General features: G+C 47.0%; 6 protein-coding genes across 23 annotated transcripts; all 6 read left to right on the top strand.

The window, feature by feature from the left end:
• Window positions 1-37,761: 37,761 nt before the first annotated feature.
• On the top strand, window positions 37,762-42,981 carry SRSF6 (serine and arginine rich splicing factor 6). The gene is made up of 6 exons (XM_048819756.2): window positions 37,762-37,982; window positions 38,294-38,442; window positions 40,228-40,361; window positions 40,592-40,800; window positions 41,235-41,318; window positions 41,453-42,981. The coding sequence occupies exons 1-6, from the start codon at window positions 37,876-37,878 to the stop codon at window positions 41,808-41,810; spliced, it is 1,041 nt and encodes a 346-aa protein (XP_048675713.1). The 5' UTR covers window positions 37,762-37,875; the 3' UTR covers window positions 41,811-42,981.
• A 17,484-nt stretch (window positions 42,982-60,465) lies between these two features.
• L3MBTL1 (L3MBTL histone methyl-lysine binding protein 1) lies at window positions 60,466-124,226 on the top strand. Of its 2 annotated transcripts, none has more exons than XM_048820152.2 (23): window positions 60,466-60,553; window positions 61,751-61,860; window positions 74,819-74,981; window positions 80,034-80,257; window positions 81,351-81,495; window positions 82,365-82,503; window positions 83,379-83,505; window positions 84,183-84,270; window positions 85,438-85,529; window positions 86,139-86,243; window positions 87,606-87,741; window positions 88,763-88,854; window positions 90,455-90,606; window positions 94,892-94,968; window positions 95,693-95,778; window positions 98,250-98,360; window positions 98,920-99,034; window positions 99,990-100,089; window positions 101,449-101,646; window positions 113,873-113,919; window positions 116,094-116,251; window positions 117,287-117,349; window positions 118,344-124,226. In XM_048820152.2, the coding sequence occupies exons 3-23, from the start codon at window positions 74,846-74,848 to the stop codon at window positions 118,476-118,478; spliced, it is 2,526 nt and encodes an 841-aa protein (XP_048676109.1). In that variant the 5' UTR covers window positions 60,466-60,553; window positions 61,751-61,860; window positions 74,819-74,845; the 3' UTR covers window positions 118,479-124,226. The 2 variants fall into 2 exon arrangements, with proteins under 2 accessions (XP_048676109.1, XP_048676108.1); XM_048820151.2 differs by having other exon boundaries at window positions 88,754-88,854.
• Window positions 124,227-126,964: 2,738 nt separating this feature from the next.
• SGK2 (serum/glucocorticoid regulated kinase 2) lies at window positions 126,965-168,169 on the top strand. Of its 11 annotated transcripts, XM_048820423.2 has the most exons (16): window positions 126,965-127,070; window positions 132,233-132,440; window positions 150,625-150,694; window positions 151,274-151,417; window positions 152,637-152,694; window positions 154,623-154,672; window positions 155,449-155,506; window positions 156,249-156,332; window positions 157,148-157,279; window positions 158,497-158,609; window positions 159,360-159,396; window positions 160,407-160,493; window positions 164,319-164,414; window positions 164,856-165,011; window positions 165,769-165,858; window positions 166,393-168,169. In XM_048820423.2, the coding sequence occupies exons 5-16, from the start codon at window positions 152,659-152,661 to the stop codon at window positions 166,558-166,560; spliced, it is 1,107 nt and encodes a 368-aa protein (XP_048676380.1). In that variant the 5' UTR covers window positions 126,965-127,070; window positions 132,233-132,440; window positions 150,625-150,694; window positions 151,274-151,417; window positions 152,637-152,658; the 3' UTR covers window positions 166,561-168,169. The 11 variants fall into 11 exon arrangements, with proteins under 11 accessions (XP_048676380.1, XP_048676377.1, XP_048676378.1 ...); XM_048820420.2 differs by lacking the exon at window positions 151,274-151,417; XM_048820421.2 differs by lacking the exon at window positions 151,274-151,417 and having other exon boundaries at window positions 132,233-132,456.
• A 622-nt stretch (window positions 168,170-168,791) lies between these two features.
• IFT52 (intraflagellar transport 52) lies at window positions 168,792-189,835 on the top strand. Of its 6 annotated transcripts, XM_048820170.2 has the most exons (15): window positions 168,792-168,900; window positions 170,542-170,666; window positions 171,439-171,526; window positions 171,822-171,951; window positions 172,692-172,767; window positions 172,855-172,926; window positions 173,980-174,106; window positions 175,740-175,856; window positions 180,865-180,951; window positions 182,167-182,235; window positions 184,459-184,613; window positions 185,065-185,152; window positions 187,889-187,997; window positions 188,652-188,797; window positions 189,359-189,835. In XM_048820170.2, exons 1-15 carry the CDS (start codon window positions 168,883-168,885, stop codon window positions 189,404-189,406), a joined length of 1,455 nt encoding a protein of 484 aa, XP_048676127.1. In that variant the 5' UTR covers window positions 168,792-168,882; the 3' UTR covers window positions 189,407-189,835. The 6 variants fall into 6 exon arrangements, with proteins under 6 accessions (XP_048676127.1, XP_048676121.1, XP_074974918.1 ...); XM_048820164.2 differs by lacking the exon at window positions 175,740-175,856 and having other exon boundaries at window positions 168,793-168,900; XM_048820166.2 differs by lacking the exon at window positions 175,740-175,856 and having other exon boundaries at window positions 168,850-168,942.
• Window positions 189,836-194,139: 4,304 nt separating this feature from the next.
• On the top strand, window positions 194,140-234,012 carry MYBL2 (MYB proto-oncogene like 2). Of its 2 annotated transcripts, none has more exons than XM_048820331.2 (14): window positions 194,140-194,410; window positions 207,948-208,041; window positions 208,780-208,851; window positions 211,025-211,117; window positions 212,941-213,161; window positions 213,309-213,465; window positions 214,367-214,639; window positions 216,744-217,118; window positions 221,403-221,542; window positions 223,095-223,194; window positions 224,438-224,551; window positions 225,884-226,000; window positions 227,908-228,063; window positions 233,711-234,012. In XM_048820331.2, the coding sequence occupies exons 1-14, from the start codon at window positions 194,355-194,357 to the stop codon at window positions 233,837-233,839; spliced, it is 2,097 nt and encodes a 698-aa protein (XP_048676288.1). In that variant the 5' UTR covers window positions 194,140-194,354; the 3' UTR covers window positions 233,840-234,012. The 2 variants fall into 2 exon arrangements, with proteins under 2 accessions (XP_048676288.1, XP_048676289.1); XM_048820332.2 differs by lacking the exon at window positions 194,140-194,410 and adding an exon at window positions 205,502-205,670.
• Window positions 234,013-259,312: 25,300 nt separating this feature from the next.
• LOC125622250 (uncharacterized) lies at window positions 259,313-263,248 on the top strand. The gene is made up of 2 exons (XM_048820113.2): window positions 259,313-259,756; window positions 261,698-263,248. Exons 1-2 carry the CDS (start codon window positions 259,547-259,549, stop codon window positions 262,508-262,510), a joined length of 1,023 nt encoding a protein of 340 aa, XP_048676070.2. The 5' UTR covers window positions 259,313-259,546; the 3' UTR covers window positions 262,511-263,248.
• Window positions 263,249-285,134: the final 21,886 nt, after the last annotated feature.

Raw genomic sequence — 285,134 nt, 5'->3', positions numbered from 1 at the left:
AATGTACAAAGTCCTGTTTTCCTCAACACACAGGGATGGAACAACAGGACATAGTTTCTTTGGTCATAGTTCCAAGCCTCTTTCAGCCAGCACTCAGCCCCAAAAGCTCTATCTCAAGGCTCATTCTCAGGCTCACGCTCCCAGTTCTTGCTCTGACCGTGTCCTTGGCTTTTTGTTCCTTCTCTTTCAGTCTGTTTCTGTGGTCTTTTCTCCCTGCTTCACTCTCTCTCACACACACTCCTGTAAAACTCTTTTGCCCACATGTGTCTTGCATGTGCCTTTTGGGTGGAATCTGATATTGTTTCAGTTTTCTGATTCCAAAAAGGAACTAATGGCTTCTTACAACTACCTTAAATGAAGGGCAAAGATTACATTCACCAGTTTAAATGAGGTTTAACCCAACCTATAACAATAGCAATCTTTAGTATTTTCCAGTGTCCTGGTCCATACAAGACAGCACAGGACCTTGGGTGTTACATACGTGTAATCACCTGTATGCACCTGCTGTACATACTCTGCAGGCATAAGTGAGGGGCATATGTTGACAAATTTTGCCAATTTATATTTGCAATCATTTTTTGCTTCAAGAATAATTACACTGGGCCAAATTCTCCCACCCTGACTCACACTGAGTAGCACCTTGCTCCACAAGTGGTCCCATTAAAGTCAGAACTGTGGTGAAGTGAGGTACTACAGATTGTGAATAAGGGGATTAAACTGTGACCTATTGGGCTGACCTGGGCTGATGGAGAGGGAAGGATCGTTCATACTGGCAATGAGCTGATGGGAGATTTGCGTGTGTTTTACAAATGATTTTTACGTAGGCCTCAGCCTTTGGAGAAGAGCTTTATAAAAATCTAAATAAGTCTGAGCTAATGACGGATCGCTCCAGAGTCAAAACACCTACAAATTACACTGTGCTGAGAAGCAGGCAGCATTGCAGATTCTGTCAATGGTAATTATGTGGCTCCCATCACCACCGAATCTTTGCACCCTACAATTATGAGCGTATTTAGCCTCCCCACATCCCTTGTGAGGTAGGGAAATGCTGTCACCCCCATTTTACGGATGGAGAATGTAGGCCTGGATCCACAACGGTATTTAGGCTCCTCACTTGGGCGTAAGGGACTTGCCGGTACGGCGTACCGGTAAAAAGTGGCTGCCGGTACCCGCCTGTACAGCTGACTTTAAAGCGCTGCCGCGGCATGGCTTTAAAGGATCCCGCTTAAAGCGTTGCCATGGCAGCACTTTAACGTCGCTGCCTTTTCTCACCCCCCCCCATCGGCAGCCCTGCCAGGTCCCAAGCAGCAGGGCCACTGACCGGGGGGGGGGGGGGGACTAAAGGGGCAGCGACATGAAAGTGCTGCCGCGGCAAAGGACCCTGCTTAAAGCGCTGCCGTGGTAGCACTTTTATTTTGTTGCCTCTTTTCCACCCCCCTGGGCCGCCAACGGGGGGGGAGAGGGGGAGGGGCAAAAGGAGCAGCTACCCCGGGGCCGGCGATTTAAAAGGGAACCGCACCCCCTGTACCAGTAAGAGATCAATTTTACTTTCACCCCGACCCAAGGCCTCCTGGGGCCCATGTGGGTGTCGTAAGAACCGCTGGATCATCCTTCCTCTCTCAAGAGTTTCAAATGCCAGCTCGGACACCGGGGGTGCTGTGTGGCCCACTGCCACACCTCAGCCACGTGCAGGCAAGCGGCCTATGTGCACACCAACTAGATGGCGGTAGAACTGCCTATCTGATCCACGTGTGCTCGTGCAGCTTGGGAGACACGCGCCCCTGTGCAGCGGGCCAGCACAGGTCCTGTGCACCACTGAAACCTGACTAAGAGCTCTCTTTTGAGGGCCTAAGCCGAACTTTGCAGTTTCTATCTATGGTACCTATATGGCCCCCCATCACCGTAGTATGTGGGCACCTCACAGCAGTCATTGATGTATTTAACCTCACCCCAGCCCTGTGAGGCAGCGTAATGCTCCGTTGTCCAGTAACTCCTCACTGAAAGTTGTCCCGGTTAAAGTTGTTTAGTTATTAAGTCGCTGATCTATTAGAGAACACGATCATTGAAAATTGTGCAATGTTCTCTTATAGCACCCTCCACACCCTCCCAGCACCTCCTGCCCGCTGGCGGGCTCTGCGGATCAGCGCCTCCCCCCGCACCTCCCGCCCGCTGCAATCAGTTGTTTCGCGGCATGCTGGGAGGGAGTGGAGAGGAGCGAGGACGCGGTGCGCTTGGGGGAGGGGACAGAACTGGGCAGGAAGAGGTGGGGCATGGGTGGGGCCTTGGGGGAAGGGGTGAAGTGGGGGCAGGCCGTGGGGCAGACACAGAGATCGAGCATCCCCTGGCAGTTTGAAAAGTCGACGCCCATGGCCCCAGAAGCCTATCGCTATCTCCAGCTCTACAGGGATCTAGATCCAGTGCCTCTGCATTGTGTGTCCTAAGCATATCATGCAACCTGGCAGACTGGTTCCCTTAGGAGACGACTGCTCTCCCCAGCACCCCGGGAGGTGGGGGGGCATTCAGTGACTAACTGGAGCAGGCATTTGTGTGATCTGCTACTCAGGGACCAGCAGAGACATCCCCATCGGGTGCTGGGGAAGGATGCAGCAGTGTCCCTTCCTATGTGCTGCCGCTTGCCTGCTCTGCCTGGCTCCCGTGTAGAGCCCAAACTTGCAGAGCTTGCACGGGGAAAACTCAGCAGGCCTAGGAGTGAGGGTGTTGTTGGCCCTGCTGTATCCTTTAACCCGCTATGAAAGATCTGCAGGGCACCTTTATTCAGCAATTTTAAAGGGCCCCAACATTTAATTTAAGACTATTGTTGGCTGGAGCATTTGGCCTTACTGGAGGCCTCAGGGTCCTAAAAGAACAGTGGAAATAAGTCCTCCAAGCAGCCTAGAGAGGCTGTGTGGGACGCAGCCAATCAGAGCAGGACTGCAGGGAGCAGCCAATCTGGGCCCAGCAGGCCCACATAAAAGGAGCTGTTGTGCAAAGTGGAGAGTAGTTGCAGCCTAAAGTGGGAGAGGGGAAAAGGGTGCTCCTGGCTGGCTGAATGACCTGATAGAGCAGTTGCTGGAAGAGATTGGGGGCAAGAAGGAGCTGTTGGGACTCAACCAGGACAAGCCCTGAGACTGTGTGTGACTCACCTGGAGGACTAAGTTGCTGAGGGCTCATTGCACAGCAGAGAGAAAGTGTAGGCCCATGCAATCAGTCCGTAGATGTGCTATTCAGGAAATTTGGTATGTTGTGTTATGATGGAGCAGTAGATGTGCTCTAGTTAATATACTATTTTTCTAAGCACTTCTAAAAACTACATGCTGACTTGAATGATTTGGAAATTGCTGTGTTTCATCAGGGGCTGGAGTAGGGTTAGTGGTGCAAATTTGGGGTTGTTTGAGTATGAAGTCCGGAAGATACTGATTGGGGGTGGGGAGGGGCTGTGACAATGTTTTATACTTACTATGTACACAAATAGTGCCTGACTTCTTTTTAGCCTTGCTTCCCATACTGACTCCTTCCCAACACTCCCCCTAGTGTTCTTAGATATCAACTACACTCACTCATACCCAGTGCTAATTGAGCAGAAAACATTTCCCCAGACAGGTTTTATTGTCCCTTCCACTTTTCTGACCGGCTGTGCTATCGCGTAATTTGTTTTTATGTGCTTCTTTGTTTTATGGGTTTGGACTTTTTTCTTTGTCTCTCTAATTCTTACCTTATGAAGTGCATTAGTTACTATGGAAACAAATATTTGGTTGATACGAGTGAACATAGTGACAGCCACAAAAGCTGCAAAAAAGTCAGTTTATTTACCATTACATTCCATGTAGTTCGGTCTTTGGCTAACTGGATTTTCCATGGAATGTGATCAAAAACTCTGCAACTCTCGATGCAAAATAACACAACTTCCTTCCATCCATTATTTTGATCACTTTGTACAGGTCTTATTGGCTAATTCAGTCCCTAGCTAGAGGCAAGCTGAGTGCTTCATAAACATTGAGTTTATTTTCCCAGCGCCATTGTGAGATGAGGGGGTATAATCATCCCCAGTTTTCAGACGGGGAGCTGAGGCTGTGCATATGTGTGATGAGTGCATCTTTAATTACATGATCGCATACTGTTTTTCCACAGGCCTCCTGTCTCATTCGGTGCACAGGGTGGACCAGCTCTGGGGATGAATCAGGGTAATGTAGTGAAGAAAGATGTTGGCTGTAGGACCCCTGCTTCATTTGTTCCAGACATTGGAAGGTGTGTGGCAAATGAGGCTAGGGACGTCAGAAAGAGCAAGCAAGGAATCTATCCTGGTCCACGAGTTCCTGTGTAATGCTGGGTGAGTCACTTGAACTATAATTTTCATAGCTGGGCACCCAGAAAATGGGAACATACAATTACTGGCCAACTTGAGATCCTGGTATCCAGTTTGTGGAAATGCAGCGCACTTACATCCGCAACTGAAGTCAGTGCGAGCTGTTTGAATGTATAATGGCTAAGTATTCTGAAAGTCAGGTCTCAGGTGTCTCCAGTTGGGCATCCAAAACTAGCATGGACACTTCTGACTGTCTCTCTGTGCCTCGCTTCCCCAGCTGTAAAATGGGAATAATACCTCTCTCAGGTGTTGTGAACATACATTCATTCTTGTGATGTGTGTGAAGCACTCAGATACTATAGTGATGAGCACCATAGTAAAGCCCACGAGGGGAAATTAATCATTCAGAGTAGGTTGGAATACTGAGCGGTAAATGAAGGCTGGGGCCACACCTTCACCAATGGATAAAAAGCAAAATATTGAAGAGCTCATTAAATGAGCACCATCCAGCCTGTACACTGAATGAGGCCAAGGTCCTATGGAAAAAATAGTATGTGATCATGTAATTAAGCTTGTATCCTAATGTAACTGCAAGAAAGGGCTGAATTAAGATTTGACTTTATAGCCTTAATTTAATAATGTTGTTTTATTATATGGGGGGGGGGGTTTAGTGAGAGTGTAATGAATATTTTTGTAGATTTAGGGATCAGATAATAGAATTTTGAAAAATGGCTTGTCAATATCCTATTTCTACACCGATGTGGTCTATCTGTTCCTAGCACAGCAGTGGTCTCAAGTGTCTGTTAAATCTGAAATGTCAGATATTTCAGGTGACTGGGTACTTCAGATCCCTGTTAATAATCCACAGTACACAGTCTGCCCTGGCTATGGTCACCAGGAAAACCTCCTCAGCGTGAAAAGAGAACAAAACAGTTTCGAGGGAAATGAACTGATCTTGATTCAGTTCAGAATCAGGCCTAATCCTCCAGTGATCCATCAGGCTGGAATTAGCAGAATTAAAATGCAGAGCCGCTCTGTTGCAAGCATAGACCTGGAATTCACTAGACTGTAATGTGCCCATGAAACAAAGCCTGAGGATCTGGCCGTTGGGGGTGAATATAACAATGGGTTAGGTTGGGCCAGGCCTTTGTTTTTGTTTCCCATGTTTGGTGCCATATAGTGAAATTTCTTGCAGCACAGGAGATGATGACCCAGTCATCTCAATTACTTTCTGTCTGCTTTCTCATTCTGGAGACATGACGGTATCCATATCAGCCCTTTGCAAGGTTATGAATGATAACTTCCCCTCCCCCCATTGTCATCTCACCAAAAGAGCATAAGCACATGGAGAACCTATTCTTTATCTGTCTGTCCATCCATCTATGAAAAAAGAAAAGGAGTACTTGTGGCACCTTAGAGACTAACCAATTTATTTGAGCATTTATTTGAGTAGCTCACGAAAGCTCATGCTCAAATAAATTGGTTAGTCTCTAAGGTGCCACAAGTACTCCTTTTCTTTTTGCGAATACAGACTAACACGGCTGTTCCTCTGAAACCATCCATCTATGGTATGTGTACTGCTCCCATTGGTATCCTGGTGCTGCCAGGTAGGGATGTTAATGGAACACTCCACTGATCTTATTTTCTTCTGCTCTGAATGTTCGCCCTGGCGAATGGTGTCAGCCTGACAGCCCTGGAGCCTAAAGGCCATTATCCATAGAGCAGGTTCCGTACGAGCAACAGCCCAGGATTCACCCCACACTGCATCATCAGTGCCCTGACCTGATGGAACTCCATTTTTAAGAGTGGGTAAAGTAGTTCAGCCTCCCTAGCCCACTTAGTCCATGATCTCTGTGCAGAGGCCCCTGGAAAGGGGGCTGGCTTGTTGATGTGAGCACTCATCCACCAGGAACAGGATGGAGACATTCCCTCCTATGGAACTGGCCACCAAATAACAATCACCTGGTGGGAATGTTCCTTCACTAGCACTCTGGGCGCATTCTGAACCAATACCATAGAGGTGAGAGGCAACCCCTAACCGATTCACTGTCTTCTGTCAGTGCCAGCTGTAATTATTTCCAGTGGGTAAAATTCACCCCTCTGCAGAGAACCGGTATCTGGCTTATGCAGCCGTGAGAGCGTAGGTGAGAGATAAGTGGTGCATAGTCATAGAGTTGAAGGCTTGAGGGCCCATCAGATCATATGGTCTGACCTGCTGTATATCACAGGCCATCCAGCCACATGCATGCCATGCTAAACCTAACAACCAGAATTAGACCAATGTACTATAGCCCTCGGGAGACTAAACTACTGTATGGCACAGGGAAAGAACAGAAGGGACAAAGGTGCACTGAGATGGTGAAAATTACTTGGGTCCTTTGCACAGGAGTGAATTTCATCCCGTGCCTTTGATTGTGCTGCTGTATTCTGGGAAATGCCTCTTGTTCAGCTTGGTGGCCTCTTGGTAACAGGCTGGATGTGGGGGGCGGGGGGGAGGGGCAGGGTCTTGTTATGTTTATAAAGGGAACTAATGGGAGTGGAACTTGGGGGATATGGTTTGCATGAAGTAGCACATGAATTCTCCCACTAAAAGGCGAATGGCAAAGGAAAGCCACAAGACTTTGGCCATTATGAAATGGCATAGCTTCACTGCCCCAATGCATGAACCCATTGTCCCTCATCTGTGACAAGAGTAGGGTGAACTAGCAACTTCTGCTGCAGGAATGTATAGGGTTGAGTTAGCCCAAGGCCTGTGTTGAGACCCAAATGAGAATAAGGGGTCTCATCAGGCTGTGAGAGCTGATCCTGCAGACCACGCTCCCCGTGAATCAGTCTAAGACTTCAGCTTTCAGTGTGGTTAAGATAGGATCCCCTGGATGACTAGGGAAGGACCAGTTTGCAGCAGAGTTGCTAGGCATTGCCAGGCCTTCTGTGGACTGTGCAGCCCCCTGTGAATCGGGTCAAAGCCCCATGGGAGTTATCTGTCCGGATGTTCAGAGCAGGGGCAATGTGTGGACTGGTAAGTGGCAGGGGAGAGGCCAGGGAGTCGGCCAACTGCCTGGATCATGTATGCTGCCTAGAGGGGAAGCACAAGCAAGGAGTGGATGTTGCAGCAGTCTCTGGATTGTAGCTGCAGCCTCTGCCTAACTTCATAGGTGCCCCTCACCTGGCTAACATCTAATCCATCTCTTGCACTTATACAGCACGTGAGAGCCTAAGAAAATTATCACAGTCCAAATGCAAAGGGTCTGAGTCCCTTTCTACTGCACACCATGCAGGATTCTTCTGTCAGCTCCACATGCCTCTGTGTATGGGCAAGAGGGATGATTTCACCCCACAGTACCTAGTGGGAAGCTCACTTTTCCCCCTCATGACAAATCCTCACCTGCTTTGCTCTCCCAGCCAGTAATGTCCCTTCTTGTCAGCGGCAGGACTCTACAGCAATAACATACTGCACTTATATAGAATCTTCTGTCAGGGAGCTCAAAGCACTTCATATGCATTCATGAATTAAGTCTTATAATCTCCCTGGGAGGAAGGGAAGTGTTTATTATCCCTGTTTCACAGCTGGTGAAAGGCACAGAGAGATTACCTGACTTATTCCCCATGTGAATCAGTGTCAGTGCAGGGAATCGAAACGCAGAGTCCTGATTCACACTTCTTTGATCCAACTACTTGATGTTCTTCCTCTCTTGTAAGGAACACACCACAAAGGATATCCACCAAGGGGCTGTGGTGTCAATCCGGTAATCACAAAAACACTTAATTCTGCTTCCAGCTCTCAGTGGCAAGGGTGAGCCTAGTGTACACCTATGAAACTGGATCCTCATTGCTGAGAGGTTGACCATACAAATGAATGGAATGCAATGAGGCACCTGGTATTTCTGGCTCCCCTGAAAGATATTGGCAGGCCCCTTGGTGGGTGTATAACACACACATTGACCATTGAGTTATGTGTCCCTCTTTGTGCCCAATCCACTGAGTAGGCAAACCCATTAAAGCTCTTAGCTACAGCGCCTGAAGCTTTAGCTCAGGCTGTAGAGACCTGGGATTCTTTTTACTCTAGAGGCCCCAGTTCAGTCCTTGGTGTCTTGGCCAAGATGGCGGCCATCAAATGTTCACAAGGAGGAAGTGCACAAAGAGAAGCTACAGTCAGTCCTCATATTCCCTGAGCACAAAAGCTGCTCTAAGCTAGTGCCCAGGTAAGGCAGGCCCATAGCTGGCTGAGCCAAACCAGCGTGGTACAGAGTGTGTTGTACCTTTCTAGTGGATAGCAGGATTCTCTTTCCAGTGGGCTCTCCTTGGCCACAGGAGTAGTGGCACTTGCAGCCATACACAATTACAGCCAGTGTGTAACATTGTCTGGGGCAGGGCTGCCAGGGACCGGGGGGGGGAAGCAAAAAGGGGCAGTTTTCACCAGACCCCATTTAAGAGGGCCTCCAAACTGAGTGGGCATTGCAACCTGGCATATGGGAAATGCCACTCACTTAAATTTGGCCCTGTGGCCCCTCTGTCATGACGGAGGGCCACTGGGCCAAACCTGAGTGAGGCTGCAACATCTACAGTGGGCATGGTTCAGTTGTGCGTCCCATGTGAAAAATTTCAGGAGGTGCCCCTGTCCAGGAGGGATTCTTGTAGAGTCAGCTGGAATTTCTCTGGGGCTCCAGTTGCAGCACATGGCCTGTGCTTTCCCTCCAACACAAGCTGGGGTTAAAGCCAGGATTTAGCTTTTAACAAAATATTGAATTCAAGGTCTCAAACCAGCCCTGCTGCCCAACCATGACTATGCATTATCGTTTCCTGAGTGCACTGTACAACTTGATGATTTGCTTGGGCAGCTACAGTGGTTAGCAGAGAGCTGCACAGCTTGCAGAAATGGCTCTGACTAAGCGCTGCCGTGCTGGCTGTTGGTTTGGCTGGAGTTTCAAATATCCTAGCCTAATCTTCCCATTGCTGCTGCTAGGTCTCTGTAGCGCTTGTATCAGCTGCCAGCTGATGTGTCCCATTGGCATTCCGATACATGTGCTCCAGCCCGGCTCTGGTTAGCATGAGGAGCCCTGGTTTTCCTGGAAGTGGTGCAATTTTTATTTTTATTTATTTTTTTTAAATGAAAGTGGAAACTAACATTCAGCAGACTCCTCAGGCTCTGACTCATGTTCTGGAGTGATTAATTGCACTGCCTGGGCTGGGAGTATCTTTGACACATTCAGGTTGTGCAAAAATGAAACACACTAACTAAAATTTTGTGGGATGCAGTGTTTCTAGCAGGAGATTTTTATCAGTCTCATGATCCTCAGTTTGTTTCCTAAAGTCCCTGTTCCTGGAGTCATGTGAATAAGGGAGAATTTCCGCTTTCACTAGAAAGAAAAAGTAAACTTCTAGCCCTTATGGTTGCAGAGAAAATCTTGAAAATATGCCCCTTGTGCACCCTAAAGGCTGAGAAATCCAAGGCAAATAAAACACTCAATGTATTAATTTTTTAATCTCCTGACTTTTATGCCAATACCACGATTTTTGCAGCCTAACTCATGACTTGGGTTTGGCAATACTAGGGCAGGGTGAGATGGCTCTGTTTCATCTGTTGCTTTGGGAGAGCGATTTTGGGGATGTGGAGATATTGCAGATTTTGGGCTAGTCTACACTTAAAAGTTTTACTCATATAAATATGTTGGTTGGGGTGTGTTTTTTTTTTTTAACCAATATAGTTATACCAGTACAATCCCTAGTGTGGACATAGTTATATCTGTATAAAAGTGCCTTATATTGGGATAGTTTTTCCCCTTCCCTTATGGGAATAGTGGTATCAATTTAAAGCACCTAATTAATTATATAACTGTATCTGCTGTAGGGGCTTGTACTGCTTTAATTATCCTCTTTGAAATGATAAATACTTATAATGTAGGTGCCATTCGGCCCTTGAGGGTGCAGTTTTTGCCGTCTGTGTCAGAGTTGCCTGTGTATGTCTGAGCTTTGCCTTGTTACTCTATTTGCCTTCTCTTTAATGACTGAAATTGGTTCATCCTATCTGGTTCTTTGGGACTTGACACGCTGTATTAGCGCCACTGTAGTTACAGAGTGGAGGTTGTTCAGTGTTTCCTATTCAAGGCTGACTCTTCTAAGGGGACTAAAATCCCTGTGCTTATTCAGAATGTCTTGAAATTTGCTCTGCCTCCTGGGGATACTGAGTCATGGTAGTGGTCCAAATATGGGGTCAACTGAGCCAGGGGTTCCTGAGATATAGGCTCCCCCCCCTCAAAACAGCATTTTACACTCAACGGGTTCTTACGTTGGTGCTCAAACTCTGGTTCTAATTGTCTCCAACTGATCTCAGTTGGCCAACGTTTATCTCAGCTAGTGCATGGCGCCCGCTCCCCCTTTGGGGAAGCAATACTGAAACAGCTGATGTTGTCCTTTACTCACTGTTCCACACCCACCTTTTCAGGCAGTACCCTGTGCCCAGGTAGCTTTCTCTCAGGGCTGCATTAGCAGCACATCTGTCATTGTCTGCTTGTCTTTTTTGCTGCTTCTCCCACAAAAGCAGTTCTACTTATCCAAGCCCTAGCCCCCACATTCGAAACCCCTTGGGCCACAAGGTTCAGCTTCTTCTCCAACTTTTCCATGTGCCTGTGGTTTTGGTACTAGTACTATTGTTTCAGTCACTTGATGTTTATCTGGCATGAAAGATCATTGTTACACCCAACCCTTAGCAATGAATTTTAACCAGCCCACAGCATTACTAAAGGAAGAGATTAGCGCTCTGCGATGGTTCATGCTAAACCTCATGAGCCAAAGAGATTGAAATGCACACGTGCAGCAAGCCTAGGCAAGGATTTTTCCTGGCAGCCTATTGTCACAGTAGCTGGGTGGCTGAAGGCGGTACAACAAAGTCATTGAACTTAAGCTAGGCCCATGCACTGAGTCTGAACCCTGGCCCTGGCAGAAATTTACAAATGATCTGTAAACATGTTGCTACAGATCAAGGGTGAGGTTTGTTTTGTACTTTTGGCAAATGTGACCTAATTTGAACGGCTCATTTAGAAAGCAAAAAGAAAAGGAGTACTTGTGGCACCTTTAGAGACTATGCATCCGATGAAGTGAGCTGTAGCTCACGAAAGCTCATGCTCAAATAAATTGGTTAGTCTCTAAAGGTGCCACAAGTACTCCTTTTCTTTTTGCGAATACAGACTAACACAGCTGTTACTCTGAAACCTGTCATTTAGAAAGGGCTCTAACTCTTTTCTGAAAGCTAATAAATTACACATGGTCTGTGCCTATTTGTGAGTGGGACTTCTGGGCATGTTGCTACTTTTCCACCTGGGGGATTATCATAGCAGAGTGCTTGCACTGGTTAATCAATAAGCATTGGTTAACTAGGAGGAAGATGAACAACAATTTGGATAAAATAGTCAGCCTCCTGAACAATGGAGCTCAGTGTGATCTAAAGAGCAATTGGCTCCTGCTGCACAGCACGTGAAGTGCTCGTAACATTTTTAGATTCTTATAACCTTTTGTGGTGTAGAGACGGGGAACATGGGTGGGGAGCTTGGAACAGTCAGGAGGAATGGGGGGGCAGGGGAGTGAGCTGTGCTGTGTTAGTGGGGGTTGAGAGAGTGCAGGGAGCAGTGGGGGAATAAGGGGAGAGGAGTTTGGGGCTGTGGCAAGAGGAGGAGGACATCTGGGGGTGGGTAGCAGGGAAGGGAAGGAGAGGGCAGAAAACGGAGAGAGGGGTTGGGGGGGGGGGAGGTGGGGTGGCAGGCAGAGGTACTCGGAGGAGCCTGTCAAGGGGCCTGTTATACCCACATTCTCTCCTCCATGCATGTGCTGGGATGCAGGGGGTCTGAGCCCCTTTCTGTATTCCCCATGTGTGTGCCAGGATCTGGGGGCCCACCCCCTCTGGAGGGATCTGAGCCCCCTGTCTGTCCCCCTGTGTTTGTGCTGGGATCTGGTGGACTTGTGCTTCTGGGGTGTCTGAAACCCCCTCTTTCCATGTGAACCAATATTTGGGGAAGCCCTGCTCTGGCAGGCTGGAGAGCTGAAAACTGGCCTGCTCTGAGGGAGCATGTACCAAGCACAAAGTGCTGAGACCAGGGCAAGGAACTGAGGGTGGGCATGCCTGGTGCACAGCACAAGCCCCCAAGCACTGACACGTGGGGGATGGGGGAGCTTGAGTAAACCCACTGAAATGAGGGGAGCAGTTCCTACGTTTCAGGCTGTGTTCATCTACAGGCAGCATTTGCACTCAGCTGAGAACGGCCCATTGAAGAAGAATGGGCTGTGGGTAGATCCCATTCCCCATATGCTAGGCCCAAGGACTCTGCAACTCCACTCTCCTGTCTCTCCCTGCCTCCAGCTGGTACGTGCACTCTTCACAGTGCCACTGGAGACAATTGTTTGTGGTTTTTTTTTTTCTTTAAAGACCAACTCCATTAAATGTCCCCAATCTCTGCTGATGCAGAGTTCAGGTTGTCCTGTGTTGCCTTCCCAGTGTGGAGAGTGGCTACGCTTAAACCTCTGAAAACCAAGACATGAAGTTAAGGTCTATGCCACCCTGGCGATGCAGCTGTCATGCCCTCTTTGAGCCGTGCCCCAGTACACTAGTCACACACACACACACTCGCACTCTCCAGTATAGGTGCTATAGAAAACTTGGGGAACAGAGCACACGAGTGCCACAGGACAAGGTCTGACGCCTTCTCTTGGCTATGGCTGAATTCAGGTTTAGGTGTGGCATAGCAAACAGGAGCTGCTCCACACAAACCGCCCCAGACTTGCTAACTGGGACCACTCCTTCAGCCTTGTCCTGAGATTCCTCCTGAAATGTTGTCTTCACTCACCCTCCCTAAGCCCGAGAATCCACAGCCATGTCTTCCACCAGGCTGCTGGCAATTCCCAGGGCAAGCAGACACCCGCGTCCACTTCAGGAGACCCAGCCTACAAAACTTGAGGCTGATCGTTTGAAGTACACATGCCCCTCTCATCCTATCACAGTTGCAGCCTTGCCAAGATGCGCCAACTCATCCCTCCACCATTCAATTCACCGTTCCGCTCCACCTCAGACAGGAAAGGCAGCAGGAGTGTATGCAGATAAATGCGGCGATACAGATCTGCAGAGCACAACACAAACACGTTCTCAAAGAACATTTCATCCTTCTTATTAGGGCATGCCCCTTCCTGAACCATTCCTAGTGGCTATGGCCACCAGCTCAAGGCTCAGAGGTAAGGTTGCATTGTGAGGCTGGTGTGTACCTTAACTTTGTATTTCCCGATTTTTAGGGTTTTTCTTTTGTATTCCTTTAACACTTTGCTTTCTAGTTTCAGTTTAGCCACTATCCACATTCTGGAAGGCTTCTGGGCAGCCTTAACTCTGTACTGATGATGTTCTAGGCATTTAATTTTTAGGCTGCTTTCTGAAGTTCTTACTGGGGAAAGAAAAACTGATCATATTACGCAGGATGTGAAATCCCTTTGCAGGGTTTGTGCTGATTCAGAGAACCTTGGCTTCCCCCGAGCTCCTTAGTACCAGTGCTCCCACATATCCCCCACCACCCTCATTTTGCCTACTTTTTAATTTTCCCAGTTACTCTCTGAGATCTGAAGCTGCTAATCCAACCCTTTGTCTTATGTGGAAGCTGCATTTAGGACGAGAGCCTTCCATGCTGCTGTTGAAAGCCAAATCTCTTTTGGAGCTTTCAAATCAAAATGTAAAGAGCTCATATTTAACGGGGCTTTTAATCATGTTTGACTTTCAAAGTGCCCTGGGCATTTCTGTGGTGCTCATTGCCTTATTATTTCACAGCATTATTACTACGGCTTTTTTTATTTCAGGCAATTTGGGCTAGTGGTTAGAGCACAGGTATGGGAGTCACATATTCTGGGCTCCACTCTTGGCACTGAGTCACATAGGGTCACATGCAGCCTCCACCACTGCAGAGGCCCCCATGCTGTGGTTCTGCTGCACGAGGGAGTAGACTGGATTACAGCCCTTACACGGCACAGAGCTCCGCGCCATGGGCCTTGCTGTGTGGGCAGGTGCCATGGGCAGAACTAGGCTGGGGCTAGAGAATCCACATGTGCCTTCCTTCTGTCATTCCACTCATGGAGAGGCTGCTTTCGGGCTGTGCTGGGTTTCCTCCATCATGGGGCAAAAACAGCCTCTCAATGAGCTTGAGAAGAGGAAGCCTTCCCCCCCAGCATTCATCCCAGCTACACAGCTTGGGTGTCAGAGTAAGAATTTGCACCAACCACTCAGTGCCTCAATTTTCCAATCTGTAAAATGGGCACAATAACACCTACTTTGTTGTGGTGCTGTGAGGTTCATTTAATGAAAGTTTGGAAGGTACTCTGAGATCCACAGGTGGATGGCCCTAGAGATGTGCCGTGTATTGTGAGTAGTAATATCAGTCCTGTTCTGAGGTGTATTCCCCCCCAGCTTGGCTGGCTCTTTGTTTTGCTAGTGTATGTCAGCTATCCCCATGTCATCAAGGGGATTATCACTGTGGACATTTTTAGATACTTTCTCACCCCAGAGGTTAGCCCAGTTTGGCTTGGACTGTAACTCTGAAGCCTTGAATGTCTGGATCAGCGTGAAGTGATAGAAAGAGCAGCAAGCATGGTTGAGAGCTCTTTTTTTTCAGAATGTAACCAGGTTCAATCAGCACTGGGATTTGCAGTCTGTTACCAGCCAGTATTTAAGTTCTCAGCCATTTAGACTTTACAAATCACACCCCTGCAGTATATAGCTACAGCAAGGCATGTATTTCCACCATGCCAGGTGTCCTAGACCACTCTGATAGCCATGGTAACTAAAACAATCACCATGCTCACTCTATAGCTAATTTGCATAAAACAATGTAATTGGCTGTAAAAGGTGTATTACCTGGGCCAGCTGCCACACAGAATGAACTTTGAGCGGCTCATTGCCAAATAGCCAGGCTCCAAAGTTATTTACCAGTGTACATCCTGTAACAGAATTAAAGGGCATTGGCCATATTAGCCTCATGCTCTGACAATGTTCCTCCCTCCCTCACTTACCCTGTGACGATTCCCATTGAAAGACTCTGTTAATGCGACTGTTGCTTATTGTCATGTGACTCTGTTTCTCTTTCTGGCTCTCAGGCATTGGCTTCCACTCTCTGTGGGTGTGTGGATGGCTTTGCAACACTGCAGGGCAGTTTAAAGATACCATGAAATTGTTCTAAGTAATGTCATAATGCCTTTAAGACGTGACACCTTGTTGGCGGCTGCAGCTCAGGTCTTCTGAATACCAGGCCTAGTACCCTAACTGCTGAGCCAGCCTTCTCTGGAATGACTCTACTTCAGGGACAAAGGAGGAGAGACACACATGGGGGCGGGGAATATAAAACTGAGGGATGAAAAAAGGGAACAACCAATATGTAAAGCCAGGCCAAGAGATGAGAGAAGTGACAGAGAGACAGGAAGGCCCAAGAATGAGCAGGGGCTAGTGTTATATAGATTTGTGTATCAAAGATAAATCTGTGTGTGTGTGGGGCGACAGACAGGGCTAAATATGTTTTATTTGCAGAATGGAATAAAGACCCCTATAAACAGTTTTGTTGCATAACAGCCTTAAGTTTTATTCAGAGATGTAAAAAGACAGGTAAGGATTCTTCATAGGAAGCAAATATTGGACTGGTCATATTTTTCCCTAAAAAGGAAAAAAAAAATCTTTCCCCTCTCGAAGTCCCTGATCAACATTCCAGCTGTGTGACCCAATCCTTTCTGCAATTTAGAAATCTAAACCAGTGCAGAATCTGCAGTTTGGAATACCAAGTTGGAGGGGTGAAGGCTGGTAGAGCTGTCACCATTATGGGGTGAATGATCATCCAGACTTCACAAACTGCCCAGTAATGACTGAGATTTCTGAAATAGCCGAAGGCGCCTTTCTGAGCACACTAGACACCTTCTGGAAGAGACTTAAGAAAATAAAGAAGAAACTGCAATCCCATGAAATAACCAGACAGCACAATTTTCTACCAAATGCCCCCACTTTCCTTAAATGCCCCCCCATTCTGTCCCTGATTCACCAAAGCAGTTAACCAGATGCCCCAAACCCACTGAAGTAAACTTAAACCCAAGCTTAATAATAACGGTTATAGAGCCCTCTCTATCAGTAGATCTCCAGGTGCTTTGCAAAAGAGGTAGATGGAAAAATTGAGGCACACTAATGTAAAGTGACTTGTGCAGTGTCCCACAGATACCAGTGGGAATAGTACCCAGTTCTTTTAAGTGCTCTAGCCGCTGGGTTGCTTAAGCATTTGGCTAAACTGTAGCCAATATTTTCTTCAGAATTCGCTTCTAACAGTTTTGGTAAGTAGAAATGGTCAATTTTTTTTCATTCAGAAAGACCTTTTAATGAAAAATGGGCCGGGGGGGGGGAACAAAAATGTTCAAGGAAAGCTTCAAATGAAACAAATTTTCCAGTTTTTTTAATTAAAAAAGCAAAACTCAATTTCTTTTTATTTGTTGCTCCCTTTCTTGCCCCTTTTTCCTCTTGCCCTTTTTCATGCCACAACTGGAAAAGAACAGGAAGTGGGAGAAAAAGAGGAGGACAAGAAAATGTTTTTAAAAATTCAGGTTTTGGTCATTTTTCACAGAAAATTGGGGGACTTCTGGAAAAAATGTCCCATTCTTTATTGGCAAAACTGATAAAACTCCTATAAAATTACCTTGGGTCAGATGACTAGAGATTCTGGGCATCTGTTACTCCATTTGCAGTCAATGGGAGCTGTGTATACACAACCCCTCTGAAAAATCAGGGCGCTAATGCTTGCAAACTTTGCCCCCTGTTTAGACACCTCATAAGAAAATTTTAAAAATACTTTGTGGAAATACCCATCACTGCTTCTCTAACCCTGTAACTAGGGGATAATATGTAGCATTAATACAGATGGTCAAATAAGAGACAAATTCACTGGCAAATAATTATTTAGCTGGGGCGGGGGGGGGGGGGCGGAATACATGCCAAGACTCTGAAGTATAGAGGGCTGGGGCCGGATCCATGGGATTCTTTTCATTAACTCCAGTGGGGATTGCATCAGGACCACTATTAGGAATGAATTATTCATATAGCTCTTTCGCCTTCAATTACTTGATTGCCACCCATAATGCTACAACAGACAGCATATGGATTCCGGTTGTAAACTCTTCAAGACAATGGGGTTACAGCAGGTGCTGATTTGGCCCTACTTATATTGCACAGTTACAGGGTGATTGGGCCTTAAAGGGGAAGTGGGTCCAGCTCACCTGTTGCATAATCAGTTGCCTCCCAGCCAAGGCTGAGAGGTTAGGGGATCAGGCAGGGTTGTATTCAGTGCTCTACATGGTGACTCTTCTTAGCTCCCACATGGAGGGCTGGGGAGTGCAAGGCTACAGACAGCAGCCTGTGGGCAGAACTGTAAGGGGCTTCTGTGGGAGCTCTCTGCTCTAGGTTAGGGAAATCATAGAATCCTAGAAATGTCAGGCTGGAAGGGGCCTCCAGAGGTCATCAAGTCCAGCCCCCTGTGCTGAGGCAGGACCAAACAAATCTGGAGCATTCCTGTCAGGTTTGTCCAATGTGTTCTTAAAAACCTCCAGTGATGGGGAGTCCATGACCTCCCTTGGAAGCCTGTTCCAGAGCTTAACTATCCTTATAGCTAGACAGGTTTTTTTTCTAATATCTAACCAAAATCTCCCTTGCTGCAGATTAAACCCACTGCTTCTTGTCCTGTCTTCAGTGGACATGGAGAACAATTAATCAATGTCCTGGTTATAACAGCCCTTGACATATTTGAAGGAGATTCTGCAATGGAGCTGGTTGGAACTTGGAGTTTGTTTTTATAGGAAATTTTTATATTTGTTTTCATTCCAAATTGGAAAAAAACAAATATTTTTCAAATTTTCTACAAAATGGGATTTTTGAAAAATTTCAGTTTCAGAAAAATTTTGTTTAGAAACATGGTTTTTCTCTGAGAATTTGTCAGAATGAACATCGTTTCTAAATGTTTTGATTTTGTTAAAAATGGTCTGTCTCTTTTTTTAATTAAAAAAAAAAAGTTTAAAAAAAACCATCCCATGAGCTTTACTCTGCCACGCCCAGCAGGGATGGGAGAGTGTTTGAAGGATGGATGGTCTTTGAGGGAGCAGGGATGGTTTTGTGTTTGGTTTGGACCTCATAATACAGCAGGAGCCTTGCTGACTGCATTTTCAGCTTGCAAAAACAACATCCCTTTGGCTGAACTTCAGCTCCAGGCCTATATTAAGGGTGTCTTATCTCATGGCTGGGTAGGAGATGGCACGCTCTTTAGGCCAGATTCTACCTTGCCTTTATACCAGCATGTTGTGGTGCTGGAGTTTAGGGGTAAGATGCAACCCCCCTCTGCCTCTGCTACAGCCCATGCAAGGACAGGCAGAACAGCAGTCTCTGCCCTGCCCCACTCTCTTGGGGATGCGGGCTTCAGAAAGGGCAGGGGAGGAACAAAGAGGAGGAGCCATGACTGTGATCATGTTGCACAGAGCCAGCTACTGCGTGGGATGCCAGGGGTGGGAGTAGCTAGTGGCTCTCTCTGCTCCTCCTGGGGCATCATGGCTCTGCACTACCCATTGCTAGAGCTCTGCCTAAATGGCACTTATTTCTGTGGCAGAGGGAGCAGCAGAGTCCAGGACTCCAGTCACAGTCCACATTTAACCTCCACACCATCCATGTGTGATAGTCAGCCTCAGAGAGAATAAATGGCATGATGGAGCTCTTGAACTGTGAGCTCTTTGGGGCAGGGAGCATGTACCGTTTTTACGGTCTCTAACGCCATATCATTATAGAAACATTTACTGATGATGGAAGGGAGCAGCTGGAACATTCCACAGTAAAATGGCTGATCCTTCCAGGCTTATGGTTGCCAATTTTGGTTGGACATATTCTTGGAGATTTCATCACACAATGTAATCTTTAATTAAAGATTAATCTTTAACTCCTGGAGTCTCCCAGACAATCCTGGAGGGTTGGCAACCCTGTTGACCAGGTTGTATGTTGGAAGGTTTCCTGTTCTTGCGATGAGAGGCATGCGCCCAGGTTCTCCAAAGTTACATGTGATTACAAGGGCCTAAATTTTAAATTGAGACACTGTCATGGGGCCTGATCTTCAGAACATGCACCCTTGTAATCAGGCCCCATGGAAGTGCTTCATTTTGGGCTCCCAAAACCTACAGCACCTGAAATCACTAGATACTTCAGAAAATCATGGTCTAAGGCTCAATCCAACTGGCACCGAACCCATAGCATTGACATTAAATTGGAGCAGATTGGGCAGTGGAAGCTGGGGGGTGGAACCTCACCAGATCCCCATGTCTATCAAGGTTGTAGTCAGGTAGGTCCCCTCTCTGATAATGACTGAGGATGCCTGTCATACAGCCATACTGGTGATTGAAGAATTTAACTCAGGATCTGCAGTAGGTAACCTCCAGCTAAAACCCAGCAAGGCCTGGACAGAGACAGGCAACTTCCTAGCAGCTCTGGGGTTGCCAATTCTGACTGAAGCTGTTCTGGGAGATTTTTTCCCCCAGCATGATGTAACGTCATTAATTGTACTGTACCTATTAAAATCTCTGATTGCTTTCAGTAGTCACTGAGAGATCAATGCCGCCGATTCCAGATTCCCGGCCAATCCGGGATGGTATCCCAGTGTATGAATCACTACGCCTAAATGAATGGAAAAGAACTGTTGTGCACGTTCCCTTTGCTGGGGCCCAGTCCACCTCTAGGGCACTAAATTAGGACTCAAGAAACCTGATCTCTGCTTCTAGCTCTGCCACTGAGGTGGGCAAGGTGTTGTGCCTCTTTCCCCTCCCATCATTTGCTTGTCTTGCCTATTGTAATTGTAAGCAATTTGGGGCTGGGACTCTTTCACTCTGTTCTTCTAGCACCTGGCCACAATGGGATGCTGGTCTCATATGGGGCCTCTAGATGCTACCATAAGCAGCATCATCCTCCCTGCTCAAGTCAAAGGAAAGACTCCCATTCAGTTCAGAGGGAGGTGGCTCAAGCCTTAAATTACATCAGAGCAAAATGTGACATGTGGAGCAATCTCAGTGGATGTCCCTATTAGCTGCAAGGATAAGGAGGAAGCTGAACCTGCCGACTGGAGGAGGGGTTGTGGTTCGGCTCAAGGAGGCTGGGGAAGAGCTGCACAGGGCTAAACGCTCTTTCCCTCTTGGAACTACTGTAATTAAATGGCAAGCACAGTTCCTTCCCTGTGGTTTGATGGAGCCCCTGGCAGCTTGGCTCTCTCAGGGAGATGTCCTCCCTTGTGTTTCTAGCCCAAAAGGGGTTTTTTCTGCTTAAAACTCTAGGATTTCTTAAAAATTGCTAAATGAATTGTGACCCATACCAGTGAGCACAGCGCGTAGCCTGCCAGGACCCGAGGCTCTGGGACTTCATGGAAAATGAAGATTCAAAAGGAGGTTTGCAAGGTAAATAAAATCCAAGGAGGCTTAAAAAGAACTGAGATTAATTGCCTTTCTATAAACAGCATTTTCTGAGATGTCCGTTGGAGTCAGCATTTCTTCTGCCGTGCTGCTGACCCTGGCAATTCTATTGAAAACTCCAGCTCCAGGAGTCATAAGAATTTCAGCTTTCATTAAACCCAAAAAAAAAAAAAAAAAAAGGAAGTTTACAGCCACCTGATTATGGAAAGAAACTGGAAAATGGAACTCAAGCATAACCTGAAAGCTCAAAAGCAGCAAAGTAAAAGGACCTCAAATGTATTATGTATAAAGATCTGGTGATTGATTGTCTTTAAAAAAAAAAAAACAAAAAACCAACAAAATCTCACTGTTTTGTTCTGACTCATGATTTCTAAATGCCAGCCATTGGCAGTAATGCTTCTGTTCAGTGCTGACAGCCCCAGACAATGGATAACTCTTAGCTAGCACTTTTTAGTGGTAGATTTCATGGCACTTGACAATGGAGGCTGGTATCATTATTCTGATTTTATAGATGGGGAAACTGAGAGGCAACTTGCACAAGATCATCCATTAGGCAAGTGGAAGCGCTAGAAATAGTACCCTGGCCTCTTGGCTCCTACTGTGGGGCTCTGGCCACTTGGCTATACTGGTCTGAAGGAAAACTAGACACTGGCGGTCTCTGTTCACAGAAAGGCTCGGCACCGGCAATGAGTACAAGCTTTCCCAAGATCATCTTGCCAGCATCACCCAATCCTGATCTGTACCTCTAGCAGCTCAGTCTCCATGCCCTCAATCCTTGGCCTTTCTGCTGAGATGGTCAATGGGACTGTCGTTAGGTGCCAGGTGTAATGGGGAGTGGTTGTCTCTAGGTGCACTTGTCCTTCAGGAACTTGCCTGAGAACCAACAAGCTCATTTCACATAGTCCTCCAAATATCCATCACTTGGTAACACATTTCAGCCATGACTGCCCTGGACTGGATTTGAACCAATGACTTAAGAAATTACAATGATCAAAGAAACAACAAGGAGTCCAGTGGCACCTTAAAGACTAACATTTATTTGGGCATAAGCTTTTGTGGGTAAAAACCCACTTCTTCAGATGCCTAATCAGAGAGGCCTGAAAGCAGGGCTCAAATCACCAGAAGTAAATTTGGGTCTAAAATGAAGGCCCCAGAGTTCCGCAAAAAGAGGCATATTTGAGAGGTAGCCCACATGAAAGGCAGAATGATCAAACTGGTAACACAAGCAAGACAACAACCAGGGGAAGCAACATGGCCATTCAACTGGTTTGCAGACCCCTAAACCTACAACAGTGTTCCAGTCCTATGGGCTTGTGATCCAGGCTGATTTATTGATGTGTGAATATTGCAGTGAAGTTTAGAACAAGGTGCAAGGTATTGTAAAGAACCAGACCACCAAGGATTGGCACCCAAATTACCTTGGGCTCCCCAGCTCTGAACTGGCACTTTCTGCCAGTCACTGAAGGAACAGGGCAATTCCATTTCAAATGCATTAAAAAAATCAGGGCTGGAATTTCCCTGTGTTTCTGCCAGGTAAGAAGCATTAACGACTGGTTTGTGTTACAATCAGCAAGGTAGAGTTGTCCCTCAGTTCCATTAGTCACTGGGAAAAGGAATAACTTTGGCCTAGATTTTTTTTGTAGCTGCCTAGAATAGTGTGGGCTGATCCTATGCAATGGCTGGGCTTTTCTTGAATGTCTGAAGATGTTTACATGTCAAATCTATTACCTAGTGTTCTGCTGATGAAACCCTAGTGTCTACAAGGAGGAAGGCTGGCTGGTTTCTTTTATATATATACTGCCACCTAGTGGCATTAGCATGAAACAGCTCCCTATCACAATACAGAATACTGACACGTTTCAGCATAGCAGCCGTGTTCGTCTGTATCCGCAAAAAGAAAAGGAGGACTTGTGGCACCTTAGAGAATAACAAATTTATTGCAGTGCTGTGTGCGATGCATTAACTCAGGGATTCTCCAGGGTTGGGACCCCTCAGGGAGTCATGAGGTTATTACATGGGTCACGTACATGGTTTATTACATGGGTCACGAGCTGTCAACCTCCACCCCAAACCCCGCTTTGCCTCCAGCATTTATAATGGTGTTAAATATATTAAAACGTGTTCTTAATTTATAAGGGGGGTTCGTACTCAGAGGCTTGCTATGTGAAAGGGGTCACCAGTAAAAAAAGGTTTGAGAGCCCCTGCATTAAGTGTTCAGAACCTAACCCTGCAACTTCTGTGCAGATCACAGAAATTTGGTAGACTCGCTCCTGGGGCTAAGATGACTCCTAAAATGAGGAACAATGCTGCAGATGGAAACTGTCAGTTTTCTGCTGAATAGCCGTAAGGTGGCCTGACTTGAGATCATAGGTCACAGGACAAATGAAACTGAATTTGAAGCACTGTGTTTTGGCTTCAGCACCCTCTGCTGGGCACTCTGGGGATTAGCAGCAGCAAAATGCTGTACAAGGTGGCAAAGATTCTCAAAAGTGACAAGCAGCGGTGGCAGGTTTGTATAAATTTTGGAGGTGTCCAGAACAGATCCAAGTCCCGCCTCTCCTCCCTCCCCCCACCTGCCTAAGGCTCTGGGAGGGAGTTTGGGGTGCAGGTTCTGGGCTGGAGCAGGGGGTTGGGGTGCAGGAGGGTGGCGGGGGATGGGCTCTGGGAAGAAGTTTGGGTGAGGGGTGCGGGCGTTGGCCCGGGGCAGGGGGTTGGAGTGCAGGAGGGGGTTTGAGGTTCGGGCTCTTGGAGGGAGTTTGGGTGCAGGCTCGGGGTGCTGGAGGGGATTTGGGATGCAGGCTCTAGGCTGGGGCAGGGGGTTGGGGTGTAGGAGGAGGTGTGGGGGGGGGTTCTGGGAGGGAGTTTGGGTATGGGATGTGGGCTCTGGGTGGGGGTTGGGGTGCGGGTGAGGGGCGCAGTGCTTACCTTAGGCAGCTCCCAAAAGTGACCTGCACACGCCTCTGACAGCGGCTCCTAGGCAGAGCACCAGCAGTCTCCTTGTGCTGCTGCCCATAGGCACCACCCCCTCAGCTCCCATTGGCTGCAGTTCCAATGGCAGAGTTGGTGCTTGGGGTGGGGGCAGCTCGTGGAGACATACATCCCCAGGGGCTGCAGGGAAGTGCCAGCCACTTCCGGGAGTGGCACACGTGCCACACGGAGTAAGGGCGAGCAGGAAACCGCTTTAACCCTGCTGCACTGCCGGTGGTGGTGGCGGGGGCCCCTGGGCCCTTTTAAATCGCCCGGGGGCAGCAGGTGGGGCCAGGAGACACGCTGCGGGAGGCACGCGGGGGTGGCAGACGGGCCCGGGAGAGAGACCTGACCCCGAACATTGGTGGAGCCGGGCCCCCGTGCTCTGAATATTCCTGGAGCACGGGCACCACAGGCCCATACAACTCGACACTCCTGGTGACAAGTGTTTAGAGCTGGTTGAAAAATAGGAATATTTTTAATAGAAACTTTTATTAAAATTTGTCCCTTTTTTGTCAAAGTTTGGAAAATTTCTACCAGCTTTCTAGATGGTCAAAAATAGAATGAAATATTTGCTCTCTTTTTGCAAACAATTCATCTTGTTGGAGGGTAAGAAGGGGAGAGGAGTTGGATCAAAATTTTAAAAATTGACAAAAACGAAATTGGGGGGGGAAATGGGAAATTTTGACCAGCTCCAGTAGTGCTATAGAGTGCTGAACTTAAGATGCTTTACAGGGGCCTGGTTTTCAGAAAATGCTAAGCACCCCTCCCTAACGTCCTGAGTTGGGCATTCAAAATGGAAACACCTCTAATCAATTCTTTTTTTAAAATCTTAGGGAATAGGTATTAGCTACATGCCTCCGTTGCATGCTGTGAAACTTACTATTCAACTGACATTCGGAAAGGTGTATATGTGGGATGAACTGAAACAGACCCAGATCAATATGTATCATCCATGAGTTATATAATCCAAGAAAGTTGGGATCTCAGAATTTATACTCCTGTCTTAGTTAGCCATAAGGGAATCCTCTGACCATATTTGGAATTCCCAGCCTTACAGGCAGCCATTCAAATCTCTACTAGAAGCCTTTATGCTTAGTTGGAGTGTTCCCAGGGAAAAACTGAATCCCTGTTTGGGAAAGCACTCAAACGTCTGTTTAACTTTAAGCATGTCGTTAAATCCCAGTGAAATGTAGGCATGTGTTTAAATATGTTCTTGAATTGGGGACCTCTGAGATTACATCCATCGAGTATCCACAGGGCATTTGAGGACACACACCCAAAAGACCAAGAGAAAAGGACATACCCTATCTATCTTACTCACATGAGTAGTCCCATTCACTTCAATAGCTTCTCCCACAAGTAAAGAGGGCAGGATCTGGTCCAAATCCCTGGCTTTAGACACTTGTTAGTAGATCGCTGATGTTAGTAGAGTGTGATAGCTCCAAAGGAACAGTTATAGTACATCAGACGAATGAGTTCCATTGGCAACAACACTTGGGAGTTGTTAACATCTGTTGTGCCATGGCTTGTTTTGAGGCAGTTTATAGTTTGTACATCACTGATTCAGTGAAGATAACTTTTGGAGCTTTGTGCTTTACCGAGTCATGTGGCCATTGGAGTAAAAATCCTGGGAAAATAATCAATTTAAAACATATGCATGTGCAATAACCCATTTCTAAAACACTCCTATTGCCTGGCTGGGTCATTTGCTCCACCACCTCCTCCTCCCCCCCACTGACGAAGCGAGCCTTACCCCAGATGACTCTCCGCGGTATGAGAAGAAGGTTGGGCTAACAGTGTGGTTAAGGCCCTATCCTGGGGCTTGACAGAGCTAGGGTCCACCAGATCCTCACCGTATGACCTTGTGTCTCTCAGATCACTGGCTCTCAATTTCCCCATGTGTAAAATGAGGGTGTTGATACTTTCCCATCACAGCACACTGCTGTGAGGATAATAAATACTTTAGAGATGATGAGGCACTTAGGTGTTACAGGGGCCAGAGAAGCACCTAGGTAGATACTATCAAGTCCAGTGACCTGGACAAAATCTCCAGCCTAGGTCATTGATTCCATTTTGCCTATTGGTCTAAAGTCCCTCTGCAATGATAATGCCATTCATTTGAACAACGGTTGCAGAACCATTACAAACCAGCAGATCCTGACAGCTAGTATACCATGTTTCAGCCTGTAATGTATTTGAGTCAATTGCTGGATCAGAATCTGGCTTTCTGTAATGACCTTAGTAGAAACACAACTGGAAAGCGTATGTATGGGAGAAGCATGTAGAAATACTGTCCAACTATTAACTGTAGCTGCACAAATGACTCCTTGACACTCCAGTCTCTCTACAAACAGCTAGTGCATAATAAATGCATGATATGCATATTTTATATTGTTTGCATGAGACATTCACATATGGTTATTTCCACTGCTGGCAAGGTCTGGGAAAAGACCATCAATTTCACACAGAAGGCTCCTTCGACAACAGATTATAAGGAATAATCAGTATCCAAATATTAGTTCTCAGCAGAACAGGCAAATTAGATGATGTGATTTTTTTTTGGACTAACAATAAAGGATCTAATAAAAGGTTACCAGGCCACTGATTTTGTATCTAGCAGATTATGATTTATTACAGACTTCTGAGCCCTTAGAGCAGGATATTAGAGCTTTTCACCCTTAAGGAGGAAAGGAAAGATTGATTGTAATTTTCTTTTATGATCCTCTTCATACCTTCCAATGTGCAAACTGCATTCAGTCACAGTAATTCTTATCTTTCTCTCTCTGTGAGTTTTAAGGACCCATGCGACATGCACCAAAGGTTTGCACTACAGGTCTGCAATTTATAGTTGGGCAGAGCAGCTGCTAATATTCAGTGAATCAGAATGGCAGCTAGGGTTATATAACTAACTAATGTGCTGGTGTAATTCTCTGTGGCATTCCCCATGGGGAGACGCACATGTCCCCCTGGAGAAGGGCTATTGATTCATGGGGGCTGATTCCAATTTCACTTGCACCTGGGTAAACCCACAGTAACTCCATCAAAGTCAAGGGAATGAGACAGGTGTAAAAGCAGTGAGACAGACCAAGGATATGTCTGAGATGTGACCAGAGTCTACTGCTCTACAGCTATTGTCTGCTTCCTAGGGTCTATAGGGGACTATAGGAAGCAGAGTATGTGTTAGAGAAGCCCTGAGGCTGTTCTAACTCTGGGGGCCAAGCAGGCTCCTGCATGACCCCAGAATAAGGAGAGTTCAAAGGTATCTTAAAGCCACCTTAACCATCCCTGGGTGAAGTGCACTTACGTTAACTGAGAATGAGGCCTCTCGGTTCTATTCCTAGCTCTGTGATCTTGAGCAAATCAGTCAGACTCTCTGAGCTTCATTATTAATGGTGGCAAAGTGTTTGAAGCTGGAAGGTGCTGAAGGAGAGCAAAGCATGGTTATTACTAACGGGGAGGGTGGGGCCACACAAACACCCCAGTGGGCTGAAGACCATGCTCAGGGCAGGTTTGATCAGTGCTGATCTCCCTCTTTTTCTTCCCTAGCTGGTAGCCTGACTCACAAAAAGCATTTTCCATATTGTTCTGCCCTCCCTCTTCCTCTTCTCTTCTCCCTCTCTCCTTGATCCTCCTTTTGGTTGCCATGAATGGTTCTCCTTTGGGAGGTGAGATTTGTTTATTTTGTCAGTCGTATGAGGTGACTTTGAATCATAGAATCATAGAATATCAGGGTTGGAAGGGACCTCAGGAGGTCATCTAGTCCAACCCCCTGCTCAAAAGCAGGACCAATTCCCAATTAAATCATCCCAGCCAGGGCTTTGTCAAGCCTGACCTTGAAAACTTCTAAGGAAGGAGATTCCACCACCTCCCTAGGCAACGCATTCCAGTGTTTCACCACCCTCCTAGTGAAAAAGTTTTTCCTAATATCCAACCTAAACCTCCCCCACTGAAACTTGAGACCATTACTCCTTGTCCTGTCCTCTTCTACCACTGAGAATAGTCTAGAACCATCCTCTCTGGAACCACCTCTCAGGTAGTTGAAAGCAGCTATCAAATCCCCCCTCATTCTTCTCTTCTGCAGACTAAACAATCCCAGTTCCCTCAGCCTCTCCTCATAACTCATGTGTTCCAGACCCCTAATCATTTTTGTTGCCCTTCGCTGGACTCTCTCCAATTTATCCACATCCTTCTTGTAGTGTGGGGCCCAAACCTGGACACAGTACTCCAGATGAGGCCTCACCAATGTCGAATAGAGGGGGACGATCACGTCCCTCGATCTGCTCGCTATGCCCCTACTTATACATCCCAAAATGCCATTGGCCTTCTTGGCAACAAGGGCACACTGCTGACTCATATCCAGCTTCTCGTCCACTGTCACCCTTAGATCCTTTTCCGCAGAATTGCTGCCTAGCCATTCGGTCCCTAGTCTGTAGCTGTGCATTGGGTTCTTCCGTCCTAAGTGCAGGACCCTGCACTTATCCTTATTGAACCTCATCAGATTTCTTTTGGCCCAATCCTCCAATTTGTCTAGGTCCCTCTGTATCCTATCCCTGCCCTCCAGCGTATCTACCACTCCTCCCAGTTTAGTATCATCCGCAAATTTGCTGAGAGTGCAATCCACACCATCCTCCAGATCATTTATGAAGATATTGAACAAAACCGGCCCCAGGACCGACCCCTGGGGCACTCCACTTGACACCGGCTGCCAACTAGACATGGAGCCATTGATCACTACCCGTTGAGCCCGACAATCTAGCCAACTTTCTACCCACCTTATAGTGCATTCATCCAGCCCATACTTCTTTAACTTGCTGACAAGAATACTGTGGAAGACCGTGTCAAAAGCTTTGCTAAAGTCAAGGAACAATACATCCACTGCTTTCCCTTCATCCACAGAACCAGTAATCTCATCGTAGAAGGCGATTAGATTAGTCAGGCATGACCTTCCCTTGGTGAATCCATGCTGACTGTTCCTGATCACTTTCCTCTCATGTAAGTGCTTCAGGATTGATTCTTTGAGGACCTGCTCCATGATTTTTCCGGGGACTGAGGTGAGGCTGACTGGCCTGTAGTTCCCAGGATCCTCCTTCTTCCCTTTTTTAAAGATTGGCACTACATTAGCCTTTTTCCAGTCATCTGGGACTTCCCCCATTCGCCACGAGTTTTCAAAGATAATGGCCAATGGCTCTGCAATCACAGCCGCCAATTCCTTTAGCACTCTCGGATGCAACTTGTCTGGCCCCATGGACTTGTGCACGTCCAGCTTTTCTAAATAGTCCCTAACCACCTCTTTCTCCACAGAGGGCTGGCCATCTATTCCCCATGTTATGATGCCCAGCGCAGACTTTGGTTTATCTGCTTTAGTTTGCCACGGATTGAAATTATCATGCTTAAAACAAGCATAACAAGACTACTGATCTGCTGCTCGCTCTATCTTTTCCCTCCTCGGCCTCTCTCCTCTTTTGTTTGTTTACTTCCAGATGTGTTATAACTGTCACTGTCCTGACAGAGACAAGCATATGGTCCTGAATATCCCAATATTATTTCACAGGACCCAGTGCACCTTTTTGCATCCACAAAAATAGACAGGCTGGAAAGTATCGTAATTGCCTGTGTTCACATGCTGCCAGTATGGTTTTGGATCATTACCTTAATGGACCATTGCTTTTTCTTTCTTTCAAAAGAATCTTCTGGGACATCCTCCCAAAAACCAAGCCAGAAAGAGAAGACATGAACAGCAGCTGAAAGCTCAGAGAGCTCATGGCCAGAGAGTCTCTTCCATTCAGAATTCATCTTCTTGTGGGAGTCTGGAAGGAAATTCTATATGCCAGGGGCTAACAGTTCTTCAGAGACTGAAATGAGCATCCTTACTCACCAGAGATCCTGTACATAGCTTGCAGAGATCTTTCTGAGAAAAGCAAGGAAGCTCGTGAAGGAATCACAGTCAGGTCTGGGAGTGTGGGAAGTGATAATTATTGGCCTGATCATCAGTTAATTCAATTTAAACTAAATGGAAGGATAAACAAAAATAGGTAGAGTCTTTAATTTTCAAAGGGGAAACTTTAAAAAAATTAAGGGAATTAATTAGGGAAATGGACTGGATTGAAGAACTCAAAGATCTGAATGTGGAGGAGGCTTTGGAATGACTTTAAGTTGAAGTTGCAGAAACTATCTGAAGCCTGCATCCCGAGCAAGGGGAAAAAATTCACAAGGGAAGGGCTGCAGACCAAACTGGATGAACAAGCATCTTAAACAGGTTAATAAGAGAAAGCAGAAAGCCTACATGGAATGGAAGATGGGACAGATCAGCAAGGAAAGCTACCTCTTGGAGGTGAGAAAGTGCAGGGATAAAGTAAGAACTGGCAAAAGCCAAGCAGAGTTGGACGTTGCAAATAAAATTAAAACCACTAGTAACAAGTTCTTTAGCTATATAAATAAAAAGAAAACAGGTAAAGAAAATGTGGGACCATTAAATACGGAGGATGGGGTGGAGATTAAAGATAATTTAAGTGTGGCCCAACACCTGAACAAATACTTTCCCTCAGTTTTTAATAAGAGTAATGAGGAACTTGTGAACAGTGGCAGGATGGCTAATAGGAAGAAGGATATGAAGGTAGAAATCATCACATCTGAGGTGGAAGTCAAACTCAAACAGCTTAGTGGGAACAAGTGAGAGGACCCTGGATAATCTTCATCCAAGAATATTAAAAGAACTGGCACATGAACTTGCAAGACCAATATTAGGATTTTTAATGACTCTGTAAACTCAGGGGTTGTACCCTTGAGACAAGACTTGCAAATATAGCACCTCTATTTAAAAAGGAAAACAAATGATCTGGGAAACTACAGACCCATTAGGCTCTCAATTTTATGCAATGTTTAGGACAAATTTTGAAAGAGAAAGCAGTTAAAGATGTAAAATTGAATGGTAATTAGGATAAATGCAGCATAGTTTTACAAAAGGTAAATCGTATCAGACCAGCCTGATCTCTTTTTTGAGAAGATAACTGATTTTCTAAAGGAAATGCACCTTGTATTTCCTTGCATTGATTACTGTATACTTTGATTACTTGCATACTTGCATTACTGGATATCGGTAAGATACCTGATACTGTTCCACATGGGAAATTATTAGTTAAATTGGAGACGATGGGGATTAATATGAGAATTCAAAGGTGGGTAGGGAACTAATTAAAGGAGAGACTACAGTGGGTCATACTGAAAGGTGTGCTGCCAGGATGGAGGGAGATTACTAGTAGAGTTCCTCATTGACTGGTCTGGGGACCAGATAACACAAAGTTTGGAGGTAGTGCCAATACGGAGGAGGACCAGAATATCATACAAGAAGATTTGGATGACCTTAAAAACTGTAGTAATAGAAAGAGGATGACATTTAATCGTGCAAAGTGCAAGGTCATGCATTTAGGGTCTAACAACAAGAATTTTTGCTATAAGCTGGGGACGAAACAGAAGGACGTGACAGAGGAGGAGAAAGACCTGGATGTATTGGTCAATCGCAGGTTGACTATGAGCCACCGATGTGATGCGGCTGTGAAAAAGGCTAATAGAGTCATAGAATGCATCAGGCAAGGTGTTTCCAGTAGAGACAGGAGGTGTTATTACCATTATACAAGAGACTGGTGAGACCTCATCTGGAGTATTGTGTGCAGTTCTGGTCTCCCATGTTTAAGACAGATGAATTCAAACTGGAACAGGTGCAGAGAAGGGCAACTAGGATGATCCAAGGAATGGAAAACCTGCCTTACGAGAGGATACTCAAAGAAGTTGGCTTGTTTAACCTAACAAAATGAAGGCTGAGGAGAGAATGATTGCTCTCTATAAATACATCAGAGGAATAAATACCAGGAAGGAAAAGGAATTATTTAAGTTAAGGGCCACTGTTGGCACAAGAACAATTAGATATAAACTGGTCATCAATAAGTTTAGGCCTGAAATTAGACGAAGGTTTCTAGCCTAAAATGGAATATAGCTCATCTGCGACTGGTATTAGCAGATATCTCCAACGGCCAGAGATGGGACACTAGATGGATGGGGAGGGCTTTGAGTTACTACAGAGAATTCTCCTCATGTGTCTGGCTGGTGGGTCTTGCCCACATTCTCAGGGTCTAACTGATCACCATGTTTGGGGTCAGGAAGGAATTTTCTCCCAGGTCAGATTGGCAGAGACCCTGGTGATTTCTTTTTTTTTTTTTACCTTCCTTGGTAGAAGGGGGCATAGGTCACTCACTGGTTTGAACTAGAGTAAATGGTGGATTTTCTGTAATTTAATCTTTAAATCAAGAATTAAGGATTTCAGTAACTCCGCCAGAGATGAAGCGTCTGTTACAGGAATGGCTGGGTGAAGTTCTGTGGCCGGCAATGTGCAGTAGGTCTGACTAGATTATCATGATGGGTCCTTTCTGGTTTTAAAATCTGAATCTGTGATCCTGAGAACATCCACATTCAGGAAAGCCTTTGAGCGAATGCTTAACTTTCCATTCTAAGGCTTAACTGTAAGTACGTTTAAGTGCTTTCTTGAACTGGGGCCTATGGAAGCTACAGCAGGAGGTATTTAATTGAACTGTCTCCTTTTATCTTTAGAATGTGCCTTTTCTATGCTCCAGGCACTGGCACAATTTCAGATAAACATTCATAAACATTTATAAATTTTAATTCTGATGTTGAAACCAGTGAGCCAGCTCCTCTTATTGGGTATAGCTGGTGAAATGGATCTTATGAGTTAGGTAAAACCATGTTATGGGTTGAGTTACAACCTCATTAAAACTGATGTGTGAATGCACTCTTCACTTAAGATAGTTGTTATACATAATGACCGGCTTGCTGAAGGTAGAGATCTAAAAGAGAACATGAATGACTTAAATAGAATTTCTGTAGACTGTAAACTCTATGGGGCAGTGACCATCTTTTTGTTCTGTTTTTATAAATTGCCAAGCACAATGGGTCCCTGGTCCATGACTGGGGCTCCTACAAGCTGTTACCACAGTACAAATAATAAATAGTAATAATAATACTTTGCCCAGTTCCCTTTTCCGACCAATAGCAATTATTTCATAGCTTGCTGCCCAGACATGATGCCTATGTGACTGTGCACAGACATAAGACAAAAGGCCATGATACTTGGGGATAAGAGTGGGAGAACTCAGTTACCTTAGTTGTGCATGCTTGGAGGAAATCATCTACTACTTGGAAAGAATTTTATTGCAGTAACAAAATTAGAGTAACAGGGCCTCACACCAGCACAATTCCATTGACTTCAGTAGAGTTACTCCTTGTTTACGTTGGCATAAGAGAGATCACAAACACATCCATGGATGCTTTTTAAAAATGCAAGTTTAAACAGGACTCTGCCTTTTTGGTTATTTTAGCCTCTGACAACATGCTCTACCTAGACTGTCTACTGTGCCAGCTTGTGTTTTGGGTTATTTTGATGAGCTTCTGTTTATTTTGTTTCCTGAGCTGCTAATGACTTCATTACTGCAAATGAGGAAGGTCCACATTGGTGCTGCCACAATAACCATTAGAACGAGGACTTTCCTGAACAATTATCTGCACTATTCTGTGCCTCATTTCTCACACTTCTAATGAGTGAGGAGATCCTGCTACTTCAGCTGCCACTAGATCTCATGTTTTCGTTCTCCTCCATCTCCATATATAGGAACAGATACATCCCTGTGATGGTGCAGGAGGGGAGGGAAGGGGAGGCAGCTTGCACCTCCCATATTCTGAGGTTGCTGCGGAACAAGTAGTTTTCAAAAATGTGCCAAGAAAGCCCTTAGGGCTGCTGATGAGCCACTGCAGGGAGCAGGATTGCCAGGACACATGATTGCCCTGGTCACACCACTTCTTGCCTTGGTGTTCTCCCCTCCTCCAGCCTGCTTCTAAAATTGCCCCCCTCCAATTGCCCTGGAAGATCACTTGCTCCAGGTGTGTGCGTGGGGTAGGGTTGCCAACTTTCTAATTACACAAAACCGAACACCATTGCCCCGCCCCTTCCCTGAGGCCCCACGCCTGCCCTGCCTTTTCTCTGAGGCTCCGCCCCCACTCGCTCCATCCCCCCTCCCTCTGTCGCTTGCTCTCCCCTACCCTCACTCATTTGCTCATTTTCACCGGGCTGGGGGTTGGGGTGCGGGAGGGGGTGATGGCGTCGGCTGGGGGTGTGGGTTCTGGGGTGGGGCTGGGTATGAGGGGTTCAGAGTGAAGGAGGGGGTTCCAAGCTGGAGCAAGGTGTTGGGGCACAGGAAGGAGTTTGGGTGCAGGAGGGGGCTCAGGGCTGGGGTTGGGATGCGGGAGAGGTCTCGGAGCAGGGGGTTGGGATACAAGAGGGGGTGTGGGCTCCAGGAGGGAGTTTGGGTGCAGGAAGGGGGTCAGGGCTGGGGTAGGGAGTTGGGGTGCAGGAGGAGTGTCAGGGTTCAGGCTCCAGGCGCCACTCACCTTGGGCAGCTCCCTGCAAGCGGTGACATGTGCCTCTGCTCCTAGGCAGAGGCGCAGCCAGGCCAGGCAGCTCTGTGCGCTGTCTCAGTCTGCAGGCGCCACCCCCTCAGCTCCCATTGGCTGCGTTTCCCGATCAATGGGAGCTGCAGAGCTGGCATTTGGGGCAGAGCGGGGGCAGCACAGAGAGCTCCCATGGTCATCCCTCTGTCTAGGAGCCGAGGGACTTGTCGCCGCTTCCAGGGAGCCACACGGAGCCAAGTAGGGAGCCTGCCAGCCCCACGCCAACCAGACTTTTAATGGCCCGGTCAGTAGTGCTGACCGGAGCCACCAGGGTCCCTTTTTGACCACGTGTTCCAGTCAAAAACCAGACACCTAGCAACTCTAGTGGGGGGCGGAGCGGAGAAGGGGTTCTGCAGATGCAGAGCAGACCTGACACAAGGCCAGACTACCTGGTCCCTTGGTTGCTACTTTGTGAAAATTAAGCTGATACAAAGTGTTTGCTGCTCAGGGGTGAATTCTCCTAAGAGCCACGCTATTATGTAGAATACTACATGTAAGGACTTTGAGGAGGGCTGTGAAGTACTGTAGCACATGATCCAGCTAGACATCTAAATACATGTCCATTCTAAGGCTGATCTGGTAATCTAATGAAACTCGTTAAACTTCAAAGGGCTGCAGGATGGCACAGGGCATCATGCGCAGTCTCACTGAACACCTTGGGAATAGATTGTGCCTCTCAGAGTTCTCTATAGGCAGTTTCACAGCTTCCCCTACTAAGATTGATTGCTAAATTATCCCATAAACAAATATTCCAAGTGACAATGTATGAAAAAAGACAACAAGCCTTTATGCTAACAGACAGATCTGCATAGTCACAAGTCTTTTTACAACAGAGTGAAAAATATTCATAGCATTGATAAAATCTCCTGATGCTAAATATTCCATGAAGTGGGAGAAGGATGGTTCACATGTTGCATATTAGAGTATACGAATCAGGCACTTTCTTGCATCAGAAGAATGTAGTCTTGGAGATTTCTGCCTCTCCAACACAAACTCAGCAATTAGTTTGGTACAGATTAACTGAGCACTGTGAAGGTTTGAAGGCAATTGTTGGAGCCTCTAGTTGGTTATATTAGTGATGTTAATGCTCTCAGGAGAGTCATAATGAAGAATTAGAAGCATATGAGGCTTACATTTCATGTGGATAAAACTGGTAAATCTCAGCATAGGAGAAAATAGGTTGTTTTTTTAATATTTTAAAATTTTCTGGAAAAAGGACACGTGTTTCTCTTTCTTTATTGAATTTTTGGAACATGGAAGGAGGGGGACCTGAGGCAGTAACAGTGATACTTGGTATTATGAGACAACACTGCTGGGAAGAAGGCGGCAGGCTGATGTACTGGGTTTATTAGATCATGAGAAGGATGTTGTTATTATTTCAAATAGATGATAAGGGGAAATTGGGAGAGGGAGTGTAATAAGTGTACATTCTTTGGGGCTGGCACAATGACTACTTTTGTATTTGTACAGCACCTAACACAACAGGAGCCCAATAGCACCCAGAGCTGCTAGGTGCTTTACAGACAAATTAAAAAATAAGGTCCCTGCTCTGATGGATTTGCAGTTTTAATAAATGGCTGTCCCTGTAAAGAAAGCCTGGAAGATTCCTTCAAACCTCACAAGAATTTTTGGTTGACCCCAGTACCACATGCCGTGAAAAATCACCCTCTTCTCCTGCATCTGGCAATGGGGGTCACAGGAAAAAATGTACTTCTACCTAGGTCATTTTATGGCTCTCATCACCATAGTAGCTAAGGGTATAACAACTACTAATGTATTTAATCTCACAATATTCTTGTGAGGTAGGTATTTATTATCATCACCATTTTAGATGTGGAAACTAAGCCACAGAAAACTGGTGGTCCATGGTCCATGCAGCAGATCAGGAGAAAGAGTGGGAAAAGCTCCCATGAATTGCACTCTTGTGCCTTCACACAAGATCTTCTCATCCTTTCTATAAGCTATTTGGAGCAGTGAACTTTGGGCTGTATGTAATGAACAGGAGAAGGTGCAGAATATGAGATTCCAGCCATTTCTGCGGCAGCTAGATATGACAATTGGGATCAAGCAGTTGGGAATGACAGTTGGGACTCAGGAGCTTAAGGGTGGGCATTTGAGGCTGGGTAAGCAGCTGCTGTGTAGCAGGGGTGACAGTTGGGAGTGGGCAGTTGGTTATAGTGCAGTTGAGGGTGACGGTTGGTTATTGATCAGTTGGGGCAGTGGATTATGGGTCAGTTGGAGAGCACAGGAAATTATTTAAGAAAGTGTAGTGAGAGTAGCAGTGCCCCACTGTGGAAGAAAGTGTCAGGGAGTCTGGATCAATCAGTGTCTTGGGAGCTGGGTAAAATGTGTGAAAAGAACACTCTCTTGTGGAGGCAAAAGAGCTGATGACAGAAAAAGGCCTGGAGCAATGAAACCAGGAGAGCTGAGACTGAGAAATTCCTCAGGAATGACGAGCCAGTTCCTGGTCTCTAAGGCCCTTTGCTTGGAAATGCTGACTTTTCTACGGATGGTCTGAAGCTGTGTCTACCCAGCCTTGTCTCCGCACAGGCCCAGGCGATGCAATTATCGCCTGTGTGCTCCAGGCCAGAGCACATCAGGAGCATGTAGCCAGCATGGGCAGCTGCTCACGCCAGAGAGCTGCTGCTAAGGTGTGCTTGCCCTCATTGAGGTAGACAAACAGGAAAAAGCATTTCAAAAAGGTGCAGGATTTTAAGGGGGACTTCCGGTCTCCGTGACCCTGGGGCAGTGGAGTTCACAACTGTGACCAGCGCGGTCAGTGTGGAGCATTGTGGGACAGCTGCTGGACGACTGTGAGGGTCGACATAGGTAACTGGTGTCTACACTTTCACTGAGTCAACCTCAGGCCATCCTTGACCAGGGCTCAAGGCCACTCCGGGCCCGAGGTTACTATGTCGGCATAACAGGGCACTTACGCTGACAGGCAACCAACTGAAGTGTGGGCACGTGCATCGCTAAGTCAATGCAAGGCGGCTTCCACCCACCTAATTTTGTAGCGCTGCCCGGGCAGCAGGCAGGTGGATTACCTACAGCCAGGGGAGAACCCCACCCTCGGCTGTAGCCAGGGTCCACATGGAAGCACCGCAGCTACAGCGCTGTCGCGTTTGACGTGCGGCCGCGGCCTGTGACAGGGACGGCGCGCGCGCCCCGCGAGCGCGAGCGCGGCCGCGGCCTGTGACAGGGAAGAACAGCGAACGCTTTTTACAGGCACTAGTGAAAACACGGCCGCTGCAGCCCCACCCCAACCTGGGCTGAGGGAATAGCTTTGCGCATGCGTATAAGAGCAGCGCTCGGTCTGCGCGGGGAAATTATGCGCAGAAGAATCGCTCCCCCGAGCTATGGAAAATGTGCAAGCGGTAGGCGCATGTGCAGAGAGAGAGAGAGCTTCCCTTCTCCGCCGCCTCCGGATGCGCCTCGGCGCACAGCACGTTTTCCGTGGTGACGTACGGAGCTACGCCCCGCCCCCGGTATAAAAGCGTGCGCGGGCGGCGGGCGCCATTGTGCTGTGGAGCAGGCCGCGCTTCTGGGACGGTGCGGTGCGGGCTGCGCAGCACCGAGCTCTCCTTGTCCTGCCTCCCCTCTGCCCTGCGGAGATGCCGCGCGTCTACATCGGGCGTCTCAGCTACCACGTCCGGGAGAAGGACATCCAGCGCTTCTTTAGCGGATACGGCCGCCTGCTCGAGGTCGATCTCAAGAACGGGTGAGGCGGGGGGGGGCGCCCTGGGCAGTCGGGTCGGCGGGGGGGAAGTTTGGGGGGAGAGCGCGGCCTCGTCCTGAGCAGGCTTCTGGCGGGGAGGGGGCAATGGCCGGGCCCTTAAGAGGCCAGTGGCGGGGCTCGCGGCTGCCGCGTGGCGCCGCGTTCAAAATGGCGGCGGTGGGGAGCGGGGGCGCTGCGGCGGGGCTGGCTCCATTGTCCCGTCGCGCTGAGCCCCGGGGCTGCTTCGTTTGCCGGGAGCGGGGCGCCGTGGGGACTGGGCCTCGCTCCCTGACGGCCGATCTCTGACCCCGCAGCTACGGGTTCGTGGAGTTCGAGGACTCCCGCGACGCCGACGATGCCGTTTACGAGCTGAACGGCAAAGATCTGTGCGGGGAGCGGGTGATAGTGGAGCATGCCCGGGGCCCCCGCCGGGACAGGGACGGGTACAGCTACAGCAGCCGCAGTGAGTACAGCTCCCTGCCCCGGATCGTAGCTGGGGGGCGGGGATGTTCGGCCAGTCACTATTGCATTGGCCGCGTGTCCCGTCTGCAGAGGGCTGCTGGGTGCGTGGGGCCGGCCCCCTGGGGTGTGGGAGGGATGGCACTGATCATCTCACCAGGCATGGTGTGCTTGGCTATTGGGGGTACTCCTTGTGCAACGCTGGCTGCAGGATGACCTGTCAAGCTTTGCTTTACTAGCCTTTTTGCTAGCACAGGCCTTGCGCTTTAGGTACCCTGGAATAGAACTGCACTCGTTGGTACCTGTAATTGCATATGAAGCAGACTAGGGGGACAATTTTACTTGCAAAGCTTAAGTGTAGTCTTAATCTAGTAAGGATTCCCTGCTCTTTATTAGAAGAGATTGGTTATATTCACTTAAATATTTGGAAGCTTTTAAATGAAAAGTTACATATTTGGGTATGGTAGAAGCACTCAGCTGTGAACTGTAATGTTTCAATTGAATATACAGAATTTAGTGGTTGGGGAGGGAAGGGTTTACTTGAGACAGATTGTAGGAAATATGGGAAGTTTTGTAAAAAGGGGAAAACTCATTTTGTGTAGTTTTTGCTATACAGTATGAGTAATTCAGCTGACTATAGCTTAATTGGCATGGTATAGAAATTTAAGAGTAGTAAGTGTGATATATCTTTCAGTAAACTCTAGATCAATGATACTCAGACTTCCGTGATTCAGGAGCCAAATTAGTGATCAGCATTACCCAAAAGAGCCACAGTCGTGTGAATTCATTGTTTCATTTTCTATAGTACTATTCATATTTAAACAGTATGATGGGAAATATTTAGTTTTTATGTATATATATTATTCTCACCACAAAGTGAGTGACCAAGTATTATTTTTAACAACTATAATTGGTTAGTAACATAGTAAAAGTATCCAGATTGGCTAATAATGAAATCAGTGTTTTAATATCATGTACTGCAAACAGCTGCAAGAGAGACATTAAAGAGCCTCTTGTGGCTCGTGAGCCTCAGTCTGAGTATCACTGTTCTAGATGCTTGTGTTATTGGGTGGGTGGGAGTCTGTTTTTTACAAGTTTTTAAAAATTCAAATGTATGTTGTTTAAAATTGTTGCATGTCCAATTCAAACTTTTTAACAAGTCCTTGATGTTTCAATTTAAAAGTGACCAGTGGGGCTGAGGCTGTGTCCACTGAGGCTAAGATGACTGCCTTTCCTGATTGGCCATGGCTTTTCCATACATTGTGTGACCCTTGCCCTATGACCCTTTGGCTGACCTTACCGGAAGCCATGACGACAGCAGCCTTTTGCCATTAGACGCAGGGTGATGGTGAGGATTCCAAGGGTTAGACAAAACTGGTTAAACTGAACTAGGTGACTGTTACCTTGCGTGTTTTGTGGCCAACCACCAAAAACCTCATACTGTGATGTAAGTACTTAGTGTAACTAGTAAACGTTTTTGTAAAATGTAGAAATGCATGTAATCAGTTAAGTTTTATATTTTACAATGTTCTGTAAAATAAAACTTAGCAAGGTAAATCTAATAAAGGAGCAGTCACTCTCTAACAGATCTTAGGAGCACAGACGTGTAGGATTTTAGTCTGTTTGATTTGCCATTAATATAGATCATGGCAAAATTGCAGCTTTGTTGGAGGTTTAGAAAGATAAAGTCCTACTGCAGTAAATATAATCTGTGTTTAACTAACTTTTTCAGAACATTTAGCTGCCTTCAAATTGTGAGAATCTAACTTTCTTTCTTTGCACAATAAAGGTGGGGGTGGTGGAGGCGGTGGATATAGCAGTCGGAGACAATCAGGAAGAGATAAATATGGACCACCTGTTCGTACAGAATACAGACTGATTGTTGAAAACCTTTCCAGTCGTTGTAGTTGGCAGGATTTGAAAGTATGTATTAATGTGAAATCCCTTAATAGAGCCGCTTGTGACTAGCAGAAAGCAATAAAATATTTCATTTTAGTTTGAATGTTCTTCTTTATTTAGCAGAAATGTTTTTAAATGTATTCAGGCATGGCAGTTTAGACTGTTAGAGCTCTTTGCATCTCTTCAGATTTGACTTAGTGACCTAGTTGCACGCATAAAGTGAAATGGTTATGTAACTCCATCTACTTTCTAAGGATTTCATGAGGCAAGCTGGTGAGGTAACCTATGCGGATGCTCACAAAGAACGCACAAATGAAGGGGTAATTGAATTCCGGTCTTACTCTGACATGAAGCGTGCTCTGGACAAATTGGATGGCACAGAGATAAATGGCAGGAAAATCAGGCTGGTTGAAGACAAGCCCCGGACAAGCCATAGACGATCTTACTCTGGCAGCAGGTCAAGGTAACTTTGAAACTCTGGAGCTTTATAGCAAAGACTATTAGCTCTAATAAGAGAGGGCCTATTATATGTACTCTTAACATTAAGAGTAATCATTACCTTTATAATTTGTTGATACTTCAGGGATAAGATGACTCCCAGGGGTCTGGAAGGAATGTTTTTCCATGATGTAACATTGCATAGTTGACCAGGTGCATTATGGGGAAGACCTTTCACCTTCCTCTGAAACATCAAGTATAGGCTACTGTGACAGATGGTATTCTGGACCTAGATGGACCAATGATCTGCTCTGGTATGGCCACTCCTGTTGCTAAAAATTCTACGTTGTAAGACACTTTGGCTTTGCTAAAGTAAGGGGGGAGCAGGACATACCAGGCTAAAAAAAAATCCCTGAAATTGTTATAGAATGTCATAGGTACCTTTTGAAATGTCACCAGGTCACGATCTAGAAGAAGGTCACGAAGCAGAAGTCGTAGGAGTAGCCGCAGCAGATCCCGTAGTGCCTCAAAAAGTCGCTCGCGGTGAGTAATTTGTCTGTTTAATGGTGCTTTCTGTTAATCCATCAATTATTACCTTTAGTTGGTAACTGTATGTATGTAGAACTGACATGGATACATATCAGTTCATGTCGAATAAAGATTGTGTTCTTTTAAAGATCTAAATCCAGGTCACGAAGCAAAGATCGTTCACGTTCCAGATCTAAAAGCAGGAAGTCTAGATCAAAGAGCAAATCTAAACCCAAGTCTGACCGGGGCTCCCGCAGCAGATCCAAGGAGAAATCTGAGAAGTCTCGCAGCAGGTCTAGGTCTATGTCTCGCTCTCCCAAAGAGAATGGTAAAGGAGAGGCTAAGTCTAAATCCAGGTCAAGGAGTAGGTCTCGTTCCAAAACGCCACAGCAGCAACCACCTGCCAAGGCTCACTCTGAGTCGCCACCCAAAAGAGCTGCGTCAAGGTCCCGCTCCAGATCTCGCTCAAAATCTCGCTCACGGTCAAGATCTAGTTCAAGAGATTAAGACTAGAACTCTCCTCTTACGTTGCACACTATTATGGAACATTTTCCTACTTGCCAGGCCATTAATCTTTTATGTTAATACTTAAGAAGTTGGTTTCTTCTCTTGCAGAAGGGAATGGCCTGAGAACCAAGTAATGAGGCATAAAGATTTGATTCGTATCTAAATTTGATGAAAATATGAGGTTGTACAGAAATGTACAAAGCAGGAAAAGCCCCCCTTTTTGTAGAGATTAAGCTAAACTTTTAATTTTATAGCATTTCAGCAGGAATAATCTATCTGCTGTTGGGTGGAAAGTGGTTTTTTATATTAAAAATACTTTTGAGTATGAGGCTTAAGTTCAGGCATTTTGAGAACATTATTATTCCTAATTTTTTCCACTGTTTTAAAATTATGGACTTCAGTAGTTTAATGGGTTATGGCTTGCTACCAGAGGCATTACAGACGGCCTTGTTGAACAGGTCAGTATAGATGATGTGGCTATATTAATTTGTGGAAGCAGAATGTGAACTAGACAAATTTCAGACCAGCAATAAACACAATTTGGAGCACTTCAGTTGTGCTGTATCTTAATTCAGCTTGCCAAAAGTTTCTTCTTTCCCCCTTCCCTATAATGATTGTATTAAAAAGCTAATAAAGGTACTACTCTGTAGCTTGACATGATGCAGGATTTGCCTACACTCATAAGTAACTAAGTTCACATAATGGAAGTAATGTGACTTTTTTTTAGTTTGCTTGAATTCCAGGAGACACTCCAATTCTCAGACATAATGGTGTCTTTCTGGATATGGTCCATGTCGTTAGTGTCTTGTCTTGTTTGCAGGCCTCTAAATATTTACTTATTGGGTATGTAAAACTGAGTAAAGCTGCCTTCCTTCCCCTATAATTCATTTAACACCCACTTTGCTTCAAAATATGAGAACCACAATCCTATTATGTATGAATCTAAACCTATGGGATCTTAATGTATTGGAGCTAGAGTTCTAGTCTTAACAGAAGGCTTTGCTAAACCAGAGTTGCCAATTCACTTAAATTGTGGAGTAGAATCCATCCCAAAAGCCCCCTTTCTAGCTAAATTGATTTTTGTAACATGCATTAGCAAACATTAGAACTGCCTTGTAATCTTTATACAATGTGTAGTTTTACTTGTATAAAATTAAATCAGTGACTCAAACTCTTGTGCTTTTATTACAGTATAGCTTAATTCTTTTCTGGCTATATTGTGTTGGATCCACCTCCATGACAAATTGTGGCTTCTTCTGGGGTAGATACTTGCTGTGTAGAGAATTCATCAGGTCTCTTGATAAAACAAATGAGATGTGGCAGGAAATACTGTAGTTTTTTTACATGTGGTATTGATCTTACACCAACGTAACATTTGGTCTCTAAATTCCTTGACTGAGAATATTTTAATTGTGGGCAGGGATAAGCATTCAGAAAGCTTCCCTTATGTGGGTGCATCTTGCACCTGTATATCTGTCCCTGGTGTTTATTTTGAAGGCATAAGCGACACCTGCAGACAAGGTAGATTTCAGCTTGGTTGAAAGTATATCCCTTAAAGAAAACCATTTGCTTGATCGGCCTTGAAATAGTATTTCCATTCTTTAGTAAGACACCAGTGTATGTCAGTGAGGCAAATTATTTCTTCTAGTGCATTGAGTCTCAGCTGAGGCGTGAGACTTTCATGGGCGGGGGAGAGGGATAGTGTAGAGCCTCCTTGCTCACAGGGTCGCAATGGTGGGGTTGCTGGGCCAAGTTTCAGTCAATGGCATTGCAACCAAGAGCATCGGTTTGCAGTGCTTCCTAGCATTATTTGCTGCTGAAAATGAGAGAGAGAGCTCTGAAAACTTTGGATCTTTGTGGTTAAGATATGTGCTTTTAAAAGGTTTCCTAGCTCCTGGGTGTTCTGAACAAATTTTTGGGTGGCCTCATTGTGTGGCCACCAACTCTTGCTGGTGGCTGCTCTATTTTTCCTAAAATACTTAATTGACTTTAAGAAAAACAAATATGTACATATATGTGTACAAAACATTGTAATTTATTTATGTAGGGTTTTTTTGCAGACTCCGTAATAAAAATGTGCGTTGTCTCTGTTCTTTATTGGACTTAAACAGAATAGAAACACAAGTAAGGTGCTATGCATGGTTTGGTGGTTTGATTGCTTTTTTAAGATTTGCTAGCTAGTAAGTCTACTGTGAAAAGTGATTATTTGTATATTTAATATCACATTTCACAGCCGACTTGTTAGGGACAATGAGGTGCTAAAGGAAGCAGCAAGAGACAGGCGTGACGGGGGTGGGTGAGACCAGGGCTGGAGCCTGGGGTTCCGCTGCACGGGTTGGGGACTGGGCGAGTCAGTGGGGGCCAGGGATGATGTGTGGGGGGTGAACCCAGGGCTGCATCCCTGGGGTCAGATCTCAAAGCCCTGTGGCTGGGGGAAGGATCCTGCCGCCCATCCCCCCAGGGATGAAGCCCGAGTCCCCACCATCCCCAGGAAGGTGGGGAACTCACTGCCTGCCTGCCTGCTCCTACAGTGTTCTTGGCTCCAGAAGGGGGCAGGGACCAGCCCCTAGTGGCAGCCCTGCGGGAGGAGTGCTACTTCCCACCCCAGTCACTGCTTAGGATGCTGTGGTCTCAAGAAAAGCCCCTACGGGCCGCATTTGGGAAACAGTGTCGGCCTATATGCACCATTAGACAGCAGGATCAAAGGGCTGATTTATTTAAAGTAGAATCTCCTTTATTGGAATCAGTGGCCCAAGTTCCATTTAGATAACATTGGAAACATTTTGTAAAAGGAGCTGAGCATAGCTCAATTTAAAAAAAAAAAAAAAAGTTGAGAACTCCTGTTCTAGTATAATGTTGCCTCATGCCTTTGCCAGTCAGTCTGAAGCAGAGGCACATCTACTGACTCATTATTTAGTACTAAATTCTTTTGGAATTTCAGATGGGCAGGAAAAGTGTCAAGTTCAATTTGGCTATAGGCAGTACCCCAAGTTATTTTGGGATACAGCAGAATTTGCTGCCACATTCACATACTGCTCACAGAATTGTTCCATGATTTGAACTTGTAATGAACATGTGTGTTTCCTCCTTTTGGTTGTAAGGAGAATATTGGAAAGATGGGGCATCTTTACTAGAAAGCCTTAAAAATGTTGAAGGGTGCTGTATGCTAGCAGTCCTACCATTGTATGAGCCACTGCACCTATCCACAGGCTGTCAGCACATTGCTTAGATTGTCCGTGTGTACAAGTTCTTAGTCTGCCAACAGCCTGACATTTGGGTGTTCGTGGTAGACCCTGAAGATGACATACACGCACTTGAACTATTTCACAGCTCGATATTTTGGCAGAAATGTCCACCTAGTATGCTTGTCCCACAAACACTCCCACATATCCCCCAGCCATCTAGCTGCCAACCCTAGTTTCCCCATGGACTACAACTCCATTTATGCATCCTCAGTATGAACGCACAACGTGAGAATCATGAGGTTAAATGTGATATCAAAGAATAATCCAAAGGCTAGTGAAGCTGCTGTGGAACTTCCATTCTGAACTGCAGAATCCGGAGTCCTTGCCATAGAATTTAGTTCTAGCATGCCGTGAAGTACCTGGAAGGCCTTGATAAATGACCAGATGTTACTGCATAAATTTATGCTGGTGTCCTTTCTCTGTGTTTTAACTTAGTGGAAATTTCTAATTCCTACCGAAACTGTCACCTCATAGCTAAATGGGAATTGTGCTACAGTATTGTAATTAGTGTTCTAGAGCAAGTTTTTGATCACTGATTATGATAGATGTTGCTCTGTAATACATGCCAGAAAAGATGTGATTTTTCATGTGTGTATCTGGACTTTAAAAGTTGAGTGAAGATGCTCAAATGACAGAAATCTGTGCCCCTTTTTTTGAAGGGTCATCTTAGCTTTGATATATTTGGAATTCATACGACTAAGGAAACGTTAGTTGTAAGCACAGTTCGTTAACAAACACTTGAAATAGTTTGGTATGCTGATTCTAGATTGAAATCTCTTATGGAATCATCTCACTGTTTCTCTGTCAGGAGAGAACAACCCTCATGAATGAAACAAAACTGAATTAAAAATATTCTGAATCTTGCAGATTAACCAATTGAGGTTACCTGCAATAGCAGGGAAACTAGACTTGATGACCAAGGAGGTCTCTTTCAGTCCTATCTTCCTATGAACTTTTTAGTATTTAAAAAAAACTCTTGGTGCTTGCTGTTTAAGGTGGTGGTGTTGCAGCTCACATGAGGGAGACTATAAATTCAGTGATATTTGGATCTGGGTATTTCTATAGCCCCAGCCTCCCTCCATCTCCCTATAACCAAGGTATCCAGATGCTAAGTGGGAGGGTAACACTACTACTGCAGGTTTCAGAGTAGCAGGCGTGTTTGTCTGTATCCGCAAAAAGAAAAGGAGTACTTGTGGCACCTTAGAGACTAACCAATTTATTTGAGCATAAGCTTTCTGATGAAGTGAGCTGCAGCTCACGAAAGCTTATGCTCAGATTTGTTAGTCTCTAAGGTGCCACAAGTCGTCCTTCTTACTACTACTGCACTCGCTCAATTGTACTGTGGAGCGCCCTTTTGATTTTTGTTACGTAAACACAGCTCATCTATATAATTGGGTTGTCTCAGAGTACATTGAAAGCCTTAACACTGCTTCTTCATGTTGAAATAGCTACATAAGCATTAAATTGTTAATGCTAATGGGTAAGTCTGGAGGAATGTAGTAGTTACATGCTTCTCATGTGCTGGAGGTAGCAATTGTTGCATTTGTAAAAGGCCTTTTCTTAAAGGTGATATACTGTGGAGAGAGGCATCAGTCTGATGTCCTTTGTATACAGCAGCACTGAAATGTTTGTCAAGTTTCATTACATTTATTTTGCAATGCTATGGCAACTGGAGAACTATTCAAACTTTTAGCTATAGAACTTCAGTACTTAGCATTTGGGAGAAGAGAGATCTTTTGTTAAAGAATGAATACTTCCCTCTCTGACCCTTCACATAGGGTGTTAGGGTCATGATATTCTTTCTATATTGCCAAGATATCCTTCAGCAAAACAGCCTTACAATTCCTGATTTTTTGCAAACAAAAAGCCAGGATTTCTTTGGGTATTGTAAAAGTGTCTGAAATGTCACAAGCCTGCCTCTTACATTCTTTGCCCATTGCATTTAGGTATTAAGGCAATATTCTTTTTAATCTCTTGTTTTAGTATAGGCGCCAGCCAGATGCTGTTAGCAGTTTGCTCTTGCAATTATTCTTTGGAATGTCTGCCTGATACCATTACAACTTGGTCTTAGTAATTGATCAAACAGCCAACCTCTCACTTCTTACCCTGGTTGCTAACCGTTCTTAACAGCGTATGCCTCTTTGGTGGCCTGTGCAAAATGGAGGTTGCTGTTCTAGTCTTAAAGAATCACTACCTTCACCACCTTATCTCTACAAAGAGAGCCTAGCTCAAGAGACTGAATTTTACTACATACTATGTTGGTAGATAAAAGGAAATGTAGTGGGGAAGCTACTTCTGTTTGTATCTTACATGTTCTGTAAATAAACAGAAGAATTCTTCAGGCTCTAAGGTTTACAGCTGCCTAAAAAAAGTTAAGAAAATAAAGTACTTCAGGCTGCTTGCGTTTAGTATTACTGTTAACCCAATTAAATGAGTTTTCCTAGAAATGATTCTTATAACTATAAATCCTCTTTGAGGGCCATCGTCAGTAGGTTGTCACATGTTTTGCTTTTCCAGGAAGTCTTGAAATCTTCATGGGAAGAGAACTAGAGCTGTACCATATCGGTAGCACAGATTTTGAGCAAGTGCAACTTGATCATGTGAAAAGTTGAAGTAGCTTTTACTTGAGTTGTTCTGGTCTAGCTAAAGCTACGCTTGCTGGTCTGATCTAAACATTTCACCTTGCCTCCAAACAAGATAAACGTGAGTTCATGAGTTTTAAAGAATGATGCTTTAGGTAAACCCTATTTGTCAGGTGCTGTAATACTGATGGAAAGGTGCAGTCAGATGCATGGAGGGGGAAACACATTAAATCAACCTTACATTTCTACATGTGAGGCTATCTCCTCTCCTTCCCCTGCCCGCCCTCCCTCCCGAACTAGTGAAACTTGTCCTAGAGTGGTCTCTAATCAAGGATAGTTAATTGTATATAGTAAGGCACAAACCTGATTGGGAATGTGGCACAGTGGACTAGGTCCGGAGTCCCTGTGCTGGGGGCCTCATGGCTCTGCCTCACCCTGCCCCAGAATAAGAGCAGCAAGAAGTCCTCCAGACAGCCTAGAGTGGCTGTAGAGGAACAGCCAATCAGGCTGCTGGAGCGATCAATCAGGGTCCAGAAAGGCCCTCTATAAGGTAAGCAGCAGAGAGCTGGGAGCTCAGTTGCTGTGTGGAGCTTGAGAAGTGAAGACCAGATGACTGGCTGGTGGGAAGAGAAGCAGTACTTTGGATAGCTGACTGGAGAGCTCACTGCAAGTAGGACTGAAGCCCAGGGAAGGCTGCTGAAGACCGGGTGCCTGCCTGCTTGGAAGAGCAGCAGGACCAGTGGAAGGCCAGTGCGGGTAGGCTATGAGGCCCAAGGGGACTGGGCACAGAACATGGCCAGGCCCACGAGGGTACCAAGATGGGTCCTGCTGGTCTGGTTGCAGACTGAGCCCAGGGAGGCCTGCTGAAATACCACCAGCTGCAGGTACCAAGATGAGCCCCAGCTGAGTGTTTGAAGAAGGCAGTGCCTCTGGGAGAACCCTTAGAGCTATGTCCCCATACCAGGGCCGTGATAACTTGCATACCCCAGAAAGGGGGACTGTGTGTGTGCCTTGGCCAGAAACCAGAGCTGCTGAAGACCTACCAGAGAACATCAGCTGAGGGGAGGGGTGTGCTTATGGTTGTGGAATCTCCATCATTGGGGATTTAAGAGCAGGGATGGTCTAGATAATACTTAGTCCTGCCCTGAGCGCAGGGGACTGGACTAGATTACCTCTCGAATCCCTTCCCGTTCTATGATGCATGACTGAAAAACAAAAGCAAGCTCGCATTCAACCAAGAAAAGGGGGCTGTCCACAAGAGGTGGGTGCTGCCTTGTGAAAAACAACTGTTTGCAAGCACTATGGACCAGAGAAAGGGTGCACTCACAAGAGGCAGGAACTGACCCTGTTACAGGGACCTACCAATCCTGATTCTCAGCTGCGTATTAAAGACTTTACTTATAGTCATTTTGGGTGTAAGAGTAACATAAATGCTTTGTAAGCTCTTTGTGGCAAGGTTTCTTTTTTACGTGTGTGCAGTGTCTACTGCAAGAGGGCCCCTCTTATCCAAGTGCTACCCTAAGGTAAATAATTCCAAAACACTACAGTACAAGTCCTAAAAGTTCCGCAATGGATGGATGGGTAGTATGTCAAATTAAGGGCTCTGGAACAGATCAACAATTTTGTGCCAGCCTCAATAACAATATCCTGCTTTAGGCGCACCCTGGTGAATTGCCTTATGAAGCATGTGGTGGACTGAGCATGCTGCTGGCTTACCGGCAAACTGAACAATGACTAGTTGGATGTTCTGCAATTTTTGCATAGAAAAGCACAGAAAAATGTACTGGGCCAGAGCAAATTCTGCTACTCTAAAGCAAAAGTTTACTGTTTTAAAGTGCTGTTTACATTATACAACTCTACTGTATTGGTGCATTTATTACAAAACAGTTTTTTAAAAAACATCTAGGTATGCTTCTGTAGCTTCTTATTGTGCACACATCAAAGCCTTTCACTCAGGGAACATGAAGCCGTGGTATTACAACTGGAATGGAACAGGGAGTAGCTTGAAAATCTAATAGAAATATATAAACGGTTTATGAAAAAAGATCCATCTACAAACTTTGCACATGAAGACTTCATTTCTGAATGGAAGTCAGCTGTTACCCAGTCCTTGCAAGTGTCCTTGAATCCCGAATGGAGACTGGGGATGTGTGTGAGGTACCTACTTGAATTAATATTTCATACACAGAGTAGCTTTTTGTTGAACTGTTTCCAGTTTCTGCTTCTCCGAAGTCCAATTGTTATTGCCAACATTCATGAAATCTCTGCATGCTTGTAAATCAAAGAGCTAAAGATGAAAAAGTGGGAATTTGGCTCAGTGGTCTAGAAGCACTCAAAAGTCAGAAGTCCTTACATTCAGGATGTCCTTGAGGGGAGAGTTATGGTGGTAATAAATGCAGAAAGCTATGGTAATAAAATGGCATGGGTGCAGTTGAAATTACAATACGTTGAGCAACAAGAAAGGTCAGGTTCCCACCGGAAAGCCAATTTAACCATGTTGCATTTCCTGTCTGGTTTATGGTGTATATTTAATAGAGGAATATATTAAGCTGCACATTTAGGGGGAAAACCAGACTATAAATATTACTGGGTGTAGTGCTATGTGTTAATCATGCTGTGGGAACTTTTCCATGGCCTGACTTCTTGTGATTTTTTTTTAATTATACCTGTTAACATGGCCACGACAAACTTTTCTTTCATTTTTATTTGAAGAGGGAGATGAGTAAAAAGATCAGAGCAGAATTAGCACTTCTTAACTCTTAAAGAAGGCCATGTCTACACACACATTTGCATTGTTGTAACTAACAGTGTTTGCTTAAATCGATTAGGTTGAAGGTGTGCACCTTTGTGTGTGGACACTTTCATTTCAATTGCCTGGCTCATTTGGATTTAGCTTAATCCAGTAAAATAAGAGGTTAACCTAACAACAATAAATCCCTTTTAAACTGAAATCAGTTTGCACTGGTTTTGTTTGTAAACAATCTTGTGTAAACAAGCTAGGTGCACTGACCTATCTAAGAGGCAGTAGACCATAGCAATCAGAACAGTATGCCTCAAGGTTGTGTGTGGTTGATGCATTGTGGAGGGATTGTATGTATACAATGGAAGTATGAAGATTTTTATGGATGTACTCTATAACTTGGTCCACTTACAGGTTCTGAAATGCAGCCGGAGGTGAAAGTAAGCCGGTATGCCCTGGTACGGGGTACTGGCAAGCATATATTGATGGCCCCAGGGGCTCGGCTCCACCAGTGTTGGGGGCTGGGTCTCCCCCATGGTCCTACCTGCTGCCCCCTCCCCTGAGTGTCCCCTGGCCCGCGCTGCTGATCTCACGCCTCCCTGGGTCCTGGAGCAGAGTGTCCCTGTCTCTCCCCTGCAGCTCCATGCTGCCTCTTTGCATCAACTGCCTCCGCAGGGTCCTAGTACCCCCCTATCACCACTGCCAGGGCAGGCTGCCCTTACCCTGCCCTTCCCCCTCAGACCCTTTCATTTTCTGGCGGGACCCTCCACCAGTACAGCTGGTCTCCACATGCACACAGGTGCTGCTCCTGCTCCACGCTAGGCAAGGGGCAGCCACATCCCTCACCCCCAGTGAGGCTACAGTGAGGGGCAGCAGCAGGGGACGAGGTGCACATGTGATGGCAGCCCACGGCACCCACCACAGGGGAGGGGAGGGAGATTCCTGGACTTGAAAGGGGCCTTAGGAGCACATGCAGTGACAATGGTGGGAGTGAGAGTGCTGCTGGGGAGGAGAGGGGGCCCCAACCCCAGAGCTCGCTGCTGCCAGGGGGGAGAGGGCTGGGGGGAGTTCTCCTCTCTGGCTCCAGTCCCGGGGCAGCCTGTCTGCACCCCAAACTCGTCCCCAGCCCTGCCCCACCTAACAGCCCATACCCCCAGTCAGAGCCCTCATCCCTCCAACCCTCTGCCTTAGCGCTGAGCCTCTCCAACACCCTCATCTCCAACCCCAGCCAGAGCCCTCATCCCCCCCCTGCACCCTAACCCTCTGCCTCAACCCTGAGCCCCTTCCCACACCCCAAACCCCTCATCCCCAGCCACTCCCCATAGCTCTCACCCCTGCATCCCCTCCCATCCCCAAACTCCCTCCCAGAGCCTTGTGCAGGTGGGGGTGGAGTTTGGGAGTGGGCAGAGTTTGGGCAGGGGCAGGTTCTGGGCACCACCAAAATTTCTACAAACCTGCCGGCAAGAGCTGGTGTGCCGTACCAGAGCGGACTGGCTTCCCCAGGTGGCAATTTAAAGGACCCGGGGCTTGCTCCCAGCAGCAGCTGGAGCCCCAGGCCCTTTAAATTGCTGCCAGAGCCCTGGGGTAGCAGCGGCGGGCTCGAGTGGCTATTTAAAGGGCCCAGGGCTGCCGCTACTGCCCAGGGACCTTTAAATTGCCGCTGTGCTCTGGCAGGCTCCGGGGATGATTTAAAGGGCCCAGGGTGGTAGAAGCAGCGGGAGCCCTGGGTCCTTTAAATGGCCCCCGGGGCTCCGCTGGCAATTTAAAGGGTCCAGGGCTCTGCTGCTGTAGCGACAGCTAGAGCCCTGGGTCCTTAAAATCGCCCAAGGGCTCTCGGCCACCTCTGAAACTGGGAGCTCAGGGGGTGATTTAAAGGGCCTGGGGCTCCTAGCTGCTGCTACCACAGCCCTAGCCCCAAGCCTTTAAAGGTCCCGCCTCTTCTGGTAGAGGCCACGCCCCCACCTCAGGACTTGGGAGTACCGGCAAGTCCTTTAAGTTACTTTCACCCCTGAATGCAGCCATTATTCAGTTATGTGTGTGTGACTCTTCAGGCCAAGGACTGCATCATCATCTATTCATGGAAAGTGTTTTTTTTACATATTGGTGCGACTATAATGTAAATAATTATTTGCAATAGGAAATTTTTGTAATGACTTCATGAAATAGGCTTAAATATTTGTCAAACATTTGCCTTTGGGCAGGACTCAAGCGCAGAGGATTTCAGCCCAAAATTAGTTATTGGAAAATTCTGAACAAGTGAAGAGTGTGCTGGGTGAGTGAAGACTTCTGGAGAGGGGTGGGGCAAATTTAGTAAGGCACATTAGTATCCCAATTCTGGCCTCAGATGCATGCATTTCTGATTTCTCCTATGAAAGGTAGGGGTAGAATTTTGTATGTGCGCACGCGCTATTGACCAAGTAGGAATGTGTGGAAGCAGAAGAAGAGAAAAAGGAGGATCTGGGGGTAGATGTCTTAGTCAATTTAAGGATAGAGTGAAAGGTAACCCTAACCCTTACCCTAATAACGCAAGAGTTGTAAGAGATGCTGTTTTCGCCTTGCTTTTAGTTTTTAAAGGTGGAATGCTGACTTAAGCAGAAGCCTTGAGATAAGGTAGCGTCTGGAGAGAATTTGCATAAACAAAGGCTAAAACAAAGGAATTTGAAAGAACCTAATAAAACATATAGTCTGGATCTGTTAGTTGGTAATGGAAGACTGCTTCCTCTTGGGGTGATAGTGTAATTGCAATGTGTAGATATTTTGGACATCACGTTCCACCATTTTTGATGCCCAAGAGGGAAGAAATTTTGTAATAATGTCTGTCTTATATATAACTTTTTATCCATATATCTCAGTGCTTTGTAAAGGAAGTATTGTTTTCCCTGTGTTACAGATGGGGAAACTGAGGCACTGAGTGAGACGACTCAGTAATATACCTGACTCTAAGCTAGAGCTTTTTCCTCCGTAGTTTTCCAAGTGCTTTCCAATAGAGGTCAGTAGCATCATCCACATTTTACAGCTGGGGAAACAGGCAGCTGGTGGGAAAAGTCATCTAGTGAATCAGTGGCAGAGCCAGGAATAGAACCTAGGGCTCTTGAGTCCCACTCCAGACCAGAATCCTATGGCTTCACTTCTAGTATACCTCCATGTCATCCCCCGTTCTCTAACAAGAGAGGAAGTGACTGGCGGGGGTGGTGGGGTGAGCATGGCAAAGGCAGACACTTAGGGGGTGGAATGTTCAGTTTTACACTTTTCCTGTGCCACCAACATTTCGCCATAGGTCACATCTCCCTCTGTCTCCCAGCAGCTTGTGGGCAGAAAGGAAACAGCATGTGAGCTAATTGGAATGGAGCCCCAGACTTGGTGTCTAACAGGAGGAGTGATCAAACAAGTGTCTTCCCAGGAGGGGAGGAATGAATGAGCAGGGCATTCTGCTGTCCCCAGAGAAAAGAGAGGAAGGAAAGATATCCCACGCAGAGCTCTCTGTGGCTCTGGGGTAGTAGCTGACCAGCACCTTTGAGTGTCTGATAGCTCAATGGTTGTGTGCATAGCAGTTGGACAGTCTACACAGAGAGGGTGTGTTCTTACGATGTGTTAGCAGGTGGAAATAAGGAGTGTGGGGGAGTCTAGGGCTTACCTTGTGTTTAAACTACAACAGCTTGGTCTTTGCTAGGATCTTACCACCTCATGTTAGCTAGTATGAGGTAAGAACATTCCTGTTTTCCTGGTGAAGACAAGGCCAGAGAGAACTAGGCTTAGCATGTTTCTTTGAGTGTCCCTCGTCAACAATTTTTTAGCAGGATCACATCACTATGTACGGCTGCTCAGACACTGCAGTCAATATCATATGAATGTCTAGAGGCAAATGCAATGTTCTTAAAAGCCCATTAAAAGGCTAACTTTCACTGTATTTACCAACATTTTAAGACATTTTCCAAGGATCAGGTAAGCTGAGAAATGAAATATGATTGAAATGAAGCCTTGGAATAAAGATGAAAACAATTTTTCTCTTCAGAGGGTGGTGGGAGGGCAACCAAATTGTAAATATGAATATTATATTCAGTTTTGCATCTCGTGTGAAAATATCCCCTACTGTACAGTCAGTCCTTAGCCATTCAGAAGGCTCTGAGGGCCCCATGCCACTCCCACTTCAGTCAATGAGATTTGTACCCTTGTCTTCAGTGGCAACAGGCTCAGGTCCTATTTAGGGTCATCATGTTAAATTAAAACACACACTCTAGAATTCTGTGTTACATCCATGTCAGTAAGAGAAGAATGCGTTGAGGTTAATGTCATGGCCCATCCCAGAGGAATTCTTACTAAACATTGCCCCATCTGTTTGCAGACTGGTCTGCCCAATTAAGTCCAGTAGCACTGAGTTGGGTGTGAGTGTGTGTATGTATATAAAAACAAGCAAAAGTCCCTAGAAATCTTATATACTGTTTTTGATCCATAAATCTCAAGGCATTTTACCAAGGAGGTCAGTATGATTATCTCTATTTTAAAGAAGGGGAAACAAGCACATACCAAGGTGAAGTAACTGGCCCAAGGTAATCCAGCAGGCCAGTGGCAGAGCATGGAATAGACCTCAGGTCTCCTGAGTCCTGTGCTGTATTCACTAGGCCTCACTGCTTCCTGTTCTTAAGTGTCTGAAATTTTGATTGTTCACAGTAAACTGCATTCAAGGAACATGATGCTTTTTGCACGTCTTGCTAGCAGTGAGGGTGGAACGTTTTGTCTGTCCATGAGTCAGCTTCTCTCAAAGTGACTGAGTTGACTCTTTCTCCCTGAGTTGAAGCTACATGTGAATTCCCCAGTACAGTAAAGCTGGCAGAACAAGCAGCCATTGCTACAAATAATTTCCCCCGTGACACTGAAAGAAGGAAAAAAAGGAAGAGAAAGAGCTCATTTAAAGCCCTGAGTGCATTAAGCCAACTCCAATGATCAGCTCTGATTAGTTCATCAAAATCCCTGAACTGGGTATCTTGTTCTTTTTATGAACAGATGAAAATGTTGGAGTGTGTAAGAGGAGCTGTGTGATTCTGTGCTCCTGGAGATGCAAGGCTGACAGGATTACCAGAGCCACGGGCTTGGTTCTGCTCTCCTTGAAGTGAGTGGGAATGTTGCCGTCGACTTCAATGAAGCAGGATTTGGCCCAGCATGGGGGAAGACAGTGCAAGCTTTCCTCTCTTGTTCTGCGAAGGCACCTCCGTGCTGGTCTCTGTGCCAGGCCTGGTCTCCCAGATAGGTCTGCCAAAGCACCTTGGGCCCTGCTACTCCAGACTGGACTTTCGCAGGCGGACGTCCAGTTCTGCCTAAGCAATTGGAGTCAGTGTTTTATAATGGTACCAGCCAAGGACTTGCTCCTGCACAGTGCTGGGAGCAGTCCCATAATGCTCAAGCGCTGGAAGTTAAAGCATGTGCTGAAGCAGGACCAGCATGCTCAGCACTTCGCAGGTCACACCCCAAGTTCCTCCCAAGATTGAGTTAAGCCGAACAGACTGAGCCCACCCAATTTCCCCCGGGATTTTTTGGTATGTTTATTTTAAAATTTTGAAGTGATTGGAGAGCTGCTTCAAGGTGTCAGCTTGACAGCCGCAGGGAGTGGAGTTCTCTCTCTCTATTTCCATCCCTAGCACAGGAAACAGAAGCAATACGGTCTCTTTGCTTCAGCCTGGACCTGGAGTGACCACATCTGAAGTTCAATATACATGGTCCTTTCCCATTCAGCTGCCAACCTGAGTGTCCAATGCTTTCCGTAATGCAGACACACCTGCCCAAGAGGAACTGCACTGAAACCACAGGTCACCATCAGATTGGAATGACTTTCAGTTACTATTGACGTGGGCTGGATTTGAATTGGTGACCTAGAGAGAAAACATTCTGTTCTTCAAGCCCTTTCGCCACCCACTTCTTCACCTAAGTCACATTTGAGCCTGAGTCTTAGGAGATTTAAAGAGTAAATATTTTATTTGTCACAGGGACACTTGCAGCGTATGAAGCATACAGAACTCCCTGATACCTACTTAAGCAAAGCTATATGAAGTGGAGACCTATACCAACCAAATGTCCAGCACTGGAGAGAATGCAGAAGCTTCACAGTTTGGCAGCTAGGAAGATGTTTGTTCCTTGTCCTTTACAATGACTTTCAAGCACATCGGTTTCAGCTACATCTTTCAGCAGCAGCAAGGAAGGTAGAGCAGACTGGCTCTGGAGTCTGTGCAAGTACATGAAAGAGGGAATCTCTGCATGCTACTGCACACAGGGCAAAAGGAATAAAAAAGCAAAGCACGAAAGCCTGGGTTCTGATATTTTTGTAACACATTGTCAAAGAACACTGGGCGACTGGTTAATTGCATTCCATTTTGGTACAAAAATGGGTCACAGTCCTTACCACTCAGTGCTGTTCCCCAATGGCTTTTAGGTAAGCATGAAGGTAGAGACAATTTTTTAGCAGAGGGATCCAGTCACTAGGATGTCCCTTGGTGGATGAATATATCTAGGTCACTGGGTCTGAGCTTTGCTGTTATGTTCTGCAAAAAGGTGTAATTTCCAGCTCACATAGATGTACATGTGCTAGCTTTGAGCTAATCCTTTTGTGATTCCCACAGAGGCCTTGGCTTTGATGCCTTTTGGCAGTGAGTTCCACAGGTTAATTATGTGTTGTGTAGTATTTCTTTTCCTCAATTTTAAATTTCATTTTCAATGTGCTTTGTCTTCTTCCTGAATTATAGGACAAGGTCAACCGGAGTGTCTTATTCCCATTCTCTCTACCATATAATTGGTCTATATATCTCCATAATGTCCCTTCTTAATTGTTTCCTGACTATGTTAAACTGTCCCTATTTTTTTCAGTCTTTCTTCATATAAGTCTTTTTATGTCGCTAATAATTTTTATCTTCCATTTCTGGACTCCTAATATCTCATAGCAAGATAGGACTGGAAGAGACCTTAAGAGGTCCTCTAGGTCACCCCTGCCCATGCTGAGGTGGGATTAAGTGTGCACAACCATCCCTGGCAGATGTTTATCTAATGTGTTCTTAAAAACCTACAATGATGGGGATTCCACAGCCTCCCTTGGAAGCCTGTTTCAGTGCTTATAGTTAGAATGTTTTCCCTGATATCTGACCTAAATCTCCCTTGCTGCAAATTAAGCAAATTGCTTTTTGCCCTACCATGGGTGGATGGAGCGCTGTCCTCTTTTTTAGCAACCTTTTATGTATTTGAAGACTGTTACTGTGTCTCTGCTCATTCTTCTCTTCTCTCACGGATAGGTGTGAATAAAATCTGAGTAAAAATTTAACATTTCAAAATTGTGATTGCAATAGCTGACACACTCAGAAAATTTGTGATGAAAAGCCCCCACCTCCCTTTTTCCCTTTTTTTAAAACCAACTATAAAATTAGTTGAAATTTTCATTAATTTAAATATTTTGAAAAATTTGATTCTTTGTTACTAATTTAAAAACAAAAGGTGTGAGAGGGGTGTAAAAATGTGAGTATCCATCTATCTATCTAATATTAGATTGGGTGCCCAAGACTGAACACATTATTCTAGGTAAGGATGCACCATTGATTTATATATACCATTATAATATTTTCAGTAATATATTTTCCATCTCACTCCTTATGCACCCTAACATTTGTTTTGCTGTTTTTGTTAAATTGGTTAGTCTCTACGGTGCCACAAGTCCTCCTTTTCTTTTTGCGAATACAGACTAACAGGGCTGCTACTCTGAAACTTGACCACTACTGTGCAATATAATCCTATTATTTAAAGACACCTACTTACTCCAAACACAAGATCTAAAAAACAAAACAAAACCCTTAGTTGCTGCCTTTGTCTAAATTCCCAAGCTACCCCAAACAAGACCCATTCAAACTGAGAAACCAGGTTAATATTTTCTCTTACACAAGCAGGGTCAATAATTTTTGACAGGTTGATTTTATTTTAAAACACTTTCCCAGTGGCTTCCAGTCCACCCACTTCAGTTTAAAACAAAATCACGTCACTAAATGAATAAAACGGTTTGGGATTTTTTACAATAACCGTGCTTATTTGGGAGTCGTGTCTTTTTAATTCTTATTGAAAGGATCTTATTAATACAGGACAACCACTTAAGCATTAATGTTGGAATGTTCAAACGGATCTTAAAAGTCTGTGATCGCTAGCGTGTGTGTGAGAGAGTCAGAGAGATGTCTCTGTGGAGGGGTGATCTCGCCATTTCACTCTAATTTTCCGAATATTCCCCTGCCCTCGGTTCAAAGGGGGGGGGGGGGAAATCCTCGAGCCAAAAGCAAATGTAAACTGGCTACCATATGTATTTTTATCTGCACAGTTGTTATAGCAACCAAAGTTCTAAACCGAGGCAATCACATTCCAAAATAATGCGATGTGATTAAAAATTGACACGGCCGCGTCGAAGAATAAACGTATTGCGTTGTTATGGCAACCGGAAGAGTTAAATTCTGCCTGCATAAATTTAAATCTGCCAAATTATCTGAAAAATCTAGAGAATTTGCTGACGCGGCCATGGAGATTCACCTCCCCGCCGGAGTCTATTTAGTGAAAAGCCAGCCGCGCGGTTAAGGGTAGAATCGCTTTCTCGTTTGCAGTGTAAACCTAGTCAGCCTCGTTATTCCGATTACACTCTGCTTTCCAGTGCAGACGGGATTCGGGCAGGGGCAGTTGCGAATTTGCATTGCCTTCATCGCTGCCTTTCAGCCTCGCCCCGATGCTCCTGCCCTACATAAGCTATAGGGGCTCGTACATTTCACTCTACCGCTGCTTCCGAAGGTGAGGGGAAGCAGGCGAGACTGCAGAAGAACACAGGGAAGGGCCGTTTGGTGCGATGGACGCCAAGTCTGTAAAGCCAGAGACTGCCTCTGTTTCTGACTTCTCCACCGCCCCTGTACCAAGCCCGTCCCTAGCAAAAACTCCAGGACCCCATCCATGATGATTCTGCAGCATGTACGACTAGGCATGGTCGCCGCTATACTGAGGGCACAGTCAGGGCAGAGTGCGTGTGATACTTGTCCACGGCAATCCTTGCAGTTGAAAGGTCGGAGCTCTTTACTCGCGGTGACAATTGGAGACCTCTTTCTTCCCCTTCCACCCAAGGCGGCTGTTGATCAGTCACGCACAGTCCAGGGAGTCAGCATGGGCATTGTTTTGAAAACAACAGAACTTCAGTGGTGACCTCACCGCCCTGGATGCAAATGTGACATCGGCTGCATTTCACACTTCGCTCAGAGGGGGAAATTCCCCCGTGTCCTATGCGCCTATCAACCAGTTAGGCAAGCTTTTTAAAAATAGTATGTTCCTTCTGGGGCCAGGGTTGCTGCCTGCTAGCACGGACTCCAGCAAGAAGCCAGCCAGGACAGCGTTTGCTTTCCCACTCTGGACATTTATTCTTTTCAAAAGGTGGGGAGGGATTCTGGAAAGTTATCGCCACTTGCCATCCAATCCAAGGGGCCAAACTTTGCTCTCAGATATGTCAGTCTAACCCCACTAGCTTCAGTGGGCTTTGCCTGGTGTATCTCAGAGCAGACCATGACCCCAGATACCTGATGTACAAAACACATACAGTCAATGTATGACTGTCAGTCACACTTAAAATGCAGATAAATAGTTATAAACCCAATCCCCTTTTTTAGTGGCTAACCTCTGCGGCTGGCGCTCACCACCCAGGCGTCTCTCACAAGCTCCTTGCAGCTTCCAAAGGGTTCTAGAAGAGTTAGAAATCCTGCTATCCACTGCCAACAGATAATATAATGGAGTTCACCAAGTGGTGGCTTGCTGGATACAGCTAGATCAGGGTGGGCAAACTACAGTCTGGGGGCTGCTTCCGGCCCTTCAGACATTTTAATCCGGCCCTCAAGCTCCTGCCAGGGAGCAGGATGTGGGCTTGCCCTGCTCCATGCATGCCGTGGCTCTGTGCAGCTCCCGAAAGCAGCGGCATGTCCCCCTCTGGCTCCTATGTGTAGGGGCAGTCAGGGGGCTTCGCATGTTGCCCCCGCCCCAAGTGCCACCCCCGCAGCTCCCATTGGCTGGGAACCATGGCCAATGGGAGCTGCAGGGGCAGCGCCTGCAGATGGGGCAGAGCGCAGAGCCACCTGGCTGCACCTCTGCATAGGAGTCTGAGGGGGGACATGCCGCTGTTTCTGGGAGCTGCTTGAGGTAAGTGCCACCTGGAACCTGCACCCCTGACCCCCTCCTGTGCCCCAACCCCCTTCCCTAGCCCTGATCCCCCTCCCACCCTCCGAACCCTTCGGTCCCAGCCCGGAGCACTCTCCTGGACCCCCAGCCCCTCATCCCCACCCCAGAGCCCGCACCCCCCGCTGGAGCCATCACCCCCTCCTGTACCCCAACCCCCAATTTCATGAGCATTCAGGGCCCACCATACAATTTTCATACCTAGATGTGGCCTTCGGCCAAAAAGTTTGCCCACCCCGATCTAGATGGTACTCTCCACTTTGCCATGGAAGAGCAATCCATTTGAGATAGCCCTCCCATGTCAATCAGAAACCAAATAGATTGGAGGTCAAAAATATAACTGGGTTCAAAAAAGAACTAGATACATTCAGGTGGGATAGGTCCATCAGCGTCTATTAGCCTAGGTAGTCAGGGATGCAACTTTATGCTCTGGGTGTCCCTAAACCTCTGACAGCCAGAAGCTGGGACTGGACAACAGGGGCTGGCTCAGTGGATAATTGCCCTGTTCTGTTCATTCCCTCTGAAACATCTATCTAGCACTGGCCACTGTCAGAAAACAGGACATCAGCCAGATGGGTGATTGGTCTGACCCAGTATCGCTGTTCTGATGGATCCAGAATGGGTTTGGGTGGGGTTATTTTAAATGCAGGCTACATAGGCTCCCTGGCTTTAAAAACCTGCACCTTTCAGGCAGCGTATTTTGACTCTCCTGTCTTCTTGCTGCAAACTATCACCCTCAACAGCAGCACAAAATACACTGCTGACGATCTCGGAGCAAACAGAGCCTAGGGTGCCTTTGATAAGAAACATGCACTTAAAAAAGGAAGAAGCGGGGCTGGGGGGGGGGGGAGATGGAGCTGATACATTTATAATTCTAATTAATTAATGAGTTCTAAATTTAACCCTGATCTTTAAAAAAAAAACCCCAACCAAACAACAACCACCACCCATCAAAATATGGATGTGCGGAGGAGCAGCAGCCCCCCTGGCAGCGGAAACCCTGCAGCACGGCAGCCTCGGAGGGGTTAATCGCTGGTTTAATTATATATTTATATGAAGCGGGGATTGCAGCGTGGATAACACACGTCTCCCTTCCCCCAGCCCACCCCGCGCTCGCTCGCTCGCTGTATATTAAATATGCTTTGCTTGTCAATTTCTTAGCCAGTGCATTTCTGCAGGGCAGGCGGCCCCGCCCCCCCGTGTGCGCAGGCGCGTAGCAGCCCCGGTTCCCGCAGGCTCAGCATTCAGTGACCACAGGCTGATTATTGTAGGTAAGGAATCAGATAAGAAAGTAATTTATAAACCTCTTTAAATCATCAAAATGCACCCCGGAAAGGGTCTGCGCCGTGCTCTGCCCACCTGTGCGCCCGGTTTGCATGCAACGCATTGCTTCGAAAATTGCACTTGCCTGCCTTTGCAACTAGCTCCGCTCACCAGCCTTTTGGTTTATTTTTTTTGTACTGTATCTTTTGGGAACCAAATTCTCTAGATTTTTATTTTACTTTTCCTTCTGCAATGGGCAGAGCAATAGAACAAGTGAAGAGCGGAGGAAATCAGGAGGCAAAGGGGGGTTGGCAGGGACAATGCAAGTGATTGCAACCTCAGGATGCTTTTTCTATTCCATGTTTAAACTGAGGGAGGGTTTCTTTTTTTAAACCCCCTTCCCTCCCCCCAAAATAGGCGAATGAGTTGAAGAGTTTGGAAGAAAGCGAGGTAGGAGGGAGAGGGAGAGAGGACAGGGGAAGCTTTGCGATGAGCTCCGAGGGGAGAAAATGGGTCATTTTTGCAAACTTTCTCCTTCGTGCAATTTCCACTCCCCAAATTAGAGGAATTTCTGTTTGTGCAAGAGAATGTTTTTTTTTAAAAGAGAGAGGGAATTCCGCCATTTTGATGTTTAAAAATATTAAAGGCTTTTCGGAATGAAGGGCTGATGGGCAACCCTGCTACGAGCCCAAGAGCCGAGACGTGGGGGCAAATGCAAGCAAGGCTGAGAGTGGCAGGCTGAGCAACGGGGGAGGGGGCAAAGAATGACACCCCTCCTTTATTTATTTTTGATGAAGATTCTTGAAGTGGAGATTCTCTAGGAACAACTCTGCAAATCAGGTGGCATGTGGCTGCATCCAGGTATTAGATAAGCAGCAGCATGTGTAGGTCCTTCAATAAGGGTCCCAAGGTTGTTTTTTGGGAGGGAGGTGTGTTACTATAATCTCTTTAAAGAGGTGGGAAAGGTCAGTTCTGGACAGGTAGACTTGGAATTTTTCTCCCCTGTTGTTACAGAGGATTCATAACATTTTTGGTGTGTCCCGTCCCCCCCCAACTTGGTATTTTATCTAAGTGCCGTTAATATGGAGGGACAGGTTCAGTGTGTAAAAAGATTGTTGCACTTGCTCACATTTTGATTCTCAGCGGCTGGAAGGAGAGGGGCGGGGTGAAAGGCTGGTGTGCTAGCATCCTTGGAAATGCTGTGCCTGGCAGGCTATATATCTGTGAAAGGCAAGGGGGGAAATATGTCTGTGTTCTGTACTGAGGATACCGGTGGGTTAGGACTTGCTGTGAATAAATGGAGGGCCCTTCCTTCTGAAGGAGTGAGCCTAGCTTAGAACAAGAGTCAGAGATGTGCTTCACACTGGATCACACAACTATTATTATAAAATATCAGACATGGAGCCCCTAGCAAATCAGAAGGTGGAGTATAGAGCTTGCTTTGGACCATTTTATGATTGACATTTATGTGTAATAAAGGCATTTTTTCCTGCACAAACCATTACACCAAGCATGGGGGGATATGATACAAGTGCATTAAAAAAAAAAAAAGCATATGTCAGGGTGTATTGTTTGTCATGGGAGTGCTCCTGCACCGTTTCCTCCTGTGGTTATATGGGGAATGTAAGTCTGCCAGGTATCCAAACTGTTCCTCACAGTGACTCCTGCTGGGAGAGGCTGGGGGGGGGGGTCGGTGAAATTGTGGGCTCCTTGCTTCTCCCCCATTCCCTGTGGTGACTTCTGTTGTGGGGGTTTTGGACCACAGGAGCAGACAGTCAGTAGATGCTCCTGCCTTATTCAAAATAGTGACTCCTGCGGGAAGATGCTGGAACTGGAGAACCAATACACTCTGCCTTCCTGCATTGTTCCCTTCCGTCATTGCTGCTGGGAGAGGCCAGGACGGGAGCGTCCCTGTATCCTGTGCCCTTGTAGAGATTCCTCGGGGGTGTGCTGAGGCTGGAGTGGCCAAAGAGTCTGTCCAGTGCTGCTGTACAGCTTTGCAATTTTCCTCTTTACGGGGGGTTTTCAAGTCTTGTGTGAAACCCCACTGTACGGTGCTTGAACGCTGTGTCACTGCCCAGCCCGAGTGACACAAAAAGTGCCACGCGGAATCCAGGAAACCCATTCAGCCTTCAGCTTCCACGTAGTGACTACGAAGGCGTAGCCCAGGCTGCAGGAAGAGGGGCTGTGATTTTAGGGCAGAATTTGGATTTATTTCTCAGCTGTTTAATAGAAAAATTATGGGTGACCCCAGGAAAATGTGAACATTTTTTGGAATATTTGTGGACGGTGTTTCCCATCCTCTTTGATGCATCTACCCAGGGAGTAGGTGTATGTTTTAATTCCATGTTAAAGTCAATGGAATGTACAAAATACCCTGCAGAATGACTGTCACCTGTGCTGTGTGCTACAGCACCTCCTGCTGGCAGAGGCTGGAGCTGGAGCAGCTGTGAGCTTACCCACAATGCTCCTGCCCTGCTCCATGCAGCAACCCCTGCTAGGAGATGCCGGAACTGCAGTAGCGGTGAGCTTCCCTACAACCAGCTCTCTTAGACCAGTCCCTAAAGTGACTTATTGCAAGTGGATGAGCTTGTTGTCAGAAAAACACCTGAGCCAAACCCCATCTGTGTCCTGCAGCCTGCACTGGGATTTTAGAATTCCCCCAAACAGTGAGCACCTTGGCAGAGGTGAGATCAATTAAAAAATAAAAAGCAGAGTTGTTGATGTTAATAAGAAGCTGGGGTGCACCCCCATAGGACATCCCAGATCAGTCGGCTGATAGGTGACCCACTGGAATATTACATCAGTTACACTAAAAACTTAACCCACAGTTTGCACAGCTCATGAGTATGTAGAAGTAACCCGTGCTAGTAACTGACTGACCCACATTGAGTCTGCTACAGCTAGCATAGCCGGGTCTTTTAGCTCAGACGGTACAGAAGTTTGTATCTATAGAGCTACAAGTCTGAGTTCAAGCCATGATGCCAAAGTCCCATCCAGAGGTGTCGTGCTAGATTAGTCCACAGGGTAAGAAATGTTTCTGACTCAGAATTTACTGGTTTTGTTTGTTTTGTTACTTTCATGCATTTGTTTTGTTAGGTGGCACTTCTGAAGCTAGTGCTGAAGGTAGCCGTCTTTCTGCCTGTCTGTCTCCCACAGGGTCCTGTCCTCTGGCACCCATTAGATAAATTAAAATATACAATGCACATCACAATCCAGTACAATAAAGGACTTTGTGTCCCACTTTGAGATGTAAATATAATGAGGATGACAGAAATAAACCCAACGGACTCCAGCCCTCTCCTTCCCTAAAAGTCTGGGGAAAACAGAGGGGGTTTGGTGGGAGCCCCAAGATTAGCAAATCCATGTCTGATCCAAAGAGGGAGTAAATTCCACACTTGTGAAACACAGGGCCAGATTTGATAAGGCAGAGAGAAGCCAGAGATCCACCTGCACTTGCATGATTACACGTGACCATGCAATTATTGCCATTGGGCATCTGTGTGTGGAAAGGGGTGTCTCAAGGTCTAAGCTGCCAGCTCGGATACGAAGCTTCACGATCTGCAACTGCTTGTGCATTTTTGTGAGTGGACCCTGTTCTTCAGCAATCTGACCATGGCAGTGCAGAAAACAGTGGAAGTTACAGTGGACCATCAACAAACCTGCTCTATCTCATCAATCATGTGTTGTCAATCCTGGCAATTTTATCATGAATCTCATGCTGTTTGGTTCTTTTCATAAAGCCCCAGCTCCTGGAGGCAACTGATTATGTGAGAATCTCAGCTTCCATTTAAAACAATGGAGGGTTCCAGCCCTCACGGTTGTGGAGTAAAATGTCACCAAAGAGCATCCTAAAGCCTCAGGAAGCAAGAGGCAAATGAAAAGAAACCTCATCATTTTTAAGCCAATCTCATCATTTTTGGGGGGCCAGATTCTTGATTTATTTTTTTTTTGAAAGCATGGGGTTGGCAATAGCCGTGTGGGACCAGGCAGCCTGTGCCTTCAAGGGCGAGGAGACCTGGGGCTAGCCAGCCCTGTTCAATCATCCATAATTAGCTGCCTCCTAGCCTAAGGGGGCAGGATGAACTGGGGTTAGGTGGCAGCCGGATAAACACCTGGGTCTCACCAGAGGGCAGAGAGGTTAGCTGGAGGAACCCCAGGGAGCAAGGTGGGTGCCTGGGGCATGCCCAGAAGCAGGGCCTGGAAGACGCAGAGGAAGTGGATGACGGAAGTAGCCTGGAGGGGTGCAGCACTCTGTCCCAGGGCAGCGAGGCATAAAGGGAGCCCAGAGGGCTGAACAGGACTCTCGTTATGCTGGAAGGGATTACGTTTTAGCTGGGGCTAAGCCATGTCACCAGCTCCCACCTGTATGGAGGAGGTTGAGGGGGCCCACCTATGAGGAGAAAATTAGGGTAAGGTGTACCTGCAATGCCCTTCTTGGCCAGCAGGGGGCACAATGGGTGCAGGCATGCCTGTGACACTGGGGTAGCTATACAAAGAGTTCATGCTTTCTGCAGAGCTTTATTCCTGATGATTGACTATTAAAGCCTATTGGAAATTAATTTTTGGTCTCAGGCTGGGTCATAAGTAGCATCTCTCCTCAGCAAAGTGCCTGCTTCTAGCACCTCCCCAAAACACTTCTGTACCTGCTATTATCCTATGTGGGCTATTTCTATGCGTCCTCCCCAAGGCTCTAAGCAACAAGACATTTCAAGGATATTTGTACATTGCAAGTTTCCCCCGGACTTCACTGTGGCTGGGGGTGTGTGAATTATGACAGAATTTGGGCCAGTCCGTGTATCAACAATACAGATGTTTACTGGGAGAACCCTGCAACTAACTATGGCCCAAGGCGCTGGAGTAGCTAATGCTCAGTGGAAAATTAATTTCAGCTTTTTTTTTAAATGAAAAGTGGAAACCTTTGGGGGTGAAAACTTTCATGGACATTTCCCCCCCATCTTTCACTCACTCTCATGGTGACATCAGGCCCAATGCTGGTTCCTTAGCAAGTTTCCTCATTTCACCAACCATATTTTCTTGGTCTCTTGAGTGGTCAAGATAGGAGTATCTGCAGCTTACATTAGGCCATGGTTTAAGAGGTGTAGTGTTAATTGTTATTCTGGTGGTCCTTGCTGGTTTGTCTTTCTGTTTGTCTGTCAGATTGTCTGTGCTTTTCCACAACGTTTGGAGGACAAACAGTACAAATTGGGGGAGCTCTACTCTGCCTGGGGGTTATGTGGGTCAGCAATTCCACGGCTGACCCGAGGGGAGAGCAAATGCCACCTATGTGATCTGAGGAGCCGGATTTCATGTACTCACTGCATGTGCTGTATATAGGATCATCAGAAACAAAGAATCCGTGTTCTGTGGAAAGCTTTAGCAATGATGTGGACAGTTTAAAAACAAAAACAAAAGACCTTCCATTTTCTGTGCATCTTCTAGTGCAAAGCTCAGAGAAATACAGTGCTAAATAATAGCCTACACCAGTGGTTCTCAAATTAGGGCTGCCGCTTGTTCAGGGAAAGCCCCTGGCGGGCCGGGCTGGTTTGTTTACCTGCAGCGTCCGCAGGTTCGGCCGATCGCGGCTCCCACTGGCTGTGGTTCGCCGCTTCAGGCCAATGGGGGCTGTGGGAAGCAGCGCAGGCCAAAGGACATGCTGGCCGCCCTTCCCGCAGCCCCCATTGGCCTAGAGTGGTGAACCGCAGCCAGTGGGAGCCGCGATTGGCCGAACCTGCGGATGTGGCAGGTAAACCGGCCCCGCCAGGGGCTTTCCCTGAACAAGCGGTGGCTCTAGTTTGAGAAGCACTGGCCTATACTATGCCACATCCCCTCAGCTCAATGAGCTTAGTCACAACAACGCGTCAAGGTTAATGGTTCTGAATCAAAGTGGAACTTCTATAATAATCAAGGGTTTAGAGCCCAATCTTGCACCCATTTAAGTTATGTTTTGCCACTGGCTTCAGTGAAAGCAGGATTCCCCCCGCAATCCCTCCAACCCAGCCACCCACAAGTAGTTCCTCTGGAGTCACTAGCCCTGACTAATACACATGATGGGTTCCCTAAAGGCCTGATTGCACAGCTGCTCGCAGGAACAGACCGTCCTGTTGGCTTCATACCATGCAGAGTATTGGAGTAACAGCAGTGAGCATTATACTCAAGTAAGTGTTTTGGGGGGAATGGGTCACTTGCTTTCCTCTGTAAGCCTCTTGCTGTTCCCACTTGCCCTGCCACCTTCCTCAGAATGCCACTTTCCACCTGAAACAAACAAACAGACATCTGCCATGAGAAATTTGTTCGTTTTTGAGATTCAAAGTCACGGTCCCTATGAAAATCGTAAAAAGAAAAGGAGGACTTGTGGCACCTTAGAGACTAACCAATTTATTTGAGCATGAGCTTTCGTGAGCTACAGCTCACTTCATCAGATACATCACTGATACATCTGATGAAGTGAGCTGTAGCTCACGAAAGCTCATGCTCAAATAAATTGGTTAGTCTCTAAGGTGCCACAAGTACTCCTTTTCTTTTTGCGAATACAGACTAACACGGCTGTTCCTCTGAAACCTATGAAAATCGTGTGTTTGTAAACAATACCTTGACCAATGGCGCTAATAATTCCAGTCCTTATGTTATTATATGGGGAAGAATTTTGAAATCCTAATTTATTTCTAATTGTTTGTTTACTTCCTGCATTTATTTCAGTTTAGAGAGTAAAACTCAAGAAAATCACTTTTGCATTTGTTTAGAGCAGGGATTCTCAAACTGGGGGTCAGGACCCCTCAGGGAGTCGTGAAGTTATTACATGGTGGGTTGCGAGCTGACAGCCTCCATCCCAAACCCTGCTTTGCATCCAGCATTTATAATGGTGTTGAATATATAAACAAGTGTTTTTAATTTATAAGGGGGGGTCGCACTCAAAGGCTTGCTATATGAAAGGGGTCACCAGTACAATAGTTTGAGAACCCCTGGTTTAGAGTCATTTCCACTTTTGCAGGTACTTCCTGCTGCCGGGTTAGCACTGCAGGGGGCTGAGTGTGTGTAATTGAAAACAACTGGCTTCAGTGGGCTATTTTAAAGGTGATTTGGAGAAATGCCCGTTGGTCTGAGGCTCTAGAAAAGTTTATTTAAATTGTTACCCAAAAGTAAGTCAGCTGGGGACCGTGAATTTGAGATGAAGATGGGAGAGCTCTTTTGGTTTTGGAAACATCTTCTGGCTGATTTGGAGGCATGTTTTATCTAATATGGCTTGGTTTGGACACATGCAGTGTGAAATCCTGGCTCTGCTGAAGCCAGTGAGGCCTGTCAAACACCTGTTAGGGATGGTCTAGATCAGTGCTACTCAAAGTGGTGGTCCGCGGACCAGTGCCGGTCTGCAAGCCATCAGCTGCTGGTCTGTGCGCACATTGGGGAAAAAAATTGCTGGTCCCCCCACATCAGATAGCTTGAGAAGCACCGCTCTAGAAAATACTTAGTCCTGCCATGACTGCAGGGGACTGAACTAGATGACCTCTCGAGGTCCCTTCCAGTCCTATGATTCTGTGATTTCAGCCCCAATGTGGGTGCTTCAGTTATTCTTGGGTAGAGGGGGAAGATTGTGTGGATTATTATAGAGCTATTTGCTATGAAACGCTGAACAAAACCAACTCTGCCAAGTGCACGCTTAGTCCTTGAACCAGCAAGTGACTTCTAGGTGTCTAACTTTAAGCATGAGTCACCCCATTGAAATCATTTTTAAAGTGGTCTTATCGACCCCAAGTGTTCAAAAATCATGATTCAGGCCCCCCCCCATCATGAGATTATTAAAAAAAAGAAAAAAGGAAAGCTGGGTTCTTTATATTTGCCTTTTAGGTTCTGAGTGTTTAGGAGTCACATTTTCTCTACAACCATGAGGCCAGAAACTCCCTTTAAAAAAAAAGAGCTGAGATCCTCACGGAGTCACCTGGCTCCAGGAGCCGGGTCTCTAAGAAAATCCCCAAGTAGCGTGAGACTTGCAATAAAATCACAAGAGTTGGCAACACTGTGTGAGGCAGATATTTAAATACCTTGCTGAAGCGGGGCCTCAGCTGATGAATTTGGATGGTCACCCACTGCACATCAGTGCTAATATTAGCTTTCATGTCCTATAAGTAAGTTTCTAGCTCCACTTGACGCAGGTATGAAAATGCAAATTGACAGCTAAGGTGGAGAGTTGTCCCGGCGATCACTTGCAGCCCTGGCATAACCTCCTGTCCATTTCCAGTAGAGACCACAAATCCTCCCTTCTCATATGATACAGTTGGATCCAAGTACCGTTTCTCACTGGTCTCATAACAGCTCTACCGTCCACCTTTCCAGGCCATTTGTGACAGAACGCACCATTTATACAGCACCAAAACACACTCAGCCTGAGCAACCTGTCTGCTTCCCATGCATTGGAAACAGGCCTGAGATGTACCTTTACCCTCATGGCCCACATGGTGATGTGGGTGTGAAGAACTCATTTGCAGTCAAATGAGAGAAATGAAGAGATGCGGCTAATGATAAGGCTACATTGCTAGGACTTTAGCAAGCATTCAGAAATCAGGAGACATTTAAAAATAAGTAAATATAGGGGATTTTGAGCCTTTAGGGTCCATGATTTTCCGGCTTTTCTCCACCACAGTTGGAAACTTTTCTTTTGCAATGAAAGCTGAGATTGTCATACAGTACAACCTCAGCGTTATGAACACCTCGGGAGCAGAGGTTGTTTGTATCTCTTAACAAAATGTTATGTTTGTTCAGTTTGCAACTGAACATTGACTTAATACAGCTTTGAAGCTTTACTATGCAGAAGAAAAACTCTGCTTTCCCTTGATTTTTTTAGTAGTTTATGTTTAACACAGCACTGTACGGTGTTTGTTTTTTTTTTTGGTCTTTGCTGCTGCCTGACTGCCTGCTTTCGGTTCCAAATGAGGTGTGTGGTTAATAACTGGTCAGTTCATAACTCTGAGGTTCTGCTGTATATTCACGTGACTCCATTAGCTGGGGAGTTACAAAAACCAGCAATTATTGTTAGTCTTGTGGTAAAATTGTGAGAGTTGGCAACACTGAACCCCAGTTTTACAAATTTGGCTGTAATGACCCTCTCTTAGGTGTGAAGTGACTTTGTCTCCCAGCCTATCCTGTCCTGTCCTGCTGGATTTTACACCCCACCCCCCCAAATCTAGGAAGGTGTTGAGTGTCACCTGAACTTTTTGTAATCTCAAGATTTAGCTGCACGTTTTCTGTAGATCTGTGTCCCTGTTAGGTGAGTGGTGCGCGGGGGAAGGGGGGCGGGGCAGGGGAAGGTGAAGGTGAAGGTGACCGTTGGGATGGTTGTTTGCAGAACTTTCACCCCACATGTCCTGACTTTCATATCTTTTATTAATAACTTCGCTGTCGTAACAGGAAGCACAATGGACTGTTTCGACTTGAACTCTATTTTAATGATTTTTTGGGGGGAAATAAAATCTAAATCTAAATTTATTATAAGGAGTTTAAAAGGGAAAAATATTAACTAGGAGAGTTCCTAATCAAAATGAATACTGTTGGTTGAGGGCGAAATACAACCCCTGCAGTGGGCCAGCCAATGTCCATGCATTGCTTCAGTCCCAGTGCAGCCCGTCAGGGTTTTGTAAGATATTTCTTATGATAATATTACTTTTTTTTTAAAAATTGATTTTGTATGTACATGCTGGCCCTCTGTACCAGGGTGAGGTGAATTGCACTCCTCCAGCCTGCGTATCTCAGCTTGGATACTGAAACTAGACTGGTCTATTTTGCTTTCTGTTTGTAGTCCTTTTCTCTTGGACTTCTCCTGCCCTAGCATAAGATGTTGTTGTGGTTTGGTGACGTGACTCTCCTTCTGGGCAATTGTTTCAATAATAGTAATAAAGAAACCTCATACCTTTCACAGCCATTAAAAATAGTGGACCTGAATTAGGTTTTGTAAAACCTATTTCATTCACAAAACCTAAGTAGCTGATCTGGGGACAGATTCACAAAGTTGCCTGATGACGCAGATAGGTGCCTAGTGGGGTTTACAAAAGCTCCTAAGCAGGTAGGTGCCTAATTCCCATTGACATTCAATGGGAGTTGGGTGCCTACCTCACTTAGGAGTTTTTGTAAAATCTGGCCCCTGGTGCTTGATAGTGTCCATTAAATATTTCCCCCAGGAGCATCTTTAGAGTCTTTATCTTCCATTGAGTGGGGACTGTGTGTTTTGATCCAGGAACTGAGCTGCATCCTTGTAGCTGGATATTCTCCTTCCTCACTCCTAGAGCAAATCTTCAGTTTAAAGGGATAAAAGAGTGCACCGTCCAGTCTTATCTTTTACATTCTTCTTGCAGCTATCACAAATACATCTTCAAACCTTGGGAAACGAGATAAAATAAAATCCCAAGCCCTGCAGTGGCACTAATTTGCCAACACCTGGCTGAATTGCCTTGCTGCAAGCGCCACTTGTTCTGCAAAGAACCAGGTGCGTTGCTGTTGCATATAAAAGATACACAGCTAGTTAACATACAAAAACCACCTGCTGGCACACAAGACTATGCACTATTGTTTAGAAGCTTTTATGTTAGTGAAGTTGTTGTTACACTCTGCAAATAGGTTCCAGAATCCAGCTGTTCATCGATTTTTTTTTCTTTTTTTTAAAGGCCGGAAGATACTGTTGTGATCATCTGGCCTGACTTCCTGCATGGCATAGTCCAGAGAGCCTCACTGAATTATTTTTACATTAAGCCCCCACCTTCTGTTTGAGCTCTATAGCATATTTTTTAGATGTAACATGGTGTAAGTGCCGGGATCTGAACCCAGAGCTCCTATAGTAAAGTTGGCTCAGAGTGGCAAGACTATATTGTTAACTGAGATTGTTCAAATCCACTATAGGAAGAAAGTCGGTGTGAGAGTTCCGTGTAATAAGATAAATATATCTATTTATGTCTGTGTATACAGTTTGTTACTATAAAGAGCATCCTCTACTGAAAGATGGAAAGGAGTCCTTTCCAAAGAGGAAGATGTTCACGATGTGGTAGGTTCAATGAAGTTGTAATTGTTATGTAGTGCAAACGTCCTCCTGAGTCCAGCTCTGAACAGCTGTGACCTGACGAGCATTCTAAGGGAATATGAAGCAACCCCCATAACCAAGTGTGAAAACAGGTAGCCTTGTCCTGTCTTCGCTTTCTCAGGTGCCCCGTCCCTGAATTGATGTTCCCTAACATCAGCACAATTTCCAGGTCATCGTTATCTGTTGGATGCCCTGACAGTGGCTATCTTTTCCGTTCTTAGGCCTGGTTTATACTAGCAAATTTCTCTGGCATGGCGGTGTTGGAAAAAATCACCCCCCTAATTTATATAGCCATGCCAGGATACTCCCTTGGTAGATAGACATGGTTATACTGGCAGAAAAATCCTTTTGCTGGACTAGCTTTTTCAGGTCTGCTCTGTGCTAGAAAGCTTTACCAGTAAACATGCCTTATTCTGGCATATCTCTGCATGTGTCCACACTCAGTTTTGAGTCCTGTCAATAAAACCCTTCCTCTCGGTGGCTGAAAACCACCTCCCCGAATGACGTATCCCATATGTTTTACCGGTACAGTGCCAGTGTTGATGCTGTGTTACCTCACCCATTCAGGGAACTGGTTTAAGCTATACAAGCAAAATAATTCTTTTGCTGGTACAAGCGTTATCGACACTAGGTTTTTTTGTTTGCTGGTATTACTACACCAGTATAGCTATACTGGCAAACCGTTTGTAAGGTAGACAAGGCCTTAGTTAACAGAGCGTCATGTTGATAAAATGTTGCCCCGACCCTTATCTGTTTCACACACACTTCTGCTCTGCGGAATCCGTGCTTTCTAGATTATGACCTGTTGCAGATCTCTGTTCCCTTCCACTGTTCCTGCTCTTTATTATTTTATCTTCGCATTTCCATTGCAACTTTCATTTGAATAGGAACATTCTTTAATTACACTAATTAGTTTACCCTCCCCGTACTCCTGGCCTATTATTATCTCCATTTTATAGATGAGATCTGACTGGCATGCAGCCTTTGGCTAATATCACCCTCCCTATCTGTCATCCTCTCTGAAATTCTTAAACTAAGTAAGTCTGATCTTGCTGGACCAGTCAGAAAACTTGATAGTGTCACTGACATACAGGCCTCTCTCCCAGGACCAATGTTCCCTCTAATTTTTTACATCCATTTGCGGAATGAATTTTGTTATGTGCACCAATATGGAGGTGATGTGTGGCAGGGGTGGGATCGAGGGGTTCGGAGTGTGGGGGCGGGGCTCAGGGTTGGGGCAGAGGGTTAGGCTCCGGCTGGGGGTGTGGGCTCTGGGGTGGGGCCGGGGATAAGGGGTTTGGGGTGCCGGCTGTCCCAGGGCTACAGTGGGGAGAGAGGACTCCCCCCAGCCCTCTCTCACTGCAGCAGCCCAGGGCCATGGCCAGGCCCAGGGGAGAGATGCCTCTCCCCGGCCGCGGCAGCTCCGGGGCTGGGGCCGGGGGAGAGGCACCTCTCCCCGTCTGCGCGGCCCTTGATAGCCTGCTATGCATCCATGCAGCTTAGAGGAAATGTAGCCCAGGACGAGGGACCCTTTGTAGAGCCCGGTTTAAGTCCGGCACCGTAGCAAAGCTCAGTCTTTCTAACCATTCAATTAAAAGAATCAAGCTGTTTAAAAAGAATTGTCCCTAATGCCAGGAAAAGCCGTGTCCTCTCCTGGTCTGACAGCAGGGCCTTGGGTACCATGTACTGAGCAATGGTTGAGGGAAAGCCATGACTTTCATGCTGTTGTCTATCATGTGAGCGCCTGCTGGGGGAGAGTGGGACTGGTGGTGCTATGAGCCACCCATAGTTAGTGTTCTCACGCTGTTTGTCCGACTGACTCCTGCTGGGACTTGTGTTCCAACTCCTTGAGGTCGTACCACCCAGGCTCTAACTGGCCTCCACGCCTGCTGGTTGGATTCCAGGTTTATGACACCTGCCCAGAGGGGGTGATGGATGGCAGAGCGGAAATGGAGGTCATGAGAAGCACCAAAGGGAATGCCGCCGGGGAGGTCAGCGTCCATCTTGTCGCCAACGAGAACACAGTGCAGAACGCACACCTGCCTGCGACTGCCTTCATCATCCCAGGTATGTGTTCCAGGCGCCGGCAGTTGAGTATTTATCAGTGGTACTTTAGACAGCCTCCATCACCACAGTATTGGAGTGCCTCACGATCGTGAATGTGTTCATCCTCACAGCGCTCCTGTGAGGCAGGGCAGTGCCATTATCCCCCATTTCACAGAAAGGCAGCTGTTGCACAGAGAGACTAAGTGACGTGCCCAAAGCCACTCAGGAAGTCTGTGGCGGAGTTGGGACTTGAACTCAGGTCTCCCAAGACCTAGACTAGTGCCGTAACTATGGAACTATCCTTCCTTTCTCCAAATAGCTTGGGATGCTTCCTCCATTCATGGAGTCACCACCTCCTGCTCCTCTGGGATGGATCTCTTACCACTTGAGCCTCGAGAGCACCTCCATTAGACAGCAGCAGTAGGCTGTTAAATTCTATGTAGACCAGCCATGGAAGGGGAAGGCAACTTACAATAATAGGCTTGTAAACTGTAGGAAATATTTGCATAGCAGATTCTCCTCCATGGGACACGCAGCAGGGCTTGGGGCGGGGATGGCGTTCTGGGCATGCTTGTGCTGTAAGTGTTAGTCTTGTTTAAGATCTTGTGTTGATCCATCCAATGGATACACCGCAAGCCAGGGAAGCTGAGGGCATGCCTGTCTCCTCGTCTTAGGGTGCTGGCAGGGTAACAGCAGCTGGGGTTCACTGTCAGGGCTATCCCGGGGAGATCAGAGCCCTTGGATATGGGTGCACATAACTCTACAGCCCAGTTATCTAGGCCATATCCTTCCCCACAGCCCGTTCGCACGCTCTCTCCCTCCCCTTTAACTCTCACTCCCATCCCATCTTTCTTTCACTTCCTCCCCCACATCTCCCTCCTTCCTGTACCCAGTTGTGCAGCATAAGCCCTGAGCGAGATCCCTGCTAGGAAGGGTTTTGAGGTGCTTTCTTAGGTTTTCTCTGTCTCCTGGCCAACGGGGTGACTTGTGCCTCCTTGGAGATGTTCCTGGCCGTTGGAGAGCTGGTGGTTCTCCCAGGACTCCTGCATCAAAGTGGTTCCCAGCACAGTTCCCAGGGGAAAAGTGGATGTTAACTAGCACCTTGAGGGGGATGATCCAGCATGGTTCGCACGTGCTGCTAACACCCACCAGCCAGTCAGTACGATCGGCTGCTCGCCTCATCCTTGTCAATGTACATCCTGGGCGTAGGTAGTAGCCCGATGCCTGATTTGCAGTAGTTTGGAGTGGAGCAGAAAGACCGGGCAAGGGTTTCCAGTAGGAAGCTGGCATGGAGCCTGTTGAGGGGTTTGAAGGTGAGGACCAGGAGCCAGGACGGGGTGCAGAGCAGTGGGGCTTCGACTTAGCAGCTGGGCCATTGCATTCGGGGCCAACTTCAGTTGCTGGGCTGAATTTGAAGCCCAAGCTTTGCCTGCACAAAATGGAGGGGCAGGGAAGAGCTGCCTGGAAGCCCTGGTGGACATTAGAGCAGCTGAAGGCTTGCTCTAACTCACCCCAGTGAAGGAGAGACGCAGGAGAGCTCTGCTCTACCATACAAATATATTTTACAAACATCTGAGAAATAAGAGGAAGACCAAGGATGCAGTAGGCCCATTACTCAATGAGGGAGGGAAACGCGATGACAGAAAATACCGCAATGGCCAAAGCGTTCGATGCCTTTTTTGTTTGTTTTTCACCAAAACGGTTAGCTGTGATCGCACGATGAACATCGGGGTAGGATCTGGCGTTAAAATAGGGAAAGAGCAAGTTAAGAATTACTTGGACAAGTTAGATGTCTTCAAGTCAGCAGGGCCTGACAAAATACATCCTGGAATGCTTAAGGAACTGGCTGAAGAGATCTCTGAGCCATTCGCAGTTATCTTTGAGAACTCGTGGAGGATGGGAGAGATCCCAGAGGACTGGAAAAGGGCAAATATATTCCTATCTGTAAAGAGGGAAATAAGGACAACCCAAGGAATTGTAGACCAGTCAGCTTAACTTCAATACCCAGTAAGATAATGGAGCAAAGAATCAAACAATCAATTTGTAAGTACCTGGAAGATAATAAGGTGATAATAACTAACAGTCAACGTAGATTTGTCAAGAACAAATCATGACAAATCAACATAACATCCTTCTTTGACAGGGTAACAAGCCTTGTGGATAGAGGAGAAGCTGTAGATGTGATATATCTTGTCTTTAGTAAGGCTTTTGATACTGTCTCTCACATGATCTTCTCATAAACAGACTAGGGAAACATAGCCTAAACCAGAGGTGGGCAAACTACGGCCCGCGGGCCACATCCGGCCCGAGGGACCCTCTTGCCTGGCCCTTGAGCTCCTGGCTGGGGAGGCTAGCCCCTCCCTTGCTGTCCCCCCTCCCCCGCGGCCGTGCGGGCAGCAGGGCTGCAAGCTCCGGCCGCTCTGAGCGGCATGGTGTGGTGGTGGCGTGCACGTGTGCGTGGCAGTGAGGGGGTTGGGTAGGAGGTCCCGGGGGGCAGTCAGGGACAGGGAGCAGTTGGATGAGGCGGAGGTTCTGGGACGGGGCAGTCGGGGAACAGAGGGATTGGATAGGGTGTGAGAGTCCAGGGGGGCCTGTCGGGGGGCAGCGGGGTGGATAGGGGCTGGGGGGCACTCAGGGGACAGGGAGCAGGGGGGATTGGATAGGCATGGGAGTCCCGGGGGGGCTGTCAGGGGGCGGGGGTGTGGATAGGGGTCGGGGCAGTCAAGGGACAGGGAGCATGGTGGGTTGGATACGGGGTGGGATCCCGGGGGGGTGGTGGTTTGGGGCGGGGGGTCCCGGGAGGGGGCAGTCAGGGGATAAGGAGCAGGGAGAGTTGGATGGGTCAGGGGTTCTGAGGGGGGCAGTCGGGGGGTGGAAAGTGGGAGCGGGTGGATAGGGGGTGGGGGCCAGGCTGTTTCGGGGGCACAGCCTTCTCTACCCGGCCCTCCATACAATTTCACACCCAGATGTGGCCCTCGGGCCAAAAAGTTTGCCCACCCCTGGCCTAGACAAACCTGCTATAAGGTGGGTCCACAACTGGTTGGAAAACCATACTCAGAGAGTAGATATCAATGGTTCACAGTCCATATTGAGTGAGGTCCCTCCAGGATCTGTTCTGGGTCCAGTTCTGTTCAATATTTTCATAAATTATTTGGATAATGGCATAGGGAGTACACTTATAAAGTTTGTGGATCATACCAAGCTGCAGGCACTTTGAAAGACAGAATTAGAATTCAAAATGATCTTGACAAACTGGAGAAATGGTCTGAAATAAATACGATGAAATTCAATAAGGACAAATGCAAGGTACTCCACATAGGAAAGAACAATCAGTTGCACTTATACAAAATGATGTAAGAAAAAAAAAAGCTAAATATGAGTCAACAGTGTAACACTGTTGCAAAGAAAGCAAACATTATTCTGGGATGTATTATCAAGAGTGTTGGAAGTAAGATACTAGAAGTAATTTTTCCACTCTACTCAGCACTGGTGTCCAGTTCTGGATGACACACTTAAGGAAAAAGGTAGACAAATTGAAAAAAAAGCCTATAGGAGAGCAACAAAAATGATTAAAGGTCTAGAAAACATGACCTCCCATGAAAAAATGGGGTTTCTTTATTCTGGAGGAAGGAAGACTGAGGGGAGACATGATAACAGTCTTCAAGTATGTAAAAAGTTGTTATAAAGAAAAGGGTGATAAATTATGCTCTTTATCCACTGAGGACAGCACAAGAAATAATGGGCTTAAATTGCAGGAAAGGAGATTTAGGTTAGACATTAGGAAAACTTCCTGACTTTCAGGGTAGTTAAGCAGTAGAACAAATTGCCAAGGGAGATTGTGGAATCGCTGTCATTGGAGGTTTTTAAGAGCAGGTTAGACAAGCACCTGTCACGGATGGTCTAGATAATACTTAGTTCTGCCTCAGTGCAGGGGCCTGGACTAGATGACCTTTCCAGGTCCCTTCGGTCCTACATTTCTATGATTCTGTGGCCCGCAGCACGCTACCTCCATCCCCTTTTGCTGGAGGTGGCTGCATCACTTCTGCCAGCTTTACACCTGCACGTGTTACCCTGCGCAGGAGGGATTCTCCACTGGCCGCCTCCAGCCTGAATACGGTCGCTTTCCACCATCTGAGCAATGCAGAGCAGCTGGGGCAGATCAGGGAATCTGGGTGGCTTCCATTGCAGCAGTCCTGCCATGAAGGAACCAAAACCTGGGTTGCTGTGACCACACCTTTGTCTGTGTGGAGCAGCTGCTGTTTTGTCATTAGCTTGGGATGTAATTTGCTGTTCCCAACCATTGCGGCTCTGCAGCAGTTCAGGCGCAGGCCTGTGCCCAGTGTGCTCCCTAGCCCAGGGAGTCAGACACCCTTCCGGGAGCGCAGCTGCAGCTTGGCCCTTAGGGGGGTGCTGAGCAGACTCAGAGGGCTGGAAGGGACAGAGACCCAGTGCTCATCCAGCTGGTTCTAACTGGTGTAGATGAAGTTTAAAATGTCCTGGGCCTGATTCTCATTTGCACTGGGGCCCTTTACACTGTGCTGGCCTTACAGGTGTAGCTGTAACTGGCACCCGCATTAAGGTCCAGAGTGGGCATGAGTGTAAAGGAGAATCAGGCCCTGTTATTCCTGTAGTTATTCCTAACTGGAACCCAATGAACACTTCAGTGCTCAGCCCCTCGCTTCCCTTCTTCCACCTGGCCCTCAGTCCTCTTCTCTGCTCTTCTCCCATTGCAGCTCCTGCCCTGTATCCCTCCAGAATCCAATGGGGGGCTGCAGAGGTGGCATGCAGCTCCCTTCCCCCTGTTGAGATGTGTTGAGCTCAGAATTGGGGCTTGATTCTGCAGGACACAGAATGAGTAGCTGTTGCTGTAAGGCAGGTCAGACCCAGCGGATTGACACCTTTCAAGGAAACCCCTGGTACAAACCTAAGAGTCGGGTGTGCGAACAGAGTGAGCGCAGACTGTGTGCCTGGCATCCCTCACCCCCTTGTGCTGTATTTGGCTGCTGTCTTGCCCCGCGCCTGCTGCATGTATATCAAGTGTTTGTCCCTCTTTACCTTTTCACCCTTCTCCAGCAAATGCCACCACCATCAACCTCCCCGCCAGCACCTTAGAGATCCAGCGATTTCCCCGGGAGCCGCAGAGAAGCGCAGGCGTCGAGAGACTGGAGAGGGGGGCAGGGAACGAGCCGATCACAGCGACCGTCATCCCCCAGATCAGCGGGGTGCAGACCTGCAATACTGTCCGGGTGCTGGAGTGGAAAGATGGGGTGGCCACTCTGCCTGGCAGCAACTTAAGGGTAAGTGGGGGGAAGCCAGACCTCTGTACACTAGCACCCTTAACCCCGGCTGGGCGCACCAATGGAGAATTATGAACTGGCAGGTTATGCAGCTGCTTTTCTAGGAGGGCAATAAGAGCATCTCCTTGGGCTCCTGCCCTCCAGGTTCATCCTTAGGGTTTTATCTTCTGAGCCTGTTCCTCATTAGCTGAGAATGAGAGGGGACCCTTTAAATCGCTGGCCAGCCTTTGGATGGAGGATGCTGCAGGTGTGCCCACAAACAGGTAACTGCACACGCTGAAGGAGCAGACGTCACTGGCTCTGTATGGTCCAGTGGCCTTTCAGAGCACAGCTGTGGCCCCTGTGCGTGTACGCTTTTGCAGGCCAAACCATGGCACCCACCACTGAAATGTTGGCCTAAGTATGTCCTGTCAGGACGATCTTTAGAGGTGGTTTGGCTGGTGTTTATGCTAAGCACCTACTGGGGCTGGCTTGGTAGCTCAGTGCTAGTGATCCACGCACAACACACAGCTGCGGTGACTAGACTGTTACAGTAACCGGTGTACCCCGTCCCCTCCACTACCTCAGCCAGCCTCCTCCGGGCCGTCCCAGCCTCCGGACAGCACTCTGCCCCTCCCTGCTGTGTCAGCCACCAGGCCAAACCCTGCCGTCTCCATGGCAGTGAAAAGCTTTCCCTGAGGTTGAATAGCAGGTCAGTGAAAGGGCTGGGTGGAGACCCCACAGCTCCCATACCCCCATCCAGTTCTTTGCCCCTCTCTCACCTGGTAGGGCTGACCTGGCATGTCCAGCACCAGGGGAAGGGTTGACCTTCATGGGAGAGATGGGTCACCAATGTTATGTCTGAGTCCATTAGTCCTTCATGCCTTATGTTTTTGTGGTGGCCGCCATCTTGGCTGACACACTGGGGTTTGAACTAGGAACCTTCACATCTAAAAATCACAAGCTGCTACAACTTGAGCTAAGGCTTCCTAGCTGGGGCTGTCCCAGACTCCCGTCCCTTGTGGGTGGGCCCAAAGGGGGACCTGTGGCACACTCCCCAGTGGATTATGCGTTTATCTTTCTTCTCTCTTGTGTGTGCGCATTAATAACCCAGTTTCGGATAAATGAATATGGGACGCTGAAAGTGGTGAGTGCGGATAAGATCCCCCCTGTGGAGCCTCTAAAGGAGGGTCATGCGGAGAGAGATGGGGAGTTGGAGGTGGCGCCCACCAGCAGGGACAATCCAGCTGCTGCTCAGGGTAAGGATGCTAGCTTGGCACGATTTTGGCTCTAGGCACCCTGCTAGGCACCATGACTTGGAGAGTGCTGGGAAGAGACAGCACTTCCTCTTACTGTGGCTTGGTAGGTGGGCCCAGGGCTGAGGAGCTTTTGAGGGAGTCCCACTTGCTTACACTGGCTCTGTTTGGCTCTGATGTCTTTAAACATGGGGAAGCGGTATTTGTGTCAGTGGTGATGTTAATATCTCTGTCACACTGGGCCATGGGGAGGGTGGGTTTCTGCTGGTGGCTCTCCTCTGAAGTCATCTCAGACCCTAAAGGGAGGGTGGGGGTGAGCTAAGTCACAGTGGGCTCCAGAGCTCTGCCTTCCCAACCCCTCCAGAAAGATCCCCACTTCTGCCCCTATAGACGGGTGTTTGGCTTTCCCTCATGGGAAATCCAGAAGGCTCCTTTATCCGCTTGTCGTTGGTGTCTTCTGGAGGGCCAGTAGCCCAACAGACCTGTTGCCCTGTCCCAAAACCCCAGTGGCTGGCTGGAACCATTGCATCATTTTCAGGCAGAGATTCCATGGGGCTTTCTCCCTCTCTGTACCGCGTTATCTTCTTGCTAAGGAGTGAGACGGTCCATCCTGTCCAAGCCCAGCCTAGCAATCAGCTGCACACTGGCTCTGGGAACCTGCTGACTACAGGGCCTGCTTCCAAAGTGCTTCCCTCAGTCCTGCCCCGGGGTAGGTCTGCAAGAGAGCTTCAGCCTCCCCAGGGCATGTGTGTGGTGCCACGCCCACCCTCGAACTGCGTGGGAGGCAGGTGTCTTCTGATCTGTACTGTTCTCCTTCCCCGGCGGCTCTCTCCCGTTGGAGTTCACTTCCCTTTCACTCTCTCCTGACGCAGACGTGCCCGAGCAGCCCAAGCTGCCGACAGCAGAGGGTATGTGTCACTGCGATACCTGCGGCCGGAGACATGTGTCGGAGGGGGCCCGGGAGGGCAGGGGATTCTGCAGCGAACACTGTCATCGGCAGTTCAAGGAAAGGTAAAGGAGATGCCACTTCGGGTTGGGGAAGAAGAACCTTAGGGAGAAATGCTCTGAGCCAAACCCTGTCTTTCTCAGACCAGCCTTTGTTCTCTAGAAGAGAAGGGGATATGGGGTGTCTCTCCGTGGGCTGGGAGACCCCTCTCTTGTTCCTGTGGGCAGGTTATTCTATAAGCAAACGCGCAGGATGCCCCTGAGTTTGTTGAAGTCAGGGTGGGTTTTGCTATTGATTTCAGTGGAGCCAAGCTTTCACTCAGATTGTTTATGGTCTCAGTGCAGGAGTGGGCTGCGCCTGGCACTATGAGAAGCTTCCCCAGGGAAAGGCGTCCTCACCTTGGTCCCCGCAGGACACGTTTTCCCTCATCTGATTTCCCAGCTCACAGATGAGGGCAGGCCACCACATGTAGATCTGGATCTCCAGTGCCCCGTCATTCTGGGTTACTTGGATCAAGGCATTTGGTCCACACCGTTACAAAGATCAGTTTATTTGGATCTGGATTCAGATTTGGATTTCAGACACCCCAAAGTTCGAGGATACTTGGATGCAGGATTTTGGTTCAGGCTTATCTCTTAATTTTGACCTCATGAAGACACATGTTCTTGGCAGATTGCTCATTTTAATCATGAGGAACCGTGTGTGTGTGTGTGTGTGTGTGCGCGCGTGTGTGTATGTATGTGTGTGCATGCATATATGTTTGTGCCTGTGTGTACGTGTGTGTTTTGGCACTGGAGGAGGAATTGGTTGCTTCTCAGACTGGTGTTGGCCGCACAACCTCCCTCCCTGCCAGGCCCCTTCAAACCAAGTTTGCTGACATCCCAATGTGCAGCGTGGCTCTTCTCTGCTGATGGGCCTTACAATCCCTTCTCCCCTGCAGGTCTGTCATAGTGGAGAACTCTGCCGGCAGCACTAATGCCACCGAAATCCTCAAGCCGGTGAAAAAACGGAAAAGAAAGGATTACCAGAGCCCTTCGGAGGAGGAGGAGTATGAATCAGAGCAAATGGTAGGGGAGAGGGACGGCACAGAAGGGACAAGATCACACACAAATACTTGTCAGTGGAGAGGCTAGGGTGCCCTGCCATTGTGTGTGTGTGTGTGTGTTTGTGTCCCCTTTTTTTATTTATAATTGTCAGTGTTATATCAATTATACGTCCAAGTATTAATCAGAAACTGACAACTTAACTCCAAAGAGCGGAAAGAGAGAGGAAGAAATAGACATTCAAAGGGACCGACCCTTGAATACTGTGGATGTCTTGGGCCAGATTTTTAGAGGACTCTGCGCCTGGGTGGACGTTGGGTGCTGAGCACTCTTGAAAACCAAGCCACGATTGTGGATGCTGAACACTTCAACCCCCAGCCCTGAGCTCCGTGAGAACCCTGGCCTCGTGAGCATGAAACACCAAGAAACTACCCTTAAAAGACAGAGCACATCTGCCTCTGTGACCCAGATGCTGTGTTCTGGGGCCTAAAGCACCAACTGGCCGAAAAAATAAGATGGCACTGCCCACAATAAATCCATCTTTAGTGAGGTCCTTTCAAATCCACTCCCAAATCCCGCTCCAACTGCTTCGGTCTACTCACAAGCCAGATCTTTTTGGCTGTCCATTTGTTGGATTTGGGTACCCAAAAATTCAAGGCTGGTGAGTGACTGACATCAGTTCTCTGTACTCTCATGGTTAGGAGGAGAAGCAGGAAGAGAGAAAGAACTCGGGGGGAGACCCCACCATCAGCAACACGGAGAGCGAAGAGTGGAGCATGAACCAGCATGGTAAGGGGTTTGGCAGAGCAGTCTCTAGTCACTGCTTCCCAGGCAGCAGCAGCTACAGGTGGGTAAAAGACAGCTGCAGTGACCTGCTCACCATCCAGGTGACAACATCCTGGCGGGGGGGCACTCCTGTAGCTCATGATGCCACCGGAGGCCCCCTGATGAAATGATGTTACCTTGTATTGCATGGATGATTAGCCATAGGAACTGTCAGATTGGTTCAGATCCGCCTAGTCCCGTGTCTAGTCTCTGAATACATCTACTGATAGCATTAAGATTTGGTTTCCTATAGTCCCTTTCCCACCAGAGAGCTCCCCAAGTGAAGAGAGGATGGATGGCCCAGGGCTTAGGGTGCTGGGTCAGTGGTTAGGTAGACCTGGGTTCAATCTCTGCTTTACCATAGACTTCCTATGACCTTGGGCAAGTCACTTAGTTTCTCTGTGCCTTGGTTCCCCCTCTGTGCAATGGGTCTAGTAGCACTTGCCTTCCTCCCAGGGGTCTTTAATGGGTTAAAAATTGTGACCGGAGCCAGATAAACATCTCAGATAGGCACATGCCAGTACAAATGCAGCAGCTCACACTCAGCTTTGCGAATTGGTTAGCCCCTGAGCCAATGGAGCTGGCCTGTCTCTGGCTGCTTTGGGGACTCCCTCTTGTTGTTTTTATAGCTGTTTCTGAACCTTTGGTTGGATTAAAAGGAATGGGTCTTATTGCCTGACCCTGGGCCCCTCACTATAGGCAGTGGCACCATGTAAAGGGATAGAAAGAAGACTGGCCTGGGTCTGGTCTGCATGGGAGATGGCTTTCCATCTCCCCCCTCCAGCTGAACAGACGGACAGACAGGGCTTTGGCCCAGTGTTACGCCTGGAGGGCGGTGCCTGCCGTCACTGGGGATGGGAGAAGGTCACTGAGAGCAGGATACAGCCCTTTTCGTCAAGGTGCGTCATTCACTGGGCAGGCCCACCTCTGCCTTCCCCCGTCTCCGAACGCAGGTGAAAGCGGTTGGAGGCTGGTGAAGGACCCTGCGCGATGCACTCTGGGGTGAGGTGGGGGGAGCTGGCCTGCCTTTCCTCTTGCCTGGACCATCTCAAGGGTCGGTTCCTATGCAAACTAACCAGATCTTCAGCCGCATCTCTGACTGGCATGTGTGTGCGTTTTTGCCGAGCTCAGGTTCCAGTGAGGAGAAGAAAGAAGGCTGGTCCTGGGCGTCCTACCTGGAGGAGCAGAAAGCCATTGCTGCCCCTTTAAATCTGTTCCAGGGCGTGAGTTGGGATTTTCTTTCCTGATGCCTCCTCTTCTCCTGGCTTTTCTTTTGTCTCTTCTTGTCCCCTCTCCATCTCGTTCCTGTTTTCCTAGCTTTGAGCAATGCCCAATCCTCTGCCGCTCTCCAGCTTTGCTCTAGCCCTCCTCTTTGTGACCTTTGCCCCCCACTCGAAGTCTGTTTGCTCAGCAAGTGCCCTAAAGAGTGATGGCCCTGGCAATGCCCTTCTCCTCCTTCCCCTTGATTCTGCCCCACCCCGACCTTCACCATCTGCCCGCTGGCTGGGAAAACGTGAGTCTAATTCACTCTACAAACCGCTCTTTCCTGCCCTTGTCTGGGCAAGAGATGAGCCCATAGCTCCAGTTGCAAACACCCCTATACTTAGGGGAGGCTCATCTCCAGGCTGGGCAATAGGGAGTGCTCAGGGGAGCATGCATGGCAAGCTGTACTGTTGTGTTTCCTGTCCTGTCGGCAGTGAGAGAAATAAAACCACAGAAAACAGAGAATAGCTTTAAAAAACAAAAAAACCCCATTGGTTAACCCCAGGACTCCGTCCCCCAATGGGCTGTGATGGGTGATTAGAGCATGTCTATTTCTCTCTTGTTTTCAGTACCAGTCAGTCGCGCAGCACAAGAACGGCTTCAAGGTGGGGATGAAGCTGGAGGGGATTGATCCCCAGCACCCTTCGATGTACTTCATCCTGACTGTGGCTGAGGTAAGACATGGGACTGATAGGGACCTCCTGGCTCGTCAAGTCCAGTCTCCTGCTATTGCAGGGAACCTGGTCATATGATCTTGACGATAAACATATCGAGCTCCAACTTGACACTAGTTGCGTGGTTTGCCCCCATTCCTCCTACTGGGAGGCTGTTCCAGAACCTCCCTCCTCTGATGGTCTTCAGCATGACATTGCCATTCCATGTCCTCCTGTGCAGCCACAGCTACAGGCCGACAGCTCCTGCCCGCCTTTCGCAGCTCCTCCGCTGCCCTTTCCCCACGCGTGCTCACAGCCGTGTTGTGGGTGGGGTTTCCAGGAGAGAAGGAAATGCTGTGCTCTCTGGCTCAGCAGACCACTCGTGGGTCACACAGTTAGGCCATCTGTTCAAACCCAGAGCTGGCTGGCAGTCACCCAGACCATCGCCTGGCCAAGCTGCTGGTTGTGAAATGCACTGGTGGTTTGGTGGTGTAGCTCAAGTGAGTTGGGGGTGTCAGTCGGGTTGGTAGAGGATGGGTGGCCACGTCGCAGAATCACCATCTCAGTTGGCGGCCATATTAGCACGGTCGTCAGAGGAACCCAGGAGTGAGTAGACCATGGAGACGGAAGTACCCTATGGTCCCTTGATTTAATCACTCTTGGACAGTCTGAGCCACGTTGGTGGGGCAGTGAGGAGCTTGTTCTTCCACTGTCCGATCTGCACCCATTCTGTGGATAAACAGAGGCCTTCAGTCTCTAGGCTGTCAGGCCAGACCCTTCCATCTGTACTGCATTTGTGTCAGGTGCACAGTCCGTGACCTACAGCACTCATGGGCCAGCAGCTGAAGTCTACTCAGTCCTTCTTCAAGGTGAGAAATTCCACAAAGCAGCTGTTTTGTTTATTTCTTGCTGCTGGCATATTTTTGCCAGGGCAACAACCTCTTGTAAAACGCTTGGGAGAAGGAGAGGGGGGAATTTGCCACTGTGAGATCTTTATAACCCTGGATCCACACCAGTGCTGACTGCGTCACCGTTTCACCCTGTGCCCCGACAAGAAAGGCTGGTGGTAAAGTCGGAATCTTTCTGTCGCTGTTGCTGAGAGTAGAAGTACTGGGGCCAGTGGCTTAGTGCCTGCCCTGTTCCTATGTTAAACGCACAGATCTCCCAGACTTCAAATGCATTTCCTGATTCCTGACACCAGCATGTCAATATGGCTCTCCAGCCTTCTCAGCAAGCTAGCAAAGAGGTAAGTGATGGGGCTTGTGCGTGGGCTGCCAGACAGACGTCTTAGGCACATGTTGCTTGAAGGGAGGTAGAGCACACCCGGGGCAGTGCAACTGGGGGCGCTCTCATCCTTCAGTTCCCTTCCCCTCCTCCCTGCAGGTGTGTGGTTATCGGATGCGTCTGCACTTTGACGGCTACTCTGAATGCCATGATTTCTGGCTGAACGCCGACTCCCCCAACATTCATCCTGCTGGCTGGTCTGAGGAGACGGGGCACAAACTGCAGCCCCCCAAAGGTAAGAGGTCGGTGACCTCAGGACTGTGGACGCTGCTCCAGATGGGGCTTCCCCTTGTGTGCTGGCTGTCAGGATGCGTGGGAGCCTGTGGGACCTCTGAGAGCAGGAGAGGGCTGGTTATGTCTTCCTCAGTGCTCAAACCGAGGATGGAGACCTGTAGGGAGAAGAGGAGACAGTGGTGCTACAGGGGGAGGAGTCAGATTCTCCCATGTGGGAGGGCATGGCACTGCATGGCACAGTATGTTAATGTAGGTGTCTGTCGCCTCTGGAGGTCTGGGTTCAAATCCTGCTCAGATGTTGAGACTTTTAGTCCCGGGTGTCATGGTCCCAGCCAGGAGCATGGTGGGCAGCACTGAAAAGCAGATGTGTAGGGCCTGACCCAGTGAGGGGCCAAGCACACAGACCAACGGGAGCGAAGAGTACTGCAGCATTCCCCATTCTGCCTGTGCCACAACCACTACGCCGCCAGGCAGGGCCGTCCTTACCCATATGCCAACCACGCAGCTGCGTAGGGCACCAGGAAATTTCCTGGTGCCCTGCGCAGCTGCGTGCTGCTCCAGCCCCTGCCTGGCTCTTCTCCAGGCCCCTGCTCCGCCCCAGCCCCACCCCCACTCCCCACAGTTCTGCAGCAAGGTTGGGTCTGCACTCACTGGTGGCGGGAAGTGCAGTGACCCGGCCCCAGTCCGCGCCGCCGGTGAGTGCTGGGGGGTGGTTCCCCCTTACCCCCCAAGCCAGCCGCCTCCCCACAGGGGGGCTGCGTAGGGCCCCAGAACAGCTAGGGACGGCCCTGCTGCCATGTGCACCCATTCGGGAGTGATGAGGGCTGCAGGGTGGTAGAAGGGTAGATGCTGGGCAGGAGGCAGTGGGTGGATGTTGGCTCCCCCGTCTGACGCCTAGGCAGTGCTTTGAAGTACAGCATAGAGGTACCACGCCTGTCCTTGCAGGTCCCGCTGGCCTGTGGAGGAGCTGCTGCTCTCTCTGTACATTTGCTTCTGTCTTTTCTTTTCCTGAGGGTGTTTAGGTTACAAGGAGGAGGAGTTCAGCTGGATGAACTATCTGAGGATAACGAAGGCTCAGGCTGCTCCCAGGCACCTCTTTGTGACCCCAAACAATGTGAGTGGCAGATCCTTCCAAGCAAACTCCTCTACGTTCACATGCATTTTCCCCCAAAGGGGATCTCCCCACCAGTTTTGCTTTGGCTGCTTGCCCCCAATCCCTTCCCAATCCCAATAGTAATGCTGCTTCTGAAATGGGGGTGACCCACAGAGAACAGGACCGACCTGTTCATGCACCGTGCACACAAAGAACAGTGTAAATTAGTGGCTGTGTCACCGCATCACCAATGTTGGGGGTTGTTCAGATAAGGGAGGTTTGTTCGGACCCATCTCTAATACAGCCTGTGTCTACACTTAAGGTGCCATGTGGAGTACAGGCACGACACACGCCGCAGTGAAAGGCTCCAGCAGTGGGGAAAGGCTCTGGCAGGGTGGAGGCAGCAGGATAGACATGGGAGGCACTGCCTGGGTGTGTGGAGAACTGTGTAGGGTTTATACCAGGGGGTTCAGGCATGTAGCGCGCTTACTCCACTCTACTCACCTAATCCGTCCGTCACTGCCTACACTGCTACTTATGCCCGCGCTAGCCGGACGTGCAGTGCCCATACTCTACCTGCCGCCATAAATGTAGATATAGCCACAGACAGAGCTGGTCAAAAATATTTGTTTAAAAATATTTCCAGGAAAACTTTTTTCTTTTTTTAAAAAAATTTCTAGATTTTTTTTTTTAAACCAATAAAAGGTCAGTTTTTCACCTGTATCCTTTCTTTCTCTCTCTTTCTTCCATGTTCTCTCCTTTTTTCAGAAGCAAAATGGAATGGAACAGGGAGAGAAAGGGGAGGGGGGTGGGTGATACCTGGAATATTTGTACAAAGAACCCTGAATAAAATATCCTTTTTGCTGACATTTTCAAAAATTTTCGAGGGGAAAAAAAAAAAGGCCTTATCAGCTCTTAAAGAATAAATAATAATAATCCATCGTTGTCTCTCTGATAAAATCAATACCAACAAATGATGTGTGATTATCGCAACAATTTCTCATTCAGCTTTGTCAGTGCAGTATTTATAACACTGTGTTTTATGTAAATGTTATATCTGAGAAGACTGGACCAGGTGGGCGTGATGAGAGGGGAGTGCAGGAATTGTGAACAAGTTGGGAGGGGAGCGCAGGTGTCGGAGGTTTAGGATGAGAATACTGCCACTGTCTTTCCTCATGTCAACCCCTAGTAATAAAGATTGTTGCTAGAGATTGGAAAGCAATAGTGGAAACAAGTGACTTATTACAGACCCTAATTCTTAGGGAAGCTGTTCTTGTCTGGGACTGCAGCATCTAGCAGGGGCCTGGCAGTCTTGATTCATCTGTATCTTCCCAGATCTGTGAGCAACTTGCCTTGGTACCTAAGCCACGTCATGTAAATTCCCTGTGCCTCAGTTTCCTTACCTGTGCCTGCTTCCCAGGGGAGCTGTGAGGCTAAATTCACTAATGTTAAAAGCACTTTGAGCCCCTCAGATGAAGGGCACAGTGTTACTGCTCAAGCGTTCCATATGGTGTCGGCCAGCAGCTGCTCAGGGCATGGTGGGGAAGGGCTGGGGACATAGCCGTAAGAGCAAACCGATTGGTGCCCAGACACACCTACCCTGTTTCTCTCCTTTCCCCAGAACACCGTTCCCACGGGATTCCAGGTGGGCACGAAACTAGAAGCTGTGGACCGCATGAACCCTTCCTTGATATGCGTTGCCACGGTGACGGACGTGGTGGACAATCGTTTTCTGGTGCACTTTGACAACTGGGATGATACTTATGACTACTGGTAAGAACACGGGCATGACCTTCCAGCACTGCCTCACTGTGCTGCCTCCTGCAGTGACTGATCCTGGATGTTTCCCAGGATGTGGATAATGCACTTGGCCAATTGTCTGGTACTGTCCCGAGGAAGTGAACTTCTTCCTGCAAGCATGAGGAAATGTCAAACCCTAAAGGGACCAAGCAGGCCTAAGTGTTATCGTTCCCCACCGCAGTCCCTTCTAGTCCATGATTCTATGTCTTATTAAAATAACTCTAAAGACAGGCCTGAACCAAACCCTGGTTCTGAGCCCACCTGAACTTTGAGAAAGTTCAGACCTTGAGCCAAAGTTTGCAGCTGAGCTCAGGCCCATTGTGGATTAATTCTGCACAGTTAAACTCTGCTACAAATGCAGAATCTCGAAGTCCAACATCATAACCAGCAATCTCTGACCCTCTCACCACACCCCCGTCCTGTCACCTGGAGAGCAGCATCATCACAGAAACTTGATGGAATGATGAATATCTGTGGGACACAGTAATACCAGGGTTCAAAATGCATAGGAATGTGCAAAATATATAGGAATGACAGAGTCGGTTGCGCTGGTGGGGGAGTGCCACTGTATGTGAAAGAAAGCACAGAGTTCAATATAGTAAAAATCTTAAATGATTCAAATGGTCCCATAGAATCTCTATGAATAGAAATTCATGAGTATAGCAGTAGAAATCACTGACCAATGCACTGTGACTGAAATGCTCAGGGAGATTAGAGAGGCTACAAAACCAGAAAACCCAATAATAATGGGGGATGTCAACTATCTCATATTGATTGGATACATGTCCCCTCAGGATGGGATGCAGAGAGAAAATTTCTAGGCACCATAAATGACTGCTTCTTGGAGCAGCTAGTCCTGGAACCCACAAGGGGAGAGGCAATTCTTGATTTAGTCCTAAGTGGTGCACATGTTCTGGTCCAAGAGGTGAATGTAGCTGAACCGCTCGGTAATAGTGACTGTAATGTAATTACATTTAACATCCTTGACAGGGGCAAAATACCAAAGAAACCAACCACAGTAGCATTTAACTTGAAAAAGGGGGAACTACACAAAAAGGAGGAAGCTAGTTAAATGAAAATTAAAAGAAATAATCATGAGTGAAATGCCTGCAAGCAGCATGAAATTATTTAAAAACACCATACTAGAGGCTCAAACTAAATGTATGCCCAAATTAAAAAACAGACAAACAGTAAGAGGACCATAAAAGTGCCACCATGGCTAAACAACAGAGTAGAAGAGGCAGTTAGAGACAAAAAGACATCCTTTAAAAATTGGAAGTCACATCCTACTTAGGAAAATAGAAAGGAGCATAAACTCTGGCAAGTCAAGTGTACAAATATAATTAAGAAGCCCAAAAAATAATTTGAAGGGCAACTAACAAAAGATACTTTAAAAAAATTGCTGTTAGTTTTTGTATGTCAGAAGCAGGAACTCTGCCAAACAAAGAGTGGGGCCACTGGACGATCAAGGTGCTAAAGGAGCACTCAAGGAAGACAAGGCCATTGCGGAGAAGCTAAATGAATTCTTTGCATCTGTCTTCACTGCAGAGGATGTGAGGGAGAGTCCCATACCTGAGCCATTCTTTTAGGTAACAAATCTGAGCCATTGTCCCAGGTTGAGGTGTCAGCAGAGGAAGTTTTGGAACAAATTGATTAAATCAAACACTAATAAGTCACCAGGACCAGATGGTATTCACCCAAGAGTTCTGAAGGAACTCAAATATGAAATTGCAGAACTACTAACTGTGGTATGTAACCTATCATTTAGATCAGCCTCTGTACCAGATGATGGGAGGATAGCTAATGTAATGCTGATTTGTTTTTTTAAAAAGGATCAAAAGTCGATCCTGGCAATGTTAGGATAATAAGCCTAACTTCAGTAACAGGCAAATTAGTTGAATCTATAGGAAAGAACAGAATTATCTCACACATAGATGAACACAGTAGGCTGGGGAAGAGTCAACACAGCTTTTGTAAAGGGAAATTAGGCCTCACCAATCTACTAGAATTCTTTGAGGGGTCAACAAACGTGTGAGCAAGGGTGATTCAGTGGATATAATATACTTGGACTTTCAGAAAGCCTTTGATAAGGTCCCACACCAAATGCTCTTTAGCGAAGTAAGCAATCATGGGATAAGAGGGGAAGGTCCTCTCATGGGTCAGTAACTGGTTAAAAGATAGGAAACAAAGAGTAGGAATAAATGGTCAGTTTTCACAGTGGAGAGAGGTCAATAGCAGGTTCCCCCAAAGATCAGTACTGGGACCTGAGCTGTTCAACATATTCATAAATTATCTGAAAAAATGGGTAAACAGTGAGGTGGCAAAATGTGCAGACAATACAAAATTACCCAAATTAGTGAAGTCTAAAGCTGACTGCAAAGAATTACAAGGGGATATCACAAAATTGGGTGACTGGGCAACAAAAAAGGCAGATGAAATTCAATGTTAGTAAGTGCAAAACAGTGCACACTGAAAACATAATCCCAACTATACATATAAAATGATGGGTCTAAAACAGCTGTTACAGCTCAGGAAAGAGATCTTGGAGTCACCGTGGATAGTTCTCTGAAAACATCCACTCACTGTGCAGCAACAGTCAAAAAAGCTAACAGTGTTAGGAACCATTAGGAAAGGGATAGATAATAAGACAGAAAATATCTTAATGCCACTATATAAATCCATGATATGCCCACACCTTGAATACTGCATGCAGTTCTGGTCACCTCATCTCAAAAAAGATATATTGGAAAAGGTACAGAGAAGGGCAACAAAAATGATTAGTGGTATGGAACAGCTTCCACATGAGGAGAGATTAATAAAACCGGGACTTTTCATTTTAGAAAAGAGATTACTAAGAGGGGGATATGATAGAAGTCTATAAAATCATGACTGGTGTGAAGAAAGTAAATAAGGAAATGTTATTTACTCCTTCTCCTAACACATGAACTCGGAGTCCCCAAATGAAATTAATAGGCAGCAGGTTTAAAACAACATAAGGAAGTATTTCTTCACACAATGCATAGTCAATCTGTGGAACTCATTGCTGGGGGATGTTGTGAAGGCCAAAAAGCATAGGAGGGTTCAAAAAAGAACTAGGTAAGTTCATGGAGGATAGGTCCATCAAGAGCTATTAGCCAAGATGGTCATGGACATGACCCCATGTTCTGGGTGTCCCTAAACCTCTGACTGCCAGAAGCTGGGACTGGACGAGAGGAGATGCATCACTCAATAATTGCCAAGTTCTGTTCACTCCTTCTGAAGCATCTGGCTCCGATTGCTGTCAGAAGGCAGGATTTACTGGGCTAGATGGACTATTGGTCTGACCCAGTAGAGCCATTCTTATGTTCTTAATATTACACCAATTTCTTTGTTTCAAAGCACTGAGAGGGAATGTTCAGCCATTACGCCCACCTCTCATCTGTTATCCAGAAGATGTTCCAGGCATGTCCCCTTTAGCAAGGGAGTACTCTCTTCGTGCCCTGTCTGTGGGAGAAGGAAAGGTTGCTGTCGTTCCTTTTAAAACACTCAGGTTTTTTTATTTTGTTTGGATTGTGGTTCTCTGCAGAGCTCCAAGCCAACGGTGCCCAAATTTTGTCCAGCTGAGGCCTATTCTAGGGTCTAGGAACTGCCCCCACAGAACAGACAATGAAACAGATTTCCGCCATGCCACCCTTGTCTGTAATACGGAGGTGGGACCTGTGGAGACTATAGGTGCCAGTGTGCTGTGCTCCACGGGGATCTGAGTGAACGGTCCAGGACTGGCCTCAAGCCCCACACACTACTTAGCCCCGTGGACCACCTCACTCTGAAACTTCACGGGCTGGCCCTGTCTTCCTCTCCAGTAGTAAAGGGGCAGGGAATAATTCACTCCTTTGCCTCTCCCAGCAGTGGGACCACAGGAGTAGCGAGACCTGACTTGCACACAGGCTCATTGTGAAACTCAGGGCTTCATTTATTTCCCCCTCGGAAATTTGGGGCCCCATATATTGTAGCTCTGACCCTGCCAGGACTTGCAGTCATAGGGGCTGCTCCTCTCTGTTGAGGAGGAGGCTGTGTTGTAGAATGCTTAGGTTGGCACATGGCTATTAGGCCGTGCTCTGGCCACCAGTGTGTTGTGCTGTCCCAGCTGGTGCCATCCCTGTGGCAGGACACCTGCCCTGTCTCCTGAGGTCCTGTGCGCTGCCATGGAGTGATCATGGGCATGCCCTGGTTGTGACTGTACCTGCATCCCCCATGAACGTGTATGTGTGTGCTGCAGGTGCGACCCCAGCAGTCCGTACATCCACCCAGTCGGCTGGTGTCAGGCACATGGGAAACCCCTCACGCCTCCTCAAGGTGAGTACGCAGCCAGAGTCCGTATCCCAGGCTGTCGCTGGCTTCCGTGAGCTGAACCCTAGAGAACTCCCACTGTGGTATATTAAGCACACTTGGGACGTCGCGCTAACGCCCTGACTTAGCTGAAGGCTGGGGAAGTTTTGCTTCAGTAATAAGGAACTCAGGATTTTACCCATGGGAGTTTTTTTAAAATAAAGACAGGCCTTGAGGCTGCTGCCAGCAATCCCTCATGTGTTATTTCTCACTTTCCCAACACAGAACACACCCAGCTCCTTCTAAGGATTCTGGGTAGTGTAGTCCAACAGGCATTTCCTGTACCAAGAAGTACTATAATGAGAACTACCACTAGAGGGCACTCAAAACACCATGTTTTACCCTCCCGCCACAGCCAGCTGGAGCAAGGGGAAGGGACGGAGCTGAAAAAACCCTGCCCTGGATTTATCTGTGATAGTCCACGTGCAGTGTGCTGGTTCTGTCAGGCCTGTCAGTGAGTTAAAGGAGAGCCCAAGCTGTCGGATGCTGGCACAGGTGTCACTCACTAACATGTCCCCTCCCAGAAGTGGACTTTGGGGTGCAGAAGGAATTGACACACATCCAGGAGTTTCCAGAGTTCGCTCTGGTACCAGTGCGGACCAAATGTTGCACTGGTCCCTTGCGGGAGCAGGGAATTGTGAGACACCCCCAGAGGAGAAGCCACTCAACCTGCCCATGTTTTCCTGTCCAGACTATCCTGATCCTGACAGCTTCAACTGGGAAAAATACCTGATGGAAACGGGAGCATCTGCAGTGCCAGCTTGGGCCTTTAAAGTGGTGAGTGCTGGGGCTTGGCCCTGCTGCTGGCTCTGCCAGTGCAGTCACGGGCCAGTGGGCACTGGGCTTCTGGAGAGACTGCCATTCCCATGTGGGTCTTTAAAGTGGCATCTGACATAGGCACTCCCTCATATAGAGTCTCAGCCATGCTGGCATGGGCCATTAAAGCAGGGGTGCTGGGCCCGGGCCCCCTGCAGACACTGGATTTGAATTCACGCTCCAGATCTCGTATTTGGAAACTGGGCCTGTGCCTTGTGAGGTTTGCCTGGTGGGCTGAGCCACAGAAACCATTGCCACATGGTTCCCCACCTACAGTGTGATATCCCCAGCAAGCCAGACTGCCTAACTAGTCCTGTGTTTGGGCTTTGCTTTCTCTCCAAAGGCTATGAACAATGTAACTGCTAGCAGTCACAAGTTACCACCCAGCTTTTTCTAAGCAAGCCCATTTATTCTTAACGTGGGAGCATTATAGAGAAAACATATTAAAAACAATAGAAGTTCCTATATCCATGCTAAAAGCTTACCAGAGATCACCCATCAATCTTATGGAGTCTCAGGAGGCCAAAGTCCATCCAACCCTTGCTGGGAAGGATTGGGGCCCGCTTGGACAGAGGGTCCTGTTCATTCCCTGGATCAGAAAGAAGGCCCTGAGTCTTGGATAAACAGCCTGCATTTATCCAAGTCCTTTCTCTGTTGGTCTCTGGATATTCCACTTTGACCCAGTATTTGTGAGCCTCTCCAGGTGGTGGCAGCTCTCTGGAAGTGTAACAACCTGAGTGAATTGGCCCAATCACCCCCCTCTGTTGTTAGTTCCTGAAGGACTGTGGCCCCCCTCCTCCGTGGAATTACAGACTATCGCTGTCCCACAATGATACTGTGACACCCTGCTGGGGTTCTCAAAACTGTGAGCTACTATGTCACCCTCTCAGCCTCAGTAACTGAGAGCTTTGCTGCTGCTAAGCTATGTGTCAGCTCCCTGCCAAACCAGGTTGTCTGCCCTGCCAGCAAACAATTCAGGTCTCTGCAAGTCCAAACCTTTCCTAGCAGGAAACAATCGGTGAACTCCAATTCCCGAGTTCTTCAGAGACGTCTTTCTGCAGTGCACAGCCCCTTCTCACTGTAACACTCTCAAAACCTTGTCAAGTTCACTGCTCCTTTCAAGAGACAGTACAAAGCAGCTTATTAATGTAACTGGAGTTGACAGATCCTTTGCTCCAATCGCAGCACTGCGTTGGCTTACAGTAAAAGTAAAACAAGTTTATTAACACAAGGACAGAGGTTTCCGTGTTACCAAGTAGAAGGCATTGAGACAGAAAGGGTTACAAACAAAAGTAAAAACACACCCCTAAGATTGAATCTTGGCTTAACCAACTAGAGTCTTTTTGTTCAAAGAAGTTTTTATCTTCACAGTGATTCTTCCAGCATGGCTGGCCTGTTCTTTAGCCACACACGGCGCTCAAAGCACTTGGTGTCTTTGACTCCTCTGGTGAAGGATAACTATGGGGTTTTCTCCGCTCCTTTTTATAGTCCAGTAAACCATTGTAATGTATTCTTTGAAAAGTAAACCCAGATACCTTTCTCTCTCCTGCAGGGGTGTAGACACCATGGTGTCTTCTCCCACACTTGTTAGCTTGATAGCTTTGTTTACTTTAGATATAATTTGTACCTTCGTTGTCTGTGCCTGACAACCAGGCTGGTCAGACAGACAAATACACATTCCTTTCTCTAGGGCAGACTGGGCGTATGCAGTGCTTGTCAAACACATTTTAAGAACCTAGTTTTAGCACATATTTATGACTCTTTGTACATACCCCATACATACACCACACAACAGTGTTACCAGTTTGTATGTGGTACCTCATGTGACATCTTTTAGATACAGGTTTTGACAACAGCGTTTTAGGTGCAGTAAGCATGTCAGGCCTGAGGAGAGTTGCTGATGCAGAGTAGTGAACCACCAATGGCCCTCTGTCACAGATACATAATGCAGTACGATTTCCCAGAGATATTGCAGGAAATTGCCATTGTCCTCTCTGTTCACCTCATTAAGCTCTGAGGCCTCTAAAACCAGAAGGTCTGTGGCTGTGGGCTGGCTTACACTGAAAAGCTACGTCTCTCTGGGATGTGAAAAATCCACACTCCTGAGTGACGTAGTTAAGCCAACCTAACTCCCATTGACCTAGCTACTGCCTCTCAGGGAGGTGGAATACCTACAGCAATGGTGACCCCTTTCTGTCTACAGTGTGTGGTAAGTGTAGTTGTAGCTGTGGCCCTTTAGTTTTTTTAAGTGTAGACATAGCCTGTGATGGCAAGTGTGTTGGAGAGGAGCAGGGGGCGATCAGAGCTCCGTGATGGATGTGGCAGACCCCACCCACAAGGAGGGAGGGTTTGGGGGAGGTATACAGAGAGTGAGAGTGAAGGAAATAGGAGCTTGTGGGCTGTCCTTTGACCCTCTGCACTCTCTGCCCCAGCGGCCACCCCACAGCTTTCTGGCCAACATGAAGCTGGAGGCGGTGGACAGGCGGACTCCCTCCCTCATCCGCGTGGCCAGCGTGGAGGACGTGGAGGATTACCGGATAAAGGTGGGTTTCCTGCTTTCTGCTTGGTGCCTGTGCTTAACTGCCCCTGTAGCTTGCTCCTGCCCACCCCCATCTTATAGTGACTGATAGAAAGATTTCAGTGCAAAATACATGTGTGTGCGTGCGTGGGCCAGCCAACCAGCTCGCTTGCCCCCTTCCCCCCCCCCCATGGGGAATCTGGGGCTTTTCTCTTCCCAGGAGCAGACCCAGATTAAGGCACCACCACATGAGGACCTCTGTGACCCTGCTCCCATCCCTCCTTGGTGTGGCAGCAAGTTTAGGATGAATGGGGGCAGTTCACACCTCTTGGAGTGATTGTTTCAGGCTCTCTGCAGACTCTGGGGCAAATCTGTTACACTGGGTACATTTTCATCATCCAAGAGGCTAGAAATGAAAGCGGATATTCTGATATTCTCACATGACTCCAGGAGCTGGGGCCCGGAGCACAGCCCTCCAGTGCCTCTGTTTTAATCCCACCCTGCCAAGAAGTCCATGTGGGTTTAATACTCATTAGAGAGGGACTGTGATGGTTAAACAGTGACCTGTCACCTTGTCTCCTCAGGTCCATTTTGATGGCTGGAGTCATGTCTACGATTTCTGGATCGATGCGGATCATCCGGATATCCACCCCGTGGGATGGTGCTCAAAAACTGGACACCCACTGCAGCCTCCTCTCAGTAAGTACCGGTGCCGATGCCAGTGTTGTCACCGCGGCCCCATCCTGCTGGCGCTGTGCCTGAGGCCTCACCCTGGGGGTGTTTGCTCTGACATCACCTGCCCAGTAAGTGCTAGAACCTGTAGCCACCCTGTGCTGTCCCTGCCCCCTGGGCCAGTGAGCACACTGACGCCGTGAGCAGTGCAGGAATACCCCCTCCCCAGCGCGATGCCAGCAGAACGGGGCTGGTATCCGAACAGACACCAGCTGCACCCACTGTGCACCCCTCTCAATGGGAGCTGGCACCAGCATGCCACACGGCAAATCTCATAGCCCCACACCGCCCTGTGACGGCAGTGGGTGTTTTGTCAATGGACCGAATCTGCAGTGGTGCCATTGAAGTCAATGGACTTACTCCAGCATTACACCACTGTCAGTGAGAGCAGAATCTGGACCGTTGGCTCCAATGGAAGCAAGATCAAGCCCTCCGTGTGTATTGGTCCCTGCGCTGATCCCAGCAGGTTTTTATTTTTACCGCCAGTAGCAGTAACAACCCTTGGCACCTCCACACCCAGCAGATCTGCTCCCTGCGTGCCTGCAACCTGTCAGTTGGCTCTGGGGCAGACCCTGGGCACAGCTCCCTGAGCTCGGTGTGAGTCCCAGCAGAGGAGGGAGCGAAGGATTGGGCCCAGATGGGGGTTCGGTACTCTCAGCACTGCACAGATAGCACCACTGGGATCTTTTGCAGCGCTAAGAGCTGTCTCAGTTGCAGGCTGGCCGCCAGAAGCAGGGAAAGCCCTGGCTGGAGTTCCAGAGGAGTGCTCCAACTTGCAGAGCCAGCAGTCTTTAAAATCAGCGTGTTCACCAAGCACCTATGGTGGGAAGTGCTGGCACCTGGCAGCTTCGTTGCTAGCCTGAGGTAGCAGGTGGGTCTCCGAACCCATGACCACATCTCTCCTGTCTCTCGTTTGCTCTAGGGCCAAAGGAACCAGCCGCTTCTGCCCACGGGGGCTGCCCTACCTTGGGTTGCAAGAGCATCCCTCATACCAAAGGCTCCAAGTACAGCTTTCACCACAGGTGAGCTCCCCACAGGCAGCCCAGGGGTCAGTCCAGGGCTCCTGCTCTGCTGCTGCAGGAGGCTGCAGCCCAGCTGGGCCGGCAGCGGGCCGTGGGAGCAGCAACTGGGGGCTCTTCTGTGCAGCTGCAGACCTGTACCCCGTGGAGCCTCCCAGAGCTCAGAAGCCCCCACCTGGCTATGGGTCCCCTGGGCTCCAGATCCACGAGCCCACAGATCCACCTGACCCCTCAGACTCCTCCCACCCAGCTGGCAGCCCTCCCTTCCGTCCCACTTGGTGCTACCCCAGCTTAAGGCAACCCCTTCTCTCCTCCTTCTGGGCCCAGAGAAACAAGAGCAGACAGACCCCGTAGCTGCAGGGAGCAGGGGTAGCATGTGCTAAATTAATCCCCCCGGGTGTGTATTCCATGTGCTGGACCTGCCCCCGTCTGCTGCTGGAAGCCCACATACAGTGGAGAAGCCTAGTGGGGCTGGAAAAGCCCCGTGTGCACTGGGAATCCCACCAGTGGCAGTCTCATGGTCCTGCACCCTGCCAGGCAGCTTTAGGTACCACATCATATCTGTAGCCTGGCTGATGAGGCAGGGCATTACTGGGGAGCTTAGCCCTCTGTTGCAGAAGCTGAAATCAGTGAGCACTATAAAGCACTGTAGGTTTATTGAGATGTAGCAATAAATTTCCTTATGCCCTTTCAAATGGTCTTCTGGCCCATTCTCCTGGGACTTCTAAGAGGCTCCCATTGAATCAGGAATGGTGGGAGCCCGGCCCCTGCACTGCAGCCAAACCCCTGCACTGCAGCATAGAACCAGAGCAGCGGGAGAGGTATGCTGCAAAGCCACAAGTCGTGAGGAACTCAGATCTTCCAGCCCCTGAGGATTTCCCTAGCCCCAGCCCATTAGCTGATCCCCTGAGACCTCGCCCCTGCTCACTCCGCTGGCTTTGGAGCCTAAGGAGTTGTCTGGGTAGTGGGGAGGAGTAGAGATGGTATGACCCCCTGGTGCCTGTGACCTGCTCAGCGAGTGCCGTGCAGTGCCAGGGTATTCCCATGGGAAGTGTGATACTGTTAATGAGGCATGGGGGTTATTTCAGCCTGTGCAGGCTACAGGGGACCTGTCAGTTAAGCAGCATGCCCATGTGACTGGAGTCCTGAGGGATTTGTGCAGGGAACTTTGCCCTTCTTATCCGTCAAGCACTCTCTGAGTGCCCAGGGCTGAGGCTGTTTGGTGGGGCAGAGATGGGGTAACGAGCAGCATGGGGAGCAGCAGGGCTCCTGTCTTGTGCTCTGCCCATCTCTCTCCAGGGCTGGTCCCCATTTAAAGTGCCTCTTCTGAGTGTAACTCCCCACTTACCCTCTGTTCTCCAGGAAGTGTCCAACACCAGGCTGTGACGGCTCCGGACACGTGACAGGGAGATTCACGGCTCACTACTGCCTCTCAGGGTGCCCCTTGGCAGAGAAGAACCAGGGGAGGCTCAAGGCCGATCTCTCAGATACTGAGGCCTCAGCCCGGAAGAGGAACCTGATCGGCTTCTCTCAGCGAAAGAAATCCCGACACCACGGAAGGTAGGGAGAGCGCAGAAAAGAAGCCTGGCCCAGCGGAACAGACAGCCTCGCTCAGAGGAGCGTCTGTGTGACCCCCTGGTTTAGTGAGACTTTGTCCTGCTCTGTGGCTGGCCAACAGAGAATGGCCACCTGCCTGAACCAAACTGTACCATAGAATCTCTGTGGATAATAATTCCATGCTCGAATAATAAGAATATAGCAGTAGGGATATATTACCAAACACTTGACCAGGATGGTGATAGTAACTGTGAAATGCTCAGGGAGTTTAGAGAGGCTATTAAAATAAAAAACTCAGTAATAATGGGGGATTTCAGCTATCCCCATATTGACTGGGTACATGTCACTTCAGGATGGGATGCAGAGATAAAGTTTCTTGACACCTTAAATGACTGCTTCTTGGAGCAGCTAGTCCTGGAACCCACAAGAGGACTGGCAATTCTTGATTTAGTCCTAAGTGGAGCACAGGATCAGGTCCAAGTGGTGAATATAGCTGGACCGCTTAGTAATAGTGACCATAATATAGTTAAATTTAACATCCCTGTGGTGGGGAAAAAACCCACAGCGACCCAATATGTAGCATTTAATTTCAGAAAGGGGAACTACACAAAAATAAGGAGGTTAGTGAAACAGAAATTAAAAGGTACAGCACCAAAAGTAAAATCCCTGCAAGCTGCATGGATACCTTTTAAAGACACCATAATAGAGGCTCAACTTAAATGTATACCCCAAATTAAAAAAACATAGTAAGAGAACCAAAAAAGAGCCACTGTGGCTAAACAACAAAGTAAAAGAAGCAGTGAGAGGCAAAAAGGCAACCTTTAAAAAGTGGAAGTTAAATTCTAGTGAGGAAAATAGAAAGGAGCATAAACTCTGGCAAACGAAGTGTAAACATATAATTAGGAAGGCCAAAAAAGAATTTGAAGAACAGCTGAAGACTCAAAAAGTAATAGCAAAAATGTTTTTAAGTACATCAGAAGCAGGAAGTCTGCTAAACAACCAGTGGAGCCACTGGACGATCGAGATGCTAAAGGAGCGAGCACGCAAGGACGATAAGGCCATTGCAGAGAGACTAAATGAATTCTTTGCATCCGTCTTCACGGTTGAGGATGTGAGGGAGATTCCCAGACCTGAGCCATTCTTTTTAGGTGACAAATCTGAGGAACTGTCCCAGATTAAGGTGTCATTAGAGGAGGTTTTGGAACAAATTGATAAATTAAACAGTAATAAGTCACCAGGACCAGATGGTATTCACCCAAGAGTTCTGAAGGAACTCAAATGTGAAATTGCAGAACTATTAACTGTTGTTTGTAACCTATCATTTAAATTAGCGTCTGTACCAAATGACTGGAGGATAGCTAATGTGATACCAATTTTTAAAAAGGGCTCCAGAGGCGATCCCAGCAATAACAGGCTAGTAAGCTAGACTTCAGTATTGGACAAACTAGTTGAAACTATAATAAAGAACAAAATTTTCAGACACGTAGATGAATATAACTTGTTGGAGAAGAGTCAACTTGTTGGGGAAGAGTCAACATGGTTTTTGTAAAGGGAAATCATGCCTCCCCAATCTACTGGAATTCATTGAAGGGGTCAACAAGCATGTGGACAAGGGGGATACAGTGGATATAGTGTACTTAGATTTTCAGAAAGCCTTTGACAAGGTCCCTCACCAAAGGCTCTTAAGCAAAGTAAACTGTCATGGGATAAGAGGGAAGGTCCTCTCGTGGATTGGTAACTGGTTAAAAGATAGGAAACAAAGGGTGAGAATAAATGGTCAGTTTTCAGAATGGAGGGGTAAATAGTGGTGTTCCCCAGGGGTCTGTTCTGGGACTAGTCCTATTCAACATATTCATAAATGATCTGGAAAAAGGGGTAAACAGTGAGGTGGCAAAAGTTGCAGATGATACAGAATTACTCAAGATAGTTAAATCCCAGGCAGACTGTGAAGAGCTACAAAAGGATCTCTCAAAACTGGGTGATTGGGCAACAAAATGGCAGATGAAATTCCATGTTGATAAATGCAAAGTAATGCACATTGGAAAGCATAATCCCAACTATACATATAAAATGATGGGGTCTAAATTAGCTGTTACCACTCAAGAAAGAGATCTTGGAGTCATTGTGGATAGTTCTCTGAAAACATTTACTCAATGTGCAGCGGCAGTCAAAAAAGCGAACAGAATGTTAGGAATCATTAAGAAAGGGATAGATAATAAGACATAAAATATCATATTACCTCCATGTAAATCCATGGTACACCCACATCTTGAATACTGCATGCAGGTGTGGTTGCCCCATTTCTAAAAAGATATATTGGAATTGGAAAAGGTTCGGAAAAGGGCAACAAAAATGATTAGGCATATGGAACGGCTGCCATATGAGGAGAGATTAACAAGACTGGGACTTTTCAGCTTGGAAAAGAGATGACCAAGGGGGGATATGATAGAGGTCTATAAAATCATGACTGATGTGGAGAAAGTAAATGAGGAAGTGTTATTTACTTTTTCTCATAACACACGAACCAGGGGTCACCAAATGAAATGAATAGGCAGCAGGTTTCAAACAAATAAAAGGAAGTATTTCTTCACACAATACACAGTCAACCTGTGGAACTCTTTGCCAGAGGATGTTGTGAAGGCCAAGACTATAACAGAGTTCAAAAAAGAACTAGATACATTCATGGAGGATCGGTCCATCAGTGGCTATTAGCCAGGATGAGCAGGGATGGTATCCCTAGCCTCTGTTTGCCAGAAGCTGGGAATGGACAACAGGGAATGGAGCACTTGATGATTACCTGTTTTGTTCATTCCCTCTGGGGCACCTGGCATTGGCCACTGTTGAAAGACAGAATACTGGGCTAGATGGTCTGACCCAGTATGACCATTCTGATATTCTTATGTTGCTCTTATGAGAGGCAGCACAGCCCACTGGACAAGGCACTGGGCTGAGTGATGGGTTCTATCCCTGGCTTTGCTGGTGACTTTGGGCACCTCTATGTGCTTCAGTTTCTCCTCCTGCTCTTTGTCTGTTTCATCTGCTTTGACTGGCAACTTTTTTGGGCAGGGACTCCCTCCCGCAGTGCGTTTGTACGGACTGTGGGGTCCTCCCCTCAGGTGGGGCTTGAGGGAGCTATTGTAATGCTGCTCCTGACTAATGGAGTTAGTCCTTTAGCTCAGGGGGAGAAAACTGTGCTTTGGAGTTAGGCTATGTCTACATTTGCATGCCTCCCTGGATCATAGTCCAGGTACCGCTAGCACATGTACCCGTGCCGAGTGACCACATGTGCTGTGCCGAGCGTGAGTGTATTCTGTGCACAGGCATATACTGGCATCCACATGGCCCTTTTTCAGTATGCGATGATAGCACTACTATTGCAGGGGTGAAGGACAGGAGACATTTTGGGAAACTGCCTTGCTGGTACTGTATGCTGCCTTCACACGTTTGGCATCAGCAGCTCCCAGTTATCTCTCCCTTCTGCCTAACTGCACTGAAGAAATGAAGGAAGTCTATGAAGATATTGTTCTGCTCCTGCTGACAAAAGTTCATGTAGTCCAGTACTGGCTATTGGACAGAATGTGTCCAGAAAAATTGAAGACGATAGATAGATACATAGGTGACCGAGAGGGTGAAGGAAAATCCACTTGGTCCCATAGAATAGTTGTATTGAATGGCAGGATAGCAATGGAATGCCCATGAGTGGGCTACTGCTTCTGGTCCCGGAGAACCAGTACAATGTGGTGGGACCACATTGTTTTGGAAACCTGGGATGATGACCAGTGGCTGCAGAACTTCCGAATGAAGAAGCAGAGCTTCATGGAGTTGTACAAGCAACTCACACCCACCTTCCACTGCCAGATCTCTCATTTTCAGAAAACCATGCCAGTACAGAAGCGGGTGGCTATTGCCCTTTTGTAAGCTGACGACACCTGCCAGCTATCGTTCAGTTGTAAAAGAGTCTGGAGTTGGGAAGTCACCTGTCAGGGTGGTGATTTTACAGGTTTGCCAAGATAGGAATACTATAATGTACACACAGGCAGTTGCCATAACCAAAGTCCCTGAAATTATAGTGGGATTTCAGAGGAGGAGGTTTCTGAAATGTGCAGGAGCCATTAATGGAACACATCCCAATCCTTTGACCACCAAAAAGGGTCAGTGAATACGTGAACCATAAAGGTTACTATTCACAATTCTCCAAGGCTTAGTGGAAGACCAACGTTGGACTCACGGGAAAGGTTCACGACACAAGGATGCTCTGGAGATCGGAATTGTACCATGGGGAGAAGAAGGGACTCTATTCCCCTGAAACAATGTGCTTCTTTCCCCCCATTCCTCATGTACCTGCTTCTAATGTGGCTCGGGAAGCTGTACCCCAACGTTTCCAATCCAAGAAAAAGGAAATTCAACTGTAGACTGAGTAGCTGCAGAATGATGGTGGAGTGCACCCTTGGGCAGCAGAAAGCTCGTTGGCAATGCCTGCAAACCTGTCTGGATGCCAATGAAGCCAACACAGTTTGCATTATCGTAGAGTGCTGTGCCTAGCATAACATGTGAGGCCAAAGGGGAATACTTCCAGAACAAGTGGGCACAGGACAGATCTGGCTCACAGAGCCTGTACAGGCAGCTGGCACCCACCTATGTGCACACTGCTCCTAGTTCCTGGCGGGCAAAGAAAATTCATGATGCTGTTTGCTCGTACATTGTGGATCAGCATAGAGCCAGAAGGTGACTTGGGACTGAGCCGAGGGACACTATTGTGATGCTATGGCGCTGCTGGAAAAGCTCAGTAGAGCATTGCCACATACTGGTATTTTGACATACCTTGGTGGATTGGGATCCCCTGCAGCTGATAGTGACTAACTGAAAGCAGAAAATTGGGTGAGGGCGCTCAAGGTTAACACCTCTGGCTGTGGTTTTGTGCTGCAGAGAATGTAATCATTGAGCGATGTTTTGTTCTATGTCCCGGTGCTTAATGGGGAGTAATTAAGCATTGTTAAAGTCGTTTGAAAACAGTTCTGTATGGGTTTTGGGAGGGGCTTCACACATTTCTTCTTCACAGTGTTTTCTGACACCATTGCTCACAGTACTTATCCAGTGCTATGCACGAGTACACACATGGCTGCCAGTGGTGACGATTTGTTGGAGGGTGGGGATGGAGGGTGGTAAAAGCTCTGTTCAGTGTCATGTATCTTCACTGTTCATTTCCTTTTGTATTGTCTATTAAATCATTAACTAAAACACCTTTTATGGCTGTTAATTTATTTTCTGGTTTTCATTCTGGTGCTTTGGACAGCAACAGTTATTTCACAGCTTAGGTCATTGCCCTTGAACTGTGTTGTGGTTGTTTTTTGTTTTAACATTAGGAAATACATGGCTGTGGGGGGCGGGGGGGAAGAGTGGTGGGGACAGCATTCATTGTATTTCTTTGGCACCACACACTTAAAGAAGTCACCATTCATGTGCTGTGAATCCTGCTGACCCATCCCTAACGAGTGGGAAATATCATGTTTGATCATACTCGGAAAGCAAGGTGCACACATGAGTGATGTGAACAGTAACTTTTGCTTGCAAACATACATCGAATGTAGGGTTAAAACAGTTTGTAACAGTAACAAATTAACCAGAAATAGGTAAAATCTCCTGCAAGGGGGCAAACATCAGTGTCTATGGGTATCTCTTTCCCCTCCCCCTGACAAGGAGGGAACAGCTGCACAATATCGTGTTGGGGGACAAACAGGGACGTCTCCTGCATGGGGTTGGGGGACTGAATGCAGGCTGGGCTACAGGGACTGGATCAGGCTCATGGTTCCCCTCCTGCTTGCTCTCGGGGTTCCCCTGTGAGAGGGTTTGGGTGTCAGTGGAGGATGTTGTGCCACATGTCCAGCACACTCCTCCCTGTCAGGGGCAGCTGGGATTCACCACCTCAGCAGCAGCCTGGGTGGCAGATGGAGGAGGAGTGCTGCCTGTTCCTGAGAGGAGCAGCAGCCAGGGTGGCAGGCCCCAAAAGCTTTCCCCCACCAGTTGTACCCGTGGCTGTATGAGTGCGTGGTCCCATTCTCCCTGGGCATTGCTCCCCCTCCGTAAACTGATTTGTCTGTGCCTCCTCCCGCCTAAGAGCCTGCTCCTCCCTTGCACAAAGAACTCGAAGTGCTGCTGACACCTTCTGTCAGTGCCAATGAGCAGGTCCTCCAGGGTCCTTCTCTCCCCGCCTCTGCTCCTCCTGCTGGAACGGGCTCCCTATAGAATGTCCTGGCACATCAAAGACAAGGACAGCGTCCCATTTCATTTCTCCTTTTGAAGGAGCCTCCAGAATCCCCCCACATCTTGTAGCTCTGCTGCCGAAGGCCACAATATTGATACTTGTAAGGATCCCAGGAACGCTACTGTCACAGCCTCCTTCCGTCAGACAGCGTTTGCAGCCCACAAGGAAGGAGCTGAGGGCAGAAATGTTAAGATTACCTGCAGTACTGTTGTTCAAATTGACAGTGCAACAATGGGCTGGTTGGGGTGGGGTTTGGTTCCTTTCAGGGATTACGTTCCTAGTTACCTCTTTTCCTCTTTAATGGCTGGCCATCATCTGGAGAATTTAGCAGCATTCAAGACACTGGAATGGAAAAGAGAGAAGGGGCTTTTCAGTCTCGTGGAGGAAACCTGGCCATCTGTGACAGAGAGATGCTTCTGTTAATGCAAAAAGAAAAGGAGTACTTGTGGCACCTTAGAGACTAACCAAGCACCCCTCTACATAATGCTGAGTGGAGGAGTCTGGTGAGCTCCGAAGGTGGACCAAGCACATTTGTCCTGCTACTAAATCTGAAGAACCACCTTGAATTTCTGCTACACCAGAATTTTTCTGAATTATGCTTAAAGGCCTGGGAGGCAATTGACTGACTGCATTCTCAGCTAGCAGATTGAGCTCCCATGGAAGAGGAACAGAGAACCACAGAAAACATCCATCCAACCCCTAATCTTCTCACCTTGCCAGCAAGTCCGGCCCCTGTGTCCAGCAAACACCATTGAAAGGCGCAGGGAAACAGTCGCAAGTGTATATTCTTCCCTAAACTTTTGGATTAACACTGCATGCCAGTTGCCTCTCCACTGCTGAGGGACAGGACGCTGTGTTTGTGGAACCACAAGAGCAGATGCTTCACCCACTCGTGCTTCTCCTGGCTACTTCAGAGAGACTTTGCATGAGGAGTTAGAGTAACAGCCGTGTTAGTCTGTATTCGCAAAAAGAAAAGGAGTACTTGTGGCACCTTAGAGACTAAATAAATTGGTTAGTCTCTAAGGTGCCACAAGTACTCCTTTTCTTTTTGCATGAGGAGAGACCTGGGAACAGTAATAAATATTTGCAATGGACACAGGGAGAATGGACCGCTTTGACTTTCCTCGGTCAGACAAATGGTTCCTTTTCCCTTCCTGGACCTAGGCGGGCCACCACCCAAGCCACCAACCACCCCACCCCCTTCTGCACGACACCCATTTGCAAGAAGGAAAGAGAGAGGGAGGGGTGTTTTGGAGGTCTTTGAGCAATCATAAATGTCATAAAACTGTTCTGTTCCCTTCCCCCTCAGTCCACGTGGCCCAGGGACTATCGCTGTTCAGAGTGCTGACTGAGAAATGCACAGACACGGGGCACAGTGACTGCTTGTTAATAATCTGTTATAGCTCCCATGCTATAACTGCTTTAACTGGTTCATGGCATTTCAGTAAAATCATTGATTTGCAGCTGTGCCTCGTTCAGGAGCCATATGGGGTGCAGCAGGACAGATGAGGGGCTGCCTTCAGGCATGTGTTTCTGGAGCAAGAGGGGATATTTCCAGGGAGCGTGGGGATTTATTCGCAAAAAGAAAAGGAGGACTTGTGGCACCTTAGAGACTAACCAATTTATCTGAGCATGAGCATTCGTGAGTTACAGCTCACTTCTGCAGTTTCCACAGTATGCATCCGATGAAGACATTATATACACAGGTTTCAGAGTAACAGCCATGTTAGTCTGTATTCGCAAAGAGAAAAGGAGGACTTGTGGCACCTTAGAGACTAACCAATTTATTTGAGCATGAGCTTTCGTGAGCTATAGCTCACTGCATCGGATGTTTCCACAGTATGCATCCGATGAAGTGAGCTGTAGCTCATGAAAGCTTATGCTCAGATAAATTGGTTAATCTCTAAGGTGCCACAAGTCCTCCTTTTCTTTTTATTATATACACAGAGACCATGAAACAATACCTCCTCCCACCCCACTCTCCTGCTGGTAATAGCTTATCTAAAGTGATCACTCTCCTTACAATGTGTATGACAATCAAGTTGGGCCATTTCCAGCATAAATCCAGGTTTTCTCACCCTCCGCCCCCCACCCCCCAAACTCACTCTCCTGCTGGTAATAGCCCATCCAAAGTGACCACTCTCTTTACAATGTGTATGATAATCAAGGTGGGCCATTTCCAGCACAAATCCAGGTTTTCTCACCCCCCCCCCCCCCAAAACACACACACACAAACTCACTCTCCTGCTGGTAATAGCTTATCCAAAGTGACCACTCTCCCTACAATGTGCATGATAATCAAGGTGGGCCATTTCCAGCACAAATCCAGGTTTTCTCACCCCCCCCCCCCCCCCACACACACACAAACTCACTCTCCTGCTGGCAATAGCTCATCCAAACTGACCACTGTCCTTACAATGTGTATGATAATCAAGGTGGGCCATTTCCAGCATAAATCCAAGTTTAACCAGAACGTCTGAGGGGGGGGTGTTAGGAAAAAACAAGGGGAAATAGGCTACCTTGCATAATGACTTAGCCACTCCCAGTCTCTATTTAAGCCTAAATTAATAGTATCCAATTTGCAAATTAATTCCAATTCAGCAGTTTCTCACTGGAGTCTGGATTTGAAGTTTTTTTGTTGTAAGATCGCGACTTTCATGTCTGTAATTTCTTGACCCGAGAGATTGAAGTGTTCTCCGACTGGTTTATGAATGTTATAATTCTTGACATCTGATTTGTGTCCATTTATTCTTTTGCGTAGAGACTGTCCAGTTTGACCAGTGTACATGGCAGAGGGGCATTGCTGGCACATGATGGCATATATCACATTGGTGGATGTGCAGGTGAACGAGCCTCTGATAGTGTGGCTGATGTTATTAGGCCCTGTGATGGTGTCCCCTGAATAGATATGTGGGCAGAGTTGGCAACGGGCTTTGTTGCAAGGATAGGTTCCTGGGTTAGTGGTTCTGTTGTGTGGTATGTGGTTGTTGGTGAGTATTTGCTTCAGGTTGGGGGTCTGTCTGTAGGCAAGGACTGGCCTTTCTCCCAAGATTTGTGAGAGTGTTGAGTCATCCTTCAGGATAGGCTGTAGATCCTTAATAATGCGTTGGGGGCTGAAGGTGACGGCTAGTGGTGTTCTGTTATTTTATTTGTTAGGCCTGTCCTGTAGTAGGTGACTTCTGGGAACTCTTCTGGCTCTATCAATCTGTTTCTTCACTTCCGCAGGTGGGTATTGTAGTTGTAAGAATGCTTGATAGAGATCTTGTAGGTGTTTGTCTCTGTCTGAGGGGTTGGAGCAAATGCGGTTGTATCGCAGAGCTTGGCTGTAGACGATGGATCGTGTGGTGTGGTCAGGGTGAAAGCTGGAGGCATGTAGGTAGGAATAGCGGTCAGTAGGTTTCTGGTATAGGGTGGTGTTTATGTGACCATTGTTTATTAGCAATAAACTGTCGTGTCCAGGAAGTGGATCTCTTGTGTGGACTGGACCAGGCTGAGGTTGATGGTGGGATGGAAATTGTTGAAATCATGGTGGAATTCCTCAAGGGCTTCTTTTCCATGGGTCCAGATGATGAAGATGTCATCAATATAGCGCAAGTAGAGTAGGGGCGTTAGGGGACAAGAGTTGAGGAAGCATTGTTCTAAATCAGCCATAAAAATGTTGGCATACTGTGGGGCCATGTGGGTACCCATAGCAGTGCCGCTGATCTGAAGGTATACATTGTCCCCAAATGTAAAATAGTTATGGGTAAGGACAGAGTCACAAAGTTCAGCCACCAGGTTAGCCGTGACATTATCGGGGATACTGTTCCTGACGGCTTGTAGTCCATCTTTGTGTGGAATGTTGGTGTAGAGGGCTTCTACATCCATAGTGGCCAGGATGGTGTTATCAGGAAGATCACCGATGGATTGTAGTTTCCTCAGGAAGTCAGTGGTGTCTCGAAGGTAGCTGAGAGTGCTGGTAGCGTAGGGCCTGAGGAGGGAGTCTACATAGCCAGACAATCCTGCTGTCAGGGTGCCAATGCCTGAGATGATGGGGCGCCCAGGATTTCCAGGTTTATGGATCTTGGGTAGTAGATAGAATATCCCAGATCGGGGTTCCAGGGGTGTGTCTGTGCGGATTTGATCTTGTGCTTTTTCAGGAAGTTTCTTGAGCAAATGCTGTAGTTGCTTTTGGTAACTCTCAGTGGGATCAGAGGGTAATGGCTTGTAGAAACTCGTGTTGGAGAGCTGCCGAGCAGCCTCTTGTTCATATTCCGACCTATCATGATGACAACAGCACCTCCTTTGTCAGCCTTTTTGATTATGATGTCAGAGTTGTTTCTGAGGCTGTGGATGGCATTGTGTTCTGTACAGCTGAGGTTATGGGGCAAGTGATGCTACTTTTCCACAATTTCAGCCCGTGCACGTCGGCGGAAGCACTCTATGTAGAAGTCCAGTCTGCTGTTTCGACCTTCAGGAGGCGTCCACCTAGAATCCTTCTTTTTGTAATGTTGGTAGGGAGGCCTCTGTGGATTAGTATGTTGTTCAGAGGTATTTTGGAAATATTCCTTGAGTCGGAGACGTCGAAAATAGGATTCTAGGTCACCACAGAACTGTATCATGTTCGTGGGGGTGGAGGGGCAGAAGGAGAGGCCCCGAGATAGGACAGCTGCTTCTGCTGGGCTGAGAGTATAGTTGGATAGCTATTACCAGCAGGAGAGTGGGGTGGGAGGAGGTATTGTTTCATGGTCTCTGTGTATATAATGTCTTCTGCAGTTTCCACAGTATGCATCCGATGAAGTGAGCTGTAGCTCACAAAAGCTTATGCTCAAATAAATTGGTTAGTCTCTAAGGTGCCACAAGCACTCCTTTTCTTTTTGCGAATACAGACTAACGCGGCTGTTACTCTGAAACCTGGGGATTTATTGTAATTTACCAGCCTCAGATTCTGGTTCCTTTCATGGCTCGGGGTCCCCCTCAGGCTGCTCAGGGGTCAAGGTGCAGAATCCCACACTCCTGTTCCTCCAGGTCTCCGGGACTTCCCCCGTGGTCCCTGCTGCCTCATTGCCTTGCCCCTCATCAGCTTCCCATTGTCTGAGGCCAGCAAAGCTGAGGAGGGGTCATGATTCAGTTCAGGCTCACTTCTCACAGACCTGGAGAGCACCCGGGCCAGCTCATCATAGCAGAGTCATGTGTTAGGGCCTCTCCTGGAGCAATTGTTGGAGTCCTTCACCCTTCAGTACAGGAGCCTGAGGGGCTTCATGTGCTCCTGGCACTGGGATGGAGTTTGGTGAATGCCGCCTCCGTGAAACCTTCCAGTAGAGGTGTGTGTTCCTGCTGATCCGGGTGAAGTCGTGGAGTGCGGTGTACTCTGACCACACATTGATCAGCACCCGCGTGTGCTCTGCAGACCATATTGCAGCTCTTGGAGCATAAGCCATGGTTGCCGGTGCTAATTAATACAATTTGAGGGAGAACTCATCTTAAGAGCTCAGCGCAGGTTGCTACTACCGCTGGCAACGGAGTTAGGGATCTTTAGATTTGGGAAAGGGTGAAGCAGCAAAGGTATCAATCCATGGTGGGAATGGGGCTGGTGGACCTGGTACACACCCCTTGTCCATGTGCACACTGGGCTGTAGAACAGGTCTGGGGCCATGCCACAGCACTGTCATGTACATACCCAGACTCCCCATTCGTGTTAGCTTTCCTGCACTACACTGTCCTTCAGGAACCTGCTTCAGATGTGGACAATAGCGGGTTATGGCACAACAATGCACATATAACCGTTATAATCACAAGTGTAGACATAGCCTTAGAAGTCCTTGGTTCGATACCTGCTAGGGGATTTGTACTGCGGTCGGTCATTTGACGGTGCTGTCCTCGCTGTGCCGACAGGTGGTTCAGTTAATGAACACACGCTGGTTCCTACAGCACCTCTGAAATGGTAAAGCAGACAGCTTGCAAATAAATCCTCTCTCATCTTTCTAGAGGGCGACCTCCAAAGTATCGGAAGATCCAGCAGGAAGACTTCCAAAGTAAGCAGCTTTTCCCCATGCTGCTGTCTTTTCATGGAGTGGGGAGGGTCAGGGTGGCCCCAGGGCTTGGGAAGGGGTTAGAAAGATTTTGACCCCAATATCACCAGATTGGCCCAGGTCAGCAGCAAGCCTCAACACTGAAAGCTCTTTGGTGGCCTCTGTGCAATGAGTTGGTGAGCACTGGTCCATTTCCTGGTGGGCAGGTTGCATCACCAACAACAAAAAATCCAGCACTGTTGGCAGTCTCAGCTGAGAGGCCAAAGAATGAGCCACCCTCATGGCTAGAGCCCAGGCGGCGGGGCTGTGCAAGGCACATTGGCAAAGCAGTCTGGAGACACTGCCACTGGGGCTGCTCCTGCTATCCCTGTTCTGTGGATGCAGAAAGCTTCGCTCTGCAGGGCTCCCAACCAGGCACTTGCCCAGGCAGTATGTTCATTCCAAGTCAGCAGGAGAGACTGGGAAGGATCCTGTGCTGAACCCGTGGGGGTGGCCTTGGAATGGCTGGTGTGCCTTGGCTGGACAGCCCTGGGATTGGAAATAGAGACCAAAGTGAAGATCAGGATGTGGGGCCAGGTCCGCAGGTGATGTAAATGGACATAGCTGTCCATGACTTCAGTGGGGCTACCCTGATTTCTACCAATGAAGAATGTGGCTCCTTCTGCATGTATACTGATTGTAAAATGCAACCCTGCACCTTGTAGCAGTGCCCCTTCACTGTAGTTGGCTGACATGAATGCTTACTGGCATCTTTGAATATATTCCCAGTCCAGCTCTTTTCTTTCCCTCTTTCTGCCCTGCAATCCCCCCTCTTACCACCAGAGGGTTTGCCGATATTTCAGCATCTGACCAATATATCCAAATGTAGTGGAATGTTTTTTTAATCTTTCATGCCACAACCTGCAAGCTAATTCCATGCCATCCCTTTGTGCATTATCACTGTGAGCAGAATGAGCTGCTGAGTGGCCACTAGGGGACAATAGCAGCTTTTACAGCAAGAGCTGATCTGACAATGGCCATGCCTAGAGCCCTCCTCCAGAATTCTGAATGAGTGAAACAAATGAGATCACTGAACTCAGGAAAGTCCTTAGTAAACTCGTTTAGTGAGGGAAGAGACCAACCTTGGTAAAAAATTAAAGGGACAGAGTTCGGCATGAAATTCAGCTTTGGTTTGAAATGAAAGTTGGTGGGTGGGTGTTTGCAAAACGGACTGTTGAACAGAAGGGTTTTCATAATTAACAAAAAAAAATTCACGAAACCAACTTTTTGAATGTAAACATACCCCTGCCTCATGCTGGGAACCTACAACACAACAGCCAGGGGCTAGTGCAGGAAAAGCAGAAAGTGACACCAGGTATAAACAGAAAGTGAAACTGACCAGTCTAGTGTCACAGCCCAAATCTACTGTAAGTAAAATGCAAAAGGTAAATCAGATCTTTAAATTCTTCTCAGTTTAACTAATGGTAACCCAAGTAAGGAGAGAGAGAGAGAGAGAGAGAGAGATAAATTGTCCTTACATATGTACTTATAAAATATATGTACCTCTTGTAATAGAGGGACATGATCAAGTTGAATAAGCGCAGTTTGTTCTGCATTAACTATTGCTAAATAGAGTTTTTTCTCTCTGATACAGCGTAACCTCAATCATGTCATGATAGATTTCCAGTGCTACTGTAGCCATACTGGTCTCAGGATATTAGAAAGACAAAGTGGGTCAGGTAATATCTTTTATTGGACCAACTTCTGTTGGTGAAACAAGCTTTTGAGCTTACACAGAGCTCTTCTTCAGGCTTCGGGTACCTTTCCCAGACCTGAAGAAGAGCTCTGTGTAAGCTCAAAAATTTGTTTCTTTCACCAACAGAAGTTGGCCCAATAAAAGATATTATCTGATCCACTTTGTCTCTCTAATAAAAAAGACACCATCACAATAGAAATCTTGATCATATCTCTTTATTCTGACACGGTTGAGGTTCTGCTGTATCGGAGAAGAATGCCGTCTGTTTAGCAATAGTTAGCACAGCACAAACTGTTCTTATCTGATACCTGAAACCCCTCCAGCTTCTGCCTTCAGCCCCGATGCCTCCTCAGCACTTCTTTCAGGCATTGTAGGACCTTCAGGATGAGGCTGGATTTCCTTGGCCCTCCACCTTGTGTAACATTTTGAATTTCTTTGCCAGCTATTTCCTCGGACAATATGCACCAGTCCCTCTTCATGTCGGCCTTATCTGCTCACCCTGACCGCTCCCTGTCCCTCTGTTGGGAGCAACACTGCAAACTCCTGCCAGGGGTGGCTGGCATCACAGCAGCTACTGTGGCCAAGTGGACCATTGATGAGGTGAGGGGGTTTCAGGGAGGGCTGATAAAGCAGAGAAAAATGTAGAACAACATGAAAGAAATATAGGGTCAGATTTCCAAAGGCAGACGTGCAGATCCCCCAGTGCACATGGCTCATTGTGTGCACAGGCCCTCCCTGGCATGCTCACGCGCTGTGGTTCGTGTCAGGGTTAGGAGACGGCGAGGGTGTCCTTTTCCCCCAGGAGGGAATCAGGGAGGGTTGCCAGTGGGAGTTGTACAGGTTCCGCAGCCTCCGATTCCTCCCAGCTCTCTGCTCCCTGTGAACCACTCATCTCACAGACTCAGTCTTGCTGCCCCCACTCATCCCAGCCACTGGTCTGATTGAGAGGTACCGCTCTTCTCATGTGATGAGCAGTTTTCAGCTTGGCTAGAACCTGTCGCTTGAGGCTGTGCAAGGACATGGCCAGCAGCCAGCTATTTACTTATTTATTTTATTACACATTTTCCAATAAATCAGTTTGTTTTTTTCTTTTTTTCCTTTTTCTTTTTGGTAAGTGACAACTTAAAGTCGAAACATAAACCTCAAATCAGCAGAGAAAGAGCCAAGAGTCAGTCCCAACCCCTTCCTACACACAGTTCTATCTGAGCTCCTTATTAACGCCTGCTGCTTTTGATAAACACTGCCGTACTCCTCCACCCAGCCACTCTTGGACGCTCTCACCATGCTGCCTCGCATTGCGCTCTGTTGTCAGAGATCTAAGGCCTTGGCCCCAAATGCTCCAGGGCCCATTGTTTCGTGAGTGTATTTGTGAGGTACCTGCTGTCATGTGTTGCCTTTCTGTGGACAGCAGGCATCTCCACTCAAGTATGCTAGAATAAAAGGTTCTTTGCATCCCGTTCGACCCATGAGTTATACAGAAAGCAGCAGATCTTGGCTGGAGCAGGGCATGCAGAATTCTGGAGACTCCTACCTCTGTGGCATGTCCTCTTAGACCCTGAAAAGGGAGCTCTGCTGGTGGAATTTCAGGCAGGCTAATTCCCTGGTTCTGTGTTTCCCTCCTTGTCTCTTCCGAAGGTCTTTAGCTTTGTTCAGACGCTAACAGGTTGCGAGGACCAAGCCAAACTCTTCAAAGATGAGGTAAGGGGAATGGGGCTCAGTGCGTCGGTGAGGGGAACAAAGGAAGCCCATTTGCAGTTGGAGGGGGGTGGGAGAACAGGCTGCCTACATGGTTTCCTGCCACCAGCCTTTGGGACTCTGCCCTGTTGCTGTTAAAGCAACAGTCCTTGAGAGCATTTGTTTGGGATAGCACCAGCGGCCGATTGCAGCAGAACCCACTGATAGTGACCTCAGACGTCTGTCTGACTATCGTGCACATAAGGCACCTCATGGATCTATTCAGATATAGTCAATAGATAGATCTGGTGACACTCCACATATGGGGCAAGTCTAGTCCCCTGTGAATGGGGTCTTGGGGTAGGAGAGCTCCAAGGGGTCTGTGGGGGAGCAGAAGCAGAGCTGCTCTGTAGGCAGTGCTGCAGCCTTCTCCCAAAAGGCCGATGGGTCTGCTTAGTCCCAGGTCCACCACCCCCTCCCTCAGTTCCTGTTGCTGGATCTCTGTTACTGGGGATTACGTGCCCAGCTGGAGTCCCACATCCCAGGCTGTGTTTGCAGCTCCAGTGGTTGCAAAGATTTTGACCCACACACGGAGCACGTCTGACCCAGACTCGTTGGCAGAGAGAATTAGTCAGACACTTGTGCAGAGCTGCTGGGGCCGGTTGACTCTGGATGCTTCTGTTGCTAGAAGCACCCCACCCTGTCTAGTAGATGGCTGCATTTTTACCTTCTGTGGCACCATTTTCCATTGCCACTTACCAGCCTCCTAGTGTGATGTGGCTGGGGAGGAGGCTGGGCTTTTCACTGAGAAGAGGCAGGATCATATGTCCCGTGCTTGTAACATCCCTAGCTAGTCCATCCCAAGAGCCACCTTTGAAGGGCATGAAGGGCTTTGAAGGGCATACTTCTTGTTTGAGCACACAGCCCTGAGGGGTGGGAGTGGGGATGGGCAGCTCTGGAATCCAGATTTCCCGTGAGCATGGTGTACATGCTGGACCCACCCACATCTCTCCTGCAGATGATTGACGGGGAGGCATTCCTTCTGCTGACACAGGCCGACATCGTCAAGATTATGAGCGTCAAACTGGGCCCAGCACTCAAGATCTACAACGCCATCCTCATGTTCAAAAATGCCGACGACACCTTAAAGTGACCATGCCCCACAGCCTGGGACTGCCCTCAGCACTGCAGCTGCCAAATTGTCTGTCTGGCTCACTGGAGCAGAGACCTTCCCCACTGCAGCAGTTGTAAAATCCTGCACGCTCCTTCTCTCTCTGAGTCACCTTCTCTGTCCTTGCACCAAACCCATCTCTTTCTGTCTTTCTCTTCCCCTGCCCTGTTATACTTCTCCTCCGGCCTGGCAGGGGAGCTCCAGTCGGGGTACTGCTGACCAGTGCTCTCTCCCACTGATGCTTTTAAAAGGACAGAATGCGGATTTGAGATGGGATGACCCCCCTGCCCTTCAAGTGCTTCTGACTGACCCTGTTCCATAGGATGATGTGTGTGTGTGTGTGTTTCAGGACCGATGAGGTACCGGAGAGAAGGTGTGGGGGCTGAGGGATGGTGGTGCTGCTCAAGAAACCAAGATCAGAAATTTTGGTGATCTCATAAGAAATAAGCTGCCTGCACACACCCCTTCTCTCACATACGTGAGCACACACATGCTCGTTTTAGAGGAATGACTCATTTTCCCTTTTCTTAGCAATTGAAGAGAATTTTCCCAGCATATTTCACTGCGTTGGGGGTGGGTATTTAATGCTCTTTCAACGGGACATTCTCAAGTAGCTTTTGATAACATTCCATTTGTTTTCTCTCCAGTTTTTGTGACTCTCCCTTTGAAGCTGGGCAGTAACTTTGCTTTGCCCCTGCCCTGGTTCACCTTTGCCATGAGGCCAACTTGAATTTTCTTCCATTTCCTTCTGTTTCTCATGGGGAACGAGTCCATAGTGCTATTTATGCTGCAGATCTCTTTGCTGCTGGGGGAGTCAGTGTTTTATTACTATTTATTATTTGTGTTGCAGTAGCAGCTAGGAGCCCAAGTCATGGACCAGGACCCCACTGCGCTAGGGGGCTGTACAAACACAGAATGCAACAATGGTCCCTGCCCCAAAGAGCTTACAGCCTAAGTATAAATATACCAGCCACGTCAGCACAGCTCTGGGAATAAGGCTAGTCAGTTAAGTTGTATCCACTCTGCTGGATAGGTGGCTGCTCTGCAGCACAGACATCCTCTGCAGAGGTAGAATGGCCTTTTCCTTTCTGTCTCAATGGTGGGGTTTTTATTTTCAGATCTTAGCAGCCCTTCACCATCGAACTGTAAGAAATTCAAGGTGGGCCAAATTTTTGTCCTTAGCTACTTGACACACATCCCCCTAGGATAAGACTTGCGAACTGCTTTTTCAAAAGACAATCACCTGCTGGTTATTAACGAGACAGTCTCTTGGGATTGGCTAAGAAAAGGTCAGTGCAGGGTGTGTGATGGCGTGCGACCAATTGCCTTTACTCCAGCCACGTAAAAACTTCCTGAAGGACCAATCAGAAGAGGTGTAGGCTGGACAGAGGGACCACAGTCCCCAAACCGCGCTCTGTCAGGTTAGAAACATTTGCATTCCCAAGATCCGCAATTCCTTAAAGGAATCGACCTTTTCCTTTGCTTCCCTCCCCTCTCCCCAGTCATTGAAGACAGGGATGAGAGCTCCTACCATATGCACCAGCAACATGTCTCATAGCAACATGGCATATGAAGTCCACTTTCATGTACATATGGGTCAAATTCATGCTAGGCTTCCCATGGAAATGCAGCATTTTGACTCTTTTTATTATTGACTCTTTGGGGTCACATTTGACCTGCCATTCCAATGTTTGCTGCTTGCTATTCATGAGAGATTTTTACACAATTTATGGGTTTTTTTTGTAAGTGTTTGGGTGTGTTTCGCAAGTTTTCTTTCCTTCCCTTTCATTTTCTTCCATCTGTTCAAATGCTGCCATATGTTCATCTGCGGGGAGAAGCAAAATGGGAGGAGAGGAGTTGTGGGCTCTGGACCCAATTCTTCCATAGATGCAGCCTGATCCTTAGCAAATGGTGCCAAACCAGCCTCCACATCCAAAGAGGACCTCTTCTCCTGGGCTGTTGTTGGTTGGGAGGAGAGGAAGATGAGGAGCGACCTTGGGATACAAACATGGCTTCAACTTTGGGACTCTCCATATCAACCTCCCCTGACATATTTCCAAACTTCATCCTGAACTCAAGCAAGTATCCTGATTAGCTCGTTATATCCCCGTACAAGGCTCAGTCAGTGTCTTTATAGGAAGCATCTACTGCAGAGAAAGAAAGGAAGAAGTCTCCTGTTCTCATCACCTCCATCTCAACCTGCTAAGTGACTACATTCGTCTTTTAGCTAAAGGTGAGCTAAGCAGTCATTGTGCTGGCTGAATGCCAGAGGGGCACTCTGGGTTGGGCACTCGAACGGAGTGTCAGATGCCTGAGTTGTGCTCTGCATTTGAAGCTACAACAAAAGATCGAGTGATTGGTTCCTGTGGAAGCTGTTCCAGTAAGTGGGCCCATTTTGAAGGGAACAGGAGCTGTAAATGTCCACCCAGGATTGTCTCCCTAGAATCTCAATGGCCAATGAGATTAAATCTCCTGTTCTATTACTGAGACACTGGGTGATCTGTTCTCTGGCTACCTGACACCTTACAGACTTTCAGCTGGATTTCTGGGCTCCTGTGAAACTAACTTCCTGATTCCTGCTGAGACTGTAGGCTGTAGCCACCTGAGAGCTCCAGGGCCAAACTGTGTCCATCCAACCCTTTCATACAGCTTCTAGGAGATTTACCTGAACTGCTTTCTTACATCCTTGCAGTGTAACCTGGGACACAGACCGGACTGGACTGGTATGCCCACCTGTAGGAATGGTCTCTCAGGGGGGATTTTCTCGGGTCAGAGCTCTCCAAGAAGATGATCCTCACTGGAAATGTGAAGTGAGATAGAGTGTGTGTCTGTGTGTGTGTGTGTCTGTGTTAATGACAGCGTTCTTATGTCACGCTCGCTTAGCTGCTGCCTCAGCCATGAGTCCATTCCCCTCTTGGGTTGACTATTTCCTGACCTTTGAGGTATGAAGCTTCTGAATTGGTCTGGGTGAGAGAAATACAGATTTTGTAGACGGCCAAGGGCTATGTACTGTTAAAGCTTGTAACGTTTTTTCTTAAAAAGACAAAAACCCAAAGCAGTGTGTGTATGTGAGAGAGAGCGAGAAAAATCTATTGATGCTATTTCCTCTACTGTTTGTCCAACTCTGTTTTTTGTGGCACGCTCTTTTCACTGGAGGGATGTGGTTCTTGAGATGTGAACAGCTGGCCATGTGGCAGCAGCTGGATGTGGGGGCAGAAGGACAGCCCTTCCCTGATTGGAACTGGTTGGGAATTATCGTCTAGATGTTTTTTTGTCAGAAAACGTTGACTCAACAAAATTGAAACTTTTGGCAGGAACATACCAGGTCTGATTAAACTTTTGGCGGGAAGGTTCCGGAGGTCCAGGCTGGAATTTCTGGTCAAAACCAGAGAGAGACCCCAGAATTCCTTATAACCTCCATTGCTAGGATACACATGGACTTGACCCTGGATCTCCGATAGCCCAGCTCAGTGCCCTTGCTATGGGGCTACGGCCTATTCTGGAGGCGGGGGCTCTCTCTCTTTTTTGAGAAGCTCTGAAAGCTCTCAGTTTTGTCCCAGTGCAGAATGGAATTTTTTTTTTTTTAAATCTTAAAAACTGGATGGGCAAAACATTCCCTGCCCAGCTTTCTCCCTGACCCCGATGGGAGGGCTGAGAAGGAGGAGCTTTATCCTCTGTTTTGAACGCCTCCTAAAAATCACTGTCAGCCTCTGCGGCGCGTTCGTGCCAAGATCTCCTCCCTGTTTTAAACTTGTTAGAAGCTTCACCAGCTGCGGGAGCCTTGAGGCCCATGCATAGGAAAAGCTAAAGCCCCCGCTGAGGGTCTCAGTCCTTAACCTCCCAACAGACCAAATTTCTCACGGGTGGCACTCTCTGAATCAGTAGAGTTTCACTAGGGATGAGCTTGGCCCAGGAGTCTTCTCAGCACTCCTTTTGTGGGAGGCTAGAGCAGCTAAAAATGTCTCAAATGGACTTCTGAGTTGCAGTCTCTGGCTATGCCTGCCCATCCTGAGGGAAGCAGAGGGAAGTTGGTGGGCCTGGGACCTGGTGTGGCAGAGGTGGCACAGAATTATCTGCTGGGGCCAGGTAGGACAATCAGCCAGTCCTTCACCCCTGTGACGGCAGCAAATTCCCCTCTCACGTTATAGCCCCCAGTGACCGTTGTCATCTGGTGCTGACAACAGCTACGTTGACTGTGATTGTGACACTCTGCTGCCCTGGGAAGGCTGCCAGCATTATGTGTGAGCTCAGCCAGGCGGTGAGGTTGGCCCCTGCCCTGGTTCTCATTCCCATAATCCCCATGCCAGCCCAGCAGCCAGGCCCGTGGGACAGGAGAAGAGCACAGTCCGCACGCTTCTAGGATTTGTACGACTTTTACCAGATACAAAGTGTCGCTGGGAGCAACTCTCGCTTCTGGAGCAGCCTGGTAGAACATGGGCCGGGAAGGGGGGGGCTGTTCTGGTCCTGTCCAGAAAGTGTCTGCCCAGTGTCCTGAGGAACTCTCCAAGTCAGCAGGGCTGACTATAGGATTTTGGGGACACTCAGTCTCTTTCCCCCATTTCCTTCCCATCCCTTTTCCTCCTTTATTCTCGCCCCCTCCCCCCTGCCTCCATGTGAGGGGATGGAGAAGGGAGCAGCAGACCCCTTTTCCAGATTCCCATGGCAGACAGAAAGTCTGATGCCCGGTTCTTTAATGACAGCCTGTCAGCTAGACAGCCCATCGCTCTTCCCTTGGCTAGCCTGGAGATAGCAGAGGGCCTATCACCACATGGACAGCCTGAGGCAGGGCCGGTTGGAGCAAACGGGACCGTGGACCTCAGTGGGGTTTGGATCAGGCCCCTGTAAGGCAACACGGTCCCATGTCCAATTCAGGTCTGTTCCCAAGAGTGGCGGTGTCTCTTGATGGTGGGTTGGGTGGTGGTTCTGCAGATCAGGAGGTTGGGAGGAGCAGCTGTCAGCTGTCAGGCTGGGATTTATTCCTTCCCAATCACACACAGGTAATGGGGCAGCATCTTGCTAAAGTCAGAAACTTTGGGGGTGGGGGAACAGACTAGCTTAGAACTCGGGGGGGGAGGGGGGGAGAATGGGGTGTCCCATCTTTTGTTTCTTTCCAGAACTATGAGAGCCAAGCTATTTCTGCACCAACTTCAAGCACTTTTTAAAAAGAAAATAAATCCAAATTGTCCAGGAGGTTAGGTAGCTAGGAGAACTCAAGGAGAACCTTTGGACTTGAGTGCAATGGCGGAAATCAAAAAGAGGAGGAGAGAGCCTTTGGAAGCCATTACTTGGCTAGCTTTTCTTCTTCCTGTTGTCATAATTTCTTGGGCTGACGGTTTATCCCGCAGTGCCAAGGAAAGGGTACTAGTAGAAGGCTGCAGCCTGGTTCTACCCAGCCCCCCCCCCTTTATTTTGGGGAGTGGGGTTTGCTATTATTTGGTTGGGGGGAAAGGGGCTTGTGTTTTGGAAGGGGTGTGTGAATGACAACAAAGCTTTTTTGCACTTTCATTCATTTTGCACTCATTTAATTTCTGGTTTTGTTTTTGGGGGATTGGCACCTTTGTGTGTGTGTGTTTTCATGACGAAATACTCTCGTCGTCGCTGGTGCAGCTATTCTGGAACTTTGTGTCCTGAGTATACAGAGGATTAACAAACAAACAAATCAAGATGTGATGTGTTTTTGTCAGTGTTTTAAAATACAATAAATCAATGTGAGCGATGGAATTATACAAAGCTGGTGCCTGGTTATTAATTCTTAGCCCACGTTTGGCTCTTTTCAGTCAGACCTCTCCAAGTGCTCTACAAAAGAAGGTAAGTGTCTTTATCCCCATTTTGCAGAAAGGGAAACCAAGGCTAAAGAGGAAAAGTGATTTTCCCAAGGTCATATAACAGAGCTAGGATCAGAAGCCAGGTCTCCTGACTCTCAGCATAGTATGCTGTCTATTGGCCCACGCTGCCTCTTACTGCACAAGGTGCTGATTAAGACAGACTAATGCACAGCCCCAGCCATCAATTAAAATTAGGCCAGGAGTGCAAAGACCAGGCACATACCACATGAAGGACAATGGTAGATGAAGTCCAGGGCCAGAGGCTGATCTCGGTTATAGCACTGAATGACATGGAGTCGCTCTGGATTTGCACCATTGGAATACAGCAGAATTGGTCTCCACGGGGGGCAGAGTCTCTTTTCACCATTTCTGGCTGGGGCAGATGCCCACTGGAAGGCTGTGCAGAAGTCCTGTAGGGTAAGGGGAGGCTTGACTACAGGAGGGGTGGCTGATCCATGCCCGAGGAGAGAAAGGGTGCTCCAAGCCTAGGGGAGCCCATGAGATGGTGCAAGGACAAGAAAGGGAGCAGGCCACAAAGGCAGCAGAGAGGAATGAAGTTCCCCATCTGACCCCATCCCCCTGCCCCTCCAGTAGCACAGCCAGAGGGGCTGGTAGCTCAGGGCTCTGTCTCCTCAGCAGCAGAGCCAGAGGGGAAGCAATGCTACACAACCCCTCTGCCCCCTGGTTGCTCTTGCTTCTGGGCAGGCTCTCAGCCTACCTTGCCTCACCTCAGGCTTTTGGCTTGGGATTGTTTGGGGAGGGATTTCTTGGACCAGCAGGATGAGCTCAGAAATCTCAGAGGTGCCATGAATGCCGTAGTTGGCACAACTGCCAAAGGGCCAAGGAGAGGCAGGTCTGGGTGGAGAGACTGTAAACCCCACTGCTGCCGAGGAGCCCCCATCTCCCATCAGTGAGCTCTACGGCTCCTTCTCCGTTTGACCCTGTGAGTCTGCTTGTCTCTCTAATATCCCGGGACTGATACGGCTACAACTTCAACGCCAACATCCAGCTGGGGGTGTTTCCCCTTCAGGCCAGAGTTCTTGTCGTGCCTCAGCTGCTGTGAAGGAAGGGTGGGGCAGGGCGTCGACACATGGCTGTGGAAAATTCCACTCTGCCTGCAAAGCCACAATACCATGATTCATACCAGCCCCTTAATGCCCCCAGCACAGGCGTGGGGCATGAGAGATCTTTAAGCAACTGCTGAGCTGTCTGATATGATAAGATCTCCTTTGCATACCAGCATCTGCTGCCATGTTCAAAAGGCGCAGACAGAAATATCTGTGCAAGGTTAAACAGTGTCCTAAGGGCCAAGGCAACCACTGATTCGCTCTGTGAAGGCAAAACTTCTGGCATCCGGCCTTCTTACCAGAGGAGAGTTCCTATTCCCCAGTAATCTGTGGCAGCAGGGGATACAGCCAAGTCTGACCGATTCCAAGCCTTGTAGAACAAAGCATGTACAGTCCATCTCTGAGAGGGGCTTAAGCTGCCCCAGAGTTCGGGGTGCTGGGATCCAGCACCTTGATTCAGTGCATTAGAGAGTTAGGACTAGCTGCAAAGTCCAGCCTTCCCCAGCTGTAACCGGTGTCCCTCAATTGGTTGGCTCCCTGCTGTATACTGCCCCCAAAAAGTACTGTGTCCTTGTAGCAGATTATAACGAGAGTTGGTCGGGAGTTTTTTGATTAACCGTTTTTTTTTTTTCTGAAAAAAAGCAGATTAATCTAAACCTAAGCTGTTTGCGAAATGGGTTTTGATGAGTCTCCTGACTTGTCTAACTTTTGAGAAAAAAGTTTCAAAGTTGTTGAAAAGTCCTGTTTTGACATGTTCAAGCAGAAAAGTTTTGGGGACTTTTTCTAGTTGAAGCCACTTTTTGTTTTGAAATGTTAGTTTTGTTTTGTTTTTTAAGGAACAACTTCAAAAACAAAACAAAATGTATTGAACATGATCAAAGCAAAATGTTTTGATTGACCTGGATGGAATTTTTGCAACAATTTCTGTGATGTCAATTTTTGTCCCAATTCAAGATGGGAACTTTTTTTTGACATCTCCAAAATATTCCCGACATGGGAAAGTCATTTCCTGCCAAGCTGTAATTGTAACATACAGCCAGGAGCTGGAGACACCAACCTTTCTGATGGGAAAGCCTTTTACGCTCCCATTCAGGAGTATCTTTATCTCCATAAAAAGAAAAGGAGTACTTGTGGCACCTTAGAGACTAACCAATTTATTTGAGCATAAGCTTTCGTGAGCTACAGCTCAAATAAATTGGTTAGTCTCTAAGGTGCCACAAGTCCTCCTTTTCTTTTTTTCGAATACAGACTAACACGGCTGCTACTCTGAGACCAGCGTTTAGCAGGTGCCACATGCCTAATTACCTCAGCTTGTGCCCAGCATGTGACCTGCCTTCAGAAAACAAAGCACTTTGTTCAGACCTTTTTCACTTCTTTCCTCTGTGATGAGCTGCCCTCTAATTCTTCAGCAGGAGATTTGTCCTCACACACCCCCTCCCCTCCCCCCGAGTGGCTCTCCGGGACCTCTTTGTCCCCGCAGAGCAATGGCAGGGTAATAATTTACTTCCTGGCATAGGCCACTCCTTGAGAATATTCCTTTGACCTTCAGACTAACTCACCAAAACAAAAACACAGAGAGGTAAATAACACCCTTATGCAACTGGTACTAGTTAGCACACTCGGCTTCCTCCAGTGCTGCGTGACTGGACAGCTCTGCCTGCTTGACTGTCTCCTTTTGGCAGGTAACACTTTGGTTTATCTACTTATTTATTCCCTGGTGGTCCCTTATTCTGGGGCACAGAAAGGAGCTGGTTTGAGGGAAGCCTGGTCCTCGATCATGGACTATCCCATACAGGGGTGTCAGCAGGCATGGTGGAACAATTTATAGAGTAGGGGGTGCTGAGAGCCATTGAACCAAACTGTAAACCCTGTATATAATGGAAACCACTTCAAGCCAGGGAGTGCTGAAGCACCTACAGCACCTATGGGTGTCAGAATCTAGGGCCAGAGAAGAGTTGACTTTGGGGAGGGCTGGCTCTTGGGCACAGACTTGTTGCTACAGGGGTGGCAGCAGCAGGCAGGAGAGGCTGATTTCAGAAGCATGCTTGTTCCCCTCTTCAAAATGATCAAACTCTCAGCAATACTGAATAGAGGTGGGAAAAGCTGCTTTGGTAGGGAAGGTTTCTCTTGCTTTGAAGAGTGGTGTCGGGCGTTCTCTCTCCCAGAAGGGAAGAGCCACCATGTGCTCAGAGTAGCGGTTTCCTGTCATGTCCCCCCATCACCCTCATTGTTTTGTCTGCCCCTCAGAGCTGATTTTTCCAGCATCCATTTTCAATAAGAAGCAGCCAGAGGCATTTTATGTTATACAGTATGTGTAAATTCCTATTTAAAAACCAGAAAGGGCAGGGATACCTGGATACAAAGCTAAACTCCCAGGGCAATCCAAACCAGCCAGGGCCAAGAAAACCAAGCCCTTAAGCCATGACAGCCAGGGCTGTGTCTGCACTAGGATTTTCAGCTGGCTCCCTCTCAGCCCCTCTGGAACTGGTGCTCAATTGGTTGTCCCGCTGGTGTGTGCAGGGTGAGTGGAGTTCAACAACACCCCTGCCCTCCCATTTTAACCGCACAGCCTCATTCTAACACTGGCACCATGAGTGAGTTCAACACCAGCCCACTGGAGAATAAGGGGGACACGTTATCAAGCACAGCAGGGGATTGCAGCACAGACAGACACAAGTATTCTACTTTATTTCAACAGCTAGCAGCAGGGCAGCAAGCTGTCAGGGTTGGGGGTTTAACCCCTAGTGGGGCTTACTCTGCACTTGGGATAATGGCTTTCGTCAACAGTTTAAGCATTGCTTGGTCCAATCTAGACTGGTCAGCCCAAGACTGATCCCTATAGACATAGGAACATGGACAACGTCAGCCTGCAGCAGCCCCGCAGTCCATCTAGCTCAGCATCCTCCTGCTGACAGCAACCATCACTAGCTGCTTTCCAGAGTGACAGATCTTTGTGTGTATGTGTGTGTTGGGGGGTGGGGAGGGATTAAAACATCCTTCCCCATGCCTTGTGAGTTAGAATGGGCAGAGTCAGACCAACATCCTCTCCTCTGATGGAGGAGTTGGCGCCCGTGCAGCATGGGGAAGGGATGTGGCCAGTAAAATGGCAGATCCCCTAGGTCTGCTCTGCTGCATGTGAGAAGCACCCTGGGGTTTAGCAGAAAGGAAAGGGAGTGGGCCCGGCTGGAATTTTGAGACGTGCTCAGCACCCTCAACGGGGCCAGGTTTTTAGCAGATAGGGTGCTGTGAGCTTTTTTGAATATTTGCTCATAAGTAGCATTGTAGCAACCTCAGGGTGCTGAGCCCTTCTGGAAAATCTGGTCTGTATGGTGGATGCTGAGCACTTGTAAATCAGGTCCTGAGTGCTGCTGAAAGGCTGCCCCTAGGTCCTTTTCTTCATTACTGTGATTGAGCTGGAGTTTTGGCCTTGTGCAGTGGCCCTTTGAGTTAGGTTATTTAAAAAGGTGTCCCACGCGGTGGTGGAGGACGACGACATTACAGCTGGGTGCCCCTATTTTACATTTTTCTGCTGAATGAAGAAGGCCTGGAACCTTTGTTAGAAAATCTCCTGCATTTTACATTAGCAGTTCAGATCTTATTTACCCTGAAACCCTATAGAGAAATAGAAAGCTATTGATTAAGGTCAAACAACTGTGCAGGGGGGAGGCAGATTGTTTAAAATTCTTTGTTTGCTTACTTTTGTTAATATTAACATTAAGCCAAACACCTAATAAACACTTGGAAGAAAGAAAGTCTTTGTGAAAACATTAACAGCACTCCTTTAATTAAGGTTTGAGAAATCTCCCACTATTAATGTGAGACCTCCAGGAAAAACCAGGGGGCACCAGATTTTTGATATTCCTGATATTTTAAAGGTAAAACAAAATAGAAAATAATACTTTAAAAATCCCCACCCATCAACAAAAATCTGCTCAATCATTCTTATTCCTCATAAAGAGGGAATATCCAATTTTTAAGAAATTACCTTGCTATTCTATTATATATAGGTTCTTGTACCACCCTTAGCACTGTAGTATCTGAGCATCTTCCAGAAGAGCATAAAGCATTTGTAGGTCATCTTTTCATGGCTGGCTGCAGGTAACTTATCTTGTATGCTAAAGAAATGTGTATTAATCTTGTTTGGACCATGTACATTCTGGTTCATGTGGGCAGTGTCGTTCCGCTCAAGACTGTGATACATTTATAATGATGATGGTTATTATTATTATATAAGTGAATGTCTACAGACTGCAGTTCTCTATAAAACAGCCTCTGAAGGAGTGTGCACAACATTTGGAAGCGGATGTGTGTGAGTGTGTACGTGCTTGTTTCTGTGTCAGGGGATGTGTACGCTACAGAGTCTACACCGACATAGCCATGTTGCCATAGCTATGCCAGATAACCCTGTCGTGTGGATGCAGCCGACCCTGATGGAAGCGGTTTTTCCATGTAGGAACACCTTGTGCCTGAACACTGGTAGCTACGTTGGTGAAAACATTCTTCCATGGATATAGCTGTGGCTACACTGGGAGTTAGGTCATCAGAGCTATGCTGGTCAGGGGTGTGGTTTTTAAAGACCCCGCACCAAAGTAGCTATGTTGACCTTGCTTTAAAATGTATGAGTTGTTTATGTATGTGAGTACTTCTCTGTGTGGGGGCAGGGGTTGGGCTTGACTGGTTTGGATAGGAACAGATGTTGCCTCCAACTGTCTTGCAGTGGAGAGAGGTAAGCATTCCTAGTACAGACATGGCCTCAGATGGCAATCCTTACAAATTAACCTCTTCCTGGCTCTTTACCTGCTAGGCAGGTCTAATCATTTCAAGGGGGTCTCAAATGAATACAACAGCAGGAGTAAATGTGGGTCTAATGAGGGAGCAGCAAAGAGATACAAATTCCCAAATATGCACTTAATCTGACAAAATACTCACCCTGTGTTATGAGGTAATAACAGCTGATTGCAGACCCATGTGTTGTGGTTGATAAACGCCCCAGGGGGTCCAGAGCTCACTCTTGTATGTGCCAAAGTTGTGTCCCAGTGCTCACTGATACCACATGCAGTTCATTTAAGAACCAGGGAAAGGTGAGAGGTTTAAAATCTTTTAAGAATCACTCTACCAGTTACATCAGGGCAACACCATTGGCTTGGATGGAGTCACACGGCACTTTAAAAGGCACTGGGTGCTTAGCAGCTGCTGTCTGAAACCTGGCCTGGTTTATAGCCCGGGCACAAGAGGGACCCAGTGTCATAAGCTGAAAGCAACTCTCATCTAGGTCAGCTGCTGCCTTAATGTCAGAAGAAGAAGTTGGCTGTTTAATATTTAATTGCAATGTTTAATCATTAAAGAGCCTTGTTCCTCTTCTGACAATTAAGTCGGTATCAAAGGGGAAGAAGGCATAGCACATTCTCTCACCTTCGCTGCTGCAGGCATGGCAAAAACAATATAATTCCTCAGCAAGAAAGCCTGTCTGTGAAGACACAGTTTATAGCTCACTCCTGCTTATTAGGCCTTGTGCCATCATGGGGCCTTTCCTGATGCTGGGCTGGGAAATGGGAGCTCAGGGGCCAGAGTCACTCCTGGGGTAAGTGGAGGTAATTCCCATTGAAACCAAAAGGACTGCACCTATTAAAGCCTCTGAATTAATCTGATTAGTTAATAGGCCTAACTCACCCCAGGTGCAATGCACTGAATTGGTGAGACTGTAGCGAAGATCAGAGTGGCCCAGTTGTGTGTGTACATCACACTGGAAATGAAACGGTCAATGCCATTCAGTAGCCTGCACTTTGTAACATGACCAAGGGCTGGATCGGCCCCTAGCGATTGCTCTGAGTTAAGAGACAGGTTCACCCCTGGGCTGGCAAAGGTGCTAACCCAGAGAGGAGAGGCAGCTCATGCCTTGCCTATTCAGTGTCTGTTGGGGCCAGCACGGCCCCACGGCACAGGCTAGGACTGCTTCAAGGGCCTCTGTGTGACTTTGTGAGAGTACAACACTGCCAGGAAGCTGGTCTGCCCCCGCCACACCCGCTCAAACTTCTTACCGACCCCCGGCCTGCCCTGCTTCACCTCCACTCTGCCCTGGAATTTGCCGCAAGCTGGCAGAGTTGACCATGCACCAGGCACAGAGGACCAAGCCCTGGGCATTATGTCTGCCCTATGGGCCAGCCCCTAGCTGGCACAAAGGGGCACCTGGGGACAAAGCCAGTAGGGCGATGGATGGGAGCGGTCTTCTTTCTTACCCGGCAGCTCCCAGGCAGGGAGGTTGCAGAGACACCTGTCCACTAGCCTTTCAGTCATGCAGGTTAGCAGCCCTCTGTGGCTGGCTGGCTGGCTGCTGCCTCAGGGAACTGCTACCCCTTCAGGAGTGTGGCCAGTTCCCAGCTCCAGGCTGACTCTACAGAAGGGAACCGGTCCTTATAATCAATACACAAAAATAGTTACTCATGATTCACTGATTGTACATTGAACTTACACCATTCTTTTCATTTCAACCGGGCCGTACAAACAGCGGGGCCAGCCTGATCCTTGGTGCAGTCCCACTGAAGTCAGTGCATTTGCGCCAAGGACGAATTTGGCCTATTGACTAATCAGAGCAATTAAATACTCAAGTCCTTACCAGGTAACAGAAAAGCCCAGCCCCATGGATTTACCAAACACATTGTAAACCTCTTAACTTGTCTGGGAATCAATCAATACCCACTGTGATGTTAGGGGATGGTGTCTAGTAAAGGCAGCCTCTTGGGCATGCTCCTGAGACCAGGAGCTAATGTTCTGAGCATGCTAGCGCATCTCTGGGCACGTGCTCTGCTGGCATCCAGCCTGTGTGACCTGACCTTCATCTTCACAGGGGAAGGCCAAGAAACCGCACAGCTTCTGCGAGCCTCCCTGCCGGACGTCTACCTGCCTCCTGGACCCCGAGGAAGCGGAGCCTACTCACCTGGTGCCAATTACTGAATTGCTAGCAGAGTTTCTCAGGCAGCGTGCATCTCTTTGGGCTGACTTTATGCCCATGCCCCGGCCAGAGACCCCCTCCACAGCACTGGGGAAGACTAAGGGTAATGAACTTGACCGGTACATATCTTAAAAGTCAAGCGACTCTCCGGGCCTGACTGTGTGAGCTGTGGGGTTCCAAGCTGCAGGGTGGATGAATGGGTGGGTGGGAGGGAGGGAGTGGCGGGGGGAATGAGGCTGGGAATTGCCTCCCACTTTAGTATCAGGGCTGGAAAACAGGTGGCCGACGGGAACTGGGCCATGATGTGAGTTGCTTTTAGGGGCCCTGCATTAACCTCAGCAACTCACAACCCACTGTCCCCCAGACGTCTGACCCCAAGCCCATTGACGTCAATGGGAGCCCCCTGACTTCTCCAAAGCTCAGCGGTTCTAGGCAGTCACTTGACTGGCTTTAAGCTCAGCCCTGCAGTTTTTCTGTGGCCTGACATAATGTCGACCAGAGGGAGGGTTGTAATATTGCTAGACATTGAGTCTGGACAGTAACCTCACAGCTGTATTGGTTGACTCTGCAAGCAGGGCTGAACTGTGCAGTTCGTGGGCTGTAGCTTTATAATGCCTACGGCATGGGATGGACTGCAGACAAGGCCTTTCAGTCAGGTCCTATGGCTCTCCGAGGCCATGACCTTAAATGGCAGCACCAACGGCCTTGAGTGTGCCTCAGCGCTCTCTGAGCTGGAAGCCTGTGGCCCTGAACCCCGGCACGGGCCTACATTATGGAGACTATACTGGCATTTCCATCAGGGGTTTCCATCAGGGTAAGAATGAGATTGTCCCAAATGATGAAGCATGCTTCTGTTGACCTAGCTGTGTCTACTCAGGGTTATGCTGGCATTGCTACACAGGCCAGGGGTGTAGCTTTTCACGCCCCTGTGCTGACATAACTTTCAAGAGTAGACCAAGACTAAGGATCTGGCACTTCATTGGCAAAACTTTTGTCGTTCAGGGGTGTTACCCCCCCCCCCCCGAATGACAAAAGTTTTACTGACAAAAAGCGCTGGTGTGAACAGCTCTCCTGCTGACAAAGCTGCTGCCACACGTGGGGGGTGGAAGTTTTTTGTCTGCAGGAGAGCTCTCTCCTGCCGACAAACAGCAGCTACGCCGCGCGGCTTTTAACGGCATGGGCTGGTCTACACTAGGACTTTAGGTCGAATTTAGCAGCGTTAAATCGATGTAAACCTGCACCCGTCCACACAATGAAGCCCTTTATTTCGACTTAAAGGGCTCTTAAAATCGATTTCCTTACTCCACCCCTGACAAGTGGATTAGCGCTTAAATCGACGTTGCCGGCTCGAATTTGGGGTACTGTGGACACAATTCGATGGTATTGGCCTCCGGGAGCTATCCCAGAGTGCTCCATTATGACCGCTCTGGACAGCACTCTCAACTCAGATGCACTGGCCAGGTAGACAGGAAAAGAACCGCGAACTTTTGAATCTCATTTCCTGTTTGGCCAGCGTGGCAAGCTGCAGGTGACCATGCAGAGCTCATCAGCACAGGTGACCATGATGGAGTCCCAGAATCGCAAAAGAGCTCCAGCATGGACTGAACGGGAGGTACGGGATCTGATCGCTGTTTGGGGAGAGGAATCCGTGCTATCAGAACTCCTTTCCAGTTTTCGAAATGCCAAAACCTTTGTGAAAATCTCCCAGGGCATGAAGGACAGAGGCCATAACAGGGACCCGAAGCAGTGCCGCGTGAAACTGAAGGAGCTGAGGCAAGCCTACTAGAAAACCAGAGAGGCGAACAGCCGCTCTGGGTCAGAGCCCCAAACATGCCGCTTCTATGATGAGCTGCATGCCATTTTAGGGGGTTCAGCCACCACTACCCCCGCCGTATTGTTTGACTCCTTCAATGGAGATGGAGGCAATACGGAAGCAGGTTTTGGGGACGAAGAAGATGATGATGAGGAGGAGGTTGTAGATAGCTCACAGCAAGCAAGCGGAGAAACTGGTTTTCCCGACAGCCAGGAACTGTTTCTCACCGTAGACCTGGAGCCAGTACCCCCGAACCCACCCAAGGCTGCCTCCTGGACCCAGCAGGCGGAGAAGGGACCTCTGGTGAGTGTACCTTTTAAAATACTATACATGGTTTAAAAGCAAGCATGTGAAAGGATTACTTTGCCCTGGCATTTGCGGTTCTCCTAGATGTAGTCCTAAAGCCTTTGCAAAAGGTTTCTGGGGAGGGCAGCCTTATTGCGTCCTTCATGGTAGGACACTTTACCACTCCAGGCCAGTAACACGTACTCGGGAATCATTGTACAACAAAGCATTGCAGTGTATGTTTGCTGGCATTCAAACAACATCCGTTCTTTATCTCTCTGTGTTATCCTCAGGAGAGTGAGATATAATTCATGGTCACCTGGTTGAAATAGAGTGCTTTTCTTCAGGGGACACTCAGAGGAGCCCATTCCTGCTGGGCTGTTTGCCTGTGGCTAAACAGAAATGTTCCCCACTGTTAGCCACAGGGAGGGGGGAAGGTTGAGGGGGTAGTCACGCGGTGGGAGGAGGCAAAATGCGACCTTGTAACAAAAGCACATGTGCTATGTATGTAATGTTAACAGCAAGGTTTACCCTGAAAGAGTGTAGCCCCTGTTTTATAAAATGTGTCTTTTTAAATACCGCTGTCCCTTTTTTTTTCTCCACCAGCTGCATGTGTTTCAATGATCACAGGATCTTCTCCTTCCCAGAGGCTAGTGAAGCTTAGAAAGAAAAAAAAACGCACTCGCGATGAAATGTTCTCCGAGCTCATGCTGTCCTCCCACACTGACAGAGCACAGACGAATGCGTGGAGGCAAATAATGTCAGAGTGCAGGAAAGCACAAAATGACCGGGAGGAGAGGTGGCGGGCTGAAGAGAGTAAGCGGCGGGCTGAAGACAGGGCTGAAGCTCAAAGGTGGCGGCAGCGTGATGAGAGGAGGCAGGATTCAATGCTGAGGCTGTTGCAGGACCAAACCAGTATGCTCCAGTGTATGGTTGAGCTGCAGCAAAGGCAGCTCGAGCACAGACTGCCACTGCTGCCCCTCTGTAACCAACCGCCCTCCTCCCCAAGTTCCATAGCCTCCACACCCAGGCGCCCAAGAACGCGGTGGGGGGGCCTCCGGCCAACCAGCCACTCCACCACAGAGGATTGCCCAAAAAAAAGAAGGCTGTCATTCAATAAATTTTAAAGTTGTAAACTTTTAAAGTGCTGTGCTTAAAGTGCTGTGTGGCATTTTCCTTCCCTCCTCCACCATCCCTCCTGGGCTACCTTGGTAGTCATCCCCCTATTTGTGTAATGAATGAATAAAGAATGCATGAATGTGAAGCAACAATGACTTTATTGCCTCTGCAAGCGGTGATTGAAGGGAGGAGGGGCGGGTGGTTAGCTTACAGGGAAGTAGAGTGAACCAAGGGGCGGGGGGTTTCATCAAGGAGAAACAAACAGAACTTTCACACCGTAGCCTGGCCAGTCATGAAACTGGTTTTCAAAGCTTCTCTGATGCGTACCGCGCCCTCCTGTGCTCTTCTAACCGCCCTGGTGTCTGGCTGCGCGTAACCAGCAGCCAGGCGATTTGCCTCAACCTCCCACCCCGCCATAAACGTCTCCCCCTTACTCTCACAGATATTGTGGAGCACACAGCAAGCAGTAATAACAGTGGGAATATTGGTTTCGCTGAGGTCTAAGCGAGTCAGTAAACTGCGCCAGCGCGCCTTTAAACGTCCAAATGCACATTCTACCACCATTCTGCACTTGCTCAGCCTGTAGTTGAACAGCTCCTGACTACTGTCCAGGCTGCCTGGGTATGGCTTCATGAGCCATGGCATTAAGGGGTAGGCTGGGTCCCCAAGGATACATATAGGCATTTCAACATCCCCAACAGTTATCTTCTGGTCTGGGAATAAAGTCCCTTCCTGCAGCTTTTGAAACAGACCAGAGTTCCTGAAGATGCGAGCATCATGCACCTTTCCCGGCCATCCCACATTAATGTTGGTGAAACGTCCCTTGTGATCCACCAGAGCTTGCAGCACTATCGAAAAGTACCCCTTGCGGTTTATGTACTCGGCGGCTTGGTGCTCCGGTGCCAAGATAGGGATATAGGTTCCGTCTATAGCCCCACCACAGTTAGGGAATCCCATTGCAGCAAAGCCATCCACTATGACCTGCACATTTCCCAGGGTCACTACCCTTGATATCAGCAGATCTTTGATTGCGTGGGCTACTTGCATCACAGCAGCCCCCACAGTAGATTTGCCCACTCCAAATATGATTCCCAACTGACCGGTAGCTGTCTGGCGTTGCAAGCTTCCACAGGGCTATCGCCACTCGCTTCTCAACTGTGAGGGCTGCTCTCATCTTGGTATTCATGCGCCTCAGGGCAGGGGAAAGCAAGTCACAAAGTTCCATGAAAGTGCCCTTACGCATGCGAAAGTTTCGCAGCCACTGGGAATCGTCCCAGACCTGCAACACTATGCGGTCCCACCAGTCTGTGCTTGTTTCCCGAGCCCAGAATCGGTGTTCCACAGCATGAACCTGCCCCATTAGCACCATGATGCATGCATTGGCAGGGCCCATGCTTTCAGAGAAATCTGTGTCCATGTCCTGATCACTCACGTGACCGCGCTGACGTCGCCTCCTCGCCCGGTATCGCTTTGCCAGGTTCTGGTGCTGCATATACTGCTGGATAATGCGTGTGGTGTTTAATGTGCTCCTAATTGCCAAAGTGAGCTGAGCGGCCTCCATGCTTGCCTTGGTATGGCGTCCGCACAGAAAAAAGGCGCGGAACGATTGTCTGCCGTTGCTCTGACGGAGGGAGGGGCGACTGATGACACGGCTTACAGGGTTGGCTTCAGGGAGCTAAAATCAACAAAGGGGGTGCCTGTACATCAAGGAGTATTTCAGGAAGGACTTCACGGAGGGTTCCAATAAGAAATGGTGCACCTAAGTTATCTTTCTTATTGGAACAAGGAGGTTAGCCTGGCCTCTGATTGATACATGGCTAGATTTACCTCGCTGCACCTTCTCTGTGAATGACTGCAGTGTGACCTAGAGGAATGAGTCCCCTAGACAGGGGAGGAGGCAAATGAGTACAAAACAAATCTGGTCTATTTCTTGTTTTGACCCACTTCATCTATCTTTTACATCTTTGGCTGGCAGCAGACGGTGCAGAAGGACTGCATGCCATCCACATCTCATGGCTGCTCGGCAGAAGATGGTACAGTACGACTGCTAGCCATCCCCATCTCTTGCCTGCCTGGCAGAAGATGGTACAATACGACTGCTAGCAATCCTCATCTCTTGCCTGCCTGGCAGAAGATGGTACAGTACGACTGCTAGCAGTCCGTATCGCCTGCCCGCTCACCATAAGACGATTCAATAGGACTGACTGCAGGACTAAAGAGAATGACCTGGTCAAGTCACTCCAAATTTAGTCCCTGCGCCCATGTCTGCCCAGGCGCTCCCAGCCGACATGGCCAGGAGCACCTCGGACACGACGAGGACGACTACCAATCGTATTGCACCATATGCTGCCAGAAGGCAATGGGTTGCTGCTACTGTGCAGCAAAGCCGTACTGCGTCTGCCAGCACCCAGGAGACATAGGGTGACGGTTACCTGAGCGGGCTCCATGCTTGCCGTGGTATGGCGTCTGCACAGGTAACTCAGGAAAAAAGGCGCGAAATGATTGTCTGCCCTTGCTTTCACGGAGGGAGGGAGGGAACGGGGGCCTGACGATACGTACCCAGAACCACCCGCGACAATGTTTTAGCCCCATCAGAGTGTTCCATTGTGACTGCTCTGGACAGCACTCTCAGATGCCCGGTTGTTTGCCGTTGCTCTGACGCCGGGAGGGGCGCTTACAGGGTTGGCTTCAGGGAGCTAAAATCAACAAAGGGGGTGGCTTTACATCTAGGAGTATTTCAGGCAGGACTTCATGGAGGGTTCCAATAAGAAATGGTGCACCTAAGTTATTGTCCTTATTGGAACAAGAAGGTTAGCCTGGCCTCTGATTGATACATGGCTAGATTTACCTCGCTGCACCTTCTCTGTGAGTGACTGCAGTGTGATCTAGAGGAATGAGTCCCCTAGACAGGGGAGGGGGGGAAGCAAATGAGTACAAAACAAATCTGGTCTATTTCTTGTTTTGATCCACTCCATCTATCTTTTACATCTTTGGCTGGCAGCAGACGGTGCAGAAGGACTGCATGCCATCCACATCTCATGGCTGCTCGGCAGAAGATGGTACAGTACGACTGCTAGCAGTCCGTATCGCCTGCCCGCTCACCATTAGACGGTTCAATAGGACTGACTGCAGGCAGGACTAAAGAGAATGACCTGGTCAAGTCACTCCAAATTTAGTCCCTGCACCCATGTCTGCCCAGGCGCTCCCAGCCGACGTGGCCAGGAGCACCTCGGACATGACGATGACGGCTACCAGTCGTACTGTACCGTCTGCTGCCACAAGGCAAGGGGTTGCTGCTACTGTGTAGCAATGCCGTACCGCGTCTGCCAGCACCCAGGAGACATAGGGTGACGGTTACCTGAGCGGGCTCCATGCTTGCAGTGGTATGGCGTCTGCACAGGTAACTCAGGAAAAAAGGCGCGAAATGATTGTCTGCCCTTGCTTTCACGGAGGGAGGGAGGGAACGGGGGCCTGACGATATGTACCCAGAACCACCCGCGACAATGTTTTAGCCCCATCAGGCATTGGGATCTCAACCCAGAATTCCAATGGGCAGCGGAGACTGCGGGAACTGTGGGATAGCTACCCACAGTGCAACGCTCCGGAAGTCGACTCTAGCCTCGGTACTGTGGAAGCGCTCCGCCGAGTTAATGCACTTAATGCACTTAGAGCATTTTCTGTGGGGACACACACACTCGAATATATAAAACCGATTTCTAAAAAACCGACTTCTATAAATTTGACCTTATTCCGTAGTGTAGACATACCCTCTCTGTAAGCGTCTACAGTACAATGGTGCGCCTGCTGATGTAAGTTGCCCACTACACCGACCTAATAACGCCACCTCCACGAGAGGCGTAGCACTAAGGTCGATGTTAGGGCAATGCAGTGTCCCTCTACGCACTGCATTGCTTACATCGTCTGTTGGCTGCCAGCCCTACGCAGGGCTCACAGGTAGAACCCCGCTAGCTAGGGGAGCCCCCACCACAGCTGGAGCCCCCAGCCCTGGGGCTGTCAGCCCCTGGCAGTGGGGCTTCTGCTGTCAGTGCCCCACACATTTAAGCCAGTGAATGTGCTCTCGTGAGGACATGCACTGCTGACAGCAGGAGCACAGCGTGGATGTGAACCACCACTGTAATTGCTGCGGTGGCTGTATGTTAACTTACCTTAAGTCAACTGATTTTTGTAGTGTAGACATGCCCTGAGTTATTGGGCAGGGTTCTTTTAGTCCCATTAATTCTCCCTTATGTAAAATTTTCCTGCTTCCTTTATCCCACTTGTTGGCAGGAGACTATCTTCACAGAGTCCTGAGTTCCCATTAGTTCCTAAAGAGCCAAAAATTCCCCCTTGCCCATTGTTTTAGGAACCCCTCTGGCTTTCCGCTCTTTTACCCCAGTCTTTTCTTGTGCTCATTTCCTTCCTCAGCTTTGGGAGAGGCTAATCCTACCTCCCCAGCCTTTGCTCACCTGGAGTCACAGTTTCAGGCATCTGTGCCTCATTTGCACCTACAAGGTGAGCACAAAAATGGCATGTGTGCATGTGCAAAAGGAGCATGCCTTTACAAGGGATTTGGCATGGCCTAGTGATTAGAGCAGGGGAACTGGAGTCAAAGGGAAAAAATCAGAAGAGCATAAAAGTATACACAGAAGGGAAAAAAATCACAATTAAAAATATGTAATGTAAAGGCTTTTGACTGGATTAATTTCCCAAAGTTGGATGCAGTGGAAGTGCCTTTGTGTTTATCCCTTTCAGATTAGTTATACTTACAGTGTTAAGGCCAGAATTATGATTGCACCTACAGGCCTCTTCCCTAGAGCAGGGTCCCCTTGTGCTTGGTGCTGTACGCACGGAGTGTCAGTCCCTGCCTCAAAGCGCTTACAATCTAAATAGACCAGAGAGTCAATGGAAGAGAGGGCCCAGGAGTACAATCACCATTTTCCAGACTGTTATATGTTTACACCATTACACCTTGCAATTATCATGGGCTGAAATTTTTCTCTCCAAAACATTTTTTTGACAGAAAGTGGCTTTTTGACAAAAGAGATTTTTTTTGTGAAAAAATAGATGTTTTTATCAACAATATTGGGGTTTTCATTGGGGGAGGGGGAGGAAACCAGAAAATGTTGATTTGAAAATGAAACATTTTGGTTTTTTGGTTGCTGAAAACCTGAAAATGTTTGGCTTACAGTTTTGTGATTTTAAAAAATGGAATTGTTTTGAATAAAAATTTAGACAAAAAGTATGTGTTTGTCAAAAATTTTCATGGGAAAAAATAATCATTTCCTGATCAGCTGTAATTGCTGTAGATTTTTAGCTAAGAACTTCCGGATTTGATCTCATGGGAATAAGAAAGGTTCAAGCAATATGATACTGCCTTTCGCTTCTTACATGATAAGCAGCAAAATATTTAACAATGTTGACATTTAAAGTATCGTTGTATCTGAGTTATCGCACTTTCAAATGAGGGGGGCTGAGCACTATTGTTTCAGCCACTCTTCAAACTCAAGAAGAGGTTGCTATATCAGTTATACTTGGGTCACTTATGGAAGGTTTTTTTTTTCCTAATGAAAGCTGAAACTCTGGAGGAAAAAAAATCATAATTCTGTCCTTGCCCATACCCCAATTAGACCTTTTATACTCTCTGGGAGAGAATGTCTCCTACTTTGTCTTACAAAGTGTGATCCTACTCCCATTGAGTTTATGGGCATAGTATCACACACCCTTGATGCTTTGATGTCCCCAGTATTCACTTAGCATTTTACATTAAAAACAATGCAAAGCACATTATTATAGGATGACATTCTCTGTCACCTGAGAGTAGTAGATTTTATTGGCAATGAGAGTGGAATCAATGGGAAAATGTTTATTTTTAATGAAATGGGAGAAGATGGGTAGCCCCTTGATAATGGGTATTTCCCCCCTCTGCTTCTGCTTTGTTTCTGTTACATCAGAAGATTATTAACTCTTTCACTGCATGCTTATGGCAGCAGTTTATCTCTCTGTCTCTCTTTCTCGGTGTGTGAATTTACTGCAGGTGAAAAGTGCTAGATTGATAGCCCTATACATTGAAATCATCCCTTTTTTCAGAACTCAGGTACCAGCAAAGGTAGTAACTGTGTGTGAACTCTTCCTCCAATGCACCTCCAACCTGAGCTGGAAGCACTGCTTCCAGGGCTCTGTCTGCACTACAATGTGTAGTTCTTAGCTGATGTGTGACCCAACAGCATTAGCAGTTGTGGTGCAGACAAATCCGCAAGGGTAGATTAGTCCCGTACAGCACTTAACCTCTCTCCCAGGGTGCTAGCTGTGAACGTGTCTGGTTTTGTGATGTGGGCACTTGCTGCAGAGGCCCAGCCAACTCTTTTCATACATGCCACCAAACAGCCACCTGCAAATAGCAGCTCAGTCTCCTACGCAGTCGACCTAGTAACCTATATGGTCCATCTGCAGCTTTAAGAGAACAGCCATTCGTTTATAAGAGCGTCAGGAAGTCCTCCCAGATCTAAGGCCTCGTCCTAGTGGGGACTTCAGCCGTGAGTTGCCAGCCAGAGCTACACCAGAGCAAACCCCTCCGGTAGACAAGCAAAGCAGCTAGCAGCCACAGTTTGCGGTGGTGTAGGTGAACCCTTCCTGAGACTAGAGCTCAGGTCATGTCTACACTACAGATCGATATAGAAATAACTACGGCACTCGGGTGTGAAAAATCCGCCCAGAGCAACGTACTTACACTGACTTAACTCCCCATGTAGCCAGCACTATGTTGATGGGAGAGCTTCTCCCGTCAATACAGCTACTGCCTCTTGGGGAGGTAGGTTAACTACAGGAACGGGAGAAACTCTCCTATGGGCGTAGGAGTGTCTTCACTAAAGCTCTGTCCACACTAGAGACCTTACAATGGCACAGCCTCCCTCTGCCGGCAGGAGAGAGCTCTCCTGTCGGCATAATTAAACCACCCCCAACGAGCGGCAGTAGCTATGTCGGCAGGAGAAGCATAGTGACCGAAGTAAGTTTTGCCGACATAAGTGGTAGTGTAGACGTGGCCTAAAGCACTACCGAGGCCGCTGCGCCGCTGTTGCACTGTACGTGCCGACAAGCCCCGAGGGAAATTTTACAGCCGAAACTTTTTTCAACCAAAAAGGCAGATTCAGCAGCACCAAAATGTTTTGTGAATTCACATCAGTTTCACTGAACTGTTCATGTTGAAAACCAAACAAACAAATCCCCCAAAGTTGAAATGATTTGATTTTTGGGGGTCAAAATGACTGGACGTTTTTGAATTTTCCTTTCATTCTATTGTTTTATTTTTTATAAAAAGATGAAAACAGAAAAAACACTGGAAATCTAAAGGAAATGTTTCATTTTGTGGTTGAACAAAATGTGTCATTTGACCTTAAAACAAATGTTTTTTTAATTCCAAAAATGTTTGTTTTCGGGTCAACCTGAAACTACTTTTCCCCTCCCCAATTTTTCAGAACTGCCAGCAAACTGGAAAACCCATTTTTGGCCCAGCATTCCTTGAGAGCAGAGTAAGGTGCACCAGGACAAGTGTGCCTTAGAGAGCAGCTTTGCCTAGCTGCACTAGGGGTTTACTTGGGGGGTAGTGATACTAAGAGCTATTACTAGGGCACCATTTTGATAAGGCTGAAGTCCGTCCACAGTGGGGAAAAAACTCAGAACAAGCTTGCAAACATGGATAGGAACATGTGGCAGGTAATCCAGCAGTGAAGGGGTTAAATGACACACTAAGCAGAAAATCAGGGGCCATGGGTGATTTGTGTGTTCTGAAAGGGGGTGGGGGAATGGGAGACAGCTTCTCCCTTGCACGGTCCCACACTGGCCATCTGAACTCGGATGCCCACTAGGCATTTAATTGGTTCCTACCAAATGGGCCCATCCTCTCTGCCTCATCATCACCTACATGCCGGTCTCAAACCTTGCTCTGCTTTATTTCTTCCAGCATGGGTGTCTTCACGGCAAATCAGCTCTCTCTTCCTCTCCTTTCTTAGCTTCCTCCCCTTGGGTCTGCAATAGAGACAGCAGCCGTGGCAGGAAGGAGGATGTTTAAGACCCAAAGGGAGAAGAGGAGGGTGTGTGAATTTCCTGGGGCAGGCCTGACTGTTGCAGCAGCATTTGCTGCTTCTCTACAGCCTTTAAAAGGCACACGCTCAGGGAGGGCAGCTGATTGTGGTACGAGTGCCGGAGAGGATGGTAAAGCTGGGTGCTGAGATGTCTTTGAACCAGCCTGCTGCGGATTGCTTTCCTTACTCAAGGATGCTGGCTCTGCTGGTAGAAGTGATCACAGGTGTGTGTGCGCTCTTGATGCTTCCTTTCCTGTTCTCATGTATTTTGCAAAATGCTGGCAATTTTAAACATCTGGCTATTGTTCTGGCTTGTCAGGTTTATTTGTCTCACTGTTCTAAGACGCGGGTGAGTTTGGCTGACTTTCTGTGTGCTGATCCTCATGGGAACAAGGTGCCCTGCGCATAGCACTGAGCTAGAGCTTGTCCTACAGCTGCGACTTTTTTGTCGAGGAATCAGAACACAAGGGTTGTGGTTTATTCTGGGGGGGCGCCTGCTCAGAACTAAGCTCCATGCAAATGTGGACAGGCCAGAATCTGTGAGATGGGTAACTAACGAATTAAAAGGGAAGCTATCTCCCTCTGCTTATAGCCTTTCCTCATGCTGTTGGCTAGTTCCTAGACCTGAGCTCCGCAAACGCCACTGAACTCTGGGGAGGTGAAAGTGTAACTGAGCTGTCTGGCCTTGGGTGTCTCTATCTCTTAGATGTGTGGCAGGGGAAGTTGGAGCCTTGCTTGGACAACTAAAGCAAACATTGGAGGAATGGCTGGTCATCCCCGAGCACTTGTACAATGAAACCTTAGCTGGGGAACAACTCTGTGCTCAGACTGTCTCTATCCATGTTCTAGGACAGCAGCTCTCAGCCTTTCCAGACTACTCTACCCCTTTCAGGAGTCTGATTTGTCTTGCGTACCCCAAGTTTCACCTCACTTTAAAACTACCTACTTACAAAATCAGACATAAAAATACAAGAGTGTCACCACACACTCTTACTGAAAAATTGCTGACTTTCTCATTTTACCAGATAATTATAAAATAAATCAATTGGAATATAAATACTGTACTTATATTTCAGTGTATAGTCTATAGAGCAGCATAAACAAGTCATTGACTCTATGAAATTTTAGTTTGTATTGATTTTGCTAGTCCTTTTTATGTAGCCTGTTGTAAAACATGGTAAATATCTAGGTGAGTTGATGTACCCCCTGGAAGATCTGTATTTACACATACCCTGGCTGAGAACCACTGTTCTGGGAAAGCGTGGATTGACATTACGCATTTAATGTGTTTTCTCTGTCAGTAACCACACCTCTCTCTGGTTAGCTGCAGGAGCTTGGTGCCTTGCCACACCCCTCTTTAATTCAGACCTTCAGGCTCTTAAACCTGATGCTTCTTCCACAATACAAACTGCCTGCACAATTATAGCTTCCCTGTCCTTACTGCCACTTCCTGGCAAGGTCCCTGTTCCAAGGAGTTTACAATGAGGTTAGATAGGACATGAGGAGGGAGAGATGACATCAGAGATGAGGGGTGGGGAGTGGGGCTCACACAAAACAAGGCTATGATGAGATTGCCTCTTCTTGCAAGGTAAGAATCATGTTTGTGATCTATATGTAGGGAGAGTATTAAATAATAGACTGGCATGGGAATGTGGGTCGCGTCTGGTGAAATTGTGGAAAGAGGGTTTGGAGGAGGCAGCTGCTTGTCCTGTGCTCTGAACAGAGTGTATTTTTGCAGGGGCTGTTATTAACTATAATGACTGCTTCAACTTGTGCGGTGGCATGGCTCCCGTGAGAATAGGTGCCGGCCACCTCTGAAGTGCCTCTGGTCTGTGCAAGGTGATTCTCTCAGCAATAGACTGGAGGAGGGTGGGGGGAGATGGACAGGTGGGTGGGTTCAGCAGCCGGTCTCCCACCTGTACAGCGCTCCTGTTATGTAAGTGAACTAATTGGGATCATGTGCCTCCCCAGTCTGGGGCTCTTGCTATGCCTCGAGCTTCCCTGCAGCCCCAAGAGAGGCAAGAACGTGGCAACCTTTCTTCTTTTCGAACCGAACTCTCGTGTATCTTTGTGACCTATTTCTGGTCTTATTTTTAGTTTTTAAGTGTGCTGGGAAGATCTTCAGGCTTTAGGGCAAGGAGGATCTGTGACTGCCTGCGTACCTGCTGTTTGGTTTGAAACCCCCAGAGGGGCAGAAGCTGCCTCGACTTAAGAGAAGGCCAACCTCATAGAAAAGGGGTGTGTGTGGACCAAGTGGGGAAGGATGGCAGGCCCCGCTCTGATCACAGCCATATCAATAGGTGCCTTGAAAATGGTACTATGAGCACAGGGCTGACCTCGAACTAAGACCTGCATAGTGTTTTTCAAATGCATAAGAAAGTGAGGTCCTGGTCCCTGAGTGACCCAGTTGATAGATACAAAGCAAGCGCTGCTGTTCTCCCATAGAGAATTGTCAAGTAGTTTCACTGAATCCAGCAAGACACCACTGGAGAGGACCTTAAAATGAGCAGAAGCGGTGCAAACTCTGCCCTGCATGCCCAACACACTGCCCATGCTGTTCTGTTTTGACCCAGCCAACCTTCACTAGCCTCATCCTGTGCCTTGGCTTGGAGGAGGAGACCAGAACTGAGTGTCTTTTTGGCTTGCTGGCCATTGAGAAAAGTGTAAAAACCAAGCAAATATGTTTTGGGTCAAACAAAATGTTTTGTTTAGATCTTGAGGGGTTTTTTTCTTCTTACTTTTAGTTTTATTTTAAACCGTTGAATTTTGAAATGAAGAAAAGCTGTTTCAAATCGAAGTCTCAACGTTTCACTTTGAAAACATCAAAATGAAAAACTTCCGAAAAAGTTGGAAAAACTTTTTAGGTTGTTTGAGCAAAACTATTTGCTGAAATCAACTCACGCTCACGGAATGCATGGGGAGAACCTAATCTGCAGGGGGAGAAAAAGTTTGTTGAAAAATTTTGCCCAGCTCCGGAGGAGACTAGCTCTCTTGTGGTAAAGGTATGTCTGCACTATGATAAAAGACCTGCGGCACAGCACAGCTGGCCTGGATCTGCAGGCTCAGAGTGCAGGGCTATAAAATTGCAGTGTAGATGTTTGGGCTTGGGTGGATCGTAGGCTCTGAGACCCTCCACCCTCATGGGGTCTCAAAGCCCAGGCTACAGCCCAAGCCTGATTGTTTACATTGCAGTTTTATAGTCCCGCAGCCCCAGCCTCACAAGCCTAAGTCACCTGAGCTGATCTGGGCTCTGAGACCTGGTGCTCTGGGTTTAACGCAGTGTAGAGTCCAGCATTTCTCAAATGCAGCCACCGATGGCTTTTCTTGCAGCCACAGCCTCCTGGGCTGTGGTTGGGGGCTGGGGGCAAAGCAGCAGCCAACTCCCTCCCTGTTGCTCCTGAATGCATCGTCTTGGTGTTGCTGCTGTTGGCTGCTCCACTCTGGAGACAGCTGGGGCACAACGCTGGAGGAACAGGCAGCTGGTGAGTTCCCCACTTTCCCAGGGGTGGTGGGGCTCAGGCTTTAGGCTTCACCTCTAGAGTGGTGGGGCGGCAGGCTCCAGCTGCCTCGCTTCAGGCTCCATCCCTGGCCATGGGGCTTTGGGTTCTGGCTATGGGTCTTCAAACTCTGGCCCCCCACTATCTCCCCCGCCCCCCCCAACTCCATTGCCCCGGCCCCTACTGCCTACTTCGTCCCCCGCATCCAGGGCTTAATTTGTCCCCAGGCTTGCCGGGGCTGAGTAAATCTGCTGTGAAAAGTGATACTTTCATGTTTGTTAATATCACTTTTCACAACAGATTTACTAACTAGCAATAAATAGAAAAGGAGTACTTGTGGCACCTTAGAGACTAACCAATTTATTTGAGCATGAGCTTTCGTGAGCTACAGCTCACTGTAGCTCACGAAAGCTCATGCTCAAATAAATTGGTTAGTCTCTAAGGTGCCACAAGTACTCCTTTTCTTTTTGCGAATACAGACTAACACGGCTGTTCCTCTGAAACCTAGCAATAAATAATTACAATGATTTGGACATGTATATGTGCATATTTATTTGTTTTTCTTAAAGCTAATTAAGTATTTTAGGAAAAAGTGTGAGAGCGGCCACCAGCAAGAGTTGGTGGCCGCACTCTTCGGCCACCAAAAAATTTGTCCTGAGAACCCCTTTCTCTTAGTGACCTGGAGAGACCCTTTAGTCTGTCCTCTAGGGGTTAAGCTAGGAGCTACCACATCCTTCTCTGTTACGACCTGAGTCTGGAATTTGAACCTAGCTCTCAGTTACACCTGTGAAAATCTGCAGTAAAATCAATGGGCTTACATGGGTGTGAATGAGAGGAGAATCGGGCGTATGGTACAGATTTTCAGGAAAGCTCCATACCCAATGTGCTGAGCTGTCTTCAAAAGCTGGCTGCTGTGGCTTGTCTGCAGTGGTCACCGGAACCGAAATACCTAAACCACTTGTGCGAACTCCTTTGGTTTTGATGCTCGTCTGCGTAGATGCTCTTACTGCAGAGTAAGGTAACACTATTCTGATAACTTTAACTGATTTTTTTTTTTCGCTGGCTTAAGTTATACCAGAATAGGGGTCTTTTATTTCACAGTAAGACCATCTGTGCACAGACTAGCACCAGACAACTTCAACTAATTATTTCAGTCCCAGTTACTCCATAGACAAGTCCATAAGCCACAGAGATGAAAGACTATTGCATCCTTAAAATTCCTCCCTGCCCTTTAAGGATGGCTGCTTCTTGTGCTGCCTCTCATTCTACCAGTCCTTGTGGCTTGGGTTAAGTTGCTCTGCTATTCAGGGGCTGCCTTTGTGCTCTCAAAGCCAGTGGTCGCCATGTTATCCATTGCAAAGCTGGTTTACTCTTCACATTGCTCTCCATTTTGACAGTGATATCCGGCAGGTTTATGTGGGTCTCTGCCAATGGGCTGCCTGGTCCATGGCATTATAAAATACAGCCCTCACTACAAAAGATTTTCTTCCCCTCTCCCCCCCCGGCTCTGCCCCGCTCTCCTGCTTGTAATAGCTCATCTTAAGTGATCGCTTTCCCTACAGTGTGTATGGTAACACCCATTTTTTCATGTTCTGTGTGTATATAAATCTCCTCACTGTATTTTCCACTGAATGCATCCGATGAAGTGAGCTGTAGCTCCTGAAAGCTTATGCTCAAATAAATTGGTTAGTCTCTAAGGTGCCACTAGTACTCCTTTTCTTTTTGCGAATACAGACTAACACGGTTGCTACTCTGAAACCAGTCCTCTGATATGCTATCCCGGTAACCTCAGGGGAGGGCAAACAAACTCTAATGCAAGCTTTTATTGGTAGTAGAATCGAACAAACTTCCCTTAGCTTATCACAGGAGAGAAAAGTCCAGGTAAATGTTACAGCCTAGTGCACTTATGTTGGGGAAGGGAGGGGGCATCTGTATGCAAATAGATTACGGTCCTTGGGCACCTGGGAAGATGATCTTGCAGCCATCACTGCAATGGCAGGCACACCAAGCATCACTTTCTGGTTCTCATGCAACAGCACAATGCTGCTGTCTTACTGGGCTCATAATGCTGCAGGGAAATGACTACATAAAGGTTCATTCCACTTCTTTTGCCCTGAATCTATAGTAGAAGCTTGTAAAGTCTGTTATCTCATCACCAAATCTAAATCTTGGGTCCCAGACCAGTGGACTGTGCCCTGTTAACAACTACTCAGCTCACAGCTACGCCTGTCTGTTCAGGGACTTGGCTCCCCTGCCAAATTCCCAGCCAGGTGTTTAGGCTAATATGCAAAGTGTCATTTGTTCATGTTTATCTCCAAACCTATTACCTGAGCTAAAGGAACTCCCAGCTTAGGAGGGATTGTACGTCTGCAGCCAGTGCTGCTGAGTTTGTCCTACAGTACAGCTGTTCAACACTTGTTGAGTAAAACATTAGTTTTCATGGAAATGCCCTCTCCCTTTTTTTTTTCCCCTTTAAAAAAAGGAATCTTCTGGTTTTTTTTTTTGGTTTTTTTTTTGTAAAAGATTCTTTTTAAATAAAAATGTTTTGGTTTCCTTTCTTTTCTTCTCCTCCCCCACTATTTTCCGTTGCAAAGCTGGGGCGGGGGTTGAAGTGAAGGGCCCGGAAATTTTGTGAAAATATTTATTAGCTAACCAAAAAAATCATTCCTCTTTGAAACCTGCCATGTTTTTATATCTTATGTGTGTGTATGTGTCTGTAAATATATATGTTTGTGTGTTTTTCAAAAAATGCTCCAGTTTTTGGATCCAGTTCTATTCTGCCTGTAGGATGGGGGACCAGAAAACAGGATTTCTGGGCCCAACTCTTCCACTGGCCTGCATTTATTGTACAGTGACAGTAAAATGCCACCGAATCAGAAAGGTGACATTTGACATGTGCTTTGCGCTGGTGCGACTGATGACGCAAGGTGCAGGACAACACAAGGTGCAGGACAACTCTTAGGGTTTAATCCTGACTGACCCTGGTTGCTGTATGTTGTTGTGCAAGTCACTTCAGTGCCATGATTGGGTGTGGGGAATAACGAGGCTTGCTTGAGGATGTTGTGAGGCCTGATTCATGCTTTGAAGTGCTTTGAGAGCCCTGAATGAAAGGGGCGATGCAAGTGCCAAGTATGATGTATGCCAGTGTAAACATATCTGTCTTGTGATTTTTTTTTTCCCTTGCTGGGAGACTAGGACCCAGGGAATTTTTCTGAGAGGTGATTTGTGGGGGGAGGCTTGTGCAAACCAGACCTCTAGGGGGTCCCCAGCTATCAGTACTCATTGGTTAGCTTGTAAACTGAGGAAAGGTCCCTGATGGAGTTGGGGGAAGCTGTCCTGGCTCCTATAAATGCCTGGCTACTCTGGTGTGTGGGTGGAGGGGGGGAAAGATGTTGAAGAGCAGGGCAAGGTCAATTAGGAACAAACAGGCCTCTGTGTTCTTGTGCTCACACCGCCAGCTAATCAGCTTAGTTTTCTAACTTTTCTTTCTTGCAGATCTTATAAAGCACGGGTGCGAGAGGATAGAACAGACCATCAAGGCCTCGGGCTCCAGGCTGTGCTCCTAGTGAGTATAAAAGCCTCTCAATGGGACACTAGCCCTTTAAAACACAGCCTGCTAACCTCTGCTCTAGACAATAATTGGTGAGCAGAGTGGGCTGGCACGGGCCAGAATTGTGGGCAGGGCTCTGGGAGCTGCCTCCAGCACAAACAGGCACTGCCAGGGAGCGTCCCCTGCCATGGCACTGATTCTGCTTTGGAGGAGGGGCTTTCTCTAGCTGCTGGGAGTCCAGGTGGCCCGTGCGTCTTGCAGAGGGGGAACGTCTTGCTGTGAGAGATCACACTGGCACTGGGGGGAAGGGGGGAGGGAGAGACCTAGGAGTGTTCAGTGTGCGGTTTGGCTGGCTGGTTACAAGGGGCACAGAGTGGTGGGGGTTTTCATGGGCCTGGATAATGCTCCAGAGATGGATGGACCCCCCATATGTCTGCAGAGCTTCCTCCAAGACAATATGTGAAGCTTTCGGGGGGTGAGGAAGGAACTTGGTTTTGATATTATTTAACCTTAGCTAAAGGGGAGGGCTTAGAAGGGAAAGTGGAGGCTGGGGCTGGCTCCCTTTGTTCTTATCTACATGATCTCCAACCACAGAAAACCAGCTCCCGGGAACGAGAGAGGGCCAAGCTACAAAGTGTCTCTTTTGGTTCCTTCCTGCACCTGTCGATCCAAAGTGCCATTTGGAGCTGGTGCTTGGAACCACCGCTGAGCACAGCTCTTTCCTAAAAGATGCCCCAGGTAACGCTGGCCTGCCTCCTGCAGCCCAGAGCTCACCTGGGTCTAGACCTGCTTTACTACCTGGGCTAGTAAAGTCTGTAAAACTGTGTCAGATGTGTGTGGACCTGGTCTATGCTGGCTTGGGAAACGGCATCAAAACTGGGCCAGCACCGTCCTGGGGAAAGCCATGTGGTCAAACCCAGCTTGCATTATCTTGGCTTCCCTGCAGAGCCAAAAGGACCGTCTGTGTCTGGAGAGGGGCACTGAGCCCGAGCACATCATGAGGCTGAAAGCATAGCATCCCTGCTGTTCTCAGCACCTGCTTGAACTTCTATCCAGTGAGCTAAGAGGAGTCCTCACCTGGGCTGCTGCACTAGATGGTCGTGGTTTTTGTTAGGCTGTAAGGTCCCCCCTCTTGAGAGGCTGTGGAGAGTGACTGAGTGAAAGGGCCACACTACCCCAGGGCCAGCTCTGTCTGCAGCAATTGGCTGAACCAGAGAGGCTCTGATGAGACACTGTCTCTGTTTGAATTCTGGCTGGTTCTGTCCCAGCAGCAACTTCCCATCGGCACTCTGAGCTCAGTAGAAGTGGGGGGCCTCTTTTCAAAAGGGGCCACTTTTTTGAGGTGCCTTTTGTGGGGAGGAGCACCCAATCTGAGGCCCCGTTGAACCCAATGGAAGGTTCAGGTGCTCAACAGCTGAGAAAATGGGGTACTAGGCATCACATGTAAGACACCCAAACACAGAGTGTCAGAATCAGTGGCCACTCCTGAAAACTTTGGCCTGATAATTGAGTTTTAGATAGTCTTGTGGCTGCTCCTGGGCACTTAAATACCTTGGGCCTCATTCTTAGGCCTGCACTTTGTGCTGTCACTTACATGGGTGCACAATGAGGGCGCTAAATGCTACCCAATAAGAGAGAGGGAGAGTACATTCTGTACCCCCCTCCGCACCAATGGAAACAGCTATACAAGCTGCAGGGCAATGAAGAATCAGGCCTCATGACTCCAGACGTTGTGCTGGAAGTATGATCTGTGATGCCACAAGTTACTGGGTAGTAACATCCTTTTTCCTGCTCTATCCATTCTCATCTGGGAAGATCATGCAGGTCCCCTTAACGGATGCCTGCTTTCCGTGTGCTGAAGGCTGGCTCTGAACCCTGACAGGCTGGGGGCTAAGGGCTAAGTGCTGATGAACAGTCTCCTTGCTGATTCATTTTATTATCATCTTTTTCTTTCAAGTGCTGAAAGAGTTGCCTTCTTAATGGACCGTTCTAAAAATCCGGATAACAGCCCCCAGGTAAGGTTCTGGCTTGCTGGCTCCTATGCAGAATTACTGCTAATTGTAACAGGGAGGAAGGACATTTGTAGGAGAAATGTGAGCTGGACAATTTAGCCTTAATCCTTCTCTCCTCTCAGAAAAGAGGGAGGAGATTGGGGTGTCTTTTCAGGCAAAGAGCAGTTTGTTTAGAATCGTTCCGCTCCAGGTATGGGGGATAGATGACCCTTGTCTTGCCATGGGTGGGAGGTGACTCATGACACCTCACTTTTGCGATCCCCCTGAGTCAGCTCCCGTTATTGCAGGATTCCTCAGCCACACTGGGAGCATCACCATCAAGTTGACTGTGGATCTTGAGCCATGACCCCAAAAAAAGAGTGCCCAAAAACCACACCAGGCTGGGCACTCTTAACCCTACACCTGCATATTTGATTCATTCCTGCCATGAGAATCCTGCAGGGCTGCAGTGAGTCCATGCTGGGCAGGGTCCTTGTGCTTCACCTGTGACTATTCCTCCAGCTGTTCCCCTGGCAGGGCTGTAGACACCCCTCACTTCCCCTGGAGCTCGGCGAGTCAATCACACGCCTCCAGGGGTGGGGATTCTTTAGCTCCACCCCATGCTCACGGGGTGTGTGTGTGCACGTGTCTCTTCCCAACCCACAATCATTCATTGCAGAGGGTGTTTGGGCAGGGTGAGGGGTGTTCCCTGGCTTTAGTCCTTGCAGACTCTACCCTATAAAACTAGTACACGCCTCCTCGGCAGCCTCTGGGATTGCTTCCTTCTAGCACTGTCTTGTCCCTGTGGTCACGGATGGGCAATGCTGGATGGAGAGGAGGGAGCTGCTCTGATTCTGACCAGGGGTCACTGCAGGAAGCAGAAGTGTAAGGAGCACACAGTCCTGGCAGAGAGGGCTTGTTTCCTGTAAAGTGTGGGGACAGGGAAAATCCCCCTGTGGCTAGAGGTGGGGAAGAGGAGGAAAAGGACCTGTGTGTATGGGGGATGGGCAGGAAGAGAACGGGCTCCGCCCCCGCCCCGTGCCACCAGAGAAAATCAAAATTCCAGGGCTTTAGCATAGCTTTCAGTTTTGAGTGGTCCCTGAGCCATGGGCTGGATTAGTGCTGTTGTCTGGAGGTAGGAAGATTAATTTCCTGGCTCTGAATTCCAGCCCTGGGTGTGCTTGGCAGGTGCCTAGGGTCCCTGCAATCTCGCTATCATCGGGGATGAGATTGCCAGCCCTTGCGAGGGTAGGGAGGGTCTTTAAGTGCTACAGAAATGGGGAGCTCTCCCCTAGTGTGCTTGCGTATGAGTCCATCGCCCGGTGCAGACGGTGGCAATCGCCCATGTGTTCCTGCGGCCTGTGTGACTCGCGCGCAAAGAGGGACCAGTGAGTGTAACATCGCACCTGGCTTTTCCTGACGCTGAGGCTGTTCATCTCGCACGAACCCTGCCAGCAGCTAAGCCTGTCACTTCCTCACAGGAGTAGCTGCCTTCCGAATGGCTAAGTCAGGCTGATGAGGGGCTTGCCTGGGCGTGTGGGTTCTGGCTGATGCTGTTGCCTTAGGACGTGAGTAGGGCTTAGGTGAGGAAGGGAAATGACATTTCCCCCTCTCCCCCCACACCTGTCCTGTGCAGTGTCCAGCAACGGACCTCCTTCCTTCTGGAGGGACTTATCCAGCCAGATGCCAGAAGATTTGTTCCACTCTTGCTGGTGAACTTGGAGGAGTTGGGAACTGAGAGTGGCGGGATAAAGCCAACTGCTGCAGTCTCAGGGCCACTGTTGGCTGAGATTCTGACTCAAAAATAGGCTGACCGTGTCTGTTTGGGGTTGTAACACATGACTTCCTGCAGCGAGTGAAAGAACACGTCTGCTTTGAAACTCTTCACTGGAATCCCAGGTTCCTTCTCAGGGAACCACTGACTAATAGTTCAATATCTGTGTCTCCTCCAGCCTCTGACACCGACTGACAACATCAACCTTGGCCCTTCTGCTAATCCAAAGTAAGTAACCTGTGTTTACATGGGAGAGTATTGAACCTGGTGCACAAGGTGAGCCTTGCAGTGAAATAAATGATTGGCTTCCCATCTGATTTGCTCCATCTGAGCAAAGAAATCATAACCAGCAAATGGCCCAGGCAGACACCGATATAGCGCGTATCTCAAATTTCAGCTCTCTGGGGGCTCAGCCATAGCTAGTCACATGTTCAGGTTTCTGCTTTGTCACTTTGACTGAGGCCAGGATCCTCGTCTCCTGCCTGCCCTCTAATACCACCCCCAGCCCCTTGTCTTTTGCTGCTTCCACCTGGTACTTTGGTTCCGTGTTAGGTGGAGGAGGGAGACGCTTCCTTATTTTGATTCTATTGCATCTCCCTGCTGTCTGCTTTATCAGCCAGAGCTCCTCCCAGTCTTCGGGGAGAGAAAGCAAAGAGCTTCATTTGCACCTAACCTTCAGGTGCATTTGAGGATTTAACGGCTTTCTCTGCCACTGTCATATTCAGGAGAGCAGATTCTCCATGTGTCTGGCATACTTGGCTAGGAATTCCACTCCACTGCTGCCCTTGTGTGTCTGTATTGCCCCATACAAAATCTTTGTCTCCCGGATTGCTGCATGTGTGGCTGGAGGAGGGAAGGAAGCTTATCTAGTGAATGAAGATTATGTCTCCCACCCATCTTTCAGGGCTGACCCTCCTCATGTACTTTCGAAAAAAACCTTACTTAACATTTAGCCCATGGAATGGGTGGTCTGGGTGGTAACCTGCTGTCTCCTTGTCCAACAGTGCCAAGCCAACGGATTTTGATTTTCTGAAAGTTATTGGCAAAGGAAGCTTTGGAAAAGTAAGTGGGTGTAGCTTGGGGTCGGTCATGGGTTTCTAAAGGCCTCCTTGCATGGTCTCCTCTTTCCCTTTGCTGAACTAGTTTCCACCAGCAGTGGAGTGGGCTTCATGTGCCCCTCTCTTGAGTAGCCCGTCACCAATGCAGAAACGGGCCTGGGAACAAAGAGGCCTGTAGCACTAAACAAGTGAATAGGGTAGGTCGAAGGCAACAGGCTAGCCAGTGCTTTGCACCTTCATTGCCTGGCAAGGCTTGAGAGCCAGGCTTGTTTCTTGGACCACTTTCCTTCCAAGCAGCCCAGAGGAAGAGGGTGAGTGGTATCTTACTACCCCAAAGGTAGTAGGATGTAGGGTATAGAGCAGCCCTTGAAATACTGCTCATCTTGGCACGTTCTCACACAACTAGGTGAGGGTCCCTGGGCATGTCTGTGCTTTGTGAGATGACAGTGATCCTGTAGAAAGGGGATTCTTTCCCTCTGTGCTCTGAAACTGCTCTAGTTGGATACTGGGTGGAGTGAGGGGAAAGGTAGCTGGGGAATGGAGGGGAAGCTTAGTTTGCTGTGTGCCCTTGTCAAGGGATGGAAGGGGAAAACACCTGGCTGGCTTCTCATGCTCTAAAATCATAGCCTGGCCCCTTGTGCAGTCACCTGCACTAGTGCAAAGGTGGTGTGAAAAACTAATGAAATAAACTGGAATGGTGTTGAGCACCAGAGATCCATGCCCCTCACCTGGCCCTTCTGCTGTAGGTTCTCCTGGCCAAACGCAAGTCTGATGGGATGTCTTATGCTGTGAAAGTCTTGCAGAAGAAATCCATCCTGAAGAAAAAGGAGGTACATTATAGATGAGCCCTCTGGGGAGGGGAGGAGGGTTTCACTTCTCTTCTTGGTGTTTTTTCTTTATGATAAAAGCAAGGCATCATACTAGCATGTTTGTGCTGCTTGCTCTAGTCGCTGCTGGTGTACACCCCGACCGATCCTCACTTTTAGGGGGCTCATTTGAATGATCATGGTGCAGAGGAAAGGAAAGCTGAACAGCACTGGCTTGAGCATGGTGCAAACAAACTCTGCCACTGCTCAGTCCTTGCCCACCCAGCCCCTATGTCTACACTATAACCATTAACGATATTTCTGCTTCCACACCAAACTCTGGGCCTGATTCTGCAAATACTTACTAGCGAGTATAGCGCTTACAGCTGTGAGTAGACCCATTAACTTCACTGATGAGCTCTCGCAGTTGTGGGCATTATGTCTTGTTGTGTTTCCAGGAGGAGACCCTGCGCTGTAGACTGTGGGCGCTAGTGCGTACCACAGTGTGGAGTATGCGTGTGTTGTGATGGGCTGCAGGGAGGTAGGAGAGGGAGGAATTGTCAAACATGGTTCTGGAGGAATCCTGTTTGACAAGCTTTTGCTTGCTAACTCAGTCAGGTTCCAAGGCAGCCTTTAGAGGGACTGGGTATTGACCTTTCGGATACTAAACCTAGTCACCCCCAGGAATGGTCAGCTGACCTCAGAATGAATAACAATACCGGGAACTTGTCGAGAACCTTCCATCTGAAGATCTCTCAGCACTAGGTGGCCGCTCGCCTGCCAGACTCTGGAACGACACGAACTGACGTACTAACACATCTTTGCTTGGTTCTGCACAGCAAACCCACATTATGGCGGAACGCAACGTGCTGCTGAAAAACGTGAAACATCCTTTCCTGGTGGGCCTCCACTACTCTTTCCAGACCTCCGAGAAGCTCTACTTTGTGCTAGACTATGTCAATGGAGGAGAGGTGAGTGCAAGAACAGCTGTCATTTTAGACTCACACTGTATACATTAACAGTCCCGGCTCTATTTGTCTCCCATCAGGAACCAGGCTGTGGATGTTTGTGCTAAAGCAGCATCATGCCTGTTGCTGAAATGGCCTTGTTCCAACTGGACACACACTACTGTGACATTGATCAGTCCAGTCAGAGACCTGTCTTAGGAACACTGTCTTTTGAATGAGACTCTGGTGCCAAGCAGCTTAGAAATAACATCTGGCAAAATCTTCTGCATGCAATAGCCTGGCCACATAGGCACTCTCTGATCTAGATTGTAAAATAACCCCCCCCCCACCCCACCTAACTCTCTTGCTTGCCTTGTGGCTTCAGCTGCAATCTTTCATGTGGGCCTTCTCCTACTGGTGCACTGCAGAGGTCGGGCTGCCCATCAGTGAAGGAACATCTGAGGCAAGGGTGGTGAGGGAGGGGAATGGCAATGTCTCAAACCACTGGGGGTCAAATCTGACTATAGCTGGCTTGCCAAAACTCTAGTATGAGTCCCTCTCATCCATCCTGTTCTAGCGTATGGAAGCTGCTCTGTGGCACCACCTGCTCTCCCATTCCTGAACCTCAACTGAAAGCAAATGTTGAAGCAGCAAAGGCTCCTTCTATGCTCCATCACGAGGCCTGGTTGAACCTGGCTGTTCCCTGCCCAGTTACAATTCATAGGAGGGAAGGGGTCTTAGGTGTGTCATTGCCAGACATTGTCTCTGATGTGTAGCCTGTTTACAGGTCCAGTCTACACTACACATTGTAACGAGGTGGAGGCATGACTATATTGAGATCAGGTTGGCTGTAATGGTGATGTTGGGGAGGGGGTGCAGTGGGGGAGCATGGCTGCACCCATCCAGGAAAACCTTTAGCTTGCTAAATAAGGCAGCTTGGCTCTAGCTAATTCTGTATGGCTGGCACACCTTACTCTCTGCAAACCGCAGTGGTCACTCGGTGGCTGGCTTTCAAATAGGCGGCTTCGCCCCTTTGTAGGAGGAGACTTCTTTCTTGACAAGCGAAGGCTTGAGATTAGCAGCACAGCTCTCCTTCTTGGGAAGGAGGTGTTAGTGCTTTGGGGGCGGAGGGCAGCTTTCAATGGGCATGAACAGAAGGTAGAAAAGGGACTATTCGGGGTGGGGGGCGACGGGAGAGGACTGCTCCCAAGTAACCAGCAGGCTCTTTCCTCTCTGTTCAGCTCTTCTTCCACCTGCAAAGGGAGCGCTGTTTCTGTGAACCTCGTGCCCGCTTTTATGCAGCTGAAGTAGCCAGTGCAGTAGGGTACCTGCATTCCTTGAACATAATCTACAGGTAGAGTGCATATCCTTGGTGTGTATAGCAGGCACTAGTAACTCCCTCTTCCCTGCTCCTCCCTTCCCCCCGCCCTGCTGCCCCTAAGTGTGTGTATAATATTGAGGAGGGGCAGGAAACTACTTGATATTGTAACCATGCAGGCATGTTACAAGAGGCACTCCTAAAAGCAAAGTGCAGAACTACTGGGCAGGGCTGCGTTGCCCTCCTAAACTAGGCAGCTACCTTCAGAACTATGCTCTCAATCCAGGATCTCCCGTGTGTTTCAGAACTTCTCATGTAGCATTTCCCTGAGCCCCTTTCAGGGAAATAACCCATCCCCTGATTTCCCTCTTTCAGTCCGTGAATGGAGCTTTGGCTTTGGGGATGAGGGGGCGAAGTTAGCTTGGTTTGTTTTGAATGGGAGGAGAAGGTAGTTAGTACAACACGTTAGAGGCGAAGTCTTAGGTTAGGAAATTAAAGATGTTTCCCACAGCAGCTGTAACTGCCACACTGTGCGACCAGATACTCAAACATATGCCTAACAGCCTCTAATATTTATATATCAAACACATACTATGCTGATTCACGGCTGCTGTGAGAGCTGTAACTCTAGAGTTCCTGATGGTCATGGGGTTCTCATAAACCTCAGTGCACCAGACTGTCAAAATTTCTCAGTCCCCTGCAGTCCCCATTCTTTTCAACTGGAGTTGTTGTGCGTAGAGCTCTTCGGAAAATCTGGTTCAGCATCACGTCTTTCTCTTCTTCTAGGGACTTAAAACCTGAAAACATCCTCCTGGACTGCCAGGTATGTTCGGCTCTCTTGCAAACACGCCTGCTTCCTCACAATTTTTTGTGACCGCTAGCTTGGGTATGACAGAGAGGAACCATGAGTAATTACTGCCTCCCTTTTCTCTCCTCCCGCCCTACCCCCACCAAATAACCTGGTATACCCCAAATCCATTCAGTAGGGGGAGCCACAACACTGACTTGTAAAGCAAGCAGCTATAGTAACTCTGCATACACATGCACGCTCCTGCTACTCTGTAGTTTCCCAGAGCTCAGATGTTAGCATTTTTGTTATTTCCGAGTACTAACCCGTGGACAAACATTTTGAGTCTCCCATATGGCAGGCCTAGACTTGAGCATTGTAAAGCTCTGCTAACCAAGCAATTCCCTGGATTGACGAGGGCTAATTGTTCAACTGATGGCAGTGCTATGCTGATCAGTCTGGCTAGACTGAATAGATACTTATACATAGGCATGGCAGAATTTTATTTCAGTTTTTTTTTAAATAATGTTGACCCCAATTTCTAAATTTTCACTGTTGCAGGAAATTTTGGGGGGGGGGGGGTCAGACACTGCAGGGAGGTCAGATAATTATTTAATGATAGCTGACATTGAGGTTCAGAAAGTTAAAGCTTTATAACCATTTTAAAACACAGATTGTCAATATCACATGTCAAAATATATACAAAGTAAATATCCTTAAACTCTAAAAAGTTCTCAAGCAGCATTTTTCTAAAACTTTGAAAAAAGTGTCAATTTTATTATTACAGATAGAAGTGTATATTTTTACACGTTTGTGGGTACAGTGAAATTGACATTTACTGATAAAAATCAAATCCTTACAAGCCTACATTTAAACCATATATTTGTGAGAAGTCTCCCATCAGATTGCCTGTTCAATCTGTTTGTATGTATAAATGCCCAGCAGTTGGGAAGCTGAAAGGTGCACATGAAAACAGCAGAGGGGGCTAGAAATCCATGCGCCCCCAGGGAGAGCTTGATTAGGCTGAAATCCCTTCTTCTCTTTAGGGACACGTAGTGCTGACAGACTTTGGACTTTGCAAAGAAGGAATGGAGCCAGAGGAAACGACATCAACTTTCTGTGGCACCCCAGAGGTACAGTATGGCCAACCTGACAACTTTCCTGTTAACTGGGAATTACTTAGGCACTGACTGCCTGATACATCAGAGCTGCAGGTGCTCAGTTCCTCACAGAGGTGTCAATCGGAGCTGTGTGTATTCAGCACCACTGAAAAATCGGGGACTAAGATCTGAGACAGTTTCAGCCTCTTTTTTGATGTGCACGGTGCTGAATATGCTGGCATGTTGCATGAAAGGAAACAAGGAGGCTAAAACTTCCTGTTTGTTCCCCATTGCTGTCTTAGCAGTTTGGGTCTCACCAAGTTCTTATTACCTTTTTACAAAAGCATTATTCCCTTTAGCAATGTAACACTGCCATCCCCCATTTCTTCCCACCACTTGCATTCCTACTGCAACTGGTGGGAGAGGGGTAAACCTGATTATTACTGCTGAAAAACAGCCTTTACCTTGGGGCATCTAATGTGTCTGAAGAAAAGGAGTACTTGTGGCACCTTAGAGACTAACCAATTTATTTGAGCATAAGCTTTCATGAGCTACAGCTCACTTCATTGGAGTGTAGCTCACGAAAGCTTATGCTCAAATAAATTGGTTAGTCTCTAAGGTGCCACAAGTCCTCCTTTTCTTTTTGCGAATACAGACTAACACGGCTGTTACTCTGTAATGTGTCTGAGGTATCCTGAGGTAAAAACACAGTGAAGACAAGGCACGTTAGTTTTACCACAAGGTAAACTAGGGGAGGTCTGCACTAAAGTGTCTTCCCTGTGGTTTTAACTTCAGGATAGCGTGTATGCATTAATTACCTCGTGGTTTTAGAAGTGAAGACAAGGCCTGAGTTTAATAGGGTGTGTTTGAGGAAGGCCTAGTTTCTATTCCCTGGAATGGTGCTGAAAACATGTCTGTTCTTGACATGGGGTTTAGAAGGGTTGAGGAAGATCCATTGCTGATGACCATTGTCAGTAGCAAGGTCCGAGTATAGATGGGACCAATAGACTGTGAACCATTACCTCTAAAAAGCTTACTCATCTCAATTGGGTGTCCTCTCTGAAACCTAATAATGATGCTTTTTTCCCTCAATGCCACCCTTGCAGAAACTGCTGGCTGACTCTTATATCTTTACCATGTGGTTTTTTGTTTTCATTTTAAACTTTGTTCCACAGGTATCAGGTTTCAAGATTTAAACATCCAAATAGGAGAAATTCACTGGGGCATTCAATTAACAGGAGATAGGCCTGGTCTACACACACATCTCTTTTGTACTGGTATAAATATTTTGTATTTTCTGACCAGTATAAAGGTGCTTACATCAGTATAACTTTACACTGATAAAACTGTCCACATGGGGTGTGTGTGTGTGTGGAGGGGAGGCGGGGACAGGGCTGTACTGTTTTCACTGCATTATTATAGTTAAAGCATTACAATTTTTCTGTGTAGAGAAGGCCTTATTTTAACTTATGCCAGGATGGCTTTTACTAAACTGATTAGTACATTGAATAAACTTGCTTTAAAAATGTTGCAATTTTTTGGGGAGGGGGGAATCCTGCTGATTCTGGAATGGGAGTTCCTACAGAACCTGGCAAGACTTCCAGTAGCCATGGTAACAACCTTGACACTGGAAGCCAGGACCTTCTGTAGCTACGCTCCTTGATTATAATACTTACTCCTGTAGCTATGAGCACAGTGTTCCAGATATTTACTTGCTGCTGTCCCTTAATTCACAGAACACCAAGTTCGTAGTCACATGGTCATTAGTGTCTCCTGATGACGCAGGTTGTGACCCTCTCTGCTGCCTTGCACCTTGTGACATCACCACTGCAAAGTGGCTATAAAATGCTACCAAGAAGAATAGGATGTTTTGTTCCTAGCACAGGTGTACATGGTGGCAAGGTAAAATGTGTCCCCTGTGGGGGAAGGACACAATTTAAAATATATTTTGCTTGGGATAGGAGAGGGAATGCTTCCTGCCACTCACCGGACTTTTCTGTCCCACTCACCCAAATGCAGCTGAAATGCTAGAAGCATTGCTGCTTCTCGGACTGACTGCAGGGGGCTGCATTCAATAGGTGGGTTCTCTTCTGGTTCCTTAACACTAACAGGCCAGATTTAAGTAACTCTCCAGCCTGGATTTTGTTCACTAGAGTGCTGGGTAGAAATGAGACTCCCTGGAGGCAACTGGAAGGGAGACTTGTGGTGTATTTGCAGCTACTCCAGTCCCATTCTCCTCCTTGCAGAATTTTCTGTGAGAAATAGAATACACACAACACAAAGCTGCTTATGCACCTGAATCTAGTGCTGGTCCATTGCCATGTTACAGGCATGCTCCATTCAACTCCCTTTGCTGTGCATAAGCTCAGGACAGCAACTGAGGATATGCTTCTAAGGCTGCATCTGTTTTACTGCTGAGGCCCACAAACTGAGCCATATGATATGAATTCAGTACAAGTTCTGTGGAAGCTTAGATGTATTGACTCTTCCTTCTTACTCGATGCTGAGATTGATAGTGTGTAAAATAGCTACATGCCACTGTGTCTGGTGTGCTGTTGTCTTTGTAAAGCACTATTGAAATCTTGCATGTGGATCTTACAATATGTAAGTAGCAGCATTTCTTCTTAGCATATGTGCAACGTGCCTCAGGTGGCCCATGATCAGGATTCGTCACTGAATTTGGTCTGCTGGTTGGATTATTAGCATTCCCGGCTCGGGACGGGTACTGATGGGGAGTGCGACGTCAACGCTGATCCATGCCCTGCAGTAGCAGCACTGAGAGCATAAAACTCCCCTACTGGGCAGTGTCTACCAGTATAGTCTGTGGAGCTGGCTAAGACCACTCGCAGACACTTCTGTAATTTACCTGCTCCCAGTTCGGTCATTCATCAAATGTCTCTTGTTAACTCACTACTCTCCCCCCCGTGAAATGACCCCTGCTTTCTCTTAAGAGTGTTGTTGCCTCTTTTTGAACCAAGCAGTTAGTCAAATTTTGGGGCCCTAGGGATGTGCCAGATGGGAGTAGAAACTGGCAATAATCAGGTGTTGCTTTGTAAATAAATACAACTGTGTCAAAGTTCTGCTCCTCTGAATGCAGGAGGAACCAAGAACAAATGAAGCAGTTTCTTAGCTTATAGCCCCAAGCCTCGTTAGCCAATACACCCAAAAACTCCCTCTAGCTTTCTCCAGGGTCATGCTGTCCTCACCAACTCCTGCCTGGGTTTCTTGTTTTATGATTCTGCCTCTCTCTGTTCTGTCTGTTCTTAGTTTCTCTGTGTTCTACCTCTTCCCCCTTACTCAGCAACCCTTTCCACCCACTCAGTCCAACCTCCTGGGCAGATTCACAACCCACTTTGATCTTAGATGAGGGGGCTTCTGATTAACTTATCCTGACGGTTATGTTTATGGAAGGGTACATTCACACCCAGTCTCAAAGAGGCTTGTGATCTAGCAGTCACCAGTACCTCTTGACATAACAGGTGTCTTCATGCTAGATACAGGGATGGGAAATCCGCAACTTCCCAGATTAATTGAACTGTATTAGTCAGCCACTCATGATTTTGGAAATAGCTGTACATCTAGGGGAAAGAGCCACACCACTGATCTGAGTTTTGTTAAAACTCCCTTCCTCAAGTTTCGTATAGGAAGATGGGAGCTTCTCAAACTTTAGGAAAAATTTAGCTCTAGATCCAGTCTTGTGGCAGGGGGAAGTTCGACTAAAAAAAAAAATCTGATGGAAATCACAGCTCCAAACCTCCCTAATGCATTTATTTAGAGATTAATTAACTGCAACCTGTAATATGTAGTCATGGAAGCCTTTGTAACTTGTCTCAAACAAAGCTCTCTGACTCTTCACAGTACTTGGCCCCAGAAGTGCTAAGAAAACAACCCTATGACAGAACAGTAGACTGGTGGTGTCTGGGAGCTGTCCTCTATGAGATGCTGTTTGGGTTGGTGAGTCTTAAAATCACACACTGCAGCTTGGTGGAGAGCAAAGAGACTCTCCTTAAAGAAAGCCATGACCTCTTGAAGGCTATGGGCCACTAAAGCAGTAGTTCCATGTATAGGGTACCATGACATGTATGATCCCAACATAAATGAAAGTACTAGTGGAAATAGTCATCCTAATATTACTGAAATGAAAGCATTTCACCTGTCTCTCTCTCCCTCGCACACACTGTAGAAATGGAGCTTATGCTCAAATAAATTTGTTAGTCTCTAAGGTGCCACAAGTCCTCCTTTTCTTTTTGTGAATACAGACTAACACGGCTGCTACTCTGAAACCTGTAGAAATGGAATGTGATGAATTGTCTCTCTCAGCTGTGAAATTGTTTGCATGCTTCATTACAGATCTCATGTTTTATGTAGCTGATTTTCTCTTCTCTTCCCTATCAGCCTCCCTTTTACAGCCAGGATGTGTCTCAGATGTATGACAATATTCTACACCAGCCACTCCAGATCCAAGGAACCAAGACCATGGCAGCTTGTGATATCTTACAGGGACTGCTTCACAAAGACCAGAAGAGGAGGCTGGGGGCCAAGATGGATTTTGTACGTGGTGTTTCCCATCCTAACCTATTCTCTTCGTAGACAACCAATCCCACCCCTCCTCCGAGCCCCTCTTCTCTTTCATATCTGTTCTGCATTGGTTGATCTTAGTCTTAGGAAGACTTCAGTGTCAACTGGGAGGACATCTCTCCATAGCAGAAAGAAAGCTTCCTCTGGGTAAACGTTCATTATTCAAGCCCTGGACCCTAGCTTCCTTGCAGTGTCCCATAAGGCTTGGCTTGGCAGCTTTTTAAAGCACCATGATATTGCTTGTGTGTGACTTGTGAATTGCAGTCTCTTCAGGGGTGTATCTAAATATAACTTCGAGGTGGCTTTGGGAGTGTGTGTGTGTGTGTGTGTGTGTGTGGCGGGGGTGGTGGTGGTGGTAAAGCTCCATGTTAGCAACACAACAGGAAGCTGTGGTTCAGAACTGGGCACAGGATGTTAAGTCCTGCGAAGGGGACTTTATGCTGTCATGGGTTAAAGGTGTGGGGAAGGGCTGGGTTGCCAGCATGTAGTGTTTCTGTAGCATAAACAGGATACAGTAAACTCATGAAGTCTTTTGTGTTGGGGATACTCCAATCTGCCAAGATGAGGAACATTACAACTTGTTTTTTTCCAACATGCTGTATGTAGCTGTAAAGCTACAACCATCCACTATCGGGGAGCCTGTGCCTATTTGGTGACTGTTGGAAAAGGGATGGTTGAGGAGGAAGGTGGTGGGAGAGTGATTATTTCCCCCCTTCATCCTTCTTTACAGCTGGAGATAAAGAATCATGTGTTCTTCAGCCCAATAAACTGGGATGACTTGTATCACAAGAGGATCACTCCTCCCTTCAACCCCAATGTGGTAAGTAGTGGTGGCTGATGCAGGGTTCCCCTGCATAATTTTAGTGGGAAGGGAACTGAGATTGCACTGGTCAAAGGTCTGTTGTTCAAATATACTAGCTGATTCTAGATGTGGGGTATTGTGGGGCTGGGGGGCAGAAATCATCATCCTCTGGAAACTTAAAAGTAACTTGCATCTTCTTCCTGTCTGTTCCTCCTCATCTTCCCATAGTACATTCAGCGCATCTAGTTGATCCACTTATCGGGGGATGCTGTCGGCAAGTTCTGGGGCAGGAGAGGGGGGAGAGAGACCGTGTGTGTTGCAGAATTCCCCCTCTTCCCCTGCCCCACTGCTAGTTGTCTTAGTTGGTGACTTCATCTTCTTCAGTGCTGTTTAAGTATACTTCCTGAACTGTAAGCTAGTGTCTCTTTTGTGGGAACATAAAATAAGGGTTTGGTCACAGTTGTCTAAAACAGTTCTGTCTAAAGAAATAACCTGCCTGAAAGCTTAGGCCTGTTAATCTGACATGATGTTATATATGGTTTCTTTTTTCAGTCTGGTCCTGCTGATCTGCGACATTTTGACCCAGAGTTCACCCAAGAAGTGGTCTCGAGCTCCATCACCCGGACTCCTGACTTAGCAGCCAGCGGCTCCAGTGTCTCAGATGCTTTTTTAGGGTTTTCTTATGCACCGACTGATGAGGACTTTCAGGTTTTTAAATAGGACTGGGGAAACCTAATTTTAACTTATGATCTTATTTTTAAAAGTGGCACTGTCCTCTGCTCATGACTGTTAAAGAAATTTGGACAAGCACACTAACTGGCATGGACCTGAACTCTTTCACTGTAATGCCCAACGCTTTTCCCTTTCTCTGGCAGGGAGGCTGCTGATCATCCTAGTTGGAGATTTTACTCCTACAGAATTGAAGTTAACTCCATGGTCTTATTTATGTTTAGAAGCATTCATGCCAAAACCACATCTCAGTACACTACATGTCACTTACCCAATAACAACTGGCCTACTTATTTTGGAAGTGTCTGTGTAACTGTGCCTCGTACATGTAGCTAGTCTGTCTTCTCCCTCTTGTCTGATTGCTCCATCAACGGTGAGGAGGAAATCTGTTCACACTACGGGTATGTCTACACTAGAAATGCTACCGTGGCTCAGCTGGAGCGCTGCGGTTACATCACTGTAGTGTAGTCACAGCAATGGAAGGAGTTCGTCTGTTGCTGTAGTAAAATCCACCTCTCCGAGGGGCAGGAGCTAAGTCAATGAAAGATGTCTTCTGTGGGAGGGCTGTCTACACTGGGGCTTAGGTCGACAGACTTAACTATGTTTCCCAGGGGTATGAAAAATTCACAGCCCTGAGTGACATAGCTCTGTCAGCCTAAGGTTTAGGTGTAGACCGGGCCTTTCTTTATGCTGTGACGAGTCACTGTGATGGGAAGATGGCATAGGATTCTTTACTTAAATATGCACATCCAGCAAAACTCCCTGAACTTTCCTTAGTAACGTGTGTTAACAACAAGCCAAAGGGTAACTGACCGGTACTAATGTGTGTTTAGTAATATCTTCCCTCCCTTCTTTTTAAAGGAAGGGCTAGATCCTTAGCTGGTGTAAATCAGCATAGCTCTGTTGACTACAGTGGAGTGACAGTAATTTACACCAGCTAAGGATCTGGTTTGGAGTCTTTTTGACATAGCCACTTCACTCAAGCTATCACTTGACAAATTTGTGCATAATCTGAGTGTTGGACTAACTACATTCCACCCTTCCAGGCTGGGAGCTCTGCACCCTAGGAATGAGAACTGGTTTCCCGCCAGGATTAAAGAATTCAGATCTCCCAAGTATGAAAGTGCTCCAAATCCTACATGTAGTAGTACCTACTGAATACCCCATGGGCAACCGCCAATCTGAGTGCCCAGATGATGTAGGTGGGAGGTTTTTTTGAAAAAGGCTCCCAAATTTAAATGGAATCTGATATATGTGTGTGTGTGTGTGTGTGTGTGTGTTAAAGGCTAATTTATTCATTCTGCCTTAATTTAAATGCTGGTGTCTGGGTTGTTTTTGTTTTTTAAATGTTATTCATAGTGTTTTGAGACTCTCCTCTACTTGTTCACACATGGACGATATTAGCATGAAAAACCTGGATTTCTAAAGACTGGTCCAAATGAGCATATTGTCTTCTGCTCTAGAAGCTCTGTTAACAGGCTGGAGCACTGGTGATACTTGCATTGAAAAGAGCACGGGAACTTTTTTTTATTCTTGCCCAATTTTACCTTTATTGTACATACTGAAGATATTAATAAAAAAAGTCCTATTTTAAAGTGAATGGTCTCTAACTTATTCACCTCCACAGCTTGTCTGCAATTCTGGGGGAGGGGGCGGGGAGGAAAAAAACCAGGGTTTTCAGTGAGCTATCTAGCTGTCCATTTGCTGGAGCATCAGCGGGTGCCCCCTCGCCCCGAGACTCTGTGACCAACTTAAAACTCTCACACTTGCAGCTGTGGCTCGGAGGCTATCACCACCTAGTGATGGCTTATTGGAGCCCACCCTCTCCCCCCCAAAAAAGAGGGGGGGTGGAATGGACAGCAGCTGCACGCCCAGTGAGAAGGGCAGGATCTGGGTAACCGCCTGGGTGGGAGCCCATCCAGCGCTGGCCCCGTGCCCGCTCCCGAGCCCTCCCCTCCAGCAGCCCGGGGAGCAAGGTGCCGGGAGCAGCGCTGCACGGAGCAGCTGGCGCTCAGAGCGAGTGAAGGGGCCACGCCGCTCCCTGGGGCCCAGGCGCTATCCCTGCACACGTCACCCTCCCATCGAGAATGGTAGAGTCCAACTCCCCCCCCCGTGCCAGGAAATAGTAGGTGCAACTTTCCCGTCCCCTGGAATGGTGGGAGAGGGCGGAGCCGGCGTGATGTCATCACGTGAAGCCTGCTCCGGCCGCCGTGTTCCGTTGAATTCATTCCCTGCGCGTGCGCAGAAGGGCGGTTGCTAGGCAAGGAGCGGCCCTTAGTTACCGCTCCGAGGTCGGCGGCGGGGCGCAGGAAGATGGTGGCGACTCCGCGGGTAAGGCCCGGGAGTTCACGCCCCCCTCCCGCCGGGGCGATGGTGGGTAGGACTGTGAGGGGCACGCAGAGGAGGTGGAGCGGAGGCCCATGGAGACACCAGGTCAAGGGGTAGCGCCAACTGCCCACCCCCGTGTGCACTGTGCCACCCCGTCGCACAGAGCATAGCTCCCCCATCGCTCAGGCAGAGCCAGCGTGCCACCCCTCCCACGGAGACAGTGGGTCAGGGGTCGCCCCACCACGCACTGCGCTACGCTGCCCATGGAGACAGTAGGTGAAGGTGCACCACCCCGGTGCTCTGTGCCAGGGGTGGCCAACCTGTGGCTCCGGAGTCACACACGGCTCTTCAGAAGTTAATATGCGGCTCCTGGTCCAGGCACCGACTCTGGCCCCAGCTTTCCAATGGGCTGGGGTGTGTGTGTGTGTGTTCACTGCTCAACCCCTGGCTCTGCCACAGGCCCTGCCCCTGTCCACTCTTCCCGCCCCCTCCCCTGAGCCTGCCCTGCCCTCGCTCCTCCCCCCTCCCCTGCCTCCCCATAAAACAGCTGATTAGGAGGTGTGGGAAGGAAGGGAGGGTGAGGTGCAGATTGGCCGGGCTACTGGTGGGTGGGAGGTGCTGGGAGCAGGGGCTGCTGCTGCTGATGTATTACTGTGGCTCTTTAGCAAGGTACATTGGTAAATTCTGGTTCCTGCTCATGCACAGGTTGGCCACCCCTGCTCTGTGCCCTTCCCCTCTACTCCCCCCCACCGCATGCATTGTGCTACCCTCTAGTATGGAGATAGATAGCTTTATTATTTATATTGCAGTAGCAGTTGGGACCCCCAGCTCTGAATAAGGACCCCATTGTACTAGGCACTGTACAAATATAGAGCAAAAAGACAGTCCCTGTTGTCCCAAAGATTTATCTCTGTGTTTAGACCTGCTTTGAACTGGGTTAGGTGACTCAGTGGTAAAAATGCCTTTGCTGCAACAGGTTAGTAGTGCAATAGTGAAACTTGCCAGAAAATGCTAGTGTCAACATAGCCTAAGTTTAACCAGCTAACCGTCTGATTCTCTGCGATTATGCTTCAACCTTGACTTCCAGGAGGGTCCAGAGGTAGTGGTTATTTATTTTATTTATAGAATTCCAACAGCGTGGTAGCTACTTTACAGAAAGTAGACAAGGTCCTTGGTCCAAATAGTTTAGCTCAGGGGTGTCCTATTTGTTCTTTGAAAACCATAAAAGATTGCAGCTCTCATTTTAATGTTATTTTTTGTGATTTTTTTCAATACAATATGTTAGTGAATCTAATATAACTTTTTGATTACATATATTGAGGAAACAAAATGAGAAAGCTTGGGTGCTTCTTGGGATGTTGCCTCTTCTTTTTATTGTGTAGGGAAGTTTCTTGTAGGTTTTAGTTTTATTTTATATTTCTGTCTGTATGTTGTTTAAAATTGCAGTAAACGTTTTAAGTAACAACAACAAAGAAATCTTTAGGCCTAATTCTTCTAGTTCAGATGTTCCGTTCCTGCACCAACACATTCCACGCCAGCCAGCATCTGCGTGCATGCGTTCCGTATTCAGAGACTGGTCTGAAATAGTACCTTTTTTTGCTCTTCCTTTCTGATTTTGGTTCTCTCCGTTCTTTCATTCTTGAGGTCACTATGGAGACAGAGCTTCGGAACACCATAGTCTTCAATGCATCCAAAAAGGAGATTTTCACTGTCAACAGCGGTTACAAGTCCTTACAGAAGAGGCTTCGTAGTAAATGGAAGATACAGAGGTGGGGGATTTTCTTCAGCTCTCTTTTTCATGCTTTATAACACAAGATTGAAACTGACATGAACAAGTAATTACATGTAAGCTAATTGGAGATGGGACCATTTTAATGCTGACTTTGGGGGGTAATTCATAATATAGAAATGTTTGGGAATGTTAATAGAAAGGTAAAAGGATTATTTCCTTTGGTTCTACCCAGTGGCATTAGCTGTAGCTCTGCTGTTGCATGGTGTTGGAGGACTTTTATTTTGAACTTTCAGGTACTGTGGCAGTGGAGAGGACAGAGCTTAGCTGATAATGGTGAGGTTCCAAATGTGTGTGTACTCCTCTGTGCTGCATGGAATATCTAATGATAGGAAAAAATGTCAAGATAATTTGAACCCTAGCCTTTGTACATCAAGTTTATGGTATTGGTCACCCACCTGCTGTAATCAGAATTAAAACACAGAAAAATAAGAGTGGAGCTGATTGTCAGCTGATATAAATTGCCATAGCTCTAGTGAAGTCAACTGAGCTGCAACAATTTACATCAGCTGTGGATCTGCCACAGTGTCTTTCTAGAATACTTATTTTCCTTCGTCAGTTCAAATTGGTAGTTATTTGAGATAATAAAATATCAAATTTAAAACCAGGGTAAACAGATGTAAAGTGACTGACTGAAGTGACTTGCTTTGTGTTCCTCTGCCTAGTTCTTTATGTAAAGGCAGCCCAGGATTCAGTCGTGGATTGTATCTAAAATTACAATGTAATATGTCTCTTTATTAACTTATTCGTAGTTTAAAAGATGAGATCACATCCGAGAAGCTAGCTGGGGTAAAATTGTGGATTACAGCAGGGCCCAGAGAGAAGTTCACTGCAGCTGAGGTAAGAAATATTCATAAAGAAGAAAAAAAGCCAACAATGGTTTGCAGATTAGTTATGCTTCCAGATTTGTCTAGGAAGACAGAAGAAAGGTGACCCAAAACATTCTGTAATAGCATTTTTGTTTGGAAAGCCTATTCTACATACATTTAGATTTGAACGCTTCTTGATCTTCTAGAGTCAAGTTGGTTGCAAGTAGCTGAAACCATTTATGCCTCATTTCCATATAGTTCTTTGGAGTTCTATACTTAGTGCCTCTAACTGTGTTCTTGTGTTTTTTTCCATCTTATTGTTTTAGTTTGAGGTTCTGAAGAAATATCTAGAAGAGGGTGGGGATATCCTGGTGATGCTGGGAGAAGGTGGTGAATCCCGATATGACACCAATATTAACTTCTTGTTAGAAGAGTATGGAATCATGGTCAATAATGGTAACTTGAACTTTTGTAGATGCAAATCATGTATGGTTCTTATTACAAATTAGGGTTTCAAAGCCACTTCCATTATAAGCCTTCTTTTTCCTCAAGTGTTTGTCTTTTAGGAGAGAGAAAAATAGTCTGTGAGCTGAGTTATTCCATACTCATTCTCAACCCAGCAGTGAATTTTTTTGCAGCCTCGTAAAATTCCATTCAGCTGTTCTTGCAATATCCAAGTGTAAATAAGCAGTGTGTCCTCACCAAATAAGACATTTTTCAGATGTTTTAGTGGCAGTTGGGTAGTGGGTTCACTCTTTATTGCACCAGAGTGTTATTGAGTTCATCATAGTTTTGGAAACCTCTAAGACACACAATAAAAATTTGAACTTGTTGAACCAGATTTTTTTTTTTTTTTAAAACCTGGCCTCCCTGTCTGTGCTTGAAAATAATTGCAGGTTCAAGTGAAGGCAGGTAGACACATGATTGTGCCTGCACTTCAGGTGATTAGGTGTCTGCATATCTTCATCTGAATTTTGGAATAAGTGTTCCCACTGTCTTTTGATGCCTGAAGTTGCAGTCCAAAAAGAGGCCATAGGTTAAGGCTGTTCCAAGTTACGCTGGGAACCAAATAAGCCCCAGGCTTGTAGCATTAAAAATAGGAATCGAACCCACATCTCATCACTCTCAGTCTTATGTTCTAAGTACTAGACAAACTGCCTCCATAAAAGATTTAAATTTCTTCTTTTTTCTTTAAGATGCTGTGGTGAGAAATGTATATTATAAGTACTTTCATCCTAAGGAAGCCTTAGTCTCCAATGGAGTTTTGAATAGGTAATTGTTTTGGGGATCTAAATCTGTGAGTAACATTATTGCAAATTCATGTAACTTTAATCAGATTTGTGTTTCCACCTCTTCTAGGGAAATCAGCAGAGCTGCAGGGAAAGCAGTGCTTGGGATAATAGATGAAGACAACAGTGGAAATGACTCACAGTAAGTGTATTTTCTTCACTAGCTTTTTCAAAGGAAAGATTTAGTACAGTCATGAAGAGTTAAATTATTGGGCCAGGGCAATGACTGAAGTACACAGTGCTTCTGTTAAGATTCCTAATTCATTTGTTGGTCTCCGCTTCTTGCTTCTCTAGTTTCAATCCTAAATGGATGAATTCTTTAGCAACGCTTGCCAGCCAATCTGAGTAACAATGAAGGGTTCTGAAGGGAGTCCCATCTATTCCTACTGTCCAGACCTGTGATGATTAAATGAACCTTGTATGTGGATTTGAAAAGGCTTAAAGGACATAAAATGGTGAACATCCTTAGTACCTTGCAGACATATAGAATTGAGTGGATTAGGCATAGGCAAGAAGAGTTCAATAGAAGGGGGGGAAAGGTGCTAATCCTGGGAAACTCATACACCTGAAGAATTTGGTGGTTTTCCCTCTTTCTCTCCCCTTGTAGTTCCTTTACTTTGGTCTGGGCAGAAGAATACTGAAGAACCATCAGCCTTTCCACAAACAGCTGTAGCTAATTGTGTTCTTTCTTATGGTTTATTTCGGGGCTGTACTGATTACGGTGCTCATTATAGGAAAGAATTTAAGTGCAGAAACATTTAGTATAGTTATGTTCCAGAATATTTATTTGAGAGTTAATTACCCCTACTTGTCTCTCGTATCTAGGAATACCTGAGAGATAACCAAAACGTTACACTTAAACTTCTTGAAAATTCCAACCATAAAAAACTCTGGAAATATTCCCACATCTTATTCTAGTCAGCAAGATTTCAAAAGTGTGCTTTTGTGAGCCTGCACTGTTCCTGACACAAGTCAGGATTTATGCACACAGACCATGACTTGTACGTGTGCCAAATTATGCATTTGAAAATCTGAGTCTCAGCTTGGTTAATATTACTCATGCCTCTAACTCTAAACAAACAATGCAGAATTGAACATCAGTCACTTATCAGGAATATCATCGACAAATCTAAAGTTAAGAAATCTAGCCTCTGAAATTTAGCAGACACTAATGAAATGGTTGTATTTTCTGCAGGGCTCTCACTTTTGTGTATCCATTTGGTGCCACACTGAATGTGATGAAACCAGCAGTGGCTGTTCTGTCCACAGGATCTGTCTGCTTTCCACTCAACAGACCCATTCTGGCTTTTTACCATTATAAGGTACAATACTGCATGAAATAAGCTATCCATCCCCCAGTAAAGAAATGCAACGGTATGGTATGGCAGATCTACATACACCTGTTTCTACTCCCAAAGCACCTATGAGCCCTTGAGCCCGCTTGACAATTCTTTGATTCTTTTTTCTGGAAAGCTCTATTGCACAGAGTTCAAAGAAGAAAAATGTTTGATCATCACCAAAGATTATGTACTTTTTGTTTCTTATTTCCAGTTTTACTCTCTTTCCACCATTGTAGTAACCATCTAGTAACTATTATCAGTTCAGCTGCATAGGTAGGCAATTTTGAGTTAGGGACTCTGGAACTGAAAAGATGTTTGTATCCATGATCTTAGCCATTGACTTTGTTTTGGGACTTGCTAGTTTGCAAACATTTCTCCATAATAAGTACTAAGTGATGCTTACATTTAATGGTTAATATGTTAACATGAAATTTTATATTTGGTATCTTAGCGATGTAGGGACTCCTCCCCTAAATGTGCACAAAGTTACAGATGCATGTTATGGATAAAATAGACCCCATAAAAAATTAGAGGCAATAAAAGTGCATGAAGTCATATTATGACAAGGTCGCCAGCGCATTTAAGACAGGGGAGCCTGGGGCAGCACTTGCCAAATCGCAGCCTGCCTACTTCCATGGCAATGATAGACGGAACAGTTTTCTCGCCCACCACTCTTATTTACATTTATGGAGCGAGTGTTTATACATGTGGTCATTTTGAAATTACATGCACAAACATACATTTCTGTAATATGTTAACCATCAAGTCCATATAAAGCCTTGATCCCCCGTGGATCAGAACCGTGCCGGTTCAAATTGCATTTCAAAACTGCTGTTTAGTTGAATTCTAGCACTCTTTCCTTGGACAGGAATATTTTATCTGAGAACCATAACAACATACCAGTGCTATGGACTAAACTGTAAAGTGGTTATCCCAACCCTTAGGTAATCTGTTGCATCAGTTAATAACTGAAGTCTAACAGGGTTGTCAGATGAAAAAAATTCTAGACCATACAGGCCAAGGAAACTGGATCAGAAATGTGAATTTAAACACAGTTGCTGCTAGCAGGTTTGTCGCAAAGGAGACAGGGCATAAATGTGTAATGTATTTTTAAAAGCTCTTTAATTAAATTTTAGTGAATGTTATCTTCCCTAAATTTCTGAATGTATAAGTTTTCTTTTGGTTTTGATATAGTGAGAAAATTAAATGAACGCTTGTCTGTGAGATGAGAACCTGATAATCTGAAGCCAGTCTTTTAAATTTATTTAGGCAACAATTGCATGTGCAAATCAGATAACTGTGCATGCCTATCCATCTAATTCATAATTTGTGTGTGTGATCTGATTTCACTGCACAAGTGAAAGGGCTTGTATATTTTGTGAGCACAACAGCGTGCCTCGGCTATATGGAAGTTTGGCCCTTGATTCTCAACAAAATTACCAATGATCTTCTAAAGATTCTGCTTCTTTCCTCAGAGGGGGTAAGAAAATGTTGTTTCCATCAGAGTTCTCATCACGTGCTCTCCCTGGCAATCTCCCTTTTGATATAAGAAAATAGCGTGAAAGTCAAGGGAATAGAACTGATCTTTAATTAGGCTTTCTTTTTTTCTATTTAGCTGGAGGAAATTATAGACAAAATGCTGGAGGATGAAGCTGAAGACAATGGTAGAATCTCTGTCAGGGCAGAGAAAAGGATTAGAAAGAAAATATATAATCTGTTTGAGAGAAGTGAGGTAGGGAAAAGAATAGCAATATATAATAGAAGAACAGTAGATAAGCTTAATAAGGAAATCAGAAAGGAGGTAAATGAGGCTTTTTGAGAACAAAATAACAGAAATCTCCAAAACACAGACCTAGTAGTTATGGGGGACTTTAATTCCCCTGACATCCACTGGAAAAGTAATACATCAAAATTCAAAATTTCCAATAAGTTCTTGGAATGAATGGGGGACAACTTTTTGTTTCAGAAGGTGGAGGAAGCAGCCAGGTGGACATTTTAGTTTTGATTCTGACACATAGGGAAGAAATGGCTGCGAATTTAAAAGTTGAAGGCAGTTTGGGTGAAAGTGATTAATAAGTGATAGAGTTCATTTTTCTAAGAGTTTGTCTACATTACCCACTGGATCGACAGGCAGTGATCGTATCTAGTCTAGACACGATAAATTGACCGCCAAGCGCTCTCCCATCGACTCTGGTACTCCATCAGGGCGAGAAGCGCAGGCAGAGTTGACGGGAGAGCATCAGCCATTGACTTACCGCAGTGAAGACACCGCAGTAAGTAGATCTAAGTACGTCGACTTCAGCTACGTTATTCACGTAGCTGAAGTTGCATAACTTAGATGGATTTCTCCCCACCCCCAGCTTAGACCAGGCCTAAGGAAAGGAAGGAGTGAGAGCAGCAGAATAAGGACAATGACTTCAAAAAAGCAGATTTTAACAGGGGTAAGGTCCCATGGGAAGAATATGTAAGGGAAAGATGAGTTCAGGTGAGCTAGCAGTTTCTCAAGAAGACGCTATTTAAAGATACAAAAACAAACTATCCCAATGTGAAGGAATGATATGAAGAATAGTAAGAGGCCAGCATGGCTCCATCAGGAGCTCTTTAAAGTCCTGAAAATCTAAAAGGAATCTTACACAAAGTGGAAACATCGACATATTGTTAAGGAGGACTGCAGAAGAATAACACAAGCTTGTAGGGGCAAAATCAGAAAGGCTAAGGCACAAATGAGTTAAATCTAATAAGGGACATAACAGGCAATAAGAAGAGGTTCTTTAAATACATTAGGAGTAAGACAAAGATGAAGGAGAGTGCTTAAATGACAACATGAAGAAAGCTGCGGTGTTTAGTTCCTATTTTGCTTCAGTTTTCACTAAAAAGGTAAATTGTGACCAGATACATAATACAATTAATATTAACAAGGAAGAAGGAGTATAAGCCAAAATAGGGAAAGAACAGGTTAAAGAATACAGTAGAACCCCCTTTATTCGAGCCTCTACTATCTGGCTCTCAGTATTAACCAAGCCACTAGTGTGCACACACAGGAATATGGGAAACTGATGCTTCAGCCGCAGCCAGCGGAGCTGACAGTGGGAGCCCACTGTCCAGAGCTGAAGCTCTTTGTCCATTCTGCAGATTATCTGAATTTTTGATTATCCGATCTGGCCCCTGTCCCAGTGAGATTGGATTAATGGGGTTCCACTGTATTTAGGTAAGTTAGATGTATTCAAGTCGGCAGGGCTTGATCCTAAGGAACTAGTTGAAGCAATCTTGGAACCATTAAGGACTGTCTTTGAGACCTCATGGAGGACCAGTGAGGTTCCAGAGGACTGGAGAAGGGCAAACATTGTACCTATCTTTTAAAAGGGGAACAAAGAGGACGAGGAAATTATAGACCAGTCAGCCTAACTTTGATACCTAGAAAGGTACTGGAACAAATTACTGTACAATCAGTTTGTAAGCACCTGGAGGATAATAGGGTTATAAGGAATAGTCCCTTGGATTTGTCAAGAACATATAATTCCAAACCAACCTAATTTCCTTCTTTTGAGAGGGTTACTGGCCTTGGGGATAGGGAGGAAGCAATAGACACGATATATCTTAATTTCATAATTAAATTAGGGAGATGTGGTCTAGATGAAATTGCTGTAGGATGGGTGCATAACTTGTTGAAAGACTGTACTCAGAGAGTAGTTATCAACCAACCAGTTTGCTGTCAAACTGGGAGGATGTATCTAATGGAGTCCCACAAGTGTCAGTCCTGGGTCTGGTACTATTCAGTATGTTCATTAGCACCTTGGTTTTGGAATGGAGAGTATGCTTATAAAATTTGAAGATGATCCCAAATTGGGAGGGGTTGCAAGCACTTTGGAGGATGGGATTAAAATTCAAAATCACCTTGAAAATTGGAGGGTTGGTCTGAATTCAATGAGATGAAATTCAATAAAGTTAAGTGCAAAGTACTACATTCAGGAAGGAAAAATCAAATGCACAAGTACAAAATGGGGAATAACTGGCTAGGCAGTAGTACTGCTGAAAAGGATCTGGGGGTATAGTGGATCACAAATTGAAAATGAGTCATCAATACGAAGCAGTTGCAAAAAAGGCTAATATCAGTCTGAGGTGTATTAACAGGAGTGTAGTATGTAAGACATGGGAGGTAACTGTCCTGCTCTACTTGGCCATGGTGAGGCATTAGCTGGAGTACTGTATCTAGTTCTGAGCGCCACACTTCAAGAAAGATCTGGACCAAGTGGAGGGAGTCCAGAGAAGAGTAACCAAAATGATAGAAGGTTTAGAAAACCTGACCTATTTGAAAAGGTTAAAAAAACCGGGCATGTTTAGTTTTGAGAAAAGAAGACTGAGGGAGGACTTGATAAGTCTTCAGATATGGTAAGAGCTGTTATAAAAAGGACGGTGATCAATTGTTTTCCATGTCAACTGAAGGTAGCACAAGAAGTCATTGCCTAATCTGTAGCAAGGGAGCTTTAGGTTAGATATTTGGAAAATCTAACTATAAAGATAGTTAAGCACTGAAATAGACTTCCGAGGGAGGTTGTAGAATCCTCATCATTATAGATTTTAAAGAACCGGTTAGACAAGCACCTGTCAAGGAAGATTGTGACATTCCTGAGAGTACAATTTGAACTGTTGAACCGTTGTGTCCTCTCAAATCTCTAACCTGGCATGCCTTTTATACTGCTTCGCTGGTAGAGCAACCACTTGCACACACAGCCTCTAACATGTAAAATCCGTTCCAACTGAATTACTTGAATGCTGCGTCCAGTCACTCATGAATTACATACAGAGCGATGCCAGCAACTTCTCAGTCCCAGATCTTCTCCCAGAAATGTGCATCTTTTACTGGCCAGCACTCTACTGGACTATGCATTTCATTAATAGAAAATGGTATTCACAAACCTTGTTATCTCAAGTGGAGATTCCCAACACTTCAATCCAAACACGCACTGGTTTAGATAAAATAATAAAACAAGTTTATTAACTACAGAAAAATAGATTTTAAGTGATTACAAGTAATGAGGCATAAAAGTCAGAATGGGTTACAAGTAAAATAAAAGATAAAATGCAGATTGGTATCCAATTTAGCAAGCTTAATGGATTCAAAGCAAAGGTTTTTCTCACCCTGTACTCTTCACAGTCTTTATTGACTGGAAGCCTCCAGACCAGGACCCCTCCTACGGTTCAGTGTTTCTTCAGGTGTTGCTGCTGTGAGCAGAGACGAGTGGAGTAGAGAGAGTCGATTTGGAAGCCTCTGTTTCTCATTCTTATACCGTTCTCCCCTCTTTGAGGATTACCTCCAGCTGGGGTTCAGGTTACAGTCAGTCTGTTTACCCAGAAACCCCTCAGCTGTTCCATTGCCAATATGTAAAGTTCTCGTTCTTACCCTTCTTCCGGCCAAAGAATGGCTTCTTAATCGGTTGATAGCCCACGATAGTCCATTTGATTATGCTGATACTTGGCCGGGGTGTCAATATGTCTTTTGTGTCTGAAAAACTGGTTTGGGCCTGGTTTGGAACTTGGCACAGCAATATTATACAGTAGAATCTTATACATTTACATACAGTGTTGCCACACATTTTACCTGGACAATAATGTTCAGCAGATTGAGTTTTCAAGTGATACCTCACAAGGTATACTTTGTACAAAATGGTTTTGTAAAAAGAATGTACATGGGGTACAGTCTGTCACAATGATCTAGTGTACTTGGTCTTGCACGAAGGACTGGACTAGATGACCTCTTAAGGTTCCTTCTATCCCTACATTTCTGTGAAACAGTAACAGCTGAGGATGTGTTAGGGGATAAAAGTCACTTGCTTTAGGTTGTTTCCTTTCCTGGGGTCATTTACCAAGTAGGAGCTAAATAGAAAGTACAAGCATTCCATTCATACTCAGAAATTTACCATTATGTTTATCCTTTGATCAATACAAGTAAACTGGAACCCTGTTTGAAGCAAGTTCAAGTTCTTTACAACAGCGGTTTTTATGGTTACATTATTTGCTATGAATTTTTATCTTGGTGCCCACAAGAAATATAACTGGTTGTTGTGCTGTCTTGAAAACTTACTATTTCTTTGGGGGAAGGGTGTCCTTTTACATAATTCTTTATATGACATTTTTAATTCAGCTAATTAAAATATAATTGTCTGCATTTTTTGTAACTCTACTTATAAACAGCAAAAATTGCTATGCCTTTGTTTTGTTAGCTAGCCTGGGGCTTTGAAAGCTATGTTGACTTGCATGCATGCCTCACTTTTGCAGGTACTGACTCTGAATTACTTAAGAGAACTAATCTCATGCGCACCTATGTATTAATCTCAGTTAAGATCTTATCTGTCTTGCTCCTATTGATGAGTAGGTTTGTTTTTTTTTAAGGAGTCAAAAACTACAATAAAATACATACAATTTGCTTATTGTTGATGTAATCTTATTTGTTGCTCTGCTTTGTGGAATGCCCATGAAATAGCCCTCCAATCCCATTCATACAGAGCACTTCTTCTAAGGTAATCTTAATAAAAGAATAAATCTTCTAAAATAATGCATTTATTTTATACTAATGCTACACGTTCAACAGATTGTCCTCTTGCAAGTTGTCATACCTACTTCTTGTTCCAAAGTTCCCATTTCCCTCTAATTAAAATAATGTAATAGTTTAGAGCATGGTATGAAATCCCCTGAATGTTTGGGATCTGACTTTTTTTTTTATATGTTAACTTTGTTGACAGAACCAAGGTGGAAAAATGGCAGTGTTGGGATCTTGCCACATGTTCAGTGACCAATATTTGGATAAAGAAGAAAATGGCAAGATCATGGTAGACTTTTAAAATATATTTTAAAATTATCATTAGTCTTTTCATAGCATTCACAAGCACACCCAACCCTTGTAGTTTGTTCCCAGAGCACAGATACTAGCATCACTATGAAATAGTTGGGGGATGGAGAACCAGACTTGGCATTGAAATAGTGAGAGAGATTTTCAAAGGCACTGATAGCAGTTGAGCACCTAACTCTGTATATTGCAAAGCGGAATTCTGGAAAGCTTTTTACTGCTTCTGCTCTCTTGACCATGATTGTTTGTGTGTGTGTGCGTTTAAAATATGCAGTAGGGTTTTTTTGGTCATTAAATAGTTGAAATTTGTCACAGCTAGAAATGTGGCAACACAATAATATTTTGCACTTACAGCTCCTTTTGTTTAAATATCACAAAGTGCTTCACAAAAGTTGGTATGTATTACCATCCCTGTCTACTTAAAAAAAAAAGGGGAGGGGGTTAGAGAATTTTGGTATTACAATCATTGTTCTAGCCCTAGATAACTGTTCTATTTGATCCAGATTATTAGGCAATTTGTGTCTACATGTTCTTTGTGTTTCTTTGTAACATGACTTCTTTTGTAGGCCGATTTGTAACTGCATCTTGAGCTTCGTGCACCTCTCTATACATTTTTTCCTTTTTAAAACAAATATTATGAAAGGAGTATTCTGACTGGCTGATAAAGGACTGTCATGATTTGCATTGCTATACAAATACATGTTAAAAACATAAGGCCAAATTAACCTCTCTAAGTTAACGCAACTCAGTTGAGTTGCACTTGCCAGTTTGTCCCCATAGTCCTTGCCCAAGTCCAGTAGCTAGCAATCTCTACTGTTCAAGTATTCCCCCTAAAAGTACAATTCAGCAATCATTTACCCATTATTGCATTTTTCAAGAACACTTATGAACTTCAGACAGCCCACGTTATTCAGGTGGATGAACTGAATTGGTTTTCATCCTCTTGCCTTGCAATTGACCTGCATCCATTATAAAGTGCACTCCTTGCCATGTTTTTGTTGCTTTGGTAAGTAATACAAATACTCTTAATATTACCGTTTTTCTCCCCCTGATATTCTTTGTTGTTTTATCCGGCTCTTTCGTATTTACGTCATCTCTTCCAACGGGTGGATTTGACAAGGAATTTTAAAATGTTTTAGCATTACAGTAAACTATTCGGGCACTCCAAAAAAATTAACATGCATCTCTGGATCCACAGGATGTGATTTTCCAGTGGCTCACAACCACGGACATCCATTTAAATCAGATTGATGCAGAGGACCCTGAGGTAAGAGACATTCATCGTGTGATAGCTAATAATGTTTTAATCCACTAGGACCAGAATTACAGAAGTACCTGCCTAGCACCCCATAGTTCAAGGCTGTATCTATGTTCTTATTACAGATACACGGATGTTACTCTGAAACCTGTTCTTATTACAGATCCCTTAGGACAGGGTAGTAAATAGGCAGACAGCAGGCCAAATCCTGATCACCGGATGCTTTTGAAGGGACCCCTAAATCTTTTCATTTACATATTATCATTATTATTATTTTATTTTCTCTGGAGTCTGGACCATGACTATACTTTAATCAAGAAATTTGGACCTTGACAAAAAATAATTGACTTCCCCTGCCTTAAGAGTTTTGTTTAATTTTCAGGTTTAGAAAGTCTCTTCAGACTGCAACCTGGCAAGTCAGATCTCTCTCTAGCAGGGCATTTTGTTAAATGTTTTTGTTGTTGAGTAATAATGTGTCAATTGCCACTGATTGAAAATAACTAGAAGACATTAAAATCCAGTTATAGTCTTACTTAAACCCCCATAATCTGGAGTCTCACAGATCAAGATTCAGTCCTCATTAACTGCGCTCTTTGAGACATCAGCATGGATGCTAACCCTGATGTTCTGGTCGAGCTTTTACCTAGATATTTGAGTTTGGATCCTGAACTCAAATGTTCAACATTTTAGAGAGAGATGTAAGAACAAACAGTATTTTAATGTACCTTCTAATGTGGCTTTTGTTGGTATTGCATCCAGATGTTGTAGTGAATGAACTTCAAGGTCTCAAAAACTGAAACTGTTTTCAGGGGAATTTTGGAGATATCCATGGCGTTTTTGCCACTTGTAGATTAGGATTTTCTGCCGTATTTGGGTAGTTATTCATCATAAAATGTCAGTCATGGACGTGTTGGCATCCTATTTGCCACTGGTTTCTGTGATGAGTTGGATCACAGAAACCCCTTTGGGACTGCCACCTGATATGCCAAGACTACTTCTGACCCTGCTTTCCTGCCCAGTCAGCTTAGGACTTCAGTGCCCTGCCTGGTCTGAGCCAGACCCACTAGCCTGCTGCAAACCCAGACCCAGGTCTGAACCATGTCCCCTAACAGCTGTAGGCTCAATTGAAAGCAGCTTACAGAAGTGTTCCTGTCTTTAACACTCAGATGCCCAACTCCCAATGGGGTCCAAACCCTATATAAATCCGTTTTACTTTGTATAAAGCTTATACAGGGTAAACTCATAAATTGTTCGCCCTCTATAACACTGATAGAGAGATACGCATAGCTGTTTGTACCCCCAAGTATTAATACGTATTCTGGGTTAATTAATAAGTAAAAATTGATTTTATTAAATATAGAAAGTAGGATTTAAGTGGTTCCAAGTAGTAACAGACAGAACAAAGTGAATTACCAAGTACAGTAAAACGAAACACGCAAATCTAAACCTAATACGGTAATACAACTGAATACAGGTAAAATCTCATCCTTAGAGATGCTTCAATAAATTTCTTTCTCAGACTGGACACCTTCCTAGTCTGGGCACAATCCTTTCCCCAGGGGGTTGGGGTGCAGGCTCTGGAAGGGAGTTAGGGTGTGGGAGGGGCTCATGGCAGGGGGTTTGGGGTGGGTGTACATTCTTTGGGAGTGGGTTGGTGCTCAGGGCTGGGGCCAGGGGTAGGGGTGCAGGGAGGGGTGTGGGCTCCGGCTGGGTGCTGCTTTCCTCAGGCAGCTCTCAGTTGGCGGCGCAGCAGGGCTAAGGCAGGATCCCCCCCACCCTGGCCCCGTGCCGCTCCCGGAAGCGGCCACGATGTGGCCAGGCAGCTATGCATGGTGCGCGCTGCCAGTGGTCCACCTGCAGGCACCGCCCCCGCAGCTCCCATTGGCTGCGGTTGGGGGTAGGCACACACAGATTCAGAGCTTCTCTGATCGCCCCTGCGCCTAGCCGGGGCCACAGGGACAGCCGACCGACTGGCCTGGCACCCTAGCTTCCACCTGCAGCAGGCAAGCTGGCGCTCGTGTTCACTTTCTTTTCACATGAAACTAAATAGTTCTCTGTGACATTCTTAACGAAGTATAGTGACCTGCATTGTGAAGAGTCTTGGGAGGGAAAAAGTGTAAACTGAAGTTATCTCATCTAGAAAAAATGATTTTTTTTTTTAAGTGAAGTACAAAGTAGGAGGAGCGTATTTGAGATAGTTCCCCTTACTCATAGCAGTGTCATTGTGTTCAGATTTCAGACTATACGATGCTTCCGGATATAGCCACGCTGTCTGAGCGACTACGAGTGTGTCTACAAGAGGGAGACGAGAACCCACGAGATTTCACAACGCTTTTTGATATGTCAATTTATCAGCTGGATACAACCTCCCTCCCTAAAGTTATCAAGTTAGCAACTATGAAGTGTTTGTGTGTTTGGTCTTATTCTGCATTTCCTCTTGGTGTGTTTGGAAGCATACCTATACTGAAGGAAACACTTTCACTTCCTTAATGTAATCTTGTAAGATGCCGATTAGATGCATACCCTGAACTTTCACCCTAGGACACTTGGATTTAAACATGCCATAGGTTACAAATAGAAAAGCTGAGCAATCTATCTGCGTTGTAGTGAGTGCTTGTCCATTTTTTAGAAGCAGTTGCTTTGTAGTTGTTGCAGAGATCAAAGTTACTGTGTAAGTGTGGTCATAAAAGAACCCATGACATATTTTCACAAATAGGGTGTTAACCTTGGTGTCCTGGGCAAATTCAAATTCACAGTCTGTATCTTACACATGCAAGTGTAAACAGACAATGTATTATCATCTCCTCCCCTCAGACTGTGCCTTTTTCTTGATTGTAGATCTTATGAACAGCTGAATGTGAAACATGAACCTCTCCAGCTCATTCAGCCTCAGTTTGAGACTCCACTACCTGCACTCCAGCCAGCTGTGAGTAATCTTACCTGACTGAGCTCCTTACTGACCCCTGAGAGGCATAGGTTCATGTTACAAGGTGGATTCTATCTTTATTGTAAAGAACTATATGGAAGAGACAGAAACGGTAGAACATTAACCATTTGAGTGCCTTAGTACATGCCTTTTATGAAGTAGCACTCTTTATGGTCTTATGAATGTGTGTTCAGTCAGATTATGTGACTGAAAACAATGAAACCCCTTAAGTGCACACAGGATAAGCAAACTGAGACAGCTGCCAGCAGAACGCACTATATCCTGAAGATGTTAAAATGCTCCATACATCTAGTGTTTCCACAAGTCTCCCTAGCTGCTTTATGTTGCTCTGAGCCAGCGGTGCCCAGTGTTTTTAGTGTGAAGGCCAAATGTTATTTCAGAAAGGTCCTGGGGCCACAGTCAGTATCTTAACTCTTTCCCTAGGTTCAGGCAGAGGCAGTCAGGCTCCCATCCTGCTCTCGTTAGGGCTCCCACAAGGAGGCAGCGGAGCAACCAGAGCTATTCTATCCTTGCTGAGCTCACATCAGAGCTGTTTCTGCAGTTGTGAGGAATCACAGGCTTTGGAGACTGAACCCCATGCTCCTTTGACTGTAGCAAGGGGGTGGAGGTGGGCAGACACACATCTTTTACGAGCCTTGAGTAGAAGAATGCGATAGAAACTGCACATTCAGACTCTAGCTGTTTCTTGGCCCCTATATAGGAATAACCAGGCCAGAAGAGGATCTAGTTCTTGTCCTTGGTTTTAATTGGTTTAAAAAAGAAAACAACTAAGAGAATAAAATGAAATGGGAAAAAGGAGAGGTGCTGGCATGCTTGTTCCTAGGCAATATGTAGACTATCTAGTTATTTTTATGAAATTAGGGCTGTCAAGCGATTAAAAAAATTAACCATAATTAACCACGCAATTAAAAAAAAAATTTAAACAATACTACTACTTATATATTATGAGATATAAGTTTAACAATACCATTTACTTAAATATTTGTGGATGTTTTCTACATTTTCAAATATATTGATTTCAATTACAACACAGAATACAAAGTGTACAGTGCTCACTTTCTATTTATTTCTGACTACAAATATTTGCACTGTAAAAAAAGCAAAAGAAATAGTATTTTTTCAGTTCGCCTAATACAAGTACTGTAGCGCAACCTCTTTATCGTGAAAGTTGAACTTACAAATGTAGAATTATGTACAAAAAATAACTGCATTCAAAAATAAAACAATTATAAATCTTTAGAGCCAACAGGTCTACTCGGTCCTACTTCTTGTTCAGCCAATCGCTCAGACAAACAAGTTTGTTTACATTTGCAGGAGATAATGCTGCCCGCTTCTTGTTTACAATGTCACCTAAAAGTGAGAACAGGTGTGCGCATAACACTTTTGTAGCCAGCATTGCAAGGTACATGCCAAATATTGCTAAACATTCGTATGCCCCTTCATGCTTCGGCCACCAATCCAGAGGACATGCTTCCATGCTGATGACATTCATTAAAAAAATAACGCATTAATTAAATTTGTGATGGAACTCCTTAGTGGAGAATTGTATGTTCCCAGCTGTTTTACTCACATTCTGCCATATATTTCATGTTATAGTAGTCTTGGATGATGACCCAGCACCTGTAGGTCATTTTTAAGAACACTTTTGCTGAAGATTTGACAATACACAAAGAAGGTACCAATGTGAGATTTCTAAAGATAGCTACAGCACTCGACTCAAGGTTTAAGAATCTGAAGTGCCTTCCAAAATCTGAAAGGGGTGAGGTGTGAAGCATGCTTTCAGAAATCTTAAAAGAGCAATACTCTGATGCAGAAACTACAGAACCCTAACCACCAAAAAAGAAAATCAACCTTCTGCTGGTAGCATCTGACTCAGATGATGAAAATGAACATGTGTTGGTCTGTACTGCTTTGGATCATTATTGAGCAAAACCCATCATCAGCATGGACGCATGTCCTATGGAATGGTGATTGAAGCATGAAGGAACATATTGAATCTTTAGCGCATCTGGCATGTAAATACCTTGTGACGCCAGCTACAACGGTGCCATGCAAAATCCTGTTCTCACTTTCAGATGACACAGTAAACAAAAAGCGGGCAGCCTTATCTCCTGCAAATGTAAACAAACTTGTTTGTCTGAGCAATTGGCTGAACAAGAAGTAAGACCGACTGGACTTACAGGCTCTAAAGATTTATAATTGTTTCGTTTTTGAGTGCAGTTATGTAACACACATTTCTACATTTATAAGTTGCACTTTCACGATAAAGATTGCACTACAGTACTTGTATGAGGTGAATTGCAAAATACTATTATCATTTTTACAGTGCAAATATTTGTTATAAAAAATAAAGTGAGCACTGTACACTTTGTATTCTGTGTTGTAATTGAAATAAACATATTTGAAAATGTAGGGAAAAAATCCAAAAATATTTAATAAATTTCAATCGGTATTCTTTTAACAGTGTGATTAAAACTGCGATGAATCGTGATTAACTCAAAAAAATTAACTTGTGCGAGTTAACTGCAATTAATCGACAGCTCTATATGAAATACAAATGAAGTTTTGAAATGTGTTCAGTTTATTGTGGAGTTTTGGCTTATCATAGATTTTCAAAAGGCTCTACTGATATCCAAGTTGAAAGCTATCTCCTAGTTTTCTATAGCATGTAAGGAAAACACTTGACAGTAAAATACATTAAATCTTCTCTTGTAGGTTTTCCCACCTGCTTTCAGAGAATTACCTCCGCCCAGTCTGGACCTGTTTGACTTAGATGAAACGTTCTCCTCTGAGAAAGCTCGTCTGGCACAGATTACAAACAAATGTAAGCAAGGCAAACTTCTGAAGTTGGATTACATTCATATTTATACAGAAGTCCCATTCTTTTGAGGAAAAACTTTAGCAAAATAACTTGAGACATTTTAGCTGCAGTAGGAATATAGAGCCTGATTTTCAGATGTACGGTGCCCCTACAGCTTCACATTGATTTCATCTAGGGTTAGGGGTTCTCAGTATCTCTGGAAATCAGGTCCATGGAAAATATCCTTCTCACATGCATGACATGTTGTAGATCAAAATGTTAATAGCAGAGTGACTCTTCTTTTTCTGAGTCTCCTGCCTTCCTCTCCAGTCATTGTCCAGAATGACTTCCAGTGCTGTGGTCACTAGAATATGATTCTTGGAGCCATACATGTTAAAGGATCCTAGATTCCTCTCACTAATTTGTGATGGACATTACTCTAAAAAATATTTTAAAGTGTTCAGTATCAGGATCTAGTGGGGCCAGTCAGAATCCCTGATCCTGCTGTGAATCTCAGTAGTGGGACTGCAGCTGATTTGATATTAATGGGTCTCTCATTTTGCTTCTGCTTTCTGGTCCATGTCTTTATGCATGAATGATTTCCGTGTGTGTGAGTGAGAGAGAGAGAGTGTGTGTGTGTGTGTGATTTGTCTCCCTCACTCTGTGCGTCCTTGTTAGGTACTGAAGATGACCTGGAGTTTTATGTCAGAAAATGTGGTGATATCTTAGGGGTAACAAACAAACTCCCAAAGGAGCAGCAAGATGCCAAGCATATCTTGGAGCACATCTTCTTCCAAGTGGTGGAGTTCAAGAAGTTGAATCAGGTACATTGTTTTAATAGCAGAACAGCTAATGTATGGAAAGTATGATGTTAGGTATGACCCTCTGTCATGGGGTGCTCTACTCACAGCAAAGGGCGGCTCTTTGTGGCTGCGTCGGGGGATTAGCTTCATTCAGATCTGATACCCCCTTCTGCTGCTTACTGCATGCCCTACTGTGTCTCTGTCTCTCTCTCCCTCCTTGCAACTCAAGGTACTCTGTCTTCATGGCTTGGGCCTCCAGCCAGGTCACTATAGTCTGTTAGAACCAGATCTTCAAAGGTATTTAGGCTCCTAACTGCTTTTGATTTCAGTGGGAGTTAGGAGCCTAAATACTTTTGAGGCTCTGGGTCTCAGTAACTGAGAATAGAGCATTCCTGATGGTGCTACAAAGTTTAGGGCTGCTGGGTCAATTGTGAACGCCTCCCTTCTGATCAGCTGTTTCATTAATAGGGCTTCCAGGTTTACATCAGTAAAAGTACATTTTAAAGGTGAAGGGTTTTGTTTTGTTTTTAAGTGTATAACTTTTACTGTATATTGTCCTTTCTTCTCCCCACCCCTGTAAAGGAACATGATATTGACACAAGTGAAGCTGGATTCCAGAATGGTTACTGAGCACTGGATTTTCCTGTCAGAGGGAGAGACCGACTGACCTTCTTAGCAAAAACATTTATTGTACCTCCCTCAGTGTAAATTATTTTTCTACTTGTTTATTCAATATATTGGTTGACATTGCCTCAGCAATTCTCTTTGAACCTTTGGGTGTTGTAAATATGTATAAAGTCTTAAACTGGTACTTTTTTTTTAATGCCAAATTAGGGTTTGCCTTGTAAGTGGCAATAATTTTCAAAAGCTTTTTATGTAACACACATTCCATATTTAATCTTGTTTCTATTTTTGTATTGGAGCTATAATTCTGTAATTTATGAAATATTCTTATGTTAAGAAAATATTTCATTCCAAACCCTACTTCGGTCTCTGGTATTTATTTTCCTGTCTCTAATGCTTGCAGAATTTGTTTGAGTATAAAATGTTTGTTTTACAGATGCTTGTAGTTTTTTAATTTCATAGTAGAAGAGAGGCTACTCATCTGTGATTGATTTATTTATTTTTTGTGTGCTGGAGAGCAGAGTATGTAGCTATAAGTAGAATTGGGACTGAAACTCATATGCTAATCTCTCACCCTGTGGCTGCCTCCTGATTGACAGTCAAGAGAAGTAGGTTTGTCACTACAGAGGAAAAGGATGAGCTTCCAGAGGGAAAGGAGTATACTTAGGCAAAGATAAGAAGATTCTTTGTGGATCAGTCTTTGTAAAGTGTAAGGCACCATGTAAATTTAGAAGGTAGGGGCAGCCATGTGGAAGAATACATAGAATTCAAAAGGAACATTTTCACACAATGCCTACAGTGTAAGGTGTTTTTCAAAACCAGAAAGCCACACCATACTTTTTGCTTGGATTTATTCTATCCATGGGCTATTTACCACCTGCTTACTGCAACCGTGAGGCATTATCTACACTACAGGGGAAATTCAATCTAAGCTACGCAATTTGGGTTATGTGAATAGCGTAACTCAAATCAACATAGCTTAGCTTAGATCAGTGTACCACTACATGATATCAACGGGAGCCCTTACTCTTCTCCATCTGGCGGAGTACAGGAGTTGATGGGAGAGCGATCGGCGGTCGATTTAGCTAAATTGACCGCCGATGCATCAGTTGCTGCTCATGTGTCCCCAGGTAAGTGTCAACAAGCCCTGAGTTACTGCATAAGAACTGAAATTAAAGTGGAAGTGATTGATCTTTAATTGTACAAGCTGAGTGTAGAGCAAACAAGAAAACCGAAAGCATAAATGATGAAAAGGTTTCGCATTCTTCCAGTGTTAATAACCAGCTGCTTGTGTCAAGAGGGGCAAGGACATCTATTTTTCTTAATAGTTTTTAAACCTGTAATTGGCACTGCACAAGAGCACCCCTTCCTCATATGTAACTGTGTATTATGCACAAGTAACCACCGCCTTTCTCTGCTCGTGTCTGAGATGCAGGCCTCTATCCCTGGCACCTGCTTGTAGTCCTGGTCTGCCCTATCACTACCTTCAAAGTTGCTTCTTCAGACAGGCCTTTTCACCTTTTATCCTCTCCTCAGTGGTGTAGTGAAGATGAGTGAAAATCCTATTCTTTCTGCTGTTGCCCCATCCCCCCCCGCATGGATGCTAAAACATCATCTTACACTGCTTGTCAGGAAGAGGAGCTAGCATTCTTTCCTGCCTAAAACACCTAGCATGCTGTTGACACTATGCAAATATGCACTACATGCTGCTGGCAGAAGTGGCAATTCCATTGACTTCAAAAGCTTTTGCTTACTTGTGCCAGTTATGAATATGGGCCCCAGCATCCTTTACTGTTTAGACAAGTGTAGAACTTCTAAATTCCATAGGGTCCCAGTCCGCCCCAACAGCTCTATGGCAGTGGTGGAAGATGATCATGCTTGGTCAGAGATCACATTTTTCAAAAAAGGTTGGTGTGCTTTGTGTTCTTACAAACTAGTTACCCTGTTCACCCAGGACACTGGCTAGTACAATCCAGCTGAAGATTTACACAACCACCTCAATCTTTCCAAGACTGTGTCAATACCATTCACCAAAGCACCACAGATTCCAGCAATCCTACTGGTATTTAGGGAGTGATGGATAGCTCCAGCCTGTGCTGTTCTTCTGTGTTTATATTTTAGACAGTAAATAAATGCTTCCTTTAGAAAGCTTTTAAAAGGTGTTTTGCCAACTGTGCTTGTTGTTGCAATAATATGTTTTAGAAATAAGTCAGCAGGGCCCTCTAAGAATGCAGAGTAAGCAGTGTGTGACCAACCAAGAGCTAGGGTTTATCCTTCAGTATATCTGGTGTCCCTGTTTGCATTGCTCATGGGCCTACTGTAGTGAGCTTTGAAACAAAGGGAAGCATTTTCACTAAATTGTTATAACTTGCAGAGTAAGCTTCCCAAGCTGATATGTAGATAGGGATAACCATGCACTTCTCTCCTTTAAAACAAAAAAAACAACTAGCATCCATTAAGAGACAGTGGCTCCTGGCCCCCTCTATCAGGCATCCTTCCACTTACACTGAAATCTCATGATTATGTAGTTCCTTTTCATTTCATTCCCCTAATAGAAGTTGAAACCATCATAGCTGTTTTGCCATGTGGATGGTGGTTTAAGAGCAGTAGCCAGTCAGAGGGCAGGGATTTGTATGCAGTGGAACTGCTGTAACTAGTGTAGCCTTGATTTTTACTAACTGTGCAATATGCAACTCCCTATTTGCTAGATACTAATCACAGAGAGGCTTCAGTGTCACACAGGCTTTGTCTCTTATACTTCCAAAAATCAGCCTATAATTCTGCACAAGCAGAGATTTACTATGTAGACAGGATGTAGATGTTTTTCTACCCTGTCTTCTAACCCTCAAGTACCTGAGTGCTGTGTACACTCAGACCCCCATAGTCATGTGTGATGGATGTGATATATGCCTGTGTAAACATAGCCACAGAATAAGAAAAAGCTTAATTGCTGTGGTGCTTTTGTGAGTCAGTTCTGCACCCCAGCCTGATGCTTTGCTTGTGAAGGAGCATTGCAGAATAACCTGCATCACACCCAGAAGGAAATTAAAATGAGTGCTGCTTTCAGAAACAGACTTCTCATCTCTACACTTGTGGGGCTTATTGCATCACAGCCCCTTACATTAGCCTGAAGGAGTGTATTCTCTTCTTCATATGCTCCAACTTCTCTCCTTAGGGACCTAAGCAGGAGGTTGACTGTTCAGCTGTTAAACTGATCAGAGGCTAACTTCTAGAGCATTGTCTCTTTTCAGCTAGCTATGATTCTGACTAGAGTAGTAACTGGGAGATTTGACATTGGTAACACCTACTGCAAATTAACAGAATATTTAAAGAGATCTTCTACTTGGAGTCATCCAGGGAGTGGTGGCAGAGAACAAAGATACTATTCACACCTGCTCAAGAACTCCATGGTTATGAATAAACTACTGTATAATTTATTATTACCCTAAAGCCATCCACAAGCAAGAATCAGTGCCTCTCTGTGGAATCTCCTCCCCATGCCAGTTTACCAAACCTCCACCTTTTCCTCAGACTTCTTCATCTGTTAAGGCCGAAATATAGGATGCAGTCAGAATGATGAATTTCATCCATAATAAGGGACACCAAAATTATTTTTGCACAAAATTTAAAATGCTGCAGGATTCCTTCTGTCAGTAGAAGTGACTATTTGTTCTCCATTTCTTGTGTCTAGGTCTATTGTAAATAATTTGCATCAATGAAAATGAGAAATACCAGACAGATATAGAATGAAGGGAACTTTAGAAGTAGGATGAGAGGTGCCCCTGAAAACAAAGGTCATGTGAGAAGTTCCTAATTGACCCACTTCCTTCCATGAGGGCCATATGAAATGATTACAGAAATAATGCACCAAGCTACCTCAATTCTGAATGTCCCAGCACCTTCCTACATTGCAAAATCCTACTTCACAAGAGAAGTGACTAAAAACTGCCCCAACATTAATCCTACATGAGAAAAGACTTCAGCTGCTTTATAAACACTTAGAAGAGGGAGCATCTTCTAAGCCAGGGTTTCTCAAACTTCATTGCACCATGACCCCCTTCTGACAACAAAAATTACTATGTGACCCCCCCTGACAGCAAAAGTTACTACATGACCCCAGGAGCGGAGACTGAAGCCCCGGTCCCCAGCAAGTCTAAGGCAGCCCTGGTCCTGACCCATAGTTTGAGTTAAGAACCACTGTTCTAAGCCATTAAGGGACAGACCTCTGAGTCATGGGATCCATGATCTATTCCAGGCTGTGTGAGTTAGGGAAACAGAGAAGTGACTTGCCCAATCTCTAAAATGGAGATTTTAAGTGGGACCTGAAACCTTTTCAGGGGGTTGCATGCCCTTGGGCTAGTCACTTCCCCATCTGTAAAATGGGGATAATGATACTCCCTTCTCCAACCTGGCTTCTTTAGGTAGAGTGTAAATGCGCCAGGGACTGTGTGTGTTACTACACAGAACCAGCGGGATTCCACAGCCACCCTGCGCAGCCTCTTCCAGAGCTTAACTGCCCTTACAGCAAGACCGCTTTCCCCAACAGCTAACCCAGCTCCCTCGCTGCAGATTGGGCCTGTCACTTCGCATCCGAGCTTCAATGGACGTGTGGGGTGCCCGCCGCAGCGAGGCCCTGCTCTCTCGCCCGTGGGACCCCTGGGATTGGCAACAAGCCACCGTCCGCGCAGCCCCCTTTAAAGAGCAGCGCTGCTCTTTTGTCCTTGCCAGGCTCCCATAGGGCGCAGGCTGGGTTTCTTCCGGCCTGAAGAGGGACCCGCAGCGGCCCAGCCCCGCCGCCGGGCTGACTCTCCTTGCCCACGTGTAGGCACTGGCGGGGTGGGGGGGTCTCGGGATGCCGCGTCCGTCCCGTCTCCGGGCCGGGCTTTGCTCGGGGCTGAGCTAAGGCAGAGACCCGGGCTCGCAGCACTTCAGCCTGCAGGATGCTGAGCCGGTCATGGCTGCTCTCCCGCGGCGCTCCGCCACTCACGCGGTCCCCGGGGCGCTGCTGAGGTAACTGCATTTTCTCCTCCCCCCCCCCACCCCGCCGCATAGGCTCATACACCCCCCGCCGCTCCAGCTGCCGGGGAGGGCGAGGGTTGTGTCCCCAGTGCCAGAAGGGAGAGAGAGAGAGAGAGAGAGACAGTCCCACACGCCCCCGCCGCCGCCGCCTCCAGCGGGGGGGGTTCGGGCTCGTGCACGTGTCGTGCCAGCCCCGCTCGTGCGCGTGAGACGTGCAGCCCTGCGCCCAGCCGTGCCGGGTTCACGGCCGAGGGAGCCGGGGTGGGGGTGGATTCAGTGAGGTATAAACCTTTTTCTCCTCCTCCCTTCAGCGGTACAGCGGGATGTTCGCGCAAACGCCCTTCCCACCCCCCAGCCCACGGATCCGCTTCCCCGGGCTCCTACGGACAGGAGGCGTTATCCGCCGGCAGGCACAAGCCGACTTCAGATTTCCCTCCTCGGCTCTTGCCCTCTCCCACGCCGCCCGTCAGCCCCTCCTACGTGCCCCGCCCAGGCTGCTGTCCCGCGCAGGCTGCTTGTGCGCTAGCCTCCCTTCCCCCGGCCCGGCCCTTTTAGTTCACAAACCAGGCAGCCCCCGCTAAGCTTTACGCCGGGGTAATGCTCTAGTGTGAGGTCGGCCATCTTGTTTCTTTGTGTAAATGTCTTGCATCGCCCCTGCTGCCTTAGTCCCGCCTTAAGGCTGGGCCAGTCCTGCTGTAGGCCGCCGCTGTTAGGAGAGTTACTCAGGGCAGGTGAGCAGGGATCAAGTAGGGGAGAGATGCCAAAGAGTCCGGAATAAGACTTTTAAATGTCTCTTAAGACGGGGAGAGACCTTAAAATCAACCCAGGAGAGATTCCTTCAGCAAGGCTGAGATTTGGCAGGGCTGGCTCCACTTGCCAGAGTTACAGTTCACTTAGTGATATAGACAAGGGGGGCAGAAGGGGTTCCCTTCTCTCCCCTCAGAAGCACAACCCCACTAAATATAATTATTGGGAACTCTACTGGATCCTGTTCCAAATATCTAGGGTGTAAAACTGTTACACAAAAACACACTAGATTTTGCAGAGATGTGAAGTTATTCTACCTGCCAGCCTTGCTCGGCATAGCCCAGATTCCAGCTCAGGCGCTTAGAGGGTGCCCCTCTAGAACCATCATTTCAATGGCCAGAGGGTAGTTTAGCTCTTGGCCCAAAGTGGGGTGTAGTGTTAATGACATTATCTAGTTGCTACCTTAAAGTAATGGACAAAAGGCTGTAGATTCTGAAACATCATGCCCTAATTTAAAGATGAAATGAATAAAGAAATATTTCCCATTTTAGAGGGGCAATCACTTTGTAATCTGTTAAACTGGGTTCAAGTAGTTTCAGGTACTAACCTGCCCTTCCAGCCCATCTGTTGTATAAATGTGTTCTGTCCCCTACTACAGAGGGCTTCTCCTCACTGTAGTTTCAGGGACTTGAAGTGTTTTGTTAAATTTCCCTTTTCAAAGTTTTTAGGTCAGTGGTAGTTTAAACACTGGTTCAAAGGATTTGGAGTTTAATTTGACACTTAGGCCCAGGTCCACAAGAGGTACTTAAAAAGAAAAAAGTAGTACTTGTGGCACCTTAGAGACTAACCAATTTATTTGAGCATGAGCTTTCGTGAGCTACAGCTCACGAAAGCTCATGCTCAAATTGGTTAGTCTCTAAGGTGCCACAAGTACTACTTTTTCTTTTTGCGAATACAGACTAACACAGCTGTTACTCTGAAACCTGTCAAGAGGTACTTAGATACCTAATGCAGTTTTGGTGGCACAGAACTGCTGCCGACTGCAGTAGGTACCTAAACTCATTCAGCACCTAAGTTTTCAGGGTCTGAATTAACTAAACCTATACATTTCTGCCTCTGAGCAGATGTACTACTGCCTTCCTTTAGCCTAGTGGTTCTCAACCTTCCTAGACTACTGTACTCCTTTCAGGAGTCTGATTTGTCTTGCGTCCCCCCCCCCCCCCCCAAGTTTAATGTCACTTAAACTACTTGCTTACAAGAAAAAAGACAAAAATACAAAAAAAGTGTGTCACAGCACACTGTTACTGGAATTGCATACTTTCACATTTTTGCCATATAAAATAGATCAATTGGAATATAATTGTTTCAGTGCAGAGTATATAGAGCAGTATAAGGAAGTAATTGTATGAAATTTTTCATTTGTACTGACTTCACTAGTGCTTTTTATGCAGCCTGTTGTAGAACTAGGCAAATATCTAGATGAGCTTTTCCCTCTGGGGGGGAGGGGGGTGGTGGTGGTACATGTACCCCTGGTTGAGAACCACTGTTTCTAGGCAGCCAGATGCCTACCTCCCAAAGCCCCAGAACAATACACAAACTGGGGAAGACAGGCATTTGGCCACCTAAGTCACATGCAGGACCCAATCCTGTAGGCAGTCTGTGAGCATGCCTACAGGATCACATCCCATTCAGAACCAACTTTTATTTGGAGGAGGTGATTATCCCCCTTATGGCTTTTAACTCAAAGGACTCTGTCTTTCTCACACATCTAATGGCTATTTAAATATTCATCCACAGTGGAACAGACCTTGGGCCAGAGAGAATGACTATAGTAGTGGTTCAGGCACCTGCATGGGAGGCAGGAGAGCCAAGGTCCAGTGCCCCGCTCTAGTCACTTCCTTTTAAATCCACAGTGGAACATCAACAGGAAAGATTAAGGGACTTCTGTGTCAGAATATCCCATAGCTCAGTAGTTAGAGCATCCTCTGGAGGCCCCCCCAATTCAACTTCTTCCTCCCCCCCAGACAGAGAGAAAGGAATTGAACCCAAATCTCCTCTATCCCCAGAGTGCTCTACCTACCAAGCTAGGTGTCAAGGTGGCATCACCTCCTCCTCCAGCTATTATGTGGAGCAAGGCATGTGGCTAAACTTATTCCCACAAGAAATGCACGAGGTGCCTAAATGAGGTTCCCATTTGTAGATTGGGAAGCAGAGATAGGTATCTCTGTATTTCAGAGAGAAGGAAGGGCTTAGTATATAGCCCTCATCACAGATGCTGGAACAATTTGGGGTGGGGGGGTGCTAAGAGCCATATAACCAAACTGTAAACCCTGTATATAATGGAAACCACTTCAAGCCAGGTGGTGCTGCAGCACCCATAGTTCCAGCACTTAGACCTCTCATGTCCATCTCTCCCACTGGCTAGTTCAGGCAGCTCTGCACCTGGTATACTGGCTCTTGTGGCTCATTCTTAGGTGCCCCTCTCTTGCATTCATTGTATAGGGAGCCTAGGGGTCAATGTGGCTTATGGATCAGTGTTGTTCCTTTGATTTTCTAAGGATCAAAAAAGTGAAGTGTTACAACAGCGAGAGTCAAGGCTTAAATCTCTTCGTGGATCCCCCTTAGTGACTCAGCCAATTAGTTTAGGCTAGGTTGAAAATAGGCTCATGTTTTGAATGAGCTGTTCTCCTCACCTGAAACAATTACTTCTAAGTATTGTCTTGTTGGGACATTTCACCTACAATTAATTACCCATAATTACTGGTTTTAGATTTAGATCTCTGTTTGGTCTCCTGTGCAGAAACTTCATGTATCCTTTCAGGTTGTGCTGTATGCTCCATTCTACCAAGATTGTAGGTATAGTGCTACTCCCTGAACTCTGACCTAATCCATCCTTCCTGTGTCGTTTTATGTAGCAGTTAGAGTAGCCAATTGACTGGTCATTCCACCATTTTTTCAGTATGGTCAATTAAGTTAGGATCTTGCATTGTCAGGTATTCTAGTTCATGTATTTTTATTTTTGAAGCCTCTTGCATGATAGAGTGATTTGCAGGTTAAGTATACCTATTTAACAGCTGGCTGCTTTCCCCCATAAATATTACCAATGGGAACATGCCCCTACAGCTGAGCTGAAGGAGAACAATAGCATTGTGTTCCCTGAGCAAAAGGAGCAGAGGGTCTCATTACCTTGAGGCATGCCAGCTGTCCAGTAGTAATAGCTATGCACAAGATTGAGTTCTTTTTATTTGCACACTACAAACAATTAAGACAGAGTTTTACAAGGCATTCTGGTCAATATGAAGGTCACAAATCAAGTTCAGTGCTGTTGAGCAAGAGTCAACATCCAGTTAATTTAAAAAGACCCACCAAGCTTATCTAGGAATTCAGAACAGCTTCCTCCACCCAGCAGTGCCCCTACCAAGTTTCCACACTAGAATTTTTTTTTTTTTTTAAAAAGGTCCTTTCCCAGGTGGAGATGAGAGGGCATCACAGCAATAGAGCCTCACCCAGGATGGTTCCCACCATTTGCAGCTGAAACTATTTGTTAAGAGACTTTAGAGATTTGCCATGAGGTGAGCTAGTTTCCTGGACACAGATGAAAACCCCCCAACTCCAGTCAGGCTTTATACACTAGCCTCTTGTGCAACAAACACCCTGGACCATGTATCACTTATGTTTGCACTATGATGCAGAGCACATGCATTACCAGAGAGAATCCCAAGTAACATTGTCACTAGAGAGCTTAGTGCTTAGCCTGTTGGCTTTGGCCATCGCACTGAGCTAAGATCACTCCTTTCCTCTCTCATTTGAGGAGTTTTGATTTTTGTGGCCCATTTGGCTTGTCACTCCATCTGTCAGAGAGGGGATAGCAAAGTCAAATGGCTTCATGCAGTGAGCCACAGCTAAGGGCTCTGGCTCACTCCCCTGGGTATCATAACTGAGAGACCTGAAGCCAGGAGCATAAGGTCTCTTGGTAGCTGCACCAGGCCATGCCAAAGCAATAGCAAAGACAGATTTCTCCAGAGATGGGGTATCTGGTTTCAGAGATCCCAGTGACCTCAGCTCTTCTACACTTGCATCCAGAGAAAGAGTGTTGTCCAGCAGGGCTGGTATCTCAGAGATCTCCCAGATGGGTGGAGGTGGTTTCCTGAGACTGGAGAAGTCAGTTGTTATCTCAGAGCTTTTGGAGAGCAAGTTGTCCATTGATTTGCGGAGCTTTTCTTCCTTGCATGGTGTGGAGGACTTGGCATCACAAAATACATCTACTATTGAGTTCACTCTGCTGTTGGATTCAGAAGCCACACTGGACAAGTCAAAGGCAACTGGAACACTGGGGGTCTTGCAGAAGTAAGCAAGACCACCATCACAAAGGCCCTGGGTCACACAATTCAGGTCACCCTTCACACAACTGCTCAGAGACTCTGGCCACTTGAGGACAAGCTGAGAACTACCTTTTGTTGTGTTCTCCAAGTCAAGGATGCCATCCCAGGCATCTGGTTTAGAGGTACTGTCAGTCTCCAAGTAGTAGCTGATGCCTGGAGAAAAGTTGATACAGCTGGAAGCACCTGCCACAAACCCATGTTCCAAGATCTCCTTTAACATCACAAGGTTGGTACTGCTCCTCTGGGTGGAGGACATCACAGGATCTCCGCACTAAGTCACTCAGTCTTGTCCTGCTGCATCCAACAGACACACCCTGTGAGTAAAGGAAGCCTTGACAGAGGGAAAACACGTTGTCCTTCACAGGGCTCCTTTTCCAGAGTCTTGACTCTGGGCTTGTCTAGAGCAGAGCAGGTCTGACTACTTTAACTATCCCCATGTATTGTTAAAGCAGCCACCCCACAGTATGGATGTAATTATACCAGAGACTTTACACCAGTAGGCCTGTTTCTGGTTCAGGAAACAAAATAAGCTCTACTGATAGAGGGCACCTTTATACCAATATAGCTGCAGTCACACTGTGGTTTATACCAGTATAACTGTACTGGTTAGAAACCCCTGACACCAGTAGAACATTAGCATAGACCAGGCCTTACAGAAGCTTTTCAATCTTTAAACATGCCTGCCTCATCCTTGAGCTTATATTTGACATTAACTAGGTTACTATAAACCCACCTTCCTCAGTTATATTTCCAACCAGCATTTAAATCTTTCAGTTGGTTTTGAAACAGCACCCATTGCCAATCTTTGCAGCCCTGGCAGACAGAGGTCATCCAAGTAGAGGACTAGGAGCCAGGAGAGCAAAGGGATAGACAAACTCCCACAATGAACCTGGACAAGTGTTAAGCCTCATCTGTAATACGGGAGCAATACTAGTTTCCCAGGGGTATCATTAGGATGGACTAATTAGTGTTTGTAGAGTGCCTTAAGATTTACACTGATGGTCCTAGACAGATAGAGAGGTAGAGGTTGTTAACAGGTTGGAAGATTGTTTACATTCTTCCCACCTCACAAATGGCACCACTGTCCTGCCAGCTGGCCATTTCTAGCATTAGGTTGGTTCATGAGCATTAGCTGTAGCTAGTAAAGCTCACCTGAAGATACTTTTTACCCCAGGAACTCATACTGCTTTAGTTCCCCTGTAAGGGTTGGCTTTGAATGGCTCTAGTCCTTGTGTCCCACCATTCTTATAAGCAAAGTCAGACTAAGGAGAGGGGACTCCTTAGAACACCTACAGAGGAGAGCTCATTTTCTGTCCTTGGGGTCTGATGCCAGAGAGACCCTTTAGCAGTTTGCTGTGCAGTAGGCTCTCACACACCACTGGGGCTGCTTGCTACATGGTTACCCTGCAACTGAAACATTTGTAGCTCTTCTCCCACCACTACCCTAGACTAGAGAGTAGACCAGGAATTCCTATGTGCTAGCTAGGGCTTTTCCTCTGGCTATGTGGATTTTAGAGACAGTGTGTTCCTTGGGGGACCAAGTCAACTTTAAGATCACATTTGTCTGGAAGCTTTGTACTAATAGTTTACACGCAACACCTAAAATGACCAGCTTTCTTCAGCTAGAAAGAAGCTTTCTATTCCCCTGACATTGACTAGGCAAAACAATGTGCTGTTGTGCACATCTTCTGTTACCAAAGAGGCCCTTGGATAGGGGAGCTGGAAAATCCCTTCTAAAGAGGTTACGATTAAAACCTCAAGTCAATACTGTACCAGAGGCTCCATAGCAGGAGCTGGATTTTTTTTTAAATAAACAAAAAAACAAACAAACAAGCTTCAAAAAAAACCACACACCACATTTGGTGGACAGTGTCTCTTTAAGGGCAGCTCAGTATTCAACATATCAGCTTAGATGACAAAGCTGAGGTCCTCCAGTGGGCTAGAGGGGCAGAACACATGGGAAAGGGCAGTCACATGAACTGCTGCTCAGTAGGGACTTGGGAGAGCTCACTCAAGGAAGAGCTCATTGCTGTTTCCCAGAAGCTGTACACTATCCTGGCCTCCTGGGTGGTCTTACTAAAAGATGGTTGAGCTCAAACCGACATTATGGACTTGATGAAGTTACTGGCTGGATTCTCTAGCCTGTGTTATGTGGAAGGTCAGACTGGATGATCATGATTGTAAAGCAAGAAAGGACTATCTGATCGGCTGTGCTGAAGATCCAATATAGAAAGCCCCGATTCAGATAGTCCAGGGTAGGACTTTAGTCCTAGAGATAAGTTCACTGAGAATATTAAACCAAGATGTGGCATACATGCACACCTGAGACCATGGTTGAAACTGATAGTGACAGGGCAGGGAAGAGAAGAAGAAAGAATGTCCTAATACAGTTCTCTCCCCCACACAGGAGAGCATTAAAAAACCTGAACACCCCACACACAAGTACACTAGCCAGCTATTATTCTAGTTAAAAGAATACCAAATTCAGAGATTTTGTAGATCACTTTCTGACACTGACAGCTTAGAGAACAACATTTCTTTATTTTTAGGCCCTAATCCTGAAAGTGATTGGGTCCAGATAAGTCTCACTAATCCACATATTATACATTCTCTCTGCACCCAGTCCACAGGCTAGTGAGTTGTGCTTACAGAGAAGCTCACTCTAGTCAGTAGAATGATACACCCAACTGCAGTCACAATCATTTATCCTTACTTTTTACAACACTAGTTTGTTTCCATATTTCTTCAACTCACTCACCCACATGTAAGTGAGTCTTACATAGGAAGTGGTGGGGGGAGAGGGGAGGGAAGAGAGGAGCTTTTAAGAAGCATCAGGAAAGGAACACAAGACACAGAAGATGGGCTAGGGAGGCAGCAGGTGCGTGACCAGAGGTTGATTTTAATTCACTTTTGACATTGACTAGGTTTGAAGATCCCCTGGAACATAAGAGGGAGTGAGTAAAATCCACAAATTCTCTAATGCTACATGACCATACAGGCAGTTTTTGGAAGCCAAGAAGGCTTTTCTCTAAAGAAAAATTTAACTAAACCAAATCACTAATATTTGAAAAATAACAGGAGGGGAGAAGAGTCCCTTCTGGGAACTACTCACCTCTTGTTTCTGCAGAAATTCTCATGAACCCTTACTCCTGTTCTACTGGTGCAATGATGCTGCTTTTGTAGCACTGGTAATTAGTTAGCAGGTCCTTGTCATTTCCTATTAAGCTAATTTGGGAGGAGGCAGATTTTCAGCTTGACGGTGACGATGCTGTCAACAACCAACATGAAGCTGCTTTGGGGGAGGTTGCCCAACAGTCCTGCAGAGACCTGCACACATGCTTAGCTTTATGCATGTCAGTTAATAGTCCCATTGAACTCATTGGGGGTGCTTAAAGTTAAACATAAGTCTCTGCAGGACCAGGGCCTATAAGCAGAGGGCAGCCTATATCAGAATTGCAATAACCCAATAGTTCTGCAGGGTTTATATTTAGCCTGTCTACTTGGTGCTGTTATAGACTTCTTGGGGAGACACTAATTCACAAAAATCAAGCATCAGAAATAAGAACTGATTGCGAGAGCTGGTTGGTAGCGAACTCCTGAGTGCAGTGCACAAAAATAGAAATAACCCCAACACACACACAGCTGCTGGAGTAGCTCTGAACCAGATCAATGTGGTCATGCAACTCTTTTTGTGAGGAGCAACAGTGCCATCTGCTGGCAATGGTTAGTCCTATGACGGTATGTGCTCCCAAAGGAGATAAACCTACCGCACCAGGCTGCTCAAACTTTTTCATTGGGGAACCCACATCTCAATGGAGAAGTTGTCTCCTCTCCCATTTCTGATTATGCAGACCTCCTCTTCTTGCCTTTGGAAAGGTGCAGACCAGCTCCCTTCCGTTCACAATCCTGTAGCATCCCCATAGAACTCCAGCAGCTGTTTACATGGAAAAGCAACATAGGGAAAGTATTTTGATGTGTTTTTAGCTGTCTTCAGTGTGATGTAGCGGCTTGGAAACAAAGAGGAGGAGGCAGCAGCATATGACCAGCCAGCTCTCCAAAGGTCACCAGAAAGTGGTCCACGGACAAGTTTGGGAGCTGCTGCAATTACATCAGTGATGAATGTGAATCCTCTCCTCAGTTATTTTATCCTGGGTACCCATTAAACAAACCAGTGTCCTGCATACCTGAGCACGCAAGGTACCTCTCCCTTTTACACATATGGGTGTTTTTTAGTCTGCTTGCATGGATTTAAGGCGCCTCTCTTTCCGACTCTTCCACCTTGTATTTTGACTGTGCCATGGGGGTCTTTAACATGTTCTATGAGCTTCTGTCTTTTGGGCAGGTTGTCTGGAGGTGGTGGGGACTGCTGTCAGTAGTTGTGAATGGATGTTAAGAGATGGCAGAGAAGGTTGGGGGTATGATGGTCTGCTTTTATATATGGCTGCGTGATGGTTCTCCTTTTAAACCTTATTCACCCTTCATGCTGCAAATCTGAAATGGAGGTTCCGTTGTTTGATCACGTAGGCACGATTCAGCAAAGCGCTTAAACACGTTTAACTTTAAGCATGTGCTTAAGTCTTTTGCTGAATCAAAGCCTTTGTCTGTGAACTTGTCCGTATAGACATTTACACCAGCGATTGTCTTTGTTATAGTATTGTTGGAGTGGCTACAGATGTGTCTGCTCTGATTAAATAGTCATTCAGGGTACATGTAGGACGTTGTATGTAGAAGAGTGCAATTCTTTACCCCTCCTTCTTCAGTGCTGCCTAGCAAAATGCAGGTAAACATCCCTGCAAATGCATCTCTGCAGGCATGGGCCTCTGAAGATAAAATCACTTCCATTTAGTGGTCTTCCCTCTGTAAATCCACCTGTACCCCAAATAACATATGTTAGTAACAGTAATAATAGAAATAATATTCTCTTCTATATGACTTCTAATCTTCAAACACTGTGCAAAAATTAATCCTCACAACGTCCCTCTAAACAAATGGAGAAAATCTTCTGTTGCCTGGCATAGAAAGCTGCTTCTTGTTTACTCAGAGAACAAGGGCCATATTCAGCCCTGGAATAACCGTAATTTAGCACATATGTAGCTCTTCTCACATATAGATCTCAAAGTCCTTAACAAAAGTGAGTAGGCATCATTATCCCTGTGTTAGAGATGGGGAAACTGAGGCACAGAGAGTTACATGACTTGGCCAAGGTCACGGAGTGTGTCTGTGACATAGCCAGGAACAGAGCCCAGGTCTCCTGACTTGTAGCCCAGATGCCTTCAATGGGATTGGCATCCTGCGTGAATTTAGTTTTAGTAGTCTGACTGAATGTAAAGGCTGTGTCTTCCAGGCATGATGAGCCTGGCCATAACAGGAAGAGAGAGAGGAGACCGATGAAAGCCCACAAAATCAATGGGGCTTCTGCTTGGGAGCAGAGATCTGTCTCTGTAGGTCAGCTTTCAAGATTGGTGCCTTACCATGCAAAGTACATTCAAGTCTGCTAAGTCTGACAGGGAGACGGTGACCCCCCACGAGAGCACCTAGTTTTAAGGAACTAACAGACGTTGGGTTTGCAGACCCGATGCACCCGCGTAGGGTCCCTGCCGTTCCGAGGCATTGATGCATGCATGCATTTCTTTTTGCACGCCTAGTTGGACATGGACGCCTGTATTTTGCACCCGTCCTTTGTATGCCTGTATTTCACATCCATTATTTCTCGCTTTAATAAGAGTCGGGGGCGGGGGAGGAGGAGAAAGGGAAGGAGTTTTTTGCAAGCGGCCCGCGCGCGCCTCTTTTACTCCCCCCCGCTTTTTTTTGTTCCTCCCTCCCTCTCTCCCTCCTTTTATTTTTGCGCTTCTCGTCGCTCTCGCGCAGGCTCGGCTGGTCCCCGGGGTGGAGTTGGCGCGAGATAGGAAAGTTGCCTCCTGCGCTGTACGCCGGGCAGGCGCGAGCTTCCCCCCGCGTCCAGCCCGCCGCGCGCGCTAACCGGGGCGCGCCGGGGCTGTACCCCCGGCAGAGGCCGGCCCCGGGGCCAAGGGGTGCGGCACCCCCCTGGCGCGCCCCTTCGATTTTCTCGCGATTGATGTTTTTAATGCACAAAGGGGCAGGATGGCTCGCAGGACCCGCGGGTAAGTTTCATGCAAAAGGGGCGAGCTTCGTGCCCGCCCTGGGGGGCAAGCTGGGTTTGTTGCATTGCACCCCCCTTCCCCATTCACCCCCTCCCAGGTATTTCAGGGGGGAGAATGCACTCCCTCCATTTCCTTTCCCCTTTATGGGGGACACGCAGGGGAATCTAATGCACAGAATAATTCTCCCCATAACTGCTAGGAAGGGGAGACTATCAGAGAGTGGAGGGCAGCCTGGGATCTGGGTTAAAGTGCTGCTTTAAAATGGCCTGCTTGCAAAACTTGAGGGTGGGGAGAGGAGCAGCCATGTCTGGCATGGAACAAAAAGTTTTTTGACTCTCAGGTGATCAGGTCAGTTTGGAGCTGGTGAAAGGTGCCAGTTTGATTAAAAAGTCCTTGGGGCAAGGACGGTCACTGATCAGATGGTAGGAGCAGCACCCAGCCCAATGAGGCCCTGGTCTTGTTTCTGGCCTCTGGGTGTGTTACTGTGATGAAGACAATAGTTTACAGGCAAACCAAGCTATACTATAACACAGACTAAGTGGTTCATCAAAAAGTATTAGTCTCCAGGTGTAAGGACCAGGCCTACCCAATATCTTGTCTTTCTTTTTTAACCCATATTCAGTCTGAGATTGTGTGCTTAGATGAAAGCTGCTTGCTCCCTAAATATTGAGAAGGAATCAAAAGTTCAATTTGTTTCCTCCCTCCTTCAATAAAAATTACAGCTCTTAAGCCTATGGAATCAAGTCCAATTGCTCTACCTATCTGAATAAGGGAGCTGGAGGCTGGCCTGCGTCCTGGGCTTGGACATGGGTACAAAATAAAGCAAAAGGCTTGCACTGGGCTAGTGGCTCTCAAACTGTGACCTGTGAAGAGCTGCCTGGTCACATGGTGCTGGTGGCTGCTCCTCCTAAACCAGTAAATAATATTAAATACTTCCCTAATGTTATTTCGATGTGAGTAACTACGAAGCTGTCGCGGAGATCGATGGCATGTAATCACCAACGTGAGAGAAGGGGGGGTGGGCTGCAGTCATGGAGGCAATGTGAGCCACTCATGAAGAGGTGGTCTGTGCCTACAGAGTATTTGACTGTGACTAGACAGTTGGTGTGCTGTGACTGCTACTTATTTCACTGATCCTAAGCATCTCACTGTCACCTTGGCTGGGTTTGAACTGGTGACCTAACTCTCTTGGGTACTTAATTATGGTAGTATCGATGTGTTTCATAGTCTTTAATGTGTTTACCCTGACAAAACCCCATGAGGTGGGGCAGTGCTGTTACCCTGTTGTACAGGCACAGAGCGTATGTCTACATTGCAGCTGGGAGCCTGACTCCCAGCCCAGGTAGACAGACTTGAGCCAAGTTAGCTCCCTCAAAATAGCAGTGTGGACGCTGCAGTAGCTCGAGCTAGTGATTTGAGCTCAGACGCAGGGGCATGGACTCTGGACGTTGCATCCTAGGCTAGCCACCTGAATCAAAGCCTACCCAACCCCCTAGGTCCAAGCTCTGGTGGCTAGCCTGAGCCTCTGCTGCAGTGTCCACACCACTGTTTTACCTGGCCTGGGAGGCATGCTCCTAGCTGCAGTGTAGACATACCCAGAGAGGCTAAGCGACTTGCCCAAGGTCACATAGGAAGTCTGCGGCAGAGAGAATCTAGGTCTCCCAAGTACTAGGCCAGCACCCTAACCACTTGGCCATCCTTCCTCTCTAAAAGTAAAAAGCTGCATATCTTTTTTTAGTTTTTAAAGGGTCCTTGTCCCTGTGGTGGATGGGGATTTGACTCTTCCCGGGGTTCTGAGGTGCCTCACTTCCACCTGTCTTTACCGAGAAGAAGTTGTGCCAGGGCCTGCCAGGAGTCAGCTCCCCACCTCTACCAACCACAGGCAACACAACCGGTGTGACACCAGCTTTCAGTAGAGACTTTACGTGATACTCTTAGGTGAACTGATATATAAATACCAGACTCCGGGGATCCCTGTAACCCATATGCATCTTTGTGGCTTCTGTCACAGGAGTTGAGCTGTGCTCCTTGACACTGTTTGCCAATAACAGAGCCTGATTTGCAAAGATGCTCTCCTAAGCAGAGAGTGCAACCCCTATTTGCAGGTAATTACTTGATACCTAGATTGTTCAGGTGAGGCAGCTGTGTTTGGGAAATTTGGCCAAAACTTTGTGAAAAGGCCCAGGAGCAGAGTCAGAGCTCTGGGCTGCACTGTGGTATTTATTCCAGCTGCCGCATCTCTCATAAAACAAAACTAATGCTCTTGGTTTTGTGTAGTGAGGAGCAAGATGAGCTGCATTACCAGGACACAGACTCAGACGTGCCAGAGCAGCGGGAGAACAGGTGCAAGGTCAAGTGGACTCACGAAGAGGTAGGTGACAACAGGGAACGTGTGTTGTCTCTTTGAGCGGGTGGGGATAGAGTGACTGGGGGCGGGGGGAGAGAGGAGGTAGGTGTAAGGCCTGCTCTTTAGGGCACCTCAGGACTTCCTGTATAGAGAAGCTGTAGGGTGAACTGTCTACACTACAACAGCTCTTCCTGAGCCCAAAGGGCAGGGCTGCAGCATGGTGTGGCGGATGCAGTTAAAACATGGTTTAGCCCTGTCTGCCCAGCAAAATACAGCCCTGTCTGAGCCATGTCAAGGGCCTACCACGCTGTGATCCAACAGCCTAGACCGGCTTTCAGCCTACTTCTCTATGGGGCCTAAAACACACTGACTGGAGCACAGTTTGGCCTTGTCCATGCAGTTTGAATCAAACCATGTTAGAACGTAGGTGGGCCAAAGCAGTATTTAATTACAGCGGTTGAACGCTTGTTTTCAATGTGTAGCCTGGGCCTGTGTGCTTAAAAACTTATGCCAGCCATTTATGGCCCAGGTTAGAAATCCTGCCAACTGGGCATTGCTACAGACAGCTGGAGTGATGACGGGTTTGGGTGGTGGTTGGGGTTTTTTTTTTTTTTTTTTTTTTACATGACTATAAATGGCAGGACAAAGATTCAAGCCCTTCTCTCTCCAGCTGCTATACTTAGTGATGTGTCCCTTGTACAATAGCATGGCTGTAGCATTTTGTGCTTGTGGGGTGAAAGCTGACCCCTTTGCTCTTCGCAGGATGAATGGCTGAAGACGCTAGTGAAGCAGTTTGGACAGAGCGACTGGAAGTTCTTGGCAAGTCACTTTCCCGTAAGTGGAGCTGCAGGCGGCACGGGGCGAGTTCGGAGCTTTGGCACTTCTTGTGCCCAAAGTGCTTTGCAGCTGTGAGCTAGCGTTGGGTTTGTACAGCATCTAGCACAACGGGACCTGGTTCCTTACTGTGGCTCTGAAGTTCTGTGCTAACACAAATAATAATATTGACCCCTCAGAGCAGCCCTGCAGGGTGGGAGAATAACGAACCCATCTGAAATGGGGAGGAGCTGGGATAAGAACTCGAGGGTGTCTGTCGCAGTTTCCCATGCTTGGTGAGCTAGAACACAGACCCTGTTTTGACTGCATAAGGCAAAAGTGTGTGTATAGACCACATGCTCAAGTTCTGTGCATTGGTGGGTTCTTTGTGCAGACCTCATTCCCTTCTGTAGAGATGGTAGCACATGGCATGGGGGCCCTGTCAATAGTCAGCCACTCCCGTGCTGGGTGTCTCTCATTTTCTTGAACTGCTGGTTTCGAGCTTCTTTCCTGGCCCCCTGCTCATCACAGATTCCTAGATTCCAAGGCCAGAAGGGACCATTGTGATCATCTAGTCTGAACCCCTGTATGACACAAGCCAGAGAACTGCCCAAAAATAATTCCCAGAGCAAAGCTTTTAGAAAAACATCCCATCTTCGTTTAAAAACTGTCAGTGCTGGAGAATCCACCACAACCCTTGACACGTTCCAAAAGTTATTCACTCTCAGTGTTAAAAACGTACACTTTATTTCCAGTCTGAATGTGTCAGGTGGCCACATGGAGGGCAGCATTGGTGAGGAGGTACCTTAGCACCCTCTGGCTGGGCAGAAAAGCTTGGGATGGCAAGCTGAGCCAGCAGCCTTGTGTATAGCAGCAGCTATACTGTGGGGCACCACAGGCTGGAAGGGAAGGAGGTTGGCTGGTAGACAACCTCCTTAGACAACCTCCTTACCTGCAGCGGGCAGAGTCCTCTACAAGATGGGTTGTGGTGAGGGTGGATCTGGGCTCAAGCAACTTTCCTCTCCCCACTGCTTGCCTCCTCTGACTCTTGCCCACAAAGACTGGTCTGTTTCACCCTCCAAGAATGGGAAGTGCTAAGCTAGGAGGGGACTACTTCCATGGGCATCATCTGTGACTAGTAGCTGTCGGAGTAGCTTCCAGTCGCCAACATGACATAGGATGGGAGCTCCCGTGGAGCAGTGTGAGCTGGAGAGAGAGGAGCTGGGAGCATTTGGCTGAAGCTCTGGGAACTGGAAGAGCAAGCTCTGAAGGGTTGATGCTAAGGACGCAGTTGACACGTTTGGACAGAATCTCTTTCTGCAGGGGGTTGTTTGTAAACTTGTTCCATGCCCCAGCATGGCAGAGGCAGTGAGTGAGGCTGCGTTTGTGGGATTTCAAAGCTGGCTGGTGGCACTAGCAGGGTTTCTCAAACTGGGGGGCCCAACCCAAAAGGGGGTCGCAAGACTATTGTAGAGGGGTCGCAACTGCTGGCCGGGCTCCCAGCTCTGAAGGCTGCACTGCTGCTGGCGGCAGTGCAGAAGTAAAGGTGTCATGGTTGGTGGAGCGGGGCAGAGGGGCTGGTGTCACAGCCTGAAATATTTTCAAAACAAGGTTGCATGGTCACTTGGGGCTAGCATGGGTGTCTACATTGGTTTGTTTTAGTTAACGTAATTTAATTGTGATTAGAGCTCAGGCTGCCCAGCAAAAAAAAAGTTTGAGAACCCCTGCTCCAGAGACTGGAGTCTTCTGTTTATCCACCTGACAAGGACAGCAGTGCCGGAGCAGGATTCCCCTGCCCATGCATTTGCCATTGTGCTCCAGGATCAGCAGGGACCGTCTGTAAGGTTGAGAGAGGAGTTTGGTCTCTAGGGCCCATTTCTACTGACCTGGCTCACAAGGGGGCCAGTGTGTGTTTGTGGTGTGGACACCTCCATTGGGAACAGGGCTGAGAACTTGCCAATCTCATTTCTCACAATCTCCGCCGTCACATCATCACCACCCTTGACCACTGATGTGAGGTGAATTGTGGCAGGGTCCCCTTCCTGGCCCTCTCCTGAGCTGTCCACTCCTAGCCTGGTTATCTTTTGAAAATAAAATGGCCAGCCCAATATGGAAGGTTTCCCTCAGTTGCTCTGTGTTGCTCTTGTCGTTGTGGCCTCTGTTCTAACTCATGGCTCTTAATTCCCTGGCGTAGAACCGCACCGATCAGCAGTGCCAGTATCGGTGGCTGAGGGTGTTGAATCCAGACTTGGTTAAAGGGCCTTGGACCAAGGAAGAGGATCAGAAGGTAACTTGGTGGCAGCGTCACGGTCAGTGGGTTCGTTGCTCTGTGTGGAGGACACGAAAGGTGCTAGATTTTCAGTCTGGAAGTCCTTTTACATGAAGCCCAAAAAAGCAGCACTCGATACCCTCCTGTGCACTCAGTTAACTGCTTTTGAGCTGCATAATAAGGCATTGTTTTTTGACCTGTAAAGCTCTAAATGCCCTGAGCTTTGCTCATCTGAAAGACCGCCTCTCTCCCCATACAACACTGCTTGAGCAATGATCCAGCAAGGTGTGAACTTGGGGGCTAGCAGTGGGAGGAAAGGATGTTTTTGACAGTTGCTACCTCATGTCATTTTTTCTGCCTCGGTATCTTCTGATCTACCCTTTCCTGTCCAACTCCCCTGTTAACCCCTTGTCTGTGCCTTTCTCACCTCACGCTGCTTCCTGCTGTTTCCTCCTTTCTATGCACCCTGGTGCTTGCCTGTACGCTCTGTCCTGCATGTTACTGTGAAAATCTGCTGCCTTTCCTGCATCTGTGACCAGGTCCCTTCACATTACATTGCATTACGACTCCTCCTCATCACTGCTGGGGCCCTCCACTACTCCACTTCTGTCAGCGTCTCTCCTTCCCTCTTTGTCTGTGCCCCTTTGTGTGTCCTAGACTCCGCCGTCTTTACTTACCAGGACGTTCCCTTTGTCTCCTTCCGCTGTTGTCTCTGCCAGATTGGGTAAATGAAGCTGCTTCACCATGTATACCTGCTTCCTCATGTTCTTCCACCCCCTTTTACATTGCAGCTGATCTCTGCCCCAGCAACTCTGGGAGTTGTGACTGCTTGTGCAAGGTGTGTTGCCTGTCTATACGAGATTGTAAGTGATTTGGGGCAGGGACTTGGTCATCTGATGTCTATAAAACTCCTTGCTTGGCATTATAAAAATAAAAATCTGCCAACAATCTGTCAGCCAAGGAAGGCTAGATGGGATGGGGACTCATTTGGGAGCCTATCAGTCCTGCTTCTTAATCAGCCAAGTGGGTCTCTGGGGAGAAATACAAGAGAGTAGCCTACGTTATTACTCTCTCTCTCTCTCTCTATATATATATCTATAAAAATATAGTGCTCTCAGCTTGCACAGCACTTCACAGAGCCAATAAAGACTGATTCCTTGCCCCAAAGTGCATAGAGGATCAAGGGAGGATCAAAACAACAGACAGATGTAACACAGGGCAGGGTGGAATGAAGATGCGAAAAACAAGGTTGCATGGTCACTTGGGGCTAGCATGGGTGTCTACATTGGTTTGTTTTAGTTAACGTAATTTAATTGTGATTAGAGCTCAGGCTGCCCACACTGGTACTATAGCTGGGTGCAGAGTTTTAAATATGCTCACGTGATTCACATGCTGCGGATATAGTCTTGCTGGACCAGGGAGAGAACTAGGAGGAGGACGGAGTTTGTCAGTGCAGTCACGTTCCCCATGGTACAGATGGAAGGAGGAGCCTCAGGACATGTGACCTGATCAGAAATGGGCACATGGTTTAAAATCTATCACCCACATTTGTACCGTGAAGAGTTCTTCCTTGCCCCTGGCATAGTGACTTTTGCCAGTACAGAATGGCAGCATTTTACACACACGTGGCACTGGTGTGAGCGACAACTCTAGGTGCAGAGTAAAGGAGACTCATGCCCCCGGGTCTGAGTGATGGGTTCATGCAGACTCTCCTCTAGACAGAACTCTTCTCTCTGTGGCATCCACGGGTCCCTGTAGAGACACTGAAGGTGGAAAAAGCAAACCTGAAAACGAGTGCACCTGATACCCATTCATTCACTTCATTTTCCTTTTGTTTCAAGGTAATTGAATTGGTTAAAAAATTCGGCACAAAGCAATGGACACTGATAGCGAAGTACCTGAAAGGCAGGCTGGGGAAGCAGTGCCGGGAACGCTGGCACAACCACCTGAACCCCGAGGTGAAGAAGTCCTCGTGGACGGAGGAGGAGGACCGAATCATTTTTGAGGCTCACAAAGTTCTGGGGAATCGCTGGGCTGAGATTGCCAAGCTGCTGCCTGGGAGGTAGGGCCCTTGCCTGATGCTAATACCTTAAGAGTCAGATATGCTGTTGAAATATGTGTATCTGAGGGATGCTGAGAATATGGATTCTTAATTTCATCAGGAGCCGTCACCTCTAAAATGCACATTGACTGTGGCTTTTCTCTCCAGGACTGACAATGCTGTGAAGAACCACTGGAACTCCACCATCAAACGGAAAGTGGACACAGGAGGTTTCCTCAGTGAAACAAAAGACTCTGAGTCCCTGTACTTGTTGGTGGAAGTGGAGGGCGAAGAAAGCCAAAGTGTCCAGAGTGCCGGGAACCAGGTACAGCACCAGCTGGCTGATAAAATCTTGCAGTGGAAGATCTTGCATTTTGGTTGATGGTGAGGTGTGCATTGTTCTGTTAATGCAGATCAGAGACATTAATCCACAGCCATGTTGCCCTTCAGAATGAATGTGCCAAAGCTGTGTGCCTGGCTGTGCTGTCTGTACCCACTAGCTTGCCACGCTGTCAGCCAGGAATAGAACTCAAGAATCCTGATTCCAAAACTCTTCTCCTGTCTAGAAAGTAGTTGTGTAAGCCACTGGTGCAATGCATGTTCCGTCCTTTAGTGCTGGTCCATAGAGAGGATAACAGGCTGGTTCTCTGAGCTCAAGTGGGAGAGGTCTGTGATGTGGATCTGAAGAGCCTGGGTACAAACCCTGCTGATGATGTATGTTTGTGTGGGTAGAGGGGGGGTGGTGGTGGTATTGTTTTTTTTGTTTTTTTTTTAAACCTAGGAAATTACATACAAAAATATACATTAAAAGAACATTAAGTCATGCTCTCTAAAGTTAAGAAATGCCTGATGTAAGGGTGCCTGTGTAAGCTTAATTCAGTTATTCTTTGTGTGTGTGTGTGCAGTGTGGCACAGTCTTTAATTACATGGTCACATACTGATTGTTTTACAAGACTCCTCCATTTGGTGAAGAGGACTGTAAGAAGAACAAGGATAATTCTGTTGTGGTTAAGACACTGGACTGGGGCCTAGGGAGCTGGGTTGTATTTCTGGCTCTGCCACAGATTTTCCATATGATGCTAACAAGACTCCAGCACAATGCATACGCACAAGGGGGCTGAACTAAGGTTGCACGGGGGACCTCAGTCCTGGCACTCCCTAACCCCTGAGAGCTTGATTTTGCAACCTTAGCGTTCTTTTGATATATGGCTTTTGTGTTTTCAAAGAAAAACCTACATGCTAACTGGCCTGCTGATACCTTGGAAATAAAGGAGGAAGAAGCCAGTGAGGAGGAAGCAGCTGGCTTCCAGGAGCTGCCCTCTGAGCAAGCAGCTGCAACACTGGCAGAGGACAATGCCGAGGGGGCCCCAAAGGACGTGGCACCTGAAGACGCATTGCCGGACGGCACCTTTCCATACAAATGGGCAGCTGACACTGCCAACTACTTGAGCCTGACTTCGGGACCGGCCTTTACGGAAGCTCTGGACATGATGGAATCGGTAAGAGGGGAGTGATGTCTTGTCTCCTAATATACACCTCTGAGAGGGAGGCAAATGGTGTGGCCCAGTCCCACAGCCCCCACACGATCCTTGTCGATGCGTTGGTTTCAGTGGGGCTGCTTGTGTGATTAAAGACTCCAGGCTTGGGTTCTCACTACCTGCTTTCAATCCCGGAATGCTCAAGGCTGCAACCCAAGTCCCAATCTAGTCCTCAGTTTGTTTCAACCTGAAGTCAGTTACACAGCAAAAGCTTAAACTAGGGGTTCTCATACTGGGGGTTGGGACACCTCAGGGGGTCACGAGGGTATTACATGGGTGGTCGCGAGCTGTCAGTCTCCACCCCAAACCCCGCTTTTCCTCCAGCATTTATAATGGTGTTAAATATATAAAAAAATTTATAAGAGGGGCCGCACCCTTTCCTATGTGAAAGGGGTCAGCAGTACAAAAGTTTGAGAACTATTGGCATAAACCTTCCAACAGGGATGTGATTGACTGGCTAGCCCTGGCCAGCCTGCCTCACAGCTGCTGCTCAGAGCATGTCACAGAGGAGTTAGGTTAAAAATATCAATGGGACTTGGCCATCTTGTTTAAAATGGACCCTATTCAGCTTTCCAGGCAACTAGCTTCTCCGACTGACCTTCCTATTCATGGAGGATGTTAGACTGTGGGGAACATGACCCCATTTGGATCCATGCAGATGTGGGGCTAGAAGTGAAGGACTGAATCAGGACTGTCCTTTCCATTGGCAAAGCTGTGTGGGGACCAGGACTGAAGTAGCAGGCGGGAAGCGAGGCAGAAGTGAGGGGTGTTGACTGAACTTCGTGGAAGAAGCTTGGGCTGAGACTGTCCAAGTGCCTGCGGAGTTTGGGAGTCCACTTCCCATTACATTGAATGGGAATTGGGCTTCCAGTTCTCTTACACAGCTTTGAAAATCTCAGCCTTGTAGAGAAACTGTCTGCATTTTCCTAGGCATGGTGTACACTTAAAAGTTTTGTTGACATAGCTGCCACCCCCTAACCAGTCTCGACTCAGTGTTGTCAACAGAAGAATGCCCCTGTTGGCGTAGCTACCGTTGTTCTGGGAGATGGTGTTCCTACACCGATGGGAAAACCCCTTCTGTCTGCATAGGCTGTGCCTATACCAGAGGGGGATGCAGAAGAGCCTTCAGGAAGGTGGGGCTGGGGCCAGCCTCCACGGGGGGCGGGGAGGGAGTGCCACCCAGCTCCACGGGGTGGGGGGGGGCATGACGGGGGTTGGGGGCACGAGGTAAAAAGTTTGGGGACCACTGGTCTAGGCTACGGGGTTATACTGGTGTAGCTCTGGTGACGTAGCTATGCCAGTATAGTCTCTCTAGTGTAGACGTACCCCTAGTCTCTAATGCTGCTAAGTCTGTTACTGTCATGAACGCTAAATGCAGCCCCAAACTGAAGTCTGTTGTGGGGGATTCATTTTAATTAATTTTTGAGTTTCTTGGCCTTGCTGATCTTAAAATGTATTGCAGGATGCCACTGCCTTCAGAAGGGCCAATGTCTACAGGAGGAGCGCTTTACTAGTGTAGGAATACCAGCAAAGCGCTCCTCGTGTGAACGCAGCTGATATCGGTTTAGCTTATACCGCCCAAGCTATCTGGGCAAAAAAACAGCTTTTCCAGTGTAACTGTGACTACACTGGCCCAGCTGTGTTGGTCAGGGATCACGCCTCCTCGTGCCCTGGCTGACAGAGCTCTGCCAGCAGAAGTTTGTAGTGTAGCCCTGGCCTTATGTAGCATGTAAATGAAATGTCCCTGCAGGCAACAGAGGGCGCAGTGCGGGCCCTGGGAACTACAAGGGTTAGATTCTCCATTCTCTTTGTGCAGTTGCGTCGAGCAGTGCAAAGTGGATGTAAAATGCTGCCGTATTGATTTGCACTGGTGCAAAGGACTGCATAGGGTGTGGAAGACAGACTTGGGCCCCACGTCTTTTATAGACCAAATGTTCAGCCTTTGAGGGTCATTGGAGCCTGTTGCTAGGCCCTACCTTTGCACTGGTCTGTGAGGTTGTGTCCTGTGGCGGCTCAGGACGCTGCTCGTTCTTGGCCATTTCTAACCGTCTCTCTTGTCTGGTAGGACCCAGATGGGTGGTGTGACCTGACTCACTTTGACTTGCCTGAGGATCCAGCTGCTGGCGACAGCAGCAGCAACAGCCCGGTCAGGCAAGCCCCCAACAAGCCCACAGCTCCTGTACCCCATGTGACGGAGTATCGCCTGGATGGCCACACCATTTCAGACCTGAGCAAAAGCAGCAAGGGCGAGCTGATCCCCATCTCCCCCCGCTCAGAGGTGAGCTCTGGCACACCGCCCTCCGTGCTTAAGAGGCAGAAGAAGAGGAAGATCTCCCTCTCGCCCGTCACGGAGAACACCAGCTATTCCTTCATAGACTCCTGTAACAGCATGACGCCCAAGAGCACCCCGGTGAAGACGCTGCCCTTCTCCCCCTCCCAGGTATGTAGCTAGATGGGAATCAGGCTGTCAGGATTTCTTCCCTGCTCTGAACTCTAGGGTTCAGATGTGGGGACCCGCATGAAAGACCCCCTAAGCTTGTTCTTACCAGCTTAGGTTAAAAACTTCCCCAAGGTACAAACTTTGCCTTGGCCTTAAACAGTATGCTGCCACCACCAAGCGTCTTACACAAAGACCAGGGAAAGAGCCCACTTGGAGACGTCTTTCCCCAAATATCCCCCCAAGCCCTACACCCCCTTACTGGGGAAGGCTTGATAAAAATCCTCACCAATTTGCATAGGTGAACACAGACCCAAACCCTTGGATCTTAAGAACAATGAAAAATCAATCAGGTTCTAAAAAAAAGAATTTTAATTAAAGAAAAGGTAAAGGAATCACCTCTGTAAAATCAGGATGGAAAATAGTTTACAGGGTATTCAGATTCAAAACACAGAGGATCCCCCTCTGGGCAAAACCTTAAAGTTACAGAAAACAGTCCCTCTTAACACGGGGAAAATTCACATAAAACAAAAGATAAACTAATCTGCCTTGCCTGGCTTACCTATACTGGTTACAATATTGGAGACTTGGATTAGGATGCGTTGGAGAAGATGGATTTCTGTCTGGCCTCTCTCAGTCCCAAGAGAGAACAACCACGTAAACAAAGAGCACAAACAAACCCCCCACAAGATTTGAAAATATCTTGTCCCCTTATTGGTCCTTTGGGTCAGGTGCCAGCCAGGTTAGCTGAGCTAGTTAAACCCTTTACAAGTAACAGGATGTTGCCTCTGGCCAGGAGGGATTTTATAGCACTGTATACAGAAAGATGGTTACCCTTCCTTTAATATTTATGACACAGGCGAAGCTCATTCTGTTGCTGTCTGCTTGGGACACTGTGCATGAATTAGAGGGTCTGTGCTGGTACTTTATTTATTGGCCATAATGCAGTCGACACTGATCAGCTCTGTTTGCTTAATATTTATCATGCCACTTGCCTTGAAATGGGCACTGCCAGTTTGTAGGATGGTGGTGGAATTCTGTTCTCTGCTCATCGCAGTGGTATCTGAGCACCTTCCAGGAGTCCATTAGGTTACGCAACTAGACATCTGGCACATGTTTGTTCTCTCATCCTCTCCCCAGGGGGAGAAGCGTGTGCAGAGGAGTGTCTTGCTTTGGTAGGCTGTGTGGTTTTTTTTAATCTAAATATATCTGTTGCTTTTTGTTAGAGAAGGTAAGGTCAAAGAAATGACCACCGAGCGGGAAATGGAGAGGTTTGAGATGATCCTTAGTTTTGGGGGGAGTTCGTTCCACAGGCTCGGACCAGCCCCCAGAGGGTGTGGCCAGTCTCGCTGCAGTTTGTGTAGGGTACCTGTCTTTCCCTTGCTGAGCCACAGGACTGGCGTTCTCTGGCCGCTTGTGTTCATTAGACATGCCGTGGGAGATGGGGCACGTGAATAATGGGGCACACGTTCAGCTAAACCGAAGCCCAGCCTCCCTGTATGAGGTGGCTGCAGTTAGGTAGGTGGAGGCACACACATCCAGCTCTTCACCCACAGTTAAACTGAGGATGAGAATTGCCCCTCCCCTGCTTAGAAGCTGCTTGGCCTATTGCTGGGCAGCCGGCATCGCCCGCACAGCATCATTATGGTGTATGCAGTTTGTCTCCTCCCAATGGGGAGGGGGGGTACCCTGAGGGCAGAAGCCCTCGAAGAAGCTGCTTCTGTTCAGTCCATGTGCTTGTCACCCAGCCAGGTTTAGGAGCAAACACTTTGGGCAGGTGTTGTAATCCAAGCCCTCTCCTCCTCACCAGCTGCTGCGGTAAGGAGAATGCTGTGTGCAGCAAGGACAAGTCCTAACTCAGGTTCTTACTCCAATGTTGGCCCTACTCTGACTCCTGCCCACACGCTTTCTCGAGTGTGGTCCCCTTTTACCCAGGCTAGTTGACCCTGAGTTCTGCCAGCACTCGTGCTGCTAACACAGCCGCTCAGCAGTGTGCACTCCAGTGCCTTCCCACAGTTCCCTGGGCTGTGTTACCTACTCCCTGCTTGTGAACCAGAGGTCACCTTCCAGTTCATACAGCCTGGTGTGGTGTCTGAACTGTACATTTGCTCGTGGCTTGCTGTACCTGCAACGCTTCCATATTTCTACTGCGTGTCCACAGCACTTGAACAGGAGAGACTGTGGCCAGGAGGTCTTCCCAGCATGCTGCCAGCTGGCCAGAGGCTGACCCGTGCTCCTGGTGGACCTCTGCTGTGAGGCCAGCATGAGCCATGAGTTCAAGGCCAGGACCTGAAGTCTACACTTCTGTGATGCAAACCCCTGAGTTAGTTTTGCAGTGAAGACATTCCCTTAGGCTGTGAGTTCGTTGGGACAAGGACTGTTGCTTATGCTGTGTTCCTACAGGACTCAGTACAATTGTATTATTGTTTGTTATCATAACACTGAGGAGCCCCAGTCACAGAGCTGGGCCCCATGGTGCTAGGTGCTGAATGGACACTGAACAACAAGACAGTCCCTGCCCCACAGATCTTGCAGTCTACATATAAGACGAGAGACAACAGATGGAGACAGAGAGATGGGGGAGTACCAGGAAACAATGAGGCCAGGTCTGTACTACAAAATTAAGTTGACCTGACATACGTTGGCATCCAGCTGCTGCAGTAATTACATTGCTTGTGCGTGTCTACGCTTTGCTACCTGTGTCGGTGGTGTGCGTCCTGCCCAGGAGTGTCCGTTGTTCTGTCAGTGTGGGGCATTGTGGGATGGTTCCTGAAAGCCAGTAACAGTCAACATAAGGAACGCAGTGTCTACACCAACACTGCGTTGACCTAACTACATCGACCTTGACTTTGTGCCGCTTGTGGATGTGGAGTTCAGTGTAGCTGGGCAGTTACATCAGAGGGAGTGAAATTTGAGCGTAGACACTTCCATAGCTAGGCTGATGTAAGCTGCCTTGCGCTGACCTGATGCTGTAGAGTAGACCAGGCCTGAGACAGTGCTGGGCAGCGTGGCAAGCAGTGGTCTCAGCACACCAGCTGCCTAAGTATTGTCAGGTTGGGGTGTTTTGTTTTGTTGTTGTAGGTGTCACAGCAAAGGAGAGTTTTAAAGAGGAATGCAGGGGACAATTGGCCTTCAGGCACCACCACACCTTCCATGTTTAACCTCCCCATGCACACCTTGTGTGTGATCATGCCTCCCTCTGCTCTGTGACCAGCATAGAGGATAACAGCCAGTCACTCCTTTTAGCTTATGTGGATTTTGGTGCACAATGGCTCATGATCTCTCCCCTCTGATGGCCGCTGATGGGTTCGGCCTCCTCCTCTCTGTATCGTACCTTGGCAGTGTTAGAGCCGGTAACCTCAGAGCCCTCCTGGGAGGTAGTTCGGTATCACCCATTTTCATGGGCACAGAGATCATGAGCTGCTGTCTCACAGTGAATCTGCAGCAAAGCTGGGACAGAAAGCTGATCTCCCGACTCCCGGGCTCTTCCTCCAACCGCAAGGCCAGTCTCCTGCGATGAATGTAACAAAAATAACTCTTACCCGAGTGGAGTAAGAGTGTGGGGGGCACCTGGAAGGCGTTTTCCTCGCTGGCCTTATCTTCCCAAGGAATAAAGGCAATCTCTTAATACGAATTATGAGCATGGGGTAAAAGCATCATGAAGAGGAGGCAGTGTGTGGTTTTAACATGAGTTAATAGGCTGAGTTAGACAATGGGGCAGCGCAGGCTTTACTTGACCTGCTAACTCATGTGAAAACTACAAACTGCTTTGTCTTCACTAGGACTTACCTTGTGATAACTCATGTTAGCCAACACTTGTTTTCCTGTGGTGAAGATACACCCACTGGAGCCTTGCTAAACACACATGTACAGCTTGAACGACATCAGTATAGTCAAAGCGATACATGCGTGGATGCAGCTGTATTGGTACGCTTATATTGGCATATCTATCCCCAGAAGCAAAGAGAAATAAGCTGCACTGGTATAAGGCACTTTATACTGGTTATAACTACATCCATACTAGGTTTAAAAAAAAAATCACACCCTGAACTCACATAGTTATTCTGGTTCAAAAACTGTATGTGGATCAGGGCAAAGTCCGGATCTCCTGATCTGTGGAGGGAATATTGTTTGCCTTATTGGTAGCAAAAATACAGGTAATCAGTCAGTGTGAGCGATCCTCTTTCACGTTCAGTAAAACTAGCATAAGCTAATGGCCAGTGACAGCCTTGAATTTCCCAGGTTGTGAAGTGTGTTCTCTGTTTGTTTCTTTCCCTCACTTGGCAGTTCTTAAACTTCTGGACCAAACAGGATACACTGGAGTTGGAGAACCCGTCCCTGACCTCCACTCCCGTTTGCAGTCAGAAGGTGATTGTGACCACCCCGCTGCACAGGGACAAGACCCCGCTGCATCAGAAAAACTCAGCGTAAGTCATACCCCACTCTCCCAGGCTCATCCCAGCTTGCATCACACAGCAGGGAGGCTGAACTGTCTCCGGAGTGGTGTCCTGTAGCTGTGGCAGCCCCACGGGAAGGAAAGGGGGGATGCAAATAGTGGGCTTTATCTAGTTTTTGAGTTCCACAAGTGTATTCTGTTTTTCTGGAGGGCTGCTGTATTGTAACATATTTTAATAGTGAATTGTGGGCCGAACCTTCTGGAACGAAAGTGTCCGACTATAAAGTGGGCTAGGGTATTTAAAGTGAGCAAGGCACATTTGTAGAGGCTGGATCTGGAAGGGGAAAGTCTCGCCAATTAAGCAATGGGATCTGCTCATGGTGATGAAGTGCCTCTCTCCAAAGCAGTTTCTTCTGAATGCTGCTGGGTGTGGTCTCTTGCTCGCACTGACCAGAAGGGCATTCAGTTGGAATGGTGAGGTCGGAATCATTTCTATGGTTGTATTCTGCCCTTCATCTTCAAAGGCAGGGAAATATTTCACACCTTCTCCAGAGCCACTAAGCTGTGGGGAAGGGACGCTGGTGGATTAGATTGAGTGCCCAGTCCTGGTGTTAGAATGCCTGGCAGAACCTGCTCTGTCTATACGGAGTTGGAACTTTTGCTTCTGGGCACGTGTCTTACTGGGGAATGTTGCTGGACTATGGACCTGGCTGCTAACAGGACTTTCTGGACCCCTGTAACTCTTCTCCACTGTGTGTTGTCTACAGGTGTATCCCCTGCCTGACAGAGTTCGTGGAGCATGCTTTCCTCTTAAGTCTTGTCCACTCAAGGAAACTGATGTGCATAGTTGTTCCACAATAACTCTCCCATACGGATACTCAATTCCGGATTAAAAGTCACTTTATCCCAGAATAATCACTTCACTCACAAAGCAGAGTAATTGTGCCACAATAAAATCACTTTTATTCCAGAAGAGCATCCACACGGGACAGTTATTCCAGAATAGCTTAATTATGGCCGAATAGCTTAATTATGGCCAAATAGCTGTGCTGGTCAATTTCCCCCATGTAGACAGGGCCTTGCCTGCATTACATAGCCTTGTCTGAGCCAGAGCCTTTCCTGCAGCAACGTGCGTTGTTGTGTGCTCAAGACCAGATTGAGATGGGTGGGTGGGAGAGGGAAGGGCTGTGGGTGGGGATCTGTGTTTCACCCACCTTGTTGACTGAAGAGTGATTTGCCAAGTGATCTGGTGGAGATCTAACTGAATAACGTCTGGCTCTGTCAGAGCCACTTGGGTGGTGCTGCCAGAAGGCATGTCTGCTATTCCATTGCTCTTTAGCCCCTGCAGCACACCCAGCCAGGGAGGTTCACGCCATCCTTGTTATTGTGATGTAAGACCCCAATTCCTGTGTCTGAAGTGTCAGGGTGTTTCTGGAATGCATGTGCTCTCGGAAGGCGAGGCAGTGCAGCCCTGGGGCTGGAGGGCCAGAGCATGCTTCCTCTCTTGTGGGGGGAATGCTTGGGGGACACCTGCGTGCCGTGCTCTGCTCCTGACCTCCTCCTCTCTCTCTGTCTGCTGACAGGTTTGTCACCCCAGATCAGAAATACGTAGCAGACAACACGCCCCACACACCCACGCCTTTTAAGAACGCCCTGGAAAAGTACGGCGCCATGAGGCCACTGGTGAGTATTTAACCAACATGCGTGCCCTGCCTAGCATTGTCCAGTGCTGCTAGCTGTGCTCCTGTAGCCCCCGATGACAAAAATCTCATCTTCACCCTTGAATATTCTGGCATGATCTGCCAGTGAAAAGGCCTTCGGATATGCGGTGCGAAAGGGCCCATCAGCCAATCTTTGTGCATTTCTGTTTTCATTGTTAACGTTACCAGTGTGCTTGGGTGTTGGCACATTCTTTGGCTGAGATGGGGGGCTGTGGGGAACACTGTCCTAAAATGGTATGGTGAATATGCTCCCATATTATGCTCCCATAAGTGACCACTTGGACTGAGGTACTTTATAAATCCCCTAAAAAGAAAAGGAGTACTTGTGGCACCTTAGAGACTAACCAATTTATTTGAGCATAAGCTTTCGTGAGCTACAGCTCACTTCATCGGATGCATTCATTGGAAAATACAGTGGGGAGATTTATGTACATACAGAACATGAAACAATGGGTGTTACCATACACACTGTAACGAAAGTGATCACATAAGGTGAGCTATTACCAGCAGGAGAGCTGGGGGGGGTCTAGGGGGAAACCTTTTGTAGTGATAATCAAGGTGGGCCATTTCCCACTGAATGCATCCGATGAAGTGAGCTGTAGCTTACGAAAGCTTATGCTCAAATAAATTGGTTAGTCTCTAAGGTGCCACAAGTCCTCCTTTTCCTTTTGCGAATACAGACTAACACAGCTGCTACTCTGAAACCTGTAAATCCCCTGTGTTCATGCTGCAGCTTTCGGTTCCTTTGTGAGCCTAAAAAGAAACTGACCCAATGGGTTTTTTCTTCTGAGTTTAGCAGTTGTTTGGGACTCCCCGTCGAGTGGAGACCTGGTGCTATTCCAGAATAACCAGCGATGCTGTGTAGACCAGCTGGGAAGTCAGGCTGTGGGTATGGCACCCCTTGCCTGCCGAACAATTATCGGAGATTCTTGATGCATTTGCTCTCCTGAAGCTTCTGCTGTAGGGTCCTGTATCCTCACTGCATCAAGGGCCTGTGCAGAGGCCGGGCTGGCTGAGCTCTCGTGTCATTCACACTTAAATGAACAACGGCCCTGCAGACTGAGTTGCAGTGGGGGGACGTCTCCACTGACGATATAATTGCAGCATTAGCACAGGTTCACCTGCACCGTAAATCCAGACATGTAACTGTAGCCTGCACTGTAAACCCTGTGCTATGTTCCTCCCCCATATGTCCTTCACCCCAGCCGCAGACCCCTCACCTGGAAGAAGACTTGAAGGAAGTGCTCCGGAGTGAAGCTGGCATCGAGTTGATCATAGAGGATGATGTGAAGCCAGACAAACAGAAAAGGAAACAAGGAGTGAGTGTCTCGTCTTACAGCTGCTGCCCCTGCTGTGATCCTGTCTGGTTCCTTGTGCAGGGTCAGGCCAGGGAAGTACTGGGTGGGAGAGTCGGAGGAAAGCCCAGGTGCTACAGGGAAGTTGGTGATTTAGTTGCTGGCGCCCTTCCCGCTAAGGGCCTGATTCTGCAGAGCACTTGAGCACATGCTTAACTTTTAGCACATGAACAGTCCTGCTGGAGTCAGTGGGCTACTCGCATGCTTAAAGTGCTTCTGGATTGTGGCCTAACCCATTCTGACCCAATGCCCCAGCATAATACTGGGCACGATGTGTTCTGGAGTTGTCATCTCTCAGCTCAGACTTAGAATGGGGGTTCTGAGCACTGGGGGAATAAAGATCCTCAGGCACTTCTCCCAGGGCTTGGAACATTAGCCCAGGCCTCCTGGGCAAATTCCGTCTTGGCCGGTCCTGTTCTGCTGACCTTCCCTTCCCAGACTTGCCAGGATTTCTGTTTTTAAGTCGGTTGTTCTCCATGCTAGAAATCATACCAATAAAAGCCATGGCAGAGCGGGTGCGCTCACTTGAGCTGTGATGGTCACAGTAGAGACCCAACCCGTTATTTACACTGTCTGTCAATGCCAGATGTGATTTGACTTTCTGCCACCCACACGGCACAGGTGCCCCAGCTTGCTCACAGCTAACAGCAAGCCCTACGTCTCCGGATGTGTACTCTGCATCTGGGACAATTGGTTTGACTGTTTAAAATACCCTCAGGAGAGAGATTTGTTCATTCAAACCATCCGCCTCCAGGCGGATTAGATGGGGCTGGTAGTGGGACATGGGGCCTTTTGCTTTTGGGTTTCTGTCCCAATGTAGCCCTAAAGGTGTTGCTGTAGAAGGGCTGGCCTGCATGAAACACGCTGGTGGGTCTCCGTGGACAGGCAGCCCCACCATGAGCTGTCCCACCATGAGCCACCCCACCCTTTTGGCAGAGAGGCCAAGCAGTGGATGGGACAAAGAGAAGGAGCTCCCCACTCAGCACTCTAGAGCCCCACGGTTAGGTGGAGCTGGGGAGTTTCTCCCTGCTCTGTAAAGGCAGGTGTTCAGCCTCTAGGGGTTGTGAGTCTCTGGTCTCTTCCACCACAGTGACATTCACAGGAAATGTTTTAATGCCACTGAGCCTCCGTGGTCCCCAGCCCCTCAAGCCCAAACAGTTGTGTGATGGTGACCCTTCCCTCTCTCTACGGAACTAGAAAATGCTCACCGAGCCCCACTTTCCTGTTGCTATTGCTCTGTCTCCCCTGCAGGCTAGCGCTTACGGTTGCTTGCTTTGCTTCTCTTGTGTTTCCCAGCTGCACAGGAGTCCCATCAAGAAGGTCAGGAAGTCTCTCGCCTTGGACATTGTGGATGAGGATGTGAAGCTGACTGTGTCCACCATGCCCAGGTCCATCTGCTTCAAAAGAGCACAGGTCAGGGATGCTCAGATGAGGGTGGGGAGGGAGGGCTGGACACAGATGCTGTGAGACGTGTGCTTGCATGATAAGACGTGTCTGTGTGAATGTAGAGGAAAACTTAAGGCTGGCTATGAGTTGGATTCCCCTGCAGACATCTCTGAAACACAGGAACAATCAGAAATGTCCGAGGATGGCTATGAAATCTGATTAACTATACTGGATTAACTGGGGCTTTAGGTGTGCCAGTGAAACAAATATTTAATGAGATAAATGTGACGATAAGAGGGAAGGACCTGCTTGGAAAACTGCCTCCCCTTTCCTCTTTTCTCCACCCAAATGGATGGTGCAACTTAAACCTGGCTGTCCACTTCCTGCCTCTATGCTAGGTCATGCACACGGTGCTGAATGTAATGGAGGAGGGGTGGCCTTAACTTAATGTTTTATGCATTGTGCTTTCCGATCCCATTGTAAACCTCTCCTCTCTGAAGAACTGAATATCTGGAACACTAAATGCAGCACACAACGAAACGTACCGAAATGAGCCCATTCTGTGTTGGTTATTCACGGGATCAGATATAAAATAACTGGAGCATTTTGGTGAGAGCTCCTGTCAGACGTGTGGCTCTTTAGTGTATTTTATTAGACTTATAAAGTTCTTATTCATTTTGGTGTTCTTGTGCCCCATTAAGTTTGATGCAATGATCAACGTTTGATTATGGAGCTTGTTAAAGGGAAATAGATTTGCCAAGATACAGATTTATGTCCACATTCAGCCCCTGGTGTAACGCCATGAACTTCAGTGGAGTTGCAGCAAGGATGAATTTGGCCCATGTATCTTAAAAACACAACAGTATAGTGCACACAGCGAACAACCTGCGGACTGTTATAAGAGGGAGAATGATAAATGGAACTCATGCTGTTAATGCTATTCTCACTGCGCTTGGCTTGAACAGTGAAAGTAGATTAGCCGGTTTCATTTTCTGGCTCCCATGTGCTAGCCCAGTACTGATATGTTTGGATGGCACAAAGAGCAGGGGAGTTTCTAAATCTACGCACAGACTTTAACTGAATTTGTTAAGTGCACCTAATGGAAAGATTTCTGCTCGCTAGGCCTTAGGGTCTGTCTGTGCTACATCTGGCAACTAGCCTCCCAGCCTCGGGCCACAGCCTTGCAGTAGGGGGGCTCACCGCAAGCGCATTAAAAATAGTTGTGGCTTGAGCTGGCGCTCAGATTCTGAAGCCTGGGACAGGGAGGCTTTAGAGCCCAAACCACAATGTCAAAGTCCTGTCTACACAGATGTTTTTAGCATGCCAGCCAAGCCCCACTGCCCAAGTCTATGGAGCTGGGCTGCTCTCTCCCAGGTGCAATATAGGCATACCCTTGTACAGAGACCAGATGGACAAGGGAATTTCTTTTAATGCAACATTCCCGATCCAAAAGGCTATTGTGGGGGGGGGGAGGGGAGGTTCTCGAGAGCGGCGGCTGCTGGCCAGGCGCCCAGCTCTGAAAGAAGCGCCACAACCAGTAGCAGCGCAGAAGTAGGGGTGGCATGGTGTGGGGGGTGGAGGCGTCGTCACAACCTGAAATATTTTCAAAAGGGGTCTCAGCAAAAAAAGTTTGAGAACCCCTGTTTTAATAGACCAACTTCTGCTGGTGGAAGGGACAAGCTTTCAAGCTGCATAGAGCTCTGCGTCAGGTCCGGAAAAAATAACCCAGACGTGAAGTAATCGCTTGGTGACGCTCTGATTACTTCCCTGCATGTAGAACCTTGCTAGCATCCTAACGTGCTGTTTCTCATGCAGTTTAAATGCATGGACAGGAGAATACAGGAACACAAGTTAATGGATCTAGTTAAGTGGCATTTTCCAGTGTAAGGGAGCAAATTAACTTGGTGCGTATGTTTTTTTTTTTTTTCCTGCAGCCTGTGAGTTTCCTCTCGAGGTCTCTAAACCTTTCCTCCTCAAGCAGCAAGGACGACAGCGGTTTGCTCAATAGGGGGTTTGTGCAGGTGCACGTGAAGACCGAGAAGACTTCATCCTCCAGGAAGATCCCAAGCCAATTCAGACCACCCACTCCGGTAAATACCAGCACTGCCATCCACCCAAAAGGCTTGGAGGTTGCAGAAACCCTGTCCCTCCTGTACTGGTGAAAGGGAGATGATAGCTTGAGTCAGGAGAGAGCACTGTCCCTGGAGAGCCACACAACAGCTCAAAATGCTAGTGCCACTCACCACCCAGGCTTCGTATGCTGAGCTTTGCCTTGGTCACTGTCTCTGTGCTACAATTAAAAAACCCTCAGCAATGAATCTCCGAGCCTGGGTCACTGACTCAGGCTCACAGGGGTCAAGCTGCGGGGCTATAAAACTTCAGTGTAGACAACCTTGGCCAGCCATGGCCATGTTGTGCAGTCTAGGCATACCCTTTCTTCCCCTGAGAGGGTAGGGGATAGGAACAGAGACCCCACCTGGCCTGTGGGAGGAAAGTTAGATTGCATTGCTGTGCAGTGCCATCTGCTGGGACTTGGAGCTGAAGGGAGCACTATTCTTCCCTCTAAACCAAGATACTCTCTACCTCCTTGTTACCATATTCAAATTCAGCCACTCAGAGCAGTCATTCCCAGAATCACTTGCTCTGGATCTCAGGGCTTGGAAGGGGAGTTCACAAGAGTCAAAACTGAAACAAAATGTTTGGATTGACCTGAAACAAGCAAAAATCCAGAATTCCATTTCCTGAAATCTTTGGAAGTTTGGCTTTTCGCCCCAAGTCAGGATTTATTGGGGTGGTTGTTTTTTTCAAAATCTCTAAAGTTGTTATGGGTTGGAAAATCTGTTTTCCAACCAGCTCTATTCATGATCCGGTTCTGGCCTTTGAAGACCGACATAGGGAGTACAAACTGGCTAATCAGCCCCTTACTTATGCTGGTGGTCCCCTTGGGGCTTCCAGGCTGGGGACCCTGCAGGTCTGCGCCAGAGGAGAATTGCAGCAGTAGAAGGTTATTACATAATGATGGAGTAAAACAAGGCTGTTGGGAAGATGCAAGTTTGGTCACACTCCCTTGAAAGTCTCTAGGCCCTGGCTTTCATGCGCTGACCGGCTGCCCTGGCTAGTGGGGCATGGGGATGTTTGATGGTAGGTGGGGATGTGTGTGGCTGGGAGATGTGGTGCTAAGGGGGATCAAGGAAAGGAAGGGGTAAAAAAGTCCTAGGAAACCAACGTACTGCAAAGTACACATCAAAACGCTATCAGCTCAGCATCTCTCACCATCAGGCCCAGGGCATCTCAGCCTTGCACCAAAAATCAATGGATACTACTTAAAGAATTCAGCCAAAGTACCTTGCCTGGGGCAGGAAGGGGGATGCTGTGCTATAGTGGGTTAGATGTGGGCATTAGCAATCTGGAATCCTGCAATCTGCTCCTGCTCCTGGTTCTGCCACTGATTTTGTGGGCAATTCGCTTCCCCCTGCACTCCCACTTCCATGGAGGTTTTTGTTCTGTTTTCCAAGACACAGCCATATCCTGCTTTTGAAGTGCAAAACTCAGTGCTCTCCTAACCCTGGAGCTGCTACTGACACCTCTGCAGGAACTGGATTTTCCTGTATCTGTGGCCCAGATATTTCTCTCCAGTGTGAGACTCAGGATAGACGGAGGCAAATGGCTTAGTGAGTTTCAGAAACTGATTAGGCCCATAGCCATGGGAGATGCACTTCACATCACGTAGCAAGAGCTCTTGATTTGTGTGCTAAACTGAACACTGGCTGGGAAAGGTAACTTCCCTACCACCGGCTGGTCTTGCACAGCAAGGTACACTCTAGAGAGTTCCCACCTTCCTGCAAACAGCCATTGGCCTCTGTCAGAGCCAAGATATCAGATTAGATGGACCATCCATCTATTGCAGTGTGGAAGTTCATTTGTTGGGAACATTGTGGGCTGTTCTAACTGCAGGCTTAAATGTCAGCCCTCTAGTGATCTCTAAAAGATACTTGGTTTCATTCAGAGCGATCTGTGAGTGTACAGGGAATAGCAGGAGATGCTTTAGCAACTGGGCTGCTCGTGAGTGAGAGTCTCACACCAGAAAACTTTCGGAGGGAACTCTATGCATGGAACTGGCTGCATGGCAGTACTGTGATAACAGCGCTGCAGCAGTTAGCAAAGCCTGCCCTGTCCCCTCACCTCCCGCCTGCACGTGGCTTGGGAGGCAAGCCCTGAGGGAAGAGTCCTGGGTTCTGTTCTCTCTTCAGGAAGTTTTAAGCTTACATTGTTTCCATAGCACCAGCAGCGTGATAGGGGCTTTCCAAAAGGGTATTTGTAGGGCCTACCAAATTCACCGTCCATTTTGGTCAATTTCACGGTCATAAGATTTAAAAAATCGTAAATTTCATGATTTCAACTGTTTAAATCTGAAATTTCAGGGTGATGTAATTGTAGGGGTCCTGACACAAAAAGGAGTTGTTGGGGGGGGGGGGGGGGGCCCGCAAGGTTACTGTAGGAGAGTTTGCAGTACAGCTACTCTCACTTCTGCATGGCTGCTGGTGGCGGCGCTGCCTTCAGAGCTGGGCGGCTGGAGAGCGGTGGCTGCGGGCTGGGAGCCCAGCTCTGAAGGCAGAGCCGCCGGCAGCAGCAGGGCAGAAGTAAGGGTGGCCTGGTATGGGATTGCTCACTTACATCTGCGCTGCTGCTGGCGGGGCGCTGCCTTCAGAGCTGGGCGCCCAGCCAACAGCCGCCGCTTTCCAGCCGCCCAGCTCTGAAGGCAGCGCAGAAGTATGGGTGTCAATACCGTGACCCCCCGCAAAATAACCTTGTGACCCCCCCCCCAGCAACTCCCTTTTGGGTCAGGACCCCCAATTTGAGAAATGCAGGTCTCCCCCATGAAATCTGTATAGTATAGGGTAAAGGCACACATGAGATCAAATTTCAGAGGGGGAGACCAGATTTCACAGTCCGTGACGTGTTTTTCCTGGCCATGAATTTGGTAGGACCCTAGGTATTAGCTAACTATTCCAGGGTGGGGGAGGGAGAGGAGCTGAGCCATGTGCTGGCATGGGTGGGCTGAGCTGTGCAGTAGGTTGTGGGGCCAAGGGGATGACCCTTGTGCTTTGTGGGAGGTGGAAACAGTCCCAGGTGAGGGGAAGTAGCCGAGTGGGAATTGTTCCTGTGCTCGGCTGGTGGTGGAGGCAAGCTGGCAGCCAGCCAGACTCTTGCTGCTTAGACAGTCCAAGTTGTTCGCTGTTTCAATGCTTCATTTTCTCTTTATGAAACTTTATTTGAAAATAAACGTAGGCACAAAATGTCTGCTCTTCATCGGTGACGCCCACCTGGACGATGCTAGGCAAGCAGGTACCCCAGTGTAGTGTGACCGAGGTGCAGGAATTCAGGGTGAAATTCCTCTGTCTGATCTCTGCTGCAGATCACTTTATGATGCTCTGCACCACATTTCCAAGGGGGCACTGGAATCTTGCCCCAGCTCTTTAGCAAGAGAGAGAAGCAGAGGTCTCGCCTATGCCAGCAATTTACTTAATTTTACCACAATTGCACTCCAACCTCTGCAGGCTCACCAGTGGTAGCAACAGCAGACCTCCATTATTTGTGTTCCTGTGGCACCCAGGAGCCTCCGTTCTGGACCCAGGCCCCCACTGTGCCAGGCGCTGTACGGACACAGAACTAAAAGAGGATCCCTGCCCCAAAGGTCTTCTAGTCGAAGTGTCATCTAGACCTGTTCTGAGCAGGGCTTAACTCAGTGACTTAAGATGCATGAAGGCTCCCGCAGTTGGAGGTGCAATGGTGGGAAGCTGGTAGCATAGGCACAGCCAGAGTGACTGAATACATTCCCAGGTTGCAGAGGCGACTGGGCTCTTGTCTAGCTAACCGTGAGCAAGGGGTAATTTAAAGACCTTTGCTTGCTCCCCTTTCCCTTTTCTGCCAGTGCTTAGCCAGCTTTGGAGGGACTGTTAATGGCTACACATTTGGCTGACATCAGTTCTAAACAATTTACCTCTTTTTGGAGGGTGTCCGTTCGATGGCATCTCTCTGAAGAGTGCTTACTTCTATCCCTGGACATGTTTCATTAGACAACCTGGCAAACCTTTACCAGCCCCTGCTTGGCATTATCTAGCAACGGGAGCCAGGGCTTCTGGGTTCAGGTCATGATTCTGCCACTGTCGGTCTTGGGGCAAGTGACTGTACCTCTCCCGTCTGTACAATGGTGTTAAAGGTGCTTTGAGATCCGCTGAAAGCTCCCAGAAGCGCAAGTACAAGTGATTAACTTCTCAACCCTGCTTCTTACCTCTGACTCTTTGTCTCCAGCTAGATGTCAGCCAGAAGGGATAACTTTCTTCTCAGATGTTTGTAGTTGGATTAGATCTGTCTGTTGTAAAAGCTTTATCTTGTGATGAATGAACACTCCTTAATCGCAACAAAGCAAACCCCCCCCCCACCCAATAAACCCCCATTTGCAGTTAATTTGTCCGTTTTATAAACCACTTCTCCCAGTGTGGCGTGGGAGCGCATTGCTCTCGCCACTGACAGAGCTGCATAAATAACTTCTGGCTAAAGCTTTGAAGGCGCAGAAAGGAATAACATGTCTTGAAAGCATGGGAGGGCTGGAGGGAGGAGTGAGCCCCTGCGATCCTGAACTAGATCAAGATTGTGTGTGTATTGTGAAATCCCGTCTGTAGAATCCCAAAGAGAAAGATGACATCTGCAGTTTTGGGCTCTTCGGGGTTACTTTAGTGCTCTCCTTGGAGTCGCTAGCAGTAAGAGATAATTTGATTAGGAAATTAAGTAAAATGGCTTGCGGGAACTAAATTAGCCCCACATAAATGCACCGACAGCTGAGCCGCAGCTGTTGGTGCTGCAGTGGCTGCTTTGCTCTTAACAAATGCAGTCCTCATGGGGCCTGATTCTCTGTTGGTTTTTCCAGTGCAAAGGGGCTGTGAAGCTTATGGCTCAGCTACCAGGGAATTCCTGTGGTCTAGAAGGGAAGTCCCTGTGTGGCACAGAGCAAACATATTAGCTTCATGCCACTCACTAGCAGACATCTGTGTAAGGGGCACAACTGACCTCTCTGCACTCTGCCTGTTTCTGGATGTTGCAACAGCCCCCTGAGGCTATAGGCAGCTGAACCCAAGTTAGGGCAGCCCTCCGACTCCTCTAACATGTGCTGCATGTTTGGATGGCCCAAGAGTAGGGGATGTGCGAAGGTGATGTGAAGCCCCATTCCCCTTCTCCTCTTTGGGTCCTGCGCTGAGCAAAGTTCAAGCTCCCTGGAGAATCGACCCCTGGTGTACTTGGGCGATGCAAGTGGCACGACTTCCCTGTCCTCTAATCTTTTACTGAGGGCTATTGGGCTGTGCCTGGGACTGGAACACAGGTATTGCTGCGTTCTGATCTCCACTGTGCTCCCAACTTGCTCTGTGATCTGGGGCCAGTCACTGAACCTGGCTCCTTCCGAGGCGCAGAGCAGCACTGCTCCCATGGGAGCTCAGCTCCTCGGACCCTTTGGAATCAGGCTGCTGACTATTATGTCTGCTCCCTCTCAATCAAGTGGGGATTATAATATTGATTCCTTTACCCCTGGGGGGTTGTAAGGCTAAGTCAGTTAGCTTTGGGTAGCATGCTTTGAAGGGCTGGGTTCTTGTTCAGAGGTATTTACAGGTATCCATAGCCATCCAAATCTTAATCTATAAGCATATTTTAAAATCTCTCTCTCTTCTCCCCCATTTGCGCTAGATGTCCAGTGCATGGAAAGTAGTGGCTTGCGGTGGAACCCGAGACCAGCTCTTCATGCAAGAGAAAGCTCGCCAGATCTTAGGCACGTTAAAACAGAGCCACACGTCAAGGACATTGATCTTATCATGAAGGATTGTTGGTTTTTCTCTGCTTTGTTTTTGTTTGTTTGTTTTTAAGTAGAGGGGGAAAAGAACACACAGAAGAATTCTCTTTGGCAAAGACGCTGTTTATTTTTCCTTCTCTGAATTCTGTTCCCTGGTAGATCCCTATTTTAATAAATTGTGCTAAATACTGGATGATAAGTGGGATGTAAGTTTTGGAATTGTTTGTGGAAAACTTTAATCTGGGGGTGGGAGGGCTAGGAAAATAGCCCATCCTCCCCCCCCCCCCCCCCCCAAGAAAGATACTCCCTCCTCGTATTCTTCTCCGGAGGTAGAAATAAGCCATCCACACACCACCCCTTTCTGCCATGCCTATGAAATGGACATGAGGCATTTACCTAACCTAGGTGGAGATGTTGCTGTGCAGAAAACAGACTGAGTTAGATTCTGCTCTGGCTTCTTGGGAGCAATGTGTAAGGTCCTTGCACATTTCACCTTGCACCTCCTGGCTTTCCTTGGATGAGAGTGTTCTCCATCATCACAGGTGATGGGGGTGATAGAGGTCAGCAGAAGAAAGGATGTTGGAGGGGGCATGTCCTTCAGGATGGTTTGATTATAATTTTGAACTAGCAGCTTTCTTCCTATCTGACCCTAGGAGAATCATTTGCCCAGATGTGTGATACATACATGATATAGGAGGGGGCTGGCCAGAACCTCTTCCCCTGGGAAATGCCCTCTCCTTTTATATATTTTAATAAATCTGTTTCTTATCGGGCTTCATCAGCCTGACTTCACCACTTTATTGAGACCTGGTCCAAAGCTCTGTGGATCCACATACTGTATTGGATTTGAGTGCTTATGCCGTTCCAGGGAAGGCAGCGCTGCCTAACAGTAGTCTAGCCACTAGCAGGATTGTCTGACTCGAGCAGAGCAGGGGGTTAGTTCCAGCATTTCTCCTGTTGTGAACAAGTGGAGAGTGCCTTGATTCTCTAGAGAGAGAGTGTGAGTGAATGGGAACAAACTAGAAGGGAAGAGATCAGTTAAACTGGAGAAGGATGGGGCCTTAAACGCCAGCAGCCCAAGGGACTGCATGAGGTTCTATGCTTTGGTGTTCCACCAGCCCTGCTCCTGTGCAGCGGATAGATCAGCCCCATCTCCAGCAGAGACAGTCGGGATTGCTTTCCTCCACCATCCAGCAGCTTGGGCCTCTCATGCTGAGAACTGCTTTTGCTTAAGGTTTCTGGTTAACTGGTATACACTGTGGCTATGGGCTTTCTGCGTTTGCAGCCCGAACGCTGCAGCACCAAGATCTAGAAACAACCATGCTATGGTGGGCAGCAAATGGGTGTCCGCAGACTCACCAAATACTCACTGGGGCCCTGATTCAGCAAAGCAGTTAAGCTAATTCTTAAGGCTCATTGACTTCAATAGAACATAAATGCAGGCTTAATTGCTTTGCTGAATCAGGGCCCCAGTGATTTAACTCAATGGTGATATCTCACTTGCAGAAGATGAGGTCAGGGTATCACTTGTGGAGAGGGGAGTGGGAGGATAGCTTTGTGTTAAGCTGCAGGATGAAGAGGCAGGAAATCTTGCACAGTTGAGAACAGAACCCACAATAGTCTGGTGTGATTTGTAGGCAAATTGGTGGACCTCTCTGCCTCAGTTTCCCTAGTTGCATAAAGGGGGATGATCACTTCCTGCATCACAGGCATGGAGACTTAATTGCTGAGAAAATGCTTTGTCTGCAGTAGGTGCGTGAGCTTCTGGAGAAAGCCCTCTACTTTATTAGTGGCTGTGCAAAATGCCCCAGTGACCTGTGAAGTAATATAGATACATCCATGCCCAGAGCACTGTGTGTTTAGTACAAAATTCGCCACAGGCATGAAAACAGCATCTGCGATTATGGGTCACATTTACAAAGATCTTCAGCCCTCCAGCTTCTGTTTATAAACTGGTTGCTGTGTTGGGCAGGAAGAAATGGCCAGACACCCACCCACTCCCCCTCCATGGTATAGTATGACACAACGAGGTGTGTTATTGGTCTTGAGCATCCAGCGTTGGCCACTTGCAATGGAGAGAGGAGTTCTGTCTCACTCCTGAACTTGTGATTCTGGATGGTCACTTCATTTACCCTGGCCTAGTGTTGTGTGCCGTGGTACAGTTTTGACTTTGCTGCGGGGTGTAGGAAAGCTTCTGTGTGTCACCACTTTTACTGTATCTGTCCTGTCAATAAGTAGAAGACTTTAGTGTCCAAGGCTAACCAGTTCAGCGCCCCTCACCACCCATGCACTTGAAAAGATAAGGTGACAAGGGAGAATGTGAATTTTCTCTTCAGCCTTGTCTACGCTGTAACTATACCAAGGCAGTTAAAGCAGTGCAACCCCCCTCCACCCCTAGGATAGCTGCAGGAAGGGAAATAACTTATACCCATCCCTGATCTAATTTTTGGCCCAAACATGAGTTGACAATCACTGTAACACTGAATCCAGGTCAGACTTATTTATAGAAGATGCTCAAAATCTCTGTATGACCAGCGCTGTGTGGGCTAATCCACAACACAGCTATACTTTAATCCACAGAACCTCAGTAACTTAGCAAATCATGCTGTGCTGGAGTAGCCAGCCTTTACCGCACACCTGAGTCAGACCTGGCCTATCTTTCCAGTAACAGTCCTAAACCCTTGACACTAGAACAAGAGGTCGGGTGTGAGAATGTATTAATTAATATTCTCTAATCACCACTCTGCACCTAGTGTAGATTCAGTTGTACACCTTAAAAAGGGGCTAGCTGCTCCTGAATAATTCTGTCTTCCTTTTTACATTCAGCTGTGGCTAGCTAACTGTGTATTTAAAGGTTTAAACAACACTAGGAGCACAGTGAAAGCAACTGGGCATGCGTGTAAACGCTTTGGCTATTGCCTAGTCTAGGCGGCCCATTACCACAACAGGACTTGGGTGTTGCAATCCCTAATTTTGAGGCCCCCAGAAAATCACTGGAACAACAATGGGATCCTAAGTTAGGGGCCCAGGCTCCCTATTCAATGAATGGGGAGAGAGGGAGAGGTTTCTGGCAAAGCAATCTACAAAAGGCAGCATCCTACTTGCGGAGCTGCTGGCGAGAGGGGGATTCACCCCACTCTGAGTTTGGGGTCTAAGTCCCCAGAGCAGGGAATTACCTATCTGTGTACGATCCCCAGCTGGGACCCGGCTGCCTGGAGGCAGGTGGCTTAGCCAGCTACGCTGGTTCTAGTGAGAATGAGTTAGGCGGGTGTTTGATGCCACACAAAATGGCTGCTGGTGGGAACAGGCCTCCCTCAGAACCTTTAGGCCAGTGCTTAGGTTATTTGCCCAGGCTGTGGGAACCCTGGCTTGGATCCTCCCTCTGCCTGATGAGTTGAAGGGATTTGATCAGAGATCTACCATCTCTCAGTGAAGTGTTCTAACCACTGGGCTAGACAGTGAGTCTCAGGCTGTCTCCTTTGGCCCAATTAATATTTCGTTATTCAGCTGAAAGTGAAAGGCAGCTTCACCAAGAGAGATTGAGAGACTCTCCCATAGCCTGGCAGGAGCGCCCTGTTCAAATGCCTTCTCGTCAGGCAAAGCGGGGATCTGAGCCTGGCTCTCTCTAAAGACTGGGCTACAAGTTATGAGGGAGTCGGCGTCTTCCCCCTCGGGCCGTTTTGTGTGGTGCTGGCCAACCTCTGAGCACACCTGCCGGATCAGGCCCCGCTGGCGCGGTAGGCGTTCTGCCTGTTGCCCCCAGGTTGTGGACTGCTCAGTGTGCAGGCCCAGAGTTGGAAACATAGGTGTCTAGGAAGCTTTTACAGTGGAAATGTATGTGCTGAGTGAGTTTAGGGGCCTAAGTGGGTAGGCAGCAGCCAAGAGGAAGTCCAGCTTCCGCTGCGGAGTCTAAAGGGCAGTGGAGAGACCAAACCTGTGTGTGTTGCACATGCAGCTGTCTGGCTGAAACACAAGCCTGGGGGGCTCGGTAGGGCTGAGCTTTCTCATCAGAATCCCACTCCCCAAAGAGGGACCAAAAATCACTACTGCAGGAGGTTTGTCCCTGTTGCAGCAGCATTATCATTTAACCTGGGTCCCTCGCCTGAGGTTCTGATCTGTGGGTGCAGGGAGGGCAGGCAGCCTGTACTCTGTTATGGGGAAAATCAGCAGAGGAGGAAGAAAAATGGAGAAGATTTTGGAGCCGGGGGACAAGATCTTTTTGAGTGATATCCTGGCTCTGTGTAAGTCAACAGCAAAACTCCCAACGGACTAGATCGCACCCTTGGCTTTTAATTTAGTCCAACCTCTGGAGCGTGTGGCTGGTTTAAAAGGTGCTTTGGCTCTCTCTAGCAAGTAAAAGAAGGGTGAAAACTGTCACAGGTGGCCTGCCCCTTTAAGAGCCAGGGGGCCTGGAGCCAATTAACCTGGCTTGCTACACCCTTGCAGGGTGTGGGACGGACGCAGCAGCAGCGGAAATACCTAGGGAAAGCTGCTAGAAGTGGATGGATGGACCAGCTGAGGAAAAGAGCCAGGGGATGTGTCCTCTGCTCCACCCTGAGGAGAGAGGGTGGCCAGAGGGGACAATTACCCTAAGGATTAACAGCTGTGGGGGAGCTGGCTGAAGAGGAGGAAAGCTCAGCAATCCAGGCTGGCTGGGGGAGGAGTGTGAATAGGCTACTGCAGTCTGAAGCAAATAGCTGGGCTTGAGCTGCTAAGTGGCTGAAGCCTACTAGGTGCCCTTGGCAGAAAGGTAGACTTGCCCCGGCTGGTTGGGTTGATTGGTGTGTGGGAGCTGGCCGGTAGACTGCACAGGCTGTTCCTGCTGGCAGCCCGCCTGCCAGGAAGGGGGCTGAAGGCTGAGCCTAGCAAGGAAGAGGACTCTCTCACGTTGATGTTTTTGGACTTGGACTAACAGGATCTGTTACCCAGAAGTGGTTAAAGGCTTTGAAGGTGCTTGGCTGAAGGGCAAGACACCTCTATGGTGGGAGTAGGCTGAAGATTGCTGTGGGGAAACTGAGGTAGAGCAGCTGCAATGCCACACGGAGATGCTCTGGGATGGTGAGTCACGTATTGGGGTAATGCGCCATTCCCTCCCTGTCTGGGGACTGGATGGTCTCTCACTTTGGTTGTGAAGGCTATTTGCGTACGACAGGTTGTCTCAGGAAGGTAAAACAGAGGCATTACCAAACTGCTCATGGGAACACACACAGCGGGGTCGGGGAAAGGCGGACGGACAGTGTGTTCTCCAAACTCCTCTGTCTGGTGCCAGGGGATCCCCTAGCTGGGTCACCTGCAAAGCAAAATGATGAATTGCTTTTCCTTTCCCAGAATGATACAAACCAAGGGCCCTCCCCAGTGGCTGTGGCCATTGACTGGAGTGTAAATCAGTGCAGAATCTGGGCTCACGTGTTTTTGGAGTTGGCCCTACATTTAAAGGATTCTGAGCCTGAAAAGTATTAAATGCCATTTCTAATACCATCAATCCCTGCGTAGCCGGGTGTGCTGCCAAGTGTTTATTGCTTATTAAAGAAGATCCAGTGCCAGACAAATTCTGGGGGAAATGAGCAAGCACAGGCGGGTTAATGACGAAAAGACAATTAGCTTTTAATTGGAAAGTGGAGATGTCTCTTGTGTTTAATACACACCGGGCTCTGCCTCCACGCTCATGCCTATGGAGTCTGATCGATACAAGCCTAGCTTCTTCCTTGGAGGTAGTTATGGCTGCAGAGGTCCAGGTCACTAAACAATGTTAGGGAATAGAAGGGGTTGGGAGAAAACTGGGCCGCTTACCGTGATTGCTCTATGCAGGTTTGGGGGCCCCTGCAATGTGTTTGTTTAGGGCCCCAGCTGCAAGATATGAGGAATTTGTAGATGACCAGAGAGGCGTGGAGTGTGTGTCTGGGAGGATTCACCCCCATGCATGGGGGTGAGGGAAGGATGCTGTGAGCTGTTAGCAGCACTTTGGTATATGATCCAGGGGCTCCCATGGCTGCTCTGCACCTTGTAGCAATTCTATTGAGAGCCGGTTGCCGTGTGGCTTGAAATCTTGTGTTGCATGGAAAGTGTGTTGTCTGTGGTTGTGGTCGTTTTGCATTATTACAGCTCCATGAGGGTGTGGCAGAATTGCCCAACAGAACAGTTATCAAACACCGACATTCTCAGTGGTACCTCAGTCTCTTGCACAGGGCTGAATTTCACCCACTGAATTTTTCACTCAAAAAACACCCTCTGTTGACTGAAAAAGAAAAGGAGTACTTGTGGCACCTTAGAGACTAACCAATTTATTTGAGCATAAGCTTTCGTGAGCTACAGCTCACTTCATCGGATGCATACTGTGGAAAGTGTAGAAGATCTTTTTATATACACAGAAAGCATAAAAAAATACCTCCTCCCACCCCACTCTCCTGCTGGTAATAGCTTATCTAAAGTGATCACTCTCCTTACAATGTGTATGATAATCAAGTTGGGCCATTTCCAGCACAAATCCAGGTTGATTTGTGCTGGAAATGGCCCAACTTGATTAGCATACACATTGTAAGGAGAATGATCACTTTAGATAATCTATTACCAACAGGAGAGTGGGGTTGTGTGTGTGTGTGGGGGGGGAGAAAACCTGGGTTTGTGCTGGAAATGGCCCAACTTGATTATCATACACATTGTAAGGAGAGTGATCACTTTAGATAAGCTATTACCAGCAGGAGAGTGGGGTGGGAGGAGGTATTTTTTTATGCTTTCTGTGTATATAAAAAGATCTTCTACACTTTCCACAGTATGCATCCGATGAAGTGAGCTGTAGCTCACGAAAGCTCATGCTCAAATAAATTGGTTAGTCTCCAAGGTGCCACAAGTCCTCCTTTTCTTTTTGCGAATACAGACTAACACGGCTGCTACTCTGGAACCTCTGTTGACTGAAACACAAGCATTTCCCAGACTGCCAGGGCTGCAGGAGGCTGGGACATGGCAATCGAACAGGAAAACTGTTTGTGTGAAATGTAACGGACAAGTTCCCCTCTGTTTTGCCAGATTTTTATGGTAGCTCCTTGTGCTGCAAATTTTCTTTGAAAAGGAAACATGGCTTGAGATAGGGCTATTTCCCACCCCAAATATTTGCAATCCCAGACACCTCAGAGTGCATCCGGAACCACTTGTGTCTTGTGAATGGCACCATTTTGGTCATTTGACTGATAATCCCAGGCCTGGGACACTGGCACTGCTACCAAAGTCACCTGTGGCTGAAAATGTCAGCCCAAAATACGAGACCAGGGTACATGTCTAGTGACCATTGTGTCACTTCGGAAGCGAAACTAAACGGAATTAAGGCCACTTTAATTCATTAAGAGCACCCAAGGGGGGATTTAATGCAGTTTAACTAATCTACTTTGAATTTGCACTTTAAAAATAATCCAGATTAATTTTTCCAACTGTCTCTGTGTAGACAAATCCTAATTTACCTCCATCCCAAGAAGGAATAACTTGTCCTGGCACTGATATAGCAACTCAGTTGAAGTTCTAGCTTTGCCACAGACATCCTGGACAAGTCTCTTAAACTCTCCATGCCTCAGTTTCTCTATCGGTAACATGAGGATAAGAAGATTTCCTTTTCCCCCTCCCTATGGCTGTTTTGTGTATTTTAGATTGTAAAGTCCTCAGGGTAGGAGCTAAATCTCTTTCGAAGGGTACATACAGTGCCTAGCACAATGGGGCCCTGATCTTGGTTGGTCAAACTGTGGTATATGTCAGATTTGCCTGCCTGGGGTTCACACCAGTGGCTGTCCAGCAATGGCGAAAATTAGGTCAAATCGCCCTGTGTGTAGACGAAGCCATGGCCTCCACTAGGGTTTATACCCATACAGCTCACCAATGGCTGAAATCAGGGCAAATTCCTAATGCTGGCAAGATATAAGTGCCTGTTTATTCCAGAAAACCCCATTAACCAACCCCACACGCAAACCCATTGCTGATCCTTTGGTCTACAATGCGAAATAAAACCAATCCTGTTCCCTCAAACACAGACCCAAGCTCCTCCATAGAAACAATTCAAACAGAGAAAAGTAAAGGATGAAATACACACAAAGTCATCAAGGAGTTTTCTTTCCTGCCAAACTGTCCCAGCTATTAGGATATAGATATTCAAGCCTGTCTGTAAAGGCCTATACTCTAAGAATTTAGTTGCATTCTTATCACTTGGCTAGTTATAGAGGTATAAAAGAAAGAATCAAAATCATGGTCTGCCAGTGTAAGGTCCTTCTCTTACTGTGATAGTCTGAGGCCCTGTTCTTAGGCTAAGGCCTCTGGCTAAGCAACAGAGGCAGCCATAAGCGGGGAAGCGAATGGTCACATCATCACATTCCAAATTAGACACATTGAAATAAGGTGCTATTGAGCTGTTAGGAATACAGTCCTGTCCTGATAATGCCTGTCGCCTCCAAGAAAGGGAAGTGCCTAGAAGATGTAAAAGGAAACTAAGTTTCATAGCATCCTGTCTGGCAAGAACTCACTTATCAATAACTGGGATGTGAAATCCTCATTTCTGTGTTTGTTCTATCACTGTAGTCCCCATTTCCCTATTGTTTCTGTAGAATCTCTGTCTGATTCTGTGATTGTTTCTGTCTGCTGTATAATTAATTTTCCTGGGTGTAAACTAATTAAGGTGGTGGGATATAATTTGGTTAAATAATCATGTTACAATAAGTTAGGATTGGTTCGTTAAATGTCAGGAAAATGATTGGCTAAGGTATAGCTAAGAAGAACTCAAGTTTTACTATATAGTCTGCAGTTAATCAGAAAGAGTGTGTGTGGGGAAAATGGGAACAGGGGATGGGGAAATTGGAATCATGTTTGGCTAAGGGCAGGAATGGGAACAGGGACACAGGTGTACGGCTCTGTGGTGTCAGAGCTGGGAAGGGGGACGCTAAGGAAGGAAACTGGAATCATGCTTGCTGGAAGTTCACCCCAATAAACATCAAATTGTTTGCACCTTTGGACTTCGGGTATTGTTGCTCTCTGGTCATGCGAGAAGGACCAGGGAATTAAGTGCGTGAAGGAATAGGCCCCCAAACACTGGCCTTCTGCGCCGGAACTGCAGGAGTGACAGCTGCAAGACTAGGTGCTACTGTCCTGAGTTTGCCCTCACCTATGCTGGAAGGAGCTGGCCTGGTTGGCTTGCTTTTTGAGCATGTCAAGCCCCTATTCTCTTGGAAGTAGTGTAGCTCGACTGACTCATTTTATGGTCAGCTGGTTGTGGATTTCTTTGGGCAAGGGGAGGGAACTGAAGGGTGGACAGGGAGGGACTAAGGTGACATCAAAGAAACCAGCCTGTTCTGTGAAATGCTCCCAGTGTTGATACCTGTGATCGTTCCCAGGAATTTAAACGTGATGGCCAAGATCTACCAAGTGGCTAGTGACCTCTGGGTGTCCAACTATAAAGGGGCCTGATTTCCAGAGGGAGGGTACTCAGCTCCCTCTGTCAACAAGGCCCCTTTGCCGGTGTCTCCAGCCAGCCTCCTGAAATCTGAACGTGGCAGCCTGGAAAGCTAGACTTAAAGGAGCACCAGCTTTTAAAAGGCAATGAATCCCCTTATTCTCCATGCTGATTTCTGAGCTTTTCGGGGGGAGGAGCTGTTCTCTCCCTCCCCCTGTTTGTGTGAGATAATTTCAGGGTGAAAATCCCAATTTAACCCTCCCCCCGGCTAACCCTGAAGCTTTGAAAAAGGACACCCTCCTTTCCCCCCCAACTCTGGGGCTGAGCAATGTACCATTAAATCTTCCTCCAATCTCCTCCCTTATCACCACCCACCCCAGCCCCCCAGTGGAGTGTCCTGTCCCCAAACTCCCTCTCTCCTCCCCACAGTGTGTGCTGCCCCCAATTACTCCCCTATATTTTCTACACCCCAGTCTCTCTTTCCCTCAGTCTCCTGTCTCCTCAGTCTCCCTGCGCATTCCCCTGCCGTCCTCTCTTTTCCTTCAGAGTCCTCTGGTCCTCAACAAGCTTCTGCCCCCTGAGTTATATGTCCAAGTCAGAGGGTGCAGTGGGTTGCCATCTTCTCTGAAGGCAGTCTGGATTCGGATTCATGGGAACAATGGGAGACGGTGGCCATTGTGACTAGGGGTGTGATGGTAGAGGATGTTGGGGAAATGGGTGTCTTCCTTACTGGAGAAAGACAATTGCCCAGGCTTATCATGTCCTGGGGACAACCATGCCAGATGCCTGGCCAAGGTGCTGGAATAGCCAAAGAGGAGCCTCTACAACTCCAGGATTTACAGGGAGCTCAGTGCATGATGGAGCAGGACTTTGGGAGTTTAGACCTTCTCTGGGCCTGATTCTAGCCATCAGTAACCCCTAGTGTAGATAAGCAAGGCCTGTTTGCTCCAGCCTGCTTTCATTCAATGGTCAACGGCACTTGGGCAGATACCTGCTTTGCTTGTCTACAATACGGATTCGCACCGTTTCAACTGGTGCTGCTGCTTGAGAAGATGTGCTTGATGAACTTCAGGGTTGTAACTATCCCTGTGTGACCGTGCAAACACATTGCCTGTGCCAGTGGCTCAATGCAGTCAGCTGGAGGCCGTGTTTTGAAAAGCCAGCCCTTCCTGCTGTACGAGGACTGTATATAATTTGCTCTAAAACCCTGCGGCTTGTGTATATGTACAACTGAATTAAAGTCTCCCTCTGCAGGAGTCTGGTTTTCCCTTGCTGCTCTTATTTTGCAAGTGAAGATTCACAGGATGGCTTTCTTCTTGCCCAGTATATTTGTTTTAACCGTCTCTGAGTTTGCTGTGTTCTTTAGCAGTTGGTCCTGGTTAGAAATTACAACTGGCTGTGCTAAGAGACTATAGGAATTATCTTCCAGTGTGCATGCTTCGATAACACGTTGAGCCCTTTTCAGACTCTGGCTTTTTTTTTTCCCTCTTCCCACCCCACTGTTAAACTAATCAATTTCTCTTGTCCTGTTTTTGACTGAATAGAAAATTTGACTAATGCCGTGAATGTAATTATGCAAAAATCAAAAATCTCCAGCTTCTGCTGCTATTTAATGAACCCGGCCAGAGGTGGCAGTTCCATGGCTGATGAGGGTTTAGTCTCTCTCATGGCTGCCGTTTCTTTTTTTTTAAATGGATTTTCATTTAAAACCAAAATTAAATTTCCAGCCCTCTTCTTTGTGAATGTGAAGTTGTGACCTGAGACAGCTGCTACTGAGCTTCAAACAGACCCACTCTGACAATACCGCTGAAAGGTGCGAATCAATCCATTCCTCTCTAGAACTCTGAGGTTGAATTGTAACACATTCAAATGTCAGCACTGTTAACTTTGTCACTGTTGATCGTAGTAGAGACTTCTGCTGTGGTTGGATGCCAGGAGGCAACAGAGGAACCAACCTGAAAATGTTGAGAGCAAAAATTCCAGTACCACCAACCTCAAATGTTGAAAAATCATGAGTCCAGTACCCAAAATGACATGAGCTTTAAAAACTAATTAGTTATGTTAAAACAGTGAAATGCAAGGTTTTGTTCTTTGCCTTTAGGGTGCATTTGGGTCACCTTTTCAAACTCTACTCTGCACCCCAAAGGGCTAGAAACTTTTGTTTTGTTTTTTTGTTTGTTTGTTTTTAATAAATGGAAGCAGAGACTCACATGATCACCTGATTCCAGGAATTGGGGATTCAAGTAGAACATAAAATATTGCAAAACTCGCAATAAAATGAGAGCTGGCAATGCTGTGACTTCAGTTTCCCATCCTAAGAAGCCCACGCTTACCTAGCATGGACACAGCCCAGATGCAGGGAGCATGGTGAGCAAAGGCCTTCTCTGTGCTCAGGAATGGCCCTGACCAGCCATCGGTTGTCAGCAATAGGGCTACTTGCCCCAGTCCTACAGCATCTAGACAAGGGCAAATATGGTTTGTACTGATCAGGCTAAACCCTGATGAGCTCAATTGGTGCAACCCTTGCATACCTTTATCTTCATAGAGAGGCCAATGCTGATTAAGAAACATGGATTGCTGGCTCCTGCTGGTGGAGAAATAGCTACTGAATAGAAAAGGCTGAAGTGTGGCCATGGCCAAAGCCTGCGTGCTCGCCCCAAGAGCTGAAACAGCCTCCGTCACTCTGCTACTGAACTAGTGAATGAGCAGTGTAACAAAGCCAATTATTGCCAAAGACACAGCTAAGTAGGCTGCAAAATCTGCTCTCCGAGCAAGGGCAATATCTCAATGCTGCTCCTCTTGTGTGTTTTGTACCAATGGTCCAGAAACAATGCTCAGCTTTCCCTCTCAAGCTCCCCTCTGCAGCAGCTCCTCAGGTGACCTGTTTGGGAGCCCGAGCGGAGATCAAGTGCTAACACCACGTCGTCTAGACCCTCCTTTGAGCAGAGCTTGGTGATGTGCTGGTTAAAAAGCCAGCAGGGCCCAGCCTATGCAAATGCTAGTGCTGCTGATGGCACTGCACAGCCACGAGCAGTGGTGGGAAATGTGAGTGGCGGGAAAGGCCTAGGGTGGACACAGCTATGAAAATCAGAGCTGGTGAAAGGGTTGGTACAGGGGACATGCCAGCAAAGGTAGTGTGACTGGGAAGGGGAATAACTTAGGCCCAGATCCTCAAAGGTAGTAAAGCACTAAGCACCTAAATCGGTGTGTATGTTTGAATTTGCTTAAATACTGCTGAGGATCTGGTCCTTCCACCCTAAGGAAGCAGGAACAAAGGGGGCTATTTCATACCTTCATAAATGCTCCCCTTCACTCCAGCACCTCTGCATTTCCCATTCCCATCTAGGTTATGTTCCTCTTGAGGTACTGAGCCAACTCCTTGCCTCTAACAAGCCCCTGTTCAGTACTTGGGGCTGTAGCAAGCCTGCTGGGGGTTCATGTGCATACATGGAACAAACTTCGGCGAGTGAAAATTCACCCCGGGCAGAGGACCAGCAGAATATGTGAGATTCTATTTTGAGGGCATATATGGTGCCTGGGGCTTGTACTAGCCCTAGGCAGAGGGGTGAATTTTGCCCAGAGTGAATGATCTCCATTTTGCAGAAGGGTAAGACAATTCATCTTGTCTATTGGTATAAAATGGGAATAATGTTACCATCCCTTGGAAAGGGAGTTAAGGTGGACAATATGAGGCTTAACAAGTTCTCTCAACATTTTAGGTTGTGTCCAGTCAAATGAACCTACTCCAGAAAGTGAACAGCCTGTATTAAATGATCGATTTTATTCCAACTATACACAGCATTTTTAGAATTACAAGTCAAGGGAATACAACATTTCACTGACGTCAAAACATTGCTTTGCTCTTAACAAGTGACCACCAATTTGCTAAAAATTAAACGGAGCGGGGCACGTTCCACAAGTTGGAAACCATCCTTCTAGCTCCAAGGATCCCAATGCTGTACATTAATTAAACCTGGGGTTTCTAACTCCTGGCAATCTGAAAGAGGTTACCAATGCTTGGGATAATAATTCTTACCTACCTCACATTGACTTGCAAAGACACTTCAGACTAGCGAATCTACTTAAGACAATTATACTGTGCTCATCACCATGGATAGTGAAAGTCTTACCAACATTTGGTAAGTGTCCTTTGGCAGCACTGCTTCATTGATCCCATCCTTGGTTTAAGGAAGATAAAACAACAATGGCTCCCAAAGAGCAAAGCCCTGGGATCCATATTGTGCTGTTCCAGCAGGTGTAACTTAGGTGCAGCTCCCATGGGAGCCCTGGGGAGATTCAAAGTGCTGACTGGTTTCTCAATTGCAGGATCCAAAGCCCAGATACTGGGGGGAGCTGTGCAGTTACCTCTGCCCTGTAGACAGAACCAGGCTTCTGCTCTTCCGAGATCGCATGAGATTGTTGATCTGGATTTTGATGTTACTATAGTCTTTGCCTGCCAGCTTTGGCTTCCAACTCTTTGTCGCTTTGAACGCTGCATTCACCAGATTGGGCGACAGGGCAGCTTTCTGGTGCGTGCCGGACACATTGGCCTTTCCCCGCCACCGCTGGTGGTAATCCCATGGCATCGTGTGTCTGAACACTGCCAGGGCATACTTGGCAATGTCGCCCTTGGCCTCCTCAAACAGTCTCCTGTCCTCCTCGGGGGAGATGCGCAGGAGGGAGCTGTCGGGTATGCTGGCTGCTGCAGGAGGGTTATGGGGTGGGGACTGTCCCTCAGGGGTAGATGGAACCTCTCCTGATTCCACAGCCTCAGGGTGTCCAGCTGGCAAATTGGTTCCAGTTCTCCCACAATCCATTGCCCTCATTTCATCCATCTCTGCCAGGGGTATCTGGATCTCCCCCACCTTGGGAATCAGGACAGTGCCTGTGGGGAGTCCAGTCACAGCCGGGGCTGAGGCTTGCTCTAGATGGGCCAATCTAGACTCCATCGCGGACACTTTCTTTGTCAAGTCCTCAACATGCTGCCATAGACTCTGATTCTCTCTCATCACTTGCTGCAGCTCCCGGGTCAGAAACCAGAGGGCTGTGTTTCCAGATGGCAGGGATGGTCTGAATACGATGCCTGTAGGCTGTGTTTCTCCTGCGGCAGGTAAATCCTTCTTATTGGCTACACTCTCAGCTATGATTCTCTGCAACTGAAATACATGTAAAAAGTGTCAATTAGTGTGCCATCTGTGGGAAGCACTATAAGCCACACCACCCTGTGCTCAGTGTTGTGAATTCTTAATAGGAATGGGTAATGGGACACAACACTGACTGACCCAGGCCTCTAGCCTGCAATCACTTACACCCATGCTTTGCATGATACACATGATCCTGCAAGCTGTAAGCACTTGCAGGATCAGGTCCCAAGTTGATAAGGGGCAGGTTCCCGTTGCATTACTTGGTTTGCACTGGTATGGAGGAGCCAATTTTGTTTAGCTTGTGATTTCAATGCCAGCATCGCTGCCTACAGCTCACCCCCTGGTGCGCTGGATACACAAGTACAACTCAGCGTGGCCTGCACTAGCCAGAGCCCCAGTTTCTAACACAGAGCGTCAGCTATGGGTGCTGCTGGAATGGATGCTGTTCTTGTCTAACCTTGCAGCTAAGCTGCATCCTGGCCTGGTTTCAGCCACAGGTAGCGTTTGTAGCATAGAGCAACCTGGTAAGCGTGGGATGATCAAATATAAGTAATGTCAGGTTTCAGAGGAACAGCCGTGTTAGTCTGTATTCACAAAAAGAAAAGGAGTACTTGTGGCACCTTAGAGACTAACCAATTTATTTGAGCATGAGCTTTCGTGAGCTACAGCTCACTTCATCAGATGTATACCGTGGAATACAGTGGGGTGGGAGGAGGTATTGTTTCATATTCTCTGTGTGTATATAAAGTCTGCTGCAGTTTCCACAGTATGCATCCGATGAAGTGAGCTGTAGCTCACGAAAGCTCATGCTCAAATAAATTGGTTAGTCTCTAAGGTGCCACAAGTACTCCTTTTCTTTTTATAAGTAATGTGTAGGGGACAGCTCCTCAGCCCCATTATAGCTCTTAGAATGTCAACCGTATAGCCTCTCTGTGAAGATCTTGGCCCATTCCCTGTGTATGCATGCCTGCCACAGGGCCAGCAGAGAGCCCCCTGTCAGGGCATGGACAAAAGGTGCAGGGGTCTCTGTGTATGCACACTCTAGCTACCCCGATGTCCTGTCAGGGAGGGCTGCTGAGGGATGCCTGTGGTACAAAAGGGCTAATGGGGTCCCTTGCTTGCTGGTGTGAGTTTGTGTTGGAACAAAATTTCCTCACAGGGACATGTCAGTCACTGTTGGATTAAAGATCAGATATTTTAAAACCCAGCTCTGCTCTGTTACCAGTAGGGACTGAATTAACTATGAGTAGCTTTAAGACCCTAATTTAAACACTTCGGTAAATTAGTATGTTTGCATTTTCCTCAGCCTGGACAGTGAAAGCAGAGGGACCCGTGTCAGTGGTTTTCTAGTCAGTTTCATAGCAATATCATATAGCTCAAGTTAGGGTTACCATAGGTTGGGTTTTCCCAGACATGACCCTTTTTTTGATCCTCCACCCTCTGTGCAGGTGGATTTTTCAAATCAGAGGCAATATCTGGGATTTTTGCAGAGCAGATTTTTTGCAGAGCTGTCTCCATGCCTGATTAGGCCCTTCCCTGCAGATGCACCTGCCAGATCCCACCCAGCTAGGTCCCGGCTCCCAGCCCTGGGGAGGGGGAAAGGCCCACAGGGAGGTGTGACTGATGACTACTGCTGTGTCATGGTTCTGCGCCAGCTTCCCTACCACTATGACTGGGAGCAACACTGTCCCCACCTTGAGAGTGAGGCCCCTGGTTCCCCCTCCCAATACACACCCACACCCCTCCCTCCAGCACCCCCCAGGTACCTCCACCCCTGGCAGTGTCCTGTCTTTGGGAACCAGAAATATGGTAACCCTAGATCAAGTTCACTTGATTCGAACCATAACAGAGGCAAATTAGGGCAATGTTTAGATTTTTTGAAACCCACGATGATAAACTGCATTCATTCAATTACACTCATGAAAACATTTCTATTTCTAAAGATGTTTTTATCTAATTTTTGTGGGTTTTATATATGACACCTATGTTTCCTCCCCCCCCCCCCCCCCCCAAAAAAATCTGTTGTGATTTAACTCCCTGGTGTGTTTTCTTGGTGCAAACTGAGAGAGAAATACAAAACCAGCATAAGCAATTCAAAGGAAACTAGTTTAAGTTTTTTGTTTAAATGTTCTATGGACAACATAAGTAAAGATTAACTGAGTAGCTTTTACCTCAAATTTTTGTATTTTTTTTAAAGAAAAGCATATGAAGAAAAATATTCTCTGTAGTACACTAATTGCATCGTCTAAATTCAGTGGTTATTCACTGTAAGCGTCTGCAGTGTCAGACAGGAAATGAAAACATGTTAAAAACAGAATGACTTATAAGGTGCTTGAGCATACATTGCATTTTCCTTTCAAAAGGACACATCAGATTTAACCTACTTGGAGAACTCCAAAGGTTTCAACTAACTTGGCTGGGTGGGGGGAGAGAAATCCCCCACATTTTCCCTTTGGGCTGAAATGCAGCATCAGCAAAATAAGACTATAAGGAATCTTCCCGAGAATGTTCTAAGGGAAAGGAAATGTGTTAAGAATGGAAAGACTTATAAGAATGGAATGATCTGACGTCTCAGGATCCTAACCCCTTCCCAGTGACCTCCATCTGATATTCTGTTTGGTTACATTTAAGGGTTAATTACAAACAAGTGTTAAAAAAGCCAAAGGCCAACAGAGTTTGCAACCTCAAATCCTGCAACATTAAAAAACTTAAAACAAAACTAATTGGAAATGGATGCAGGGGCCTTTGAGCTTCACCACAGACATCCATGCCCTGAAGGAGGCCAGGTTCCCTTGTTCTATTCCCCAAACCAAATTGGTGGTGTAGTAAACAATCCTGCAGAGACACAATTACAGCAAATGCCTTGGAATCAAGAAATGACTGTACCTTGTAAGGCCAATGAGGCATCCTGAGCCAGACCAGGAGGGACAGCAACAGCAACAAATCTCAGTAACAGGACTTGAGTCTTCCCAGGCTGTAGAGGAACTGACCAAGGTAGCTGTGCTTTATAAAGGACCAGGCATTGTTCTCTCAAGGTGCCCTTTCTGATGCAATCAAGTTGCCATTGACTGGATTTGAATTCCTGGGGTGTTTCTCCCACAAACTAACCAACATACTCTTCCATCCCAATTCTGAGGTTCTTACTCAGTAAAACTGCTATTGACACAGACAGGTCTGGTTTTCTTATGGGATTGTACAGCACCTAGGACATATGCCTGTGTGCTGAGCACCTTTTAATGCAAGGGGCCAAGTTTGATGTTTTTGGCCTAAGACACTTTGTGACTCCCTCAACTCGTTTGCTCAACATGCCTCCATGTGTTTAAAAAAAAAAAAAAATCCCAAACCTCCAGCAAGGCCGTGTCCTTTGTGCGTTGCCATCCGTACACAAGTAACTGTCCCATTAACTACAGGCTTTGAGAGCCCCTGTTTCTGATACTTCTCAACCAGTCATTCCCAGTGTGTATTCAGCCTTGATAAGCAGTGGAATTCTGTTGTCCGAGCATTATGATTTCCTTGGAGCAGGAGTTTTGGTCAGGAGGATATTAGTTTGCCAGGCCTCCCTTGAACTACATGATACATGGTGGTGGTGGTGTGTTGTTTTTTTTCTGAGCCTGGAATTTTGCATTTCAGGATCCCCAGAGGCCATTATTTTCTTTTGGGAGTGAACGACCCATTGGTGACTCATGGGAGAGAGAAAACCAGCTCGAACCTGAGAGTGGGGTTTGCTAAGTGGGAATGGTATTTCAATCTGACAGTGATTGGCAGGTCCTGATATGGGGGCCTGGCTTGAACCAGGCAGTGTTGCTGAGTCTGTGAATTGGAAGTTGGGGATGAAGGGCCTGGTGCTCGCCTCACTTTATGGGACGGCAGGGGAGCCAGAGTTGGGATGTGAGTCACTGATGTGGGAGTCGCAGATGTGGGTAAGGGACTTGGCACCTTCTTTACATGCCCTTCCCCTGCCTGGTATCCCTGGGAATCCCCACAGCAGGTTGGGGCTTCCCAGCCCAGATGGGGACAGGCTGGGAGCAGGAAGTTTCCATGGCTTTCTCCACTCCTCTCCCCAAGACATTGGGCATCTCGATACAAATCTACTTCGGAGATAATGCTGCTAGGAGCAGCAGTGAGTCCTCTCCAGGCCTGCCAGCCTGCTCCACGGGGAGGGGAATGATGTGGGGTCCAGCAATGGACAGCTGTACTGGTGGAGCAGGATGGAGACTTTGGAAAGCCATTGAGAGCTTGGCTCTCTGCAGGGCTGCCCCAAGATCTCAAAGGCACTGAAGAATTTCTAGGCTGCAGACACTGCTTCCTTGGAGGGAACCTTCCCACTGCCCAGAAGTGACCTCTCTGACCTCTCATGTAACTTGAGAATACCAGTCACTGTTCATCCCCTTCACCCACTGCCCCTCCTTGGCCAGTCATTTAAAAAACCCCACATTTCTCCCATGATGGTGACCAGCAGTGAGAATGGCACGAACAATCCCTATCCTGTCAACCTGCAAAGCCACCCACTTCTGGATTTCCCAGTCCACCTATGCCTGGCTTTTAGGCTTCAGTCCAGCATGAGGAGCTCTAGTGCAGGGTCCGGAGCCTGTGAAGAATCTCACTGACAGGGCTCCATGCCACTAGATCGAAGATGGGCCCTAGGGCTGTAAGCTCTTTGGGCAGGCTTGGCTTTTACTTCCCTGCCTCATACAGCTCTTTGCGCATTGCTGGTGCTAAGCAAATAATAGACACTGCAAAGTTTCTAGCTGACTTCCCCCTCTCCCTTGGGCTCTCTCAGAAAGGGGGACAAAATGGCTCTAACAAATAATGGCTGCCATATGTCAATTCAGTCAGAGGTTTTGGTTCTCAGGGATGGTGGGATTTTCACAAGAAACACACTTCTGTCTGAAAACACACTTTCCTTACTACTCCCAGTCACACCGCAGCTCACCAGGATGGTAAGAAATCAAAATGAAATCTCTGCTTGCTCAGTTTCTTTATTCTGTCAATACAATGGCACTTTGTCTGTAGTCACTTTTACCTTTATATGTCAGTCTTTTCTCCTTTGCTGGACAGGACATCAGTTGTTCCTGTGGACTGTTCGCAGCAAAAGTGGAGTAAAACATGCTTTTGCAAAACCATAAAAATAATCGGGGTGTGGGGTGGAGGTGGGGAGCATGATTAGTCCCTGAAAGTCCTTTTTAAATGTTTATTTTACTCTGATTAGTTTCACTTTGAAAGTGTCATGTTAACAGGTAGAATCCTGCTGTTGGCTGTTGTATTGAAAAATATCTTCTGAAATTCACCTCATCCAATGTTATGTTGAATCAATTAGTGTTCCTGGCCCTGCTGTGGGTATGAAGAGTTCTTATTTTCTGTTCTCCCCCGGGATTGCTACAGAAGGTAAACTTCAATTTAAACACATTTCATAATAATTTTCTAGACCATCTGTTCATAAATAAATCCTTCAGTCTGTGACCCAATGCAGGGCAAACTAACTAACTGCCTCTACAGTCAGTCAGCTTGAAACAGCTGAGGGGCCTGAGTCTATAGCCATTGAAGTCCAGAGGAGTCATTTTACGGACTTCAAAGGGCTTTGGATCAACTTCTAGCAGAGGTGTCAACTGCCCAATTCATCTCAATGGGGTGTTAACTGTCAAATCTCCTAGCAGCTGAGGTGGCCTCATTTCACTGCTGTTTGCCTTGGTGACAATATCCAGGCTGCTAATGAGCTTTTCCACTGGGGTTTGCAATTTTCATTCCTTTGAAAGATTTTTGCAGTATGAAGATGGGGATGATATTGACATGCTTTGGTGGTAAGATTGAGTGGGCATGGTGGTAAATGTCTGAGGTATAACAGTGGTTCCCAAAATGTTAGGTCAAATCCATGGAAATAAACTGCACAACAATTTGAGATGGTATTTTATGTAACTACATACACCACATTTACAATGACAAGCTTTTATTCAATGCAAGGGAATTAATTTTCAGTGGTGCAACTGTAACCCACACATCTTCTGGGTGTGGTGTTCTGTCCCATCTAGCGGCACGGGGGTGGGGGGCGAGAGAGAGATTATGAGTCTGCTCTACAGCTTTAACTAACAGTCAGTTGGTTTTCAGCTCATGCTGTAGAGGCTCATGCACTAAACTCCAGAGGTCCCTGGTTTGATGCTGCCAACCGGGTCCATCAGTGTTACACAACGATAACAAAATATTGATGCGAACAAGTGAGCCATTACTTTGCTTAAAAGTACACACTGACACACTGGTACCTTCCTCCCTGCCCCCCAAGCTAGAAACCTCAGGCTTAATGTATAACAGGTGCATTGGGATCCTTGGAGCTAGAGAGAAGCTGGGGGTTAGTAACCAACTTGAAAATATTTATCAGTGCTGGAGGGTAGTTTGACAGACCTTGACTAAAACAGAACAGTCTCAATAAGACCTATCATACCAGCACGTATGAGAGACTGACGCTGTGATCTGAGCAGCAGAACCTGCTCTGCGCATATTCATTTGGCTCATGTTGATGTCTTTATAGCCTTTTCTTGTTGGAATCCTTTTTTGTGCCCCTACTGCTAATTGCCAGAGTATGATTACATTTCTCTAAAGCACACCAATAAGAATACCAGGAGATTTTCTAACCATAATTCCTACTCATAATATTTACCTCCACCAAAAATAAATCCAGTATTAACATGCAAAACCCCTTGAACTGTCTAATCTGTTTAAGGCACCTATACTGTGCTCATGACCATGCAGAGTGAGGGTCTTATCAACATTTGGTAAATATCTTTTGGCAGCACTGCTACAATTGTGGTTTAACTTGGTTAAAACTGTGGCCTCCCGGAGAGCAAACCCACTGAGTGCCTGATCCTGCCAGCATAACTCAGGCACAGCTCCCCTTGGAGCCATAGGGAGATTGCCAGAGCTGACTTGTTTCTCAGGATTTTCTTTATGCTGCTGTGGCATCCAAAACCGTGGCACAGGGGGGAGCTGTGCTGTTACGACTGCCCTGTAGACACAACCAGGCTTCTGCTCTTCCGGGATCGCATGAGGTTGTTGATCTGGATTTTGAGGTTACTATAGTCTTTGCCTGCCAGCTCTGGCTTCTGCTTCTTTGCTGCTTTGAACGCTGCATTCACCAGATTGGGTGACAGGGCGGCTTTCTGGTGCGTGCCGGACACATTGGCCTTTCCCCGCCACTGCTGGTAATAATCCTGCAGCATTGTGTCTCTGAACACTGCCAGGGCATACTTGGCAATGTCCCCCTTGGCCTCCTCAAACAGTCTCCTGTCCTCCTTGGGGGAGATGTGCAGGAGGGAGCTGTCAGGTATGCTGGCTGCTGTAGCAGGGTTATGGGGCAGGGATTGCTTGTCGGAGGCAGATGGAGCCTCTCCTGATTTCACATCCCCAGGGTGTATAGCTGACAAGCCTCAGTCCCCTCACAGTCCACTGGCCGTGTGTCATTGACCTCTGCCACTTTGGGAATTAGGACCACACCTGTGGTGTGTACAGCCTCATCTGGGGTTGGGGCTTGCTTGAGGCCTGCCAGTCTGGATTCCATGATGGACATTTTCTCTGTCAACTCCTCAGCATGCTCCTCTAGCCTCTGGTTCTCCTCTCTTGTTGCAGCACCTGGCATGGCATCCAGATGGCAGCATCCCTAGAAAGCAGTGAGGGTTTAAGGTGACACCTGTTGGTAAGGGTTTCCCCCAGCATTGGTGTTATTCTGCAGATTCTTTCGGTTGGCTCTAGGTTCAGCTGAGAGGCTTTGCCCTTGCACCTGAAACATGAATTAAAAAAAAAAAAGAAGCAGCTTAGTGTGCAGTCTGCATGCAACACAACAGGCCTATCACTGTGCATTGTGTGTGTAGGTTTCTAAAATGGGAATACACAACACCTGTTCATCCAGCCCTGTATCCTGGAAGTGCTTACATCCATGTTTCACTTGATGCATGTGACTTGTCCTGTTGTAAGTACCTGCAGGATTGTGCCCCGAGTTGATAAAGGGCAGCCTCCCATTGCATTACTTGGTTGGAACAGGGTCCCCATAGAGAAGCCAGTGCTATCTTAGCGTGTGATTTCAACCCCAGCATCACTGCCTGAAGCTCATGCCCTGGTGCTCTGGGTGCACGTGTACAACCTCCACTTGACCTGCACCAGCCAACACTCGAGTTTCTAACACAGGGTGTCAGGTGTGGTGGGTGCAGCTGAACACTGAAAAATCCTGCAGAGAAACAATTACAGCAAAGGCCTTGGAATCAGGAAATGACAGTACCTTGCTATTCCATGAGGCACCCTGAGGCCGGAACAGGAGGGGTATCAAGATTTTTTTTTTTAGTCCCTAACAGAGCACCCAGCACAAAACCAGCTGTTCCATCCCTGGTATGGATATTATCAAAGAAGAATAATGACAAGGCTTTCCCAGAGACCAGAGCAGTGGGGATGGGGAAGTCACAGACAGAGGGAAATATGGCTATATGGGATAGAACAGTCCACCATTAACATTTAATGTCGAGCTTTATTCCCATGAAAGAACCTTTCAAATGAATGAAACTTGAAAACCCCAGTGCCTGGATATTGCCTCCAACACAAAGAGCAGTGCAAGAGGTATCAATGGGGCCACCTCAGCTGCCAGAAGGAGGTTTCACAGTGAATACCCCATTGAGATGAATGGACCAGTTTTCACACCTCTACTAGAAACTGATCCAAAGCCCTTTGAAGTCCATAATGATGACTCTTGATATCAGTGGACTCAGGCCTCTCCAGTTGTTTGGTTGTTTGTCTGCAAGGTCAGTGAGGTTTTTCCATTACCCTGCATTGGGTCACAGACTGAAGGATTTGTTTACAGCCAGACGGGCTAGAAAATTATTATAAAATGTGTTTCAGCTGAACATAAGAGTGGCCATATTGGGTCAGACCAAAGGTCCATCTAGCCTAGTGTCCTGCCTCCCGACAATGGCCAGTGCCAGGTGCCCCACAGGGAATGATCAGAACAGGTCATCAATAAATGATCCATATCCTGTCAACCATTCCCAGCTTCTGGCAAAGAGAGGCTAGGGATACCATCCCTGCCCATCAATGGCCTATCCTCCATGAACTTATCTACCGGTAATTCTTTTTTGAACCCTCTACCTTCTGTAGAGAACACTGGGGAGACCAGGAAATACAATCACATTTTATCCCTGAAAGATGTTTTTCTCCCTGTTATTGTGAAGCACCCACAGAACAACAGGGAAACAGATTGCTGCTGTTCACAATAAAGTAACTTACTGTTCAGGGGAAATAGTGAAAGTGATAAAGGACAAAGTGTCTGCCAATGAACACAGTAAACAACTGAGCAAGCAGATATTTCATTGTGTTCTCTTGCCATCTTGGAGACCTTAGTTGTGCCTGGGAGTAGTAAGGAAAGTGGGTTTTCAGACACAAGTGTTTTTAGTGTGGAAAACCCCAACATATCTGAATCCTCTCACTTATATGCGCCTATGGCAGCCTTTATTCCTTAAAGCCATTTTGTCCCCCCTTCTGAGAGAGCCTAGGGGAGAGGGGGAAGTCGGCTGGACACTTATCGGTGTCTATTATTTGGTTAGCACCAGCAATGTGCAAAGAGCTGTATGAGGCAGGGAAGTAAAAGCTACGCCTGCCCGAAGAGCTTACAGCCCAAGGGCCCATCTTAGATCTAGTGGTGTGGAGCCCTGTCAGTGAGATTCTTCACAGGCCCCAAAACTGCACTAGAAGTCCTCCTGCAGGACTGAAGACTAAAAGCCAGGCTTGAAGAGGTTGAAATCCAGGGGTGTGGGTGGGTGATGGCGGGGCAGGGAGGCTTAAACCTTAGGGTTTAGGAATTATCTGTGGAATTGTGATTTCTGGTCGGCATCATGGAGGGAAGTGTTTATTTTGTTTCTAGGCCTTGGAGCACAGAGATGGGAAGGACATTGCACACACAGGGGCCGTGGGGATGTCACAGGGCCAATGGAGTGTGGGGAGACTGAGACCAACTCGTCATCTGGCCACCTGTCCCTGAGGCTGTGGAATCAGGAGAGACTCCGTCCTCCTCAGTGGAAAAGTTCCTGCCCAATAGCCCTCCCACAGGCCATAGCGTTTGTAATGAGGCCCTGTGAGGCTGGAGAGATCAAATATAAGTAGAGGAGAGGGCAAAGGGTTAACTCCTCGACCCCGCTACAGCTCCTAGAAAGCTGACCACTGACAGCCTCGCTGCAAAACTCTTGGCCCATTCCCGACAGCTTTCTGCTTGTGTGTTTGCATCTCAGGACCACCCCTGATCCCACTGCCCTGTCATGGCCAGGGGCCCAGCTGGGGTTCCTGGGTAAGCCCACTCCAGCCACTCTGCTCTCCAGTCACTGAGGGCAGCTGAGGGATGTCTGCAGCACAAAAGGGCCATGGAGATCTTGCCAGTTGGTTTTGGATGAAAATATTCTCATAGGGACATTTCAGTCACTGTTAAACCTCAGATATGAAATAAAACCAGCCCTGACCTGTTACTGATAGGGACTGAGTAAAATATGAATATTTTTAAGGCCCTAATATAAACAATCTGGGTAAACAAAGATGTTTGTATTTTCCTCAGCTGGAACAGTAGAAGTAGACTGGTATTTTTAAGATCAATTAGGTTTGTATGATATTGATGTGAAATTAACTTCTTGATTCTAACAATAATAGCGGGTACCTTTGATGTTTTAAAAATAACAAGACAGTTAACCTCATTCATTCAATTATGTTCACTAAAAATATTTCTATTTATGTCAAGGATTTCTGAACCAAAAATTGATGTAGGCTTTCTTTAAAAAAAAATCACACGTACAGGAAGAGTCTAACTAAAGATAAGCCTATAATGTTTTTGGTTTTGTTTTTTTTCGTGGTAACGGGTTCCCAGATGATTTAAATAGTCATTCTCCTGCAGCGTTTACAACTCAAACATTGCAGCATTTTGCTAGTGCATGAGACCCAGGGAAGGAACTGTCGACTGGGTTTTCACTGGGCAAACTGAAAGGCAAAAAGGAAACAGCATAAACAGTTAACACTGAACTAGTTTTTAATATCTGTTTAAATGCTCTGTAATTTAGCAAGACAGGTTAAGATGACTGGGTAACATTCGCTGCAGCATTGTCCATGTAACAGAAAAGTGCATGTAGGAAATACTGATAATATTGGAGTAATAAAACTGTATGGGAGCCATGCCCCAGGATTCAAATCCAGCCAGTGATGACTTGATTGCATCAGAATGGGATCTTCCAGAAAAACAATGCCTGGTCCTGTATAAAGCTCAGCTACCTTGGTCAGTTCCTCTAATGCCTCTGAAGACTTTGGTTCTGTTGCTGCATTCCTTGCCAGTGCTGTCCTTCTGCTCTGGCTGTAGGATGTCTCCTAAGAATAAGGTACAGTCATTTCCTGATTCCAAGGCCTTTGCTGGTGTTTGTCTTTCTGCAAGATTGTATATCCCACAGTGAGTTTGGTTTGGGGAAGGGAAAGGAAAGGAAGGGAAGGGGGCAGGGGGGGAGAACTGGCCTCCTTCCTGTCATGAATGGCTGAGGTGAAGCACAAATCTTCTCTTCTGTTTTTAATCAGTTTAACTTTGTTTCCTAATGGTGTGGGGTTGGGGTTGTCATAGCAACTGATTTCACTGGCATTTTAAAATCAAGCAGGGCAAATCTGACATGTCCTTTTTTAAAAGCAAATTGCAGATGAATCCTAAACTAAATCAGAATCTGCAGTGTAATTTAACACTCAAGGGACTGAGAAAACTGTTTCTTAATGCTCTGGGGGAAAAGACTGTCCTTTATTATGGAATTGTACAGCCCCTAGCACAATGGGGCCCAAATTGGTTATGGCCTTTGGTCAGTACTGCAGTAATAATGATCTGATATGGTCTTTGCTGCACATTAACATGTTTCCTTTTCAAAACCTTCTACTGCATTGCTTTCTTCATAACTGAATGGGCCCGGGGAAGCAGCCAGTTCATCTGAGCCCCCGCCGCCCCCCAAGATCTTCTGCCTGATAATGCAGAGACGGGATTAGAAGTTACAGTGCCTCTTTGTCTGGAGAGAAATCTGTGGTTAGAAAGCAGGAGTTTGAACTGTTGTAAGAGCAAGGGTTTTTGTTTGTTTGTTTTGGGGTTTTTTTGGTTAAAAAAATAGCTTTGAAAGGTCTGTTTTTTTAAAAAAAAAAAACATTCAAATAGGAACTGCATTTCCCTACACATTACTGCATTTGTTATTGCAGACAGTCAGTGACTCGGTGATTAGTGTGTTCTATAAATATTTTCGCTGTGCACTTTTAAATAGACAGTGTTGTAGTACATTTTGCACACTAATCGTATGCTGGGAATAACAGAGTATTTGAACAACATTTAAAAATGAGTTTACTCTTCTGCTATTTTCTTTTTGCTTTTCTCTCTGCTTGCCCAGCAGCTTGTTTCTCCCCTGGTTCTCATGTACTTAAAACTTTGCATTATTTGACCCTATTATTGGAATCAACAAGTGAACTTGGTGTATATGATATTGATGTGAAATTGACGTTAGCACCCTACTTCCTAAAACTGACCCCTCTAGTTTTGTTATTCGGGCTGAGTTCTGGGCAGACGTATTATTTTTACCCAGATCATTTACATCTAAATGTTTAAACTATTTAACTCAGACCACGGCTGGAGGCAGCTTATCTGGAAGTGCAAACAAGGACCGTGTACGGCTGCATCCATAGCTGACAACCATAGCTGGCGAGGCCAGGCCAAGCTTAGCTTGTACTTGGTGTATCTGGAATGCCAGGGAGCGAGCTGTAGGCAGCGGTGCTGGTGTTGAAATCATCAGCTAAGACAACCTTGCCTCATCCATATGGCCCCTGTTCAAACAAATAATGCAGGGGGAGGCTGCCCCCAGGTCCTAATCCTGAATAGTGCTTACAATGGGACTGCTCATGTGTGTCCAGTGAAGCATGAGAGTAAGTGCTTTCAGGCCTGGATTAATAGGTGCTGTGTTCCTATTGCCCACCCCACCTGTATTAGAAATCTGTGCTCAGTGAACACAGAGTGGAAGGTCTACAGCAAGGGTTCGCAAACTGGGGATCAGGACCCCTCAGGGGGATCATGAGGTTATTACATGGGGGTTCGCGAGCTGTCAGCCTCCACCCCAACTCCCACTTTGCCTTGAGCATTTATAATGGTGTTAAATATATAAAAAAGTGTTTTTAATTTATAAGGGGGGGTCACACTCAGCGGCTTGCTATGTGAAAGGGGTCATCAGTACACAAGTTTGAGAACCACTGGTCTACAGTACTTCACACAGACTGCACACTGTTCTAACACTTTACTCTGTGTGTTTCAGGTGCAAGTGCAAAGCCTCCCAGCTGAGCAGAGAACTGAGAATAAGAATCCACAGAGTAACCCATCCCCACCGGAGCAAACATCCCTTCCAGGTGTCATCTTGAAACCCACACTGGCCTCCTGGGATGCAGCTGTCTGGACGCTGGGCCAGGAGCTGCAGCAAGCGGGGAGAGAGAATCAGAGTCTTGGTGAGCATCTTGAGGACTTGACAAAGAGAGTGTCCACGATGGAATCCAGGCTGGCTGCTCTTGAGCGAACCCCACTCCCAGCTGTTGCTGGCCACCCCCCAGGCACTCTCCTGATTCCCAAGGTAGAGGAGATCCAGATACCCCTGGCAGAGATGGATGAAATGAGGGCAATGGATTGTGGGAGAACTGGAACCAATTTGCCAGCTGGACACCCTGAGGCTGTGGAATCAGGAGAGGTTCCATCTACCCCTGAGGGACAGTCCCCGCCCCATAACCCTCCTGCAGCAGCCAGCTTACCCAACAGCTCCCTCCTGCGCATCTCCCCCGAGGAGGACAGGAGACTGTTTGAGGAGGCCAAGGGCAACATTGCCAAGTATGCCCTGGCAGTGTTCAGACACATGATGCCTCGGGATTATTACCAGCAGTGGCGGGGAAAGGCCAATGTGTCCGGCACGCACCAGAAAGCTGCCCTGTCACCCAATCTGGTAAATGCAGCGTTCAAAGCGGCAAAGAGATGGAAGCCAAAGCTGGCAGGCAAAGACTATAGTAACATCAAAATCCAGATCAACAACTTCATGCGATCCCGGAAGAGCAGAAGCCTGGTTGTGTCTACAGGACAGATGTAACAGCTCCCCCCCAGTACCCGGGCTTTGGATCCTTCCTATAGAAGAGTTAAGAAAATCCTGGGAAACCTATCACCGCTGGGAATCTCTCCATGGCTCCAAGGGGAGCTGTGCCTGAGTTATGACTGCAGGATCAGGCACTCAGTGTTGTGCAGATCTCATGAGTTTGCTCTTTGGCAGGCCACAATTTTATCCCAATTACAACATGAAGGGGACAAGCAGTGCTGCGAAAAGATATTTACCACATGTTGGTGAGACCTTCACTCTGCATGGTGATGAGCACAGTATGGGTGCCTTAAATAGATTAGATAGCTGAAGGGGTTTTTGCACATTTAATGGGGTGTAAGAATGATGTTTTAAAAAAAATCTCCTAGTATTGTTACTGATGTGTGTAGAGAAATGGAATCATAGTGTGGCAACAAGCACACAAGAAATTATCCTAAGAAGAACAAGCCCTAAAGACATCAAAATTAGTCAAACGAATGTGTGCAGAGCAACTGCAGTTCAGCTCACTGTGTCACTGTCTTATTCCTGCTGGTTTGCTGCTTTATGATAAATGTCTTATCGGGGCGCTGGAACAATTTGTGTAGCGGGCTTGGTGCTGAGAGCCACTGAACTACACTGTAAACCCTGTATATAATAGAATCACCTTCAAGCCAGAGGTGGGGCAGCACCCCTAGTTCCAGTACCTAGTCATCTTATGGAAACTGTTCTTGTTTAATAAAGTTCTGTCAAACTGCTCTCCAGCATTCAGAAATGCTTTAAGATTTGTTACTTGGCATCCCTCTAGCTCCAAGGATCCTAACGTATGTGTGTACAGGGTGTTTTTTTTTTTTTTTTTTAAACCAGTATGTAATTTTAAGAAAAGTAACGGCTCACTTGTTTGGAGGAAAATAATATTTTGTCATCGGTGCATCACTGAAATGAATTCCCTTGAATTGTATGAAAGCTTGTCATTGTGGTGCATAGCTCTAATAAAATACCTTCTCCAATTTTTGTGGGAAAATTTTGGGAACCCCTGTTAATCCTGAGATGTTTAATCCCCCCCCCAACCTCCAGCCCAGAGGATGTCAATATCATCCCCATTTCACACTGCAAAAACCTTTCAAATGAATGAAAGCCCAGTGGAAAAAGTTCAGTAGCAGCCTGGATATTGCCACCAAAGCAAACAGCTGTGAAAAAATTGTTGATGAGGCTGCCCCAGCTGCTCCGAGATTTGACAGTTAACACCCCATTGAGATGAATTGGGCAGTTGACACCTCTGCTAGAAGTTGATCTAAAGCCCTCTGAAGTTCATAACAAGATTCCTTTTAACTTCAGGTTTCAGAGTAACAGCCGTGTTAGTCTGTATTCGCAAAAAGAAAAGGAGTACTTGTGGCACCTTAGAGACTAACCAATTTATTTGAGCATAAGCTCAAATAAATTGATTAGTCTCTAAGGTGCCACAAGCACTCCTGTTCTTTTAACGTCAGTACAGACTCAGGCCCCTCAGCTGTTTAAGACCGATTGTAGAGGCAGTTAGTTAGTTTGCCCTGCATTGGGTCACAGACTGAAGGATTTATTTATGAACAGATGGGCTAGAAAATTATAAAATATGTTTAAATTGAAATTTACCTTCTGTAGCAATCCCTCTGGAGAGCAGGAAATAATAACTCTTCATGCCCACAGCAGGGCCAGGGGCACTAATTGATTCAACATAACATTGGATGAGGTGGATTTCAGAAGATATTTTTCAATAAAACAGCCAACAGCAGGATTCTACCTGTTAACATGACACTTTCAAAATGAAACTAACCAGAGTACAATAAGCATTTAAAGGGAATTGCAGGGGCTCATCCTGCTCCCCACCCTCCCTGATAATTTTTGTGGTTTTACCAAAAAAAAGTTTTTCCCCCCTTTTTCTGTGACAGATTCACAGGAACAACAGGGAAACTGCTCGCTGATGTCCTTTCCAACAAAGGAGACAGACTGTGTAAAAGTGACTACAGACAAAGTGCCATTGTATTGACAGAATAAAGAACCTGAGCAAGCAGAGATTTCATTTTAATTTCTTACCATCCTGGTGAGCTGCAGTGTGACTGGGAGTAGTAAGGAAAGTGTGTTTTCAGACAGAAGTGTGAAAATCTTGTGAAAATCCCACCATCCCTGAGATCCAAAACCTCTGACTGAATTGGCATATGGCAGCCATCATTCCTTACAGTTATGTTGTCTCCACTCCTGAGAGAGCCCAGGGTACAGGGGAGAGTCAGCTGGAAACTTTGCAGCATCTATTATTTGCTTAGCACCAGCAATGCGCACAGAGCAGTATGGGGCAGGGAAGTAAAAGCCAAGCTTGCCCAAAGAGCTTACAGCCCAAGGGCCTATCTTGCAACTAGATCTCGTGGTGTGGAGCCCTGTTAGTTAGATTTTCCAAATCTGCACTAGAGCTACTCCTGCAGGACTGAAGCCTAAGAGGCAGGCCTAGGTGGACTGGGAAGTCTAGACGTGGGATAGCTTTGCTGGCAGATGGGTAGGGGACTGTTTGTGCCATTCTCACTGCTGGTCAGCATCAGGGGAGAAGTGTTTTTTGTTGTTAAGAATGGCCTTGATGGCTGACGGGGCCTAGGGCCCTGGACTGGGGAGGGCTTTGAAGATGGGTGAAGGGGATGAACAGGGACTAACACTCTCCCTTTCAGGGAAGAGGTCAGAGGGAACACTTCTGGGCATGGGGCAGGGTTTCTCTACTGGTCCCTCTGCAGGAGTAGGGCCTGGAAACCTTGTGGTACCTCTGAGATCTTGACACATTTCTGCAGAGAGCCAACCCCTCAGGGGTTTTTTCCAACTTTTATCCTGTGCCACTTCTACAGCTGCCCATTGCTGGACCCCACATCATTCCCCTCCTTGGAGCAGGCCAGCAGGCTTGGAGAGGAGTGTCTGCTGCTCCTAGCAGCGTTAGCTCCAGAATAGCTTTGCACTGAGAGGCCCAATGTCTTAGGAGGGGAGAAAGCTATGGAAACTGCCTACTCCTAGCCTGCCCCCACCTGGGCTGAAAAGCCCCAACCTGTTGTGGGGATTCCCAGAGATACCAGGCAGGGGAAGGGCATGCAGGGAGGAGGTTGTGTCCCTTACCCACATCTGTGCCTCCCATCCCAACTCTGGCTCCCCTGCCATCCCATAAAGTGAGGTGAGCCCCAGGCTCTTCATCCCCAACTTCCCATTCACTGACTCAGCAAGACAGCCTGGTTCGAGCCAGGCCACAGTATCAGGGGCTGCCAATCCCTGTCAGATTGAAATACCATCCCCAGATAGTAACCTCCACTCTCAGATTCAGGCTGCTTCTGTCACTCCCTTGGGTCACCAATGGTTCGTTCACTCCCATAAGAAATAGTGGACTCTGGGGCTTGTTCCCATGTCAACTGAGTTCTCAGAATGCAAAATTCCAGGCTCAGCAAAACCACCCCCTGTTTAATGTTCCTCAAAGGAGCCCTGACAATGCAATATCCTGGTTACCAAAGCTCTTGCTCCGTATCCTTGCTCCAAGGACTTAACAAAGCTCAGACAAATGATGTCCACTGTTTGTTTATCTTCAGGGCTGAATACAGTTTGGGAATGTCCACAGAAATGGTGATTAACAAACCCTGTGGTTAATGGGACAGTCACTTTGTACAAGGATTGCAAAGCAGAGAGAACAATGGCCTTGCTGGAGGTTTTTAAATAGAGTGGCACATTGAGCAAACAAGGATGGGTTGAGGAAGCCACAAAGTGTCCAGCTAAAAACAACAGTTTGGGTCCTTACATTAGAGATGTAAGTGAAAGTGGCTTTTCCAAGCCACTCAGCCCCCAAACCCATTGTCCAAGAAAGTCAAATCCTGTCAATGGCAGTTTATCCCAGGAAGCACCTCAGAACTGAGATCAAAGGGTAAAAGCTCTAGCTTTCTACATGTTGGTTGCTTTCTGAAAGCCCTGCCCCCAAGATTCAAATCCAGCCAATGGTGACATGATCGCATCAGAATGGGAGCATAGAGTGCCTGGTCCTATATAAAGCACAACTACCTTGGTCAGTTCCTCTGTGGCCTCAGAAGGTTTGTGGCCTTTTGCTTGTCTTGCTGCTGTCCCTCCTATTCTGGTTTAGCAAGGTATGAGCAGTTTCTTTATTCCAATATCTATGCTGTAATCATCTCTCTGCAGTTTTGTTTGGGGAAGGGACTGGGGGAAACCGTCTGCCTTCGGGGTATAGATGTCTGAGGTGACCAAAGTGCAAAGGCCTCTCTTCTGTTTCTTCTTAGTTTAACTTTGTTTCCTAATGGTGGAGGTTTGGGGTTGTCATAGCAATAAATTTCACTGGCCTTTTGAAACCAAGCAGGACAAATTCAAAGTGTCCTTTGTTTAAAAATGAAAATGGCAGATGAATCCTAAACTAAATAACTTAACATAACCTAAGCAGCCACTAGAGGCACAGAGAAAAGTCTGTTTCTTATTGCCTTTGGTGCAGAGACTGTCCTTTATGAATTTATATAGCCCCTTGCACAATGCGGCCCAAACTGGTTATGGCCTTTGGGCAGTACTGCAGTATAAATGATCTTTGGTAGGTTTCACTGCATGTTAAAATGATTCCTTTTCAAAACGCTTTACTTTCTCCATAACTGAATGGTCTCAGAGACACAAGATGCGTGAGATAATATATTTTATTGGACCAGCTTCTGTTGGTGAAAGAAACAAGCTTTCAAGCTACACACAGCTCTCCTTCAGAACCAGCCCATTTATTGATTCCTCCCTGTAGCAGATTGCAGACTCACCACTGCAGTGCCTCTGGCTGGTTGCCTCAGGAATTAGCTCAATCTTCAGCCTTGGAGGGCCTCCTGCTGGCCAGGGTCTCACCTGCCTCAGGCCCCGTGTCCCTCCCAGACCCCAGTGCCCCTTACTCTGGGGTTCTGCCCCCAGCAGTCCCCACCCAGGGGAACCCCCAACCCCCTGTGTTCACCTTGCCTCAGTGGCTACTGCTAGTTGTCATCTAGCTCCCATTCATTCGGACAGACTACAGTCTGTAATGGCCACTCATCACTGGCAAGGGGGTAGGACCAGCTACCTCTACCTATTTCCAGGCTACACCCCTGCAGCCCCAGTACCTCTTTTAGGCCTTTAACAAGACCTGCAGCCTAGGGAGTTGCCAGGCTGGAGCTTCCCAGCTCCTCTTACCCTTCCCCAGCATTGCTCTGCTTCAGGTACCTTGCTCCCAGGCAGCTATCCCTTCCCACTCCAGGACTAGAGTGAGACTCCTTCAGCTCCTGGCTCCCAGCCCTCTTGTCAGGGCCAGCTGGGCCCTGATTGAGCTGGCCACACCTGTGGTCAGCTACTCCCTCAGCTGCTCTCACTCCTTTTATCCCAGCTGCAGCCTTCTTCCAGGCTGCTTTTAACCCCCTGTTCTGCTGGAGTGGGGTAGCCACCTCATTACACTCCCCAACAGGACCTTTTTCCTCATAATGTAGAGTAAGGCATCAGAAATTGCAGTGTCTCTTAGATTGCAAAGAACTGCAGGAGATATTTGCAGCTGTTATGTGGCTAACAGGACTTTCAGAGTTGTAAGATAAATTATTTTAAAACAGCTGTGAAAGTTCTGTTTTCTAATGCATTCAGTTTGGAGCTTCATTTCCTTACGTCCTACTCTACCAGACTATCTGCTTCCTATGTGATATTGTAGGCATTCTGTCAATGACTCCCTCCTATCTGTAATCAGATGTGCCTATTGGGGTATTTATAAATATTGTCTTAATGCACTTTTCTTTGGAATACACATTGTTGGAGTACACGTTATGAGTTAATCTTATGCTGTTAATTACAGAGCAGTTAAACAACTTAAAACCTAGTTTCCTTGTAGCTGTTTCCTGTATGCCTTTCTCTTAGCTTTCCCAGAAAAAAACAAGTAGTGAGTTTTCCTCCTGGTTCTCATACACCAGCTAAATGTTGCAATATTAGAGTTGTAAACACTGCAGGGGAATGATTCTTTAAATCATCATGGAATATTTTCACTTTTGGGGGGAGAGAGACATGCCTCACTCTACCCTCAATTTTTTTAGGGTTATCTTTAATTTGGCCCCACAGGTGTTTGTATTTTTTTTTAAAAAAAGAAGTCTGTATCAATTTCTGGTTAAAAATCGCTGATATAAATAGAAATATTTTCATGACATTAAGTGAATTAATGCAGTTTTTTTTTTAAATTTAAATATTCTTCTTATTTGAAACGATCATTGTTAGAATGGAGAAATTAATTGGGGCTGTATGCTATTGATGTGAAATTGACTTAAAGATACTGAAATTGACCAGCCTATGGTCACTGTCCAGATGAGCAAAAATTCAAATGTTAATTTACCCTGATAGAATTAAATTGTTTAAATTAGGGTCATAAAACTATCAGGGTTGTTTGGTTTGTTTGTTTTTACATCTGATGTGTAATTCAGCAGTGACTGAAATGTCCCTTTGAGGAAATTATGTTCCAAAACTAAAACCCAAAGCAACCAGCGGGGATTCCCACTGGCCTTTTTGTGCTGCAGACACCCCTGAGCAGCCCTCCACGACTGGAGAGTGGGTGGAGTGCGCATACACAGGACCCCCTGCACTCCTGACTATGCCATGATGGTGAATCTGTGCTGGCTCTGAATACGTACAGATGCACACATGTGTTGAGAATGGGCCAAGATTTCTTCAGAGAGGCCGTGGTTGCTATTCTTAGAACTATAAAGAGGCAGATGACCTGTCCCTTTTCCCTCCACACTGCTTATACCTGATCTCTCTCTCTTTACAGGGCTGCTCTGTGCCACAAATTATACCTGTGTCTGCAGCCAGACCAGTGCTGGATGCAGCTTAACTGCAAGTGTAGACGCAGACAGACAGCATTCAGCTGTTCCCTCTATTGACACCCTGTGTTAGAAACGGGAGCTTTGGCTAGTACAGGCCAAGCTTACGTCGTACTTGTGCAACCAGGGAGCGAGTGGTAGGCAGCGATGCTGGTGTCGAAATCACAGACTAAGACAGCATTGACTCCTCTGTGTGGCCCCTGTGCAAACCAAGTAGCGCAATGGGAGTCTGTCCTTTATCAGCTTGTGGCGCAATCCTGCAAGCACATACAATGAGACCACTCATGTGCATCAAGTGAAGAACAGGTGTAAGTGCTTGCAGGACACTGGCTTGGGTGAATAGATGTTGTGTGTTCCTGTCGCCCACCCCACCCCTATTAGAACCCTAAACACACCAAACACAGGGTGTATGGACAGACTATAGTCTTTCATGCGGGCTGCACACTAATCTGATACATTATTTATATGCGTTTCAATTGCAAAGAATCATTGCTGAGAGTGGAGCCCACCAGAAGGATTTGCCCATGATGGAGCAATCACCACCCGCAGGCATCTTCTTCAAACCATCGCTGCCGCGAGGGAACGCAACAGTCTGCTTCCTGATCCAGGTGCTGCAGCAAGTGACCAGAGAGAATCAGAGTCTAGGTGAGCGTGTCCAGGATTTGGCAAAGAAAGTGTCCACAATGGAGTCCAGACTGGCTGGTCTCGCTCGAGCCCCGTTCCCAGATGTGGCTGGCCACCCCACAGGCACTGTCCTGATTCCCAAGGTGGGGGAGATCCAGATACCCCTGGCAGAGATGGATGAAATGAGGGCAATGGATTGTGGGAGAATTGGAACCAACTTGCCAGCTGGACATCCTGAGGCTGTGGAATCAGGAGAGCTTCCATCTACCCCTGAGGGAAAGTCCCTGCCCCATAACCCTCCTGCAGCAGCCAGCATACCCAACAGCTCCCTCCTGCACATCTCCCCCAAGGAGGACAGGAGACTGTTTGAGGAGGCCAAGGGCGACATTGCCAAGTATGCCCTGGCAGTGTTCAGACACACGATGCCACGGGATTACCACCAGCGGTGGTGGGGAAAGGCCAATGTGTCCGGCACGCACCAGAAAGCTGCCCTGTCGCCCAATCTGGTGAATGCAGCGTTTAAAGCGGCAAAGAGACAGAAGCCAGAGCTGGCAGGCAAAGACTATAGTAACATCAAAATCCAGATCAACAACCTCATGCGATCCCGGAAGAGCAGAAGCCTGGTTGTGTCTACAGGGCATGTGTAACAGCACAGCTCCCCCCAGTACTCGGGGTTTGGATCCTTCCTATAGAAGAGTAAAGGAAATCCCAGGAAACCAGTCAGCATTGGGAATCTCCCTGGGGCTCCAATAGGAACAGTGCCTGAGTTATGATGGCAGAAACAGGCACTCAGTGTGGTACAAATTCCATGTGTTTGATCTTTGGGAGGCCACAGGTTTATCCCAGTTACAACTGGGGACAACTGTAACAGTGCTGCCAAAAGATATTTTCCAAATATTGGTAAGACCTTCATGACAGTGGTGATAAGCATTGCATACATGTCTCAATAGATTAGATGGTTGAAGGGTTTTTTTGCATGTTAATGTTGGGTATCTTCTTGGTGCAGGTAAAAATTACTAGGAATCAGGTCTACAGAGCTCCTAGTACTGTTATTGGTGTGCTGAGAGAAATATAATCGTACTGTGGTCATAAGGGCAAAAAACAATCCTAACAAAAGGCCGTAGAGACATCAAAATGAGTCAAATGAATGTGAGTAGAGCAAGTTCTGCAGGCGAGATCACTGTGTCACTGTCTCATTCCTTCTGGCTTTATGATAAAGTCCTTGTTGAAACTGTTCTTGTTCATTAGAAGTTCAAACTGCTTTCAAGCATTCAGATTAGTTTTATTATCAGTGAAATGTGTTCACCTGAATTGTATAAAAGCTTGTCATTGTAAATGCCCTGTGTGTAGTTTTAATAATATTAGTTCTCAGATTTTTGTGCAAATTCATTTTGATTGGATTTGACCTAAACTTTTGGGAACCGTTGTTAAGCCTTATACTCTTCCTACTTGCAAACCTCATCCACAAAGCATGTCCATATCAGACCCATTTTTTACTGATGAGTCACATAATCCATTTTGCCAGTGTGTTAAATAGATCTTATGCTGGCCCCCTGCACAGTCTGATGCCAGATAGTTTGCTGATCTTATGGGGTGAATTTGTCACTCACCAAAGTGTGTGCCATATATGCACACAAACCCCCATCAGGCTTGCTAAAGCCCCATGTACTGATTCAGAGGCTTATTAGACCCAGGGAATTTGTGCAATACCTCTGAAGGACCATAGCCTACATGGCAGAGAAATGGGAAATGTAAAGATGCTGGAGCAATTGGAAGTGCTTAAGGAGGTTTTATAAAATTTGCTCCTGTTTCCTTAATTTGTAAATTACACCCTTTTACAACCACATTCCATTCTCTGACCTGTCACTTCACCAATGCTTTCATTGCCTCTGATTTTGGCTGCATCCATCTGCGCTAGACATTTCCCACCATTGCTAGCAGCCATGCAATCCCACCCGTGCTAGCACTCAGGTAGACTGGGCACTCCTCACTTTTTAACCAGGAGGCACCTAACACTGCTCAAAGGAGGGTCTAGATAGATGACATGGTGCTTAGAATGGCAGCAGCTTGTCTCCACTAGGGCTTCCAATAGGGTTACCAGTGGAGTTGCTCCAGAGAGGAATTTCAAGGGAAAAGCCTAGGATAGCCCAGGGCTGTGTCTGTGCAAGGGAGGGTTTTAGTGGAGCAGGTATTTCTGTACCAGTGAGACAGAACGTATCAGCAGGCCCGGTCTTACCAGCATCAGCCTACGCATACATGGAGTTTGGGATATTGCTCTTGCTCTGAGAGCAGATTTTACTGCTTGCTTAGCTGTGTCTTTTATATGACCTGGCTTAGTTACACTAATTGTTTCCTCTTGCAGTAATACAGAGTATCTGAGGCTGTTCTAGCACTCAGAGCCAGCACCCAAGGATTTGGCCTTTTTTATGCAGGAGTAACCCTTTAGCTACCAGCAGGAGCCAGCAATCCATGTTGCTTAATCAGTGCTGACCCCTCTATGAAGATAAAGGCATGCAAGGGTTGCACCAATTGAGCTCATCAGGGTTTAATGCATGGGTCTCAAACACGCAGCCCACGGGGTTATTTTCTGCGACCCCCTGCCCCCCAGCATTTACCTAGAGCAGCTCTGGCCCGGCGAGCACCGGTGGCAGGGCAGGTTCCTTGCCTGCCTGCCCTGTCCCTGCGCTGCTCTGGGAAGTGGCCGGGACCTGGGCGAGGGGACACAGGGGTCTGTGTGTTCCCCTGGCCGCGCCTCCAGGTACCTTCCCTGAAGCTCCCAGGCCAATGGGATTTTGGGGAAGGGGTGGGAATGGGGGCAGGGAAGAGGTGGGAAGAGGCAGGTCAGGGGTGGGGCCTCACAGAAGGGGTGGGGCCTCATGGAAGGGGTGGAGTGGGGGGCGGGGCCGGGGCAGTGGGGAGGGGGTGGTCAGTGGTGCGGCCCTCGGGCCAACGTACTAGTCCCCATGTGGCCCTCGTGGTCATTTGAGTTTGAGACCCCTGGTTCAATGTGATCAGTACAAACCATGCTTGCTCTAGTCTAGATGCTGTAAGACTAGGGCAAGTACTCCAGTTGCTGGCAACTGCCAGCTAGCCAGGGCCGTTCCTGAGCACAAAGTCTTTTTTCACTGTGCACCCTGCATCTGGGCTGTGCGCGTGCTAGGTAATGTGGGCTTCTTAGGCTGGAGAACTGAAGTCACAGCATTGCCATCTCTCAGCATTTTACTGTGAGTTTTGCAATATTTTATGTTATACTTGAATCCCCAACTCCTGGAATCAAGTGATCATGTTAGAGTCTCAGCTGCCATTAAAAAAAAAAAAAGTTTCCCGCCTTTATGGTAGCCTAGTAAGGCATGAAAATGTGATCCAAATGCTCCCAAAAGGCAAAGAACAGAACCCCACATGTAATTATTGTTATTTATCTAATTAGTTTATAAATCTCATGGCATTTTGGGGACTGAACTCATTATTTTTTCGACATTTGAGATTGGCAATACTGGAATTTTGCTTAACATTTTAAGGTTGGTTCCCCTGGGGCTTCCTGGACATCCAACCACAGCGGAAGTCTCTACTGTGATGAGCTGTGACAGTTAATGGTGCTGGCATCTGAATTTGTTACAATTCAGTCTCAAGTTCCAGAGACGAATGCATTGGTTAGCACCTTTCAGCGGTATTGTCTGAGTGTGTCTGTTTGAAGCTCAGGAGCAGTGGTCTCAGGTCACATGACCTCACATTCACAAAAAGGAGGGCTGGACATTTAATTTTGGCTTTAAATGAAAGACTTTCGCCTTCCCTCCCCCCCAAAAAAGGTCCATGGGAGACACTAAACTCTCAGCAGCCATAGAAATTCCACCTATGATCCTGGTCATTAGATCACAGCAGAAGCTGGCAAATTTTGCCTTTTTGCATAATTGCATTCATGGCATTAGTCAAATTTTCTATTCAACTGAAACCTGGATAAAGGGAATATATTAGTTACACAGGTTAGGGTAAAAATACCAGAGGCTAGAAAGGATCAATATGTAATTTTAGCACACAGACTGGAAGGTATATATATGAAACAACAAGCTCTACTAAGATGTCCTAGGCAGTACCCCATTGGCTTTGCTAACACACAGAACATCACAGTAATTAGTGCCGTTGCATATTGCAAAGTAAATTGTCGAGCATAAAGCTAAGAATAATTGTTTCATAGTGGTGTGGAGGTTCTATTTTTAACTTAACTTGCCACTGTCTGATGGTTTCAGAAAGCATATTAAGACTGCAGCACTAATGCAGAGCATTTGCTAGATTTATGTTCTATTTATTCTTCTGTGTGTAGTAATTATAATAATGATACATTGTGTGGTGGCAGGTTCGTCAGTAATGTCTTAGAAAAATGCAGCTGCACTATGCACTTTCCACATAATCAAATTTAAAGCTTTTGTAAAATACTGTACTGCAATTTAACTGAAAGTTGAGTGGGCAGTCGTCAATGGCAGGAATTTTTCATTTCCAGAACAGACACTTTTGTTTCTTCCAGTATTTAATGTAATTTCAGTTTCTGATATGAGGGAGTTACTTTTTTTTTTTAACTGACTTGTTTGGTATGAGCTTGAAGTTGGGGACATTTCATTAAATTAAAAGAGACTGCTTGATTGTTAGCTAAATCACTAAATTAAACAAAGCTTGGTAGAAGCTACTTTACAACAATTCTGATCTCTGTACATTTGAGTGGGAGCTTTATTCCCTGAGTTCTAACGGATAAGTATGCTACATTAAATTAAATTATTCTATATTAAATTAAATATATATAGACACACAGACATCGAATTCTAAAGAAGAACACGATATATATCCTTTGTTTTTATATATCTCTATCTATATCTATATAATATATATAATACTTCTTTCGAATTAGAGGTAGGCATTAGAATGTCTCTTGTAGCCTATCAAAGTTTCCTTTGTTGGTAAACGCCCTTGAATTGTTTGGGATGGTTAGTCCTGGGTAGGGCACCCTCTCTAGTGGAGCAGCTTTGCAATTATAAATTGCAGACCATTCGAAGCCGTATTGTGTCTGCAGCCTCTACTGCTGCTGAGCGTCCTTCAGTGGAAAGTCCCAGTAATGCAATTGCCAGAAGAACTGTAGCCAAAGTTGTTTCCGAAGTTTCTTTGGTCCTGTCTATGTTCGTGGTCGGAAATCAATGGATCAGAAGAGCTGGCCACAAGACAACTGAAAATCAAGCAGGTTTCCACACACAACATTGTACCAGTTTAAGTAAAGCTGTGGGTTTAGATTGATTTAGTTGAACAAATACAAAATCCTGTGATAATGCTTTTCTTTTGATTGATCCCTCTCTTATCAATGTAACTGAAGCACAAACTATGCTACAGCCCCAAACCCTGATAAGGACCAAGGCTGTATTATTATTATTATTATCATTATGTATTTGTTACTGTAGCACATAGGAGGCGTAGTTAGGGACTAGTACCCCCATGTGTATTTGCTTCTACACTAGAGACCTGAATCACTGGTAATGCAACAAGTACAGCCTGGAAAGGAGAACAGGGCTGTGCTCTGGCAGTCCGGGTGTCATTCCTTTAGTCAAACTACCTTCCACAGCCCCAAGCCTTTGCCTGTGTCCACCCTTTCACGGGAAGTGTGGAGAACAACCCTAGCTCCTGCGACATCTAGGACTAAGGATGGTATGGGGCTTACAGAACTGGAGTCAGTGCATCCCTTTCCCCATGGGCAGGCTCACACACAGTTATCACAGGAAGTGCAGTACCTGTGGCCTGGATATTAATGGTGTCTCTGTGCTTGCTGCTGTTTTGGTTGACGCTGCCTCTCTTGTCCTGCCATGGGTTATGCAAGCATCCCCTGATGGGCAGATTGCTGGTGGAAGGTGATTCAGCTCTCCACTAAGCAGGTGCAGGATGGCAGTGGAGCGTGGGCTGAAGGCAAGGTGCGGATGTCCACAAGCCCACTTGGACTGCCCAATGGGAAACATGTACATACCTATTATAGGGGCGTACTGTGTCATGAACTATATTTGTGAGATAACAGGGAATGTTTCAGACTTGAGTGGGTCCAAGTTTCCAGAAATGTTCAGACCATTTACATATACATACCACTGGCTGGCCTCTAACGGCAGAAATCCACAGCTTAGATGCTGGCAGTTTCATGGTCACTTTTTTCTTAGAGAGATGTGTAGCGGGATTGTGATCCTAGAGTAATCTAATTGCTACATCCAGCTTGGTGCTGCACTCACTACTGTGAGGTGCTAAGACTTCTGGGGGCATGGTTCATAGCCCTGCATGATGCTGTGCTGCTCTATGAATTATTTTGCAGTACACTGTGGGAGAACCTGTCTGTTCCCTTTGTGCCTCTGGATGGAAGTGGTCACTGACTCGGTAAAGAAAACCATTTCCAGCTTGGTATGCTCTATATTTCTGCCCACAGCCTCCCTTCCCACCTGTGACAAGGCATGGATCCAGCTCAGGACTAGGTCCTGTTCCAGCTATTAGCTGTAATGCAACTCTCATGTCAGAACCAGGAGGCTGATGCTGGGCATGAGACACAATGGAGGGAATTTCAGTAGCATCTCGTTGCCCTGAAAAGGCAGTGGTGGGCCATGATGAGGTCATGCAGGCTGCCTGCAGACATGAGCACTGGAGACAGCTAATGCAGGTGTGAATAGCTCTGGTATCTCCCAGTGCTGATCAGCAGTTCTGGAGCAGGACCACAAATGCAGAGTGGTGAGTGAGAATGATAAGGCTTGGTCAACATAGCTTCATTGGTCAGAGATGTGAAACACACACTCCTGACCCACACAGCTATGCTCACCCAACTCCCTATGTAGATGCAGCTGTGTTGATGGAAAAATGTTTCCATCAATGTACTACCATCATTTGGGGAGGTGGTATGCCAACACCAATGGAAAAACCACTTCCATCAGTGTGGGCTGTGTCTACACCATGGGGTTATGCCGGCATAGCTACGGCAATGTCTCTGTAGTGTGGATGTACTCTAACTCATTGTGCAGACCTGGGATGATCAGCAGTGGCTCCAGACTTCCAGTGATCCTTGTCCTACCTTGCTTGATAACTAGACACCTGTGTTGTGGCTGGATGGCTTCAGTGCTGTTTTCAGTGCTGTTACACCTGTAGGCAGGTGCTCCCTGCAATGGCGCTTTTCTCTCCTGCAATCTTCTATAACCCGTTAGATGAAAAAACCCTATTTGTACAAAATTCTGACTCGTTATTAATGGTAACATCAGCAACCAGGAAGCAATAGAAAAGCTCCCATTGCGTTCTCTGCATTTAGGCCATTTGTTCTTACTTTACTTTCACTCAGGTTAAGAGTGAAACCAGACTGTTCAGTGTCACTCTCTTAATTGTGTCCTTTTCACTTCTTTCTGTCTTTCAATAAAGGGTCATCCCAGGGGAATGTTTATTTAAAAATAACATGAGAATAAACTTTATGCATCTTAAGAAATCATGTAAAAGCATTTTCCTTTAGATTGGCGTTGCTTTAAAAAAACCAAAACCTCCCCCACATTTTTTTAAATACAATTTTAATTTAGGACCTGTCAGAAAATAGTGAAGATCCCACCTTCTGGTTTTCTTTAATAGGGCAGGAAACATTTTTACAAAACTAAATAGAAAGGTGTGAATGAACTCAAAGTACTAAATGAAAATGTTTTCTTTTGATTTAGGAAAACATTCTCCAAACATTGCAGCATTCTGCTTGTGCATGACATCCAGACAAAACAAACAAACACCTAAACTGTGGCAAATCAATAAGATTTTGGCAGTGATTTGTATTTAACCACTTTGTGTTACTATTATTTATGATTTGTATTGCTTAGGAGTAACATGCTAGCTTATTACGTATTCCATGTTACGTATTAGTAACATATGTAAGATTTTGTTAATATGATCTTTTCATCAGTCATGACCTTTTAAAAGAAATGTGTACTGGAATAATAATCTCAAACATTAACTAGGAGACCTAATTATAAAAAGGAGCGAACCACTACAAAGTCTCTTATATAACAAAAAAGCCCGAATCTTGTAGACAGCTGACAGAGTGATGTAGAGTAGCACTCAGGGAATGCAGCTTCTATTTGAATACATTTGCAAACATGACATTACAAAGATGCTCACTGGTGTATGTTATTGGTCTCCACACTGTCAGCTGATCTGTACCATGGGTGAAACCCTGGCTCCTTTGAAGTCGATGGTAAAACTCCCACCGACTTTAATGAAGCCAGAGTTTCACCCCCTACATTTGGCAAGTTCCTTCTGGGAGGCATCACTACAATGATCGATTTGTGAAAGAACATGCATAGTTCTGGAGAAAGTGAAACTGTTTGGGAGTCTTTCTACTAACTTCAATCAACTTTGCCTCAGGAACCAAGGAGGTGTGAACTGCTCCAGTCATCTCAGTGGGTGTATTAAGGGAGATGTCTCCTTATGGCGATTGAAATAGATAACTATTTCATGGTTCTTTGGCTTGGCAGATCCAGCTAGCTACTGGGAGTAGATGTTCCATTCATTTCAAATAAAATGGCACATTAGAAAATGTACACGACTGAATGGTCTCTTGAATATGTTGTATGCTTCCCGCAGCCTGGGATCTCCCACCCCTATGCATGCTGAGTGACCGGATGCCTTGGGTATCATCTTGGTCATGTTACTATATTTTGTAGCTATGATTTATAGAAATATTGCTGTTTATGCTGGGGAGCTTACACTGGCTTCAAACCAGGATAAATGGCACTGGCCCAAATCCTGGCTTATTGAGGCTTTGCCTGCCTATACCAGTGGTACGCATTGGTGTAAGGTTACCATTGGCTGGCCTCTGTTGGCTGAAATCCATAATGGGGATTCCAGTAGTTTCATAGTAACTTTTTTCATATAGAGATATGCAGAGGGACTGCAAGCCTGGAATAAGCTGGTGCTTTACAAAGGGAAAAAGTGTCCACTAACAGAGGCCACAGAAAACTGTGTGAGAAATACGAGGGCGGGGGTGGCCAACCTGTGGCTCCGGAGCCACATGCAGAAGATAATACGCGGCTCCTTGCATAGGCGCCAACTCCGGGGCTGGAGCTACAGGTGCCAACTTTCCAATGGGTCGGGCGGTGCTCACTGCTCAACCCCTGCCTCTGCCATAGGCTCTGCCCCCACTCCACCCCTTCCCCCAAGGCCCCTGCCCCTTCCCCTGAGTCTGCTGCACCCTGGCTCCTCCGCCCCCAGCCTCCTGCACACCACAAAACAGCTGATTGCGGCGGGTGGGAGGTGCAGGGATGGAGGGTTAGGTGCTGATCAGCAGTGCTGACAGAGGGCTGCTAATGTGTTACTGTGGCTTTTTGGCAATGCACATTGGTAAATTCTGGCTCCTTCTCAGGCTCGGGTTGGCCTCCCCTGTACCAGGGTATTGTGGTTTTGCTGGCTCAGGATGCTGGTTATGGAATATGAAGAATTCAATTTCTCAAGCCTGACATCCAAGTTTATTCATTTTAAGGCTTGGTCTGATCAATACTTTAGCTTGGTTGTGAAAAACAAAGGCTTATTCAGACTCTGCTTACATCTACTATTAGTATTAAAAGTCTGATATCACATTAGAAGCTACAGCCCAGTAAGAATAAACCCTGTTATTTGTAATTTAATTGTGCAGCAGGTAGTGGATGCCAAAATCCATGTCAGATCTGCCCAAAAGGACCAGATAAGGACATATATTAATTTTAGATTCAATTCCACTGATGCACTTGTTTATTTCTAGCCATGACGTAAATTGGTTTTTTGAACTAAGCCAAAACTGCAGCAGTTAATGTCTAAATCTGTCATAACTCAGGCCTCATAGAAGCAGCTGAACACAAAATCAATGAATTTTGTTGTTGCTGTTAAATTTTTCTTATGGACTAATTTCTGCCTAATAATCCCCTCAGCAATAGGTCTCTGGATGCCTCTTACTGCACAGAAGTAACCTGCACCAATTTGGGAGCAGCAGTGGGCTCCACGACATGGTTCTTCCTTGAGCACTGTGGTATTCATTTCCCAGTGGTGACTGAACTCATCAATTGGTTGTGAAGACCACTGCAGCTCCAAGATCCAGACACTTGTGAAAGCAATTCATGGAGCCAGAGCCTGGTAAGTTTCAGAGTAGCAGCCATGTTAGTCTGTATTCGCAAAAAGAAAAAGAGGACTTGTGGCACCTTAGAGACTAACCAATTTACTTGAGCATAAGCTTTCGGGAGCTTCAGCTCACTTCATCGGATGTGAGCTGAAGCTCCCGAAAGCTTATGCTCAAGTAAATTGGTTAGTCTCTAAGGTGCCACAAGTCCTCCTTTTCTTAGAGCCTGGAAAGAGATTCTCAAAACAAAGGGATTCAGTGTGAGGATAGATAATTGACCATTCACAGCCTCTGATGGTCAGCAAGTGTAGGGGACTCGGGTGTAACGTGGGTGCGGCTGGGCAAAAGATGTAGTGGCCCATCCACCAGCCAGCATAAGGGAATCCTGAACATTGCTCTTGTTCCAGCATCTGTTTCACCTCTGAGTGATGGCATGTGACTGGTTAGACTTTTTGGTTGGGTGTAGCTATTACGCCAGCATTGCAGGTCACCCTCAAACACCAACCCGCCAAGAAACCAGTGGAGAACATCCATATCTTTGAGAGGGGCTTGACATGTAGCATTTGCATCTGGATGCAGATCAAAAGCTGAACTCTCCCACAGTTCAGGAGTGTGTGGCTTGGGGCATCCTGGGTCAGAACCATCAGCTCCATTCCGCTGTCTGTGCAATAGCACCATTTATTAAACCTTCTTCCAAGAAAACACTCAAACGTCAAGGAAGCAATGCCCCTCCTCCCCTCAAAGTATAAAAATGAATTTTATTCCCTTGATGTTCAAATCTTTCTCTAAAAGGCTGTGCTGAGTGGAGTGCAGCGGAGATACAGCCAGATTAACATACCGATTTACAAACTGTTGTGGTGTTAGACAGGAGATTATTTTTCTCCACTGATTAGTATTATCTCACTTGTGCACACTCATTCTCGGCTCTCACCACTGAGTGGGGGTGTTGTCACAGCAAGTGCACAGAATGTGCTTCTCGAGAAATAGGCTAACATGGCAAAGGACTGGAAAAAATGGGGCATGTGCCCTTTTCTGCAGCTTTATGATGCAGAAAGAGGCTTAGAAGTTTTGGAGAATTTTTTAAAAGATCTTCTTCCTTTCTGCTTGTTGTTTACCTGAGAAATCTCAGGCCTGGTGTGTTCTGGTTTTGCTAGGGTCAGTATGTGTGCTCAGAGCATATCTATTTTGAGCCTCTGTACCTTGACTGGAAGATCATGGGTCAGTGTGTTTAATTTTTACTTCAGACAAACTTTCTCCAAAATGCTCATGAGTCATTGGAGTTCACAGTGTTAACAAACCCAGTTAGGGCTTACAAATACAGCCAAGTTAAGGGACCCCTAGCTGGGCAGGGATTGGATTTTCTGTTTTGCAGGAGACATCATGATTTTGATTTTTCCCCCCATTCTGAAATTGAATGAAAACAAACAAATCAATATTTTCCCCCAGAATTGGTTTTGGCTCAACTGCAACATTTCAGGTCAGTTCGATCAAAATATTTTGTTCCAATGTTGACATTTTAAGATTTCAAATTGAAACATTGAAACGTTCCTTTAGGAAAATATTTGAAGTAGGCTATTTCAGTCTTATGCTTAATTTTAATTTGTTTAAAGCAAATTGTGTTGAAATAGACACGTTTTTAGAACAATGTTGATTTTGACAAAAGCATCATTTTATCCAAAAAGAAAAGGAGGACTTGTGGCACCTTAGAGACTAACCAATTTATTTGAGCATGAGCTTTCGTGAGCTACAGCTCACTTCATCGGATGCATCACTTGGTTAGTCTCTAAGGTGCCACAAGTACTCCTTTTCTTTTTGCGAATACAGACTAACACGGCTGTTACTCTGATTTTATCCAGAAACCATTTAGACGAAAAAATTCTGCCCAGCTCTGCCTGTCACATGGCTTGTACTTGTCTGTAAGTGATGCTTCCTCAACCGTCACTTTATGAACTAAAATATAGCTATTATGCAGGAGCTATACTCTATTCTCAACCTTGGCGCAGATGTCCCCTATCAGTGGGAGACCTGCTTTGGTTTAACGGGACTTGGTGACCTTAACTTTGTAGACCTTGCTATGTCCGTAACTAAAAATGTAATTCACTCCTCTCCACAAAATAAGTTTGACACTTTGCACCTAGATAGACAGATTTGCCCAGTACAGCACTTTGAGACCTAAGGCTGAAAAGTGCTAATGAAGTACACAGTATTGTTGGAATAAGGAGACAAGGTGGGCGAGGTAATATCTTTCACTGGGCCATCTTCTATGGGTGAGAGAGACAAGCATTCGAGCTTACACAGAACTCTCCCTCAGAACTCTCTCCTTCTGGCTTTAAAATCTATTAATCTACTCTGAGCCTTTGACATTATTTCAAACAACAATAAAACAAAACCAGCACAAATCTTCCCCCGAAACTCCACGCCTAACACAACCCAATAAGCAGGATTTCCCCCAACAAACTTCCATCCCCTATAAAAAATGAGGGACTTGTCTTGACTAGCAGAAGCCTGAGTGATAACTCAAGATGGTAAAACTGAGTTAAAGGTATTCCCATGCATCTACTTTAGGCGGTGCTTAATTTGTAATGAGAGTGGCCAGGGCTCAAGCAATTAGATGCTAGGACTTAAGCAATTTTTAAAACTTTTATAATTGACGCACCAAGTCCACAGGTGACGGGACTATGAACTGCCAAGCCTAGAGGTGCTGGGTTCACCCCTGGCACAAATTAAGCACTGCCATTAGGTAAATGGTTGCGTTTAGGCTGGGTTTATTTAGCTCATGTTAGCTAATCCTGAGCTAAATTTGACCTTTATATCCCCATTTCCCCATCTGTGAAGTGGAGATAACAATGTTTACCTGCCTTTTATAAAAGGCTTTAAGCTCTACAGATTCTAAGTGCTAAGTGTTATTATTTATGGAGCTTACTTTTGTTAGGGCCCAAACCAACTGTCCAATATCAGTAACCAAAAGAAAAAGGAGATGGAGCTGTGATGTCTCTTTAAAAATATGTTCCTTTTTCCATTTCAAATATCAGCATGAACTCTTTCTTCAAGGACCTTCCAGGGATTTTAGTCAGAGAATCAGAAGGAGCGGCAGACCATAGAGAGATCACCCAAGAGAATCTTGAAAGAATTGCTTGGGCTCTAAGAAATGAGATTAAAAATAAAAACAGGTGGGTGAACAGTAGAATCCAGCACATGCATCTATTAATGACAACTCATCTGTGGAACTCACAGGGCTCTGCCAACGTTAATTAAGCCTCACAGTTGGGAGGTAGGGGAAGTGTTACTGTCCCCATTTTACAAATGGGTAGACGGGGGTACAGGCCTTGTCTGGGCTGGTAAAATGCATCGTATGAGGCCTGATTTACACTAAAACGTTGCCACTCAAGGATGTGAAAATCCACACACTGAGAGCTGTAGTTAAGACTAAGGCTGCAAATCTGTCATGGAGGTCGTGGAAGTCACTGATTCCAGACCTCCCAGGGACCACCTGAGCAGCATCAGTGCCGTCGCATCGGTGCAGGATGTTGCTTCTATCTCTGATGTCACTGCAGTCTGCCTGCCTCCGACTCCAGCCCTCAGGCCAAGCTGCCTAAGTTCAGACCCCTTCTGGGGGATCTTGAACAAATCCAAATGAAATGGAACAATTCTGCTGCTGTCTGGGGCTACTGAAGTCTTCTCTTCTCTTACAAACCCTGTCTCAAGGCTTCCCTTGCAGGAGCCTATCCTACCCCTCCAGTGTGCTGCCCCCATTATCTGTCTGTTACCCTAACCCTGGGCTTCTCTCAGCCAGAGATACATGTTTCCTTTACAGTCTTCCCCTCAACTGAGCTCCTTCAGTCTATTTATTATGGCTTAGCTCCGCCCCGCTCCCCTTCCAGATGGGAACCAATTAGCTGCTCTCCTCCCCAGGTGCAAATCCTGAGTACTTGTGTACATTCACTAGGCTTGGAGGTGATGGTGATTAAGCCCCATCACAGGCACACAGGGCAAGGTGTAATTTTACACGTGTTAGCTGCTTGAGGTGAGCCTTGGTGGGAAACACTGGATTCACCTCCACTGGCCAACATGACTTGAAAATAAAATGTGGCTTATCTATGCTCGGACTTTAACATGTGTTAGCTAACTTGTGTTTAGAAAACACACCTTTTAGCCTAGTGTAGACAAGGCTTTAATGTGGACAAAGACAGTGCCGTTTACCGTGTTAGTCAGTCATGGGTAATGCTAAAGCTAACAAGTTTTTAAACACAGCTTGTCCCATTCTGCACTCGGCTGCGTTTAATATCATGTTAGTTAAAACCCATTAAAATGTTTACTAACATGATTGATCTCCCCCATGCAGACATGGCCACAGGCAGATTAAGGGACTTGTCCAAGGTCATCGGGGTGGACCGGTTATCAGTGGTTTAAGAGCTGCGCTCAGAGCAGGTCTGGATGACACGGTGGGTAAAATGCCAGCAGCTGCCTGGGGGTCTCATTGCACTGGCCCTTATGCTGTTGGTGGAGCGGCACAGGTGGTAGCAGCTGTAGGAAACTGGAAGACGAAAAAGCATGGGAAGAAAGAGCCATACAGGGCTGGGTCCAGCGCGGATTGCAGAGTGTCGAATTAGGACAGGCACTGCGGCACTAGACTCGACGTGAAATCCCCTCCTCAGAGGCTTATCCTGGGTTTCCTTTGGCTTTGTAAATCCTTGGGCCACACCTGGTCCAGGCAGCAAACATCGCCTGGCTCTCAGTATGTCCATTGATTTTTATGCTGATCGAGTTAGCCCAGAGGCACATGGTACCCACTGGCCTGCCAGAGAGATCCGTGCTTACTACCCCCTTCCTGCCGAGAATCTGGTTTTCACCTTCTGGTGACTTGTCTTAACTGACATACTTTAAGAATGTAGTTTTGAGACTACATACATAACCCCTTACACATTCTCTGCAGGTACATTTCACAATGATTATGATGGCCAGTATGACCCATGCTTTCAGTAGAGACACTACATGATCCCCTTTGGTGCAAGGGGATCTCTTTAACACCTTGATTGAAGAGCATCTACTCTGGGGAGAG

This window comes from Caretta caretta, chromosome 13, assembly GCF_965140235.1.
Source record: "Caretta caretta isolate rCarCar2 chromosome 13, rCarCar1.hap1, whole genome shotgun sequence".
NCBI lineage: Eukaryota > Metazoa > Chordata > Testudines > Cheloniidae > Caretta > Caretta caretta.
This window is presented reverse-complemented; position numbering and strand designations above follow the sequence as displayed.

What these genes read in the sequence shown, in the direction of transcription:
- SRSF6 (XM_048819756.2), top strand. Translation starts at nt 37,876, where the DNA reads ATGCCGCGCGTCTACATCGGGCGTCTCAGCTACCACGTCCGGGAGAAG. An exon ending in TACTCTGGCAGCAGGTCAAG is followed by an intron (nt 40,801 to 41,234) that starts GTAACTTTGAAA and finishes AAATGTCACCAG; the next exon opens with GTCACGATCTAGAAGAAGGT. An exon ending in GCCTCAAAAAGTCGCTCGCG is followed by an intron (nt 41,319 to 41,452) that starts GTGAGTAATTTG and finishes GTTCTTTTAAAG; the next exon opens with ATCTAAATCCAGGTCACGAA.
- L3MBTL1 (XM_048820151.2), top strand. Translation starts at nt 74,846, where the DNA reads ATGGATGGCAGAGCGGAAATGGAGGTCATGAGAAGCACCAAAGGGAAT. An exon ending in CCCACTGCAGCCTCCTCTCA is followed by an intron (nt 99,035 to 99,989) that starts GTAAGTACCGGT and finishes CGTTTGCTCTAG; the next exon opens with GGCCAAAGGAACCAGCCGCT. An exon ending in CCAAGTGGACCATTGATGAG is followed by an intron (nt 116,252 to 117,286) that starts GTGAGGGGGTTT and finishes TCTCTTCCGAAG; the next exon opens with GTCTTTAGCTTTGTTCAGAC.
- SGK2 (XM_048820419.2), top strand. Translation starts at nt 143,760, where the DNA reads ATGGTAAAGCTGGGTGCTGAGATGTCTTTGAACCAGCCTGCTGCGGAT. An exon ending in GCAAAGGAAGCTTTGGAAAA is followed by an intron (nt 155,507 to 156,248) that starts GTAAGTGGGTGT and finishes CTTCTGCTGTAG; the next exon opens with GTTCTCCTGGCCAAACGCAA. An exon ending in TGGGGGCCAAGATGGATTTT is followed by an intron (nt 165,012 to 165,768) that starts GTACGTGGTGTT and finishes CCTTCTTTACAG; the next exon opens with CTGGAGATAAAGAATCATGT.
- IFT52 (XM_048820170.2), top strand. An exon ending in AGTAAATGGAAGATACAGAG is followed by an intron (nt 170,667 to 171,438) that starts GTGGGGGATTTT and finishes ACTTATTCGTAG; the next exon opens with TTTAAAAGATGAGATCACAT. An exon ending in TCCCTCCCTAAAGTTATCAA is followed by an intron (nt 184,614 to 185,064) that starts GTTAGCAACTAT and finishes TCTTGATTGTAG; the next exon opens with ATCTTATGAACAGCTGAATG.
- MYBL2 (XM_048820331.2), top strand. Translation starts at nt 194,355, where the DNA reads ATGGCTGCTCTCCCGCGGCGCTCCGCCACTCACGCGGTCCCCGGGGCG. An exon ending in CTCTGGACATGATGGAATCG is followed by an intron (nt 214,640 to 216,743) that starts GTAAGAGGGGAG and finishes CTTGTCTGGTAG; the next exon opens with GACCCAGATGGGTGGTGTGA. An exon ending in TCTGCTTCAAAAGAGCACAG is followed by an intron (nt 226,001 to 227,907) that starts GTCAGGGATGCT and finishes TTTTTCCTGCAG; the next exon opens with CCTGTGAGTTTCCTCTCGAG.
- LOC125622250 (XM_048820113.2), top strand. Translation starts at nt 259,547, where the DNA reads ATGGGAGCCATGCCCCAGGATTCAAATCCAGCCAGTGATGACTTGATT. An exon ending in GGATGTCTCCTAAGAATAAG is followed by an intron (nt 259,757 to 261,697) that starts GTACAGTCATTT and finishes TGTGTGTTTCAG; the next exon opens with GTGCAAGTGCAAAGCCTCCC.